The sequence below is a fragment of the Jaculus jaculus genome, chromosome 19 (genome assembly GCF_020740685.1).
Source record: "Jaculus jaculus isolate mJacJac1 chromosome 19, mJacJac1.mat.Y.cur, whole genome shotgun sequence".
NCBI classification, from domain to species: Eukaryota; Metazoa; Chordata; class Mammalia; order Rodentia; family Dipodidae; genus Jaculus; species Jaculus jaculus.
In genome coordinates this window covers 18,369,139-18,653,179 of record NC_059120.1, presented here as the reverse complement: position 1 = coordinate 18,653,179, position 284,041 = coordinate 18,369,139, and the positions used below count along the sequence as shown (strand labels likewise).

Sequence of the window (284,041 nt, the reverse complement as noted above, 5' to 3'; positions counted from 1 at the left end):
CCTGGAAATGCATGAGAGAGAGGCCATCAGCTAGTCCCTAATCCATTTCTCAATCAACCAATATTGATGGCACCAGCAACATCTTTGTAGTTTGCTGTTATCTCTCACCCCCAGAGTCTAATGTAGGTTCCCACTTAGTAAGGTTTATATTTGGACCATAAAGACCCAACCCTTTGTACAAAGTCAGTCATGGGCCATTTCTTCTTCCATATATTTTGTAGCAGGTGATAGGTTAATGAATTTCAGATCAATATAGTCTACCAAAAGGGTAAAAAGAAAAATAATAATATGGGGGGGTTGTGTGCAGAAATACAAGGGGGTGGGGCTGAGTGCAAGAGCACACTTCAGGGGCAATGAGGAAGTGAGAGGTTTACACCCAGGACCTGTTCTTAAGGAAGTTACATCAGGGAAGTCTCATCCCTGAACGTGAGAAGTCAGTTGACTAGACTCCTGAGAAGTCAGTTGACTAGACTCCCTGAGGACTCGGAGTCCCTTGCTCCTCAGCTCCTAACCCTCCCTCTGATTCCAGACCAGCAGCACCGGACCATCTGCTGTGCCTGAACAGACAGTGTTCGCCCACCTTTCTTCTGACTCTCCTGCCTCCTCTCTTTCTTTCCTGCTGTTCAGATTCCCAATAAATGTTGCCTTGTTTTAAACCTCTCCCAGGATCTGCATCACAATCTCCTTTCATATGATGAACCTCATTAGCATTTTCTTTCTTTGTTGTTTTCAGAAATCTTTTATATTTTATTTATTTATTTGAGGAGGAGGGAGAATGAGCACACCGGCCTCTGCAAATGAACTCCAGACTAGTGCCACTTTGTGCACCTGGCTTTATGTTGATGTGGATACTGGGAATGGAACCCAGGCTGACAGGCTTTGCAAGTAGGCACCTTTAGCTGCTGAGCCATCTCCCTGACTCTCATTAGCGTTTTCACAATAAAATTCTTATGACAACTGGTGAGCAACTTTAGATAGCCTTGTCTGGCTCCTTGTTCATACTCTCTGGACATGAAGACCTTCCTTCGCACCCCTTAGATGGTCTGAGCAGAGTACACTGTCACTAGGATGTTGGAGGAGAAGAGCCTAAGTGAGAACACCACTGATTTGGCTTTGGCTTTGGCTGGAATTGACTGTCCAGAAAGTCACCTGCACAAACCCCGGTGTCATACACTTAGCTTAGAGAGTGACAGTAGGGTGGGTCCTGATTTCACAGTGCTTTCCTAATTTGCCTGCAAGTCATTCTTCCTTATCATGCTTCGTGTGTGTGTGTGTGTGTGTGTGTGTGTGTGTGTATTTACGTTTTTTAATATTTTATTTTTATTTATTTACTTGAGAGAGAGAGGCAGATAGGGAGAATGGGTATGCCAGGGCCTCCAGCCACTGCAGACAAACTCCAGACACATGTACCATCTTGTGCATCTGGCTTACATGGGTCCTAGGGAATCAAACCTGGGTCCTTTGGATTTACAGGCAAGTGCCTTAACCACTAAGCCATTTCTTCAGCTCCTTCCTCATGCTTGCTTTTTGTTTGTTTATTTGTTTTTCGAGGTAGGGTCTCACTCTGGTCCAGGCTGACCTAGAATTCACTATGTAGTCTCAGGGTGGTGTCGAACTCATGGTGATCCTTCTACCTCTGCATCCTGAGTGCTGGGATTAAAGGTATTTGCCACCACACCCAGCTCTTCCTCGTGTTTTTTAATGTGTGTGTGTGGTGTATGTACATGTATGTGCATGCTCCTACATGTGCATGTGGAGGCCAGAGGAGAACATCAGTTGTTCTTCTCTTATAGTTCATATGAGTATTTTTTACTTCAGACAAGGTCTGTCATTCTGCCCAGAGCTGCTGTTGGTTGCTGAACACCATCAATTCTCTAGACCCTGCCTCTTGTGATTGGTGTTCTAGATATCTGAGGCCAGCTTTTTACATGAATCCTGTGTGTCAAACTTGGGAGTCTCCCCAGTAGCCCAGAGAATTAGACACTCAACCACTGGAATCTCTTGAAACTAAAAGGCTACTGTACAGTTAAGCAAACCATCAACAGAGCCAATAGACAACCTATAGAACCTACAGGGAGAAAATCTTTACCAGCAAGACATCTGACAGAGGCTTAAGATCTGGAATTTAGAAAGTACTCAAAACCCTCAGCAATTAAAAAAAAAAAGTCAAGCCATCCACTAAAAAAAAAAAAAATTGGGCAGGGAAATGAACCAAGAGTTCTCAAAGGAAGAATTTCAAATGGATTATGACCCTGAGATTCCATCTCACTCCAGTCAGCATGAAAATCGTCAAAAATTTGAATGACAATATTGACTGGGATGTGGGGAAAGAGGAACCCTCGCTACTGCCAGTGAGAGTGCAGATTTGTACATCCACTATGGAAATCAATATGGAGATGCCTCAAAAGGCTGAAGATAGATCTGCCATTGATCCAGCTACTCCACTCCTGAGCTTATACCCTAGAGACTTCTCTTTACTACAGAGACACTTGCTCAACTATGTTGCTGCTCTATTCACAATAGCTGAGAACTGGAATCAACTCAGATGCCCATCAGATGGATGAATCATCAATGAAGACATGACACATATACAAATGGAATTCTACTCAGCAGTAAGGAAAAATGAAGTAATGAAAATTGCAGGAAAATGGGTGGCCTTAGGAAAAATCATACTAAGCAAAGTCACACAAGGGCAGAAAGACAGAGGCCACATGTTCTCCCTCGTATGTGGTATCTACTTTGGAACAGCCTGGGTTACGTTTAAGAGTCAGTAAGCAGCAGGAGTTTGGCAGGGAACTAGAAGGTAGCTAGGAGGACGTGGAACTAGGGAGAGGAGGGATGCTTAACAGGCAACTCGAGGGACAGAACACGGGTAGAAGGGTCTTGGGGGAGGGCAGGCAGGGGAGGGGAAATGTACAACAAACTGATGACATCAATCAGTACCATAGGTACCATTCTCCTGGTTAGCAAACTGAAAGATAAAACCCTTAATAAAGGGGGAGTTGGCCTGAGTAGAAGTGTCGCAGAAAGGGTGGAGAACGGTTTAACTTGCCACTCAAACCATGGGATCTGGCTTCTAATTCTCAGTGCCTGGACTGGGTTACACCCTGCAGTGTTGGTTGGAGAGACATATGAAGTCCCCAAAACAATACAGGCTATTTCCAAAGCTCTTGGCTAACCGCCATAGCTACAACAGACCCTGTGCTGAAGCACCACAGGCTTCAGACAGAACATCAAGAGATCACTTTGGAACTTAGAAGGAAGTCAGCTTGCTGCTGGCTAGCCTACATAGTGCTGGAAAGTGCTATGCAGACTACTGGGGGATAACAGCCATCAATGTCATGAACAAGCAGGGGATCCTGCAAGCTACACAACCAACCAGCCAGACAAGATGTACAGATGTACACACCTGTGCAATAGTGGCACACAGCCTATGCAGTAGTCAGTGGCTCTCTAGTTGGATAAGAGACCCACTCAGTGGGAGAGAACTCATACCTGGTACTGAGAACCAAGTCAGAATCCTATGGATATGACAGTCATAGACTCCAGAGAGAACTCCCCATAGTCCTTGGCCAAGAAGGGTGGCTATGTCCATCAATATGTCTCAATTAACTATACTTGTCCTCTTTAATCCATGCTGCTCTCAGTCTTAATTGGATTTCTTTACTTCTTTCCTTCCTTCTTTCTTTCTTTTTTACACATGGCAGGGGAAAACCAAGATCCATCAACACAAGAAAAAGTAGTTAACTGCCTTGCTTGAGCCAATCCAAACCACCTGTAGCATATCTGACAGGGCCCAGGCGACATCACAGAGGAAGTCATAAGTTAAACCTGAATGCTGTAGGGCATGGTGGTGCACCCCTTTAATCTCAGCACTTGGGAGGCAGAGGTAGGAGGATTGCCGTGAGTTCAAGTCCACCTTGAGACTACATAGTGAATTCCAGGTCAGCCTGGACTAGAGTGAGACCCTACTTCAAAAAACCAAGAAAATAAAAAATAAACCTGAATGCTGCTCTCACTGCTATCCTGATGTTACTCTAGGGAGATGGCAATAAGACACTGAGGGCACTCAAAACTCATCAATGCAGAAATCCAGAGCTTGCAAAGAGCTCAACACTAGGCTTATAAACACATCCACCAAGTCTCAGGGAACACTGCAGAAGAGTGTGGTGGAAAGATTATAAGAGCCACAAGGTGGGAAGGAGTATCCTGAGAGATTGTCCTCTGTCCTCACAGAGACTGACTGATGCATTCATGACCCCACAGTGAATATTAGTAAGCCCACTGAGGAGGGTCTTCAGTGGAATGGGGATGGGAAGAGGGGATATAAGAGGATAGCATGAGGAGAATGGGACAAAAACACAATTTATTCATCCAATAAAGTTCATAATTTTTTTTAACTTGGCAGTCTCCAGCCTGAGAGGCCTATATGCTTAAGCAGCAACACTCTTAACCAATGAGCCATCTCCCAGTGGCCTTCCTGTGTTTAAGGAATCAATACAAACCCAGAGAAAGAAGTTATGAATTAACTATTTTTTATTGACAACTTTCATAATTGTAGACAATAACCCATGGTAATTACCCCCACACACACTTTCTCCTTTGAAACTCCACTCTCCATGATACCCCTTCCCCCTCTCAATCGGTCTCTCTCTTATGTTGATGTCATCATCTTTTCCTCCTATTATGATGATCTTGTGTAGGTAGTGTCAGGCACTGTGAGGTCAGGGATATCCAGGCCATTCTGTGTCTGGAGGTGCATGTTGTAAGGAATCCTACCCTTCATTTGACTCTTAAATTCTTTCCATCACCTCTTCCACAATGGACACAGATAGGTGTGATAGAGATATGGCAGTGCTAAGTACTCTTCTGTCACTTCTTCTCGGCTCCATGTGCCTTCTGAGTCATCCCAAGGTCATTGCCATCTGAAAAGAGAAGTTTCTCTAATGAAAAGTGAGAGTACCATTAATGTATGGGTATGAACATTAAGAGCAGTGCTTACTGGGCAGTTTGGTAAGCATGGTAAATATATTTAGCCAGACACCAGCAGACGTTACACTCCTAGGGCTCATGACTACCCATGTTATAGGTTTTCAGTATCATGGATGTATTTCCTCCCATGTCCAGTCCAATTATAGAGCAGTTGGTTTCCCCCATAACAGCCATGCCACTATTGCCCCTTTTGGCTTATTTGGCCTGTCTGGACAAACTTAAGGCTTACTGGGTCCACTGTTCATTATTACCACTGGTGATTTCTCTCTCTCTCATTGAACTGCATGCAGAATGGCTTCTTCCAGCTTTCTGTCAGCGGGTCTACATGGAGGAGGTTATCAGCTCAGTTCCAGCAGGATTTCGCAATGAACTTGCAACCCAAATATGTAAAGTCTTCAGCAATAGGGTCTTACCATCTATTCCTGGTGGGGAACCAAGACCTTCAGCAAAGGCCTATAATGTTTTGGGGTACCAGAGACCTCCCTGGCCAACAACTCACTGGAAAGTATCCCATCCCTGGCACTGAAAATTTTCTAGTAACAATCTATGGCTTCTGAGTGTTCATTGTCCAAAGCAGTGGTTTCCATATGACTTATTTATATCCTCTTAGATTTTGATTAGCCCTCCCTCCACCTTTCCTTTACTCAATCTCTTCCCCTGACCTCACTTAGGCCTTTTCACCTCCACTAATCTGTTCTTCTACTTACATATATACAATACCATCCTATTAAGTGCCCCTCTCTCCCTTTCTATTCCCTTTATATCTCCTTTCTACCTTATTGGCTTCTGCTATTAAGTTTTATTTCTGTTCACAAAGAAGTCCAACCATTTGTAACTAGGATCCACATATGAGAGAGAACATGTGACATTTGCTTTCTGGGCCTGGGTTACATCACTAAGTATAATCCTTTCCAGATCCATCCATTTTTCTGCAAATGTCATAATTTCATTTTTCTTTATCACTAAGTACAACTCCATTGCATAAATGTGCCACATCTTCATTGTCTACTCATCAGTTGAGGGACATCTAAGCTGGTTCCATTTCCTAGCTTTTGTGAACAGAGTGGCAATAAACATGGTTGAGCAAGTATCTCTAAGGTAGTAAGACGGGTCCTTAGGATATTTGCCTAGGAGTGGTATAGCTGGGTCATATGGTAGATCTACTTTTAGCTCTCTCAGGAACCTACACACTGAGTTGCACAATGGCTGAACCAGATTGCATGCCCACCAACAGTGTAGAAGGGTTCCTCTTTTTCTGCATCCTCGCCAGAATTTATGGTCATTTGTTTTTGTGATGGTAACCATTCTGACAGAAATGAGATGGAATCTCAACATAGTTTTAATCTGTGTTTCCCTGATGGCTAGTGATGTAGAACATTTTTTTAGATGCTTATATGCCATCTGTATTTCTTCTTTTGAGAACTCTCTATTTAGTTCCATAGCCCATTTTTCAAGTGGATTATTTGATTTCTTACTATTTAGTTTTTTGTTTGCTTTGTATATTTTGGATACTAATCCTCTGTCAGATATATAGCTGCCAAAAATTTTCTCCCATTCAGTAGGTTGCCTCTTTTCTCTATTCACAGTGTCCTTTGCTGTACAAAGGCTTTGTAATTTCCTGAGGTCCCAGTGGTTTATCTGTGGTTTTATTGCCTGAGCAATTAGGGTTATATTCAGAAAGACTTTGCCAAGATCAATATGTTGAAGGGTTTCCCCTACTTTTTCCCCTAGCAGTTTCACAGTTTTGGGTCTAATATTAAGATCTTTGGTCCATTTGGACTTAATTCTTGTGTATGGAGAGAGATAAAGAGCTATTTTAATCCTTCTACACATACATATTCAGTTTTCCCAGCACCATTTGCTGAAGAGACTGTCTTTTCTCCAGTGAGTAATTTTGGCATTTTTGTTGAAGATCAGGTGGCTATAGCTACCTGGACTTACATCTGGGTCCTCTATTCTGTTCCATTGATCTACATGTCCATTTTTGTGCCAGTAACATGCTGTTTTTATTACTGTGGTTCTGTAATAGAGGTTAAAATCGGGTATGGTTATACCACCAGCCTTATTTTTATTGCTCAAAATTGTTTTAGATATTCGAGGGGTTTTTTTGTGCTTCCAAATGAATTTTTGGATTGTTTTTCTATTTCCATGAAGAATGCATCCGGAATTTTCATGGGGATTGCATTAAATGTGTAGATTGCTTTTGGTAATGTTGCCATTTTCACAATATTGATTCTTCCAATCCAAGAACAAGGGATGTCTTTTAATTTCCTATTATCTTCTGCAATTTCTCTCTTGAGGGTTTTAAAACTTTCATTGTAGAGATCCTTCTTTTCCTTCGTTAGGTTTATTCCAAGGTATTTTTCTTTTGATGCAATTGTGAATGGGAGTGATTCTCTGATTTCATTCTCTGTGAGTCTGTTGTTAGCATATAGGAAAGCTACTGATTTCTGTGTATTTATTTTGCATCCTGCTACATGGCTATGAATGTTTATCAGCTCTAAAAGTTTGCTGGTATTTAGGGTCCTTTATGTATAGAATCATGTCATCTGCAAATAATAACTTGATCTCTTCCTTTCCAATTTGTATCCCTTTTTTGTGTATCTCTTGCCTTATTGCTATGGCTAAACTTTTAGTACTATATTAAATAAAAGTGGGGACAATGCACACCCTTGTCTTGTTCCTGATTTTAGTGGAAAGTTTCAAGTTTTTCTCCGTTTAGCATTCTGTTTGCTATAGGTTTGTCATAAATAGCTTTTATTATGTTGAGATATGTTCCTTCTATTCCCAGTCTCTGTAGGACTTTTCTCATGTTGGATTTTGTCAAATGCTTTTCCTGCATCTATTGAGATGATCATGTGATTTTTGTCCTTCAGTCCACTTATATAATGTATTACATTTATCAATTTGCATATGTTGAACCATCTCTGCATCTCTGGGATAAAGAGTACTTGGTCAGGGTGAATGATCTTTCTGATATATTCTTGTATTCCGTTTGCCAATATTTTATTGAGAATTTTCACATCTTTGTTCATGAGGGAGACTGGTCTGTAATTTTCTTTTTTTGTTCTACCTTTGTCTGGTTTTGCTAACAGGGTGATGCTGGCTTCATAGAAGGAGTTTGGTAGGATTCCTTCCTTTTCTATTTTATGGAAAAGTTTGAGAAGCATTGATGTTAGTTCTTCCATGAAGGTCTGGTAAAATTCACCAGTGAATCCATTTGGGCCTGGAATTTTTTTAGTTGGGAGATTTTTTTTTTATAACCGCTTGGATCTTCATACTTGTTATAGGTCTATTAAAGTAGTCAATCTCACCTTGATTTAATTTAGATAGGTCATATAAATCAAGGAAATCATCCATTTCTTTCAGATCTTCAAACTCTTAGTAGAGTATATGTTCTTATAGTATGTCCCTATGATTTTTTGAATTTCTCTGGTATCTGTTGTGATGGTGACTTTTTCATCTCTAATTTTATTAATTTGTCTCTATTCTCTCTTTCTTTTAGTCATATTTTCTAAGGGTTTATAAATCTTGTTTATCCTTTCAAAGAACCAACTCTTTTCTTCATTGACTCTTTGGGTTGATTTTTTTTTCTTGATTTCTATTTCATTAATTTCTGCCCTGATCTTTATTTCTTCCCATGTACTGATTTTTGGTTTGCCTTGTTCTTCTTTTTCCAAGGCCTCAAGGTGAAGCATTAAGTTGTCTACTTGCAACCTTTCTAAGTTCTTAATATAGGCACTTACAGCTATAAATTTCCTGCTTAGGACTGCCTTCATTGTGTCCCAAAGGTTTTCATATGTTGTGTTCTCATGATAAATTGATTCAATGAATTTTTTAATTTCTTTCTTGATTTCTTCATTGACCCATTCATCCTTTAGTAGTGTATTGTTTAGTTTCCATGATTTTGTATATGCTTTATAGCTTTTCTTGATATTGATTTGTAGCTTGATCCCATTGTGATCAGATAGAATGCAAGGAATTTTTTCAGTTTTCCTGTACTAATTAAGATTTGCTTTGTGTCCTAATGTGTGGTCTATTTTAGAGAATATTACATATGCTGCTGAAAAGAGTGTGTATTCTGCAGCATTTGAATGAAATGTCCTGTAGATACCTGTTAGGTCCATTTGTTCTGTTACCTCATTTAATCCAGATGTATCTCTATTCATTTTTTGCCAGGATGACCTGTCAATTGGTGAGGGGGAGTGGTGATGTCACCCACTACAACTTTGTTGTTACCTGTGATCTTAGTTCTAATAGCATTTTTTCTGATGAAATTGGGGACCCCCGTGTTAGGTACATATATGTTTAGTGTTGTAATGTCCTCCTGTTTGAGTGTTCCATTAATCAATATAAAGTGACCTTCTTTATCTTTCCTAACTAATGTTGGTCTGAAGTCTGCCCTGTCAGATATTTGGATAGTGACCCCTGCTTGTTTTCTAGGCCCATTTGCTTGTAACACCATTTTCCAATCTTTCACTCTAAGATGGTGTACATCCTTTGTAGAAATGTGAGTTTCTTTGAGGCAACAAATTGAATGATCCTGCTTTTTGGCCCCATCTGCAGACCTGTGTCTTTTGGTTGGGGCTTTGAGGCCATTGATATTAAGAGTTATTATTGAAAGGTGGGGGGGGGGGGGTTGCCATTTTTCTTGTTTTGTAGTTCTTCTGGTTTTACCTTTGCTCTCTTGTATTAACTAATATTCAAGTATGGTTTGTTTTTTCCAGGTTCCTTATGTGTGTGCTTTTCTTTCTCTTCAGATGGAGGATCCTTTCAAGTATTTTCTGTAGAGATTGTTTTGTCTTCAAATATTCCTTTAGCCTGATTTTGTTGTAGAATGTCCTTATTTCCCCATCTGTTTGAATGGATAGCTTTGCATGGTAAAGTAACGTTGGTCAATAGTTCTTTTTCAGAATTTGAAATAAATCATTCCAAGCCCTTCTGCCTTTTTAAAGTTTATGTTGAGTAATCTGCTGTTATCCTGATGAGTTTGCCTTTGTATGTGACTTGATTTTTTCTCTCTAACTGTTTTTAGTATATTTTCTTTGGTCTTTGGCTTGTGTGTTTGGTGGTTTAATTAAAATATGGTGAAGAGAGGTTCTTTCCAGGTTTTGTCTGTTTGGTGTTCTAAAGGCTTCCTGTGCATTGACATTTCTTTCCCAATTTGGGTGAAGTTTTCTTCTATGATTTTGTTGAAAATGCCTACTATGCCTTTGGAGCAAAATTCTTCTCCTTCTACTATACCCTGAATTCTTATGTTAGATCTTTTCATAGTGTCCCTAATATCTCATAATTCACATTCATATCTTCCTATTAGTTTGTCTTTCTCTTTGTTGGACTGTATAAGATCTGCCACGTGGTCTTCTAGTTTAGATATTCTGTTCTCTCCTTCATCCATTCTACTAGTGAGATTTTCTACAGAGTTTTTTATTTGACTTACTGTGTTTTCTGACTGGTTTTTATTTGTTATTTCTATTTCCTTATTCATGTCTTGACCTCCTTATTTCATTAAATTGGTTTCCTGTGTCTTCTTTGATTCCTGATTTCTTTGAGCATTCTTATAATCATTCTTTTGAACTCTTTCTCAGGCATTTCCTCTAAATCAGTCTCACTGGAGGTCATTTATGATGTATTTATACTTTTTGGTGGATTTATATTGTCATGATTTTTGTGTGTGTTTCTTGTATTATAATATAAAGATTTTTGAATCTTGGATTAATTTAATGCTTGGGTTTTCTAGTTGTTTGCAGTATTATTAGATGTATCAAGCAATCTGACATCCTCAGGGTACAGCTTGAGGTGCTAGGTGTGGCCTTTAAGACTCTCAGAGTAACCACAAAAGTGACCCTAGGTGTTGGGTTTGCATGTTACTTGAGTATTCTAGTAGGCTGAGTGGAACAAAATACTGTCAGATTCTAAAATTTAACTGAACCGTATACACATTCAATGAAAACAAGTACTGAGTATTTATGCAAGAGTAGGTACCACAACAAACCTATCCTCTAACGAAATCACAATCCCTAAGGATGTGTGTTTCCCCACACCCTTACTCCTATCAACTTTGAGGCTGAGATTTCTGGTCTGTAGAGGATACCGATATCAGCTTGTGACCAAGTGAGACCCTGAACCAACGAATGACAGAAGAGGAGATAAAGGCACTATAAATCATGAATCAACAAATGACAAGCCCAAAATATGGCTTATTTAAGAATGACAAATCCAACCATACAAAATTTACGCTAACATGGAAGGTGCAATTAGTATTTCCAATGCAAGCCTACATACCATGCCTTTTGGCAGGTACTGACCTGGTGTATTCCTAGTTACCTTTTGGGATGGCTTTGGTCTCAGTTAGGCTGTGTACTCACTTAGATCCCTCTTTGCTGTGCTATGGGCTCAGGTAGGCTGGGTCACTGCTCTGATCGCCTGTGCTGGGTGCTATGTGGGTGAGTTCCCTTCCCCAGGTCTCTGGTGCTTGCTGGCACTTGTCCTGGCAGTGGGAAGAGGGGAGGCTGTAGATGGTGGCTAAAGTTCTCCCTCTGGTCCTCGCAATCTTCTTCCTCACAAGCTGCTCTGCTGGTCCCTGCTGTCCTCCCCTGGGGCTGGTGTGAGTGGAAAATCCCCTCACCTGGCTTTTCCTGAGGCTCAGTCTGAGTCGCGCAGCCGTCCGTCCTGCAGACCTGGTGCCACCGCTGCTGGAGCCACTTCTGCCAGCTTCTGTGGGCTCTGGGCGCTCAGGATCTCTCCTACTTCTCTGCTGTGGTTGATAATTTCTTCCACACCTTTATTTTTTAATAGAAGAGTGTATTTTGCTGGGGTTTTTTTCTTTTTTATTTATTTATTTATTTTTACTTTTTCTACCCTAGGCTGCTTTGGCGTGGTTCCTATGCCATCATCTTAACTGGACGTCCCAGAATTAACTGTCTTGTAGCAAAGCAGCCAAACTTAAAGGAATTCCTACAGATGGCTTATTGAGTGGCCATTAGCGACAAGGCCAGAGGCGGAAATCTGCAAGCAGGTGCTGCAGCAGCACTGACTGGGATGTGTGTTTTGTCTAGAACACACTGCTTCGACCTAGTTTCAATGCAGCACTTGGAAAGCCTGGAGGCTGAAGAGAATTACAATCAAAGAAGAGCGGATAAGTATTCAGAGACATCTTACATGTATTGGTTCCAGTTATGCACCTGTGATACACATTCTGTCAGCCAGGCTTACCAATGAGGAAACTGAGGCCAGGGGAAGTAAAGTCACTTGCCCAAGGACTCCCTGCTAATAAATGGAAAAGTCAAGATTCAAACACTGTCAGCCTTGCTCCAGAGCCTAAGCTTACATTTCTGTCATTTTGAAGCAACTCCTCTGTGCTCTCCTGAGAAACTATGACACGCCAGGAATGTGGGTAGACATTTTACATGCCTGATTTCCAGTCCATACGACAAAGCAGACAGTACTATTTTCCAAAGAACGTAAAACAGAATAGAAGTTAAGTTACTCATCCAAGACCATACAACCATCAATATTCATGACAAATATTATATAGTAACACTTATGTCTATTGGTAAATACACCAATATGCATCATTGGAATCCTCAAGTTTTAAAAAAAATGGTTTACTATCCTGGCATGGTGGCACACATCTTCAATCCTAGTGCTTGGAAGGCAGAAGCAGGAGGATCACTGTGAGTTGAAGACCAACCTAAGACTACATAGTGAATTCCAGGTCAGCCTGGGCTAGAGCGAGACCCTACTCAAAAAAAAAAAAAAAAAAAAAAGGAAAGAAAGAAAAAAGGTTTTACTACTAGAGATGATTTTGCATGGTTATGCAAAATGAGGAAAGTACATTTTTAAAATGACCAGGACTGCTTCATCCTGGGCTACAGGCCTGACTCAGATGGGGAAAGTGATTGCTTGTGTGTGGACTCTGCAAGAGAGCGAAGCAAAGGGGACGCTCCAAATGCAGATGGGTTCAAAAAGGGACCCTTGCTGCCCTGCCTTGTCTGCATATAATATAAATTGTACTTTTCTAGGAAATAAGGTTAATATTTTTTTCTCTAGGGGATCAGCTAAAGTTCTGTGCTATCCATTTACCTTTGACTTCCTAATATCCATTGTCAGGGAACCTGAGAGCAAATTGTGAGGCTGCCAACTCAACACCGCTGATAGTGAGAACCCAGAGGCTCCACAAGGAGTCGGGCTCTTTTGCTGGAATAACTGAATCTGGTTGAGTAGGTTTGCCCAAGGCTGTGTCTCTCCCACTAAGTAAGGGAAGAGTTCATCCTTGTGTCCCCAAATTCTTAGCACCATTCCTGGCACATTACCAATCGTCTTAAATGTTTGTTGGATGGATAAAAATTAAACCGATCCATAACCAGTTCTTGTATTCATAAAGTTCCCATCACACATTAAAGCAACACCTGGAAATAAAGATGCAGCCTAAACCTCTTGTCTAAACCTATCCCACAGTTGAAAAGTGCTTCACCCTACAATAGCCAGAAGAGGGCACCACACACCCAATGTTGTCAAGGGAGGCGCTCTCTTGGTTCTAGTTCTGGCAGCTCTGAAACAAACATGGAAGCCCCCACACCCAACGTGAAAAAGAGCCAGGGGAGGCTGTGCTCTGCAGGGCCCGGATTTCTCCGTAGGTGAAACCATAGACAAAAACGCTCCTGTTTGCTTCATCTCGTCAATGTTTACAATTGATTTGTAAAGCATGAAACAACAAAAATGCCTACTAGAATGACAAATTTGAAGACTAAAAGACAAAGTTGCATATAGTACCTAATAATTATTGTGCTAATAAAATTTTTAAAAGTCAAATTGCTGGGCATGGTGGCTGTGTCTATAATCCCAGCACTCAAGAGACTGACGCTGAGGATTACCTTGAGATCAAGGCCCTCCTACTAGGTTGGAGTAAGACCCTGCCTCAAAAAAGAAAAGAATTTAAAAAGAAAAGAAATAAGGAAGGAAGAGAGAAAGAGAAGAAGGCGAAAATAGAGCTGAGGGTTGAAGGGATGGATTAGTTGTTAAGGCATTTGCCTGCAAAGCCAAGGGACCCAGGTTTGATTCCCCAGGACCCACATTAGCCAGCTGCACAAGGTGGCCCACGTGTCTGGAGTTCGTTTGCAGTAGCTGGAGGCTCTGGGAACCCCATTCTCTCCCCCCCTCTCTCTCTCCCTCTTTCTCTCTGTCAAATAAATAAATAAAAATAAAATATTTTTAAAAAGAAAGCTGAGCCATAGACTAAGATGAAGAAAAGATCCAAAGCATGAATAATGATTTTTTAATACTTGCATATGCATTCTTAGAAATTCTCGAACTTTCTTATGCATTTTAATAATAGATTATACATATATTTGACATAAAATCAGATGCAGCATTTATTAATGACTGCCGTTTATAAAAAGGTCTCTTTAGGGGACTGGGCAATGGCTATGTGGGTAACAGGGCTTACTGAATGTGATTTGCTCAGAGTTCAATTCCCAGCTCCCACATGAACAGCTGGGTGTGGCCACGCACATCTGTAACCCCCGTCCCTTGGGGAGCAGAGATCAGAGCCCCATTAGCAGTCACGTGACCACAGCTCCAGGTTCAGGGAGGGGCTGGGCTTCAAGGGGACTAGAGAGTGCTGAGAGAGCACCCGAGGTTCTCTGGTGCTTGCACACCTGCACAGGGCATGCACACCTGCACACACGCATGCACACACACACACTGCCCATATCACACATACATGCATGCACCAAAATAAATAAATAAAGCAAGAGGAAAAGCTCTCTTTAGTCAAATGCTGTATTTTCTACTCTGGAAGTATCGTTAAGTTGGGGCTCTATTGGCCATTTCAGTCAGTGGTTGCTGATCACTGACTACCCTGAAATCATCTGGTATATTACTCATAAGTGCCTATCAATATTCATTCCTCAGTTTGAACATTCTGATCTCATGATAAATGAAAAACTGTCACCATTTTTAATTTTTGATTTCTTTTTTGGGTATTTAATTTTTTTTTTATTTTTTGTTTTTCAAGGTAGGGTCTTATGGTAACCTAGGCTAACCTGGAATTCACTATGTAGTCTCAGTCTGGCCACAAACTCACGGCGATCCTCCTACCTCTGCCTTCCAAATGCTAGGATTAAAGGCATGTGCCACCATGTCCAGCCCCTTTTTAATTATTTTTAAGACATTCACAAGAGATACTATTTTGTGTTTCAGTCACTTGTTCTTGAGAAAATGTCACATCTGGAAAAAGTGTTAGCAATTGCCTAAGTGCACAGTAACCTATAGGCTGTGTTGAGAAACAGTGTAACAAGCCCAGGGGTCAGGGCCGGTACAGACACGTGCATATCCAACAGCTCTGGAAGCTGGCTGGGCTCCAGTCTTCCCTGCAACTACCCTGCAGCCCTTGGGAGATAATTAGCTAATGACAGTTGAGGGCTCTGAAACTTGAAATATGCTGTGGAAATGCTAAGCACAGGAAACACACAGAGGATTTGCACTGAGCGTGAATGCTCCTCAGCCAGAGACCATTTGAGGCATCTTTTGACCAGTTCCTCTTTTGTAACTAAAATCTGTCTAGCCTTTAATCTGAGGAAATCGGGAATTATTTTTAGCGACTTTCCTCCAAATCAATGACCTAGCACAATTTCCCTTTGACCATCTCAAAATGAGGCTCTAGCTTCAACAAAATACCACGCTATAATGCAATTTGTCCTGGTACCAGGATCCCTTCAGTTGTGATGGTTTGGGTTTGGGTTGGGGGATGGTGCCTCCCTATGCGGCCCAGGCTGCTTTCAAACTCATGGGCTCCAGTGGCCCACCCGCCTCCGCTTCTTCACACACCACAGCAAACACGAACTCCAGATACATACCTTGTGTGACTCTGTATGTCTGGTGTTATGTGGGCACTAGTGAATTGAACCTGGACCACCAGGCTTTGCAAGCAAGCACTTTTAACCACTAAGCCATCTCTCCAGCCCCTCAATTTCGTCACTATCAGGGACCATAGGTGTGTCCCACCATGCCTGGCTTCTCTTTTGTTTAAAACCAAGATATTGATCATGTGGTGGTAAATCACATTATAGAGAAGACTCTGCAATGAAAAGCAAGAGTCGCCCCCCACACACACTGTCACCATGCTCTGTATCTTTCAGTTTGCCAGGATTGACTGTTCAATTTCCCCTATCAAAACCAAATTTTTATATATTTTTAACTTTTTTTAAAATTTATGTATTTAGTGTGTAGAGCCACCATGCTTGGATTCTAATTCTAATATAGTATTTGGATTTTCTGTGTTATAAAACAAAAGCAGGCACTCGCCCTTCCCTAAATCTATCAAGTGAATGGGTAAATAAATTGTGGCCTGTTCATGCAATGAAATCCTGGTGAGTAATAAAAAGAAATTACTCATAAAGGCAACTGCATAGATGAGTTTTTTTTTTTTTTCAAGGTAGGGTATCACTGTAGCCCAGGCTGACCTGGAATTCGCTCTGTAGTCTCAGGGTGGTCTCAAACTCACGGCGATCCTCCTACCTCTGCCTCCTAAGTGCTGGGATTATCTTACCATTACTTGAAAGTCCAAACCCAAAGTCTTTGTTAAGCCTCAAGGCAAATGCTTACCCATATAAAATCATGAAGCAAGTTACATACTTATAATGTGCAATGGCATCAGACATTCCCATACCCAAGGGAACAAAACCAATATGCAACAGGACAAATAGTAAATTCTGTAGCTCCATGTCTGGTAGCCAAGGCATGTAGTACTGTGGAGAGAGCTACAAATCCCTGTGTTAGCCGGGCGTGGTGGCGCACGCCTTTAGCCCCAGCACTTGGGAGGCAGAGGTAGGGGGATTGCCATGAGTTCAAGGCCACCCTGAGACTACAGAGTGAATTTCAGGTCAGCCTGAGCTACAGTGAGACCCTACCTCAAAAACAAAAATACCCATGTCTACAGCCTTATCTTGGGTGGGCTCTGCTCATATCCTGTGACTTTCCTCATCAGACTTCCACAAATACTATCTGTTATTTCTAACTTCGTGGGGTCCGTGTTTCAGCCTCCACGTCTCTCAGAGCACCATGCGCTGGGCTCCATGCTGGCTGCCCATGAACTACAATTCTGCTTCCCATTGCCTAGCAGCCAGGCCTTCCTCTGGAATCTGGATGAAAACCTCTATAATCCCACAACTCTCCTGTTTCGCACACCTACAAAACCAGTGTCATGTGGACAATGCTAAGGTCTGCTTCCAGCTTGAACAACAGTCAAACCACTTGCACCATGCCTGCACAGTCCTCTGATTATCTGGATAGCTGATCCTGGTGAAATGAATCCTGGGGAAATAACCTTGTAGGGTGCCCTGGAACTCCCTTCTAAAACCCAGTAAAAATTGGATAAGGGCTGGAAAGATGGCTTAGCATTAAGGCATTTGCCTACGAAGCCTAAGGACCCAGGTCGATTACCCAGGACCCACGTAAGCCAGATGCACGTGGTACATGCTTTTAAAAAAGAATATCTAAATTTTTTAAAAAATTACTGGATTAGAGCCAGGAGTGGTGACACACTCCTTTAAAACCAGCATTTAGGAGGCAGAGGAGGAGGAGGATCATGGTGAGTTTGAGACCACCTGAGACTACACAGAGAATTCCAGGTCAGCCTGGGCTTGAATGAGACCCTACCTTGGAACACCAAAAAAAAAAAAAAAAAAGGCTGGATAAATATTTTCATCGTCATTATTCTGATTTTTAAAACAATTTGTATTTTTTGTCTATGTATTTGAGAGAGAGAAAGAGGCAGAGAGAGAGAGAAAATGGGCATGCCAGGGCCTCCAGCCAGTGCAAATGGACTCCAGATGTATGTGCCACTTTGTGCATCTGGCTTATGTAGGTCCTAGGAAGTCAAACTGGGGTCCTTTTATAAAAAGATTTTTTTTTCATTTATTTTTATTTATTTATTTGACAGCAACAGAGAAAGAGGCAGAGAGAGAGAGAGAGAGAGAATGGGCGTGCCAGGGCTTCCAGCCTCTGCAAACGAACTCCAGACGTGTGCGCCCCCTTGTGCATCTGGCTAACATGGGACCTGGGGAACCGAGCCTCGAACCGGGGTCCTTAGGCTTCACAGGCAAGGGCTTAACCGCTAAGCCCTCTCTCCAGCCCCAAACTGGGCTCCTTTGTCTTTGCAGGAAAGTGCCTTAACTGCTAAGCCATTTTGTCAGTCTCTATTCTGACTTTTTTATTATTGTTTTGGTTTTCGAGGTTAGGGTTTCACTCTAGTCCAGGTTGACCTGGAATTCACTATATAGTCTCGGGGTGGCCTCAAACTCACAGCCATCCTCCTACCTCTGCCTCCCGAGGGCTAGGACTAAAGGGGTGTGCCACCACGCCTGGCGTCCTCTTCAGATTTTTAAATTTTTTTTAATTTATTTTAATTTATTTATTTGAAAGTGACAGACAGAGAAAGAGAGAGTGGGTGTGCCAGGGCCTCCAACTACTGCAAACGAACTCCAGATGCGTGCACTCCCTTGTGCATCTGGCTAACGTGGGTCCTGAGGAATTGAGCCTCGAACCAGGGTCCTTAGGCTTCACAGGCAAGCGCTTAACCACTAAGCCATCTCTCCAGCCCCTAATTGGATTTTTGACAACCTCTTTTCTCTCACTTAGAAGTCTTAGTACCAGGCTGCAGAGTTGGCTGAGCATTTGAGGCCCTTGCCTGCAAAGCCTGACAACCTAGGTTTGATTCCCCAGTACCCATGTAAGCCAGATACACAAAGTGGTGCATGCATCTGGAGTTCATTTGCAGTGTCTCTATCTCAATCTCTCTGCTTCCAAATAAATAAACAAAATATTACAAAAAGAAGTCTCAGTACCAGTACATGCACAAATGAGTGTGTTCCTTCTGAAAGAACTTTATTTGCCTTATAAACAGACTTTTCTAGATTATTTTTTGAGAAAAAATTATAAATAAATTATCAGCAGACATCTAATGTCCTCTTTTCCCCCAGTATTTCCCAATTAAGTCACACTTTAAAATAAAACTTAACATGATATTGAAATTTCAGAGTCACTGCATGAGGACACAGACATGAAGCAACTTTTGTTAACCATGTTACGAATAAGGAAAAGGTGCACTATAATTAATCCAATACCAGCACACAGCTGACAATTGTCAGGGAATGAAAATTTGTATGTCTGACTACTGACTACTGAATGATCATCTAACCTAATCTTTCTCTCTCTTTCAAAAAAAAAACATGGGCTTCATTAAAATTCAAAACTTTTTGAAAAATACGTTTAAAAAATAAAAAAAATGTTGGGCTAGAGAGATGGCTCAACAGTTAAAGGCACTGCTTGCAAGACTTTCTAGCCTGGGTTCGATGCCCCAGTGCCCACGGAGAGCCACTGCACAATGTGGTACATGCATCTGGAGTTCATTTGCAGCATCAAGATGCCCTAGTGCCCCATTCTGCCTTTCCTTACAAATGAAAAACAAATCTTTTTTTTTTTTTTTTTTTTGGTTTTTTGAGGTAGGGTCTCACTTTAGTCCAAGCTGACCTGGAATTCACTATGTAATCTCAGGGTGGTCTCGAACTCATGGCAATCCTCCTACCTCTACCTCCTAAGTGCTGGGATTAAAGGCATGTGTCACAATGCCTGGCTGAATGAAGAAAATTATTGAAATAAAGTTAAAAGCAAGCCATAGATTGGGAGAAATCTTTTTTGTAATGCACACATCACAAATAACTTCTATTTTAAATACACAAAAAGCTTTTATACTTTAGTAGTAAGATGACAAAACCTAATTTATTAAAAAGTGGGCAACACGTTTGGACAGATGCATAACAAAATAAACTGCATCAATGGTCAAAAGCTTATTAAAGATGCTTAACATCATTAGTCATGGAAATGCAAGTTAAAGCCAGAATGACATGTTACTATGCATTCAACAGAATGACTAAAATTAGATATAGACTAGTTAGAACTCTTCACACTGGTGATAGGGATATCAAGTGGTACAACCGCTATGCAAAACAATTTAGCAATTGATTATAAATTCTTATGCAACAGAAATGAAAGCATGTCTTTACAAAGAACCATAGTAACTTTATTCATAGTAGCAAAAAGTTGGAAATAATCCCTAAATCCATCAAGTGAATGGATAAATAAATTGTGGCCTGTTCATGCAATGAAATCCTAGTGAGTAATAAAAAGAAATTACTCATAAAGGCAACTGCATAGATGAATTTTTTTTTCAAGGTAGGGTATCACTGTAGCCCAGGCTGACCTGGAATTCACTATGTAGTCTCCAGGTGGCCTCGAACTCACAGCGATCTTCTACCTCTGCCTCCCAAATGCTGGGATTAAAGGCATGCACCACTATGCCTGGCTATAGATGAACCTTTAAAATACACCAAGAGAAAGAACTCTGACTCAAAAAACTGTGTGCTATGTAATTTCCCATATATGAAATTCTAGAACATATAGAAGATTCTATAAGAACAGAAGCAGAGCAATGGTTACCTGGGGCCAGGGATAGGGCTGGTTGTTGACTCTAAAAAAACATGAGGGGATTTTTCTTTTGTTTTGAGGGGGTTGCTTTGAGACAGCCTGTGTAGCTGAGGCTGGCCTCAAACTCAAAAGATAGCCCAAGCTGACCTCAATGTCTCCTGCCTCAACCTCTTGAGTGCTACCATTCTTGGCATGAGAGGACATTCTGAGTTGATGGAAACTTTCTATACCTTGATTGATTTCACATGGGTGGATATACTATGGAAGTACTTATAAAAATCGATTTGTAATAATTCAGGAAGCTGGAGAGAGAGAGATGGCTTAGTGGTTAAAGGCACTGGCTTGCAAAGCCTAACGACCCAGATCGATTCCCTAGTACCCACGTGAAGCCAGATACACAAAGTGGCTCATGTGTTTGGAGTTCGTTTCCAGTGGCAGGAGCCCATTCTCTCTCTCTCTGTGTCTGTCTGTCTCTCACTATCTTTCTCACTCTCTCTCTTTGCATGCAAATAAATAATCAACTAAAAATATATTTCAAAAATTCAGGACAAGGAGATGGATCAGTGGTTAAAGGCACTTACTTGCAAGACCTGCAGGCCCAGGTTCGACTCCCCAGCACCCACGTAAAGCCAGATGCATAAGGGGACACATGCATCTGGAGCTCATTTGTAGTGGCTGCAGGCTGTGGCACATCTATACTATCTCTTCCTCTTTCTCTCTCTCACTCTCAAGTAAAAACATTTTTAAAAACTTCACCATGGGCTGGAGAGATTGCTCAGTGGTTAAAGCATTTGCCTGCAAAGTCTAACCACCTGGATTCAATACCCCAGCACCCATGTAAAGCCAGATGCACAAAGTGGCACACATATCTGGAGGCCCTGGTGTACCCATTCTCTCTGTCTGTTCCTCTTCTCTCTCTTTCTCTCCTTGCAAATAAATAAATAAAAAGGTTTCTAAATATTCATCATACTGTGTAATTTAATGGTTTTAGTTTATTGTACATAAAATACATTCCGAATAAAGTGGACTTTAAAATAACAATTTATCTTCTTTTTTAGGGTCTACCTCTAATCCAGGCTGACCTAATTATGTAGTCTCAGGGTGGCCTGGAATTCACAGCAATCCTCTTGCCTCTAACTCCCAAGTGCTGGGATTAAAGACAGTCACCACCATGCCCTACTTCTCTCTCCCATATATATATATATATATATATATATATATATATCTGTAATAAAGTCATAGAACTGGTAAAATGTCAATGGAGAACTGAATATAGTTACAAAAAAATAGGAAACAATCTCACAGGTACTTAGAAAAATCAATTTGAGCCAGGTGCGCTGGGGCATGCCTGGACTAGAGTGAGACCATACCTGGAGAAAGAAAAAAGAAAAAGAAAAAAGAAAAATTAATTTGCATTGTTGAACACTGTAACCATTAAGAACCTTGAGGCAGGTGGGAGAGGTTGCTTAGTGGTTAGCGTGCCTGCCTGAGAAGCCTAAGGACCCAGGTTCGATTCTCCAGATCCCACATAAGCCAGATGCACAAGGTGACACAGTACAAGGTCCCATATGCACATCAGGTGGTGCAAAAATCTGGAGTTTGATTGTGGTGGCTGAGGCCCTGGTGTGCCAATTATCTCTCTCTCTCTCGCTCTCGCTCTTGCTCTAGCTCTCTCTAAAAAAGAGTTTCAGGTAGAGCTATGTGTTTGCTATGTATGTTAACAACATATTAAGTAAAAAGTCAGATAATGAAACTGTGCATAGCATGATCCATTTGCATAAATATATTCTATATGCATATATAATTATCTGCAAATATATATTTATAATGTCAAATTTTGCAAGGGGTTATCTATATTACTCTACAGAGTGCTTAATTAGGGTTAAGCTATACGATGATGTGGTGAGAATTTTTTTTGTTTTCTATGTTTGTTTGTTTTGAGGTAGGGTCTCGCTCTAGCCCAGGCTGACCTGGGATTCACTATGTAGTCTCAGGGTGGCCTCGAACTCACAGAGATCCTCTGACCTCTGCCACCCAAGTGCTAGGATTAAAGGCATGCTCCACCATGCCTGGCTTATTTTCTCATTTCTGAATGTTGCATTTTTACAATAAGAGAGATTTACATGGAAAATCAGCAGAAATGATAGTGAGAGATGTGCTTGAGGAAAGTGAAAGGAGTGGAAAGAGGATGACCTGGCACATTGCAGGCCTCATTGGGAACTGATCATACGCCCTGTCCAAGTGGGGAAATGTTGATTAACAGGGATCCCTACCTGATTGGGTACCTACAGGCAAGGATTTACATTGTAAAAGAAATCATTCATTGGGGCTGGAGAGATGGCTTAGCGGTTAAGCGCTTGCCTGTGAAGCCTAAGGACCCCGGTTCGAGGCTCGGTTCCCCAGGTCCCACGTTAGCCAGATGCACAAGGGGGCGCACGCGTCTGGAGTTCGTTTGCAGTGGCTGGAAGCCCTGGCGCGCCCATTCTCTCTCTCTCCCTCTATCTGTCTTTCTCTCTGTGTCTGTCGCTCTCAAATAAATAAATTAAAAATAAAAAAAATTTTAAAAAAAAGAAATCATTCATTGGATAGCAAGCATTTAGTTCCCTCACTCAGTGAGAGAAGCATGTGATTTAATTAAGGAAGGGAAATGATTACCCAGATGGGCACAGTAGATGCTTTCCCTGCCTGATCACATTCCCTGCCTCTCCAAAAGACCCAACGGTAGCTTTTAGGTTGGCCAAGAAGCAGCTCCTCTGCCCTCGCCACCTTGATAACGACATAGTGGGGGTGAAGGGGGCCAGGCCAGACCTCAGCTCAGCTGCACAGGCTGCTCTGAAAACCCTTGGGACCCCTGAAAGGAATAAGGGTGTTGATTGCTGTTGTGTTTGGTTGGTTAGACATTTATTTACTCACTGAGACAATTTCATACATGTATATAATGTATTTTGATCATACGCACCCCCATTATTTTCTCTTGTCCCTTCCCCTCCCACTAAATTTCTTTTTCTTCCCAACTAATCACCTTCCACTTCCGTTTCTTTTCTAATTTTTTTTTTTTGCCTTTTTAAATTTTGATTTACTTATTAGAGAGAGAGAGAGAGAGAGTGGGCATGCCAGAGCCTCTAGCCACTGCAAACAAACTCCAGATACATGTGCCACCATGTGCATCTGGATTGTGTGGGTTCCGGAGAGTCAAAACTGGATCCTTAGGCTTAATAGGCAAGCACCTTAACCACTAAGCAATCTCTCCAGTCCTACTTCCATATTTTGTGCGTGTGAAAAAGGGAGAGCAATAAGGAGAGCTGGGGAAGTGGCTCAGAGGTTAAAGACCCTTGCTTGCAAAGAGCTACTGAACTGGGTTTGATTCCCTAGTACCTACATAAAGCCAGATGCTCAAAGCGGCACATGTGTTTGAAATTCATTTACAGTGGCAGGAGGCCCTAGGATGTTCATTCTCTCCCTCACTCTCTTTTAAATAAATGGATAAAAATATTTAAAAATAAATATACATACACAGAAAGAGGTTTTACCTAGGGTTGCTTACGTGAGCATGTGAGGGATTATTTACCAGTGCATAGGCAACTAACCAGTGGCTACATCACTGAAGAAAATATTTCCCCATCCCCTCTGGCTGCATTTTCTTAATTTTTATTTTTTATTAATTACTTTTGTACTCAGTGAATATAGTCAAGTTGGTACAATTGTTCGGCTCTCCATGTTCTACCCCGCCCCCCGGCCCCTCCTTGTTGAGGTATATGGGTCATGCGTTGTGGAGTTAGCCCTCAGTTATGGGTAGAATAAATGTCCCTGCATATCATGACCCAATGTGTGGCTCTGACGTTCTTTCTGCCCCCTCTTCTGCAAAATTTCCCTGAGCCATGTTGGGTTCATTTTCGGTCTGCTTCAGTGATGAGGTGTTGGGGGCCTCTGGCTCTCTCCATATCTGATTTGGTAGGAGTTGATTGTTCTCTGTGTGTGTGTGTGTTTAATTTTTTATTTATTTGAGAGTGACAGACAGAGAGAGAGGAAGAGAGAGAGAGAAAGAGGGAGAGAATAGGAGCGCCAGGGTCTCCAGCCACTGCAAACGAACTCCAGATGTGTGCGCCCCCTTGTGCATCTGGCTAACGTGGGTCCTGGGGAACCGAGCCTCGAACCGGGGTCCTTAGTCTTCACAGGCAAGCGCTTAACCGCTAAGCCATCTCTCTAGCCCGTGTTTTTTTTAATTGCTAATAACTGAAGCCAGACCTCTAGCACGTGCTGTACCACTGAGCGACACCCTGAGTAGGAATAAGAACTTTGACAACCTAATGCTCAGACAAAGCACTCAAGGCTCAGGACTGGAGAGGTGGCTCAGCGGTTAAGATGTGTGCCTGCAAAGCCTAGCAACCTGTGTTCAGTTCCACAATACCTACGTAAAGCCAGATGCACAAGGGGGCGCATGCATCTGGAGTTCGTTTGCAATAGCTGGAGGGGCCCTGGCATGCCCATTCTCTCTGTCTCTCTTCTCTCTAGCTCTCTCTCTGTTTGCAAATAAATAAAAATCTTTTTTAAAATTTAAGGGTCGAAGAGATGGCTTAGTGATTAAGGCACTTGGTTAAAAAGCCTAAGGATCCAGATTTGATTCCCCAGGACACGTGATAGCCAGATGCACAAGGGGGCGCACACGTCTGGAGTTCGTTTGCAGTGGCTGGAGGCCCTGGCGCACCCATTCTGTGTGTGTATGTGTCTTTCTCTCTGCCTCTTTCTCAAATAGATAAATTAAACAAAACTTTTTGAAATTCACTTTAAAAACACTCAAGGCCCCCGTTTCCATAGCAGGCAGGGTCAGGGCAGTCCTGAGGAACGCAGCTGAGTACAGCATTGTTCTTAGGATTAGGAAAAGCTTTCAAAACCCTGTCATCTTCACACATCTTAGCTCTGCAATTAAATAGTCTCATACTGCCTTGCGCAGTTCCCCAAGTCTAGACGCTGTAATTACCACAGCAAGTCCTCCAATGCCCTCATTAACCGAGACTGAAAAGCCCTGTCAGAAGAAAGCAGGGACCCCCCAGCAGCCCTATCTGCCAATGCCCATGAGGAAATGAGCCAAATATAGCAAGAGGAATTCATCTGCTTCTTCCTTCCCTATCTGCCCTCGAGTGGCTTTCCTGCATCCTTCTCAGAGGAACATGTCAAAAGTTTGTCTTGCATCCTCTTTAATCTTCCCAGGCCACATGGCCCACCTCGGCCAACAGAATTCAGTAGATAGTCTGTGCTGGACCAAGGCATTCCAGCTTACATTTTGTTTTACAGATAAATTATGGATGTCTTCAGGATGCTTCTGTTCCCCCCGACATAAATGTAAGCAACCTGAGCCCATTCAAACAGGACCCCAGTTGGGCTCCTTTATTTGTTTAGCTTTTGTCGGTTTTGCTTTGAGTCAGAGTTTCAGGCTGGCCTCAAACTCACTTCACAGCTGAAGCTGGCCTTAAGCTCTTGATCTTCTTGCCTCTGCCTCCCAAGTGCTGGGATTACAAGTAGGCACCACCATGCGTGGCTCAGGACCCTGATTTTAGATGTGGGGTAAGAGGTCTTTAGAACAGCATCTATTCAGTTACTCGTGCCTCATAACAAAACCACTGTACTCAAGTCATGGCCCTAACTCACTGGCTACCTCTGCAATGAGTCAGGGGGCTCCAGGGTACCCCGATACAGTGATGACCAAGGTCAGGGCCGCTTGTCACACAAAGGGCCTGATATTTCCCGGCAGCTGCAGGATGTTTAGGTATGAGCCAGGATTCCCCTACGTTCAGGTCTGTGGGTGAGCTGCCCAACCCTTCCAGGAACTCACACCCAGTATCTTGTTACTTCTGCCTAGTCAATGTCACCTCTCCCTTCGCAGCTCTCATCCTCTTCCTTCTGGGCACTTTGCTGTTCTTCTTTAAAAACAGTAATTTGGACAATTTAGTAATGACGGGTGGAACATTAGTAGAGAGAAAGAGACAGTAGACAGAAACAAGTTGTTTAGTTCTAGAATTCTGGGTCACTAGTGTGTAACACATACACACACACACACACACACACACACTGTGAGAGCCTGAGGACCAGAACTGCTAGCTCTCCACCCTGAATATCCCTCAACATACAGTAACATGAAACTCTTCCCCCTCCCCCAGGGGTTTCCTGTCATTGTTCGCTTTCTAGATGAACAGAGAGCCTTTCTGCAAAGGCAAGTAGGTCAAAATGACTTTAGAGGTTATCCTTCCTGATACCGCTATCATTAGTATAATATTTAACAGGTTACAAAGCACTCACACCTCTGCATTGAACTCTAGGCCTCACTGCAGCTCTGAGAAATAAATTACATTAAGGTCCTTAATAATAAAGATAATAAAGTTTGAGTGCTGGTTGCTCAAGCAAATTAGGCACACAGTGGCCTAATGCAAGTCCCAGGGACTGTATTATCCAACAATTGCTTCTAGGAGGAACTTCCATGTCCATAGCCCCCACGATCAGAGAAGTCAGATGGGCTGATGTCTGTGTTCACGTGACCACTGAGCAGACCAGAGATGGACATCTGGCCTGAGGCAGACTGTCCACCAGCTGACCGAGGTCTCAGGAATATGCCTTGGGCCGAGTTCAGAGTTCTACTCAAAAGGCAAGGGCAATGAGCAAAGCCATTTTCTTGTGTGCTCTCTCTCTCTCTCTCTCTCTAGCATTTGGACTGAAGTATTAATTGGCCTGTCGATAAAGGGAGGGAAACAGTGCAAGTGTATCACAGGAAAAAAGGCAGAGGGATGATAACAGGGACATGATACTGGCCTTGAGACAGAAGCAGCCAGTCACCAGAGCTGCCTCACCCCTGAAGGGTTTTCTGGTCTCGGGTTGTACGTAGAGGTAAACCCTTTCCCCCCCAGGAGGCCTTACGTTACCTCTGCTCCCGGAGACAAGGGGACTCTCCCCACTTTATCTGGAATGATTTTGCCTAATTATCCCACAGCAGTAGCCTCTGTCAGCACCCAGCAGGGACAGATGTGGAGCCGGAGGGTGTCTTGGATGTCACTATGGGAAGGGGCTGTACTTCCAGTGTTTCTCTGTTCTTTTATTCTCTCTGTGTGTGCGTGTATATTTCTGTGGAGGAGGGGAGGAATGGGGGTACCCATGTGTGTGTGTGTGTGTGTGTGTGTGTGTGTGTGTGTGTGTGTGTGTATGTAGCCAGGTGTGTGTGTGCACGTGGAGGCCAGAGGTTGACATCAGGTGTCTTCCTCAATCGCTGTCCACCTCAGTTTTAGAGGCGGGGTCTCTCACTGAACCCCGGGGCTCACCGATACTGTTAGACTGGCTGGCCAGCGAGCCTCAGGGACTCTCGTCCTCGGCTTCTCTAGCACCTCCATGCCCTGACATTTTATACGGGCGCCGGGGATCTGAACTCAAGACCTCATGTGTGGACATCAAGCACTTTCCCCACTGAGCCATGTCCCCGACCCCTCTCTGCTCCTCCGGCCTCTGTGCCCACAGACCGAGGTTCCAGCAGAGCCCCCGCGGTCTCCCGGTGCGGGGTTAGCCGGGCCAAGCACCCGACGCGCTGCTGCAGCCGGGCAGCTTCTCATCCGGCTCTTTGAGGATCGTTGCCACAAGGATCAAAGTCTGTGGCTCCGCATTTTCTGTAATAAGGTAAGCATGCTTGGGTTTACAGACTCAAATCGTGTTTTAAGGGCAAAAAGCTTCCTGCAAATGAAAGGGCAGGCTTTACGGATAAGAGAATGCTTTTTAAATTATACTGTGGAGCAAACTCTGCTTTGCAAGTGCCTCCGAGGGACAGAAAGGTGTGCTGGGAAGGAGGAAGGCAGGTAAGGACCGGCTGTCTCCAGGAGAGCCTTTCTTCAGGAGCCTGCGTCCCCCACCCTCCTGCGCCTGTAACAGAAAGTACCTGCTGGTGCCCCAGCCCACCGTGCTTGTGCATTTTTGCCCTTTTCCTCTTTACTTTGCTCTTTTCCATCCCCGCTTCAGTTGTGAATGTTTCAGATTGCTCCGTCCCCATTCTTACTGTGCTCCGGCTTTAGGGAGGAGCCCTTTCCTGAATCCTTTTGACCTGTTTTAACAAGAAACATCAGCCTTAGAAGCCCAAGTGTTTAAATCCGGGCACTTCAAAAAGCAGCTGGTTCAGCGATCCTGAATATAATATTCTCTACAAATATGACTCAACTTGAACCTGCCTTACTGCCTACAGGCTTCCAGCGAGGAGCAGCCCGACACGACTCTATAGCGGGCCATGGTGGCCCGCGTCAGTAATCCCAGCACTGCAAAAGATGAGGAGGAAGAATGAAGAAGAAAAAGAAGACCAAGGAGGAAAGGAGGAGGGCATGAAGGAGAGGAGAAAGCTGGTGAGGTGGCTCAGTGGTTAAGGCACTTGCCTGCAAAGCCCAATGACCTGAGTTCGATTCCCCAGCACCCATGTAAAGGCAGATGCACAAGGGCATGTATCTAATTTGGTTGCCATGGCTGGAGGCCCTGGCATGTCCATTCTCTCTGTCTCTTCTCCTCCCCCCACCACTTGCAAATAAATATTTATTTACTTTATTTATTTGAGAGAGAGAGAGAGATAGAGGCAGAGAAAGAGAGAGAGAATGGGCATGTCAGGGCCTTCCGCCACCGCAGATGAACTTCAGACTCATGTGCCACTTTGTGCATATGGCTTACATGGGTTATGGGGAGTTGAACCTGGGTCCTTTGGCTTTGCAAGTGCCTTAACCACTAATCCATCTCTCCAGCCAAATAATTATTTTTTTAAAAGGAGAGTAGGAAGAAGAGGGGGAAGAAGGATGAGGGAAGGCACCCAAGGAGAGGAACGAAGAGGAGTGCAGAAAGAAAGAAGAGGAAGGAGGAGAAGAAACAGAATAGGATATAGAAAATGTCCGTGGTCTTTCAAAGCCTCCGTAATGGTTGATGCCCCTGGTTTTTGTCACCAGAGAGGTGGAGCAATGAATGACCAAGTTAGAGATGTGTTCACCTGCAAATAAATAACAGGTGGAACCACCTAGGAACGAGAGATTTCCTAACCTCTGACAACATTTAAGTCAGGATACATTTCGGTTTCTCTGGCTTCTGCGGCACAAGGTAATAATAAAAAAGCTTTGATACTCCAGTGTCTGCCTCTGACGGAACAGTAGGGAAGACGCACCCTTGAGTTTCCCACTGTGAGGGAAGGTCCCAGGCTGTCCCTCTGAAAAAAAAATAAATAGCTAAAAGTGCCGCCTCATCTGCTCTTGTTAGAGCCCAGCGTCCTCCCGGGGTAACATGCTGATGGCCCCACAGAGGAAGATGCCTTTAGAGGAAGCTTCGGTGTGGAAGGTGCTGTCTGAACTGGTGGGTGCCTACCTGAGGAAGGAGAGCTTCCTGGAGCCTCCTCAGGCTCACTGCTACCTTGATTCTTCAGGGTTCCACAGTGACAAGTCCTCCGGACACTCTACCACGATTTCTGACATTAAATCATAGGACTATGCTCTGAGCTTCCAAAATCTTGAAGGCGCCCCTCCTTCTCTCTCATTTATACGCTTATTGGATGTTTTCCTATTAGACACAGGCATTCTGGGAGGATGGCCCCCACCATCTGTGGTGTGCACTGACATTTCGAAAGCATGTGGCGGGCTGGAGAGATGACTTAGCAGTTAAGGCACATGCCAGGACCAAAGTTCCCAAAGTTCCATTCTCCACGTTCTACATAATCCAGATGCACATGGTGGCACATGCGTCTGGCTTACACAGTGGCTGGAGGCCCTGGCACGCCCATTCTCTCTTTTTCTCTCCCTCTCTGTAACAAATAAATAAAAATAAATCTTGGGGAAACAAAGAAAAGAGAAAAGCACCTGGCACAATGTCTGCACGTAGTAATAAAATTTCATTGATGAACTAGACTGGCTTGTCTCTGTTTTATTACATCATTTATAATTATGTGTTTAGCCTCTGTTTTTCCTACAGAATGATGAGTTCTCTGAAAGCAGGAATGAGGTCAGGATTCACTGATGCATCTCCCCCATCTATCCTAGTGCCTGGTGTAGAGACATGAGCATAGATGGTTCTTTTGTGTGAAGCAGTCTCATGCAACTCAAATTGACTTTGAACTTGCTACATAGTCAAGGATGACCTTGAACTCCTGATCCTCCCTGCAGCACTGTGGATCAAACCCAGGACTTCACGTCTGCTAGCAGGCACTCTCCTGAGCAACATTCCAGCCCAAGTGTAGATGTTTAATAAGAGTTTGTTAAGGGAAGAGAAAGGAAGGGAGGAGGGTACTTAATAGGTTGATATTGTATATATGTAAGTACAATGATTGTGATGCGGAGGTAATATGATGGAGAATGGAATTTCAAAGGGGAAAGTGGGGAGGGGGGAGGGAGGGAATTACCATGGGATTTTTTTTTATAATCATGGAAAATACTAATAAAAATTTTAAAAAAAGAATTTGTTAAATGACTAATTACTTTGGTTGATGTGGAAACTCTCTAACCCTGAGTTTCTTTTATATATTTATGTAAGAGAGAAAGAGAGACAGAGAATGGGCACATCAGGGCCTCTAACCACTGGAAACAAACTTCCAGATGCATGTGCAATCTTGTGCATCTGGCTTTCTGTAGGTACTGGGGAATTGAATCTGAGTCCTTGGGCTTTTCCAGCAAGCATCTTAACCTCAAGCCCAAGTTTCTTTTTATAATAATAATCACTCTAGCTGGGCATGTTGGTGCACACCTTTAATCCCAGCACTCGGGAGGCAGAGGCTGGAGGATCGCTGTGAGTTTGAGGCCACCCTGTGACTACATAATTCCAGGCTAGCCTGGACCAGAGTGAGACCCTACCTTGAAGCCCCTCCAAAAAAAAAAAAAAAAAAAAACTCATACATTAGTATGCCTATATAAGAGCTCAATAAATATTCATTTTCCTTCTCATTGTAAATCCACAGATTGAGATTTGAGATTTTCCATAAGGCTTTAAAAAAGGAGGACAGGGAATCAAAGAAATTTATCTTGAATTTGGTCCTGAAATTAATATATAATATAATATAACATATAATGTTAAATATCATATATAAAACCCAGGACTATAGCAATAAGACACATCTGTCATCCAGGGCTGCCATTGCAAAGCACTAAACCTGGCTGGATTAAACAGTGGACACAGATTTTTCTCCCTGTTCTGGAGGCTGGAAGCTCTAGAGCAAGATGTCAGCAGCATTGGCTCTACCTTTCAACCTTGGCCTGGAGACTCTGGTCACCTTTTCCCTGTGTTTTCCCATGGTCTTCCTCCAGTACATATTTATATACTAATCTCCTCTTCTTGTAAGGACACTAAGCACACTGGATTGGGGTTCAGTCCAATGCCTTGATAAGCTTTAATGATTATTTTAAAATATATTTTTATTTATTTGCACATGTGTGTGTTTTTGGGTGGGTGTATGGGTGTGCCAGGATCTCTTGCCACTACAAACAAATGCCCATCCAGCTTTACATTTACATGGGTGGCTAGAGAATTGAACCTGGGCTGCAGGCTTTGCAAGCAAGCACCTTTAACTGCTGAACCATCTCACCATGTGCTACTGATTTTTAAGGTGCAATCTTCCAATAAATTCTGAAGTCCTAGGAACTTGATGCTTCATCATATGAGTTTGGGAGGACACTGAAAACCATAATATGAATTTTTTAGTGGGGACAGTGGAAAATATGGTACCATTCTTTTTTCAATTAAAAAACTGTCTTATCACATCATCTTCCAGAGGGGGGCTAATGCATTTTAAAATGCATGAGGGTTGCTAAGAGGATATCCAATTATTCACTGCTATAAAATTACTTCATAGAGCCGGGCATGGTGGCGCACGCCTTTAATCCCAGCACTTGGGAGGCAGAGGTAGAAGGATCGCCCTGAGTTCGAGGCCATCCTGAGACTACATAGTGAATTCCAGGTCAGCCTGAGCTAGAGTGAGACCCTACCTTGAAAAACCAAAAAAAAAAAATTATTTCTAGAACAGATAGTCTTCCTACTTCCTACCAGCCATAGGGAAACAGTGGCCCACTTCACAGAGAAAGCCAAGAAATCCAAAGTAAGTACTTTTATTTTCCAGCATATCTCATTGAGGCAGATCTGTTGTTACCACCCAGACTTTACCACACAAAAGCTCACATGCAGAAAGATTCGGTCTGAGCAGAGAGTAGATTCAAAGTCTGTTGGAAGCTAGCACCCATACTTCCTCCTTTTTACTTATTTTTTAAAGTTTTTATCTATCTTGTTGATTTGAGAATCAGAAAGAGAGAGAGAGGCAGACAGAGAGACAGAATGGGCACACCAGGACCCTCGGCCACTGCAAACAAACTCCAGAAGCATGAGCCCCTCGTGCATTTGGCTTACGTGGGTCCTGGGAATCAAACCTGGGTCCTTTGGTTTTGCAAGCAAGTGCCTTAGCGGCAAAGCCATCCCTCAGGCCCACTTCTACTTTTTAGACAACTGGAGATAGCCTTCAGTGCCAGGACAGATATAGGGGCCATGAAGATAGGAGTGTCCAGAAAGGATGGAAGAGTGGTGGAAGGCTTTGGGGTAGAAAAATCTCATGCTTTCATTTAGACATGATGGAGGAGGTCACCTGGAGAAATACAGAAGTCAAACGCCACCCCAAGACATGAGCTCTGCTTCACAGGTGCAAAGCTTAAGCTATGTAGGAAGGGCTGGAGTCCAGCCCGCGAGTTCCCCACCGTGGAAAGCCTATGGAAACAGATCCTCCTCTGACCCTTTCTATGAGTCAGGTCTTTCTCTAGGGCAATAGGTCTCTTCCCTACTAGGCTCAATTCCCCCATTTTGGGCAACACATATTTTGTAACACTCCTGTTGCCATCAGGAACTTAAATACTCACATATTATTAAACCCACACATGCATAATTTCAAGGGGGAAGACATACTATCTGGGATGAACAACAGTCTTTGGGGCTGAAAGGGTCATTGGGACATGGGACTTTTGTTGCTAAGGCGTAACTATAATATAAAGGAAATAAAAGAAGAATCATTAAAATCAAATAACACGAATGAGAAGCCCCTGGGTAGGTCCTGTTAGTTAGAAGACCTGCGGAAGTTGTCAGTGGGTGGGCTAGAAGTGCCCAGCCTGAGCATCCACCAGAGACAGGAGGCTGCCTTAAAGGACAGGCTGGATTGGTCTATGGTAGTGTTGAAATTTATGAATGTGAATATATTGGGTACTTCTCATAAGCAAAGGATAAAAATTAAACAGTCATTTCCAGCTGATCTCACTTCTGAATTGACCCTTGGAGGGCGCCATCATTTTTACAATGACTGAACGGCTGGAGGCTGGCCAGCATTGGGACAGAGAAGTCCAGTCAGTCAGCTGCAGGGCTCCTTAGTCCTTCCAGCTGTTTGTGTGAGGACTTTCCTCCCCAGTAAGAATGGAGACCCAGTGGATATGACTGTGGGAAGAGATGGACACAGTCTGAAACTCCCGCAGTGGGCAAACGTTAGCTTTAAAGTCTGAAGACACGACGCATGACTTGGCTCCAGCTTCTCACTTTCAAAGCAGATCTGGAACATCACAATGCATATGAAATGTTTCCCACGCTTTCAGAGGCTGCATACCAGGTAGTTACGACCTTACCATTAAGTGGGAGCAGTGGCAAGTACCCCATGAACGCTTCTCATGGCCTGCTTCTGGGAGAAAATAGAAAAGGAGAGCTGGAGAGATGGATTAGCAGTTGAGCGCTTGCCCGTGAAGCCTAAGAACCCCGGTTCGAGGCTCGATTCCCCAGGACCCACGTTAGCCAGATGCACAAGGGGACGCACACGTCTGGAGTTCGTTTGCAGTGGTTGGGAGCCCTGGCGCGCCCATTCTCTCTCTCTATCTGCCTCTTTATCATAAGAAAACAAAAAGGAAAGGAAAGGAAAGGAAAGGAAAGGAAAGGAAAGGAAAGGAAAGGAAAGGAAAGGAAAGGAAAGGAAAGGAAAGGAAAGGAAAGGAAAGGAAAGGAAAGGAAAGGAAAGGAAAGAAAAGAAAAGAAAAGGAAAGAAAAGAAAGAAAAGGAGAGGCAAGAGGGAGATGTGAAAGTGACTAGTCCAGGAGAAGGTGACATGTGAGTTACCAAGCAAGATGAAATTCCCCAGGGGCATGATCGATTAGAAGGGCAGGCACAGAACTTCTAGTTTTCTAGGCAGAAAACATGGCTTCCTGCTCCAACTATGCAATGGGAAAATCACTTCTCAAGTAAGATGGGTTTAATAACAGCCCACTTTCAAACTTGCCATGACAATGAACTGAGATGTAGGTTGGAAGGCACCTGTCTCCCAGCCAGACTCACACATAGTAGCTTTCTTTTTTAATTAATTTATTTTTTTATTTATTTGAGAGCAACAGAGAAAGAGGCAGATAGAGAGAGAGAGTGAATGGAAACGCCAGGCCCTTCAGCCACTGCAAACAAACTCCAGATGCGTGCACCCCCTTGTGCATCTGGCTAATGTGGGTCCTGGGGAATTGAGCCTCGAACCAGAGTCCTTAGGCTTCACAGGATAGTGTTTAACCACTAAGCCATCTCTCCAGCCTAGTAGCTTTTAAGCAGCTGAAAGCTGCCAAGCCATCTAAAGAGACAGGTCTGAGGACCGTGAACTTCAACTCAGTATTTCAGCCAGGCTATCTCTGTAGAAGTTAAGCAACACTCAAATGTCAATGACTTTATTGGAAAATACTATTGTTTGTAAATATTTTTATTTATATATGAGAGAGAAGAGACTATGGGCACATCAGGGTCTCTAGCCACTGCAAGTGAACTCCAGATGCATGTGCCACTTTGTGCATCTGGATTTATGTAGCACTGGAGAATCGAACCTGGATCAACAAGCTTTTCAAGTAAATCCCCTTAAACTGCTGAGTTATCTCCCCAGCCCAGAAGATACCTGTTGTTTTTTTTAATTGATGACAAGCTATGATGATAGTCTAGGGGCTCTGTCCCCTCCCTAGATCATCCTCACCGTAAGCCCCAGGCTGACAGAACCTCTTTCAGGAATACGGCTGTTTGCCACATCAGGACAAAGACAGGATTATGATAAGATTCCGACCTGAAGGGCTTCAACTCCCATTTCACTGGCAAATGAAGAGGCACCACCTTGAAATGAATGGAAAAGTATGATCCACCACAGGATGGGGATGTAGTTTGATTGGTAAAGTACCCACCTATCATACACAAAGTCTTGAGTTCAAGGCCTAGCATTGCATAAAACCCGGCACGATATTGCATGTGCCTCACCCCGGCACCTGGGCGGTTTTAGCAGAAACATCAGAAACTTAAGGTCATCCTCTGCTGCCAGGTGGAGTTTGAGGCCAGTCTGAACTACAGTGAGACCATGTCTCTAAATAAATAAACAAATAAGCAAGCACACAATAAATAAATCACTATAAGAAAGAAAGAGGGCTGGAGACATGGCTTAGCGGTTAAGCGCTTGCCTGTGAAGCCTAAGGACCCCGGTTCGAGGCTCGGTTCCCCAGGTCCCACGTTAGCCAGATGCACAAGGGGGCGCATGCGTCTGGAGTTCGTTTGCAGAGGCTGGAAGCCCTGGCGCGCCCATTCTCTCTCTCTATCTTTCTCTCTGTGTCTGTCGCTCTCAAATAAATAAATAAATAAATAAAAATTAAAAAAAAGAAAGAAAGAAAGAAAGAATTAGAATATATGTGCACAGCCCTAATGGCTACTGTCGACAGGAAGCAAAAATTCAGAAAGATTTCAATATCTCTTGTCCCAAAGAAAGGCTTGCCATGAATTAGCTTGTGGAGAATTGGCACGTTACCAACGATATGATTTTCTTTTTTCTTTTCTTTTTTTTTTTTTTTTTTTTTGATGAAAATGAACTATCATCGGCAAATCGTGCCGCTGAGCTTTGGCCTGAGTTCCGGCAGTGGTTTCTGTTGCCACGCCCTCTGTTCTGGTGGCTGAGGCCTGCTGGACTACGAGGGTGGCATCTGCTCCATCTGTGGCTCTCCCCTCTCTCCCATGTCAGAGGTGTACCTCCTTTAGTCTTGCCCTGCTCACCTTTTGAAGCTCCAAGTTTCTGAGACGCAGTCACAACATGGAAAGTTCAAATAGAAGCTACGGGTTTGTGGATGTGTGTGGTGGCACACACCTTCGATGCCAGCACCTGGGAGGTGGTGCCAGGAGGATCAGGAGTTCAAGGCCATCCTCAACTATATATCAAATTTGAGGCTAGTCTACTGGGATACATTAGGGGAAGAGAGGGAGGGAGGGAGAGAGGGAGGGAGGAAGGAAGCGTAGGAAAGAAAGATCAGTGGCTGGGGAGATGGCTCCTTGGTTAAAGGCACTTGCTTGCAAAGCCTACCAGCCTGGGTTCAACTCTCTAGTACTCACATAAAAAGCCAAATGCACGCTGGGTGTGGTGGCACACGCCTTTAATCCCAGCACTCGAGAGGCAGAGGTAGGAGGATTGCTGTGAGTTCGAGGCCACCCTGAGACTACATAGTGAATTCCAGGTCAGCCTGAGCTAGAGTGAAACCCTACCTAGAACCCCCCTCCAAAAAAAAAGAAAAAAAACACAGATGCACAAAGTGATACTGCATTGGAGTTCATGTCCAATGGCAAGAGGCCCTGGCATGCTCATACTCTCTCTGACTCTGCCTCCTGTATCCTTGCAAATAAATTTTAAAAATATATTTTAAGAAAGAAATCATAGGTTTCATGTATATTAATGCTACTCTCACTTTTGGCAGAGGACTTTCTGTTTTCAGATGGCAGTGACCTTGGGATGACTCAGAAGGCATCATGGTGCTGGAAAGAAGTGACAGGAGTGCTCAGCACTGCAATATCTCGATCACACCTTCCAAGGCTCAGGGTCCACTGTGGAAGAGGTGGCTGAAAGAACGTAAGAGCCGAAGGAAGGGTAGGACTCCGTACAATGTGCTCCCTCCAGACATAAAATGGCCTGGATATCCATGACCTCACAGTGCCTGACACTACCTACACAAGGCCATCATAATAGGAGGAAAAGATCATGACTTTAAATTAAAAGAGAGACTGATTGAGAGGGGGAGGAGGTATGATGGAGAATGGAGTTTCAAAGGGGAAAGTGGGGGGAGGGAGATCATTAGCATGGGATATTGGTTACAATCATGGAAGTTGTTAATGAAAAATAACTTAAAAACAACAACAAAAAAGAAATCATAGGTTTCAAATGGTGAATTTTTTTTTTTTTTTTGGTTTGAGTTTTTTGTTGGTTTGAGTTTTGGTTTGTATTTTTTGTTGTTATTGTTGTTGTATTTCTTTCTTTTTTCTTTTTTTTTTTTTTTTTTAGAAAAAGTCTCTCTATGTAGCTCTGGCTGGCCTTGAACCCACTATGTAGACCAGGCTGACCTCCAAGCGGCAATGCTCCTCCTGCTTCTGCCTCAGGAGCGCTGAGGTTGTGTGTGAACGCCACTGCACCTTGCACTTCCGCCCCAGCTCGTGTGGTGTGTGGAACATGTGCAGAGTGGTGTGTGTACGCAGGTGGTGTGTGCCGCATGCACATGTATGTGCAGATACATTTGAGAGTGCAGTATGTGTATGTGAGTGTGTGTGTGCACGTGTATGTGCAGATGCACTTGCGTGTGTGGTATGTGTGGAGTGGGGTGTGTGCAGGTGGGTGTGTGCACGTGTATGTGCAGATGCACTTGTGTGTGTGGTGTGTGTGGAGTGGTGTGTGTGCAGGTGTGTGTGTGCACGTGTATGTGCAGATGCACTTGTGTGTGTGGTGTGTGTGAGTGTTCTGTGTGTGGGTGGGTGGGTGTGTGCACGTGTATGTGCAGATGCACTCGCGTGTGTGGTGTGTGTGAGTGTTCTGTGTGAGTGTAGGTGGGTATGGTGCATGGGTACTGCAGGCACGTGGAGGCCACAGGAAACACGCGCGTCTTTTCTCTCGGGTCACCTGGCCGTCCAGTTCAGACAACGCTCCCTCCTCTGAACATGGAGCGGCAGCTTTCATGACCCCCGGTGGTTCTGTGTGCACTCCCTCCAGGGCTGGATCTGCAAACACGCGCGGCCATGCTCTGCTGTTTACATCGGTGTGGGTGGGGCGCGGCGTTAAGCTCGGCGGTCTCAGGCCCTCTGAGCCCTCATGCTTGACACAAGTGCTCCTGCCCACTGAGCCGTCTCCCCATCCTTTCTTCCCAATGTTCAGCCACTCTGTGTGGCATCAATACCCACTACTGTGGAACAAATAATCCTGAAAGTCAGTGGTGTGGAATAAAACCATCGATATTACTGTCTCCCCAGCTTCTAACGCTCGGGAACTCTGGATCCTCTTAGCTGGCAGCTTAGGCTGGAAGACCCTCAGGAAGCTGTGTGCGTGACATCACCAGGGGTGTGACACCTGTCACAGAGGCTGGGGGGTGTTTAAGGGGACTCCCTCACATGCCAGGAAGTTATTGCTGATGGTGAATGGGAAGCTCCCATTCCTGCCAACATGTGGCTTCTCCGCAGTTCTGTCTGAGGGTCCGTCCCCCTGCGGGAGTGAGTCAGGAGAAAGGGAGACCTGCAGTGCTTTTCTGTGACAGGAACTCAAAGCCACACTCTGCTCTGCAGCACTCTGTTGCTCACACAGAGCATCATGGGAAGGCACGACACTGGTGATAGCTTGGATGATGGTCTTCCAGGAAGTAAGGCCGTGTGGTGGTTTGGATGTAAAACTGTCTCCCCCAAACCTCATGGCTTTGCATTGCCAGCTGGTGGCAACTTGGGAAAGTTACAGAGCCTTTGGGTGCTGGGGCCTTGCTGGGGGAGGTGTTACTGGGAGTGGATCCTGTGGTTTACTAGGCCCTGGTGCGCCCATTTTCATTGTCTCCCTCTCTTCCTTCCTCCCTCCCTCTCCTTGCAATAAATAATTTTCTTTGAAAATAAGAAAAATCAGGAAACCCTTATAAAAAGTCTTTCTGTGAAGCGCTACAAGTACATGTCTTTTCCATTTCAAGTAAGGCAGAAAAATGCCTTGGGAAAGTGGATCCCAGGGAGTGGGGAGAGAGCTCAGGGGGTAAAGGGCTCCCCACATAAGCGTGAAGACTTGTGTCTGGATCCCCAGAACCCAAGCAAAAGCTGGAGCTTGTGGTGCCCACCTCTACTCTCAGGACTGGGGAGGCAGAGACAGGAACATGCCTGCGGCTTGCTGGCTAGCTAATCTAACTGAATCAATGAGCTCCAGATTCAGCAAGAAACCCCATGTCAAAAAAATAAGGTGGAGCTGGAGAGATGGCTTAGCGGTTAAGCGCTTGCCTGTGAAGCCTAAGGACCCCGGTTCGAGGCTCGGTTCCCCAGGTCCCACGTTAGCCAGATGCACAAGGGGGCGCACGCGTCTGGAGTTCGTTTGCAGTGGCTGGAGGCCCTGGTGCGCCCATTCTCTCTCTCTCCCTATCTGCCTCTTTCTCTCTCTCTCTCTGTCACTCTCAAATAAATAAATATGAACAAAAAATAAAATAAAAATAAGGTGAAGGGCTGGGAGATGGTTCAGAGGTTAAAGGTGCTTGATTATAAAGCCTGCCAGCCCAGGTTTAATCCCTCAGTTCCCACATAAAATCAGAAGCACATGGCATGTGCCTCTGGCATTGGTTTGCAATGGCAGGAAGGTTCAGATGTAGCCAAACTCTAGCTCTCTCTTTCTCTCTTCTTGCAAATAAATAAATAAATATTTTTAAAAACCAAGGTGGAACATGATTGAGAGAGATGCCTAATATTGATCTCTGGCTTCCACACGCATGCGCATACGTGTGTGCTTGCACACACACATATATGTACCACAAATATATGAACATACATAAGCATATGCACACATGCACATGTAAAACAAAACAAATGGAACTTAGTATCTTATATTGTGACTACTCAACAATCATTGGGCGAAATAAGATCCATGAAGTCCCCTCCACTTAACTCTCAATCTCATCATATAACTTCTCCAGGTCTTGCATTCTCTGTTTTTTTGAGAGGTTTTCTTTGGTCGGTTGGTTTGGTTTGGTTTTTCTGTTGTGGTTGTCTACTGTTTTTCCATGGTAGGGTTTCCCTCTAGCCCAGGCCGACCTGGAACTCACTCTAGTCCCAGGCTGGTGTTGACCCTCCTGTGATCCTCCACCTCTGCCTCCTGAGTGCTGGAATGAAAGGTATGTGCCACCATGCCCGGTAGCTTCCCTTTTTATAAAACCAGGGATTTATAGTAAACAATATCAAAAGCACTTAGAGCGTAAATATCCTGAGACTGTGTCTTTGACCTCCACTTGAAGTTTACCCTACACTTCAAACTGGTCTTGTATGGGACTATTTCTGATCTGCTTCATTTACTATATAATTCCTCTAAATACACAAAGCTTGAGACTAATATGTAAGCACAGGACTGGGTTTATTTAAGGTTATTTAAGGTCTGTAGGGTGAATCTACAAGTCTATGTGGATGACTATTCCAGAATTCTCTGAGGCAAGATTTATTCTAGTAGAAGTTTGGTTTGAAAACCAAGTCTCAAGATTAGTAGAGACAGGCAAGTTTTAAAATATTTTTAAATTTTTTATGTTTATTTATTTATGAGAGAGAGATAGGGAGGGGGGGAGAATGGGCACACCAGGTCCTCCAGCCACGACAAACAAACTCCAGATGAACGCACCACCATGTGCATCTGGCTTATGTGGATTCTGGGATATCGAACCTGGATCCTTAAGCTTCACAAGCAAGTGTCTTAACCGCTTAGCTATCTCTCCAGCCCAAGAAAGGCAATTTTTAAAGCGGCCCCTTGACTACCTACCAGATGATCTGACTTCTCAGATCCCATTTTATCAGATCTGAGAAGGCAAGAGATGGGGCTGGAAGTAAGATGGATGTAGTAAACTAATTTGCAGTAATGACACAGAACTCTTTTTTTCATTAGAGTTCTCTCCTCATGGTCCAGCAACAAAGAAAGAGAACTATGAACACTTTTTTTATTGGGGAAATTGTGAAGTTAGGATTTTAGTTTTGTGGCCTGAGTGCATAGATCAGTGGTAGAGTCATGTCCAGCACCACACACACCAAAATACATACATACATACATACATACATACATACATACATAATACATACATAATACATACATACATACATATATACATATATATACATACATACATATATATACATACATACATATATATATATGTATGTATGTATGTATGTATGTGGGGGGGAGAAAAGAGAGAGAATTTTATTGGGGAAGGGTTTTCATCATGTCCACTCTTGATCCACAGAATTTGATAATAATCAAAGCTTCAGGGCTGGAGAGATTGCTTAGTGGTTAAGTTGCTTGCCTGTTAAGCCTAAGGACCCAGGTTCAATTCCCCAGTACCCATGTAAGCCAGATGCACAAGGCGGCACATATATGTATGTGGAGTTTGCTTGCAGTGGCTAGAGGACTGGGCATACTCATATTCTCTCTCTCTCCTTCTCCCTTTAATAAATAAATAAATAAAATCCTTCACATTATAACTGTCTGGCAGCAAGGAAGATAGTCTAAAGAGGCAGTTGTGTCCCTCCCTTTGGCTATCAGACTATGAAAACATTGGTCCCTAAGGACCTGGAATTTCCCCAGGAATCTCATGGTGGGAGAAGGAAAAAGCTGAACCTAGCGGCCGGCCAGCAAGAGGATGCGTCTCCTGGAAAGAGATTTCACATGGCGTTCCCTGATAGCTCGTCGGACCACCTTGCAGGAGAGAGTGATGAGTCAGTGATGGGTGGAACAACACCCTGGTCAGGACTGCTCAGTCCTACATACCACTTTCCCTCTACTTCAGCCTAAACCTGGGGGGCTGGGCTGTGGCTCAGTAGTGCTTGCTTGCTTGCTTGCTTGCAAACTTACCAGCCAGAGTTCAACTCCCAAGCACCCACGTGAAGCGGGACACAAAGTGGCACATGCATCTGTGATCCCAACGTTCCTCCAGCAATGGGAGGTAGAATCCAGAAGCAGGTGAGCCAGCTAGAATGGCATACATGCAGAGAAGTGGTCAAAACCAAATAACAGCAAAGACTGTTTCAAAGATAGTCGGAGGGAGAGGACAAACACCCGGAGATTGATCTCTAACCTCCACGCATGCAATGTACTATATGCCTGCCCCCTACACACACCATATACATCCACATATATATACAGACACAAAAACATATTATAAAGGGACTGGAGAGATGGTTCAACTGTTAAAGGAATTTGCTTACAAAACCTACCATCCTGAGTTTGATTTCCTATACCCACATAAAGCCAGATACACAAAGTGGTGCATGCATCTGGAGTTCATTTGCAATGCCAAGAGGCCCTTGTGTGTCCATTCTCCACCTGCTCTTTCTTTCCCTGCTTGCAAATTAATTAATTAATTAATTAATTAAAATGTTTTAAAAATAAAATAAACCTCATATCAGGACACTGAAGGTAGGTTTCAGGGAAGGAGGTTATTGAATTTCTTTGTCCTTTCCTTCAATAAATCTCTACTTTTCACTATTTTTTATTTTATTTTTGTTTATTTATTTGAGAGAGAGAGACAGGGCACACCAGAGCTTCTAGACACCACAAACAAACTCCAGATGCATGCCTAATCATGTGCATCTGGCTTACGTGGGTACTGGAGAATCAAACCTGAGTCCTTTGGCTTTGCAGGCAAGCACCTTAACCACTAAGGCATCTCACCAGCCCTTCATTGTTTGTTTGTTTGTTTGTTTGTTTTTTATGAGAGAGAGAAAACAAAAGAGAATTGGCGAACCAGGGCCTCCAGCCACTACACGTGAACTCCAGATGTGTGCACCGCCTAGTGAGCATGGGTGACCTTGCACCTGCATCAACTTGTGCATCTGGCTTACCTGGGATCTGGAGAGTTGAACATAGGAACTTGGGTCCTTAGGCTTCACAGACAAAAGCTTTAACTGCTGCAGCAGCTTGATCCAGGTGTCCCCCATAAACTTAGGTGTTCTGAATGCTAGGTTCCCAGTTGATGGAGATTTGGAAATTAACGCCTTCTGGAGGTGGTGTATTGTTGGGGGCGGGCTTATGGGTGTTATAGCCAGTGTCCCCTTACCAGTGTTTAGCACACTCTCCTATTCCTGTTGTCCACTTTATGTTGGTCAAGGGGTGATGTCCACCCTCTGTTCATGCCATCATTTTCCCTGCCATCTTGAAACATCCTCTCCAGTCCGTAAGCCAAATAAACCTTTTTTTTTTTTTCCCCAAAAGCTGCTCTTGGTCAGGTGATTTCTGCCAGCAATGTGGACCTGACTGCAACACCTAAGCCAGCCTGCAGCCCGTGTGCTTCACCACCATTGGCTTGCTTAATTGGCCTTTTGCAGAGCAGTGGTCCAGCCTGGCCTGCGAGGGGTGCCGTGGCCCAGCTCTGATGCCAGTAACAACTCGAGTGACGTCCACTCTTACCTGCACCGTGCAGTAAGCATCCTTGTGTTGGAGACTACTTTACATCATTTACACACTGATGACATTTGGATTAGTGTCCCAACAGGAAACTGGCCAGAATTCAGGGAAGCCCTCAGGAATGGGGCCGAGCTACTAACTGCTGAGAGGCCTCGAGGGAAGAGTGGGCAGCAAGATAAGGTGGCCTTCCTGACTTTCCAGTGATGCTCACCTTCTGGCCTGCAGAGAAGGGACAGGGCTCCACCCTTTCCTCCAGGAGATCCCCTGCCGTAGCTCCCCCCACAGCCAGACCCCACTTTGAGAGCAGGAGGCCCTTGGACAGTTCATAAGCAAGCCTCCTTCCCAGAGCAGGGCAGAGAGTGTATCGAGGGAACAGCTCTGTATGTAGAACATTCAGAACCACAAGTAAAAATATCCTTTTTTTTTTTCTTGGTTCTTTGAATGTAGAGTCACACGCTAGCAGAGGCTGACCCGAAACTCACTCTGAAGCCCCAGGCTGGCCTCAGACTCACTGTGTTCTGCCTACCTTAGCCTCTCAAGTGCCGGGATTACAGGCTAGGCAAGAGCCACCATGGCTGGATTCTTTCTTTTTTCTTTTCTTTTCTTCTCCTTTTGTTTTGGGGGGGGGGAGCGCTTTTGGGGCTTGAGTTTTACTCAAGTTGGCCTCCAACTCTCAGTGACCCTCCGGCCCCAGACTCCCCAGTGTTAGGATTATAGGAGTGAGCCATTATGTTTGACTGATATGATATATCTTATCCAAGAAAATTATCCTGTATTTTTAACACTGATGCCTTTTTCTACTGTTAGAAAAATAAAACAGTTTTATAGTTCACTTGTTATGTGTACAAATTTCTGTATTTACTCACTTTATACTGTAATTATAGTGTGATACAGTTCTCCCATTTATCATGTACAAAGCAATAGATTTTTTTTTTCAAGGTAGGGTCTCACTGTAGCTCAGGCTGACCTGGAACTCACTATGTAGTCTCAGGGTGGCCTCGAACTCATAGCGATCCTCCTACCTCTGCCTCCCGAGTCCTGGGATTAAAGGCATGCACCACCACGCCTGGCTTTTAAAGCAATAGATTTTATCATAGTCACAGTTATACAACTATCCCAACAATAGACATAAGATTTCATGTCCCTCAAACAAACTCTAGACTCATCATTATCATTCACTATGAATCCTTATTCAGTGTCCCCCATCCCTGACAACAACTAATCCACTTTGTGTCTCTATAGATTTTTCAGCTCTAGCCATTTCCTATGAATAGAATTAAACAAAATATGACTTTTGTATTTGCTTTCTTTTTTAAAAAAATTATTTATTTTAACATCTTTATTTATTTGCTTGAGACAGAAAGAGGCAGAGATTGGGAGGGGGGAATGGAGAAAGAGAGAGAGAATGGGCACACCAGGGCCTCCAGCAACTGCAAACAAACTCCAGATGCGTGCGCCCCCTTGTGCATGTGGCTTATGTGGGTGCTGGGGAATTGAACCTGGGTCCATAGGCTTCACAGGCAAACACCTTAACCGCTAAGCCTTCCTTCCAGCCCCTGTATTTGGTTTCTTGATGTTGTAATAAGGTAAGAAATACACACACACACACACACACACACACACACACACACACACACACATATATATATACACATATATATATGCACACACACACATATATGGTGTAATAGGGTAAGAAATAGACTGGTACCCCAGGTACCTGGCCGAAAACTCCTTAAGCTTCTGCGATATGTGTAGTAATATGGGTCCTTATATGTTGTTGAGATCATGGGTGGATGGGTGCTCGTGGATAGTCAGGCTGGCAGAAAAGGCCTTTAGAAAGGCAAGGCCCAATCTAGGGAGATGGCTCAGTTAGTACAGCATTTACTAGGCAAGCAAAGGAGCCAAATTTTGAATCCCCAGTGCAGCCATGTAAAATCAGGCATGGCAGCATGCACCAGTAAGCCCAATGATTCAGGTTCAATTCCCTGGTGTCTATGTAAAGCCAGATGTACAATGTGACACATGCATCTGGCGTCATCTGCATGGTTCAAGGCCCTGGTGTACTCATTCTCTCCTTCCTCTTTCTTTCTCTCTTTCTCTTCTTCTTGTTTCCTGCCTCTGATTGAAAACAAATACATTTAAAAAAATTATTATGGCTGGAGAGATTGCTTAATGGTTAAGGTGCTTGCCTGTGAAGCCTAAGAACCCATGTTCAACTCTCCAGATCCCACATGAGCCAGGCACACAAAGATGAGGCAAGTGAAAGGTCACACATGCCCACTAGGTGGCACAAGTGTCTGGAGATCTACTGCAGAGGCTGAAGCCCTGGCACACAAATTCTCTGTGTGTGTGCGTGTGTCTCTCTCTAAAAAATAAACAAATTAAATTAAACATAAATAAATAAAAATTTGTTATAGAAGAGTGCATAAATTATCAACATAAAGAGAAAAAAAGGCATCTCCTAGGAGGCAGGCTACCCTGGTTTCCCAGCAGAACTGGGGAAGAGGGTGTGAGGAAGGATGCTGGATCCTAACTATGAAGTTCTTGCCAAGGGAGAGGTGTTCTAATACAATGTCTATACTTCTTCCTTCCCTCTCCATGTTACTTCACACTTCCCCTGTTTCTAGTGAAGTGGTCATAGGACCAGTCCTGCCATTATAAATGATGGAAGCAGGGATGGTTCCCAAGAAGATCAACTATCAAGCTATGTGACCCAGATGCTCCAGTTCTAAGTATATTCCTGAAAGGGAAGAAAACATGCATCCACACAAAAACTTGTACATGAGTTTCATAGATGTGTGAACAGTATGTAATAGCCCCAAAAGTATGAACAACTCACATGTCTTTCAACTGCTGAATAGATAAATACACTGTGTTTTGTCTATTACAATGGAATATCACTTGATGAATAAAAGTAATTGTGCACTGATGATGTGCTGTAATGAGGACAATTTTTTTTTAAATTTTTAAAAGTATTTTTATCATTTATCTATTTGCAAGCAGTAAGAGAGGGGGGGGGGGGAGAGAGAATGGGCATGCCAGGATCTCTCTGCAAATGACCTCCAGATGCATGCATGACCTTGTGCATCTGGCTTTATGTGGGTACTATGGGATCAAACCCTGGTCATTAGGCTTTGCAGACAAGTATTATAACTGCAGAGTCATCTCTCCAGCCCCCAAATTTTAAAACATTATACTTAGTGAAAGCAGCTGATATAGAACAACAACTGATCAGGACACCGCATGGTCACTGATCTTTGTCAACTGACTGGATTTAGGATCACCTAGGAACTAGTGAGACTAGTTCTGGGAGCCTCTATATGGGCATTTCCAGAGAGGATTAGCTGAGGGGTTGATCCCCCTCTGTGGATGACACTATTCCATGGGCTGGTGGTGGGGGAATGTGGTTCCTGGCCACCCTGGGGCCACTGAGCATCAGTCTCCCAGGGGCATCCAGGCAATTGCAGAGCACAGTCTTGAGCAGCCATGAGTGCAACGGGAAGAAACACCTGGGAAACAGCTTCAGAGAACAGCTCATTGGTTTGCCAGAGGAATGGGGTAAAAGGGGATTGGTTAGTTCAAAGGTCCTACTGATGCCTAATTAGCCTGTAGTGATGTCACAGGTTAGCGGGAAGTGTCACAGGGGCTAAGCAGTGGCAGGAAGAGGTATAGGGTACGGGTCGTAGGGGGATTGACTGTGAGAATGCTGCTGGTTGATACCTCATTAACATACAGGGACACGCCGGGCAAGCGGCAAGAGGTCACAGGGCTCTGGGGAAAGCAAAACCTAAGTCTTTTCAGAACGTCCAGGTGTCCTGGGCTGGGGAAGGGAGCGGCCTCACTCTTGCTGGCCTCGGGGGTCTAGGCCAATTGCGACCTCCTGTGGCCCCAGGGCCCATAGCCTGCCTACATTTCAGTCCCACTTTAACCCTCAGCGGCTGGGGACCCCTACCTGTGCCCCACAGGGGGACAAATGGAACAATTAGGGGACAGAGAAAGGCAGCTGAGCCTTGAAATGTTCTCTGTACGCTGATGCGAGCTGTTCCACTGTGCCATCCCTGACATTACCGACAGACGGAGGGCTCTCTCTCAAACTGTGAGACAGGCTCCCTTAGGCTGTTCCTGGCAGGGGTTTTGTCACAGTGGAGAGAAAAGTAACTCAATTCCAACCTTTTCAGGAATTACCATACTATTTCCCAAAATGACATCACTACTTTACATTTCTATGAGCAATGTTTAAGAGCAGAATGTGATTTCTCCTTGGCCTTGCCAACATTATTTATTATTATTATTATTATGTTTTATACTTACCCTAGTGTGTGATAAAGGGTTATCTTTTAATTTGCATTTCCCTGATGGCTGAAAACATTGAGCACTTTTTCCTGTTTATTAGCTTTTTTAAAAATATTGTTTGTTCATTTTTTATTCATTTATTTGAGAGCAACAGACACAGAGAGAAAGACAGATAGAAGGAGAGAGAGAGAATGGGCGCTCCAGGGCTTCCAGCCACTACAAACGAACTCCAGATGCATGCGCCCCCTTGTGCATCTGGCTAACGTGGGACCTGGGGAACCGAGCCTCAAACCGGGGTCCTTAGGCTTCACAGGCAAGCGCTTAACCACTAAGCCATCTCTCCAGCCCTATCAGCATCTTTTATATCTTCTTTGGAGAAATGTCATTGAGGTCATTTTAAAATTGAGCTTCTTATCCTTTCTATTGTCAAATTGTGTCGCATGTGTGTGTGTGTGTGTGTGTGTGTGTGTACTTTAGAAACAAATTTCTTTAGATGCATTATTTCAAAAACTTTTCCCTTGGGTTAGAGAGATGGCTCAGAGGTTAAGGTACTTGCTTGCAAAGCCTGACAGCTGGGGTTCAGTTCCTCAGTACCTATATAAAGCCCAATGCACAAATGGCTAGATGCACAAAGTGTCACATTTGTCTGGAGTTTGTTTGCAGTGACAAAAGGCCCTGGTGCACCCTTTCTCTTTCTCTGTTGTTTTCGCTCTCCTTGCAAGTAAATCAATACAAATTATTTTTCTAAAAATTTCCCCATTCTGCTGGGTGTGGTGGCGCACGCCTTTAATCCCAGCACTCAGGAGGCAGAGGTAGGAGGACTGCCGTGAGTTCAAGGCCACCCTGATATGACATAGAGAATTCCAGGTCAGGCTGAGCTAGAGTGAGACTCTACCTAGAAAAAAAAAAAAAAAATCCCCATCCTGTGGGTTGCCTTGAAGATGTCCTTTGAAATATGAAGTGTTTCATTATGATGATACCCAATTTACTTTTTTTGGTCTTTTGTTTATTGTACTTTTGGAGTTCGTTTGGTTTATGTTGTGCCGGGAATCAAGCCCAGAGCCCTGCAGAAGCTGCATCCCTAGCTTCTGGTGGCCCTCCTTAACAGCCATTCTCCCTTGCTTCCTGATCAGGCCTAGAGAAATACTGCTGCTTTTCCTGTCCTGTCACAAGTGTCTTAGAACAGTGGAAGGAAATATTTACTATGTACTTTCTACGTGCTGGGCTCCTGTTAAGATTTTGGGCAGCAGAAGTGAACAGCCCAGGATGTCCGAGGTCAGCCCAAGCAACCTGACTCAGGAACCCGCAGGCTCAATGCCTCAGCGGGGTTCCTATGCAAAGTGCCTCCCTCACCTCGACATCGGTTTCATTTTGGCAAGGGGAAAACGGCGCATCTGCTGTTGGTGTTGGACATGTTACTCTGCCTATGTTCTTTGTTCCCTGCCCTTCCCTGAGGTGAGTCCCCTACTCCACCCTTTCTAGAATTGCCAGAATCTACAAACTCTCCAACACACACATGGATTCATCCAAAAAGGCAAAACAACACCCTCATTCATGACTCAAAGCCCCGATGGCACATGGCCACCTATCCTTGACCCTCACCTCACCCTAACTGTGCTGAGTCTGTCCTCTGGTTGTGACAGTCGAGGTTTGAGTATCAAGGGGTGGCTGTGACATTGCTGAGAAGTGATTCCATCCTTCAGCTTGCCTGGGAAGCCATACAAAAGCTCCCAGAACTCCAGAAGCTGCTGAGCGCTCAACACTAAAGCAGACTTGCAGAACACCCACCATGGCTCAGGGAGTTTTGTGGAAGAGGGGTGGAAAGATTATAAGAGCCACACGGTGGGAGGTAATATCCAGAGGAATCCCCCCACCCAACCATGACTAACTGTTGCTCTCACATCTCATAATCCACAATGCCATGGTAAATACCAGCAATCCCACTGAGGAGGGCCCTCAGCAGAATGGGGGCAGGGAGGAGGGAAATGATGGTCCCAACACATGTTCTGTCCAAAGTTTCTACCTAATGGGGGAAAAAAAAATTCTACTGGGTATCAGTTATTTTCTCGTTGCTGGGGCAAGATACTTAACAGAAGCAGACTTTGGGGGGAGACAGGTGTTTCCTTCAGTTGTTCCAGAGGAGAGAGTCCGTCAGGACAGGGAAGGCAGGGTGGGAACAGGAAACTGGCAACGTAGCATCACATCAACAGAGAGGAAGAAGAGGGAGAAAGAACAGGGAGCAGGCCTGGACTATAACACTTCACTGCCCATCTCCAGTGACCCATTTCCTCCAGCAAGTCTCCACTCCCTCAAGATTCCACAGCCTTCCAAAACAGCGCCATCAGCCGGAGATCATGCGTTCAAGCACAGGAGCCCATGGGGGACACATTACATTTGTCCACGGTAAACTCCCAATTCAGGCACGCACACTCTTGAGGGGCAGTAGATCAAAGCAAGCAGGGCAGCTTCTCATGTTCATCTCCATTTGATGAGATTGATGTTTAGATATCAACTTTATTCATTTTTAAAAAATATATCAGGTTGGGGGTTGTGGAGAAGGCTCAGTAAGTCAAGTGTTCACTGTGAAAGTATGGGGACGTGAGTTAGGCTCCCATGCGCCCGCCAGGATCCTGGAGAGAAGAGAAAGGAAGGACCCTAGGGCTTGCTGGGTAGCTCATCTAACTGAATCAGTGAGCCCTAGTGTAGCAGACAGCTCCAGGCTGGCTGACAGGAACTTCCAAACCAGGCACAGTTATGGAGGAAGGGATGTTTGTTGAAGCTTACAGATCCAGGGCAAGTTTCATAACGGCCGAAGAAGCTGGCCCACTTCCACAGGTCCAAAAAGAGAAAGAGAGAGGAGCCTCAAGCCCAAAAGCCATACTACTCCAGGCAGAACTAGGCACTTTGCATACCTTTAGATTGGAATCTCAAACCCAGCACGACACCTTAAGATCCACCCAGTGACACCGCCTCCAGCCAGGTGGCTGCAGATGCAAACTACAAACTAATGAAACACGGAGTATATTGGAGGCCGTCTATTCAAACTACCACACCTAGGTTCAGTGAGAGAGTCTGTCTCAAGAAAATAAGGTGGAGAGCAATGCTGAAAGACACCCAAAATCTGCACACACAAACATCTTGCTTACACACACACACACACACGTCTGCACATGGATATGCTGGGTCTCTTGTTGCTACAAATGAATGTCCATCCAGCTTTACGTGGGTGGCTGGGAAATTTAACCAGGGCTTGCAGGCTTTGCAAGCAAGCACCTTTAACCACTGAGCAATCTCCCCAATCCTTGACCTGATGCATTTTCAAATATATATTTTTATATAGTTATAAATACCTAGATTTTAAAGAAAGTTTTATGTAGCAGAAAAGTATCTACAAGCAGTATGATGGCTCATGCCTTTAATCCCAACTCTAGGGAGACTGAGGTAGGAGAATCACCATGAGTTTGAGACCAGCCTGGGCCACAGAGTGAGTTCTAGATTTGCCTGGGCTAGAGTGAGACTGTGCTTCAAAAACTACCCCCAAAAAAAAGAAAGGAAGAAAGAAAGAAAGAAAGAAAGAAAGAAAGAAAGAAAGAAAAAGAAAATCTTCACAAAGACCCAAATTCCTAGCAATAACTGTATTTTTTTAAAAAAATTATTTATTTATTTATTTGAGAGCGACAGACACAGAGAGAAAGACAGATAGAGGGAGAGAGAGAGAATGGGTGCGCCAGGGCTTCCAGCCACTGCAAACAAACTCCAGACACGTGCGCCCCCTTGTGCATCTGGCTAACGTGGGACCTGGGGAACTGAGCCTCGAACCGGTGTCCTTAGGCATCACAGGCAAGCACTTAACCGCTAAGCCATCTCTCCAGCCCAATAACTGTATTTTTATTCTTAGTTTGAACAGCTGCGTGGCAGTGTTGTTGGATAAGAGAGCCATGATCGAGCTGGATGTGGTGGTGCACACTTTTAATCCCAGCACTTGGGAGGCAGAGGTAGGAGGATCACTGTGAGTTCGAGGCCACCCTGAAATGACATAATGAATTCCAGGTCAGCCTGGACGAGAGTGAGACCCTACCTTGAAAAAAAAAAAAAAAGAGGGCCATGATCGAAAAGTAATAAACACATGGAGGAACCGGGACAAACCGGCTCGCTCCATCTCCTCAGTCAGCCAGCACGCCTTTGTCTGTGCCTAGAGTAGAACAGCTGTATGTGAGGATATTCCTGAGAGAAGAGAAAAGGTCAGAGAGAGACATGCCTGCATTTTATGGCTTATATGAGGGAAGTGGGGTGCCACTTCTGAGAGCTGGCTGTAGGGAAGAAAGGTGACCTAGAGACAAGAGAGTGGGGAAGGTCAATGCACTTTGCTTCTGAGACCCTGACAGTCTCCCTCAAGTATCAAAGGTCCAGGCCTTGGGGCATCACAGAAGGGTTAATAGCCTTCCCTGAAAACTAGAGGGAACTATAGAGTAATAACTAACCTTAAGATTAGAAGGCCTTAAAGAATGGAGACATCCAGTCGTCCTTAGTCCTCTCTGCTGAAGAGCCTCCTCTGAGCAAACAACTCGGCTGCCTTATCTACTTCCCTTGGACCTGCAGCTAATTCAGTCTGTTGGCCTTAGGATCCTCCTTATAAGCCTGACTCAGTGCTTCAGCCTTCATCCCGCGGGAAGGCTGCAGGCCCTCTCAATAAACAGTCTGTCTGTAGAGATCAAGTCCAGTGTTCTTTCTTGCTTTTCTCCTATACTTTCCTTACAGCTATGTTCTGAGCCCTGACATGGGTACACATCTCTTTATCTTTGTTATGGGGAAGTAGTCTGGCCTGGGCCCCTCTCAGGCCCTTTACCCACCAAAAGATCAGAGTATCTGCTTCCTCAACGCAACCATTTGCACAAATCCAAACACAACCTCAATATTATTAAAGGAGCAAATGTTTTCCTCCCAAGTTAAGATCAGGAAAAAGAAAGCCAGTGATTATACCCTGTGCTGTCTGCTCCTTCCATCTCTGTGGGCAAAGGTGAGAGGCGCAAACAGAACAGAATGAATAGTCTGGGTTACCAGAAATATCCCTCAAATCTGCTTCCTTGTTCCCTCTCTCCCCAGACCTCCACCGAAATCCTGCCTCTACCATCCCCTTCTTACCCTCCTCTGCCCTGTTCACTCTACCCCGTTCCCTACACCCGGAGGTGGAGACACTTGTTGGAGTCTTTTCTCCTGATCTATAAAAATGAGTAACTTTGACAGCCATTGGAGGTTAGAGGAAGGTTTTCTCAGCCCTGCCTCAGCTAGGCTCCAGAGGAAAGAATGTGGGAAGGTCCTGCAATGGACCGGCTTCAAGCACATTCCCCTCCCACACCGTGAATGAAGGCTCAGTTCTCCCTCGCCTTTACCTAAGGACACATCTCTCCCAAAGCCATCTCTTCCTCCAAGCTGAAGGTCAGAAGCAAAAGAGCAAAGTAAATCTGAGCCTATGAATATGTTTTTTTTTTCCCTTTAATCCTATTATCAGCATTCTGGCAATATCGTGGGTAAGTTTTCAGTTCCTTCCTGGACTTATTTCATTGCAAAGGCCCCCTCATTTGAAAATGTTTATTTACTTCCTACCATAGAAATGTTTGATCCCTTGGTCTCCCTCCCCTCCAGATGGGAGATGGGAGGGCTTAGCTTATTCAGACATAGAAACAACCAGAAACTTAGAAGCTTCAGTGTACAATTAGGGAGATAATTATTCAAGGATATGTTTGCAGATTCAGGCCTTGATGTATTGATGCTTCAAAACAAATGACTTGGTGCTTGAAGAGATGGCTCAGTGGTTAAAGGTGCTTGTTTGCAAAGTCTTGACAGGCCAGGTAAAATTCACTCAATACCCACATAAAGCCGGATACAGAAAGTGGCATGTACACCTGGAGTTTGTTTGTTGTGGCAAGAGGGCCTGGTGTGCCAATATGCTTTCTCCCCTCAAATATATTTTTTTAAAGAACAGATGTCTTGAATTTCATCAAAAATAGTGGTTTGAGAGCCCTTGTGAATGTGTCTCTTTTAATCTAGGACATAAAAATTCTCCATCCAGCTATCAGCAGGATGAAAGGGAACCATCTAAGATTTCTAGCAGATTCTTTAATTCAGTGTAATTCAAGAAACCTCCATTGAATGCCTACAATGCGGCGGTATTCGCTGATGAAGACGTGACTTTTCTATCGTACAAGGAAAATGTACGGTTTTTACCACCTCAGCTTTAAGAAATACCAAGCTAAAACAAAGTGTTAGTTATTTTGTGATGTCAACTAAAATAAGAGGAAGAAAACATTTTCCAACATGAATTATCCTAACAACCCCAAGCCCTCCTGAGAGTCTCATGGGATAGGTCACTGGGGTTCAGAAGTTTATGGAAAAGTATTCCAAATTCCTTCAGTTCTTTACTTCGGTAATGACTTCACTTGACCTTGACAGTTGACAAAGAAAATTCTTCAAGGAAAAACAACATTGAGAGGGAAAAAACGTGGATCCGGACAATAGCTGGATCTCAACCATATTTCACGTGGAATATGAGCCTATAAACACTGTCAGCAATTTCTCTTAAACTACTTCCCATGAAAGAAATCATTATGGGAATCTAAGAGGAAACAATTTCTGAGGGAGAAACACTGGTTTTGTTTTTTTTTTTTAAACTAGTGGGTCTTCAGAAATACCCTAATTTTCCATTCATCTACATTGTAAGAACTTGTCTGCCTCCACTGGAAAATTCCAGGCACAGGCAAATTAACTTGTATTATAATGTAACACATCAGAGTATTTCCATTACTTATCTAGATAGTTCTTCTCACATGACACATGATTACCAAACAGTCAAAATCCTCAGGTGCATAGACCCTCTGCCATCATCTCGGTACCAGATTCTAAGTTACACATACAAACCACTGCTTGCCAAGTAAGGAGTTCTTGATGACTGGAAACACAGAGAACTGCCCGTGGAGGTGGCTCAGTGGTTAAAGGTGCTTGATTGCAAAACCCGATGGACTTGGTTCCATTCCCCAGTGCCCGTAAAGCCAGATACATGAGGTGGTACATGCATCTGGAGTTCATTTACAGTGGCAAGAGGCCCTGGTGTGCCCATTCTCTCCCTCTCTCCCTCTCTCTCTTTCTCTTTCTGCTTGCAAATAAATAATAAAAATTTTAAAAAATATAAAAGCATAGATTGGTTTGTGTGTTTTGATTTCATATTGAAGGAAATGGCGTTATCTGTTACTGGTGTGTGTGTGTGTGTGTGTGTCTCAGAGCCCAGCCTATCCTCAGACTCACTGTGTAGCCAAGAAAAACTGGGAATCCTGATCCGGCTGCTGCCGTCTCTTTGATGCTGGAATTGCAGGCATGCACGACCACACCCATTTCTGCAGTGCTGGGGCCGTACTTGTGAGATTTGACATAGGAAAGCACACCTGCAGATGCCTCTCTCTAGCCTCATAGCTGACAGCCAGCACGCACCATGATGCTGTGACTCTGTAACCCGCACTGTGGCGGAAAACTGACCCGCGTCCTACTGCGAGCCTGTCATTTTCACGTTCCCAAAGGAGGCTGGCAGACACTAACTTGGGTGCTGGGGATCCAAACTCGGGTCGTCATACTCGTGTGGCAAGCGCTTAGCCTCGCCCAACTCCCCAGGCTCCATCTTGGTTTCTGAGGCAGTGTCTTGCACTGAGCCTACATTTGGCCAGGCTAACTCGTCAACAAGTCCTGAAGATTCTCTCTTGTCTCCACTTTCCAGCTCTGGGATGAGGTGAGGGTTGCCATGCCTGGCTTTTATGTGGGTGCTAGGGATCTGATCTCAGGTCCTTATGACTGCACAGCCAGCACTTTAATCACTGAGCCATCTCCCCAGTCCCCAAACAGGTTTTTGTTTGTATTTATTTATTTGAGAGACAGGTAGAAAGAGGTAGACCCAGAAATAGAGTAAAGACGCGCCATGGCTTCTGCCACCGCAAACCAACTCCAGACGTATGTGCCGCCCTGGGCATCTGGCTTTATGTGTGTCCTGGGGAATCAAGCTTAGGCCATCAGACTTTGCAAGCAAGTGCCTTTAACCATTTAGCTGTCTTCCCAGCCCCCCAAAACAAGTTTTTTTTAATTTCTCTTAAACCTGGCTTTTCCTAATTAAAATGATGAGTCATATCAGTTATTCTGGGACGGAGCAGTTGGTGTGTGCCATACTTAAAATGAAGGAAGGAAAAAAAGAAGGAAGGAAGGATGGAAGGGAGGAAGATGAGATAGTAATACATGAGATATCAGTTTTGGGTGGGGAAGTACACTCCTATAATCCCAGGTCTTGGGAGGCTGAGGCAGGAAGATTGCAAGTTTCAGGCCACCTTGGGCTACACAGTGGCATTCTGCCTCAAAAACACCAGTGGTGGGCTAGAGGGGTGGTTTACTGGTTAAGGCATTTGCCTGCAAAGCCAAAGGACCTAGGTTCGATTCCCCAGGGCCCACGTTAGCCAGATGTACAAGGGGATGCACACGTCTGGAGTTTATTTACAGTGGCTGAAGGCCCTGGTGCACCCATTCTTTTTTTTTTTTTATTAATTAATTTATTTATTTCACAGAGAGAAAGACAGATAGAGGGAGAGAGAGAGAATGGGCGCGCCAGGGCTTCCAACCTCTGCAAACGAACTCCAGACGCGTGCGCCCCCTTGTGCATCTGGCTAACGTGGGACCTGGGGAACCGAGCCTCGAACCGGGGTCCTTAGGCTTCACAGGCAAGCGCTTAACCGCTAAGCCATCTCTCCAGCCCTGGTGCACCCATTCTTAATCTCAGTCTCTCTCTCTCCCACTTTCTCTGACAAATGAATAAATAAATAAAAATAAGATATTTTAAAAAACAACAGTACAAGACAAACCCATTTAAGCACTAAACGATACTACCCTGCAGAGAGCTGGACAGCAGAGACCGTGAGTATGCTCATGGCAGGGTTTCCCCAAGCTCATCTCTTGCCTCTAGAGCTTACACAGCAGCAAAGATTGAGCCTTTTCATTTCCTACTGCTTTCCCTGGGATTGTTATTATCCATTAGAGGCCATTAAGAGGGGATAAGGAATATGCTGATAACATCAATTCAGAAAATCAGGGGCTGGGAAGACAGCTCAGTAGGTACAAGGCACTTGCTTGCAAAGCCTGCCAGCCCTAGCTCAATTCCTCAGCCACCCAGATAAGCCCGATGGAAAGGTACTGCAAAGCCTCTGGTGTTTGTTTGCAGTGGCAAGGGGCCCCTGTGCACCCATACACACATGTGCAAATAAATAAATAAATATTTTAAAAAATCAGTCACATGACAACCTATTTTCCTCACTCATCAGGAAGCCCAAGGGTCGGGGGGGGGTAGTGGGATGTGCAATTGTCAGCAGGTGGAGCAAAGCCAAATATGTCCGGTCTGCTCAGCATCATTCAGCATCTCGGTGGCAGCTATAGTAAGAAGAAAACGTCCAAGCCAGCGGCTGCAGAGATGACTTAGCAGATAAGGCGCTTGCCTGCAAAGCCAAAGGACTCAGGTTTGATTCTTCAGGACCCACGTAAAGCCAGATGCACAAGATGGTGCACGCGTCTGGAGTTTATTTGCAGTGGCTAGAGGCCCTGGTGTGACCCTATCTCTCTCTACCTGCCTCTTCTCTTCTCTTCTCTTCTCTTCTCTTCTCTTCTCTTCTCTTCTCTTCTCTTCTCTTTCCTCTCTCAAATAAATCAATAATAATAATAACTTTTAAAAAAAACCCAAGCCAGGCAGAATGGCTCATGCCTGTCATCCCACTGAGAAGACTGAGGCAGGAAAATTGCCATCCTAGGCTATAAAGTGAGTTCCAGGTAAGTCTAGGCTACAGAGTGAGATCATAAATGTATGAATAAAGAAGGAAGGAAGGAAGGGAGGGAGGTAGGAAGGAAGGAAGGAAGGAAAGAAAGGGAGGAAGGGAGGGAGAATGAAGGAAGGAAAGGAAGGAAGGAAGAAAAGAAAACCAAGGCAGACATGGTGGCTCATTCCTTTAATTCTAGTACTTGAGAGGCTGACGTAGGAGAAACCCTGTGCGTATGAGGCCAAGCCCGGGCCACAGAGTGAGTGCCAAGTCAGACTGGGATGGAGTGACACTCTGCCTCCGAAACAAAGAACAAACAAAAGAATAAAATCCACACTATGTTTAATCCAAGATATACAACTTCTGTAGTTTCACTAATTCTACACACAGGTTTACATTCTTGAATGTAAACTAAAAATGGAGATGGTGTGGTAAGTAGATGAATTTATGATAATTTAAAATTTTAGCTTCTTACTTACTTAGGATGGCATTAAGTGAGAAATAGCTAACAGGTCAAGAGACAGGAAAGAGGGAGAAAGAATAAAACTATGTTTTCTTTTCTTTTGTTTTTTGGCTTTTCGAGGTAGGGTCTCACTGTAGCCCAGGCTGACCTGGAATTCACTATGTAGTCTCAGGGTGGCCTCAAACTCATAGTGATCCCCTACCTCTATCTCCTAAGTGCTGGGATTAAAGGTGTAAGCCACCACGTCCGGCCTAAAACTTTGCTTTTGAAAAATGACTTAACATCAAATTTACTTCTGGCTATAGTTTGCAAGTTATCTCCTAGAGCTTTTCTTTCATTTTTCTTTTTCTTTCTTTTATTTGACTCAGGCTTTCACTCTGTCGCCCCGACTGTCCTGAGTTCACCATGGAGACCAGGTTGGCTTTGAACTATCTTCCCCTTCTGCATGCTTACCATGCCTAGTTTATGCAGGGCTGGGACTCAAGCTCACAATGTCAAGCATGGTAGGCACACATTCTACTGACTGCAGTCCCTCCAAGGGCTTTCCTTAAAGGGCACAAGCCTCTTCTACCCCTCCCATCACAAAGCAGGTTTTGAACATGGCCAATTGAGTACTAAACTCCCGTCTGGTGTTGTTTCCCTTTAATATTAAGCAGAACATCTGGGATCAGAAATGGCTGTGCAAAGCTTGAATGCAGGTGGAGCTCTGATCGCTGCAGACCAGAACAACCTGGTGCGCACAGGTCAGACGCGTGGCTTCAGAGTTCAACTTTACGCAGAGAGCTCTGCCCAGCCCAGGAGTAAGGTCCACTAGCCCTGACACCTCTCCCTTTTGAAGTGTTTCGATGGCCCTGGACCATCAGGTTTCTGTCCTCATGGGGAAATATAGAGAAAGAGCCACTTCCTACCTGCACTGGTGCCCAGGCAGCTGGGGAGCTTGATGGATTGACAGAGCTTCCCAAACAAAGCGTCCTGGCGGGCGAAAGACAGGCGGTTGAGAAGGCATTTAACGTGGGAGGCTGGTGGAGGGGCCGGCCATAAAGCCTGGGCTGTGAGGTCAACAGTTGCCTCCTTGTCTATTGAGAAAGGGTTTCATGTCTCCCAGGTTGGCCTCAAACTCACTATTGTAGCTAAGGATGACCTTGAACTTCTGGTCCTCCTGCTCCCACCTGTGCGGATGAGATTGCAGATGGGCCCACATGCCTTGCTCTATGGGGTACTGAGGCGTCAACCCCCAAGCCACATGCATGGCAGGTAAGCCCTCCATCACCTGAACGACAGCCCACATGTTTAGGTCCCGTCCGCTGTCACTCACCCTGCCACTGCCCCGTGCCACTTTTAGTCTCTGCGGTGATATGTTGTCCTGTGGTGAAAGGAAAATTAGACCTTTCATGGGAAAGCACATCTGAACAGTCAAAGCACGCCCGGCATCACAGTGTGACACATGACGCAGTGCTCTGGAAAACGCTCTCAAGTCAGTCCAGTCAGCATTCATCAGATCTAAGCATTACCCACAAGACAGGTTCCCTTGTGGGCAGTGGTGGAGAAAACTCAGTGTGCAAAAGCAGAGATGCACAGTGAAGAGTTTGTTAGCCAAGGATAAAAATTGTTGGAAAAGTAAGAGTGGGTTTAGAATGTTATATTTTTTTCATATGAGATAGAAAGATAGAATGTGCACGCCAGGGCCTCCAGCCACTGCGATCGAGCCTCCTTGCACACATGCATGACATTGAGCGTGTACAACTTACGCAGCTGGCCTTTTATGTGGGATCTGGGAGTCAAACATGGCTCCTTCGGCTTCGCAGACAAGCGTCTTAGCCGCTAAGCCATCTTGCCAGCCCTGAGATGTGATTTTTCTTTGTGTTTGTGCATATGCGTATGCTGATACGTGTTAACGCGGGCACGCGTGTGCAGCAGCGAGCACGTGGAATTCAGGGGACAGCCTCGGGTATGGCTCTGGCCACCTTGTTAGACAAGAGCCTTTGTTCTTTACTTCTGCACCCCCCAAGCTAGCTGGCCCTTGAGCTTCCAAGGCGTCTTCTGTCTCTAGCGCTTGTCTGTCTCACTATAGGCATGCTGGGAGTGCAGATGCCAGCTACACGTGGGCTTCTGGGGATCCAAACTTAGGTACTCATTCTTGTATGGAGAGCTCTTTATCTACTGAGCCATCTCCCCTGCCCACGTTTGCAATTTTAAACAGGGTTGTGTCCTGGATTGTTAAAGCCGTGGCCATGACAATCACACATTCCTCTGTTCCCATTGCAATGGACGCTGCTGTTCCTACCAGCCAATCAGGTGCCAAGACCCTGAACAGCCTTGAAGCTCCCACGCGCTCCGCAGAACCCATAGGTGTTGTTGTAAAAGAGAAGATGTGGAAGACAGCTAAGCCTCAAAGCAAGAGCCGCCTACAGCAGCGTGCGGCCAAGCCCCGTGAGTGAGGCATGCTCACAACTCTGGACCTGGTCCGGGTGCCAGGGGACCCTCCCCTACCCCACCTGACCCACGGGTTTGTTAGAAATGACGTCTTGAAGAGAAGGCCAGATAGAAAAAGCCTCATTGAAAAGATGAGTTTGTCTTTTTTTCTTTTCTTTTCTTTTCTTTTTTCTTTTCTTTTCTTTTCTTTTCTTTTCTTTTCTTTTCTTTTCTTTTCTTTTCTTTTCTTTTCTTTTCTTTTCTTTTCTTTTCTTTCTTTTCTTTCTTTTCTTTCTTTCTTTCTTTCTTTCTTTCTTTCTTTCTTTCTTTCTTTCCTTCCTTCCTCCCTCCCTCCCTCCCTCCCTCCCTCTCTCTCTCTTTCTTTCTTTCTTTCTTTCTTTTATTTTCTTTGCCAGGTAGGGTTTCTCTCTAGCTCAGGCTGACCTGGAATTCACTATGGAGTCTCAGGGTGGCCTCGAACTCATAATGATCCTCCTACCTCTGCCTCCTGGGTGCTGGGATTAAAGTTGTGCACCACCACACCAGGATTTCTTTTTTCTTTTCTTTTCTTTTCTTTTCTTCCTTTCTTTTTCTTCTTTCTTTCTTTTTTTTTTTTTGTGTGTGTGTATTTGGAAACATAGTCTCACTCTAGTCCAGGCTGGCCTGGAACTAATTCTGTAGCTCCAGATTGGCCTCAAACTCATGGCAATCCTCTTACCTCAGCTCCTGAGTGCTGGGATTAAAGGCACGTGCCACCATGCCCGGCTTTGGGAGATATATATATATAATTTTAATAAATGTTTTAATTTTTATTTATTTGAGAGAGAGATATAGAAATAGGCAGGTAGGGAGAGAAAGAGAATGAGCACACCAGAACCTTTAGCCACTTCCAATGAACTCCAGATACATGTAACACCTTGTGCATCTGGCTTACATAGGTCCTGGCAATCGCACCTGGGTCCTTTGGCTTTGCGGGCAAGCAATGCTAAGTCATCTCTCCAGCCATATATGTATACATTAATTAATTTATTTATTTATATATTTTCAAACAGAGGGCAGAAAGAGAGAGAGAATGGGCACACCAGGGCCTTTTTGCCATTGCAAATGAATTGCAGACTCATGTGCCACCCTGTGCATCAGCTCTTTCTGGACACAGGGGAATCAAAGCTGTCAGGCTTAGCCAGTGAGTGGCTTTAACCCCTGAGCCATCTCTCCACCTGTTAGCACTAGTGTATCTAAAAGAAGGGAAGGGCCAGGTGTGGTAGCGCACGCCTTTAATCCCAGCACTCAGAGGCAGAGGTTAGGAGGATTGCCATGAGTTCGAGGCCACCCTGAGACTCCATAGTGAATTCCAAGTCAGCCTGGGCTAGAGTGAGACCCCACCTCCAAAAACAAAAACAAAAACAAAAAAAAAAGAAGAAGAAGAAATAAATAAATAAATAAATAAAAAGAAGAGAAGGGCTGGAGAGATGGTTTAGCGGTTAAGGCCTTTGCCTTCAGAGCCAAAGAACCCTGGTTCGATTCTCCAGGACCTATGTAAGCCAAATGCACAAGGGAGCGCATGCACCTGGAGTTCATTTGCAGTGGTTGGAGGCCCTGGCATGCCCATTCTCTCTATCTCTTTCTCTCTCTCTCTCTCTGCCTCTTTTTCTGTCTCTCAAGTAAATAAATAAATAAAAATTTAATATATATACATATATTTATTTATTTTAAAAGAAGAGAAGCTAGCCGGGCATGGTGGTTCACACCTTTAATCCAGTACTTGGGAGACAGGATAGGAGGCTTGCCATGAGTCTGAGGTCACCCTGAGACTACTACATAGTGAATTCCAGGTCAGCCCGGGCTAGAGCGAGACCGCCCCTAAAATAAATAAATGAATAGAATAAAAGAAGAGAACTCATAGAGCAGTCTTGCACTCCCTCAACCCAAAGCACATGAGGAGGAAAGGACATGTGAGGACACAGCAAGAAGATGGGTAATAGTTAGAAAGGGGAGTTCACACCAGAAATAGAATTGGCCAGAACCTTGATCTTGGATCATAGCTTCCAGCCTACTGAGAAAACTCATTCCTGTTGTTTAAGCCACACAGTGTATGGTGTTTATCACGGCCACCTTGGCTAAGATAGAAACCATGAAGAAACTATCCAGGGAGACCACTTCACGTAGGGGGGCCAGGGGGGCACAGGCTCGGGGTGCAAGCAGGCTGAGGTGTGCACATGGAGGACCATAAGGTTAGCAGGACGGAAGCCTGAGGCAGGGAGCGGTCAGGGACATGCACGTAAGCAGGCTAGCTAGAGACTGCCTTTTACTCTTTTAAAGTTGTATTTATTTATGAGAGAAAGAGAGAGAGAGGGAGGGAGAGAATGGGCGCATCAGGGTCTCCAGCCTCTGCAGACGAGCTCCAGATGCGTGCGCCCCCTTGTGCATCTGGCTTGGGTGGGGCCTGGAGAATCGAACCTGGGTCCTCAGGCTTCGCCGTGTGCCTTAACCGCCAAGCTCTCTCAAACTCTTTGCATTTTACTCTGGATTAAAGAAACATCTGAGGAGCGTTGACGGGTGGAGTGACGTGTTTTCAAAGGACATGCATTGCTGCAGTCGTTGCCTTTTGTGCAACAATGAACATGGGTTACTTTTGTAATCCGAAAAAGAAAAATAAAACACCAGAACCTCTAGAAGACTACATAAGGAAACAAGCCCAGCTGGGTCCTACAGCACTGACTTGTGGGTGCAGAGGGAAGGGGGGCGGCGGGGGGAGGGGAGGAAGGAAAGGAGGAGGGGAAGAGATTGAAGTTGACTAAAAGGAACAGCCCCACCAGCCCACCACCTTTGCAGGCTATGGAAGTGTAGGTACGTGGCCTGTTTTGGCTTTGACATCTCACTCTTTGTTTTGTCTCATTTCTCAACATTCTCCTCTACACGCACACGCGCACACACACACACACACATTTGCAAGGAGAGAGAGAGAATAGGTGTGCCAGGGCCTCCAGCCACTGTAAATGAACTCCAGACACATGTGCCATGTTGCACATCTGGCTTTACATGGATACTGGGGAATTGAGTCTAGGCCATCAAGCTTTGCAAATAAGCACGCTAACTCTCCACCCTACAATGTTTTTTTTTTTAATTTTAACTTTTATTGACAATTTTTATACATTTACATAATGTACTTGTTTTTGGTTTTTTGAGGTAGGGTCATAATGCATTTTGATCATAATCTCCACCTATTCCCTTCTTTTGTCCCCGTCCCCATCCTCTCTCCACTGAATCACTTCTTCTTTCCAACTATTTCCCACTCCTATTTTGATGTCTTTTTTTTTTTTTATGCTTACCTCCCTCATCCATGACAAAGTGGTGATGAGCCCAATATTATACTGGTCTTATGCAAGCAATGACAGCTACCGGGAGGTAATGAATGCAATGGCGACTTCATGTCAAGAAGGCAGTGTTCCAAAGAACTGCTCCTCATCCTCTGGCTCTTATTATGATTATTATAATTATTGTGTGTGTGTGTGTGTGTGTTGAATATGTGTTTGTGAGAGCGCAGGGGTGCAAGTGTGTAGAGGTCAGAGGTCAACCTCAGGTACTGCTCCTTGCTTCCATCTTGTTTGAGGGAGGGTCTCTTGTTTGCCGCTGGGTACATCGGGTTAGCTGGCCCATGGGCTTCCGGGCACTCTCCTGTCTCCACTTCCCATCTCACTGTGTGACCACTGAGATTACAGATGTGCACTGCCACATCTGGCTCTGGGTGGAAGCTGGGGATCCAAACATCAGGTTCTCATGCTTGCCCGGCAAGAGTCTTTTCCCACGAACACATCTCCCCAGCCCTAATCTCTCACTCTTGATGGCACCTCTGTGTAATGCTGTCTGATAAGAGACACAGCAAGGAGCCGAGAGTGGGCAAGTTCCAAAAACATGCCATGAACTGAACCAATCCATTCTTGCTAGAAATCAAGTTTCTCTGATTTATCCTGGTGCCTGGCACTTGCGTGGCTTCTACGCAGTAGCTCAATGGATATTTCTTGAAGGAAGGAACAAGTCCTGGGGCTGGAGAGATGGCTTAGCACTTAAGGCACTTGCCTGCAAAGCCAAAGGACTCAGGTTGGATTCCCCGGGACCACATAATCTAGATGCACCAAGGTGCACTCATATATGGGGTTCTTTTACAGTGGCTGGATGCCCTGACGCACCCACTCTCTCTCTCCCTCTCTCCCTGCCTATTTTTCTCTCTCTCTCAGATAAATAAATAAGATTTATTTTAATAAAGAAAGGAACAGTCCTGATCAGTCTATTTACATTACTCTGCCTATCATCATTCCCATTCCCTTTGTTGGTACAAGCAAATTCTAAAGAGTATGTGGGGCTGGAGAGATGACTCACAAATTAAGGTGCTTGCCTGCAAAGCCTAATTACCCAGGTTCGATTCCCAGTACTCACATAAAGCAGATGCACAAGGTGGTACATGTATCTGGAGTTTATTTGCAGTGGCTGGAGGCCCTGGCATGCCCATTCTCTCTCTCCTTCTTGCAAATAATTTTTTAAAAAATATTTTAAAAAGTGTTTGGAGTTTTATATAATAAAACAGTAAGTGTAATATATTTAAACCCTGTGTTAGTCATGAACTGTTTATAGTTTCAGGAAATTGAGCAGAAACTGCAAGTCATGTTGGGTCATCAGGCAACTGAGAGTGGCAGAGGTAAAAAGGCGACAGTAAGGTTGAATGAGTGGTGTCATCTAATAAAAGGGAGATTCACTCCCCTCTTTCTTTAGCAGGAAAAGGGGTGCAGGAACAGAGGAAGATGCTCAGCGTTGGGCTGAAGAGATGGCTCAGCAGTTAAGTGAACTTCATGCACAAGTATGAGGGCATGAGGGGGCCTGAGACTGCCAGGGTTCGAATCCCCAGATCCCATGTAGACAGCTGGGCATGGCCATGTGCCTGTGACCCCAGTCCTGCAGGGAAGCAGAGAGCTGAGAATCACCGGAGGCCCCATAAGTTCTGGAATCAGTAAGGATTCCAGTCAAGCCAGGTGTGGTGGTGTACTTGGGAGGCGGAGGGAGGAGGACTACTGTAAGGTCATGGCCAGCCTGGGGACTAGAGAAGGAGTTCCAGGATAGCCTAGGCTAGTGAGCTCCTCCAAAAAAAATAAAAATAAAAAAAGATTCCAGTCAAAACAAGACCAGGCAGAATAGTGATGGAGTGCGACACCCCACATTCTACTCTGGCCCCTATAGGCAAGTGTCCCCGCCACAGGTGCGTCTATGGGGTGCTACATTACACTTCACCCCACACAAACACACAGAGTAAAGTGCACATGCCCAGTTCCTAAATACAACGCATTCCTAAGCAGTATGCATGAGCTATTTTTTTTTTCCCCCTGAGTTCCAGAGATGCTAATCCTGATGCGAAAGGTTCTTTGTGTTTGAGGAATGATTTTCCTTAGTTATCTGCCCTATAAACTTGGGATTTTACAGACATAGTCTTTTGCAAGTAGAACACACACAACAAATTCTTCCAGAGAAGTAAATCACCGACTCTGGTTGCTCTTAGAGATGACTTTTCATCTTGAATAGAATACAAATGTTGAACATATCTAGTCCCCAATAAGCAGTGTTAGTATAAATTTCAAGTTAACCAAAGAAGGAACCCAAACTACTGGCCAGCTCAGCAACAAATTCCTTAGGCCCATTCAACACAAGCAATATCCTCACCGTGGGCCCAAAACATTAGCCCAGGGGAGTATTGATCACCGCTGGTTCCTTAGAAATCTGGCTTGGGGCCTTTGGCCAAAGAGATCATTTGGCCCCCACCCAAGCTTAGAGTACACTTAGAAACCATCGGAACTGGCTAACGCAGATTCTTAACATTACAATGTCTGATCTCCTTGTTTGCTAAGGCAAATAAACGAATTAGTAACAGTGAAGATCTGCTTGCAGACATGAAGCCGTCACTCATCCTTGGTGTCCTGCACAGAGAAAGATGCAGCCATCCCTACGGGGCCACAGTGTATACCTTTTCTTAGCTCTAAGGTGATCTTACATTTGAACAGCCTTGTTTTCCAGGTTTATTTCTATTTTTTTAAATATTTTTTGTTCATTTTTTATTTATTTATTTGAGAGCGACAGACACAGAGAGAAAGACAGATAAGAGGGAGAGAGAGACAATGGGCAAGCCAGGGCTTCCAGCCTCTGCAAATGAACTCCAGGCGCATGCGCCCCCTTGTGCATCTGGCTAACGTGGGACCTGGGGAACCGAGCCTCGAACCGGGGTCCGTAGGCTTCACAGGCAAGCGCTTAACCGCTAAGCCATCTCTCCAGCCCTTATTTCTATTTTTTGATGATAGATCCATGTGGTGGTTCGCGTCAGGTGTCCCCCATAAACTTATGTGTTCTGAATACTAAGTCCCTAGCTGGTGGCAATTTGGGAATTGGAGCCTTCTGGAGGTGATGTATTGTTGGGGGCAGGTTTATGGGTGTGACAGCCAGCTTCCCCTTGCCAGTGTTTGGCACACGTTCCTGCTGCTGTTGTTCACCTGATGTTGAGGTGATGTCCCCCCTCTGCTCAAGCCATCATGGAGCTTCCCCTCGAGTCTGTAAGCCAAAATAAACTCTTTCCTCCTTTCCCCCTACAAGCTGCTCTTGGTTGGGTGTTTTCTGCCAGCAACATGAACCCAGCTGCAACAACGCATGTTCCAACTATTCCAGAAACGTGGCTAATGAAAGCCACTTCAATGACCTGAGCTCCTAACGTGCCAGGCATGTTCCCAGAGGCATCTTTGGGGCTAACCATTTAATCTCCCAAGCAAATACCTACCTATTCCACCGGGTAAATAGCGTCACTGATCCCATTTCACAGGTAAAGTCAAGCTCACCTGCATTGAGCAACTTGCCTTCCGGAAGGCTGTGGTGGCAGCTTAACCTACCCACCATCCCTGCAGTTCCACAGGGCCAGTGGGCAAAGGGTGGGTGGTTAAGTTGCTGACAGGAAGCTCTGTATATTCACAGGGAGTTAAGTCTGAGGCCAAAAAAATTAGTTTAGGATTGCAACAATGAAGAACACACTAGGAGCAGAGTTACCTAAGGACTTCCAGTGATCTTCTCAAAAATAACTGCTTGCTGGGTATGGTTGTCTGCAGTCTCAGCTCTGAGAAGGCTGAGGCAGGTGGATGACCATGAGTTTAAGGCCAGCCTGGAATACACAGCTCCAGGACAGCCGGGTGTATAGTATGAGAACTTGTTTAAAAAAAAAAATAAAGCTGGAGAGATGGCTTAGTGGTAAGCACTTGCCTGTGAAGCCTAAGGACCCCAGTTCAAGGCACAATTCCCCAGGACCCATGTTAGCCAGATGCACAAGGAGGCGCACGTGTCTGGAGTTCGTTTGCAGTGGCTGGAAGCCCTGGCGCACCCATTCTCTCTCTCTCTCTTACTCTCAAATAAATAAATAAAAATGAAAAAAAAATTATTGTCTATAAAAACAAAAACCATGGTCTGGATGGCTTAATGGCTAAGGCATTTGCCTGAGAAGCCACAGGATGCAGGTTCGATTCTCCAGGACCAATGTAAAGCCATATGAACAAGGTGAGCATATGTCTGGAAGCCCTGGCATGCCCATTCTCTCTCTCTCTCTCTCAAATAAATAAAATATAAGTTACTTAAAAAAAAAAAAAAACTAGCCAGATGTGGTGGCATATGCCTTTAATCCCAGCACTTGGGAGGAAGAAGTAGGAGGATCACCAAGAGTTTGAGACTATGTAGTGAATTCCACATCGGCCTGAGCTACAGTGAGACCCTACCTAAACAAAATAAAAACCAAAACCCAAATACAAACAACAAAAACAAACAAGCAAACAAAAACAATCCCCCCCACACACCAAAGCCAGGTGTGGTGGCTTGCACTATAAACCACGCACCAGGGAGGCTAAGGTAGGAGGATTGCCATGAGTTAGTTCAAGGCCTGTCTGGGGCTACAAAGTGAGGTCTAGGTCAGCCTGGGATAAAATGAGATTCTCGCAAAAAAAAAAAAAAAAAAAAAACCTGGAAGGATTTCTCAGTGGTTAGGGCACTTGCCTGCAAAGTCTAACAACCCGGGTTCAATTTCCCAGTTCTCATGTAAAGCAAGATACACAAAGCAGTGCACGCATCTGGAGTTCATTTGCAGTGGCTAGAAACCCTGGCGTGCCCATTCTCTCTCCTTCTCCACTTGCAAATAAATGAAAACAAAACAAAACAAAACAAACCAAGAGCCAAGGGTGGTGATACACACCTTTTGTTTTGTTTTGTCTTTCGAGGTAGCATCTCAGTTTATCCCAGGCTGACCTGGAATTCACTATAGAGTCTCAGGGTGGCCTCGAACTCACAGTGATCCTCCTACCTCTGCCTCCCGGGTGCTGGGATTAAAGGCGTGTGCCACCATGCCCGGCTGTGATACACACCTTTAATTCCAGCACTTGGGAAGTAGAGGTAGAAGGATCACCATGAGTTTGAGCCTACCCTGAGACTACCTAGTAAATTCCAGGTCAGCCTAGGCTAGTGAGACCCTACCTTGACAAACCCAAAAAATAAACTAACAAACAAAACAAAATAAACAAAAAGTACTTATCTTAGTTCACAGTGTATTCAAAGACGCACACATGGTATTTGCTATGTTTTTAGTTCGGCTGCTGGAATAACTGAGGCCACACTTAGAATGTGTCACTGGGCTAATTTTATTCTGTAAATAATGGAATAAATGTTTATAGTATTTTAAAACATTTCCACTCCTTTCCTGACTCCATCGGAGTTCCTTCCTACTCCCCTTGCAGACTTTCTTGGTCACCACTAACTCTAATTTTAGTCCTGGTGAACAGAAGATCCTCATGTTAATATTGACTGTACATGAGCAATAGTACTTATAAGAGCTCTTCTTGGGCTGGAGAGATGGTATAGCGGTTAAGCACTTGCCTGTGAAGCCTAAGGACTCTGGTTCGAGGCTCAATTCCCCAGGACCCATGTAAGCCAGATGCACAAAGGGGTGCATGCATCTGGAGTTCTTTGCACTGGCTGGAGGTCCTGGCACACCCATTCTCTCTCTCTTTCTAACTGCCTCTTTCTCTCGTTGTCTGTTGCTCTCAAATAAAATAAATAAAAAATAAACAACAAAAAAGCTCTTCTTGCATTTACAGCTGGTCAAAGATACAAACCCCACACAATTTGTCTCAGATGACAACTCTTTTTTTTTTTTTTGGTTTTTCAAATAATTTTTTTGGTTTGCAAGTCTCAGTCTAGCCCAGGCTGACCTGCAATTCACTATGGAGTCTCAGGCTGGCTTCGAACTCACAGTGATCCTCTTTCCTCTGCCTCCCAGTGCTGGGATGAAAGGTGCGCCCACCAAGCCCGGCTGACAACTCATGTTTTGATTAAAATTCACTCCACTAGAGCAAGACCCTACCTCAGGGGGAAAAAATAAAAATTCACTCCATTAAACTGAGCTGAGGTATTAGATAAACACACACTGGGGAAAAGGGAAGGGAAATAAGTCACAACATTCCGGAAGCTTTGAAATGCAAATCTGCAAGGGACATGTTTGTCCCAGCAGGGGTGTGGGTGGGAAAATTAAATTTCAACTTCATTCTTTCTGTATTCTAAGCAGTTCCTTCCCTATGCCACAGGCCTGTTCCTCTCCACAGACCACATGTATCTGGTGTCTTGTCCTAGCCCAGAGGATGGGTGCAGTGACCATGCACAGAAAAAGAAAGCCACCCCGTGAAAATAAAGGTCAGGACAAAGCAGGCGCCTGGTGCTGCCCGGGTTGTTAACAGCCTGAGAATCGGGGCTTTGAAATGCCAGGCTTGCCGAGAAAAGTCACATGTGCCCTGAGGGCCCAGCAAATGTTACAGTATTTCTCTGCACCAACCTTTCAGGACCTGTTGAACGTCAGTCACCACCACACTGACTTGGCATCTGATAGCTGCCGCCGAGAGCTTGCTCATTTCTGAGTAAGTGACTATGAGTAAAGCCCGTCACGCCTTTAGCATTTAGCGAGGAACATAATTACATTACCTTGGGTGCATTGCCCTTTCATGACTGTCAACAGCCTAGCAGGGAAAACAAGTTGTAACACTGAGGACAGATGTGGAGACACATCAAAAGCTTCTAATGCTAAAGAATGAGGGAAAATCCTAGCTTCGGGCATATTTATGTAACCGGATGTCAACACCGGTTTCAAAATATCTTCTGGAACTGCAGACAGTGGAGCGGGAGAATACAAACCTGAGCCTGATGTGGAAATGCCCCCCTCCGTCCAGGTGGGTGCAATCGACAGGTTGTCTGTTTCTTTATAAAATGGGCATAATTTCTGGCTGACCTAATTTGATATCATTTCAGTTCTGACCTCAAGAGGAATAAGAAATAGTTAATTCTTGGGCTGGAGAGATGGCTCAGTGGGTAAGATGTTTGCCTGTAAAGCCTAATGACCAGGGTTCAACTCCCCAGTACCCACGTACAGTCAGATGCACAATGTGGCACATGCATCTGAAGTTTGTTTGCAGCAACTGGAGGCCCTAGCATACCCATATTCTCTGTCTTTCTTCTGTCTCTGTATTTGCAAATAATAAGTCAGTAAATAAATAAAAACACCAAAAAGAAAGGTTAATTCTCTTTCAGACAATACACGCCATTACATTCATAACCTTACAGCAGCTGATGTCACCTACACAGGACCTCCTATATTTTTAATGTCATCATATTATGCAGGTACTGTGTACATTAAAAATATAAGAGGCAGGGCTGGAGGGATGGCTTAGCGGTTAAGCGCTTGCCTGTGAAGTCTAAGGACCCCGGTTCGAGGCTCGGTTCCCCAGGTCCCACGTTAGCCAGATGCACAAGGGGGCGCACGCGTCTGGAGTTCGTTTGCAGAGGCTGGAAGCCCTGCCGCGCCCATTCTCTCTCTCTCTCCCTCTATCTGTCTTTCTCTCTGTGTCTGTCGCTCTCAAATAAATAAAAATTTAAAAAAATATATATAAGAGGCAGGCTGGAGAGAGGTCTCAGTGGCTAAGGCGCTTGCCAAAACTGATAATCGGGGATCAATTCTCCAGCACCCACATGAAGCCAGATGTACAAAGTGCATGCATCTGAAGTTTGTTTTCAATGGTTATAGAGGCCCTGGTGCACCCATTTTCTCTGTTTCTTCCCTCTGTCTCTCTGTGTGCAAATAAAAATAAATAAATAAACAACATATTAAAAAAAAACAAACAAGGTGGACTAGTTGGAAAGAAGAGAGGTTCAGTGAAAGAGTGGAGTATGATCAGGGTCCACTGCGTACATGAATGGAGGCTGTCAATGAAGTCAGAAAGAAATGGTTGCTTCTGAGCCACATATGAGTGAAGAGATCCCAGGAACACATTCAGATTGTCCTAAATAACATGTGTCACCGTGGAAGCAGTTTTATGAACTTTCCATAGTTGAAGGACAAAAGAAGTCATAAATCAAGGCTGGAGAGGGCAGAGGGAAGTCTTTGCTATAGGTGGCAAATGCTACCTCATGACCTCTTCTGCTTTGGGGTTGGGGGAGGTTAGAGCTGTACTAAGACTGCATTCCAGAGGTTTTACTTGATGATCACAAGGATGTTAGATCAGGTGCAAAGGAGGGAAACAGGTGGTTAGTAAGGGGACTAAAGATAGCCCAAGATTAGCTGGGTGTGGTGGCGCATGCCTTTAACCCCAGTACTCAGGAGGCTGAAGTAGGAGGATCACTGTGAGTTCAAGGCCAGCCTGAGTCTACTACATAGCGAGTGTCAGATCAGCTTGGGCTAGAGTACAACTCTACCTTGAAAAAAAAACAAAAATAAAACAAACAAAAAATAGCCCAAGATAATTTGGTTCTGGGTTTGTAGAATACTCCATAATCAGGAACTTTATTTTTTTCCAATCTCTCTCACTCTCTCGCTCTCTGTGTAGGTCAGAGGACAGCTCTAGGTATGTATCCTCACCTGCCACCAAGTTTGAGGTAGAATCTCTTGTTCACTGATGCATTTGCCAGGCAAGCCAGCCTCTGAGTGATTCTCCTATCTCCATCTCCCATCTCACCATAGGAGGGCTGGGATTATAGACACGCACTGCCATCTCTGGCTTTACACGGGTTCTGGGCATCCAAATGCAGGTCGTCATATTTGTGTGGCAAACACGTTTATCTACTGAGCCATCTCCCCAGCCCAGTAGTCTGCCTTGCAGAATCTCCAACACAGGTGTCCCCCCCAACCACCCCACCAGGAACTTCAGCTGACATTCACTATCTCCTTGGTCTGCTGCAGGAGCTCACCAAGTGTCCATCTGGCAGGTGGGGGCTAGTACATTACTACTCGGAAGGTCCACTTCACCTCCTAATGCCTTTTCATGCTTTAGATGTAGAAAGCGAGAGCGTGTGACCCGCACACACATCCACCAAAAGCAGCGATGGTTTAGGATGGAGATGTGGAAGGTGTAGGCTGGAAAAATGTGTCAGTTGCTTCCCAAGCTCAGATGAACATGCCGTCTTCAACTGAATTTCCTGCCTCCTCCGATGATAAATGAATAGCAGACTGTTATTATGCACGGCTTTATCTGCAGGGAGTGGTAGGCACTGGGCTGACATAATCTCCTGGCATCCTGGGGAAGAAGAGATGATGAATGATTTAATCACTATACTGCAGAAGATGAAGGGTTATCATTAGAATGGTGACCAGATGTTTCCACCAAACCAATGCCAGATAGCCAGAGAGGCTGAGCTGCAGAGAAGATGTGGGTGAAGGCCCTGGAGATGCATCTTGAGGAGGTTTCCTTCCGGGCAGTGCCTCATTTCAGGATTGCATTATGTGGCTAGTGCTTAAAGTCTGTCAAGGGTACATGAAAAGAAGTACTTTTTTTTTTTTAAAGCACTTACCCATTTGAGAGAGAGTGGCGGGGGGGAGAAAAAGAGACAGTTGGGTATAGGCACACTAGGGTCTCCTGCCACTGCAAACGAACTCCATATGCATGTGCCACTTTGTGCCTCTTGGCTTCTGTGTGCACTGGAAACTTGAACCCAGGCCGTCGGGCATTGGAAGCCAGCGCCCTCAACCACTGAGCCATCTCTCAAGCCCCGGACGTATTGCCTTACATTATCGATGCAGCATGCTTTACTTTCACCGCCTTCATGATTCCTGTAGCTGGTCTTGCTTGGACACCACTCCAGCCAGTTTCCCCGCTGCCTGGCAGCTCCCCAGAGGCATTCCGAAGAGGTTTCATGTGACAGTCACCCTCTGGTCACCTGGGCTCTCAGCAGCTCACAGACGCAGCCTGCAGCTGAGACCATGGAGCAGGGCTGTGCAGCTGGCCCATGCAAGGGGACAGCGGATGAAGGGCTCAACAGAAGTGCGTGTGTCGCTGGGGCAGTGAGAAGCTTTACAAGCTCACACTCTTGGAAGGACACATGATCTTGCCACCACCTGGGCTAGCGGTCCACAGCGGCAGTTGGACTCCTACCTGACAGTTGCCATGGTGATATGAACAGCAAGGCTAGCAGTGGGAGCAAATGCAGGTGTGGAGGTAGGGATAAGCCACAAGCACCCCCAAAGTTCTCTCTGAGTTGGAAATACCAGTCACAAGTAGCATCCTCTTCCAGCTCCTGCCAAGCACTTAGTTCATCTTCATGTCTGCCTGTGGTGCGTGCCAGTGAGTACACACGTTTGTGTTGGCACATGCGTGTAGGCCAGAGGATAATCTGAGGTGTCATTCCTCAAGGATGTTGCCCACCTTCTCAGAAACAGGGTCTCACCAATTAGGTTAGCCTGACCGGCCCGTGAGCTGCAGAGAGTCACCTTTCTCCACCTCCCCAGGATGGGGATTCCAGGGGGACATCGCAACACCAGGCGTTTTCTTTGTAAGTAGTCAGGTCCTCCGGGTCCCCATCAATGCAAGCACTATTTGTTCACTGAGCCGCCTTCCAGGCCCTCTGGCTCGGTCTTGGCCCATGCCGGTTAGGATAATACTTCTTGTTACTTTTTTTTCTTTTCGAGGTGGGGTCTCACTCTAGCCCAGGCTGACCTGGAATTCACTATGGAGTCTCAGGGTGGCCTCGAACTCAACGCGATCCTCCTACCTCTGCCTCCCAAGTGCTGGGATTAAAGGCGTGCGCCACCACACCCAGCTTTTGCTCTTTTCTTCCTTTCTTCTCCTTCCCCCCTCCTTTTTTCTTTCTTCCCTCCCTCCCTTCCTTTCTTCCCTGGACCTTGCATATGCTAGGCAAGTACTCTATCGCTGAACGCCAGGTCCAGCCCACTTCTCAAACTTTAATGTACTTAGAACTTCCTGGATATCATTTTGGAAGAAAAAAAAAACAAACAAACAGATTCAGTCTCTTGCACAAGTGGCCTGAGATCTTTATTTCTAACAGGTCCTAGTGTGACTGCTGCCACTCTTGTCTGTGCACAGCTGTTTTGAGGCACACAGTCTTCAGGGCTTGCACACATCAGAGCCTCCTAATTAATAGCAGTTTAAATAAGACAGAGGCTTACTTTTGCTTTCTGCAACCCTCTCATTGGAGTTATCAGGACTCCAGGCAACTTCCACCGTGCTGCTGGGGCACATGTTAGTTGCCCTGGTCCCCATCGTCTAAATTGGATTCATTTCTATGCTGTAGTTTAAACGTCAGGAATGGGAAAGTGGATGACATGTCCTTCTCTTTATGGCCCCATCCAGAAACAACACATGCCACTTCCGTTACCATCCACTGAGCTCAAATGCAAGGCCACAGTTAGTTCCATGTAAAGCTGGAGAAGATTTTCTCTTTTCCACACTTTATTCTGTGTCCCAGATGCCCACCAAAATAAATAAATAAATAAATAAATCCACAAACAAGAAAAAGACACAATGCACATTATGGAAGGCTAACAATCTCCGTGGTAGCTACCGAGAAAAGTAATAAAGGTGGGGCAGGGGAGATGGCTCATTGGTTAGATACTTGCTTGCAAAGTCTGTCAGCCCAGGATGATTCTCAGCTACCCACCTAAGGCAGAAGCAAAAGCCAGCACATGCTCCTGGAGTTCATTTGAGGTGGCAAAAGGTCTGGGTGCACCCATACTCTCTCTCTCCTACAAATTAGTAAAAATATTTTTAAAATATTTTAATTTATTTGAGAGAGACAGAGAGAGAGAAAGAGAATGGGCGCACCAGGGCCTCCAGCTACTACAAACGAACTCCAGATACATGTGCCACCTTGTGCATCTGGCTTACGTGGGTCCTGGGGAATTGAACCTGGGTCCTTTGGTTCTCTAGGCAAGTGTCTTAACGGCTAAGCCATCTCTCCAGCCCAAGTAAAAGCATTTTTTAAATATTTATTAAGAAGCCAGGTGTGGTGGTGCATTGTTTAATCCGAGAACTTGGGAGGCAGAGGTAGGAAGGGTTGCTATGAATCAGAGACCAACCTGAGATTAGAGTGAATTCCAGGTCAGTATGGGTACAAGACCCAACCTCAAAAACAAAACAAAACAAAACATCACATTGTTATTTATTATGCACATGATAATCACCTCATTCAATTGTCACATATGCACATAAACAGCAGTTCAGTCTGTGACGTGCTTGTCTTAGAAGCATGAAGACGTGAGTTTGATACCCAGAACCAACATGTAAAAGACAAGCAGAATAGTAAATGCCTGTAATCCCAGAAGTGGGAATATAGAGACAGGAGGATCATTGGAATTTGTTTCCCAATTGGTCTAGACTAATGTGTGAACTCTAAGCCAGTGAGAGAATTGTCTCAAACAAGGTAGAAGAGCATTTCTGAGGATAACACCATCTGGCCACTGCACACATGTACACACACCCACCCACACACACACACCACCATATGGAAATATTCCCATTTATGATAAACTGAGCCTGAGAGATTAAGTAGCTTGCTTACAAGCCTGCAGCTGGGGAAGAGACAGGACTTCACTCCAGCGCCTGGAATTTTGGGAGGACCTTTTTTATTTTTAATTAATTAATATGACACAGAGAGAAAGAGGCAGAGAGAGAGAGAGAGAGAGAATGGGCACACCAGGGCCTCCAGCCACTGCAAACGAACTCCAGACGCGTGCGCCCCCTTGTGCATCTGGCTAAAGTGGGACCTGGGGAATCGAGCCTCGAACCGGGCTCCTTAGGCTTCACAGGCAAGCACTTAACCACTAATCCATCTCTCCAGCCCGGGAGGACCTTTTAAAGTGGTGCTCAGTATAGTTTCGACCATCAGGGTTACCCCAGCCATGAAAGGAGTGCAGATGTGACTTTGAGAGGTTACTTTCTAGGACAGACTCTACGCAAAGTGTCTCCTGTACGAGAGGAGACACGTATCTGACACGGTCTGTGCTTTGCATTTCAGGAGAAGCCAGGTGTGGTGGTACAACCCTGTAATTACAGCGTGCGGAGGGCTCCACATCTGAGGCCAGCCCCAGGCTGCACATGGAGACACTGTCAAAGGCTAAAGCGGTTCAGAGTGCAGTGGGGAGGGGAGCCCCACTGCTCCCCTTTCCCGATCGCACTTCTGCTGCCTCTCCCGGTGGGGCCACGCTTGAGATGCCATCCGAATGACTGGTGCCTTTTTCCTACTGAGCTCTCTCTGGCTGGGACCAGATAGGGTCACTTTGTGTAACAGTCACAATCTAGAGGACATTTGAAAATCTTGTTTCCAGGGATTTTTTTCCCTCCTCTCTTTTCCCTTCTTTTAATGAAAGGGGCTTTTTGTTAGTGCAGTCTTTGTTTGAGGATCCAACTAATAAAAGGGCCGTTTTATTGGACTGAATGACTGACGCCAGCACTACCCAGTCCCTGGCTTTTGTTCATCAAGGTGAACTGGAACGGCGGCTGGATGCTGGTCTCAAGGGCACTTTGGACTTTGCTGCCATCAGCAACTTGAAGGGTTTGGTTATTGTTTAATGCAGAAACTGGAGGAGGTGGTAACAGAAAATACCAGAGATGTTTACAAAATAGAAGGCTGGGGGCTGGGCAGAAGGCTCCAGGTTAAAGGCACTTCCTCACACGCCTGTTGGCAAGAGTTCAATTCCCCAGCGCCCACATAAAGTTGACGCACGCATCTGTAATCTCAAAGCACCTACAAGAATCCCGAAGCTTGCAGACCAGCCGGACTGGCATACAGGGCAAAAACAGTGAGGGAGACCCTGTCTCAAGCAACACAGCAGAGGGTGACACCCTGAGATTGTCACACGTGTGTCCATCCACGCAGCCACATCCACACATACATGGTTTTAAAAAAAGTTTCCTTTTATACGTGAAAAGTCAAAAGCATTAGGATCTGCTACCTGGGACCCAGCACCCGGGAGGCAGAGGTAGGAGGATCACTAAGAGTTCGAGGCCACCCTGAGACGGCACAGTGTATTCCAGGTCAGCCTGGGCTACAGTGAGACCCTACCTCGAAAAACAAGAAAATAAAAAACCTGAAGGAAATCTCTCTACCTACTATAAAATTATTAAAGCCCCATTGCTAAGAATGGGGTCTCTAATAATCTAGGCTTATTTTTCTTTTTTTTTTTCTATTTTGTTTATTTATTTATTTATTTGACAGAGAAGGAGGGAGGGAGGGAGGGAAGGGGGGAGAGAGAACAAACGCATATGGGCATGCTAGGGCCTCCAGCCACTGCAGATGAACTCCAGACGCATGCACCCCCTTGTGCATCTGGCTAATGTGGGTCCTGGGGAATTGAACCTGGGTCCTTTGACTTTGCAGGCAAATGCCTTAACTGCTAAGCCATCCCTCCAGCCCCAGGCTAATTTTTCTGAATCCCCCAGAAAGCCAATCTGTGAAGACAACTGAACATGGGCACATAAAGGGAAAACCATTTTGTTCTGACCTTGTATGCCTCTCTTCACATGGAATAAAGAGACTTCACAATCCTTTTCTTCAGAGGCTGGATGTGTAGCTCAGTGGTGAGTTACTGTTTGTCCAGCATGCCCAAGGGCCTAGGTTCTATTCCTGACCCCCAGGGATGGGAGGGTGAGCGTTCCTCAGATGGGAGCACAAGAGAATTTGGAGGAAGGTAAGAATACACTGTTAAGCCAGAACTGGAGAGAGAGTGGTTAAAGGCGCTTGCTTATAAAACCTGATGGCCTGGATTCAACTCCCTAGTATGTATATAAAGCCAGATACACAAAGTGGCACAGACATTTGGACTGGAGTTTGTCTGCAGTGGAAAGAGGCCCTGGCACACCCATTCTCTCTCTCTCAAATAAATTTAAAAAATTAAAAATACTGTTAGGCCCAACCCTTTACATTCTAGACAAGTGTTCTACCACTGAGCTACAACCTTACAGCAAAACCAGCCTGCCCTGACTTACCTTTCCCCCACGTCTGTTGCATGTGATACCAAGAAAAATTCCTGAGGACACCCAGGCTCAGGGAGTACTTGAGACTTCCTCGTGTTGTTTTGCTGAGACTCTACAGCCCAATGTAATTAAAGTCTGTTAAATGAATCAGCATTTCTCAGCAAAGCTCTGTTTGTACACAGTGGCATGGAATGTGGCATTTAAGTCAATTGACCATGAACTCTTGAGAATTCAAGGACATTATTTAGGGCTGATAAAGTTAATAGAAACTGGGTAAGAGAACAGTCACCCCTCGATACTGTTTGAGGGCATCTAACACTCATCAGTTCTAAGTGACTGAGCCCTAAGTACTGATTAGGTAGTAGGTGCCTATGGGCAGAGGTGCCAGTGCCCAGTTTGGGAAGTACTGCCAATCAGCCTCATAGAATGGCAAGGTAAGCCATGGCAGACTGCCACTTCTGCCCTTTGAAACCAATAGGTGGGGAACGGGGAGCTGGCTCAGCGGTTAAAGGTGCTTGCTCTGCAAACTGTGTTTGGCCCCTAGCACCCAAGTAAAGCCAGCTGCAAAGTGGTGCACGTGCCTGTAATCCCAACACACCAAACGCAATGGGAAGCAGCACCAGCTGAACCCAGCTTGTGAGCTACGCTGCCCTTTCCTTCTGCAACACAGAGACCCTGTCTTAAATAAGATCAAAGGAAAGGACAGACACTTTGAGATTGTCATCTGACTGCCAAATACACACTACACACACAAAGTTAAAACAATTTTAAAACCAGCAGGCATTTACACCTGTCCAAAAAACAACAACAACAACAACAACAACAAAAAACCCAAACAGGGCTGGGGATATGGCTCAGTGGTTAAAGGTGCTTGCTTGCAAAGTTCAACACCCCAACACCCACGTAAAAAGCCAGATGTAGGGCTAGAGGGATGGCTTAGTGATTAAGGCGTTTGCCTGCAAAGCGAAAGGACCCAGGTTTGATTCTCCAGGACCCACGTTAGCCAGATGCACAAAGGGGTGCATGTGTCTGGAGTTCGTTTGCAGTGGCTGGAGGCCCTGGAGCGCCTATTCTCTCCCCCCCCTTTCTCTGTCAAATAAATAAAATAAAATAAAATAAAATAAAATAAAATAAAATAAAATGCCAGATGTGGTGGGTCATGCTTTTAATCCCAGCACTCAGGATGCAGAGGTAGGTTCACCATGAGTTCGAGGCCAGCCTGGGACTACAGAGTGTGTTCTAGGTCAGCCTGGGTTAGAGTGAAACCCTACCTTGAAACCAAACCAAAACAAAGAGCCAGATGCAAAAAGTGGTGCAAGTTATCTATAGTTTGCAGTGGCAAGAAACCCTGGTGAACCCCCACACACATACACACACACACACACGCACACACATGTACAAATAAAAATACTTAAAATGAAAAACCCAGCGGGCACTTATACAAAGACAGACAACTCCCTGTGATGAACAGAATTTCAAAGCACATAATCTTTTACAATAGAATGATTTAAAAGAAAAACTAAAAGTCATGTTTCCTAGTCTGTCAAGCAAGTATTAGTACCTGGCCTGCTCATCTCACCATTTAGAGTGGCATGCTTCTAAAACTGTTGCACCAATTTCAACTGGTACCATTAGTAGGCAGGGAGAGAAGTCCCATCCTGGCAGTAGAGAGAAATGCGAGGATGTGTTGGTGAAAAGTTTGTAAATGCAGAATTCCCTGAATCTTTTTTGATAAAAAATATATTTATTTATCTGCAAGCAGATATATATATAGAGAGACAGAGACAGAATGGGCTCACCTGGGCCTCTAGCCGCTGCAAACGAACTTTAGATAAATGGGCCACTTTGTGCATCTGGCTTTATGTGGGACTTGAGCTTGGGTTGTCAGGTTTTGCAGGCAAGTGCTTTGACTGCTGAGCCATCTCTCTAGCCCCTGACACTCCTCTTTACTCAAGTTCACCCCACCCTGGCCATTATTCATTCGCATGACTCCTATGGATCTTCTACTGTAATCAATCATTGCCATTACCTGCATATTAAATATTTATTTCTTATCCCAATAGCCAGGGCCTGTGTCTTCCTCCAACACAACCTCTCTTGTTCATGGGCTGGGTGGCATGAGGCAGACACACAGACAACAAGTTAATGCTGAGAAATCTGAAGACACGTAAGAGAAATACTTATATCAAAAATTCACAGTCAAGGGCTGGAGGGATGGCTTAGTAGTTAAGGCACTTGCCTACAAAGCCAAAGGACCCAGGTTCAATTCCTCAGTACCCACATAAACCAGATGCACAGGTGGTACATGTGCCTGGAGTTCGTTTGCAGTAGCTGAGATCCTGGCATGCTCATTCTCTCTTTCTCAAATAAATAAAAGAAAATAAGTAGTTTTTAAAAATCACAGTGAGGCATGGTGGCACACACCTTCATTCCCAGCACTCAAAGGCAGAGGTAGGAGGATCACTGTGAGTTTGAGGCTACTCTGAGACTACATAGTGAATTCCAGGTCAGCCTGGGCTAGAGCAAGACCCTACCTCAAAAATAAAAGAAAAAAAAAGTCATGGTGACGTATGGCTTTAATCCCAGCACAAAGGAGGCTTAGATAGGATAATTACTGTGAGTTCGAGGCCAGCCTTGAGACTACATAGTGAATTCCAGGTCAGCCTGAGCTAGAGCAAGACCTCACCTTGAAAAACAAACGAAAAATTTGCCAGTACTGCTGTATTTTCCAAACTTGAACTTTTATAAGCTAGTCATCCACGTCAAGCCTTTAAAGAAGAGAAAGATCAAGCAAGACACGGGCACTGGGGCCAGCTCCTAACGCAGTCACAGCGACAATGTTTCTCAGAGTACTTATAAGTTCTCCAACAGGGAACGTTTGCCTCCGTGGCTATTGGTCTGTACCCTCAGAATACTATTTTGGGGAAGAAAACATGAATGTGAGTCCATCTTTCCACAGTCTGTGTGGAATCCTTTAAATTGCTCTTAATAGCCAAGCTGTTATCCAATGTTCCAGTCTTGTAGAGAGGACACTACTTTGCCATTCAGAGGGAGAAACAGTCTTCATCTTGGGAAAAAAAAATTCTTGCTGGGTATGGTAATGCTAACACCTGTAATCCCAGCACTCAAGAGGCAGAGGCAGAAGTATCAAAGTGAGTTCGAGGCCAGCCTTGTCTACATAATAAGTTCCAGGCCAGCCAGAGCTACAGAGAGACACTGCCTTACTTCCTCCCCCTATTAAAAAGAAAATGAAGAAACAAAACAAAGCAACAACAACAACAACAACCAAAAAAACCCCGGAAACATGTTTGTAAAAGGCTGGCCAATTAATGCCTAAATAGGTGACAGAGAGTTTTAAAAAAATTTCAAAACTGATTTAGACATTGTTTAATTTAAAGGACAGCCATAATCTAAAACTGAATCTGCCAGAATTTCACTGGGCATGACCCCCCTGAGCTATAGACAAACACAGGAAATCTGGTGGGTCACTAAAATGAATATGAGTCAAGAGTTCTCCAACTCAATGAATTCAAGTCCAATTATTTTTAACACCATCAATACCACTACTCACACTTCCATGAAAAGGACAGGAAATTAAGTGATGCTTGCTTTGTTTTGGAAATTTTTCCAATAATGATTCTGAAAAGGTTGTAAACTGTTAAGTAACTCAAACGATGATTTGCATATGGATGTGTGTGGTGAGCACGTGTGTGCATGGATGGATGTGTGTGCCCTTGTATAAACAGTGCACTTAAGAAGGTCAGAAGCCCGGTGTGGTGGCACACTCCTTTAATCCCAGCACTCGGGAGGCAGAGGTAGAAGGATCGCCGTGAGTTCGAGGCCACCCTGAGACTACATATGGAATTCCAGGTCAGCCTGAGCTAGAGTGAGACCCTACCTCGAAAAACAAACAAACAAAAAAAAAGGTCAGAGGTTGATATTGGGTATCTTCCCCAATTCTCTTCACCTTATTTGTTGACATAGAGTCTCTTTCACAGAGCCCAGAGCTCACTGGTTTGGCTAGACAAGCTGGCCAGCAAGTCCCAGGGATCCTCTTGTCTCTGCCTCCTCAGTGCTAGGATTACAGACACACTCCACTACACCCATATTTCACGTGGGTGCTGGGGATATGAACTCAGGACCTGATGCTTATGTACCAAGGACTTTACCAACCTAGCCATCTACCTGATAAACTTTTTTTATGTTTATTTTATTTTTGAGGTAGGGTCTCACTCTAGCTCAGGCTGACCTGGAATTCACTATCTAGTCTCACGGTGGTCTCGAACTAACAGTGATCCTCCTGCCTCTGCCTCCCGAGTGCTGGGATTAAAGGTGTGCACCACCAAGCCCAGCTTGATAAACTTATTTTTATTGGCCATTTTGTAGTACTGGTACAAAAGCATATATATAGTGAAATTCCAGTCCACTGAAATAAAGTTACTATAGAAGTATGTGTTGTTTTATTTTTCTTGTTACTTCTTGTCCTTAAGGAATAACAAGAAGCCCCAATCATCTACTTGGTTAAAATACTGTATTCTAGACCATCAGGACAGCACAGTCTGGCACATGATTCTCAGAGCTACAGTCCCCTGATACCCAGAAAGCATTTATTTTAAAATGAAGACAGTAAAGGAATCAATAGTTTAGTGATGCTAAATTTGTTAAGTTTTGTCAGATGTGTCTTTAGTGACCTGAGATATATTGTACCAGCTAAAGCAAAATAAGTCAGGACACCTTGAAAAAGGTAGTGTAGTAAGAAAAAGTCAATTTAATCATTTAGCAGGCAAGCGATTTTGTAAACGTCCAGCAGCGGCAGCATCCAACTTACAAACAATTTAAAAAGAACCAAGATTAGTGATTATAATTTTTCCTTCCCTTTCCCCAAAAGAATTGGAAAAAAAAAAAAAAAACAACCCAGGAAAGAAAAAAAAAAAGAAGATTTGGAAATGAATGACTTTAAAATGCTACAACCATTGAACATTCAATCCCGTCTTCTATCAGCTTTCTATGCATCCTCTCTGTGTTTTGTTTTAAAAGATGTACGTACTCCTAAAATGCATTCTCTTGCAATAACTTGTACGTGAGCATTTGCGATCTAGGGGTTTGGTCCTGCACACGGGTGTGCACGGATTATCTCAGTTTAAATCCCATTCGCAAAGGGAACGTTTGTGTCTTGATTCAATGCTTCTTTCACTTCTAGTGGCAGGGTGTCAAAGAGGTGGTCTTCCACAACAAGCCCGCTTTTCTTGAGCATTCGACACAGGCCCAGCTGCGCTGGCAGGCGGTCCAGGCAGTTCCCCTTCAGCTCCAGCTGCGTGAGCTGGGCCAGCTGACCCACCTTCTCGGGCAGGGAGCTGATGCAGTTCTGCCCCACGTTCAAAGTCCTCAACTTCACGCACTTGAACAACTGTTTTGGCAGAACGTCCACCTTGTTCCCGGTGATATGCAAATGCTGCAGGTTCTGAAGCAGGCCGATCTCTATCGGGATCATGGAAATGTTGTTGTAACTGACATCTAAGCATCTGAGTTTCTGTAAACTAAATACTGCCACGGGTAAGGACTCGAGCTTGTTGTTGGAGAAGTAAAGGGACTCCAAGTTTTTGACGTGAGTGATGGAGGGAGGAATGGTAACAATTTTATTATGCCATAATTTTAAACAAGTCAGTCGTTTTAAATGCTGGAAGCTGATGATCTCTTCGATTGTGCGTATGTTATTGGATTTTAGGTCCAATTCCTGTAAATTGGAGAGGCTGAAAATAGCATGGGGGATTCTCTCTAGCTCACAGTTCTGCAGTTCCAGCTCGGCGACATTCATCATTTTCTTAAGGCTGTTCAGTACCAAGAGTTTGGTGCCGTCATTATGAATGACTAACTTAGTGAGGTGCGGAGCCACATCCGTAATGTTGGAGGGAACTTTGGTCAAATTACTCTTCACGTGGAGAATTTTAAGGTGCCGTAACTCACGCAGAGATTCAAGTCCTATCATCTTATTGTTTTCTGAGTTCAAATTGCCTATCAAGTACAATTCGCGGAGGTTTTTGAGCAGATACACCCAGGCGGGAATTTCAGCCACGTCGGTGAACTTCACATGAAGGCATCTCAAGTGATCGCGGAGGAAGCTAAAAGCAGTCTGTTCAACTTTTGCAGGGCAATGGCAGAGGTGTAGCTCTTGGAGGTTAGTCATTTGAGAAATCTTAGCAGGGATCTTAGCTTCCGGGATCAGTTCAAGCTTCAGCACATCCAGGTCCGTGAGGTCGAAGACGGCATCGGGCACGCCCGACAACATAAAGAGGTGCAATTCCTGCTTGTCCTGGGCATTGCGTGACACGTGCTGCCTGAGTTTCTCAAATGTCCATTCATGGTTCAAACTAATTTCCCTAAGTTTGTTTTCACTTACTTCGGACAAGAACACACCAAAACGCTTGGAATATAGCTGGTCATACTGGTCGACCATGTGCAGTAGGAATGCAAAATCGTTTTTGACGTCGGGGATGTCGCTGAAACTGCTCTCTTCTCGGACCTTTTCAAAGGAGTATTCCTTCAGAGGGATCCTAAACAGCCAGAAAAGAGTATAGAGGCAGATGAAACCATAAACACAAATGATGGAGATGTAGCTGATGAGAAGTTTCTTCAACATGTAAGCCATATTGTGGGTGCACTCAAACACCTCGTAACCCGTCAGGTGCTCCACTTTGGGCTTACAGACGTGCTCGAAGCTGATGGCATTGACGAAGTTCGCGGTGTAGCACAGGATGAAAATGAACTTGGCGGTTTTGATGACCGTTTGGACCACGTAGAGCTTATAGATCAGGTCGCTGTCTTCCACATGCGCGCGGAACTTCCTCACTTTCTCAAACAAGGCTTTGGCCTGCTCCCCGTCTTTCTTATCCAGGATGGTCATGCTGGGAACCTCGATCACCGGCTTCTCGGCTGAGAACTTGAAGCCGGTTTTGTTGATCATCGGGGTACTGGCGCTGGGGCTCCCCTCGTCGCTGCTGGTGGACACGTGCTTTGGTAGAGTCTGGGCACCCGTTATCCTCTGCTTGTTTTCCTCTGAGTCCTCACACGCGGTCTCGGACAACGCCTTCGTTGTCCAAGGGGATTCAAAGCACTTTCCCAATATTGAGACAAAGTGCTCGACTTTGGAACAGGTCTTGGGATATTTGAACCAGAAGTTACTGCTGACCATAAGAATAATAGTATGAATAAGAGCAAGGTATGGAAAGTACTTTGAATACCACGGGAGGGCCAGATGGTAACACATCTGGTTAATAAATACATACTGCTGGAAATCCAAGTTTGTTTTCCGGCCCGTTGGGTCTTTCTTCTCTTTCCTGGCCTCCTGGTTTGGAATGGTGGAATCTGCAGGCATATAGGTGGCTCTGAGAGGTATGTCAGGAGTCACAGCAGAAGTGGCAAAGGAAATGTCATGTGTCACGTGCCCGTCTTGGTCCCGGTGAGCGGCGGTGTCCATCTTGGGGATTTGGGTGGTGACGTCAGCATTTCCCGGTGGGGAGTGTGCCTTCGAATTGACAGGTGACGGCAATACGGGCAGGCAGACCACCTGATCTTTGGTTAGCTGCATGGTTCCGGCGAAGATGGCAACCATCAACATAACGACAGCCAGATAATCCATAAACACGTCCCACCATGGTTTCAGGATCCGGTAAGTTGGCTGAATGTCATTAAGTGAAGCAACTTCCGCGAGGGTAAACATTCCTGGAAAAGACAAGAAAACAGAAGGTTTTATGATCACAGAGAGGCAAGTGGCCACCATACGTGAGGAAAACGCCTGTGCTTGCTCCAAAGGAAAGGCTTCTTGCCCAGGTTCTATGTCTGTATGCAAGGCAGGGATAGAGCAAAAGGATGAAAAGGAACACGTAGGAGGCAAATGGTCAATCGTTTCTTGTAGCCATTCTTTCCTTGTCTAAGAAAAGATAGAGGAAATAAACGAAGGCTGACTTCTAAGGATGGCTTAATCCTGGAAGCCTGCACAAAGTTGCCACTGGTTCCTGCATATGTATGGACCAATTTCAGGTTGAGATCCCGCAGGGGAGTAGGGTAATCTCTGTTTGTATAAGCCCAGTGCAGAGGCTGTGCAGTGAAGGTTGTTAAACTCTGAATAATCACATGCTCCAGACAGATCCCTGCCGCTTCCTAAATGTGTGACTCTCTAAGCCCGGTGTTTACCATCTGTGTTGACAGGGGACTATGACTTCTAAGGACGGGTGGAACAGTTCCATTTGGTAATGACTGCAAAGCTCTCGGCACACCTCTGGACACACGCATTTGATACTTACTTGCGTGTTAGCTCCTAGTGCCCTGTTGAAGTGTCTTGTGGACAGATTAAGGGTCTAGAGATTAAGGGTCTAGAATGTAGGCAAGAGTCCCACTAGCTGGGATTTAGTCACACATATAGTTGAAACTGACCTAAGGGGCAGAACCTATGAGATGTGTGTGGATTAAGAAGAGGGCCAAAGGCCCTGGGGCGGGGGAGGGGAGGGACTAATCTGTGACAGCGCCAGAAGGTGAGTGGGGAAGCAGGACTTGATCCCTCTCAAAGCAGATGTCTCCCGCAACAGTGAAGGGAACCCCAGTGCCCAGACACTTGGACACGTGGTCAACCAGCTGTGTCTCCATAGTGCTCAAAGTAACCTCACATAATAATACAGCTCGAGGACAAGCATTCTGGAAGTAACCAAGAAAATTACAATGTTGTCGGCAAGTAAAGGAAATGGGCCTCTGTAACCAAGTATATGAGCCGAATGGTTGTCTTTCTGAATCGGGACTGTTTGGCTTCTTGACGACTCCATCACAGGAGGGCGGGGTGGCACCCACCTTTAATCCCACTACTTGGAAGGCAGAGGCAGGAAGATGGCTTCAAGGCCAGCTTGGGGCTACAGAGTGAATCCAGATCAGCCTGGGCTAGAGTGAGACCTTATCTCGAAAGATTAAAAAGAACAATTCCAACATCACCTTCTGTTTTCCCAAGAGGTCTTCAGATTGCAGTATGAATAAATAAAAAAATCTCGTCCTTTAATACGAAAGACAAAATTTACAAAGCTAAGTCTTCAAAACTTGGGGAATGCATTTATGTTTTAGATGAAGCATGGAAAAAAGATTCCAGTTTCAGTAAGGTGCCTGCAGTGTTGTTAAAAAGGATTCTGAGATCAACTCTGGCTTCTACTGCAATGGTGTTGTGACTTGCGGTCAGTGTCTCTCCTGGACAGCAAAATGGTGAGGCGAAGCATTAGACCTTGGGACCTGCTGCCTGTGATTTAAGTCGAGTTTCTCAAAGCAGGGGGATGGTCATGTCTTTTTTTCCCCCTCTGAAATCCTTCCACATAATTAGTAGTGGACAGAGCAAAGGCAACTATTATTTACCAAAATGCTATGGTTATTTACTCATTTGTGATAGCAATTCTCCCTACCTCCCTCTCTCTCCTCTCCTCTTGTTTCTCTTAGACAGGGTCTTCCGTGTCCTGGATGGGGCTTGAATGCCTTATGTAGCCAGATGATGATCTTGAATTTCTGATGCTGCTGCCTCCCCCGGTTCATGCAGAGCTGGTGCTCAAACTCAGGGTTCCATGCATGCTGGGCAAGCGTTTGACTGACTGAGCTACATCCCCGGCCTCTGTTCTGCTATTTTGAGACATGGTCTCATGTAGCTCAAGCTCGTCTCAACCTTGCTATACAGCCGAAGATGGTCCCGAAATCCCGATCCTCCTGCCTCTCCCTCCTATGTGCTAGGATTATTGTTTTTGAAAGTGTTTATATCACTTTTTTAAAAAATATTTTTATTTATTTATTTATTTGTCAGAGAAAGAGGGAGGGAAGGAAAGAGAGACAGAGAGAGAGAGAGAGAATGGGCACGCCAGGGTCTCCAGCCACTGCAACCAAATTCCAGACGCATGTGCCCCCTTGTGTATCTGGCTAACGTGGATCCTAGGGAATCGAACCTGGGTTCTTTGGCTTTGCAGGCAACTGCCTTAACTGCTAAGCCATCTCTCCAGCCCCAAAGTGTTACATCTGTTGTCATTAGGTAAACATGAAGTTGAGAACCTCAAATATTTTAACTATTAAAATGCACTTTGGTTAAAACAAACAAAAAAAAAATGGTAAAAGAAAAAATATTTGTAGTGGGGCAGGCCATACTCTCTCTCCTGGAACCCCTTTTATTCTGAGCTCCTGCATCTTGTGTGTGCTAGAGAGAGAGAGAGCACGAGAGAGATTGGCACATGAGGGCCTCCAGCCACTGCCATCAAACTCCCGACGCGTGCTCCCTGTGCACATGTGCGACTTTGCACGCTCGTGTCACTGCGTGTCTGGCTTATGTGGGACCTGGAGCATCACACACGAGTCCTTAGGTTTCAAACCACTAAGCCGTCTCTACAGCCCTTGGGTGTGTTTTGCTTGGGATTTTGTGTGTAACTTGCTTGGGAATCTATGCAGGAAGAAAAGTGAATGGGAACACTGTGAAAGCTAGAGAGCTCCACCTGGCACCACATGAGCTCCTTGGTCCCTGCCTAGAACACGCAAAATAGCACGGCAGGCTACAGTGACTCTCACCTGTACGCACGCTGCCACCGGCCTGGACCCTCTGCAATTCACCTCCTGCCCTGCTACAGGTCCTGGGTTAGATAGCTCTCCTCTGACTTCCTGTTTCTCCAACAAGCCCTTCTGCCTAGCTCCACACCACCCCTCCACTGTTTCCTCTTCCTCTAGCCCCTTCTCTAGGCAGAGCTGTGTTCCCTTAGGCCACTGCACCTCTACCCACCTCAGTCCTCACCACACTGTTTGCCTGTCTGACCCCCAACCCAAAGGGGACAGGAACCACAGCCATCCTCCTTCCTTGTCTGCACAGTTTGACACAGTCAGTGAAAGAATACACGAGGGGTTGGAAGGATGGCTTAGCAGTTAAGGCACTTGCCTGCGAAGCCTTAGGACCCAGGTTCGATTCTTTAGTACCTATGTAAGCCAGATGCACAGGGTGGTGCATGCATCTGGAGTTTGTCTGCATGGGCTGGGGGCCCTGCACATCCATTCTCTCTGTCTCCCTCCCTCCCTTTCTCTCTTTTTCTCAGTCTGTCTCACTCTTTCCAAATAAGTAAATAAATAAAATAAAGTGAATCATTTTTTATAATGAATATGAGACCTTGATCGTCATTAGGATAAAAATTCCGAGAATACTTGTTAACTGTCTAGAGTCCTGGGCAGAGGTGCACTTTATGATGCTCAAGTGCTCAAAGCAACTTGTGACTAGGCAAGAGTAAAACCTCTCTCCAAGGCCTCAGCATTGAAATAAAAGGGCCTCACAGAGAAATTGTGGGAGACTTTTTAACTGGCGGCACGTTACTGCCGTGAGAGCTCCAATGGTGGTTTTTAAGCGCCTTCTACTGAGCACGGGCTTTGATCCCAAAGGACAGAAAAGATCGATCGCTTCCCAGTGTGTGTGTGTTTGCGGGGGGGGGGGGGTGTGAAAGGCGGAAGCAGAAAGCAGGGAACACGGCGGTGCGGTGACTTCACAATCAACCAGCTCTGCCAAACAAGAGGGTGGCAGGTGACAACTCCAGGTTCAAACGAAATCTCCAGCACGCAGTCTACTCGCCACCCCCCAAGGGCTTTGCGCCCCGCATTCCCGCAGCCTGTTTCTTCTTTCTGAACTCTTCCACACTCCCAGCTGACACACAACCTTCCGCTGCAGATTTCCGTCATGCTAGCAGGCGTCCGTGGGCAAACCTGGTCTTTTCAATTAGCTTTCAAGCTCTGGGGTGACTCACCCCGGAACCCACCCCAGCCAGCCCCATGTCTGAGTGAACACAGAGGCCATTCCATCTCAATCAGAATGAAAGTAACAAGAGTTCTCACTTGCAGCTGGGCACAGTGGCACATGCCTTTCATCCCAGCACCCGGGAGACTGAGGTAGGCAGTCCACTGTGAGTTTGCGAGCTTGAGGCCATCCTGGGACTACAGAGTAAGTTCCAGGTCAGCCTGGGCTAGAGTGAAACCCTGCCTTGAAAAAAAAAAACAACACAACAACAAAAGAGTGATCATTTGTCATTTTTCTTCCATATACCAAGCACTGTCTTAGGAGATTTGCATAAGGTACAATCCCCTATGTTTATATATTCCTTATATAAGAATATATTGCCGGGCATGGTGGCTCATGCCTTTAATCCCAGCACTCGGGAGGCGGAGGTAGGAGGATTGCCGTGAGTTCAAGGCCACCCTGAGACTCCATAGTGAATTCCAGGTCAGCCTGGGCTAGAGTGAGACCCTACCTCGAAAAACCAAAAAAAAAAAAAAAAAAAAAAAAAAAAAAAAATATATATATATATATATATATATATATATATATATATATGTATATATATATAGGAGACCTTTTTTTTTCAAGGTAGGGTCTCACTCTAGCCCAGGCTGACCTGGAATTCACTCTGTAGTCTCAGGGTGGCCTCGAACTTACAGTGATCCTCCAACCTCTGCCTTCTGAGTGCTGGGATTAAAGGCGTGTTCCACCACGCCTGGCTCAAGAATGTATAAGAATCTTTATACAGAATGTGTTCCAGGAAACAAATGTATGGCAAGCTTAGAGTTTTCAGTTTTGTAGGCTAAGGATTTGGCTCCATTTCCAAAATTCTATATAGTACTAGCTAATCCACCAGAATTCCTAATATGAAAATGGCAGGTAACACCAAGTCCTGCTGAGGACAGAGGAACAACTGGGATCACACAGTACTGGTGGAGAGTTGGGAATCTGAATAAACCATTGGAAACTTTTTGGTATTTTGCATTAAAACTGAACCCACCCATCTTCTATGACCGAGCAACTCCACAGCTATGCATGCACACGTTAGGGAAAAACCCTCACTCACAAGACACGTACAAGAATGCCCGCAGTGGCGTGATTTGTGATGGCCTCCAACTGGAAGCTATACAAACACCAGCAGAGAGCAGATGGAAAAATGAAATGTGGTATAACCAACAACTAGGCTACCAGGCAGGCAGCAATGAGAAGAAATGATCTGGTCACACAGGTATGTTCAGTTTGTCAGATGGAATTGGTATGAGCCTTTTTTTTGGCATGTCTGCTTTCATGTCAATAAAAACTTTCAAAAAGCAGGCTGGATAGATGGCTTAGCGTTTAAGGTGCTGGCCTGCAAAGCCTGAGGACCCAGGTTCGACTCCCCAGAACTCAGATGAGCCAGACACACAAGGTGATGCACGCTCGCAAGGTGGCACATGTGTCTGTGTCTGGGGTTCAATCAGAGTGGCTAGAGACCCTAGGGTGCCAATTCTCCCCCCTATAAAAAATGTGTATTTTATGGGCTGGAGAGATGGCTTAGCGGTTAAGCGCTTGCCTGTGAAGCCTAAGGACCCCGGTTCGAGGCTCGGTTCCCCAGGTCCCACGTTAGCCAGATGCACAAGGGGGCGCACGCGTCTGGAGTTCGTTTGCCGAGGCTGGAAGCTCTGGCGTGCCCATTCTCTCTCTCTCCCTCTATCTGTCTTTCTCTCTGTGTCTGTCGCTCTCAAATAAATAAATAAAAATTTAAAAAAAATGTATTTTAAAAACTTCAAAAAGCAGTAATAGGGCTGCAGAGATGGCTTAGCAGTTAAGATGCTTGCCTGCAAAGCTAAAGGACCTTGGTTTGATTCCCCAGGACCCACGTAAGCCAGATACACAAGGTGGCACATGTGTCTGGAGTTCCTTTGCAGTGGCTGGGGGCCCTGGCGTGCCCATTCTCTCTCTCTCAACTAAAAGAAACAAATAAACAAAAAAGCAATGATACCCTAAGCTGTCCTAGGGATGTGCTGTCATACCAGATGAGACTCTAGCTCAGTCCCCATCTAAGGCACATCCAGGACAGCAGGAGTCAGATCGCAGAAGGCTCATCCATCTTTCTCGGCTGAGTTCCCTCACTACCTTTCCCTTTGTCTGAGAGAAGGACCCTCCCTCCCCCAGCACCCGAAGTACAAAGGACGGGACTGACTCAGGAAGAGGACGCATAGGGAGGAGGGACACAGAACCGCAGATGCTGTGCTTGGAAGAGTTGAATGTATACAGACAAAACCCAAGTGGCCCCTTGCCTCGCCTTCCAGCTCTGGACTACATAAACGTACGGCTCCCCCTGGGGAGGCGAAGATGAGCTTCATGGAGTAGATGTTATGGACACTACATCATGAATAGCAGAGTCTGGATTTCAAGTCCCATTTAAGGCCAAAGCAATGTTCCTTCTACCAGATGACACTGCCTCATGGTTCTTGGGTTTGCAGTGCTTCAGTCTGTGAAGTGGCTTCCCAGACAAGCTCTCCACAGCTTCTCACAATAGCTCAGTGAACCAGACATGATTACTGCCCAGTACCATAAGAAAACACGAGTCACAAGAAACTTCAATGACCTCCCAGAGCTAATGAGGTGAGTGCAGACAGGATCTTTCATCTCCAAGTCCTTCTCTACCAACGTCTGGGCTGCTAGCGAAGGGCTGATGGATGGAACCTCTTGTTGTTGCCCTTGGCTTTGAGGAGACACAGCAATGACATGATGTAACCACCACCACCCCAGGGAGAGCTTCTGTGCCCTCCACTCAGAGCTTGAACCATGAGCCAGGCAGGGTGGGCATGGATGGATCACAGAAGAGGTATTGGCAGCCCTAATCCTCTGAGCTGCCTGGGGGATGGTAAGCAGTAAAAGGAGAGAAGGTTGCTGTATCCTGGTTACCACACAGCCCAGGAGAGGCCCAGGACAAGGCAGTACTTAGGAAGACTTCCCCAGGGCATGGTTCTGAAGGTGGCACAGGCAGAAGGGGTAAAATATAGGGTTGTGGAAGGGGAGAGAATACCATTTTGACCAGTGAAATAATAAAATCAAGGCAGAACTACAGGAGAAATTATGTGCCACAGAAACTTCCAATAATTCTAGTGCTTTCTTAAAAAAAAAAAACAGTTTTATTTTATTTATTTGTGAGCAGAGAGAGAGAGAGAGACAGAGAATGGGTACATGAGGGTCTCTTGCCACTGCAGGCAAACTCCAGACGCATGTGCCACTTTGTGCATCTGGCTTTATGTGGATATTGGAGAATCAAACCTGGGCCATCAGACTTTGCATGCAAGCACCTTTAACCACTTGAGACATCTCCCCAGCCCATCGCCCCCCCCGCCCCCGGCCCAGTCAGGTAACTTTCTAACATGAAGTCAAGTCAGTGGGTGAGGAGACCAGCTCTTGCCTCTCTGAATCCTGTGCTTAGAGCTCAGATAGTCTGAAGCAATCAGAACTCACACTAGTCACAAATGGTTATAGGAAAATTTGGTTTATGTTTCATGACCTGATATTAAAAGCGTATACTCTTTGGGTTCTCCTTTGCTAAATAGTCTTGCAGAGGATTATGTTAGGAGGAAGTAGACCTGCTTCAAAAAGGAAAGAAAGAAAGGAAGAGGATGTTGTCCCCTTTCTTCAGAAATGCCCCACTGAATGACATAGGGCAGGACATGAGCAATGGTTTGACTAACTCCTGGGAGAGGCAGGCAGAGAAGGGAGCTGCACAAAAGCTGCAGAGACAGTCCCAAGCTGAGGGCCAAGCGTTTGGTCAAACGCTGATAACCCTAACTGCAAACCGGTTTACACTGCAGACATTTCAGATGGGATTTCTAGGGGAGCTCTACTGGTATGTTACAGTCCCTTCTACCTATCCGGAAGACGGGTATCTTGGGTTCTGTCCAGTTTTCTTGAGTACGCATGCCAGGTGTCTGACTCTGGGCTAAGTAACACCCTCCCTGACACCCTAAGCTTTCCATGGCTCCAAGGTGCCTGACTCTGGGCTAAGTAACACCCTCCCTGACACCCTAAGCTTTCCATGGCTCCTGAAGCTCTCCAGATCCTCTTCCAGGAGTCTGACGGACAAGCAAACCCACGGAGATCCGCTCTGGAGGGGACACAGAGGAGCCTGCCCATCCTTACACCCAGTGTGGGAGACTGCAAGAGAGCCACAGCAAATGCTTAGCCTACGAGCCATCAGCAACTTCTCAAAGGGCCAGAGGGATGGTTTAGCAGTTAAGGCATTTGCCTGCAAAGCAAAAGGACCCAGGTTTGATTCCCCAGGACCCATGTTATCCAGATGCACAAGGCAGCACATGCATCTGGAACTTGTCTGCAGTGGCTGGAGGCCCTGACACACCCATATTCTCTCTCTCTCTCTCTGTGAAATAAATAAATAAATAAATAAATAAATAAATAAATAAATAAATAAATAAATAAAAACTTCTAACAGGCAGGTGAGAGAAAAACACAGTTGGAAATGCTACTCCACTGCTGGAGGAGCTTATCTCATTAAAAGGGCTTTAAAGAGCTCCTGAGAAGAGTGTTAGAAAACCTCAGCCATTAGGAAGGACTAAGATAAGCGTACATCAGATAATTGTAAAGCTTATACAACTCACAGTTCTGTCTTCTGTTTTCTTTCCAGTTGGGTTTGGATTCCTTTTCTAGTGGGCAGTGAGTTTGTTTTTTTTTTTTTTTTCTTTTCTTTTTCCTTTCTATCATATCTGCATGTCCCCAGGGCAAGGGCCAGGACAGGTACTTAATATAGGTTTGTTATCAGAATGAATCATAGGGACCTTTGATAGCATTCTAGAAGGCTCAGAAGACATTGAACCTGAACCCAATGCTGTCAGCAAGAAAAAGGTCACAATTAATTATGCCTGAGCGAACAGCAGTCATGTTGACAGGTATTTCCCAATGCCCACATGAACAGCACATTACAGCTTTCTGTAACAGGTACGTCTGAAGCTGACGTGCCAGTCAAGTCTGCAGGCAGCTTGGCTCATAGTTGGGAAACTGAGGCAAAGGGAACGCGGGTGTGCCTTCCTGAGGAGAGAAGATTACATCCTGATTCCTGATGATAGACCCACGCGGTCTCTGGGACAGAGGCGAACCGTCTTAGCACAGCCGAAGTGATACCAAAGGCCAGGGAGACAGCTTCCTGCATCAGGACGCTTTTTTATTGATTGATTGATTCATTTGTGCCCTGTATGGGGTTTTCTGCCTTTCCCTCCAGGCAGTGGGGCAGAGATTCCGAGTGGATTGAGCGGAATCCTAGAATTCGTGGTGAATGCTGTCTCTGGGTACAGGATTTAATGGGGGCAGTAAAGGCAGTGGAACATCAGGCAGGTGTGGTCAAGCCTGCCACACGTAAGGACTCAGAAAACTTAGCTGCTGTTAGTTCTCACTGGGCTGCCAACCACGTCTCATACGAAGTATCCTACAAAAAGCCGCTTTTGTCACTTGGTTCTAAGACCTGTTTACTTGTTAGGGTGAGCTGAAATAAAAGCCTTGGAACCCAGTGGTTTCCCCCCCCCCCCCCCGGCCACCCGTGGCTGTGATGTTTATGAAGTTCATCTCACTGTTATGCAAGCAGTGTGTTAATGTTCAGAATGCATTTAATTTAATTATCCATTTCCCCATTTCCCCCTCCATTCAAGAAGCATATATGGCAATCAAATGTGAGCATTCTCTAAGTTCCTGAGCAAATAAAGACCTATTTGCTCTCCCACAGTGCACACTGAAGGAAAAGGAATGAGTCACCTGTATATACTTCAAGATGTCACTTGTGCAGAGCCACCAGCAAGAGCAGTGGGCAAGGGGACATGAACTGGGCAGTGAGTGGACCAAATAGCACCTCCCTCCCCTCCCACCCTCCCAGGGACCCTTACAAGGCCCTGCACCTTTTTTCTTTTTCTTTTCTTTTCTTTTTTTTTTTTTTTTTGAGGTAGGATCTTCCTGACCTGAAAGTCACTACGTAGTCTCACAATGAACTTGAACTCACAATGATTCTCCTACCTCTGCCTCCTGAGTGCTTGGATTAAAGGTGTGTGCAACCACACCTGATGTTGCTCTACTTTTTTTTTAAAAAAAACTATTTTTATTTATTTGAAAGAGAGAGAGAATGAATCCGGGCACACCAGGGCCTCTAACCTCAAACTTCAGATGCACGCACCACTTTATGCATGTAGCTTTAAATGGGTGCTGGAGTACTGAACCAGGGTCAGCAGACTTTGCAAGAGCCTTTAACTGCTTAGCCATCTGCTCAGGCTTCTGTGTCACCATTGTTTTTTGTTGCTGTTCCTTCCCTTAAAGGGAGTGTCCCACGTTGCATAAATTCGGATCCTGGGAAGTGCGGTGGATAATTTGGGGTTTCCTGCAGTCAGCGAGGTCAGCAGAGGTGTGAAGAGAGTGTACTGGGATATAGGCCGGCCCAGAATGTGGGAAAGCCCGTTGGGAGAGGGAACACATGACGCTTGAGGAAGCTGTGTGTCTCACGCATGGAGCATGACAGGATGGGGGTCCGAAGGCTTCGTTGAATGTAGTCGGGCTGGGGCAGCGGAGTCAGTCGTGTGGCTGTAGCCAGAGGCGGGTAAAGAATCAGACTGTGGGCCTCCGGTCAAGATGGCGACCGCCTAGCTGCACTACAAACAACGAGGGAAAAAAAGATAGATGCAGATCCTAAGAAGAGAGCTGCCCCAACATACCTCAGAAGGGGCCCAACTGAAACTAAGGACAACTGGCGAAATAAGCAAGGGTGATGTTTTCCTGTGAACTGGATACCAGCACAAAGGGGAAGGAGATCAATGCAGAGAAAAATCAACTCCTACCAAATCAGAGAGCCAGAGCCTCAGAGGCCCCCAACACCTCAGCACTGAAGCAGACCAAAAATGAACCCAACATGGCTCAGGGAAATCTTGCGGAAGAGGGGGCGGAAAGAATGTCAGAGTTACATGTTGGGTCATGATTTTCAGAGACATTTATCATACTAATAACTGGGGGCTAACTCCACAATGCACGACCCATTTTCAATAATAAGGAGGGTCTAATGGGAGGGGGTAGATCAAAGATGAGCCTAAACAATGGTACCAAACTGCCTGTATTTACTGAAAAGAAAACTAATAAATTAAATTTAAAAAAAAAAAAAAAAAGAATCAGACTGTGTCTCTGGGAGAGCAGATGGTTCCAGGCCCAGCATGCGGGTCGGCGAGGGAAGACAGACGGGAGGATGGAAAGGCAGCTACTGCGTGACTCTGGGCAAAGGACACGGGCAGCAGTTTAAACAGGCTTGAGCCTTAGAGAAGGGCCGAGTAAAATGGCTTAGGAGAGGTAATCCAGGCCAAAGAAATCACAGAGGACGTGACAATGGGCTGGATGAAGAGCTGAAGGAGGAAAAGCGAGCTCAGGTTTCTTTTACTTCTCCATTTAAGTGTCACACCCTTGTACTCTGCCTTTGATTTACATGCGGCTTATTGGAACTTTTTGTTTTGTTTTGCTTTTTTTGAAATAGTATCTTATGTAGTCAAGCCTGGCCTTGAACTCTTGAACCTCCTGTCTCTACCTCTGGAGTGAGTAACGGAATTTTTTTTTTTTTTTTTTTTTAGTTTTAAAAAGTTGGCAGGTCATATATAATAAAAGAGATATAAGCCCTCAAATACTTAGGCATGAAATGCACCATGAAACCTATCTATAAGCTTAGTTGGATAAATATTACCATGGAGGTGTATCACGTGACTGATAACTACCTTTTAGTGGTAGTTCTGGGGTCAAGCAAAAATCTTTAATTTTTGGTTTTACATACATGCGACGTGTTTATCCCTGCACGCGATGCAATGAAAAGGCAGCCTGCCTACCTTCAGGATTCTCCAGTTGAAGCCTGAGATTAGCTTCTTTATTCCTTTTAGGGAGGCAGCGAAAGGCAGAACAGTTTTGTTTTTTACTGAGTTTTCTTTGGGTCAACGTGTGAGTGAGTTTACACTTCATAACTAAGCAATAGCCGAGACGTAGCAACACCGAAGTGGAGGGCGAAAAGCTCAAGGGCAACAGCCTGAGAATGAACTCAAGTACTTTCAACCAGCTCAAGGTGATGGGTGAATGGCAGAATGTACAGGCAAGCAGCCCAGAGTCTCTGATTCAACTGGTTTAAAACAGAATGTGGACAAGAATGTGGTGAGGTGTTAGCCCGCCCGAGGTTCTGTCCATGGGAACACATGCCACGTCTCACATCAGCAGCAGGGGAAAGCTGGGCTGGGCCTGCATTTTTTCCTTTCCTTAACATGGTGATTTACTGTCAGCACATACTACTCTGGAATGGCTTCTATGTGGCCACAAACATTTTCTTTTTCCCCAAGGTAGGGTCTCACTCTAGCCCAGGCTGACCTGGAATTCACTATGAAGTCTCAAGGTAACCTCGAACTCACAGCAATCTCCCTACCTCTGCCTCCCGAGTGCTGGGATTAAAGGTGTGTACCACCATGCCCGGCCACACAATTTTTTTTTTTTTTAAGGGGGGATCTAGGGGGAGGAGACAGGATCTGGAATATGGTATAAGTAAGTAAGAGAACAACAAGGAATACAAAAGTGGAAAAAGGAAAAAAGAAATTGATGAAGACAAGAGAAAAACAAATAAAGAAAACCAATAGCCAAGGTGAGGATGTTAACGAGAACAAAATAAGTCAGTCAAATAATGTAGATATTACAGACCACAGACTCTTAAAAGTCATTAATGACCTTTGACAAAATAATCTCTATTATAGTGGAACTCACTGCTGACATTAGAAAACATTTCAAGGAAAAAATTCCTCCAAAAGGTTGGCCTTTTAAAGTAATACAAGTGAAGCTCTATTTTAGAATTAATGATAAACCAGTAAACTTGGCCAAATGGTCCTTTTGTTCTATTTCAAAGGGCTCAATAAAACAAAGAAATGTTTCATTCATATTGAATTCATTTAATCTTGTTTCTAGGTATTCAGCATCTCTGTGTGCAGCTCTTGTGAAAATTACCAGTGCTCTCTAGAGAAGGGTTCTGAGGAGAGCTAACTGGAGCCCTTTCATTGGGCTTATGTCACCTCCCTTTACATGACATAAACTGGACGAGTTTCAACAGAGAGCCACAGCTAGAGAATTATAATTTACGTATTTATTTATTTTAAAATATTTTTACTGTATTTATTTGAGAGAGAGAATGAGAGAAGAGAGCATGTATGTGGATGTGCTATTGCCTCTTGCCACTGCAGACTCCAGATGCATGGCCCATTCTGTGCACCTGACTTTATATGGGTGCTGGGGATTAAACTTGGACTGGCAGCCTTTGCAATCACGTGCCTTTGGCCACTGAGCCATCTCCCCAAGCCAAGGAGTTATAATTTAAAACCTTCCCCCAGTTATATTGCTTTAGTGGAGTTGTTAGGAATCACAACTGAACAAACTGCTGAATGACAACTGAAGGTCAAACTATGAATAGCCAACAAGTATAATTTCTACTTTTCTTTTTTTTATATTTTTAATATTTTTTGGTTCATTTTTATTTATTTATTTGAGAGTGACAGAGAGAGAGAGAAAGAGGCAGATAGATAGAGAACGGGTGCGCCAGGGCTTCCAGCCACTGCAAACAAACTCCAGATGCATGTGCCCCCTTGTGCATCTGGCTAATGTGGGTCCTGGGGAAATCGAGCCTCGAACCGGGGTCCTTAGGCTTCACAGGCAAGCGCTTAACCGCTAAGCCATCTCTCCAGCCCTCTACTTTTCTTAAACAACTAGCTGAATATGTATGTGTGTGTATCTGTAGGTGTGTCACTTTGTGTCTAGCTATATGTGGGTGGGTGCTGGGGCATCAAACTCAGGTCGTCAGATTTTGTAAGTAACTACCTTTCACTGCGGAGCCATCTCCTCAGCCCGATGTGATTTCTAAACCTGGCTCAGGTCATGTGTCTGATGTTGGGCAAATACATTGTCCAGCAAGACAGATACAGTGTCTGCCTTCCCAGAGCTTAACACATTGTCCATGTTAACCTTAAATATTCTGGAAAAGATGAACTAATCCTACTCCAATACTCCCAATATCTAAAATGACAATAAAGTATGTGAGTATCAGCTGGCATGTCCCTGGCTAAGTGTGACAAAGCTTCTGAGGACATCAAATGCCACAAGACCCACCTATCGTCACTTCAAACAAGCCACCATGGGTGACAGAAACACAGGACACCCTGGGATGTTGGACCTCAAAGGCAAGGCCAAGTGGGAGATGTGGAATCGGTTTCCATGGATGCTCCCATGGAAGGACAGAAGACCTGAAGAAGAACCATGGGCGACAGCTGACCAAGCTGGGTGCCAGGCACACGTAGCCGACGATGGAATCACGCCTCGTTCGTCCTAATACCATGGGTGATGTAGCTCTAACTTGATTAGGGTCGGGTTTAATTACTGACCCTCTTCCCTGAGTAGCTTTTATCTATAAGCAATTAAAACTACGTTTGTTACTTTAAAAAAAAAAAAAGAGAGAGAGAGAGAAAGCTATCTGGCAATCTTCTTTATCCGGGTACACTTTTTGTTCATTCCCCTGCCCCCCACCTTCGATCTCTCCAGCCTCACCTCCACACTGTGTGGAGAGTTACTTGTACAATGCTTCAGTGACCTCATGGCCCCACCTGTGTGACCTTTCCAAGGTTCCACCTTGTCTCCTAAATCCAACCTGGGGCTGGGGAGTTGGCTCGGCAGTTAAAGGCATTTGCTTGCAAAGTCTGATGGCCTGGCTTCAACTCCCCAGTACACATGTCAAGCCAGATGCAGAAAGTGGCACATGTGTCTACCGTTAATTTGTAGTGGCAAGAAGCACTGGCATACCCATCCTACCCCTCTCTACTTACAAACAAATAAAAACATTATTTTGTTCTCTTTGAGGTCGGGTCTCACTGTAGCCCAGGCTGACCTGGAGCTCACTCTGTCATCCCAGGCTGGCCTCCGACTCAGAGCAATCCTCCCACTTCTACCCCCACGTGCTGGGATTAAACGTGTGAGCCACCTGCCTGACTAGTATTTTTTAAAAACCACAAATTATAATAGAGTCCAGCAACATGTAAAACAGTAAACAGCTAGGTGTGGTTGCACATACCTGAAATTCTAAGGCAAGAGGATCATAAATGATGTCAGCCTGAGCAAATTGGTGACACTTTTTTTTTCTTAAATAAAATAAAAAGGGGCTGTAAATATGCACCTCAGCGGTAGAACACTTCCCTAACATGCCCCAGGTCTTGGGGTCAATATCCAACACGACAAATAATAAAACACTGCAAATACCTGTTAAGAAAACATTTTCCCTACGTTTTTGTAATGGACACCTGCCGCCACCAAGCACTGGAATCCGTGCAGAGATCGCACTGTCCAGGCTCATGCAGTGCAGCTGGGACCAGCGAATGTGGGAGCCTCAAGTTCAACTTCCCGGTAATCTCTAAGGACAAGGCTGCTTCGTTTGGCCATTCTTTCCCCACTGTCCAGCTGGCTGAGAATGGGGAGAGCAGGTGGGACCTTAGACACGTGGGAGGTGTGCCAGAAGATCCTATCAGCCCTGAGCTGTACGAAGGAAATAAGTGTCCAACTTTCTCAAGCCGTTTGACTTGGGTTTTGTTATGGTAGTCTAGCAATGTCATAACAAGTAAAATAAATACATAATAATCTAATAAAAAATAAATAAAATAATTAATAAAAATCTGTGATGGCTAAAAAAATAATTCTTAAACAGATTTAGGTAGACTTCCTTTATAGTGAATCCTTATTCTTTTTTTTGTTTGTTTGTTTTTGTTTTTGTTTTTGTTTTTTGAGGTAGGGTCTCACTCTGGCCCAGGCTGACCTGGAATTCACTATGGAGTCTCAGGGTGGCCTTAAACTCATGGCAATCCTCCTACCTCTGCCTCCCGAGTGCTGGCATTAAAGGCATGCACCACCACGCCCGGCTGTGAATCCTTATTTGTAATGCACGTATTTCCAAAAATACTACTGTGGGCTTAAAATGGGAGATATAAACACAGAATAGATTTTTACACTAATAAATAAATTATTTATTTATTTATTTATTTACTTTGGTAGTTTTTCAAGGTAGGGTCTCACTCTAGCCAGGCTGACCTAGAATTCACTATGGAGTCTCAAGGTGGCCTCAAACTCACGGTGATCCTCCTATCTCTGCCTCCCGAGTGCTGGGATTAAAGGCGTGCACCACCACGCCTGGCTCTAATAAATAATTTAAAATGTACAAACAATGCATTATAATTTGTTATAAACATAAATTATATTGGTGCTGGACAGATGGCTTAGTGGTTAAGGCGCTTGCATGCAAAGCCTGAGGACCCAGATTCGATTCACCAGTACCCACGTAAACCAGATGCACAAGGTGGTACATGCATTTGGTGCTTGTTTGCAGTGGCCAGAGGCCCTGGCAGACCTATCTCTTTCTCTACCAGCCCCTCTACCTCTTTCTCTTAAATAAGTAAAATATTTTTAAAAATCATATTGTTCATGCCTATGATCTTTGATCTATGATCTATGATCACTTGGGTGGCTAGGGCAGGAGGACCATGAGTTTGAGGCCAGCCTTGGCTACAGAGTGAGTTCTAGGTCAATCTGGGCTATAAGTAAGATGTTGTTTCAAAAAAAAAAAATTTAAAAAGAAAGAAAGAAAGACAACAACAAAAATTATTGTAGGGCTAGGGAGATTTCTCAGTGGTTAAAGTCACTTGATTATAAGCCTGCCAGACTGTGTTCAATTCCCCAGCAACCACATAAAGCCAGATGCAAAGTGGCCCAGACAATTGTGATCACAACAGGCCCATGGCAATTGGAGGCAGAGCCCATGGGATCTGGGAGCTTGCGGGCCAGGTAGCCTCAGAACCACAGAAGAAAGAAATAGCAACAAGGGAGACATTGTCTGTCTAAGCACGGTGGCAGGGAAGGACAAACATTCAGAGCTAGTCCTCAGACACCCTACACACACACACATACAAAATTAGTATAATACAAAATCATATTAAAACAATAGCGTACATGATTGGATAATAAGTATACCAATGTTATTGTAAAACCTGTGAGAGACAAAATATGCTGCGTAGTTGAGAAGATTAACTTACAAAGAGTCGGGCGTGGTGGCGCACGCCTTTAATCCCAGAACTTGGGAGGCAGAGGAAGGAGGATCACCGTGAATTTGAGGCCAGCCTGAGACTACACAGTGAATTCCAGGTCAGCTTGGGCCAGAGCAAGACCCTACCTTGAAAACAAAAACAAAACAACAAGGAAAAAAAAAAGACTAACTTATAAAACCTTAATGAAGGATACCTCAAAGAATATGACAGGACCCAGAGTTTTACAGAGGCAGGAAAACTGGGAGCGGCCTGCTGTCTCAGGGAAGGTCAGGAAGGATGGAGGTGAGTCTTCTCACAGGGAGAAGTAAGGGGGTCCTCTGAGGCTTCCCAGATCCCAAAAGGGTGAAGGGGAAACTTCTGGAAAATTAAAGACTATGAGAGGTATCTCCCAGAAGCAGGGTCCAGAACAACTGTAACACTGTCAGGTTGAACTTAGGAGACAATAAGGAACCTTGGAAAGGTTTTAACCAGGGGGGCCACGAGATCACTGGTGCATTTTATAAGTAACTCTGCCCACAGCGCGGAAGTGAGACTGGAGAGAGCGAAGGAGGGGGCCAGGGGAATTCATAAAAAGGATACTTGAACAAAGAAGGTTGCCAGATAAGGAATTTTTTTTTTTTTCAGTTTGGAAAGCTTGGACTGATGTCATTAATTTACGTAGAGATGTTTTGATTGAAGTTGACCTGAATGTCAAGAGAAAGATCTGGGAAAGCATTAGATTTATGGACTAATTAGAATATGGAAGATGAGGGGACCAAAAAAAAACCAAGGACAGAGTCCAAGGATCACCTCCCACCCCCAGGGAATAGAGAAGAAAAGGACTCAGTGAGGGAGAAAGGGGGGGGGGTGTCACGACACCATGGAAGACAGCGTCCAGGAAGACACCCTGGCTTGGCAGCCGGAGCAGGGACAGGCTGTAGGCAGAGTTGGAGGTAGCGTGCGTGCCATGGAGGTTAGGGATGAAAGCCACAGCTTGACCTGCAGGTGAGACCGAGGAGGGCCACTGGAGACAACAGAGCCCCTTCTGGGAGGAGAGGTCTGGATCAGATGGGCAAGATGGAGTGGGAACCTGAAAGCGAGAAAAACCAAGGCAGGGACCACAGGAGGCAGCAAAGGAAGACAGAGAACCAAAGCCCACGTTTCCAGGATGGGAAGGGCGTTGGGTGTTAAGAGAGAAAGTGAGAAAGGGTATAGCGGTGTTTTTCTTACTTTAAGCACAAAGTCAAACCATAGAGTACTGGGAATTCTAACTCAAATAGCAGCACGTTTAATCTCTACACCTTTATGAAGGCGTAAATCTTTATGAAGATGGAGGAATTCTGATTCCTGTGAGAGTTCTCCAACAGCTTGAATGCACAGTGTTGGATTTTCCCTTCAGTTCATTTGTAAACATTAACTTTGCTAACCACCCTTTACTCATCCAATCATAAAATTTTAAAAGGTCCTTTTTTGGAAAATCTAAAAGGAAAGCAGGGTGACTTATAAAAGGACTCCATGTAACGCCCCCCCCGCCCCTCCCCCCCCACCCCACTAAACCACATGGCTGAGTGAGGAGCTCTGTGTAGGTTCCCTAATGCAAACAGTGCCTGACTTTCTCACCAGGAAAGGCTAAACATTAAAAGGACTCAAGTCAGATCCCACGGAAAGAAAGAAGGTGGGAAAAGAAATATTTATTATTCTGAGTGACAGTGTCTGGGACCTAAGCAGTTTAATTTACTTCACATTTCCTTGGTCACAGTGTGGAGGGAAACATGAGGAAGTGGGGGGGGGGGTATGAGGTCTTCACAGGGCACTCCCAGACTTTGCCTTACCTTCAACCCCAAGGCAGGCAGGCAAGGAGAAAGCTATCCATCATCCCCTGAGGGGGACCCAAGCATTTATGTCCTGAGCTCATTCAATTTTTCCTTTTCACCCTGAGCAGTAGTAAGATTGGTTCAGCTTTACTGAGGGGAAACTGAGGCTCAGAAGCTTTGAATAAGTTCTCGAAGATCACATACCTGATTTGACAGACCAGAACACAAACTTGACTTGATGGCCCCCTACCAAGTCCCGAGCTGCCCTCTTCAGCTTGTTTTAAGTTAAAAATTAGCTCAAATTACTGCCCCAAAAATGTACAAATAATTAAAAGAGATGCCCACAAAGAAAATAAGCTGCTAGTGTTCAAAGGTTACTCCAAGAACGATACTGGGAATAAAATCTGAAGATGAAAATATAACTTAAGACCCAATGGCTTTTGAAAAATGATGTCACCTAATGTCTTTACCATCATCATAGCTTAAAAAAAAACACTTCCATGGCTTCATCTGAGCCTGATTCTTATAAGCAGCAGAGAGACAAGGGAACAGCATCACATTATAGCCAAGAAACTGCTGAGACAAGAAACAACGTTAACAGTAGACTAGACCTGGAGAGTTCTATAAAACCAAGCGTACTCGAATGGCCTCCATGAAGTTTTTATTTCCCTTTAGAAGGGGTTGTTAAAAAGCCACAAAAAACATTCAGCAAAGGCTGTGCTAAGGCTGTCAAGACAACCTTTCATTTGAGATGAACTGTAATTCTTACTCTTTTTCTTGTATGTGTGGTGTGTAGATGTGTACGCATGTCTGTGTATGTGGGTACATGTTTTAGTCAGTTATTTTTTTAAATGCATGCATGTGTGTATGTTTGTGTGGAGGTGAGCGGTCAATCTCAGGTATCCTTGGGAATGCCTTTTGCTTTTAATTTTTTGAGACACGGACTCTCGTTGGCTTGGAGTTCACCAACTGGACTAGACTGGCTGGATAATTAACCCAGCGTTCCTCTGGTCTCCGTCTCCCAGCACTGTGTGGAGCAGGCATTTTTGTTTTTGTTTTTGTTTTTGTTTTTGTTTTTTTGCCCAGGAGCAGACATTTTCATGTAGGCTCTGGGGATCACACTCAGGTCTTCATGTTTGCAAGGCAAATGCTTTAGTGATGAAGCCACCTCCCAGTCTTGTGATCTTTATTACTACAGAGCATTATGTCCTGATTGTCCCTATGGACGGAGTAGGACCTTAGCTACATTTAGAACTTTACAAAGGAGAGACTGGGTGGGGGTGGCTTACTTCAAAGCTAAGATTTTCACTGAGGGAGAAGACTTGGTATGCTTACCACATTTTAACAAACTCTAAAGAGGGCTGGAGAGATGGCTTAGCGGTTAAGCGCTTGCCTGTGAAGCCTAAGGATCCCGGTTCAAGGCTCGATTCCCCAGGACCCACATTAGCCAGATGCACAAGGGGGCGCACGCGTCTGGAGTTCGTCTGCACTGACCGGAGGCCTTGGCGCGCCCATTCTCTCCCTCTCCATCTGCCTCTTTCTCTCTGTCCGTCGCTTTCAAATGAATAAATAAAAATAAGCAAAAGAATTCTGAAGATGTACCATTGGTACCCGTACACATTCTTGGTTACTTAGGGAATGAAAACACAGTGTAGGGGCCAGAGCTACTGCTCAGTGGATAAGCACTTGCTGTGAAAGCCTGAGGACCTGAGTTCAGATCCCCATAAATCTTGTACGGCCAAACTTGGTAGCTCGGGTTTGTAATCCTAACTTGACTACAGTAAGGCCAGAGGCAGACACAAGAGAACGTGCTAAAGATCTGGGACTAGCTAGTGTGGCAAATGCAATGAACAAGATATCTCAAACAAGGTGGAAGTGAGGAAGGACACCTGACCCTGTCTCTTCTCTCTTTCTCTCTCTCTCTCACACACACACGTGCCAAAAGAATATAAAAATGTGGCATTAGAGAAAGTGATTTTAGCCATTTATTTTAGTCATGGAGTCACTGGTTACACTCGATCCTACCAAGCTGCCTCCTGGTAATTTCTACCCAATGGCAACTTTTTGCACACTGTGTTGTGAGGAGGCGGCGGTATGTTTCCTAAATGACTCAGGTCTCTATTCATTAATGTCCCAAGCATGCGTTGAAGAAAAGGCAGGCCTGAGTTGCACAAAGGTAGCCCAAGAGACAGTAAGACCACAGTTATGAATTACAGTGCCGTCATTAACCTCACAGAGCTTCCTGCTCCCGTCAAATCTGCCTTAATGGGTTTTCATTCTGTTGTTGTTGCAAAACAAGAGAGCCGGCTGGAGCCACTACAGACAACATCCAGGGAATTTCTCTCTCACACACCGATTCTCTTTTAATGCCCCAGCAGTTACATCCAGTTTTTAAGGAAATACTGACAAGGAACAGGTTGAGGGTATTTTCCACTGGTTTAAAAATAAAGCATCCTACCCGGAAAAAAAAAAAAAAAAAGACTACATCTCAGAACACAGGGAACAGCAAGCAGCAGCTGGATTTATCAGCCTTCACTTCCTCTGGGAGCCGCAGTAAGGAACTCCCCATTGAGACACAGGCAGTGCCGAGGTTAGGTCCAGCTGTGGACCCACCCAGTCCACCCGTGGCCGCCAGCCAGTTCCAACAGCAGATGGCTGACCACTTCAAACTCTAAACAGCGTCCACTTTAATCTCAGAGCTTGCAATGCCCAAGCCCTATATTTTGAGAAAAAGCAATGAATGGGATTGGTGTCTTGACACACATATGTAACTGGTCCTCCTAGAAAAGCCAGGACCCCATTGCTTTCTTACAAAAAATCTCCCTTCAGGGATTTCTGTGCAGACATCAGGCGCCTGGGACATGAGACGGTGACAGGGAGGCACCCGGGGGGATTGGACCAGATCCTGAGCTTCTGTGAGAAAGAACAAGGGAGCTGGGTGAATTTCGGTCTTCCCTCTGCCTCCCTTCTCTCCTCTATGAAATGGAATGAGGTCACCTACTACACAGAGGGGTAATAAAAAGCGAATGAGACGTGGACTACGAAATACTTGGTGCATACAATAATAACGGGCTAGCCAGCTTAGCTGGAGAGATGGCTCAGTGGGTAAAGTCCTTGCTTGGCAAGCACGAGGACCTGAGTTCGATCCGCAGCACCCATGTCAAAATGCCAGGCGCGGCAGCGTGTAACCATAATCCTGGCACTGGCGAGGTGGAGACAGGAGGATCCCAAGGGCTTGCTGGCCAGCCAGTGCAGCCTAACTGGACAGTTCCAGGTCAATGAGAGATTCTGTTTCAAAAAGAGGTGGACAGTGTTCCTGAGGATGACCTCTGACCTCCATATGCACCCTGCCCACATGCACGCATGTGCACACGCACACACACGGAAAAAAAGAAATATCAGGGCTGGAGTGACAGTTTAGCAGTTAAGGCATCTGCTTGCAAAGCCAAAGGATCTTGGTTCGATTCCCCAGGACCCTTAGTAGCCAGATGCACAAGGTGGTGCCTGCGCCGAGTTCATTTGCAGTGGCTGGAGGCCCTGGTGCACCCATTCTCTCTCTCTCATCAATAAAAATATTTTTTAAAAAAAATATTAGGGTTGGAGAGATAGGCTTACCAGTTAAGCGCTTGCCTGTGAAGCCTAAGGACCCTGAGTCGAGGCTTGATTCCCCAGGACCCACATTAGCCAGATGCACAAGGGGACGCACGCGTCTGGAGTTCGTTTGCAGGGGCCGGAGGCCCTGGCGCGCCCATTCTCTCTCTCTCTCTATCTGCCTCTTTATCTGTCTGTCACTCTCAAATAAATAAAAATGAAAAAAAATTTTAAAAAAGGAATACCAGACTAGAGTAACAGCAATATGCACACTTAATATGCTGGGCTTTCTAATTCCACAGCTTTCATAAATATCATCATTTTGTTTGCTCCTCAAGATGGCACCCGTGATGGGGGCTGTTAGCAGATCACTGTCACCACCATCACTGTCACCACTACTGGTTTGTACCACACTAGTGTGGAGGACTATGGTAGTAAAATCGTGTCCAGACTCCTCAGCAAGCGATCGAGTCATCGCCAGGCTGCCTGGCAGCCAGGGAGCACTAAGAAAAAGGCGGGAGTGATGATGAAAGCCACTCACATTTCAGGCCTACTACCCCAGGCAAGTCCCTTCACCTCTTGGGCAACATGACTCATCCACTTGTCACCAGGTTGGTGGCAGACGAAAATAGATTAGACCTGGTTCCAGCTCTTGAAGAACACGCTCGGAGGCGAAGGGTGGGAGGTGGAAAGAAGTGACATACAAACAAAGTAATTACACAACAGTGCTTGCTTAAAATGTGAAACAGGAACAAAGTGCCGTGGGATCCCAGGACAGGAAATGACTAACTTTGTCTGGGGACTCATGGAAGAATTTCTTTAATTTATAAACTGGGGGGAAAAAAAAAAAGGGAATTAGACTTCGAATTCATCGACATGTGTTTTGGCTAAACTTTGAGAAAACCAGGCCTAAAGAGATTATCAACAATCTTAAAACATGGCACAATTTCTCCTATTGATCTGCTTGTGGCCAAGGAATGTATCCTAGAAAACAACCTAGCCGGGTGCGGCGGCGCACGCCTTTAATCCCAGCACTCGGGAAGGCAGAGGTAGGAGGACTGCTGTTAGTTAGTTCGAAGCCAGCCTAAGACTACATAGTGAATTCCAAGTCAACCTGGGCCAGAGCGAGACTCTACCTTGAAAAAACCAAAAAAGGGAACGACATGGCTACTGTGCTAGAAAACTGGATGTTACCAAACTGGGAAAAAATTGAGCATTTTTATTTCCCCAGAATATTTCTCAAATGTGCTTCACACTTGTAAGTGTACAGAGTTCTGTGGGAGCCAAGTCTTCCTCTAACATTTTGTTCAATCATTACAGGAGCAGACGGGATGGGTCAAATTTTGACTTGAATGCTTACTAGCTGCGTGAACTTGGGTGCTTGGAAACTTCTGTCCCTCAGTTTTCTCACTTATGAAGTAGTGATGATGCATATATATGCATGTATGCGTGTGTATGTATGTATATATATGTGTATATGTATGTGTATATATATATGTATGTGTTTAAGATGCTTGGCTGCAATGCCTAATGTCCCAGGTTTATTTCCCCAGGACCCATGTAAAGCCAGACGCACAAAGTGGTGCATGCATCTGGAGTTCCATCTGCAGCAGCTAGAGGCGCTGGCACATCTATTTTCTCTCCTTGCAAATAAATACATAAAATGTACTAGGGGGAAAAAAAAAGGTTGTTAGGGGTTGGAGAGAGAGCTCAATTGTTCAAGGCGCTTGCTTGCAAAGCCTTCGGGTCTGGGGCTTAATTCCCCAGTCACTCATATAAAGCCAAACAAGTGTTTGCAGCAGCAAGAGACCCCAGTGTGTATGTGCATCTACACACTCTCACACGTGCAGAGAAATACGCACACAAAAAAAATCTTTCAAAGTAGTTGAAACAGAATTTTGGGTAAAGCATTCAGTGTAACACTAAAGATGCAAATCTGGCCACATACCAAAATATAGGTAATTAAATCACAGTTCTTTTTTTTTTTTTTTTTTTTTGGTTTTTCAAGGTAAGGTCTCACTCTAGCCCAGGCTGACATGGAATTCACTATGGAGTCTCAGGGTGGCCTCGAACTCACGATGATCTTCCTACCTCTGCCTCCCAAGTGTTAGGATTAAAGGCGTGCACCACCATGCCCGGCTCTTTTCATGATTTTTAAAAAATATTTTTATTTATTTATTTGAGAGGGAAGAAGGGAGGGAATGGGCAAATGAACTCCAGACACATGTGACTCCTTGTACACCTGGCTCATGTGGGACCTGGGAAATTGAACTGGGGTCCTTTGGGTTTGCAGGCAAGCACCTTAACCACTAAGCCATCTCTCCAGCCCTCTTTTCATGATTTTTATCCCTCATTACTGTCACACAGAATTTTAGGCCATTATTTTGGCTGCTAACCAATATTTGACCATTATTATATAGGAACTGCCAAATGAAACAGGTTGTATCCAGATAAAATTAAACTTCTACACATCATCAAAATGGATGTTTTAATCGGCAATATTAAGAGCACTTAGCAAACCCAAAGTTTCTGTATTTAATGTTGAATATATGAAACATCATTCATCTGCTGGCTTTACAGCAACATCAATACTTCCTGACTCTAGGGGCCTGTGGTTTTCATCGTATTTGATAATGCTTAGGTTCACGTCTCAGAATTCACCACTAAAACCCGCTGCTATGAGAGTGCTTACTATGAGCTGGGAAGATGGCTCAGTGGTTGAAGGTGCTTGTTTGCAAAGCCTGACTGACAGGCTTCGATTCCCCAGCACCCATGCAGAGCCAGATGCACAGGGTGACAGATCTGCCTAGAGCTCGTTTGCAATGGCAGGATGCCCTGGCATGCCCATATTCTCTCTCTCTACTTAGAAATACATTTTAAAAATATTTTTAAAGTACTGGCCTGAAGGAGATGGCTCAGCAGGTAAGGCACTTGCCTACAAAGCCTAACAACCCAATGTTTTTGTTTTTTTTTTAATATTTGTTTATTTATTTATTTGCAAGTGGAGAGAGATAGAAGATAGACAGAAAGAAAGAATGGGCATGTCAGGCCACCAGTCTCTGCAAACAAACTCCAGGAGCATGTGCCACTTTGTATATCTGGCTTTACATGGCTACTGGGGAACTGAACCGGGGTCATTAGGTTTTGCAGGCAGGCAACTGCCTTAACTGCTGAGCTACCTCTCCAGCCCTATGACCCAGGTTTTAATTCCCCAATACCCACATAAAGCCAGATGTACAAGTGATGCATGCATCTGGAGTTCATTTGCAGTGGCAAGATGCCCTGTGTGCTCATTTTCTCTCTTTCTGCTTACAGATAAATAAATAAAATTTTTAAAAAGAAAGTGTTTTCTACAACCCCAAAAGAATAAGAAGGAAGAGAGATATAAGGTAGGCATATTTATCATACTCGCATTTTATCTTGGAAATAATGTTTTTTTTTTTTTACAATACAAACCAGTTTTCTTTGTCTTTCTTCTAAATGTTTTATAAATACACCCATAGAAAATGAAAAAAAAAATAATCCATGCTATGACTTATGGAGATTCAAGTATGTGCCAAGCCTGCTGGGGAAAGGCTCTGAAAGACCATTTCATTTAATTGGTATCCCAGGCTGGTCTATGCGAGCAAAGAGGACTTTGAACCTGAGTCTCCTGGCTCTACCCTTGGAGTGCTGGGATCACAGATGCATGCCAAGTTTATATGGTGCTGGGGAAAAAACCCAGCGATTTGTGCTTGCCAGACAAGAATTCTATCAATGAGCTATATTCCCAGTCCCTAGAAATGTTAAGTCGTAGCTTCATAAAGCTGAAGGGATAGTTCAAGAAGCTAAATTAAATATGTATGTTTATGAGAGACAGATGTTTTTCTTTTTCTATTTTTAAAGATAGTTTTCACACATTCTTGTGTGTGTGTATACCAAGGTCTCTTGCCACTGCAAATGAAGGTCTTTCTGGCTTTATGTGGGTGGCTGGGGAACTGAACCTGGGCCAGCAGGCTTTGCAAGCAAGCCCCTTTAACCTGTGAGCCATCTCCCTCAGCTCATGTCTTTTTGTTTTTGCAGTGTTGGGAATCAAGCCCGGGGCTTGCTTGCACATGCTAGGAAAACGCCCTCCCCCAAGCTGAGCTCCTCTCCCAGCCCCAGTGTTTTAAACGGAGAAGAGTGAACGAGACCAGAACCAGCACTGGCTCCAGAATGGCCACAATCTACTTTAAGTAAATCTACCAAAATGACGTGGCTGCTCCAGAAGAGCTTAATAAAGCTCCAAACCAACAAACACAAAACTAAGCCTTATGTTCAGAAAACAGTTCTCCTTCCAAACAACTCCCCTATACTCCTGTTGTTGTATTTCCCCTTAAAAAAAAAAAAAAAAAAGTCTTTTTGTTTTATTTTTGAGGCAGGGTCTCACTCTAGCCTAGGCTTACCTAGAACTGACTCTAGTACAGGCTGACCTTGAACTCATGGTCACCTTCCTACCTCAGCCTCCTCAATGCTATGATTAAAGCATGAACAACAACATTATCTATCTATCTATCTATCTATCTATCTATCTATCTATCTATCTATCTATCTCTATCTTTCTCTCTCTCTTGCTTTCTTTCTTTCAGCAAAAAAACTTCAATTGTTTTGCAGAGTATCTAAATGATTACTTTAGAGAAAAATAAGGGAGAAAGAAAGCATTTTCTTTTTTTAATGGATGAGGGTATGAAGACAGCTCACTCGGGAGTAGAGAGATGGCTTAGCAGTTAAGGTGCTTGCTTGCGAAGCCTAAGGACTCAGGTTTGATTCTCCAGGACCCATGTAAGCCAGATGCACAAGGGGCACATGCGTCTGGAGTTCGTTTGCAGTGGCTACAGGCTGTGGCGCACCCATTCTCTCTGTCTCTTTTCTTTCTCTCTTTCTCTGCTTGCAAATAGAAATAAATTATTTAATAAAAGACTAGCTCACTTAATTTCATACATCAGGACTTATAAGCAACAGGATAAACTAAAGCTATAAGCCAGGGCTGGAGAGATGGCTTAGCAGTTAAGCGCTTGCCTGTGAAGCCTAAGGACCCCGGTTCAAGGCCCTAGGACCCACATTAGCCTGATGCAACAAGGGGTGTACGCATCTGGAGTTCATTTGCAATGGCTGGAAGCCCTGGCGCGCCCATTCTCTCTCTCTCTCTACCTGCCTCTTTCTCTCTTTGTCTGTTGCTCTCAACTAAATAAATAAAAATGAACAACAACAAAAAGTTATAAGCCAGGCACAGTAGTACGTACCTATAATCCCAATACTTATGAAGCTGAGGCAGGGGGATTATGATTTGATTATGATTCAGTTCATATTTAAAATCCAGGCTCAAGGGCTCAGTGGTTAGGGCACTTCACTGTAAAGCCTAACAACCTGGGTTCAATTTCCTAGTACCCATATAAAGCCAGATGCACAAAGTGGCGCATGTATCTGGAGTTCGTCGGCAATGACTGGAGGCCCTGGTGTGCCCATTCCCCCCACCTCTTGCAAATAAATTAAAAAAATATATCTTTTTTAAATCCAGACTCAAATGTGTCCTTCCAAAGAGCCATTTGCCCTCCATCCCATTGCAAGGCTGACTTAGCTGGGCCTCTCTACTTTATCCACAGCTCATTAGTATAATCAACTAAGGAATAATTATTGTTTACCCAACAGACTGTACGTTATTTCTGAGGAGAGACTGTGTCTCCTTGATCTTTACATATAGGTCATCCAACAGTTCCAGTTGCCTTGTCTACAGAAGAGAACAACAAATTGTCGTTGAACCATACTATCAAGCACTCATTTGACATTTTCCTTTGGGGGGGGGGCACTGGCTGTATAATCTAATGACTTTCTAACATTCTCATCTGCAAAACATTTGCAATTAAGGAACGGGGCAATCATGGGCTGGAGAGATGGCTTAGCGGTTAGGGACTAGGGAATCCTATCTCACGAGGAATAATAAAAACAAGTGCAGTAGCCAAGAGTGTACCATGTTTATGGCGCTGTCAGGTCACCGAGATCTGCTGACACAGGGCTGCTTTTTGTGGCTCATTTTGTCTCACTGTATGGTGTGGCCCCCTCCCCCCGCCCCTCCGGTACATTACAGGTATATGAATCCTGTTGTGATTACTTTTAGTGCTTCAACATTCATAAGAAAAAGTGATCTCATCAGGATAGACTGGAAAAGACTTAGAACACTTCAAGGGAGGGAAAAGGGTGGGGGGAAGTTTAGAAAAAAATGTCACGAGGTGGTGTAAGTTAAGAGCGAGGTTACTTCAGGCCAGGGGAGGAAGGCAGAGGACATGTATGTTTTTTTGGCCTGAAAGTGTTTAGCTTTCAAGTGCCAAAGCAAAATTTCGTGCGGTTCTTGTCTGTTCTTCGGTATTTGTTTTTCTTGTTCATGCATATCCCTTGTGATTAGGAACCAAACATGGCAGGCGACTGGCACCCAGGCGCAAAGGCTGAATGGAAGACAGGAAGCCCAGCCTGGGGTTCCTCTGGGACCCTTTGCACAAGTCACAATAAACTCCTTCCACGAATACATGCTGACAGGCTGGGTTTGGAGGGGCTTGGGGTTACCCGCCGGGTGTTGACTTGTAATGCCACACCTGGGTTCAGATGAGCTGGGCACACAGCACAAGCTGGATGGCTGGGCTTCCCCCGGACCTGCACCAGGAGGCCGCTGACAGGCGGGAATGCACTGAGCAGGAAAGCCACACTCACCTAGCGGCTGGGGAGCCCTTGCCAGCAAGGCTGAGCCCAGATGACTCAGCAAGCTGGTGCGGTGACCCTTAGCTGGTGGAGTCCTGATTCTCGTTCTTCCCCGGGGCCCATGCCAAACGCATGCCCATCTGAGAACAGTATGGAGTCACTAAGGCCGCCTGGCAGGACACACAGGCAAGAAGGTCAGCCTGTCGCCCTGGGTGACAACCTGCTCCCAAAAGTTTGGCTGAAAAGACTGGCAGAAATGCCAGTCATTGTCCTGTGAAACTGATCCTACCCCAGGGCTCCCAAGCAGACCAGAGCAGGCAGGGTGGGGCGGGTCTGTGGGGTTCTGCGGGCTAAGTTCAAGGTAACTTCCAAAGCTGAGCCATCAGAAAGAAACTCCCTCTGTGCTGACTACGCACTTTGACTTTCTCGTCCTCAACAGCTGCAATGCACCTGCCTCTATGGGGTGGGGGGGATTATTGCTGGGCAGTCCAGTCTCCTTACGTTTAGGGTAAAACTCGCCTTCTGGTCATGTTCCTCACTAGAAGGGGCCAGAAAGATGGCCTAAAGGTTAAGATGCTTGTCTGCAAAGCCAAAGGACCCAGGTTCGATTCCCCAGGACCCATGTAAACCAGATAGATGTACAAGGTGGTTCATGCGTCTGGAGTTTGTTTGCAGTGGCTGGAGGCACTGGTGCACCCATTCATTCTCTCTCTCTCTCAAATAAATAAATAAATAAATAAATAAAATATTTAAAAATGAAACATCCCAGGGAGGCGGAGGCAGCTGTGACATGGGGAGTGCTTCCAGTCCTAGCTGAACCTCTGAGGAGGGTCAATGGGGGCTCAGTCTCAGCTGCAGAGAGAGACCTGAACTTCCCTCCCCTCTGAAGGTTCCTGGAGCAGGGCCAACATGCCTTGACCTTGGAGGACCTCGAGCAGGTGCTGAAGTGAAGGTCTAACTCTCCTTATGCTATTGCAGCTGGAGGGAATCCCTGACAGAAGCCACCTGGCCTCTCCCTCCAGCCGCTCCTTCACTAATTCCTCCATCTTCCTCTTCCTTCTCTTCCTTCCATCTGCCTCCTGTGGGTGACAGGTGACTCTTCCCTGCTGGTGAGCATTTCCTGCCGTCCTGCTGTCCAGGGAAAGGATGGGAAAGTCTATGTGATTCAGGGATGAAATCTCAGGAGGCTTCATGCTTGACCTCAGACCCAAAGCCACATTCTCCAAAAAGCATTATTAGTTCTAATGATGCATTTTGCCTGAGGATATATCAGCCTGACTTCCTTAATGTTTTTTAAATTTTTTTGTTCATTTTTATTTATTTATTTGGGAGCGAAAGACAGAGAAAGAAAGAGGCAGAGAGAGAGAATGGGGGCGTCAGGGCCTCCAGCCTCTGCAAACAAAATCAAGATGCGTGCGCCCCATTGTGCATCTGGCTAACGTGGGTCCTAGGGAATCAAGCCTCAAACTGGGGTCCTTAGGCTTCACAGGCAAGCGCTTAACTGCTAAGCTTTCTCTCCAGCCCTTTTTTGTTTAATTTTTAAGTCAGGGTCTCACTTTAGTCCAGGCTGACTCACTCTGTAGCCCAGGCTGCCTTCAAACTCATGGTAAATCTTCCTACTTTACTCTCTCCAGTACTGGGATTACAGGCATGAGCTACCACTTCCTTATTATCTTTCTCAGTGGTTTTGAAAAATGGGCATGAAAGAGAAGTTACTAAGAGGTCCCACAAGCCTCAAGAATGGTCAGGACTCCCTGTCTCGTATATGTTTACGCCTTTCAGTAAATACTTATTAAAGCTATATGTGTAAAAATATGGTGGAAAGAAAACTGAAAAATGTTGCCTGGTCTTATTTGCTTATGAGTCTATATTTGACCAAATTTTGACCATTTTGGGGAAGATAGTCCAAATGGATCAAGAAATTTGAATGAACTCTTAGAAAGTTACAATGAATCAAAAATACATTCGAAATAGAACAATGACAAATGGAAGTTGGTTTTCCATCATGCAAAGCTCTGACCTTACAGAAAATATCTCCCAGACATTCTATATGTCAAGTGACAGGCAAGGATGTGAGGCAGAGGACGCTCCATTTCATGTGTTTGACATGACAGAAATCTGCAAAGCACCAGAACACTCTTCACAAGTTCTTCCTCATTTCTTTTTAATTTTTTTTAATTTTTAAATTAATTAGCTTTGTACTCAGTGAATACAGTCAATTTGGTAGCATTATTAGGCTCATCCATGACCTACCCTCTCTCCTTGGCCCCTCCTTGTTGAGGTATATGGGTCATGCATTCCTCATTTCTTTTTACAAGATGTTTTAAACTACCATTCACTTAACAATAAGTCATTCAAAATGCTCAACGGCTAGAGAGACTTCGCAGGGGTTAAGACACTTGCCTGCAAAACCTGATGACCAGCATTTGATTCCGTAGTGCCCTCATAAAGCTAAACGCACAGGTGGTACATGCATCTGGAGTAAATTTGCAGTAGCTAGAGGCCCTGGAGTGCCCATTCTCTCTTTCCCACCCTCTTTACGCTTCCTCTGTCTCTCTCTCTCTGCTCGTAAATAAATAAAAAAAAATGTGAAATAAAAAAATGAGACAGGCGTGGTGACGCATGCCTTTAATCCTAGCACTCGGGAGACAGAGGTAGGAGGATCACTGTGAGTTCGAGGCCAGCCTGAGACTCCATAGTGAATTCCAGTGCAGCCTGGGCTAGAGTGAAACCCTACCTTGGAAAACCAAAAAAGGAAAACATAATAAATAAATAAATAAATAAATAAAAATGCTCAAAATGAAGAACTGCCATGTTATTAAAAAATGCAGCTAGCCATCCGCCTGCAAATACAAAAAGCAAGCTGTGGGTAAACCCGTAGCAGCGAGGCTCCCTGACGGCTTATACAGTGCCTTTGACCTTGATCCATCCTCACAACTGCACAACTACCGTGGGAAATCAGCGTGAAGGGAGAAAACAGGGTTCAAGAAGCTCAACTCCTCGCCGGGTATCACTCAGCTAAATAAAAGAGAGACTAATGGAGAGAGGGAGGGGGTATGATGGCGTGTAGATCTGCGAAGGGGAAAGTGCGGGAGGGGAGGGAACTCTCATGGTTTACTATCTGTAAGCATGGAAGCTGTCAATGAAGAGGAAAAAAGTAAGAGCAGAAATGGCACCAAGACACACGCCCAGAGCTTCTGACAATAAACGTGCGCTTTCCATAGTCATGATTCTGCAACGGGGACGCTGAGATGTCGCAGACGGCACAGTGTGGCTATGACTGGTCCCCTGACCTGAGCCTGGCAGCAGAAGCAGGCAGAGGCCAGGCCTCTCAGAGCTCAGATCCCTCAGCTCTTACACAAAGTCACTGGAAGAAAGAAAAGTGGGGGCTGGAGAGACGGCTCAGCAGCTAAGCATGCTTGCTTGCCAAGCCTGACAGCCTGGGTTTGATTCTCCAGCACCCACGTAAAGCCAGATGCACAAAGTCGCGCATGTACCTGGAGTGAGTCAAAGGCCCTGGCATGCCCATCCCCCCTCTCTCTTTCTCTCTCTGTATGCAAATAAATAAAAATATTTAAAAGAGATTAAAGTGAGTAAATTCATTTCATTTTATTCCTCCTTTCCTATCCCCTGGTCTGCCTGGAAAAGACAGCCCAAGAACCTGACCAGTGAGTAGCTGATGTGCCTGAGACAGTTTCGCATCTGTTGAACTACAGAATGACCTACGAACTCCAAAAAGCATGCGGTGTGTGTGTGTGTGTGTGTGTGTGTGTGTGTGTGTGCACACGTGCATGCGTGTGAGTGTACATGTGTGTGGAAGCCAGAGGTCAACATCAGTTGTCTTCCTCAATCACTCTCCACCTTATTTTCTGAGATGGGGGTCTCTCCCTGAACCCAGAGCTCGCCGGTTCAACCTAGCTTTCACGGAGGTGCTGGCCATTTGAACCTAGGGCCTTTGCACAAACATATTACCCACTGAGCCAGCCCCCCAGCCCCCCAGCCTTCTCGAATGCCCCTGTGGTCACAGGGTCCCTATGGTCACCATGAAAACTATAGCTAAGCCTGGGGATTCTCAGAGGAGTCAAGCTTAGGTGAAAGCTTTTGGCTTTGATGGCAGTGCTGGGGCCCAGGAAGGGAAAGCTTCCAAAATCCTCAAAAGACTATTTCTACTATCAGCCTTTCATCCTGTGCTACCCACGTGAGTTCCTTCAGCCTCACCTTCTCTGGAGCTGTGGCAGAAGGAAGGGCAGTCAAAGGGTCTCAGGTCAAGACGTGTAGTTAGTGATGATCACAAATTATGAAGGACAAAACCAAAGAGTATAAGAAGCCTCTCACGCCATTAAATAAAATTTAATGGATGCTATATTCTGGAGTTATTAAGAGAACCTTAAAAGCATACTTATGTTTAGAAGAAATCAATTCCATCAGAGCTGTCAGATTTTATGACTCAATTTAAGATTAAGTCAATCTCTCCGGGCATGGTGGCGCACGCCTTTATTCCCAGCACTCGGGAGGCAGAGATAGGAGGATCACTGTTCGAGGCCACCCTGAGACTACATAGTGAATTCCAGGTCAGCCTGGGCTACAGTGAGACCCTACATTGAAAACAAACAAACAAACAAAGATTAAGTCAATCTGGAGTTAGTTTGAAGACAGAGTCCCTCACGGTCACGGTTATTAGTACACTTACAAACATCAGCAAATAGCCCCAAAAGTAGAAATAATGATGCACTTCCTGGAGGAAACTCTCCACCTTTAACCAACCCCAGCACAGGAATTCTGAAAAGACCCACTTCCAGGGTGTGGACTTGCCTGCTTGCAGAGGAAGGAGATAAAACATCTGACACCCAGCTACGCTAATCCTGCCTGCCATTTCCCGCTAATCCTGCCTGCCATTTCCCGCTAATCCTGCCTGCCATTTCCCTCCGCAGTGAGAATAGTGTCACCTGAGTGGAAATTGACAATGTGACACTGTGAACCTCACTGACAAGGTGTTCCTAACAGATGGGTTAAAAAAACCAAACAAAACGTGATGAAGACCTCCAGGCACAGCGACACATACCTGGAACCCCAGAAATTGGATTTGAGACCAGCCTGGGTAACTTGGGGAGACTCTCATCTCAAAGAGGGGGAGGGAGGAAGAGAATTTAAAAGATGGCGAGGTGGGGCAGGAGAAATGGCTCAGCCATTAAGGCGCCAGTCTACAAAGTCTAATGACCTGGGATCCATCCCCCAGGACCTGCGTAAAGTCAGACGCACACAGTCTGAGTTCGTCTGCAGTGGCTAGAGGCCACTGCGGTGACCACTGACCGGATCTGTGCACGTACACATGTCTGGTGTGTGTAAGCCCTCAATATGTTTACCTTTGAAATGATGACAAATATTTAAGCACACCATAAAAATAGGAATTAGGTCAGATGGTGGCAAGCAATGGAGACACTCAAAAGGCCCCACAGTGCTGAGAAGTGACAGAGGAGTGCTCAGCACTGAGAATCTCTATCATATCTTCCAAGGCCCGGGGTCCAGTGTGGAAGAGGTGGCGGAAAGAATGTAAGAGGCAAAGGAAGGGTTGGACTCCTTACAAACGCATTCCTCCAGACATAAAATGGCCTGGCTATCCATGACCTCACAGTAGATAGTACTACCTACACAAGATCTTCATAATAGGAAGAAAAGAAGGTGACAGCTAGGGATGGAGAGATGGCTAAGTGGTTAACGTGCTTACCTGGGAAGCCTAAGGGCCCAGGTTCGATTCTCCAGGTCCTACAAAAGCCAGATGCACATGGTGGCGCATGCGTCTGGAGTTCGTTTGCAGTGGCTGGAAGCCCTGGCGTGCCCATTCTCTCTCCCTCCCCCACTCTAATAAATAAATAAATAAAATCTTTTAAAAAACAAGTAATAGACTAATTCAGAGGGGGAGGGGATATGATGGAAAGTGGATTTGTGAGGGGAAATGGGGACGGGGGAATTATCATGGTTTAAAAGGTTAAAAAGAAAAGGAGCTAGTGGTTCCTTGAGGGTTTATGAAAAAGCTCAATGTCCACTTAGGCAACCACACAGTTCACCTGAAAAAGGTTTCTTATTTTGGGGCATAGGGGCCTCAACTGGACCATTCTCCTCAGTGACTACAGAAGCTTATCAAAGGGGCCCAATGCTCAGGTTCAATGCCACAGCAAGAGAGCCAGGGAAATGCTTTAGGGAAGCTCTGAACATGGGCAGCAGCCAGCATCTACAGTCTTGAGATTTTTGTTTCTGTTCCTTATGAGGGAGGGTCCCCTGCAGTGCAGGCTGACCTTGGCCTCACCACATAGCTGAGGCTGACCTTGAACTTCTGATCCTCACGCGTCCATGTCGAGAATGCTGAGATTACGGGTGTGCACCACCATTGCCAGTTTATGCTGTGCTGCGGATCGAACTCTAGACCTCATGTTTGCTAAATGGGCACTCGACCCACTGGGCCGCATCCCCAGCCCACTGTGAGACTTTGAGCTCAGAAATCAAGTGGCCAGTCATTCAGATGCACGCTGGTGACATGCTTAGAGCTCCTTTCCTGCGTGGGCCCTTCTGCTAGAGCGACTCCCAAACACTGCTGCGCCTCTGAGCTCCTAGGCCAAGCGCACATTTGAGTGCTTCCCATCACTGCAGAAAGCCAAGTCGTAACTCATTTGAAACCCAGGGCAGATGAATGCAGGCTACACCTGCGCCGCCTTTCTCCAGGTCTGCCCCCGTCCCAGGCTACCAGCACGGACATGCTCAACTGGAAAGTCCAGAGCAGGGTGGAAGGTTTGCGTAAGTACGCCCATGACAGAGCAGCTAACCACGCTGGCTTGACCCTGACGCAGTGTGGTAAGAAGGCTGAGTCCGAGGCATTTAGAGGGAGGAAGACGATAAAGTTCCCAATGCTGAAAAGATCATATTGTGTTCCTCCAACCAGCAATGAAATGAAACGTAAGCCACAAAAATGAGTCCAGAGATCACCGAAGGTCTTTTTCCCACAACGAACACTGTGATATTTTGCTAAGCGATGAATATCAAATTCTTTTATAAATATTTTCTCGTGGTGGCCCTGCCATTCCAGGTGCCCCGAACAACATATTTCTTCTATCTCTCTGCTAATGGAGATTGGCACCAAGGATTCTCTGCAGACCCACGGAGGCTGGTGTGAGACAAAGGGCTCAGGCCAGGAGGCAAGGGAAGCAGGAAGGGCAGTGGTGATCAGGGTGGGGCAGTGACCGGGACAGCTGGGGAGCAGCAGTGACGCAGTTTTTGTCAATTAGCTGCTTTCATTCCTGCCAGCTTCGATCAAGAGAATTTTGCAATAGACCTGAACCCAGTTCCCTTCTTTTCGAGGGCATAAACTCTAGCCTGCTGGTGATGGCAGGTCCAAGACCCAGCTGCCAGTGAGAGGCAGAGAAGAAACTGAAACCCAGCCCCTGGACTGCCTCGCTCAAGCTCCTTTTACTCGGCTTATTTCTGCACACTTAACAGGGCTCAGGAAAATGGAGCTCAGACAATCTGGAAGCCAGACAGTAATGCCAAAAGCCCTGCCAACTCTCTGGACCAGTGCTATGTGTGGACAGCATCAGAAAAGGCCAGAGACAATAGTCCCCCATTATGTTGCTTTTCTTTCTTTATAAGATTTACTTATTTATTAGAGTGGGGTGGGGGAGAGTGGGTACCCCAGGGCCTCTAGCTACTGCAAATGAACTCCAGATGCATGTGCCACCATGTGCATCTGGCTTACGTGGGACCTGAAGAATAGAACCTGGGTCCTTAGGCTTCACAGGCAAGTGCCTTAACCACGAAGTCCTCGGTCCAGCCCTAACATGCTTTTCTTGATGAAGCCGTATGGTTTTCTCATAACTTTTTTTACTAGGCTACAAATGTTAAGGGGCACGGTCTGTTTTCCAGTCTGGAAGTCTTAGCTGGTGGCGCGAAAGCGTGCATACAACACGAGACCCATGCATGATGCTGCGTGTTCCCTGCCTCCACTCACCATGGTGCAAGAAGTGAACTTGGGGCTGGAGAGATGGCATAGTGGTTAAACGCTTGCCTGTGAAGCCTAAGGACCCCAGTTCGAGGCTTGATTCCCCAGGACTCACGTTAGCCAGATGCACAAGGAGGCGAACACATCTGGAGGTCATTTGCAGTGGCTGGAGGCCCTGGCATGCCCATTCTCTCTCCCTTTCTCTATCTCTCTCTCTCTCTCTCTCTCTCTGTCACTGTCAAATAAATAAATAAAAATGAACAAAAAAATTTTTAAACAAGGAAGTGAACTTGCGCTTGGATACCCAGCTGTGTGGTTCCTACGATACCACAATGGTAAAGCAAACAGGGTGAGGGATGCCCAAACCTCCAGCAGGGCGACCGTCTTACAGACAGATGATCGTCTTGCAGGCCTGCTGCTGTGGTTTTGCTGGTGGGAAACTGGGACAGACTCCAAACACGGCTGTGGGGGTCAAGAGAAGTTCAAGTTCAACTCGGTGTTGGGCATGGCTTGTGGACCAACTCCGGTTTAAGCAGAAAATTCAGATCTCCTGAGCTGTAAAGGCTTTCTTTTAATATTTTATTTTTATCATTTGAGAGGGAGAGAGAGAGAGAGCGCAGGCACACCAGGGTCTCTAGCTGATGCAAAAGAACTCCAGATGCATGCACCACTTTGTGCATCTGGCTTTGTGTGGGACATGGGTCCTAGGGAATCGAACCTGGGTCCTTTGGCTTTGTAGGCAAGTGTCTTAACGGCTGAGCCATCGCTCTAACCGCTAAGCCATCGCTCCAACCCAGTGAAGGCTTTCTTGAACACTTCCTCTGAGATAAACTCTTTATGAAGGATCCTATGTTTTATCATCCACCTTAAGTGTTAAACATAGACTACATCTGACATGGACAAAGGATTCTTCTTTTGAACAATGCATTTGTGATACACATAAATCTCTCCGTTTCCTTTCTCTGCTGTATCTGAGACCTACAAAAGATCAGGCAAATCAAACAGGTGACTATTTTACTCTGTATCTCTGGCCTTTCTTGCCATTTGAATTCTATCCAATGCACCACCCTACCCAAAAGAAAACTCTCCAGTTCTCCCAAGGGAAAGCCAAGATTGAATAAAAAACAACATAAACATCTCTCTCCCAGGTTCTCAGCTATAAGCCTCTTGTAGTCTGTGCCTTCTGTGTGAGGAATCATACTAATTTCCCATGAAAAGCATTCCCTGAAATCTCTATGCCAGTAACTCTGCCCTGGCCCTTCCCTGGTGCCCCGCAAGTTTCGTGTGCATTTCTGCCCTTTCACACGTTTGAAACTCTCTCTTCTGCTAAATTTAGCTTCTGCAGGACAAGTTCTAACCATCACTATCCACGGTTGCTTTGCCAGGGTCTAGTATAGAGCCTCCCACACAGAATAAATAGGCAGCTGGAACAGATGAGCACACATTCCTTAACTAAAGTTTGCTTTTGTTTGGTTTGGGAAACAGGGTCTCATGTAGCCCAGGTTCAAGGGGCCTGGGACTCCTAATCTTCCATCTCCACCTCCTAAATGCTGGGATTACAGGCATAGGCCAATAGGTGCCTGGCTTTTGGCTGGATTTGTATAATGATATTGTGTGATGGTTTATGTATCAATTTGACAGGACCCAGAGTCACCTGCAAGGGATTATGTAGATTAGGTTACCCTCTAGGTGCACCCAGAGGGAATTATGTTAATTAGGTTAATGAAGGTGGGAAGATCCACTCTAACTGGGCAGCACTATTCCATAAAATTGGCAGTGGGGGAGATGTTCCGTGGACCACATAAGAAAGAGTAAAGTAGCCAGTTGTGGTGGTGCACTCTAGCAGGATATTGCTGAACAGGCAGAGGCAGGAGGGTCAGGAGTTCGAGGCCAGCCTGGGCTACACATTTTAAGGGCTGGAGAAGATGGCTTAGTGGTTAAGGTATTTTCCTGCAAAGCCAAAGGACCCCGGTTCGATTCCCAAGGATCCACATACCCACATAAACCAGAGACACAAGGTGTTGCATGCATCTGCAGTTCATTGGCAGTGGCTGGAGGCCCTGGCACACTCATTCTCTCTCTTTCTCAAATAAATAAATTATAAATCAAATTAAATGATCATTTTTTTAAAGGAGCAAAGTGGCTGGGCAGCAGCATTCTCCACTCTCTACATCCTCACTGGGACACATGTGTGACCAAGTGCTTCAAGCCTTCCTTGTCAAGATGGACTCAACTCTCTGGAACCAGAAGCCGAAGTAACCCTTTCCTCCTCTGAGTCGATTCCAGTGGGTACTTTGTTCCAGCGAGAATCAAGTCACCGATGCATATTGTAAGGCCCAAACTTCTCTCATTTTACAAAGAAATCGAGCTTCTGGGAGGTTTTGCAGAATCCCCAAGGCCATGGGTTCTGACATTTAGCAGGCAGGCTGGGGTTTTACTGGGGACACACTGTCATGAGCTAAGCACACCAGTTGCACATGAAAGACAAAAGAGACAGTCCTGAGCCTTGGATGTCGGCACATATACACTGACTGCCACCAGAAGAGCAAATATGCAAAACTTTTTGGTATGTTTAGAGAAATTCTTCTGAAAGCAGAGATGCCGTTGGGAGATGAAGTTTACATTAATTCTTTTCTCAAGGACCTTTCAGTGCTAATGCTTGGCAGAAGTGCTTGGTAGACATGACTGAGATACAAACAACATTTATCTGGCTAGAAGGTCATGAAACAAACTGTCTCTGGTCAACTGCCAACACAGCCTCAGAAGTCTTGAAAGAGCTGGCCATGGAACAGCTGCCAAACTGCATGTAACTTGGATGTCGCTGGTCTTCCATGGGAGTCCAGGAGCCACAAGAGGCAGGAACTGGGGGAAGCTGACAGGATGGGGTTGGCTTGGTCTCTGACCATCCGTGACCCTCTAATGTTGCCCCCAACATTAGGCCCCTCCCCTAGAGGTGAGGCCTCAGTTGGCCTAGCGTGTGGCCAGTACACAGGCATCTGAATTCGCAACTCTACAATTCTCGTAGGCAACCAGAGGTTAGGGCCTAGGTATTTTCAAAGTAGCTCGCCTGGCTGACCCAAGGGGAAGCCGCCAAGCACAACTCAAACTCCCTTTGAAAACGTGTTGCGTGCCCATTGGTATTTAAGACACTAATAAGCAGTTTAGGAACAGCAGCTCCCACATCTAAGGCAACTTTATAGAGATGGAAGCAGAAGGGACCTTTACCTTTTTCCAGCCTCTTCTATGTAAAGATTTACGATGAAAGAAAATGTGATGCCTTAAAAGGCACTTAAGATTTGTATATTTAGAGCAGCTGAATATTATGGTATGTGAATTCTAGGTCAGGAAAACTTTTTTAAAGGAAATTGGAGGGGCTGGAGAGATGACTTAGCAGTTGAGGTGCTTGCGTGCCAAGCCTCACAGCCTGGGTTTGACTCCCCAGTGCCCATATAAAGCCAGATGCACAAAGTGGCACATGTGTCTGGAGTCTCACTGCAGTGGCAGGAAGCCCTGGCATGCCTATTCTCTCTCACACTCTCTGTTTCCCTCTTCTCTTTGTCTCTTACAAATATATATATATATATATATATATATATATTGGTTTTTGAGGTAGGGTCTCGCTCCAGGCCAGGCTGACCTGGAATTCACTATGGAGTCTCAGGGTGGCCTCAAACTCATGGTGATCCTCTTACCTCTGCCTCCTGAGTGCTGGGATTAAAGGCGTGAAGCCACCAGGTCCAGTACACAAATAGTTTTTTTTTTTTTTTTCTTTTTTAAGTGATTTGGTTCCTTTTGAGTACACTTGTTACAATAATGTGCTGTATCCAGGAGGGAGAGTCAAGTTCTTCAGTGGCTTAGCTTGCTCATCTCTGGGAAATACCTCTCACCTGACATGCTCAGGCAGCCGATCTCAACTCAGTGCGTCCCATGCGCACACATAGTATACACAAGGCATGAAAGTAGAAAGGGAAAACATAGGTTTGGTGGTAGTTGAAAGGAGAAAAGATGGTAATTGGAGCGACTATGATCAAAATACATTATATACAAGTGAGAAATTGTCAAAAATAAAATCAACTGGGAGAGAACTGGATGGAGAGATTGCTCAGTGGTTAAAGATGCTTGCTTGCAAAGCCTGCCCATCCAGGTTCAATTCCCGAGCACCCATGTAAAGCCAGATGTACAAAGTGGCACATGCAGTTTGTTTGCAGTGGCAGGGGCCCCTGGTGCACCCATTGACTTTGTCTGCCTCTGTTTTGCTCTCTCTCTCAAGTACGTAAAAATATTTAATAAAACGTGGGAGAAGCCGGGCGTAGTGTCGCATGTTTTTAATGCCAGCACTCGGGAGGCAGAGCTAGGAAGATCCTCATGAATTTGAGGCCACGCTGAGACTACATAGTGAATTCCAGGTCATCCTGAGCTTGAGTGAGACCCTACCTCAAGAAAACAAACAAACAAAACAAGTGGGAGAGGGCTAGAGAGATGACTTGGAGGTTAAGGTGCTTGCCTGGGAAGCCTAAGGACCGATGATGTTTCACTCTCCGGGTCCTGTGTCAGCCAGACGTGCAAGGTGAGGCAAGTGTGCAAGATCACACATGCGCACAAGGTGGTGCATGCATCTGGAAGGATTGCAGTGGCTGGTAACCCTGGCACGCCAATTCTCTGTCCCCCTCCCCCGCTCCTCTCTCTCATAAAAAATATTTTTTTTTTTTAAGTGGGAGAGCAAAAGGAATGTGCTTCAGTGGTCGTTGTAAGGTATGCCTCTCTCTGTACATTACAGCTGCTGGTCCTAGGTGGGCTGTGGAAGCCACACATGACTCTGGATTCAGAAACGCCCTGCTTGGAACACATTTACTACCTATGTGACCCCCAGCAAGTGAGCGCTCTCTCAAGTTCATTTCCATCTCCTGGTCTTCAGGAGGCAATCGTGTTTCCCTCATAGGATCTGTGAGGACTGGAAGGCATCAGTATGGAGCAGTAGAAAGCATTCAATGAGCAAGGCCAGTTCCCCTCTGCTTCTCCATGCTGTGGTGGCAAAACCTTTCCCCGCTAAAAACAACATCCACAACTTTACTGATACTTCATTAGGTTGGGGTTTTCTTTCTTTAAAAAAATTTACTTTTTATTTATTTGAGAGAGAGAGAGAAAGACACAGGGGCATAGGGGGAGAAAGAATGGGCACACCAGGGCCTTCAGTCACTGCAAACAAACTCCAGACACATGAGCTACCTTGTGCATCTGGCTTACATAGGTCCTGGGGAATCAAACTTGGGTCCCTTAGCTTTGAAGGCAAAAGCCTTAACCACTAGGCCATCTCTCCAGCCTGTTTTATTTCTTTTTTAAAAAATGGTTTTTTTTAATGTATTTATCTGAGAGAGAGACAGAGAAAGAAGCAGAGAGAGAGAGAGAGAGAGAGAGAGAGAGAGGATGGGCACACCAGGGCATCCAGCCACTGCAAATGAATTCCAAATGCATATGTCACCTTGTGTATCTTGCTTTCATGGGTACTGGAGACTTGAACCTGAGTTCCTTAAGCTTCGTAGGCAAGCGCCTTAATGGCTAAGTCATCTCCCCAGCCCGGGTTGGGGTTTTCTATTCTTCACCACCTTGGTTTCCTTCATCTGAATTGATTTTAGATTGATAACTGTCTGCTATGGCCTCACTTCCATAGTATTGGGGTACTCTGCCCCAATGACTGCAGAACACCAATGACCACATACTGGCTCACATGACATATTTTCAGTTTCAGGAGTGCAAGGTTTCTTTACTCAGAAACAGATGTCTAAACCATTGTCAGAGGTGCAGCCACATCTTCCTTCAGCGTCTGTGGAGCCCAGGTAGGAATGCCTTTGTTACCTGTCATTCCAGGAGAGGTGGTCTCCGATTACAATACTATGACAATGCTATTCCTTAGTTGATCAGTATAAACTTGCTGGTATTGTCTTTCTTTTCCTGGTATTTCCCATGGGAAAGTTACCTGCTTTCAAGTATGACACCCTAGAGACCTTCTGTCCTGAGCCTGACAAATTATGTCTCCCGATGCATGCTACTGTCAGTGGAGGGCTGGAGAGATGGCTTAGCGGTTAAGCACTTGCCTGTGAAACCTAAGGACCCCGGTTCAAGGCTCGATTCCCCAGGACCCACGTTAGTCAGATGCACAAGGGGGCGCACGCGTCTGGAGTTCATTTGCAATGGCTGGAGGCCCTGGCACCCACTCTCTCTCTATATATATCTGCCTATTTCTTTCTCTGTTGTTCTCAAATAAATAAATTTTTTAAAAAATTTAAAAAAGCCCAGTGGTGAGACAGGTAGAACCATAGAAGCATCAGGTGAGATTGTTTGTTTTTGTAGAACTCTTTCAAGATATCTAAAAATAATTTCGCTTACAAAAGTTCAAGGTCTCAACAACTTTTCAGAAGCTCAACTACTATATAAAATGAACTGTGTCATATATAAATAGAAACTTGTAGATATCAACATATTTTATAGTTAAAAAAAGATTGATTACATAAGTAAAATCTGTTCATTTAGAAAATAAGAAGCTAAAAATATCCTAAAAAGGAATGAGTAGGTACAATCTTCAAAATTTTTCTCACACCTACATTTATACAGTTTTTAGATTTTGCTTAAAGCTAATTTGCCTTTGAAATTAAGCAGTACTTTGCAATAAAACTGTCTAGCAAGCCAGCTAGGCCTGGTGGCGTATGTCTTTAATAATAACACTCGGGAGGTTGAGGTAGGAGGGTCATACAGTTTGAGGCCAGCCTGGGCTACAGAGTGAGTTCCAGGTCAGTCTGGACTAGTGAGGCCCTGACTTGGGCTGGGGAGATGGCTCAGCGGGTAACACACTCACCACTCAAGCTGGAATACCTAAGTTTGATCCCCAGATCTCATGTAAAAAGCCAGAAGTGGCCGGGTGTAGTGGCGCAATGTCTTTAGTCCCAGCACTTGGAAGGCAGAGGTAAGAGGATAACCAATGAGTTCGAGGCCAGCCTAAGACTACAGAGTTAATTCCAGGTCAGCCTGGGCTGCAGTGAGACCCGACCTTGAAAAACCAAAGCCAGGAAGCTGTGGTGGGCTTCTGTAATCCTGGCACGCTGATGCTGGTGGCAAAATGGGAGGCAAAGAGAGGAAAGCTTTCTAGAAGCTCGTGGTGATGGCAGCAAAGACCGACAGAATAAGGAACTCGGCCTCTGATGAGGTGGACAAGCTGGGACCAACCTGAAATTTTGTCCTCTGACCTGCACACGCATGCCGTCGCATGCACAAGCCGGCACTCATGCACATAGTAAAATAAACGGAAATTCTAAAACAAGTTACGTAGTAAAAAGTTAAAAGTCATTATCTGTTGATAATAATTGCCTCAAGAAAGCAAGCCAACTCTGCCAGGGCTGTAAATACATAGGAATTTAAAGCTCTTGTCAAGTGAGAAAAATAAACACCAACTCACGGACACTATAATATAGTCCACAAATACAGTAATCCTATCTTTTCTTTGGCAGTAATAAAAAGCAATGTCTTACATGTGCTGCAAAGGTACTGTTGTTTCTTATATTTATATTCATTTATTTGAGAGAGAGAGAGGGAGGCAGATAGAAAGTGGGCATACCACAGCCTCCCGCTGCTGTAAACAAGCTCCAGATGTATGCGCCACTCTGCGCATCTGGCTTTTCGTGGGTACTGGGGAATCGAACCCGGGTTGTTAGGCTTTGTAGACAAGCTCCTTAACTGGTGAGCCATCTCTCCAGCCCCAATAACAATCTGCTGGCTTTATTTGGTTCTCAATTCACTTGTAGCCCCCTCCTCCCAGTCTTATTTTGAGACAGGGTCTCCCTCTGCCATCCAGGCTGGCCCGGAACTGACAATGTAGCCCAGAACTCATGAGCCTTGGAACTCACGATCCTCCTACCTTCTTGCTGGGACTTTAGACGTGAGCCACCACTCCCCGCTTTGGTCAGCTCACAGCACCAGCCTTGACTTCAGTACTTCTAAACCCAACAGAATGCAGTTCTGCTGAGGTTACTAAAAGGACTCAGGCTTAACATACCTGTCTAAAGTGCTATCTAAAAGGACGTTTAGAGAAGAAGCTATTCCCCATGCTGGCACTGCAAGCTGGCACTCAGGAGGTAAACAAGACCGTTATCTCCTGTGCACCCCAGTCCTCCTCCAAGCAGTTCCCTTCGGGCTTCCGATGCCAGGCTCCCTCTGCGACAGCACCACGCAGTGAGCGATGACAGCGTCCAGAGCTGCTATGACAAGTCATATACTCTCCGTGAGTTAAGGCAACAGAGATTTACTCCTCACAGTCCTGGAGGCAGGAAGGCTGAGGTAAGGGTGCCAGTGAGGGTGGGTGCTTCCAGGCTGCAGACAGCTGATGTCCCTTTATCTACTCACACCGTGGAAAAATGATATGCGAATGCCTTGGGTCCCTTTTATAAGGACATTAACCCCACCTGTGAGGGCAGACCTCCCAAATGGCCCCTCCTCCCAACACCGTCCCAGAGGGGCTTCTGGCTTCAACACACGCATCCAGGTGGTAACAGAAGCCCTCTGGTTACAGAAGACATTGTTCCTGTGACAGTTCCAAGGCAAGGGTTTAGCATATTCGAGAGGAATCTAAACGTCCCAAAACACCAAAACAGAACAATCCAAACTAGCAAACAGTGGCAATGCTCCACAAAGGCTTCTACCTAACGAGCGCTTGCCCTCCACCATGTCTCATGAGATAAGCAGCAAGTCTGCAATAATCAAAAGGTCTTAAGCTAGAGCCAGGTCTCGAGGCGGTCCCACACGCCACATAGCAGAGCACTTGTCCAGAACGATCACCCGGGCCCCGCTGCAGCAGAGAGAGGGTCTCTGCCGGTGGTGGTGGGGTAGAGGGGGGTATTCCTGCATCTCCTCTACGGAGGAAAGGATCACCTGGGGAGACTAGACCACTCTAACATTTTTTTGTTTGTTTGTTTGTTTGTTTTTGGTTTTCCGAGGTAGGGTCTCACTCTAGCTCAGGCTGACCTGGAATTCACTGTGTTGTTTCAGGGTGGCCTCGAACTCACAGCGATCCTCCTACCTCTGCCTCCCGAGTGCTGGGATTACAGGTGTGCGCCACCACGCCCAGCTAGACCACTCTAACTCTTGACCACCCAGTGTTTTGTTTTGTTTTGAGGTTATAGCTTGTTCTTAGGGAATAATTCTGATTCTACCCTTTCTATTAAAAAAAAGCTTATTTTAGCCCAGCATGGTGGCACCCACCTTTAATCCCAGCACTTTGGAGGCAGAGGTAGGAGGATCGCTGTGAGTTTGAGGCCACCCTGAGACTACATAGTGAATTCCAGGTTAGACTGAGCTAAAGTGAAACCTTACCTTGAAAAAAAAAAAAAGTTTATTTTTATTTATTTGAGAGAGAGAACGAGGCAGAGGGAAAGAGAGAAAGAGAAAGAATGGGCATGCCAAGGCCTCGAGCCATTGCAAACAAACTCCAGATGCATGTGCCTCCTTGTGTATCTGGCTTATGTGGCTCCTGAGGAATCGAACTGAGGTCCTTTGGCTTTACAGGCAAGCGCCATAACCACTAAGCCATCTCTCCAGCTGTGATTCCACACGTTTCCCTAGCTATCTGTGCAGACACATCCAAATATGAAGATGAAACTACACGTGCTGGGCGGGGGTGGGGAAGCAGCGGGCGTATCTGACAAGTACCCGGACATTCTAACCATGTTCCAGCCCACGGACTGCCCTTCTGTTCTTTAGTGTGCCAAGCTCTCCTGTGCCCCGGGACCCGTGAACCTGCTTGTTCCTCGGTAGGACGGTTCTTCCTCATCTTCCTCTCACTGTGCCTTCCTTTCTTCTCTCACCGCAGCACAACGGTCACGATTCCACTGAAGCCTCTCCTACTTAATCTCCAGCACCCCGTTTCCACGTCTTTAATAGCACAACTATTTGTAACTGGAAGAGAAGGGAGGAGTCTCTGCACACTCACTCCTGCTTGCTCCTTCCTGTTGTGAAGCATCTGGAGGGACAGCGACGCAACATCTGAAGCTACGTGGAGCAAGGAAGCGCAGAGGGGCTGAAGAGCAGAATCAGACGCCACAAAGACCTCCATGTGGTTGAAAGATGGGCGAAAACAAACACGGAAACTTAACCAGGATTATCCCGAAACCTGTGTGCAATTTAAAGGTGAACAGAGGTGGAGTCTGGGCACCTGGCTTAGCAAGCAGCACAGCACCAGTGAAAACTCCCAGTGATTTCAGCATCGTGAGCATCCAATGGACCAAGGCACACGGTCTGGCCACCAAAAACCCACTGTTAGATGGACCATGTGTTTGGAGTTTGTTTGCAGTGGCAAGAGGCCCTTGTGTGCCCATTCTCTCCCACCACCCCCGCCGCCCCTCTCTCTCATCTCTCTGTCCCACTCTCTCTCACTGCAAATAAATACATTTTTTTAAAAGCCCACTGTAAGCACATGAGCCCTGCTCACAAGGTTGACGGATTGGGGGTGATGAGCCAGGGCTGTGAAGAAGCGAACAGTAAGTTATTTCTTTCAGTAGCAGATCCGAGCACTTCTGACGTAACAGATGTTACACAAAGGGAGTCGCAGGCAGGAGAGATCAAAGGTCCAATGTCCAACATGGGGGAGAGAGAGAGAGAGAGAGAGAGAGAGAGAGGGGGGGGGGGAGGGAGGGAGAGAGGGAGAGAGAGGACAGTTACCAGACAGGACGGGATGACCGCAGTAGGGACAAACTGCAAGCGCCAGGAACACGGTTCTTCAGTCCATGTGGAGAGGCCGGGCAAGACTTTCCAGAAAAAGACTTGTGGAGACAGCTACCGGGCTCCGAGGGAGTGGTGAAAAGTAACCGAAGTTAAGTGCTTAGCACAGAGGCAGGCAGAGTGGGTCATAAGAACCATGTTGGGTAGTGAGTATCAGAATCACCCTTATTATTTAAATATTTTTATTTTCATTTATTTATTTGAAAGAGAAAGAGGGAGAGAAAGAGAGAAAGAGAGAAAAGGGGCATGCTAGGGCCTCCAGCCACTGCAAACGAACTCCAGACCTGTGTGCCTCCTTGTGCATCGGGCTAATGTGGGTCCTGAGGAATCAAACCTGGATCCTTTGGCTTTGCGGGCAAATGCCTTAGCCGCTAAGCCATTCCTCCAGCCCCAGAATCACCATTATTGTTGGGCTGGTCATTACAAAGAGTAACTTCTTCTTGCCTGCTCTTTCTCCGCACAGAATTCTAACTAATCCTTAAGAGGGAATGGTAGAAACACAAGAATTGCCGCCAGGCTAGCTGTACAGTAACTTTTGCAAGTAAAACTCATGGGCTGATGCTAAAACTAGTGGGCAGAAGGGTGATGAGAAGCAAGATATAGGCGCACGCCTTTAATCCCAGCACTCAGGAGGCACAGGCAGGAGGATTGCTGTGAGTTCGAGGCCACCCTGAGACTACATAGTGAGTTCCAGGTCAGCCTGGGCTAGAGTGAGACCCTACCTTGAAAAACCACACACACACAAAATAAGCAAACAAATAAATAAATAAAAAACTGAAGAGCTATGGAGGATAAAGAGGCTACTTTCTTGGTGCCCCTCACCGTACACATGACTGCCTTACCCTCAGCAGAAGCTGCATATGGTGGTTTCAATGCAAACTGCTCTTTACAGATGATAGCTCATGAGTTTGGTCCGCAACTGATGCTGTTGAGAAGGTTTTGGACCCCTTAAGAGGTCAAGCCTTGCTGGAGGAAGTGGGTTACTGGAGAGGGGGGTGGGCCTTAAGGTTTCTAGCCCAGCTTCACTTCCGGTCTGTCTCCTGCTGGCAGCCTGCTCTCCTGGCCTTGTCTTCCCCAATGCCATGCTGGAGTGTCTTCCCTTGACACTGCAGGCCACAATTAACCCTTTCTCTCCTTAACGCACTTCTGGTCAGGTATTTTATCACCAAAAGCAACTAGTACACCAGGTGAACCTATGCGAGCTCTCCGTGCTTTTTTTTTTTTTTTTTTTTTTGAGGTAGGGTCTCACTCTGGTCCAGGCTGACCTGGAATTAACTGTGTAGTCTCAGGGTGGTCTTGAACTCATGGCGATCCTCCTACCTCTGCGTCCCGAGTGCTGGGATTAAAGGCGTGCGCCACCACACCCGGCCCGTGCATTATTTTTGTGACTTTTCCTTAAGTCGAAAAGTGTTTCAAAATAAGACATGACAATAATGTTGCGCCTGCGCCAGGAGCCGGTGATTGTGAGGAGAGATAAAGGGAGTGAGGAGAGGCGGACTCAGTCCAGGCCAAAGGATGGAAGGAAGAACATACAATAGAAGACAGCGTTCGTGGCCCAGGGCTATAAATGCTCAGAACTTGGCTCTCCCCGGAGAACTGCCCTGAGCTGAACTGTTGGTTCTCAGGCTATGCTTGATCTGGTTCTAGATGACTCAGCTCAGGAGTGAAAGCATTAACCAATGCACTGTTTTGTAATGCGGAGGCCCCGGGGCTAGGCTCCTAGGGCGTGGTCCGCCACTTTCTCCTATAATGTTTCTGGAGCCTTTGCGGAGCTCATAGGGTCTCCCTATGTAGTGGAGTCTGGTCTGCAACCCATGATCCTCCTGTCCCAGCCTCCCCAGTGTTGGGATTACAGGAATATATATCAAGACTCTGGATCTTTTTCTTTTCTTTTTTTCTTTTGGCTGAAACATGTTAGACACAGAGTTTTAGATTTCTAGAAAAGTTGTGAGGAGACCACCAGATGTTACAATCCACCCCACACAGAGCTTCCCCTATTGTTATCATGCATCGATATGTGTGTCACAATGAAGGAACCCCCGTGAGCAGAGCACGCCCCACTAAAGTCCACGTCTCTGCAGATTTCCAAGTATTCTTTTCCTGTCCCAGGATCCCATCCAGGCCACATTACATTTGCCGGTTTCCTCTCAGTAGGCTCTCTTGGTCCTAACAGCACCTCCTTGTTTGGTGACCTTGACAGTTCTGAGAAGTACTGGTCAGGTATTTTCATTGTGTGATCTTCTGTGGGAATTTGTGTCATGTTTTCCTCATGATTTGCCCGGAATCATGGGTTTGGGTAAGAACAAGAGGGTGAAGTGTCTTCCTCTCTTTGTTATACATAAATTTGTGGATTTTTTTTTTTTCATTTTCATGTTTGTTCTTGACCTGGCTAACACAATATATAAATATGCTTACCCGATTTCCCTCATCTTACATACACTGCACATGTGTTCATTTATGAGCTGTGAGTAGACTTTTTGCTTACAGGTAAAACCCAAGGAAAACAATGGCTTCTCACCTACCCCATTTAATCACTAATTACTAAGTGCTTTAGGGTTTTAATAAAATGTGTCCTTGTCCTTGCAAATGAAAGCCAAGAGGGGAACGGAATCCTCTCCATGGCTACCATGGCTCAGTGGCCACTTATTTCATAGACAGGGAGAGACTGAGGGAAGACTCGGAGGAGAAAGAAAATTCCAAGTACAGCTCCAATTCTGAGGCAGTTACAAATGACTACCCCGTCAGGGCCTCTGGAGGAAAGGGGTTCCCTGTCTTAGAAGTGTTTCCTGTTCTGCAGAAGTCAGATGAACAGGCACTGAGAGGGCAGGGCCCTATCGTTTATGACAGCAACAGATCCCCCAGGCCACCCCGTTAGCGGTTTCTCTTCCTCCATCTATCTTTTCTTCAACTTTTCTCTAAAGAGATCATGGGATCAGAGGAAAAAAAGTCAAGTCAATGAGGTAAAATAGTTAAGAAAGAACTGTTCACAATGACCAAGCAGAAAATGATCTGTCTCTAGGCCTATGAAACATCTAAGAAAACTGACAGAAAGGATTCTCGGGCTGGAGAGATGGCTTAGCGGTTAAGCGCTTGCCTGTGAAGCCTAAGGACCCCGGTTCGAGGCTCGATTCTCCAGGACCCACGTTAGTCAGATGCACAGGGGGCACATGCATCTGGAATTCATTTGCAGTGGCTGGAAGCCCTAGCGTGCCCATTCTCTTTCTCTCTCTCTCTCTCTCTCTCTCTACCTGCCTCTTTCTCTTTCTGGCACTCTCAAATAAATAAATAAAAATGAACAAAAAAAAATTTTTTTTAAAAAAAGAAAGGATTCTCAGGTAGATCTACAAAAAAACACATTTTGGTGCACAATAACAGGCAACTCACTCTCTCCAAAGTCTTTAACACAGTAACATCTTCCGGTGCTTAATATTCAGAGGGCCTCCTCACGAGGATCCCGTAATGAAGTGAAGGTGTTCTGACACTGTCAGGGACTGTCGAGGCAGCAGTAAAGTGGAAAGCAGAGCTGAGGGTATAGCTGAGTGCCTAGCATACTCAGGGGCTTGGGTTAGACCCCCAGTCCAACAATAATAATAAAAAAATGAAATCTAGGGCTGGAGAGATGGCTTAGCGGTTAAGCGCTTGCCTGTGAAGCCTAAGGACCCCGGTTCGAGGCTCGGGGCCCCAGGTCCCATGTTAGCCAGATGCACAAGGGGGCGCATGCGTCTGGAGTTCGTTTGCAGAGGCTGGAAGCCCTGGCACGCCCATTCTCTCTCTCTCCCTCTATCTGTCTTTCTCTCTGTGTCTGTCACTCTCAAATAAATAAATAAATAATTTAAAAAAATGAAATCTAAAGAATTGCATTACAGGGTATGTATCTAGACATGAATTTCCTCATTCTTTAAAAGCTGACATCTCTCTGGGCTCTCACGGGTCTTTCGTGACCAGTAATGCACGCACACATGCACGCCTATTTCTACAAAGAATCAATGCTGTGTGCAGTGCTTGAGCCAAGCCAGAGCAGCAGGAGCGAAGGCGCAGGGGTACAACTGCGCGCTCTCTGCGCTTAGTTAAAATGCATGGTGAGACCCAAGAAAGTTTGTCCTAAGCAGTCACTAGAAACAGAATGAAATGACGGGACCAGGCAGTTCCAAGGTTTCATTGGAGCACAAAGAGAGCTGAGTTTTATTTGGTCGGTGTGGTAGTTAATAGATGGCCCCCAATATATTCTGTGTTTCATTAGTTTGTGGTTTGGATCTCCAGCCACCTGGCTGGAGGAGGTGTCACTGGGCAATCCAGCCCTAAGGTATGGTGGTGGGTTTGAGATTCCAGTCTAAAGAGATGCAGAATGTCTAGCTGGAGTTCCTAAAGTGTGCTGTGTGACTTTGGGCTTCTCTCTCTCTCTCCTCTCTCTCTCTCTCTCAGCTTAACCCTTCTTCTCCCATTGTGGAACTTCCCCTGGATCTGTAAGCTTCAATAAATCCCTTCCTCCATAACTGTGCCTGGTCTGGAAGTTCATCTCGGTGAACCTGAAGCTGTGCATCACAGCAGGCAACAAAGATAGTGTGAGTTCCTGCTAACATGAGAGCGCGCTTGGGAACGTGAACTCACTAAGGCTGGGGAGATAGCTCAGTCAGGAAAGCGCTTGCCTTGAAAGGATGAGGTCCTGAGTTCAATTCCCAGAACTCACAAAACAATGCTGGGCACGAGAGCCAGGTGTGGTGGTGCACGCCTTTAATCCCAGCAGAGGTAGGATTGCCATGAGTTCAAGGCCACCCTGAGACTACCCAGTGAATTCCAGGTCAGCCTGGGCTAGAGGGAGACCCTACCTTGAAAAAAAAAAAAAAATTGCTGGGCATGGTAGTACACACCTAATATTCCCAGTGCTAGGAAGGCAAAGTCAACCGGATATTGGGGTTCACCAGGTATGTAGTCTTGTCTAATTGGCAGTTTAGAAGCCAATGAGAGACCCTGCCTTAAGAAAGCTGGATGGCATTTTTGAGGAGGGACATGAAGTTGTGCTCCGGCCTCTGCATACCAGTTCATGGACACTCCCACGCACCTGCACACCCACGAATGAACAAAGAAAGTGAGCTTGTCGTGAGAAGTGCTGTGTGCAAAGTGTGGGGGCTGCGGCACAGGGACTGTCTGGAGTTCAGGGCCAGCCTGAGGTGTGTAGTAAGATCTTATCTGGATTTTTTTCAAAGAGAGAGACAGAAAAACGTGGGGGGAGAGAGTATGGGAGAATGACAGACAGGGATCGTCTGGAAGGGGGCTGTGTCATGTCACAAGGGCCGAGGTCAGGCTGGAATGAGTGGGGCTGCGGGAGAAGCGGCAAGCCTTATGTCTTAAAAGGAACAATGTAGGTGGGAGCGGCAATTGTCTCTCAGTGTGGAAACAAAGTCCAGCGCGCCACGATCTACCAGAAAGTAAAGCCCAGATCTAAGTCCTTGCAGTTATTCGTTATCAGACACTGTGTACTTCTGTGGGCCAGGCCCTATCTGACAGCTTCCTAAGCTTTTAACTTCTTTCCATTGTCCCAACTCTGGGAATAATTATTCTAGTTTACAACGAAGAAACTGTGACTTGGGAGATATGAGGTGGCTTGCTAAAGGTCACTCTTTTGAAAACACTGGGCTTGGAACTCGTGTTTGTTAAACTCAGTGGCTCTTGGCCCTGTGACCTGCTCAGTGCTACCCCTGAGAAAACAGCAGGGCCCTGCTCTTCCCCACGGCTCCTTCCCTAAGTAAAGGCGCTCGTGGACGCCCGACACCCACCGCGCCTTCATCAGCGCTCAGCAGCATTTACGCCGCTGATGGATGTGAACAGACTCCGTCACAGTGCTAAGCAGATGTGAGATATTATTTTTAATTATTAAGTGGGCGTTTCCCCTCAATGACTAATATCAGAAAATAGAAATGGCCCCACCGCATACAGAATACCTCTTGTACAGCCCACCCTGAAGATGGGCTTTATTACAGGCTCACCATGAGATCATTTTCATTTCAACCAAGAGCCAGAGAACAAATTAAGAACTATGTTCACGCATTTGGGGCTCAAACAGAAAGGCCCTTCTGCACTTTTAGGTACAGGCTATAGCACAACAGATGCTACTCAAACACCACGTCCTACTTTCCCCAGCAGTGAAATGGGGGGGGGAGGTTAACAGGAAACATATCTGAGTAGCTGCCTTGTGTCCCGTACACCTTCCCTATCGAGCCGCTGCGACAACAGACAAGCAAGAAATGGTTTGAGGCGCCCACCCTGTGCTGGGTGGGCCTAGATGCCTGCCTTGAGCAGGAAGTGACCACCCTGCCTCTCTGAAGTCCCCCTGTCTCCACCGATGTCCACCTACTCCAGCACCAAGGAGGCTCTGAAGAGTGACTTTACAAAGGGAACAGCTAAGGCTCTATGAGGTCTGCATTTTCAGCCCTGTCATCAATATCCCAATTACACCACGTGTACTGATGGGTGAAGTTGTGGGGCATACAAGAGACCTTCCGCTGGCCTCTTCTCGTTTTTTTTTTTTTCTATCTTATTTCGCATGCAGCTGAAACTCCATGAGTCACGATAATAGTCCCAAAGCGCAGAAATCACAGCCTGGGCCAGGTTCCACAGGGAGAACTCATGCCCGAGGCGAGGGGTGGGGAGACTATTACTTACTAAAGAAAGGGTAGGGCTGGGGGAATGGCTTAGTGGTGAAGGCACTTCCATGCAAAACCAAAGGATCTCAGTTCTATTCCTTAGGGCCCACATTAAAAAAAGAAAAAAAAGATAGAGCTGTGGACATGTCCCTGTGATCTACTTCCTCAAAGGGGTTCCACTTCCTCCCTCCATCTCCCCCCAGTCACGTCATATGGACTCATCAAGGGATTTAAAAAGATTTTTTTCCAGATGCACAATGTGGCATATGTGTCTGGAGTTCGTGTGCAGTGACTAGAGGCCCTAGTGAGCCCATTCTCTCTCTCACTCTACCTCTTTCTCCCTCTTTCAAATAAATAAACTCTAAAAAAATTTAAAAAGAAAGTGTCAACTCACTTGACTTCATCTTACCACATTTCTCCATATGCTTTACGGCTTCTCCTAGAAGCCCAAACTGTTCCTTGGGCTTTGTGACTAGCCTGAAGTTTCTAAACTGTCCATGTAGGCCTGAGCCTATTCTCCCAGACCTGGGTCAAATGTCACTCTTTCTAAAAGGACTAGTATTGCGGTACACTGATTTCTACCTTGCAATCAATGTCACTGCCCCACTACCGCAACGAACGCATCTGAAGCACCTGGCCACCCATACTCCACATGAAACGCCAGCCAGCCCAAGTGCAAATTTTACAGAGCAGTACTTAAGGTCCTGGGGGTCTTACTCTCCTGTGTAAACTACCTGAGGACAAGGAATGAGCCTCTTCCTCCTTAAAAAAAAAAAAAAAAAAAGATGTTCCTCCCACAGCACTTGCCACCTGTGGACTCATAGAACTCTTTTTGTTTATTTATTTATTTATTTGAGAACGAAAGACAGAGAGAGAAAGTGTCAGAGAGAGAGAGAGAGAGAGAGAGCATAGTGGGGCGCCAGGGCCTCCAGCCACTGCAAACGAACTCCAGACGCGTGCGCCCCCTTGTGCATCTGGCTAACGTGGGACCTGGGGAACCGAGCCTCGAACCGGGGTCCTTAGGCTTCACAGACAAACGTTTAACCGCTAAGCTGTCTCTCCAGCCCTCACAGAACTTCTAAAGCCATCCTGGTCATAGAACAAACATAAAAGGTTTTCCTGAAGGATAATTTTCATGGCCAACCTGACCAGAGTGAGAAACGGTAAAGCACACTTCTGGGTGTGTCTGTGATGACAGTTCCAGAGACAGTTTGATCCTGAGAGCTCTGAACTTATTCCTGGACTAATCCCTTGATGAGACCATATGAGGACTGGGAGGAGACGGCGGGAGGAGCTGGAACCTCTTGAGGAAGTAGACCACGGGGCGTGTCCTTAGCGCTATCTTTTAAAATTATTTTTATTTATTTACTTGAAAGAGTGAGAGAGAGAGAGAGAGAGAGAATAGGCACAACAGGGCCTCCAACTACTGCAAACGAACTCCAAATGTATGCGCCACCTTGTGCATCTGGCTTATGTGGGTCCTGGGGAATTGAACCGAGGTCCTTTGGCTTTGTAGGCAAACGCCTTAACTGCTAAGCCATCTCTCCAGCCCGCTTAGCTCTATCTTAATGCTGGCTTCTTCCTGTGTTCCTCTCTCTGCTTCCTGTCTTCCAAGAATTGAGTGGCAGCCCAGGCCACTTGCTCCTGTCACCACGATGCTGCCCAAGGGCGTGGGACCAAACCACTGAGGACCGAACCCTCTGGAACTGTAGAGCAAAGGAAATCCTTCTTTAAAGTTGCTTTTTTCGGGTATTTGGTCATAGCCACACGGAAGCAACTAACACAGTATTATATCAGCTTATCCTTAAGTAGATTTGCAGTAATTTTTTTTTTTACAATTTCAAAAAGCCAATGACATAGTCATCCAGTAATCTGATGAAGGAAGGAGGGAGGAAGGCAGATGTGCTGATGAGAGAGGGAATCCGGTGTCTCTGGGCCCAGCACAGGCCGTGGCACAGAATGGAGCCACGATAAACACATTACCAGTCACAGCCACAATTCTAGACAGACCTGTCTCTCAAATGTCAGGGTATTTTGTTCATTTTTTTAAAAAATAATTACTGGGACTGGAGAGATGGCTTAGTGGTTAAGGCATTTGCCAGCAAAGCTAAAGGACCCAGCTGGATGCACAAGGTGCCACATGCATCTGGAGTTCGCTTGCAGCGGCTAGAGGCTCTGGCTTGCCCATTCTCTCTCTCTCCCTATCTGCCTCTTTCTCTCTCTCAAGTAAATAAAAGTGTGTGTGTGTGTGTGTGTGTGTGAGAGAGAGAGAGAGAGAGAGAGAGAGAGAGAGAGCGCAAATGAGAATGGGCACACCAGGGCCTCTTGCTGCTGCATACAAATTGAGAGAGAGAGAGAGAGAGAGAGAGAGAGAGAGGGAGCGCAAATGAGAATGGGCACACCAGGGCCTCTTGCTGCTGCATACAAATTCCAGATGCATCTGGCTTTCTGAGGGAGCTGGAAAATCAAACCCAGGCCATCAAGTTTTGTAAGCAGGCCACTGAGCCACCTCTCCAATCCCACTGTCAGGGTTATTCAGTCTCTGGTGACTGTCCAGAAGATCCCTCCTGAGCAGGCTTCTAAGAAGAAGTTGTTCTGGGCCAGCTCCAATGGGAGTTAAGGCCTTCTCTCCACCTCCTTGACAGCTGCTCTGCTGAGTAGGGCTGGAACTCCCAACCGATGGCTCGTGCTGGGGGCATGGACTAACTGCTTCCGGGTCAAGATTCATGAAGGCTTACAGGGAGCACGACCAACTCTCTCTCTTAGGTCACAGCCAGGGCACCTTCTGTGGAGCTGTGATGCTTTGGGCCAAGAGTCTGCAGACTAATAACCATTTCGCTCGGCTATCTACTGGGAAGTGATAAGCAGAAAGTAAATATAAAGTGAGAGCTGGAGGGATGACTTTGTGGTCAAGGCGTTTGCCTGCAAAGCCAAAGGACCCAGGTTCCATTCCCCAGGGCCCACGTTAGCCAGATGCACAAGGTGGCGCACGCATCTTCTAGAGTTCGTTTGCAGTGGCTGGAGGCCCTGGCGCACCCATTTATTCATATTCTTGCTCTCTTTCTCTCTCTGCCTCTTACCCCCTCTGAAATAAATAAAATTAGAAAGAAATAAAGTGAATCAGTTTTACCCCCTTCCACGTGGCAGGAGCTCTCCATACTTTCTTCTTTTATTAATAAAGTCTCCCTAAACCTTAAAAACAAGTGAGTAAAATGAATCCTTTCAAGGTTAGTGGAATGGGATTCATGCCTGACAGCAAGGCTGGGATACTGCAAGCTGGTCAACACCTGTCATTTCCTTCACAATTTCCCTCACCCCCTTCCCAGACTGCTGTGCGGTCTGTGGCCTGGGCACGGCTTCAGAGAACACAGCTTCCTCACAGGAAGGAATGCCCTCGAAGGAGAAAGTGCTGACGGGGGTCCACATACTACTTACCACTGTGTCTAGCTTTTTTCTTTTTTAAGGTATGTGCAAATTCGAAGTTCACCACATTAAAATCTTAACTTTATTTTTCATGCTCAACCATGTTTATTGCTGCTCAATTTATAATAGCTGGGAAATGGAACCAGCCTAGATGTCCCTCAACAGATGAGTGGATAATGAAGATGTGGTACATTTATACAATGGAGTTCTACTCAGCGGTAAAGAAAAATGAAGTTATGAAATTTGCAGAAAAATGGATGGACCTGGAAAGGATTATACTAAGTGAGGTAACCCAGGCCCAGAAAGCCAAGCGCCACATGTTCTCTCTCATATGGGGATCCTAGCTACAGATGACTGGGCTTCTGTGTGAGAATGAAAATACTTAGTAGCAGAGGCCAGTAAGTTGAAAAGGAGACATAAAGGGTGGAGAAAGGAAGGGAGGAGGATACTTAATAGGTTGATATTGTATATATGTAATTACAATGATTGTAATGGGGAGGTAATATGATTGAGAATGGAATTTCAAACGGGAAAGTGTGGGGGTGGGGAGGGAGGGAATTACCATGGGATATATTTTATAATCATGGAAAATGTTAATAAAAATTAAAAAAACAAACAAACAAACAAACAACAACAACAACAAAAAAAAAAATCTTAACTTTATTTTTATTTTTAGGTTTTTCAAGGTAGGGTCTCTTTTTAGCCCAGACTGACCTGGAATTCACTATGTAGTCTCAGGGTGGCCTCAAACTCACGGCGATCCTCCTACCTCTGCCTCTCAAGTGCTGGAACTAAAGGCGTGCGCCACCATGCCAAGCTAAAAATCTTAATTTTCTTTTCTCTTTTCTCTTCTTTCTCTCTCTTTCCTTCCTCCCTTCCTCCCTTCTTTCTTTCTCCTTCTTTCCTTCCTCCGTCCCTTCTTTCTTTCCTTCCTCTCTTCCTTCTTTCTTTCTTTTTCTTTCCCTCCCTTCCTCCCTTCTTTCTTTCTCTTTCTTTCCTTCCTCTCTTCCACCCTTCTCCCTTCCTCCCCTCCTTCCTTCCTCCCTCCCTCCCTCCCTCCCTCCCTCCCTCCCTCCCTCCCTCCCTCCCTTCCTTCCTTTCTGAGGCAAGCTAACAGACTGGTTTTCTTTTTCCTTATGAGAGAGAGAGAGAAAGAGAGAAAATTCGAGGACCAGGGCCTTCAGCCAATGCAATTGAACTCAGGCACATGCACCCCCTTGTGTGCATGTGTAACCCTGTGTGATTGTGTCACTGTGCATCTGGCTTATGTGGGATCTGAGGAATTAAACCTGAGTCCTTATGTTTCACAGGCAAGTGCCTTAACCATTAAGCCATCTCTCTAGCCCTAAATTCGTTTTTTTTTTTTAAATTTTTATTTATTTATTTGAGAGCGACAGACACAGAGAGAAAGACAGATAGGAGGAGAGAGAGAGAATGGGCGCCAGGGCTTCCAGCCTCTGCAAACGAACTCCAGACGCGTGCGCCCCCTTGTGCATCTGGCTAACGTGGGACCTGGGGAACCGAGCCTCGAACCGGGGTCCTTAGGCTTCACAGGCAAGCGCTTAACCGCTAAGCCATCTCTCCAGCCCATAGCCCTAAATTCTTAATTTTAAGAATTTTAAGAAGAAGAAGACCCAAGCCTGGGATCCACACTGCACATCAGTAACAATCAGAGCGGAGCTGCACCCCCTCGGAAGGACCATGAGCCCGCCGTTTACCCCAGCCCTCTCTTGCGCCTCACTTCCAGATGCTCTGACCTGCTTGGCCTGGTACAAACGTGAACTCGGAGGCGCTCACCTCGTCACCCCGAGCTGAAGTCTGGCATCCCTGACTCGGCTCCCTCACGTCCAGCCGGTCAGGCACTTCCGTCAGTCGTTCTGAAACCCTCAGCTGTGCAGAGTGCGCCCTCTGGCACTGACCCCATTAACTGCTGACCCCACCGTGCTCACTCCTGCTCCCCACCCCCAGCGCTCGGCCCCTCCCGTCTTCTCTCTCCACTTAGCACTGCCCCCCCCCGCCCCCCGCTGCCTCCTTCCCATCCCACTGCCCGCACCTCCCCTTCCGCCTGCAACGTCTCCCCGCGCCCCGAATGTTGTGCCTTGGCTCTCAGCCTGGCACGTAGGTGCTGCACATCCTTCAAAAGGGGGAGGCCTCCGTGGGAAGCAGTCCAGTCAATGGAACAAGCCCTTGATGAGAATACGGGGGGGGGGGGGCGGGGGGTCCCGGCTCTTCATAGTCTCTTTGGTCTCCAGGGATGAGCCGTGTCAGCTTCCTCTACCCGGGGCTGCGGACCGTGTGCAGCCACAGGCGCAAGGCAACGGAATCAATTGCTTACAGATGGAAACCTCAAAAACTGAGAGCCCTCGCCAAAAACCTCAAACTTGCCTCATTTTCATTTCTTCATTTTAAACATGTTCATAATGCCCAGCATTTTGTCACAATAACAGAAAGCTGACTAATACATTCACTGATCTGGCAAACCACAGTTCTCATCCTGTACACATCTGCATTATTACCCAGGCTGCTGAAGCCGGCATGAGAAAATACTCATCTGGTTGGCAAGTTGTATTTGAAGTTTCCGACCACTAATATCAGGTAGCCGCACAGCCAGCCTGACAGTCCTTGTGTATCTCCTAGACCATCCCTCTCTCCATTGCCCAGCTGTCCGGGGCATACATTCCTTTCTTTTTTAAAAAAATATTTTTGCTTATTTTTATTTATTTATTTGAGAGCGACAGACAGATAGAGGACAGAGAGAGGCAGAGAGAGAGAGAATGGGTATGCCAGGGCCTCCAGCCACTGCAAACAAACTCCAGATGCATGTGCCCCCTTGTGCATTTGGCTTAAGTGGGTCCTGGGTAATCAAGCCTCGAACCAGGGTCCTTAGGGTTCAAAGGCGAGCGCTTAACTGCTAAGCCATCTCTCCAGCCCCCATTCCTTTCTTTACGAAGCTCCTCCTTATCCTGACAAAAGCTTTGCAGTCGTAGTTCCCTGAGAAAATGCAGGGGGATTTCTCTACTTCCGCATTCAGCAGCCGTCCTGCATCTAGTGCCACGCGCTCTTTCTGCAAAGGAACTAACACGGTAAGCTAAGGCGTCTCTAGCATTTGTATACTGGATCCCGACCTCTCTGCTGACTGCATCGTCCTCCAGCAAAAGTCTCTCTCCTCCCAACTCACCAGTCTTCCTCCCTCTAGCCAGGAGCTCCATCTGACACGACACAGTCATGTCCCCATCTTTAAAAAACACTCCTCTCACTTCTTCGCTTCCTCTAGGTTCTGGTTTATTCTTCTGTTCCCTTCTGTAGGAAGATGCCTCAAAGGAGAGACCACACGCTCTTATGAGGAATCAATGGAACCCAGTTAGCGCTCCTTACACACAACCAGAACACCCGCTTCCCAATCCTCCAGCACACCAGTGTGGAGCCTACAGAGAGGCTGAGTTTCTTCAGGGTGCTGGGTTCTGGAATGTAGCCACACAGCTCAATCTATTGCTGTTCACCCTCTACACACATAGCTAGTCTCCCCTTGGTTTTGTTGCTCTCTATTAGCACGGTGATAGAATTTTTATTTATTTATTTTTGCAAAGAGCAGTGGAGATAAAGAATGGACACACCAGGGCCTCTTACCACTGCAAATGAACTCCAGACACATGCACCGCTGTGCATCTGGCTCTATGTTAGTACTGGGGAATCTAACACCAGCCAGCAGGCTTTGCAAACAGGTGTCTTTAACCACTGAACAACCTCTCCAGCCCAGCATTGTGATAATAAATTGACAGGACCAAGAATTACCAAAAAAACTAGCTCCTGAGCATGCCTATGGGAGATTATCTTTGTCAGGTTAATTGAGGTGCAAAGACCCACCTTAACTGTAGGCTTCCCCATTCCACAGACTGGGGTCCTTGGGCAGACACAAAGGAGAATGCAAGCAGCTTGCCAGCATCCATCACTTTGCTTTCCTCACTGTGGACTGAATGTGATCAGCTGCTCTGCACTCCTTCCCTCATGTCTTCCCTGACAAGTGTAAAGCTGAAACAACCCCTCCCTTCCCTAAGCTGCTTTTTATATCAGGTCCCAACCAAAAGAAGGTAAGTAATACAAAATTCAAACCTTATGAAATATTAGACATTCCTTTGTGTTTCATCACTATTCACCTTTCCCATCTAGTTTAGTTTTAAATTTATTTTTGTTTTAGTTTTATTTATTTATTTGAGAGCTACAGACAGAAAGAGGCAGACAGATAAGAGAATGGGCATGCTAGGGCCTCCAGCTACTACAAACGAACTCCAGATGCATGTTTTGTGCATCTTGCTTTTGTGGGACCTGGGGAATCGAGCCTCAAACCGGGGTCCTTAGGCTTCACAGGCAAGCACTTAACTGGTTGCTAAGCCATCTCTCCAGCCCCTAGTTTAGTTTTAAAAGCTACCATGTGTGTGTGTAGAAGGTTTTTATTATGTGACTGATGGATCTTCCAAGGTCACAGAATACTTCCTGGACTTTCCCCAAGGCTGATCACTGAAAATACAATAATTAGGACTCATTAGCCATCTCCTTTTTGTCAGAAACACAGCTACACTGGGAAGACGCCAGGTCGGGTGCGTCACTCCAACGTGGTGAATACCACCTAACACAGTTCTTCACAGGCTACGCATAAACTTGCTGCTCTCCCAATCTGCAGACATCGTACTGTAGAGAAAACTCCTTAATCAAATGCTTGTCAATAACATTTCCAAGATTACTTCACAATCATTCAGTAAAATAATTTGGAGGACAAAGGCATGGATTGCTTTTGTTCATCCCCACTCGATTTGTAGTCAGGTTAATATGTTCAACTGCTACCTGGACACATCTATCTCCGTGAAATGCCTTGGGAGGAGAGGCTGGAAGAAAGACAAGTATTGTATATTGAACAAACTATTCCATCATACTGTTCTGTGGTCACATCACAAGAACAGCGGTCATTTTGTAGAACTTACCTAAGGAAAAAAGTGTGGGCAGAGCTATGGTCACACAGCAATCCAGGTTAAAAGGTGATGATGGTTTATAGAACGGGAAACCACTCCCAAACCACCTGACTTTGCTTTTTTTTTTTTTTTTTTTTCAAGGTAGGATTTCACTCTGGCCCAGGCTGACCTGGAATTCACTATGGAGTCTCAGGGTGGCCTCGAACTCACGGTGATCTTCCTACCTCTGCCTCCCGAGTGCTGGGATTAAAGGCGTGCGCCACCACACCTGGCCCTCCTGACTTTTCAATGATAGTAAAATGCTGGTGCATGCTGAGTGGAGTAATATATAGTCACACTACAGTGTAATTAGTAAAATGTGAAAAATGTAGCGATTTACAGGCTCTGTATATTACAATGTTAATCATATTTTGGAAACAGAAAGGAAAGAGATCAAGGCACTAACAGTGATTGTGACAGGGGGCATTTTCTTTTCATTATTTCAACAAATGTTATCATAATCACTTCATAATTCAAATGTGTAAGTTAAGTTAAGGAAACACAACTTTAGGGTTCTAGAGATTGCTTAGCAGTTAAGGCACTTGCCTGCAAAGCCTAAGGACCCAGGATCCATTCCCCAGAACCCACGTTAGCCAGATGCACAAGTTGGCACATGCATCTGGAATTCATGGGCAGTGGATAGAGGTCCTGGTGTGCCAAATGTCTCTCTCCCAAATAAATAAATAAATACTTAAAAAAAATAAAAACAACTTTGGGCCGGGTGTGGTGGTGCACGCCTTTAATACCACCACTCGGGAGGCAGAGGTAGGAGGATCACCGTGAGTTTAAGGCCACCCTGAGACTACATGGTGAATTCCAGGTCAGCCTAAGCTAGAGCAAGACCCTCACAAAATGTTACTTCTTTCAACAAACTAAAGTACATGCCTTCAAATTACATATGAAATACTTATTAATACCACTTTTTTGTGTGAGAAGCCTAAAAATAGCTATTTTCTTTATTTCCCAAGATGTTTACATAATCAAGAAATGACATGGCCACTTCACAAATGCAGACAGAGTAAGTGGTCCTTGTCATCCTGAAAATTCCACGATGCATCAGGTATTTTAGAAAAGAATTTGGAATGATTATGTAAAACTAACAAGAACTCTACTGAACATTTTTAAATATCTTTATTTATTGAGAGAGAGAGGAGAGACAATGGATGGGTGCGCTAGGACCTCTTGCCACTGCAAACTCCAGACACACGTCACTTTGTGTGGCTTTACCTGCGTACCGGGGACTTGAACCTAGGCCTGTGGGCTTTGCAAGCAAACAGCTTTAACCACTGAGGCACTTCACCATAACCCTTCTACCACACTTTTCTTTAACATACATTTAACAGGTCACAAATGTAAGGTGTCTTATGCTGTGCAAAAAGGCACGAACACACATTCCTTTATTTCTGAAGAGCTTATAGTCTAGCGGAGACGTAACAGGGGTAAGTGACGTAGTTATTTCCTGGGAAGGATACTCCTTACCAGAGGGAGGCTCAGGAAGTAAAAGAAACATACAAGTCTCAGGAAGCCCCTGAAACTTGGGGTTCACAAGCCCATCACACAGCCACTACTGGGGACAGGAGACACCCTGATGGAAGGGCTGACTTCATCCCTGAAAATCATGCAAAGTGCTACAGGAATGCAGCATCTGTGAGTCATCATGTTGGGGTAGGGCTATTTCAGGAATCAGCTGCCTTTGCAAGGAACCCCTGCGGTAAGAAAGCCCTCGCTCATTCTCATGTAAGTAACCCCAATGAACTCACTGGGTTGCTAAGCTAGACCCGGGTGGAATCCTTTCCCTGGTCTGTTGTTGATGCCCTGTGTGAGGTGAGACGCTTCTCCGCAGCTCCCCAGGAAAGGCCGGGCAGTGGTACAGCTGTAACCCGAGGTGGGCAAGATGAGGGTAACTGTCTAGCAGGAGGTGTGACACCGAGCACAAATGCGTGCTACAGAGAACAGGGTGAACGGTGTCACAGGAATTGTGAAGAGCAGGGCAGGAAGGGGAAATCCGACTGAACTGGACGGACTAATGAGAGAAATCAGACAGATGGGTAAGAGGAAAGCCAGTGTAGCTTCTTAGAACTTGCTTGACGCTCCATGGGAAATTGTAGACCACCACCGATCTTACGGTAATCACATAACACACTACACGTGAAAAAACAAAAACAAAAACCTGACATTCTACATTCAGAACAGCAAGGCCCAGAGCAGGGTGGAGAGCACGGCACTGGCTTGCACAAGGAGAAATAAGGTGATGATGACCGAGGCAGGTAGGGTACAACCCAATGCACACGGGAGATGCAGCCGGCTACACAAGCACAGCCGCCTTACAGCCTGCTTTCTGACTTAGAGTCAACTAATATCCACCGCCCTTCCTCTATGCACCCAAGATGCCAGGCCTAGAACCTCACAAAATTACAGTGCAATTTTAGGTGTGTTCATATTGTGATAAGGAGTTTAAGTCTCCATAAGACACAGCAGGGGGAGAAAAATGAAAGAAGAACAAACCTAGGTCTTTTACATGTCTGATTCATGGCAAATGCCATGCCTGGCGAGTTTTAAGCATATTACAATCTACCAGTGAGATCTAAAGCTTCAGATCACCACTGAGGGATTCTGCATTAAACACAGAAGCATTTTGTATTGAACACTCTGCCTTTCTTTGGTGGCCCTTGAATTAACACTGTGAGGTCAACTTTTCATTTGAATGATATATAATTTAACTTACCCTAGCTTTCTCACTGCCTCCAATTCCCTATCTTCATTTAGCCACAATACACATATTCCCTGCCTCAGATATCCTAACCAAACCCTTTCCTTAGCCCTAATTTCCCCATCTGTAAAAGGAAAATTACCAAATCTCTAAAAAGCAAGCAAGGAAAGAATATAGAAAAAAGTCCTGCAGCTGGTAAATATTGAGAAAATGGTAAATACTGTGATTCCTACCCTTTCTAGCCTTATTTAATTTTTTAAAATATATTTTATTTATTTATTTGATACAGAGAAAAAGGCAGATGTGGGGAGAATGGGCGTGCCAGGGCCTCCAGTTGCTGTAAATGAACTCCAGATGCATGTGCCCCCTTGTGCATCTGGCTTATGTGGGTCCTGGAGATTCGAACCAGGATCCTTTGGCTTTGCAGGCAAATGCCTTAACCGTTAAGCCATCTCTCCAGCCCTTCATTTTATTTCTGATACTCACCTTGTAGCCCAGGCTGGCTTCAAACTCACAATCCCATGCCCCAGCCTCTCAACTGCTAGGAACACAGGTGTGCACCATGGCGCCTGGCCTCATTTATTTTTTTCAAACTTCAGTCCACCCACATCACCTCCGGATTGCTCTGAAGAATTAAATGGCTCATTATTTATTGTTTTTATAATCTGATTTTAATGCTTTTCACGGTCTCATTTATATTGTGGCTCAGCAAGGCCCGGTATGGTGGCTGGCTCACACCTTTAATCCCTACACTCAGGAGACTGAGGGATCTCCATGGGTTCAAGGCCAGCCTGAGTTAGAGTAGACTCTGTCTCAAAAAGAGAAGGAAAAAAAGAAGAGGAAGGGAAAGGGGCTAGAGAGACGGTTTAGTGGTTAAAGTACCTGCCAGCAAAAGGACCCAGATTCGATTCCCCAGTATCCGCATAAAGCTGGGTACAGTAGGTGGCACATGCATCTGGAGTTCGTTTGCAGAGGCTAGAGGCACTGGCATGCCCATTCTCTCTATCGGCTCCTTTTAACTAAAATAGCTTTCAAAAAAAAGAGATAAAAAGGCTAAAGCAGCACCTGTTTCATATTTACTCCCCAGTATTTACTAGTAGAGTGATGGGGTAAAGGAGGTCCCATGTAAGTTAATTCTGGATAGTCAGGTACAACATCAAGCAAAACCCAGCACATGGTTAACTCGACAGATACACACCACAGTGCCACGCTCAGTGTTCGCCTTCTTTCCTCACGACTGAGGGGAAAAGAAACAGTTGTTGGCACACAAGATCACAAAGGCGGCAACGTCACACATTTAACAAGGGAATACTTGCTTCTGTCCATTCAAAATATAAACACCCTAACCTATAAGACAATGCTGCCGGCTCCCACCCACTTCTGCGGCCCCCGAGTGGCTGCATTAGGCAGGAACAAAGGCTTCCAGAGCGGGCTGCAGGCCAGCTCTTATTCTTCCCCGATGCTGCCTTATATCCAGTCCCAGCCAGTCTTCCCAGAAAGTCTAACGATTAATTCTAGCTCTGCAATTTACAAGGCTCACACCCCCAGGAAATTCCATAACTGGAAGCCCAGACTTCTTAAACTACAAGAGGCACCCCCTCTCTACAGTGCAAACGAAAGGAGAAGAAATACTGAAATTACGGCAGGAGAACCATTCGGAGGGCTTACTCGCTTTCAGCTGAAATGATGTGAGTGGGTGTCCATGGCTGCAGAGAAGCATGCTAGAAAAGCAGTCAAGTCTCGCAGGCACATGGGGCTGGGAGGTACCAAGCCGGGCAGGGCAGCGACGCATGAGGAGGAGCAGCTCCCGCAGCCACACAGACGCGCTGGCAGACCACCCGATCCCTCCCCACACTCACGGGCCCTGGAGCTGGGTGCGGTGGCGCCCAACTCTGATCCTAGCACGAAGGAAGTGCAGGCAGGAGAATCTACAGTTCAAGACCAGCTTCAGCTACACAGAAAATGGGAGGCCAGGGCTGGAGAGATGGGTTAGTGGCTAAGCGCTTGCCTGTGAAGCCTAAGGACCCCGGTTTGAGGCTCGGTTCCCCAGGACCCACGTTAGCCAGATGCACAAGGGGGCGCACGCGTCTGGAGTTCGTTTTGCGGTGGCAAGTGGGAGGGAGGTCAGCCTGGGCCTGTCTCAGAAAACCAAAGGGGCCTTGGAGAGTGAGTGCTGAGCAGACTGCTTTCTGGGCACTTCTGACCCTGCCTTGGAGAAAAGATCGGAGGGCTAAGAAAATCACATCTTTACAGCCTCAGAAAGCCTAAAAGCGAAACTTTGAGAACTTACATTCTGGGATGCCTTTAAACAACAGTCTCTCCACGGCAGGTCCATACTTCAGGGTGATCAGTACGTAATCCCATGATGAGAAAGTTCACACACACACCACTGAATGTAAAAGCCCACAGTAATACAGTCCTTAATGTTTTTCACTTTAAATTCTATCACTACGTTCATTTAAACAAGAACTGAACCGGCCCCTCTCAATGTGCTCTTGCTCACACTACTACCAAAGGGAGCCCATCAAGCTTCCTTGAGTCGGCAGACTCTTGACACAGCTCAAGATACCGTACAGAAGCACACTTCATGTCAAAAAGCATCAGGATTTCTCCTACTTAGGAATAATACACTAAGAAATGTTCTGCTTCTCATTAAGTTGCCTCGTTAGTTTATGAAGAGTTTCTGCATGCATGTGGCCATCTATCAATACAAACAGTAACCACCAAGAAAACCCAAACCAGACCACTGCATCATACTGCTTATGTCCCAAGCTAGACCCAATTGGCTTAACTATAATGAGCCTCCACGGAGGGTTACTACGCACAGCTAATGTCCAGACTTGGAACAGACTACATTAGCCAGGTCTATGGACACATCACCCTAGAATTCAAAAACCCCTTTTCATAACACAAGAAAAAAACAAGAAAAAAAGAAGTGATGATAAGTATATAAAGATTAGTCTTGTACATTAGTTCACAAAAAATGTTTCTGGAAGACTGGAGAGACGGCTCCATAGGTAAGACGCTTACCTGCTCGCAAAGCCTGATGGCCTTGGTTCGATTCCCCCATACCCATGCAAAGGTGAACAAAGTGGTGAATGCATCTGGAATTCAATTACAGTGGCAGGAGGCCCTGGCAGACCCATTCTCTCCCCCCAACCCTTTCTCCTTGCAAATAATCAAAAAAAAAAAAATTCTGGAGAAATAACAGCAATTAAATATTTATAAAGTTTTTACTCTATGTAAGGCAAGGCTTGAGTACTGACTCACATAAACCATCTAACAAAATTTCAAACTTATTAATGTGTGGATTTAAGTGGTATATGTGTGTGTGCACATGTGTGATACACACGCACCACAACGTCCATGAGTTGGTCCTTGCATTCCACCTTGGTTTTTTGTTTTGTTTTGTTTTGGTTTTTCAAGGTAGGGTTTCACTCTAGCCCAGGCTGGCCTGGAATTCACTAGGAAGCCTCAGGGTAGCCTTGAACTCATAGCTATCATCCTACCTCTACCTCCCAGAGTGCTAGGATTAAAGGCGTGTGCCACCACGCCTGGCTCCACCTTGTTTTGAGGCAGGGTCTCTCATTGTTGCTCCATGCCGGACCTATGAGCTTTGGAAAATTCTCTTGTCCCCGCCTACCTTCTTGCTGAAAGGTCACTGAGATTTCAGAAACCCACCGCAGCTCTGGCTTTTACATCTGACTCAGAGTTATGTGGCCTGAGCTCTATCCCCCGTCAATCTAGCAATCTTAGCCAGTGGGAAGTACACCTCTCTTTGTCATGTTTCTCTTTTCTCCTTTTCTCTCTTTCACAGAGCCAAGTAGACATCCTCTAACCTAAGAGTTCTGAAGAAGCTTAAAATGCAGATGTGGGGCCCCGTATGGAAAGACTGACTCCAAGGTGGGGGCTGGGAGTGTGCTTGGTGGTCGAGCTGTGTGGTGGTCTGTGGACCACTGTATGAAAGACACTGCCCGCCTTTTACATACGAGGGGGGAGAAGGCATGGTGAGGGAGGTGGTAAATCCCTCCGGTAGCTGTAACCCCCACCCAGGGAGAAAGCTGTCGCTTGACCCCAGGAGCCCCAGGAAAGTGCAAGTGTCAGTAGAACAAGCGGACAAGAGAGCAGCTGATGCTTCGAATGCATCCAAGCAAGCAAGGAGCTCCAGCAACAGCACAAAGAGTTTGGGTGGCTTGGGAGATGCTTGCTTGCGAGCCTGCAGACCCGAGTTCGATTCCCCAGCACCCACATAAAACGGGATGCCAAGTGGTGCCCGCATTTGTCATCACACGCCTATGGCGACGGGAGGAGGAACCAGGAGAATCTGGAAGTTCAAGGCCAACTAGACTGAAGCACACAGCAAAACAAGAGAGAAACTGTCTCAAAAGAAGGTGGAAAGACCAATACCAGGCTGGAGAGGCGGCTTAGCAGTTAAGGTGCTTGCCCGTGAAGCCTACGGGCTCAGGTTCAATTCTCCAGGTCCCACATAAGCCAGATACACAAAGGTGGCACATGTGTCTGGAGTTTGCTTGCTGTGGCTAGAGGCCCAGGGGTGCCCATTCTCTCTCTCCCCACCCTTCTCTCTGTCTCTAATAAATAAATAAGTAAAAAATAAATCTTGGGCTGGAGAGATGGCTTAGCAGTTTAGCACTTGCCTGTGAAGCCTAAGAACACCGGTTCGAGGCTTGACTCCCCAAGACCCACATTAGCTAGATGCACAAGGGGGCACACGTGTCTGGAGTTCGTTTGCAGTGGCTGGAGGCCCTGGTGCACCCATTTTCTCTCTCTCTATCTATCTATCTGCCTCTTTCTGTCTGTCTGTTGCTTTCAAATAAATAAATAAAAATAAACAAAAATAATTTAAAAATAAATCTTAAAAAAAAAGAAAGGATCAGGGCTGGAGAGATGGCTTAGCGGTTAAGCGCTTGCCTGTGAAGCCTAAGGACCCCGGTTCGAGGCTCGGTTCCCCAGGTCCCGCGTTAGCCAGATGCACAAGGGGGCGCATGCGTCTGGAGTTCGTTTGCAGAGGCTGGAAGCCCTGGCGCACTCACTCTCTCTCTCTCCCTCTATCTGTCTTTCTCTCTGTGTCTATCACTCTCAAATAAATAAATAAATAAATAAATAAATAAATAAATAAATAGAAAGGATCAATACCCCAAGGTTGTCCTCTGAACCTCCACATGTGCGCTGTGCCCATACACACACAGACACACACACACCATACACATATATACCCCTAACTACATATGTATAAATAATAATAAATATTGTGAGAAGAAGTTAAATCTCTGAATTTCAAAGGAAAGAGGAGGGGAGGAAGGGGGAAGATGGAAGATGGAAGGAAGGAATGAAGGAGGGAAGAAAGGAAGAAAGGAAGGAAGGAAGGAAGGAGGGAAAGGAGGGAAGGTGGGAAGGAAGGAAGGAGGGAAGGTGGGAAGGAAGGAAGGAAGGAAGGAAGGAAGGAAGGAAGGGAGGGAAGGAAGGAAGGAGCTCTGAACTGACAGCCTGGCCCTGACCTGCTCCATCCCACCACATGTGCTCCTGGGGCCCAGAGTCTGCACCAAGCCTACATTACTTTCTCTTCCTTTATGAATGGATGTCATCATTATTAACTGTGACCTGGAACAAGTTCCTCAAATTCTAGTGCCTCAGTTTGCTCACCAAATGAAATAGTATATATGCAAATGACTCTCATGAAAATAATCAGTTAATATTTGCAAAGTACTTAAAACACCGATTGGCATGGAGTTTTCTGTGTTTGTGGCAGAAGGGAGAAGGTCAACAGAGTGCCAAACTCACATTTATACCAAGGCCACTTAAAGGTAAGCAGGAAAAGAAAATAGGGGGCTGGCGAGATGGCTTAGTGGTTAAGGCACTTCCCTACAAAGCCAAAGGACCCAGGCTCGATTCCCCAGGACCCATGTAAGCCAGATGCACAAGGGGGCACACGCATCTGGAGTTCATTTACAGTGGCTGGAGGCCCTGGCGCACCCATTCTCTCTCTCTCTCTGCCTCTTTCTCTGTCGCTCTCAAATAAATAAATAAAAATAAACAAAAATTTTTTAAAAATGCCATCTAACATCCTATGTCATTGGAGAAATGAAAAGAGGAGACAGAAGCTGAAACGCTGCACTATCTGTGAAAAGCTTTCTCTGGACTCCTGACCTCCTTCGCCATTGCTCCATCTCCTAATCCTACTTCTTTTCCTTATTAGCATTCATTGTTGAACATCTATCTCATTAATACCCAAGAAATGCACCTTTTTAGGCTCGTTCACTCAGTGGTCTTTGTGAGTGAGGACTATGTTCCCCTCGTGATGGAATGACTTCTAAAACAGAGACGCAGAGTTCAGCGCATGACCAGAAGCTGCTTATGCAATGGACTAGTGAGAAGCTAACAAACATTTAATGGGTCCCTCTTGTAGTATCTTGAAAGGACCAAGTGGTCAAATGTTTTAGAGCCTCTCGCTTTTTAATCACATGCCCATTTAAAAACGTGTGATCTGGTAAACAGTTCCATATTAAAAAAAAAAAACAAAAACAAAGAGTAATATCTGACTGAAACAGACATTTGTTCCTTAAATCAAGTCCAAATGATTCTAACTGGTTACCTGACCTATAGAACCCTGGGTTCCAGCCTCCATTACATTCGCCCCTTATGCTCAGTGATCTTGAGAGGCAAGAGCAGGTTAAAATATATACCCCACTTAATAATGGGAGAACAAAACGACTGTTTTGTCTACACCCAAACTGATCAGACACAAAGAAGGAAACCAGCTAGGGACCTTTCCCCAGCTCTGCTGGGTGAGGACAGCCCATGGTCTTAAATTCCACTTAGGAGATCTTCCCACCCACCGCTCACAGCAAAGGCTTAGTACAGCAAGAATGGAATGGTTCTCACCACCCAGCTCAGCCAGCCTCTTGTACCCACCCTTAACATCTTCGGATTATTGCTGAAGTCACAGTCCTGGTCTGATATATGACCAGGCAGGCACCTTTGACCACAAGTCAAAGTGAACATCCACAGTTTGGAATACTGCACAGTTCATCGTGGCTGGATGATTCTGGTCTCCTGTGTCCACACATTCTGAATGGACAGGAAGGCAGGATCCACAGACGAAGGGTAATGTGTCACCCCAGTCTTCACTGAGCCTGGCTCCGTGAATGGGGTACAGTTACTGTATCCATGAGCAACAATCCTCACTCCTCATCTGAGACACACCCACACCACACCTCTTAATATGTATATCCATAAACACATTTCTTTAAAAAAATGTTTATTTTTATTTGAGAGAGACAGAGAAAAGTATGGGCGCCCCAGGGCCTCCTGCCAATGAACTCCAGAAAAATGCACCATGTTGTGCATCTGCCTTTCCGTGGGTACTGGGGAATTGAGCCGGGCCCATGAGGCTTTGCAAGCAAACGTCTTTCACTTCCAAGCCATCCCTGCAACTCTGGCTTCTTACTTACGAGGAAATAAGGAAGGAAAAGAGGTTCATTACTGCGAGGTTGTGTAATTCAACTATGTCTTCTTATATAAGTGAAAAAAAAAAAGCCTGAGGTGCAAAGACATTAAATGACTTGTCCAAAGCCACACAGCCACTTTGTGGCAGCCCCAAGGTTAAAACCCTAGTCTTCTGCCTTCTGATCAGGGGTCTACACCTACAAACTTCCTCCTAGGTTATTTTTCTCTTTAGTGATGTTTGTTGGCTTTGTATAGAAAAACACTTGGTCATTAAACAGAGGATGCACAGACCTGTGAATCCTAAGTGCCCATAAATACTTGTGTGGACTGAAGGCGATCTGGACAAGAAGCAGAATACTTAGTACTGAAGACTGTCCTTTGTGTGATTTTTTTGGTCGCTATGGTGATAAATAACATTTACTGCTACATGTGGTCTGGCTTACATCTATGAACAAGCATTTCCTGACGAATGGTAACTCCCACAAGACAGAACTTCCCAAATATTTTAGACAGCTGACGAGGGATAAAAAAACATAACTCCACATAGAATAGATTAAAACAACTGATTAGGTCATTTAACAGTGAAAAGCATTCTATATCTGCTATGATAAAGCTGACACTTTGGCCTTAAAAACTCAAGTTGGGGGACTGGAGAGGTGGCTAAGTGGTTAAAGGCACTTGCTTGCAAAGCCTGCCAGCCTAGGTTTAATGTAAAGTGGTTCAAGTATGTATGTACACACACACACACACACACACACACACACACACACAATAATCAAACAAGCAAACTCATATCAGCAGCATAAAGGAAACTTTTGTGTTTGGTAACTTAGTATTTCTGTACGGTATCTGGTCATGAAATATACAAAACTCATATAATTACTCATTAAGAACCCTTGGGTTTTATTAACAAACAGAATTGTAAAATTTGGAATTGTGTGAACACAGCCAACATTTTGATTCAATAGCTAAGTTCTAAGACCTTTCAGTCCTCCATGATCAGGCATATTTCATACAACCACTCAACTATAATTTCTAGTATTGTAGAAGGCTCCGTGTGCAAACCAGGAAGGAGTCTAAAAATCAAGTTCTGCGTCACGCCTCTCTGGACAGGCAGTGCTGGTCACCACCACAGGACTCCCACAGCGAGTGCCACCACCTTACTGACTCTCTGTCCTACTGGGCAGGTTCAGACCTTGCCTCAGCACCAAGTGACATGTGACAGCAGCTCCTCCCGTGTGCTGTCTCCATCCCTGTCTGGAATATTTGCAATGCCGTCACTCCACTGTGGGCACAAACACTAAGCCAAGAGGAGTCGTCGTGGGGAAGCCATGAACTTCAAACCCAGCTGGTCCTGCATTGCTTCCACCTGGCTTTTGTGTCCAACAGTTCAGTATTTCTGTAAGAACCACGTATCAAAATACCCCAGGTATTTGATCATGAAATATACAAGAAGAACCTATACAACTTTTTAAAAAAAAAAAATTTTTTATTTATTTGGGCACACATGTGTATGGGCATACCAGGGCCTTTTGCCACTACAAATGAATTCCAGATGCCACTTTTTGCATCTGGAATTGCATGGGTACTGAGGGATTGAATCCAGATTAATGGGCCTTGCAAGCAAGGGTCTTTAACCTATTACCCATCTCCTCAGACCATCCTATATAACTATATACTGAGAAACTTTTTTTCCCTCCTAGCCTCAAGGCTAGAGGAACCTGATTTTGGATTCCTTCCTAATTTACGACTCTGAGCTGACAGTTTTGAGGTGTTATTACATTTGAAAGAAAGGGTCAAGAATTTTTCAGAGGACAAGTTGATCTATTATCTTCAGATTCCCCGAATTTCGGTGCTCTGTCCCCTGTACGATCACAGAAGCACACAGTGTCTCTAAGAACACTGCGACACAACTGTCTTTGGTGAGAACATGACAACTGTTCCCAGTCTGGATAGAACAAGAAGTAAAGCCTTTAGGTTGCTATTAAAAAATCCTTATGCTTCTGGGGGTCACAATTATGCCCTCCTAAAATGCCCAATATTCTATCCCAAGTCAACTCTACACAAATCTGCTCCAAAACTTGTGGAAATTGAGGACAATATAATCAAACTTCTTAAAAGTATTCATGGAAGGTCGGGTTACACCTTCCTAAGTGCCTGGCCAAGTAGAGGAGAAGCAATGGTGCAAGGTGGTGGTTATACATCTTTCACGGGCAAGGTGAGGGACGCAGAGGGTATGCTGTTAGAAGTTTCAAGGCGTTCTGAGTTCCAACCAGAATGATCAAGGTTGTTTGCACTGACCGTCAGGGGAAGAAAACCCACGTGAAGGACAACACATGTGACCCCATCAAGGATCCTAAGGAAACAATCGCTGCCCAAACCGGCACCATGGGAACCAGGCTGCGCTTAGGAAGTGGCACATGATCTTGAAGGACCACGAGTCTCTGGGAGACTACGAAATGCACAGCAGGATGGAACTGGAGCAGACTTCCTTCCTCCCGTCTGCTCTATAGTCTCCGCCCCCCCTGTTATTAGAATGCTTGCATTTAACAGTTCACATGACTGAAAACTTAGATGTTGGGCTGGAAAAATGGCTCAGCAGTTAAAGGTGCTTGCTTGCAAAGCCTGAAGACCCAGGTTCAAATCCCCATGTAAAGCCAGGTGCACAAAGTGGCACCTACATCTAGAGTTCATCTGCAGTGGCAAGAGAGCCTAACATGCCCATTCATATTCATAGTCGCGCTCTCTCTCTTTCTGTGCTTAAAAATAAATAAGTAGGGCTGGAGAGATGGCTTAATGATTAAGCGCTTGCCTATGAAGCCTAAGGACCCCAGTTCAAGGCTCGATGCCCCAGGACCCACGTTAGCCAGATGTACAAGGAGGCGCACGCGTCTAGAGTTCATTTGCAGTGGCTGGAAGCCCTGGCGCTCCCATTCTCTCTCCTTCTCTGTCTCTCTCTGTCACTCTAAAATAAATAAATAAAAGTAAAGCAAAAAATTAAAAAGAAAATAATTAGATGTTGACAAAAAAATTAAATAAAAAGATAAAGGTGAGGGACAAATTGAGGGGAGTTGACAGAAACAATCTATAGGATTTGAATTTACATAGCGTAACTGCATTTCCTAGAAGTAAAAGTTGCAGTGAGTAAACAGAGCCCAGAAAAAAAAATTAAATAACAAAAAGCAGGCGAGGGGCAAAAGCTGGAGGGAGTCCACAAAATACAATCTCCTACAGAATCTGAAATTTACATGTTGCAACTTTCTCCTCTAGAAAATGCAATTACATTAAGTAAACAGAGCCCAGCGGAAAGTCAAATAGCTACACACAGACACATCGTCAGTTGGACATGTCCCTGACAATTTCACTAATCCTGAAGATGTTCTGTTGGTGACGTGGAATAGAAAATCTGACACTGGAGGACGCGGGACAGACCACGGCAGGGTTTGGAACAGGAATACGGCTGGAATGATTCACGTTCTGTCTCCTGACCGTCGCCGCGGGACTCCCATGAACGGTTGCAAACACATCACCAGCTCACTGACCCGTCTAACCCTGTCCCACGCAGCTTTCGAGAGTGGTGGCCCAGATGGACATGCGACATCTCAAACATCAGCTGGCAGGACACTCTGTATGCCACTGCCACATAGCAAGCATTCCAGGGAGGCTCAACTCCGTGAGCACGTTCCCGGCATGCCCCGGGCCAGAAGCACCGTGCAAGACGTCCTCAGTGCACAGTCTATGTCTAAACGATAGCTCTGTGCCAAGAGGATCTCTGCTTTACATGGAAGTAGAACATACTCTCCGGAATGTGATTTTCTAAGTTCCGATATAAAGATTTCCAATTCCACAAGAGATGCCCAGATACTGAGGAAGTGATCATCCAAAGCACTTAGTGACATTAGGCCAATAGAAATATAATGGCTCAGATGCAAAATGCAACTGGAGAAATATAAACCAGCATAAGAATGCAAACAAGGGCCTGGAGAGATGGCTTCGCAGTGAAGGCACTTGTCTGCAAAGCCTAAGGACCCAGGTTCAGTTCCCCAGTACCCACATAAAGCCCGATGCACAAAGTGCCACATGCATCTAGAGTTCATTTGCAGCGGATAGAGGCCCTGCAGTACCCATGCATTCATTGATTCCTTCTCTCTCCTTTCAGATAACTACATAAATAAATAAGCAAATCTTTAAAAATAAGAAGGCAAACAAACCAAAAGGAAGATTAACAAAAGGACAAAAAAACATTTCCTAAGAGTTTAAATGGAATTACACTGCAAAAATAGCAAAACGCTGGGGATTGAGGAGATAGCTCAGTGGATAAAGCAACTACTGCTCAGGCCTAAGTACCCTAATTCAAGCCCCCACATAAAAAGCTGGATGTTGGGCTAGTGAAATGGCTTAGAGGGCTGGTGAAATGGCTTAGCAGTTAAGGCATTTGCCTGCGAAGCCTAAGGACCCTGGTTCGATTCCCCAGGACCCATGTAAACGAGATGGACAAGGGGGCACATGTGTCTGGAGTTCGTTTGCAATGGCTAAAGGCCCCGGTGCACCCATTCTCTCTGTCTCTCGATCTGCCTCTCTCTATCTCTAATAAATAAATAATATTTTTTTTAAAAAGCTGGAAGTTGCAGCAGGCTTCTGTAATCATAGCATGCTGACAGAAAGGTGGGAGCTGGGCAGGAAAAGTACCCAAAAGCTCTTACACGGCAAGACAAGCAAGACAACAGAGCAAGATTCAGAGAAACCCTGTCTCTAATGAAGTCGGATGGTGAGAAAGATCCCAAAAGTTGTCCTCCACTTCCACAAGTGAGCCATGGCGCTTGTACACTGACATGCACACACACACACACACATACACACACACGAACATATACACACTCAATAAAATCTTTTTTAAAAAAAAGAGAGAGAGAGATGAAAATATTTTAACAAATCTACCCATCATTTGTACCAAACCACAATGTGACTGCTAATCTCGTTAGCTTTACAGGATTTAGAACCATAGAGGAGAAAAAGCTCTCGATGTATCTGTGGGAGTATTTCCAGACAGGTTGAACTGAAGGATGAAACCCACACTGGATGTCGAGTGGCATGGTCCCAAGGGCTGGATCAAGGGGAGAAAACAGGCCTCGGACCTACATGCACCAGTCTCTGCTTCCTGACGACAGGCACACGTGACTTCCTTACGCTACTACTGCCAAAGCTGGCCCACCGGGATGGATTATAATCACTCTCAAACAGTGAGCCAAAAGAAACCCCTCCTTCCCTAAGCTGCCTTTGTCAGGTAGTTTATGACAGCAACAGAAAATTAATTAGCATGGACGGGTAACAGGTACTAAGACTGCCAACACTTTCCAGTTGTAAACCACTAAGACGTTTATAATCAAGTTTAGTCACATAAGCCATTATCTTCTGAAGTGAGAGTTTTTTAAACTGCCTTGTAAGCATTCCTGGTGTGATGGTGCATGCCCTTAATCCTGGCACTCCGGAGGTGGATGTGGGAGGAGCGTTGTATGAAGCCGGTCTGGGCTGCAGAGTGAATTCAGCTCAACCTAGTGGAGAATAGGACCCTGCCTCAAAAGTTATAGAAATGAGTGTTGCTAAAAAGAAAGGAAGGGAACTACTGCCATCAGAATTACCCGAGAGCAAGGCTAAGAAGATGGCTCAGAGACTAAAAACACTTGCTTACAAAGCCTTCTGCCATGGATTCAATTCTCCAACCACCCACCTTAAGCCAGATGGGCATTTGCAGTGGCAAAAGGCTCTGGCATGTATGTGCCACACGTGTATACACATAAGTATATATATATATATTTTGTTGTTGTTTTTCGAGGTAGGGTCTCACTGTAGCCCAGGCTGACCTGGAATTCACTATGGAGTCTCAGGATGGCCTCAAACTCACGGCAATCCTCCCATCTCTGCCTCCCAAGTGCTGGGATTAAAGGCGTGAGCCACCACGCCCGGCCACATAAGTATATTTTTAATGTAAAAGACTTAGCCAAGAGTAATTGTGCCCTGTGTAAATTAAATGCTAATGCTCTAAGAATCATAAGCTGGACTGGAGAGATGACTCAGCGGTTAAGATGCTTGTAAAGGCTGGTGGCCCAGGTTTGATTCCCCAGTACCCATGTAAATCCAAATGCACAAGGCAGCACATGCCTCTGGAGTTCCTCTGCCACAGCAAGAGGCCCTGACATGCCCATTCTCTCTCTCTCCTTGAAAATAAATAAAAATATTTTTAAAAATAAGAATCACAAGTTTTGCATTATGGTCAAATGCATTTTATTTGGAGTTCACATGCACATAGACATCCATGTGCAAACAGTCACGCACATGTGCATGTGTGCACGCATACACACATGCGCACACACACATGCACGCAGAGTGGTGAGGTAGAACTCTGCTGAATACCTGAATGACAAAAGACTGCTATGGTTGGTGCATGGTGGTCCATATCTACAACCTTAGAACTTTGGAAATGGAGGCAAGAGGATTAGGAGTTCAAGGCCAGCCCCAGCAATGCAATGAGACTGAAGCCAGCCCGGGACTACATGAAACTTTGCCTTAAAAAAAGTAATAAAAGGGCTGGAGAGATGGCTTAGCGGTTAAGCGCTTGCCTGTGAAGCCTAAGGACCCCGGTTCAAGGCTCGGTTCCCCAGGTCCCACGTTAGCCAGATGCACAAGAGGGTGCACGCGTCTGGAGTTCGTTAGCAGAGGCTGGAAGCCCTGGCGCGCCCATTCTCTCTCTCTCCCTCTATCTGTCTTTCTCTCTGTCGCTCTCAAACAAATAAATAAAAAAAATAATTAAAAAAAAAGTAATAAAAATAAACAAGAAAACACCACTACGTACAGGCACTTATAAGAAAAGCCCTTCTGTGTTTTCAATTAAACATTAATGAGGCTCCGAATACCAGTTCCACCTCAGGTAATCAATCATCTACTCACTTTCTTTAACAAAGCCCGAAATACAAACTTGGTTCCATGACATGAGACTGGGCCACTAAACCCTAGATAGGCATGAGATAACTTCCTTTTGCAAATAGAAGACAGCTGCAAGCTCAAGACCAGAGATCGCCATCGTACTCGGGGCTTGGGGTCTTTACCTCCCGGCAATGGCAAACGAACGCCTCACTGCACTTCACGGTCAACAGCTTACATAACTTTGCCACCTGCAGGCACAGAGGAAACAACCTCACTGTGTGCCACTTTGGGGGCTGGAGAGGTGCAAGATGGCTCAAAGTACTTGTTTGCAAAGCCTGAGGGCAGGGGTTTGATTCTCCAGTACTCACATAAAACCAGATGCACAAAGTGGTGCATGTGTCTTGAGTTCCTCTGCAGTGGCAGAGGCCTGGTGTGTACACACACACACACACACACACACTCAGTCACTCTCTCTGCCTCCGTCTCACTCCCAAATAAACAAAAAATATACAGAAATTACTCAAGTTTAAATCTTCCAAGAATAAAATGCCCAGAATATGACCAGTTACTTAATTATCAGACTGGAGGCCGGGGAGGTGGCCCAGTGAGGGAAGCACTAGCCGCCCGAGTTTGGAACCCCAGCACCCAGGTAGACAGGCAGATGCTGTGGCAGCTGTTTGTAATCCCAGCCACACCTATGGGCAGGCAGAACAGTGGAGAAGGGCGAATCCACGGGACCTCGGGGGCATGCTAGTCTACGAAAGCAGCAGTGAACATGTGAGACCCCCCCCCAATCGAAGGAGGTAGAAAGTGTGGACTGACACCCAAAGTTGTCCTTTGCCCTCCACATGCATGCTGTGGCATACGCAGATGGCCCCTCCTCATACCCCCCCTCACAAAATACATATACCAAAACAATGACGTAACTGAACAAATGTTCATGAACGGAACCCAGAGGGGTCTTGGTCCAGGCTTGTCACTGGTGGCAACAGGTCTGCTTTGCTTACACTGAGGGTCAGTCTTAAGGAATCGTGTGGTCAAGGCTGGGATGGGACATGTGGGGAAGCATCTGGACAGCCATGTTGAATCCCTCTTTTCGAGTTCTCTGGCTGCATGCACCTACTTAGGAGGACACTGGGCAAAAACTAAGAAGACTGCAGTAAAAAGTGCTCGTAGTTCAACGAAACCCTCTTCTTTGAGAGCTACCAAGGCCGGGAGACACTTCAGTGTCCATTAGTTTTCTAGGAAGACCTGGAGGCAGGCAAGGGCTGGGGCTGATGTGGGGTCCCCGGAACCCGCACAGACGCTGAGTGTGGTGGATGTGTGCCTGGCACTCGAGAGGTGGAGACAGGAGGATTCCCAGGCAGTGGGCTGCATCCAGGTTCAAGCACCAGTGAGAAACCCCATCTCAACAAATGACGGGAGAAGACATGCACATGAGCCTCCAGCCTCCACATGCGCACGAGGCAGCGGACCACCTCCACGTACGTACATACGCGCAGAAACTTACTTGATAATGGCAAGCGCACGCAGCTTATCTTCGAAGCTGGCAAAGTACTGGAGAGCAAGAGAACCCAGAGAGAGTCTCGGGCCATCTGAGCAGAGCTCTGAACTTAACTCCTGAGCCCCACCCCATGTCCCAATCCTGCCTCTCCTCTTCAAGGCATCTCCACGTCGCCCCGCCAGGACTCCTGAAGGCATCTTCAAGCCCTCTCTCGACCTCAGCCCCAAGACCTGCTGAAATCCCCTTGGCCATCTTTCCCTGCCTCTATCTCGGCTGCGATTAACACTCAACTCCCGGTCACCCACGGATATCCAGGATGCCTATATTTGGAATGGGAGGAAGAAAAAGAAAATTGAATCACGACTCTCCCCGGGTTAAACTCCTCTGCTGTGCCTAGGAGCAAGTCCAAGTTCTCCAACTGCTAGTGCCATTTTTAGGAGCAGGTGCCCCCCCACACCCGGGGAGGTCCCTGCGACTGCAGCCACTGCTCCTCACAGAGCAGGCGCGATGGCGGTCACAAGGCGTCACGCAGGATGGCACCAGGATGCATGCCACATTTTCCTGCAGCAGCACCTCGATGCTCGCTGGAAAGACTACCAGGGGTCAGGAAGCCCTTTCTGAACGGAGCTCAGTAGTGGAGTGTGCTGTCTGGGAGCCTGGAGGCCTTGTGTGCTGCCTCTACCGAGCAGGCGATATATGACCATGAGCAAGCTACTGGGTCAGGCTGATGAGCTTCAGCTTTCTTTTCAGAACCATGGCTATAGAGCAGGACCAACCTCCTTCCTCAGGTCGGTGTCAGTCAAACACAACACACGCTGCTCAGCACAGGGCCTAGCAAGCACCAGAATGCCATAATTAGCTCCTTGTGGCTCTAAGAACTGTTCTGCCTACTTGAGGAAAAGAAGGTAAGGTACAGTTACATAAACCCCATTGGTACCACTGACCTCACGAATACTTCTCACCTCACAGGTGGTAACTGTGGGGGGAGATTAGAGTAAGAAGAAGGCTTGGAGGAAGCAAAGTAAGCCAAAGAGAACCACCCAGAGTTTTCCAAGCTTTAACCAGGAAACTGAGGAGATGGCATGGTGGTTAAACGTGCTTGATGGGGCTAGAGAGATGACTTAATGCTAAAGGCACTTGCCTGCGAAGCCCAAGAACCCAGGTTTGATTCTTCATGATCCATGAAAGCCAGATGCACAAGGTGGCACATGCATCTGGACTTCATCTGCAGTGACTACAGGCCCATTCTTTCACACTCTATCTGCCTTTTTCTTTCTCTCTCTCTCTCCCTCTCTCTCTCTCTCTCTCTCACACACACACACACACACACATAAATTAATTAAATATTATAATTTCTTTTAAAAAGTGCTTGCTTGTAAAGCCTGCTGGCCCAAGTTCAATTTCCTAGCCACACACAGAAAGCCAGCCACAAATAATAATCATAACAGTAATAGTAATAATAATAGTGCAAGCAACTGGAGCTCTCTTGCAGAGGCAAGAGACCCCAGTGCACCCACACACAAACATGTACACACAAATGCAAATAAAGAAATACAATATTTTATTTAAAAAAGAAACAACCATGACTGCTTTATTTGGCAAGCCCCTTTACTTAACGTAAAGTTTCCCACTGGAAACTTTAGCTTTGACCATCTATTTCATGATTCTAAACTCTTGGCATGTGGACTGCACTCAAGGTTACATCTTCTTCAAAATCCAAGAATACTTTGTGACAAAGATTCCCAACTAAGGTAATTGTGGTGGTTTGATTCAGGTGTCCCCCATAAACTTAGGTGTTGCGAATGCTAGCTCCCCAGCTGATGGATATTTGGGAATTAATGCCTCCTGGAGGGAGTGTATTGTTGGGGGCGGGCTTATGGGCTTTATAGCCAGTTTCCCCTTGCCACTGTTTGGCACACCCTCCTGTTGCTGTGGTCCATCTTCTGTTGGCCAGGGGGTGATGTCCACCCTCTGCTCATGCCATCGTTTTTCCCTGCCATCGTGGAGCTTCCCCTCGAGCCTGTAAGCCAAATAAACCTCTTTTTCCCAGAAGCTGCTCTTGGTTGGGTGATTTCTACCAGCAATGTGAACCGGACTGCAACAGTAATCAAGAATAGAGAAGGCTTCTCAATTTTTCCACTTAGCGTATCTGTGCTGACAAGGGAACCCTGGCGATCTTCTCTTACTCCTTTTGCTTATCAAAGACAAGAACTCCATTGTGCAGGTTCTTGAAACGACAGCTCATTTAGCTGCTTCTACTTGAAACCTGGTGGCCGTGTCAGTCCCCACACTGGTGGTGTCATTTCTCCTCCACATTCCAACTCCTGTCAACCTGGCTCACAGTTTATGTCCTTCAAGAATTCCCAAAGGAAGCCGGGCGTGGCGGCGCGCGCCTTTGATCCCAGCACTCGGGAGGCAGAGGTAGGAGGATCGCCGTGAGTTCGAGGCCACCCTGAGACTCCACAGTGAATTCCGGGTCAGCCTGGACTAGAGTGAGACCCTACCTTGAAAAGCCAAATGGAAAAAAAAAAAAAGACTTTCCAAAGTACTATTCACAATACTGTCTTCCAGGCACAAAGTGGACACGGTCTCAGGACCCCACAGGGCCTGCACAACAGGAGGAAAATCATGACGACGACACAACGGAGACACTAACTGGAGAGAAGGAGGCGTTCAGGAGGGCGGTGGAGGGGTTAGGGTCATCGTGTGTTGTCTATATTTATAGAAGTTACCAATAAAAAAGTTTCTATTTTTGGTCAGGGTGGCACGCACCTTTAATCCCAGCACTTGGGGGGCAGTGGTAGGAGGATAGCTGTGAGTTTAAGGCCAGCCTGAGCTACTCTGTGAAACTATAGGTCAGCCTGGGCTAAAGAAAGACCCTACCTTGAAAAAAAAAAAAAAAAGTAAAAAGTTCTTTAAAAAAATTCCCAATGGAGAGTCGGGGAAATGATTCAGTGGTTAACAGCAATTGCTCGTAAAGCCTGAGGGCTCAGGTTTAATTCCAAAATACCCATGTGAAGCCAGTTACAAGTTCATTTGCAGTGGCAAGAGGCCGTGGCATACCCATGCCCATTCTCTCTCTCTCTCTGCTTGCAAAAAATAAAAAGGTTTTTTTAAGGGTTTATCTTGTCACTTTTAGCATCTGGAAGAACCTTACTTCAGGAAGAGAATATACATTTTAATTATGTTTGTCTTCACATGAAAAGATGCTTCACCTCTTTAGTCATTAGAGAAACAAATTAAAACCTACAGTGGGGTCCTATTTCATGCGGCTCATACAGCTATCATCAATAGACAGCAAATGCTGGCAAGAGTACAATGAAACTGAAGCCCTCCTCACACATCAGGAATGGAAATGCAAAATGATACACTTGTTTTTTGTTTTGTTTTGTTTTTCCAAGGTAGGGTCTTACTCTAGTCCAGGCTGACCTGGAATTCACTATGGAGTCTCAGGGTGGCCTTGAACTCATAGTGATCCACCTACCTCTGCCTCCCGAGTGCCGGAGTGCTGGGCCCTACCTCGAAAAACCAAAAGAAAAAAAAAAAAAGAAAAAAAATGCTCATAACAGTATTATATATAACAGCTCAAATGTGAAGAAAATCATGCAATTGGCCCTCACACAATAACTATGGATCCACATTGGCTTATGTAGTTTCAGTTTTAGAGATGGAGAGACCCAAAGACCTGCTGCATAACAAATGAATTAGTCACCTCTACTGAATGGTACACTACAAATCATTGCAAATTTATACAACGGAATATTATATGACAGGTAAAAAAATGAAATACTGATATATGTTACGTTGTTGAACCTTGAAAAAAAAAACATTATGGTCAGTGAAAGATGCTATTTGCAAAGACCACCAGCTGTATAAGTTCATGTATATTCCACGTCCATAATAGGGAAATCTACAAAATTAATGTTGCCAGGGACCAGCGAGGTTGACTGGGGAAAAGTGAATCAAGTTCCATGGGTACATTCTCTTTTTACAATGTCTAAAACTTCTTTACCATTTCTAATATGGTGGTGAGGGATAATAACTTCATGAATGTACTAAACACCCATGTATTGTGCACTTTAAATGGACCAATTGTATGGTACAGAAATTACCACTCCAGTGGTTCAACATATGCAAAATATTTACGTGACTAGCTGGGACTCTTGGCTAAGATCATGGCACACTATTGTTTAGGTTAACAAAATGCCTTCAACACTAGGGTTTGTCCATGCCAGCGTCAGTGTTTGCCTTTTACTATTAAGTACAAGGGTCTTGATACACGTATTTGAGATCCTCAATGAGCCTCTGCTCCGCCAGGCTCAGACTCCACTCCCTTCTCAACAGGTGCCCATCACTACTATGCAGGGTGACCCTGGTGCCCAGAAATCACTGCAAGAGACTTCGGCAGACAGCTGTGCAGTCTTCGTGATAGAAGGAAAAATTTTGCCCTTTCTAACCTCGATAAAGTAACAAATACTATACTTCCCGTTCCTGGTTCCAGCCAGTAACTGCATTTGCTTGTTATATTTTATTTTTGAGACAGGGTTTCTCAAGGCAGTCCAGGCCATCTTCCTGTGCCTACTTCCTGAGTGCTGGGGTGACACATGTGTGCCGCCTCACTTAGATTTAACTTTCCCTTTAAATGAGCAGGGCAACTGGGCCTCTGCCAGGAATATTTCTCGTCATTACATCATTAAAACTGCTAATTCAAGGACTGTTCATTGGCAGAATTGTGGTTGGAGGGAGTCAAACAGTCCCGAGTTAGCAAGCAGGGCCTCTATAATGAGCTTCTCAACATTTATGCAAATAACATTCTCTGCATTACTATTATCAAAGTCAAGACGCATATGTACCAACAACTTTGTTTCCAAAAAAAAAAATGAATGTAAGGCTGGAGAGATGACTCAGTGGTTAAAAGCACTTGTGTGCAAAGCCTGAGAGCAGGGTTTAACCCCCTTGTACCCACATAAACCCAGATGTACAAAGTACCTAGACTTTTTTGCAGTGGCAAGAGGCCCTGGCATGCCTACTTCCCCCCTCTCTGTTTGCAAATAAATAAATAAAATCAACACAGACCATTCAGTTTTAATGAAAGCGCATTCATCATCTTAATATTTTTTCTATTTTCATGATTTTAAAGTACTGTTTGAATTTACTGTGATTTTTCAACTATTTTAGTAATTGCACCATAGCTATCAGCATTTGTTCATTTTGTGCATACTTCGTACTATTAAGAAAAGTTAGTTAAGTCACAACATGAACTGGCTGAAAGCTCCTTCTACTGTATGTGGTTATTATTTGAAAACTGCTGAAGGAGAAGAAATTCACTCATAGGCTGTTGCAGGAGCAATGGTCTAAGCTGCACCAGGGAGTGACTCGGATCACGTTCCTTCATGCCAAGAATATACGAGACCTTTACCGTGTGCTGCAGGATATGGTGGAGAACGAGAAAATGGGCTTGAAATCTACCAGGAAACTCAAGTAAACGTAATACATGTGATGTTGGAGATGGATGGGCAGGAGATTGGACGTGGAGTTTAAAAGACAAGCCAAAAACAGGGGTTAGCTGGGTCACAGTGGAGCAAGACAAGGAGGCGTGGCGCTAGGCACGAGACCCACCCTGGGCACAGGCTCGAGGCCACGAAGCACAGCTGACCAAAGGCACAGAGGCCCCGCAGGCTGTGGATGCAGAGAGCACGGAGGGCCGAAGGGGAGGGACAGAAAGCCAGAGCTCCGGACCGGAGACCCAGCGGGGACTTCCTGGAAGCAGCCTTCTTCTACCTTTTAACTCCTTACTCAGGAGTTCCGAGGTGACTGGGGATTCATCTTGGCTGGATGAGTCTCTGTCTAGCGTGCATGGCAGGAAGTCCTGGGTTTGATCCCCAGCACTGCAAAATGAGTTTGTGAAAACTCCCAGCAGGTTCCACATAGCTCAGATGGATTCCAGAATCAGAAAGTGGAAAACAAAGTGTCCGTGGCTTTAAAGGATGGGGCTGCTCACACGAGAAAACGGCCCCATCTATCATCCGGGTAAGAGTTCCCTCTGTATCGTGTCTGCTTCTGGAGGAGTGCTGCAACTCGGTCTTTCAGATCAAAAAGGCAGTCCTGGAGCTGGGTGTGGTGGCTGGGATCCTAGCACTCCAGGAGGTGGAGGCAGGAGGATTAGAAGGTCCAAGGTCATCCTTGGCTACCTAGAGAATTTGAAGTCAGCCTGGGAAGCATGTGACGCTGTGTCATAAAAAAAGGGGGAAAGAAAAGTTGCTGAAGGTTTTAAGCAGGCCGCTGACACACTGTGTTTTCTGACTTATCGCATGCCTTGTGGCTTCAACATAGACAGCCCCGGAGCGCCGAGGCAGGCAGGGGCTGTGGGTCTCAAAAGCCAGTCAGGACCCAATGCTGGTCATGAGTAGAGTTGGCTCAGGGAAACAGTCAAGAATACTGGATGAAATTTAAGAATTTAGGCTAGACTTGGGCAGGCTTGGCAGGTCATGACAGGTGGCAGGAGATAAACAGGTCACATTATGTGTCATTGTCAGGATGGAGGGACTACAGGTGCATTTACACGGGGACCACCTGAATTTGATAACTGCTTTGTACAAGTTGCTGGGGGCGGGGGAGTCTTTCTGTTTCCCTTGTAATTTCATACCTCTGCATCTTGTTATGAACAGTGTTTGTAAAAAATCAAAAACTTAATCCCAGCACTCGTAGGAGGATCACTGTGAGTTCAAGGCCACCCAGAGATTCCATAGTGAATTCCGGGTCAGCCTGGGCTAGAGTGAGACCCTACCTCAAAAACCAAGAAAAAAAAAAAAATCAGAAACTACGACTGACTTGCATAAGTGCTCACACCCAGAGGCGGCGATATTCAAAAGAAGTCTATGTTCCTTCTGGAAAGCCTTGGTTCAAAGACAAAAAACAGAAGAGTCTTTTGATCCTCCTCACTACTGACACGGTCAACGAAAACCCAACCCTTACACGTCAGACCTTCCTTTGCTGGGACAATGCTAAGAACGCCAAGACTATCAGGTGGTTAACTTTTAAAAAGCTCTGCCTCCTACTTCATACCCTAAGAACAAGGATTTAAATACCAAAAGAACCGGAGGGAGGGTGGGGGGAGCTCAAGTTCAAGTGGCCACTGCACCTGGCAGAATTTAATCCAAAAAACCTCCCATGCAAATTTATAATTTTCCAAGAACAAAACAACTCCGGGATATTTTTTCCCATGACCCACCCCCACTCAAGAACATTTTTAATATTTCAAAAATGTGCAAGAACCGGAACAAAGCAATTTAAAAATCTCAAAGGGTCAGAGCAACTGGAATTAGTTTAAGACTAACATTATACGTGAAAGCCACCAGCGCTGTCTTTATAAACAGGGCATCTCCTTCGTTCCAAAGCACAAGAAAACAAAGGCGGCTCTAAACTCACTCAGAGCATGGAAAATATCACATGAAAAGAAAAGGCATGTCTAGTCTGGTCTGGTCCATAACAGAAAAATCTCAAATAAACAGGCTCAGTCTCCCTGGGCAAAAAGCAAGGAGTAGAAACAGGGAAAGTGCAATCATTTTCTTTAGCAGGAAAGACGGGAGAGCTTTGTGAATATTCCAGGTTATTAGGATTCCTAATGGCGGGGTGGGCTGGCAGCTCACACCTTGCGTCCCAGCATTCAGGGAGGCAGAGGTAGATGGACTGCTGTGAGTTCTGAGGCCAGCCTGGGACTACAGAGTGAGTTCTGAGGTCAGCCCAGGCTAGGGTGAAAAGCAACAGCAAAGAGGCTGTAGGATGCGTAAGCAGGGAGAGAGGCCGAGGGTTCTGAGCCATCTTCCCCTGTCTCGCACTGTACTGTGGGATCTACATCCCAGGTCTGCCTTGCTCCAGGGGCTGTGCACACCAGGACTAGTCACATGGCTGATCACTCACCCCACTTGCTCAGGACACGTGTTCCGCCCACAGTGAGAACCACTGAATGCTCCCAGCACTGAGGCACCGCTTCTAGCCCTTGGAGTTCTCATACAGGGAACAGAGCAGGGAAAGGATGCCAGGCTGCCCGGGGAAACAGCCCGTGAGTGCCAGGCGAATGCTTTATCAGCAGAAGATGCAACCGTAGCCATTCATTTTGCCATCTTTATTTTCTATGATTTTGTCACAGGATGATTTTTGTTTCTTGTTTATTTTTGCCTCTGTGTTTGTGTGTGTGGTGTGGCACCTTATACGCTCGCTGCCGGGGGTGGGGGGCGCTCGCCTATGGTGTCCACAGCAGAATGTCCCGCTCCATCACTCTGCCTGCCCTGGCTTTTGAGCTGGAGTCTCTTTACTGATTCTGGACTTGCAGGGCTTCGATGATTCGTGGGTGTCGGCTCCTCGGTGGGACTGCAGGAACAGGTGCAAGGGCGCTAGAGATTCGAAATCTGAACTCTGGCAGTCCCAGGCCCTCATGATTGTGCAGGAAGCCCACTTAACTGCTAAGCCATCTCTCCAGCTTGGATTTATTATTATTGTTGTTGTTGTTTTTCGTTATTGTTTTCTTCAAGGTAGGGCCTCACTCTAGCCCAAGCTGACCTAGAACTCACACTGTAGTTCCAGGCTGGCTTTGAACTCACAGCGATCCTTCTACCTCTGCCTCCCAAGTGCTGGAATTAAAGGCATGCACCACCATGCCAGGCCTGAATTTATTATATTTTTTACATTTTTGTTCATTTTTATTTATTTGAGAGTAACAGAGTGAGAGAGAAAGAGGCAGATAGAGAGAATGAACGTGCCAGGGCTTCCAGCCACTACAAACAAACTCCAGACGCATGCACCCCCTTGTGCATCTGGCTAATGTGGGTCCTGGGGAATCGAGCCTTGAACCAGGGTCCTCAGGCTTCACAGGCAAGAGCTTAACAGCGAAGCCATCTCTCCAGCCCTGGATTTATCATTTTTATAATAACAACTACAAGATCATTTTTCTTTCAAAAGTACAGACTAAATAGAAACAAGACCTCACATATCTCCATGAAATCACAGGAAAAAACAGCTGGAAGCCAAGCATCTAGAACAGATGATGCGGGCTCACCTGACCCAATAGGCTCTTAACTCCACTCCCTGCTCCCCACTCCACAGCCATCCCTGCTCCCCACTACACAGCCAGTGCAGGGCATAGAGATGGTGGACATGGACGGCAGCTACACCCGGGCTCTGGAAGACCCATCTTGGCATCAGTTTCAAGCCCTGTCACCTGAAACAAGTCATTTTACCCTTGGCCTGTTTCCGATTGCTCCTTGCACAGCAGTTCAATGACACTTACTTCCCGGAAAGCTCTGCCTTAGGCTGTGGGTCCCAACACTATATGAGGGTCACGTAACTGAATGTGGGAGTCAAGAAACATTTAATCATAGAAACAGGTTTCTGAATGTGCAGTGACCAAAATTAATTTGAAATCAACTATATAGCGAATCTGAGGTATTCCCAGCAGCTCTCGCCTGTGTTGGCACAGGCCTACTTTACCGTAGCTTTGGTTCTGGGCACACAACGCACACATTTTGTCTGTACTATGCATATGATCATAGCATACAATGCCAGTAAGTGTTGCCTGACAGCCCTCAACTCACTGAAACTGTCACATGGAGTGAATCGCAGTGTTTTTACTGTACGCACCATGTTTTCTACTCTCATAGAAACATGCTGGTTTAATTATGAAAATCAATGATTTTACTGTTTTCTTTCTGCCATGTCTTAGCATGTAAGCATTACATTAACATATCTTTGCATGTTACTATGTCAGAGTGTCTGATTTTAAAAATTGCTGCTTGAGTTACTGACTTGTGTTACACACACACTACTTAATGGATTTTGGCTTAGGATATGGACAGAATTTTTAAAAGGTCCCTAAGCGTACTTCTCTCATTTTATACAAAGTGGTATTTTCAGCACGGATGCTTATAAAATCAAAATACTCAGGGCCGGGCGTGGTGACACGCATCTTTAATCCCGGCACTTGGGAGGCAGAGGTAGCAGGATCACCGTGAGTTCGAGGCCACCCTGAGACTACATAGTGAATTCCAGGTCAGCCTGGGCTAGAGCGAGACCCTACCTTGGGGGGTGGGGGGAACAACAATACTAATCAACTCTAGAAAAAAAAAACATTAAAAAGATGCTGTCTGTCTTACAGCGTCAAATATTCTGCCAACATTTACTTCTTTATATAAAAATAAACAAACCCATCTTTCTCAATATACAAATCTGCTTCTGTCTTTAATAAATGGGAAAAATTATATGTACAATTTAGTATCCAGCTGTACACCCAGGGTCACGTACAATTTTCACCAGTGAGGGTCAGGAGTAGGAAAACCTGAAGAAACATTGTCCTAAAGCCGTCTCACACAAAGCATTTAAAAAGGGTAACCCTGGAGCTCAGGAGACAGCAGTCAAGATGCTCGCGCACACGCAGGCCAGCCCCGGCTCCATTCCCCAGCCACCACGTACAGCCGTGCAGGCAAGCATCTGCCGCCGTAAGGACCCTGGGGAGCAGAAAGCGGCAGAGGACAAGTTCAGAGACAACTAAAGTAAAACCCTGTCTTGTCTTCTGGGCTGTCCTGTCCATGCGCCATGTCCAGAGGACACAGGGGGTCCGTACTTGTGCACCAACCTACCCAGGTATCAGATAGTCATGGTGATGCCACCAAGTGGCCTCGGGGCATCTGTAAGTCCTCAGAAACACGGGGAGAAGAGGTGAGAAAAGTATAAGGACTCTAAAAGCACAAATGGGAAGACGGTAAAGGAAGAACAGAGAGAGGAAAGGAGACACAGAATAGAAAACTTCAGAATCACCAAGTGGGTTGGAAGAAATAACCACACAGTTTAGCCTGCTTTTGAAGGGAGATGGCTCAGTGGCTAAAGCACTTGCCTATAAAGTCTAATGACCAGGGTTCGATTCCCCTGCACCTATGTAAAGCCATATGCACAAAGTGGTGTATGCATTTGGAGTTCGTTTGCAGTGGCTGGAGGCCCTGGCATACCCATTCTCTCTGTCTCCCTTCTGTCTGTCTGTCTGTCTGTCTCTCTCTCTCTCTGCTTGCAAATAAGTAAGTTGTTAAAAAACAGAGAGGGGAGCTAAGTCTTAAAAGATGAACCTTATTTTCTTAGGGGTCACCCAGCTAGCATAGGGCAAAGATGGTACTTTTTAAAGGTTTGTTTAGCATAAAGCTTATGACTGAGTGACCAATACATACTCTGTGACCTTTGGGAGGCCTTGTTAGCCCAGCATTCCTTAGGAGGTCTCAAATCTCTCTCTGTCCTGGCAGGATGGACGCCTCTTTAACGTTCCAGGGGACCCTGGTCACAGGCATACTTCAGCCTGGCTTTGGAAAAGACTTATTTCTCATATGAAGCTAAAAATCTGTCCAAACTTCACCCACCTTTATCCTGCACGATCTTGACATCTGCATCAAGCGAGGTTTCCTGTCCAAGCCCTGATCAGTAACTTCAAAAGGGAAAATGGAAAATGTTGAAAGAATTTTTTTAAAAACTCACAAGAATTTCATAAAATATTAAAAAGCAAAAGCAACTGGACTTGTCAAGTATGGGCTCTGGGCTTACTAAACTCATTAAGTAGAAAGATGAAGGTAGGTAGGCCTGTCTTTGCTTAGTTATTTCATAGGGTATGAGACGTAACCACATTTGTATTAATCTTTTAAGTTTTCCCATAAAAGGTTTAATTAACAAGGTCATTGATCAAAGAGAGATTAGAGCGCAGAAGTTCTCGTGTCATCCAGAAAAGTTTAGATTGCAAGTTTCCTTTTTACTTTTTTTTTTTTTTAAGACAGGTTCTCACGTATCCCAAGCTGGCTTCAAATTCACTATATAACCAAGTATGACCTTCAACTTCTCATCCTGAGTATGCGATTATAGGTGTTCACCAGCATGCCTGTTCTCTGGTTGCAGGGGATTGAACCCAGCACCTTGTGCATGCTAGGCAAGTGCTTATCGACTGAGCTACACTCCTACAGCCTTAAACAGAACGTTATTTTTTTCCCCTCAGAATGAGTTGAGATTCGAGTCTGCCTACAATAGGCCAGCAGACAGCATTCTCACCCAGCAATGACCGAAGATCCAGACACATGCCAGAGGGGCTTGAACTCAAACAAATGACTTGGCATTGAGGTTCCTTCCATAAAGTAGAAATAATATATGAGCAACAGAATTGTGAGATTGTAAATGTTGCTTTATTGTTACCTACTGTTACTGCTACCCCAAATTCACTCATTACAAACCATCTGAGATGGTAATATAGCTTAGAGGTAGAGTATTTACCTAGCATGTTTGATGCCCTAGGTTCAAGTCCCAGCACCGAAGGAAAAAAAAAGGCAAGGAAATTTCATTGCGCAAATACTTAAAATAGCTTATTGTATATGTTGTATGTAACTGTTTATAGAATGTGTGTTAATGCCAGGCATGATGGCACATGCCTGTAATCCAGCACCAGGGAGGCAGAGGTAGGACTACTGTGTATTTAAGGCCAACCTGGAGCCACAAAGAGAGTCCCAGGTCCACCTAGGTTAGAGTGAGACCCTACTTCAAAAGAATAAAAAGAGGGAAAAGGTGTTAATTTAACAAGCATAAGTATTGTTAAGTACAAGCATAAGTATTGGTGCTGAGTATTTGTACAGGACATTGCCAAGGTAATCTTTGTCATTTTAAAATTTGCACTTTAGTTTGTGTAATAACACTGCTCTAATATCTAGCTTTCCCACTGGGCTATGGCAGGACAGACCACAAGCTCCCACTCCTTTCAAGAAAAATGATTTGAACACATAAGAGAAATCTCCATGAAATAAATGGATGAAAAAGGCAAGCAGAAATAGTGCCTACCAATCTTTTCCTAAGGGTGGTTATTAAAGCATTATGGTTTACCCCTATGAAAGCAAAGATAACCTATTATGCTATCTGTTCTTTTGAGGCAAAATCTCGGGGTTGCAGATAATCCTTTCCCTGTATTCAAAGTAATGACAGGATTATCTCTTTCCTCCACTTACAGCTCTTAACCCCAAACCTCTTCTCTAATTTTCACAGTTGCTACTCTAAGAATTTCAGCAGGTTAAAAACATAGGGACAAGGAGCTGGAGAGATGGCTCAGCAGTTAAAGATGGTTGTTCACAAAGTCTGCCTGCCCAAGTTCAAGTCCCTGGCCATTCACATACAGCTGGACAGCAGGAGACCTTGCTCTGCACATAAGTGCAAAGAAATAAAAATAGTAAAACACAGGCAAGAAACCAATGGCAGCTGGTCAAAGGCACTGATGCAGTTACCTCCTTATTGCTGAGATGAACCTCCAACCAAACACAGGCTATAGGAGGAAGGGATTTATTCAAGGTACAGATCCGGGGAAAGCTCCATCAGTGGCAGAAGCTGGCTCCCTTTCAAAGACCAAACAGGAGCACAGGCAAGCTCAAACTGCTCTCTAAAGCCTTGGGCTGGAATTAGATCCACCCCTAAACACACTTTGGGCTGGACTCTAGGATAACCCCGCCCCAGTGACACCTCCTCCAGCCAGGCAGTTAGAGACCCAAGTTATAAGCTTAACAAACCTCACAAGGCTACACGGGACATATGTTGACAAACCAGCACAGGTGCCAAGGCCCACAGGTAACTGTTTAGATTTATAAGCCAAGACAGTGATGAACTTTTACTAATGCTCCTCCACTAATACTACCTTCCATATGCTGTCTGATATTCAGAAGTGAGAATGCCCTATCCTCACACCCCACATCAACTGAATAGTCTACTAATATGTTTATTGCGAACAGTAAAGCTTACTGGTATTTCAAGCTGATCTTAAAACATCTTAGGAACTTGATTTCTTGTAAAAATATCTAATACCAAAATATCACAGGGCTGGAGAGATGGCTTATCAGTTAGTTCGATTCCCCAGGACCCACATAAGCCAGATGCACAAGGGGGGTGCATGCATCTGGAGTTTGTTTGCAATGGCTGGAGAACAGTTTGCCCATTCTCGCTCTCTCTTCCTCTCTCTCTCTCTGTCAAATAAATACAAAGTTTTAAAATATAAAAAAATCGGGCTGGAGAGATGGCTTAGTGGTTAAGCGCTTGCCTGTGAAGCCTAAGGACCCCGGTTCGAGGCTCGGTTCCCCAGGTCCCACGTTATCCAGATGCACAAGGGGGCACACGTGTCTGGAGTTCGTTTGTAGTGGCTGGAAGCCCTGGCGCGCCCATTCTCTCTCTCTCCATCTGTCTTTCTCTCTATGTCTGTCGCTCTCAAATAAATAAATAAAAAATGAACAAAAAAATTTAAAAAAATATATAAAAAAATCATAAAGAAAAATGGAGGAAAATCTTTAAATTTCATTTATAATCCCTTTAATAGCAATTGTTTATGTATTTGTGCTAGGGATCTATAGCTCAGTGGTACAGCAGTTGCCTATTAAACATGAGGCCCTAGATTCAATCCCCAGTACCTTAGTAGATACATATTTTGAAAACAAAAATATCTTGGACAAAAAAAAAAAAGCCAACAGTTGATTGGTTGCACTAAAGCCATCCTCTGTTCTTAAACCTTCATCTGGGTTTGTTTTACATTGTACTAAAATTCAGAAGATATAATTAACAACATGACAGCAGCAATAATGACAATTTTCCCTAGCAGTTCATCTTCCTGACACCTAGAACAGACTACCAGCCTCCCTCTAGCCATTATGGTCTCCCCACACCTCTGTCTCCAGCAGAAAACCAAAAGCTCTCAAGCTGCATCTGAAAAGCTCTGCTGTCTGCCTGGTTTAAAGTGTTCTCATTCTGCTCATTATTTTCTGAAAGACAGGAAGGAGGCATAAAGAAGTTCTGTGTAGGGGAAAACCTCAATTATGCAGAAAAAAAAGAGGCCCAGTGAACTCGGGGTTAAGAAACGGCAGGGTGGACGGATTTCCAAGTCATTCCTCGGGTCCATTCTCATTGTGTGGGACTGGAAGGAACAGGCTGGAGTGACAATGAATGGGCTTAGCTATGGTTGTTAGCCTCTTCTCTCTTCAAAATGAAGAGAGCTTTGTTGATTTTGATTATTAAAGTAATACTTGCTTATTTTTAAAATTCAATAATATACATAGCTATAACAAAAGTATGAGTCTATAATTTTATGACAGAGAGATAACTACTCTATCTTGGTGCAACCTTTCCAATTTTTTTCTACATTCATAATTGTCTTTCCTTTAAAAAACCAGAAAAACCAGAAGCCAATTGTAAACTCCAGAGTAACCACTAAATGCTTTTTTAAAAGGACATACGGTCAGGTGTGGTGATGTGTGCTGGTAAATCCAGCCCTTCAGACATGGACGCAGGAGGATCATGAATTGGAGGCTATATACTGAGAAAGACAAAACAAATAAAAAGAAAGCAGAAGAGATGGGGATGAAAAATGAAGAACAAAAATAACAAATAAAAAGTAACCGCAGCCTGCTGTAGTGGCATACACCTGTAATGGCAGCACTTACCAGGCTGAGGTAAGAGAATCGCTGTGAGTACAAGGTGGGTGTGGGCCACACAGTGAGCTCCATGTCAGGCTGAGCTAAAGTGAGAGCTTGTCTCAAAAAGAAACAAAAGTATCACAGAAAAGAAAAAAGCTAAAGAGTTGGCTCAGCAGTTAACAGTACCTGCTTGCAAAGCCTGATAACCCAGGTTTGGTTCCCCAGTACCCACATAAAGCCAGATGCAGAAAGTGGCACATGTGTCTGGAGTTCATTTGCAGCAGCAAGAGGTCTTGGTGTACCCATTCTCTCTCTCTCTCCACAAAGAAATAAAAATATTAAAAGGGAAAAAGGAAACAAAAAGCTATTTACAGACCTTGTAAATATTAATCCTATGTCAATAATCACACTAACTGTGAATGGCTTAAAAGTACCAACTAAAAGGCATAGACTGCCAAAATGGACCCCTGGAAAACCACAAATATATGTTGTCTACAAGACACAATACATACTTTATACTTTAAATATGAAGATTCAAAACCAAAAAGACTGAGAAAGAAACATCAGTTTTACTGCTTTGACATATACTCTTCTGCCTTTTTCTTCCTTCCTTTCTTTCCCAGGGGAGGTAGGTCCTGGTGACAGAGCGTAGGACTACCTGCATGTGCTCTGCCACTGAGCACCATCCCCAGTCACTTTACCTTTTCTTGAAAGGCAAATGTAAAAATAACGTCCATTGAGAAAAACAGTTTCCTTTTTAAAATTTTTATTTAATTGCAAGGGGAGAGAGAAAGAGAGAGGCAGTAAGTGTTCCAGGGCTTCTTGTGGCTACAAATTGACTCTCAGATACATGTGCCACCATGAGCATTTGACTTTACATGGGTACTGAGGAACTGGACCCAGGCCATCATGCTTTGCAAGCAAGTGCCTTTAAACTATTGAGCCATATCTCCAGCCTGAAAAAAGGTCTCTTGGTAACTATAAGGTTATCAGTAGACACCAAAAGCACTGCCTGATATTTAGAAATGTTGATTTATTTTATACCAGCTAAGCCTATGCAGAACATTTTTATGTAACAGAGAATCACATATTATCTGAAACAATATATTGTTAAATGAATACCAAATATATGTATTTCTCACTCTTCTTGCCTGTATTCCAAAATTATAAATCAAACCATAACTGAATTGACTTGCTTTTTTTAAAAAAGAAAAAAAAAACAGACTTCCTATCTTTTTTCTTTTCTTTATTTATTTGCAAGCAGAGAGAGAGAAAGATGACAAAGAGAGAGAGAGAATGGGCAAGCCAGAGCCTCTTGCCACTGCAAATGAACTCCAGGTACATGTGCCACTTTATGCATCTGGTTTTACATGGGTCCTGGGACATTGAACTCAGGCTGTCAGGCCTTGCAAGCAAGCGTCTTTAACCACCAAATTATTTCTCCAGCCCTACTGGTAAGTAGGAGTAAACATCCTTGCCAGGCATGGTGGTGCAAGCCTTTAATCCCAGCACTCAGGAGGTGGAGGTAGGAGGATCGCTGTGAGTTCAAGGCCACCCTGAGACTACAAAGTGAATTCCAGGTCAGCCTGGGCTAGAGTGAAACCCTACCTTGAAAAAAAAAAAAAAAAATCCTTATTCTGACCTAAGGATAAATAAATATGAACATTTAATTAGTGTTCCAGCTTCCATTTTCAGTGTAGCTGAGTATTTGAGTTAGCTTTTTCCTACTAGAAGAGCTGGGAGATAATTTACTATCTAAAGAGTTAAAATCTGCCAGGCATGGAGGTGTGCACTCTGGAGGCTGAGGTAGGAAGGTCACTGTGAGTTTGAGGTCCACCTGAGACTACAGTAGAGCAAGTTCTAGGTCAGCCTGGGCTACGGTGAGACCCTACTTCAAATAAATAAATAAATAAATACATGAGCTTAAGTTCAAGTTTCAATGCCAAATGGAAGCAGAAAGTCAAACAGCTCCCTCAATTCTTCCTAAATTTGATGCCCAAGCCAGAAAGTTTCTATTATTATAAGTGCATACTAATCAAATACAACTTGGAAATCGATTCTGTACATATTAGTTAGTCAAATGTTAAGGCAATTTAAAATATGTTCAAGGTATGGTTCTGAATTGTATACATGTATTCTGATTCTTAGTGTAAAACAAAAAGATCAACAAACAGTAAAACTCGGATTAGACTTGATATTTTTGTGTGACGTCAGAAAAAAAGTGACTGAATGCTTCCCACTGAATGAGCCGGCTGGAATCTTTGATCTCTGCTGCTCCGAGTTCATAGTGGGGCTACTTCGTTTATTTTGAGAGTGAGTTCTTCCTGTCGTTCCTCAGGAAACAGGAGAATGCATTTCTCGGCTATGGTTTAACTGCAAGCTTACATGGTTGGTAATTTGTAAGCTATGTTGCACTTTGAAGAATATTTAATTATGGGGAAAAATTAAGACTTTTAGAAACCAGAGAAGTGGGGTGGAGAGAAAATAGTATCCTCAGGCTCAAAAGGGTGAATTTCGTAAAAGTATCTCATTCATACACAGTGTGTGTGTGTGTGTGTGTGTGTGTGTACACCCTGTTTTCTTCCCGTGAAGGCATTTCTAAGCATTAAATTGCATAATAGCCTAATGGGGACGGGGAGGGAGGAAATGCCCACGTTTCTCAAATCTATAAGAGCTTAGATAAAGATTAGAGGCTTAATTTTTTAAAGAGTGTCTTGACACCTGCTTAGGCTTGTTAAATTATTCCAAGAACCTCTGCAGCCACTTACCTGACCTGGATTCACTTTCTAATGCCAGCCACACTGGCATGAAGCTGTAAGGTGTTAGCCCTGGCCTTCGGAGGAGGCAAGAGGAGCTACATGGTCTCAGAGGAAACCATCCACAGAAGAACAGACCCCACTGAGAAGAGTCACGAAACACTGCCAGCTCTGATTTCTCTCTGGGCAGAGAAGCCCATGGTACAGCGAAGAAGGTGACAGACATGATTCGTGAGGTCTGGTGCTAAACCCTTAGCCTATCCCAACTGTTACTTTTCTTCTGCTGCACTTTTAACTACGGAAGAAAGTTGCAATGTGAAAAGAATACTCAGAGAGAAAGAATGCAGGCAAATGTAAGACCATCCCTCCCTGGTGCAGTGACCAGGCCACTGGTGATCAGTGTTTTACCAATGAACCATGAACCAGGCCCCGCGGGGGGGGGGGGGGGGGGGGGAGGAATAACACACTCACTGTCTACCTCCCCCAGCTCATCACAGCTTTCCAACCCTGTCCACCTCCTTCTCTGACTGTGGCCACTCTCCCGTTACCATACAGAGCCACAAAGCATGGATATCTGATGGCTGAACTAGACTCATGCTGTGCACCACCTAAAGACACTTGCCCAAGAGCTGCTATCAGCAGAGACTAAATGGGGCTGGAGAGATGGCTCAGTGGTTAAGAAAGGACCCAGGATCAATTTCCCAGTACCCACATAAGCCAGATGCACAATGTGTCCGGAGTTCATTTGCAGTGGCTGGAGGCCCTGACATACCTATTCTCTCTTTCTCTCTCTCTCTCCCACATAAGTAAAAACTTAAAAATATTTTTTTTAAAAAGAAGATGGGCTGGAGAGATGGCTTAGTGGTTAAAGCACTTGCCTGCAAAGCCAAAAGACCCAGGTTTGATTCCCCAGGACCCACATAAGCTTGATGCACAAGGTAGTACATGCATCTGCAGTTTCTTTTTAATTTTATTATTATTATTTTTATTAGTTTTCTATTCTGCCAGTACAGGCAGTTTGGTACTATTATTAGGCTCATCCGTGACCTACCCCCTCCCCTTGGCCCCTCCTTGTTGAAGTATATGGGTCGTGCATTGTGGAGTTAGCCCACAGTTATTGGTACGATAAATGTCTCTGCATATCATGACCCAACATGTGGCTCTGACATTCTTTCCGCCCCCTCTTCCACAAAATTTCCCTGAGCCATTTGGGTTCATTTTTGGTCTGCTTCAGTGCTGAGGTATTGGGGGCCTCTGAGGCTCTGGCTCTCTGATTTGGTAGGAGTTGATTTTTCTCTGCGTTGGTCTCCTTCCCCCTTGTGCTGGTATCGGGTTCATCAGGAAAACAGCACCCTTGCTTGTTTCGCCAATTTTCCTTAGTTTCAGCAGGGGCCCTTTTGAGGTATGGTGGGGTACTCTCTCCTTAGGATCTGCATCTATCTTTGTTTCCCCAGGATCTGCAGCGCAGCTAGGCGGTGGCAATCTTGGCCGGAAGTCGCGTCTGCAGTTTCTTTTCAGTGGCTGGAGGCCCTGGTGCACCCATTTTCTCTCTCTCTCTCTCTCTGCCTCTTGCTCTCTCCTTCTGTCTCTCTAATAAATTAAATTAAGAGATGACACTAAGTGACAGCAATGGAGCTTATCTTTCTCATAGTCACTTGGTGTTTTTTGTTTTGCGTAAAGGTAGTCTGGTCTCAGGTAAGTTCTGAGAGGTACAGGAGACACGAGAGAACATAAAACGTCTTCCATGGACAGACAGGGGAAAATAGAGCCTCAAGAGAAGACTTGATTTCTCCACAGCTAGAACTCAGGTTCCTTAACATTCAATTAACTGCTCTTTCTCTCTTCCCCGTCCTCCCTCTCCCAAGATCCTTAAGCTCCGTAGGTCACTTTCTAAACTTAACACTTCAGGCAAGGCCAGAGTGTTCTATTTTAAAGTCCATTGATGTTACTCATAACACTACCCACCAGGAGAACAAAGTCCACTCCCAAGGCCTAATTCCCACTGACCAAGCTCCAGCAGGGTTTGACCTGGATGCGACTGTTCTAAACTTCCGATCGTCTCTCCAAAGCCCCTTAGAGCAGATTCCATCCCCTCTCGCCTTCACTAAGAACACCCCAACCACAGAGAATGAACTTTCACAGAACCCCTCCCCCCACATGCATCCACCTGCAAGTCACACGAGTCTGTTTCTGCCTTGGTCTCAACAGAATGACGGTCCCAGCTTCACGCTAAAGCCAACCCTTTGAGCATGTGCGCTCCTGAACTTGGTCCTCCAATCTTCTCCAACTTTCTCCACTAGTTACTCCCCACCTTAGACGTGTCTCCTTCAACATTCTCAAACGACATGTGCCAATCACCGTCACATACACCAAAACATTCCCTCACATACATGGAAACATACAAACACATGCCGATGGCCCCCACCTCTCTTCTGCTGATCACCTGCAGTGATCCAGCCTGAGACTCTGGAACTCTTTTACCGAACACCTGATTGCCAAATCCAGCCTCATTTTCATTTCACTCTAAGTGACCTTCCTGTGTCCTCGGAGAGATGTGACAGCTATTCCCATTTACTACCTGGGTGACTTGGCACTGCTTACCTGAGCTTCAGACACCTTGTATATAAAACACAATAGCTAGGATTTTTTTTTGGGGGGGGGGAGGATAATTATAAAGATTATATGACCAACCCCTTTCTGTTTGTACATGGAGGCTCTGATCTCTGGCCATAGCTACGGGATGTCAACGACATTCATGGCTCTCATGAAGGTCACATATGCTCCAGCCCTAATCTCTCTCCTGCAGCCCACTGTCCTCAATGCTCTGCAGACACCCTCCCTTCACTTCACACAGAACTCACTCTCTGAACTCATTGTTTTTTATTGTTATTTGAGAGAGAAAAGAAGAGAGAGAGACAGACAGAATGGGTGCACCAGGGCCTCTAACCACTGCAAAGTAACTCCAGATACACGTGCCACATTGTGCATCAGGCTTATGTGGGTTCTGGGGAATTGAACCTGGGTCCTTTGGCTTTGTAGGCAAATGCCTTAACCACTAAGCCATTTCTCCAGCCCTCTAAACTTATCCTGAGTATTGACACCCACTGAGAATCCTCTCAATCAGAAACCTGCCAGTCCTCCTCTTTCTTCTCAGTCCCTTCTCACTTTCTAGCTAACGCAGAACTAATTCTTTCTACTAAGTGTTTTCATCAGTCCACTGTCTCCTTTCTCTCTGTTCTTGTCACCATCACTTCTGACTGGGTTCTGGTCACACTGGCCTGGATGACTGTAGTGGCCGCTGAACACCATGCTTCTTGGCCACCTACCTTAAGACTGTGACTTGAGCACTGCCTTCACAGACCTTTGACGGTTTCCACACTATCAGGACAAAACCCAAACTTCCAGAACGGAGCACGTGCGACCCTAGCTAGGAGCTGAATGAAAAACACAAGCCAGAGGCACCGCAGGCTGCTGTTTCCCGCCGCAGTCCTTACACTCCATGTTCCTCCACACACAGCTCCCTACACCTTCGAACCCGGCCTGTTCCATGTGGAGGGCTCCTTCCTGCTCTTCCTCGTAAATGAGATCTGTTCAATATTCAGCACCACCATCACCACCTTCAGGACTTCTTCCCCAACAAATAGAACTGAGCAAAATCATTCTCTTCCTTTGCACTCTACTCTGCTATTTATCACAGCATATTTCTGCAATGGGCCTTAACTTCCAATTCTAGTTCACAGTGATGATGCGAACGCCTGAGCTCCGGTCCGTTCTGATTTTCACTCAGAACTGAACCCGGTGTCTGGTACACAGGAGGAAGACAGAGGGGGAAATAAGATCTAGGAGTCTGGAGCTCAGCAAACGTCTGCTGAACGGAGTAAGTAGCTCAGCTGTCAATTATATTAGGATAATTGAATAAGAAAGGTTAGTAGGACAGGTGGGTGAGATAGCAGGTGAGGAGGGCGCAGAGGAACCTGCATCAGAAACAGGAAACTTCTGTGCTAGTTAAACTTAGCTGATGCAGAGGTCATGTCGGAAGCATGGTTAGAGCAATTCTAACAGCTCACAGATAGGTTTTATCTGTCTAACACAGGTTTTTGACTCCAGAACATTCTGTGTTAGAATTTTATCAGACTTACAACAAGCTTAGTAAATCTTGTAAAGGGGGCTAGAGGGATGGCTTAGCGGTAAACGCATTTGCCTGCAAAGTCAAAGCATGTGGGTTCCATTCCCCAGGACCCGCGTCTGGAGTTCGTCTGCAGTGGCTGGAGGCCCTGGCGTGTCCATTCATGCTCTTTCTCTCTCCCTCTTTCTCTGTCAATTAAATAAATAAATAAAAATAAAATACACTTTTTAAAGCTTGTGAAGATTAAAGCTGTCTACATGTCTGTATTACGTGAAGACCAGCATACTAGGGGACAGGGATGGGGCTGTCTTGAAAGAATGCCTACCTAGCATACACGAAGCCTCAACTTGGCCCCCATAAAACTGGGCTGTGGCGATACACAACTGTAAGGCTAGCAGTTAGGAAGTGGAGGCAGGACTGAACAGGACTTCATGGTCACCCTCCAATATACATAGAGTTCCAGGCTCACCTGGGCTACATAACACCCTGTCTCAAAACAAAGATTCTAAAAATCTACAGATAAAACAAAAAAAATAAAAACACCTATGATCCATGTAATTCTAAAACTGATGGCTATATCCTTGTTATGCAATATCTTATTTTTTTAAACATTTGTACTCATTTATTTGCAAGCAGAGAGAGAGAGAGAGAGAGAGAGAGGAGAGATGGACAAAGAGAATGGGTGTGCCAGAGCCTCCAGCTGCTGCAAACTCCAGATGCACGCGCCCCTTTGTGCATCTGGCTTTTTGTGAGTACTGGAAACTGAACTCGGGTCATTAGGCTTTTCAGACAAGGACCTTACCTGCTGAGCCATGAGCCATCTCTCTAGCCGCCACAATAGCTTATTTTGAAACCACATTTCTTTCTTCTTGGCGGGGGGTGGGGGGAATTCTGGCAATAAATGTTTTAAGCTTGTTTGATGACAATTTTCAAGTTCATTTCCTGTTTTGTTTGTTTGATATTTAAACACAAAGCCAAACCACAAACTTTTATCTCACAGGTACGTGCACTGTGTCTGCATCTTGCAGACTTATAAGGACATGAGGGCGGGGAGGGGTGTCTAACAAACAGGTTGAGACCAAATTTCTTTTTCAATAGTGATCTCAAATTTAGAAATAAAAATTAATTTATAACTAATTTTTTTGAGACAGAGTCTCACGTAGCCTTGGTAGACTTCAAACTCACTACACAGAGACCTTGAACTTCTGATCCTCCTGCTTCTACCTCCTGAGGGCTTGGATTATGGGAGAGCACCACCAAGTCCAGTTTGATGCCGGGCTGGCGACCGTACTCAGGGCTTCGTGCATGCTGGGCAGGTCTTCTCTCCACAGCCCTCAAACTTATTTTTAACAAGTACTCGCATAAAGAGCATCACACTTTGCACAGACATGCAGATGAAGGAACGTAACATTCAATGTGACGTAAACTGGAAAGTAGAGGAATGAGAACCAGCGAGCTGAGAACAGAAATGATGCAGGGTGAACTTGAAGCAAATCAAGCTGAACACTGACGAGGTTCTCCCAATAATAAAGTCACATCTATAATTAACAGGCTTTCAAGAATATGCGCCCAAGTATTACCCCATCATGACTCATAAAACATTCATGCAAAACCATACCAGGAAAGCACATCAAAGCTCTATAAGCACAGAGAGAGAAGTCTGAAGCTAGCCACCAGTGCCCTACATAGAAAAGCTCATGTGGAAGGAAGCCACAACTGCTAAAAACTACCACATAAAATCAGGGGGGAAATGTAATGTGAAAGGCAAATTGTCATCAAATTATGTCACGGCAGAATGTTCCAGATAAGTAGACATAACTCCAGAAGACATAGTTATAGGTATAAAGAGGTAGGAAATGAGCTGGATGTCGCTCGGTTGGCAGAGTGCCTGCCCAGCAGGCACAAAGCCCTGGGTTCACTCCCCAGCGCCACGTGAATCAGGGGTTCTCGTTGCAAACCTGAAATCCCAGCACTTGGGAAGAAGAGGCTGAAGGATCAGGAATGGCAGGTCATCCTCTGTCTGCCACACAATGAGTTTAAATCCAGTCTCAAGTAAAATTAATAAGATAGTTAAGGAACACAGGTAACGGCAAGAAGGCTGCTTTACAACAGTCTTAGTGCTGGGCTATAGGAAAGGGCTTGTAATCCAGCAATACTGCCTATACACAACTGTCTCAAGAGACTCCCAAGAAGGCTAATACATTCCACTGTACAGCCAGGTTCCTTGGGAAAAATAAATATATACCACAGGAAAGCCAAAACTATTTATAAAACCATTGACTCTTTCATGTTCCTATTCCTAACATGTACAAATTCTCCATAGTTTTAAGTTAACCTTTGCTGAAAAGGGAGGTAAACTGGCAGTGTGCCCCTTTAATCCAAGCCCTCCAGAGGCTATGCTAGGAGATTTGCTGTGAGTTTGAGACCAGCCTGGGCTACACAGAGAGTGTCAGGTCAATCTTGAATAGAGTGAAACCCTGCCTCCAAGAGAAAGAGAAAGAGAGAAGTAGAAGGTAAATCTAAACAAACCATAATCACAGCTCTTCTTTCTTTTTTTTATTTCTATTTATTTATCTGACAGGGGGAGAAAGACAGAGAGAGAGAATGGGCACACCAGGGCCTCCAGCCACTGCAAACGAACTCCAGATGCATGCACCCCCTTGTGCATCTGGCTAATGTGGGCCTGGGGAATCGAACCTAAGTCCTTTGTCTTTGCAGGCAAACGCCTTAACCGCTAAGCCATTCCTCCAGCCCCATGGCTGTTCTTTTTATAGACTGAGGTAAAGACTGAAAGCAGGAGGTAAAGAGATGATGTCTCGGAACCAGGGCTGCACAAGTCTGAGTACAGGTCTTGTCAGTGTGACTCGGGTTACATCACAATCGATGCCTGCCTCAGTTTCTTTCCATTAACATGGTCATTATCCACCCCGTGCAAGACCAAGAGAACAATAGCTCGTCTCTGTAAAGTGTCTGGAAAATAGCATGAGGTGTTAAATAAATATGGATATGTTTTTTTCGAAGACAGGATCTCAAAATATAACTCAGGTTACCTTGTAACTCTTAATGGGATTACAGGCATGAACCACCGTGCCTGACCCAAGAAGTAATTTCTCTTTTATGACCAAGAACTTCATGTAGTAACCCTAATAGATTTCAGTGCTTAAAAGGAATATGAAGAGAATATAGACAGAATGGCTTTAACAATAGGCATGCAAACCAACCTGACTCAATATAAACTTTGATGTCTTTCCCACTGCACAACAGGAATAAATAACAGGTCTCTTTCCATACACTTACAAAAAAACTATAAAGGTTAAGGGCGGGGAAGGCTCTTTTAGTATCTAGAAAATGAACACGAGGTTGGTAAGGTGGTGGTTATGTATGAGTGATGAGTCTATAACTGCTGTCAGAGTCCTGGCAAACACAGGCATGCTCACGGAGGGGAGTGCTCTTAGCAGAAATCTTGTTCTCTATGACCAAATTAACTAGACAGACCTCAGAACTGATCACGAAAAACAACCCGGAAACAAGATGAGGGCCAAAGGCAGGACTTGGCATATCACCAACTTAATGTACAATGCAGAGGTAAAATTCCACCTGGAAGGCCTTATACCTGACGGGTAGTATTCTGTGCGGGTTGAGCACTACATTTTCAGTGTTCAGCACTTTGTTCCTTTGGCCCTAATTTATAACCAGTGGATTAAGGTAGATTATAGATAGATGATAGATCGATTGATCGATCGGAATTCCTACCTCAAACAAATAATGTGCTATTACTTTCTACATCCCAAGGTGCTGTGGTCATTAATTCATATCCACATACAACTAAGTAAGTCAAGACTTTTGAAATCTTTTAACATTAAACAAAATCTCCCTGGTTTTGAGAGAGTTGAGAATTGATGCTTCATGGCTTGCAATTTCTGATGGAGAAGATAATCTTTATTTTACACAAAAACACATGAAGAAAAGTAAGAGAGGTTGAAACAATGACAATCTTAACTTGCATTTATCTCCACTCCTACACTGCTCTCTGCCATTAACTTTTCCTTGGCATTTAACATCAAAGCTTGTTACTCTTTCATTCTGAGCCTCTCTGTGGAAGGGACAATCGAAGGAACAATCTTGCTTTGCCAGCCCCTGAGGCTCATCTGTACAGTCAGAAATGGCAGTGAGTTGTGAATCAATGAAACATGGATATATGTATCACTTTATTCCTCTATCCTTACTTAAAAGGAAGGAAGAAAAGAAGGGAGGAAGGGAAGAAAAGCATACATTCCATGAATATAGGCATGCACCACCATGCCTGGTTTCTACAGTGTTGAGGATAGAACTCATGCATGCTAGGCTCTACCTACTAAGCCACATCCCCTCCCCTCCCTAATGTCTTGACAAGTATTACAGAATGGGGATTGTAGGACACTAAAGACACTAATTAGTGGAAAGAAAATAAATAAATGTTTCATTTAATGTTTCCTAATGAAAAGAGATTTAAATTTATATTCTTCTAGATGTAACATGAAAATTCTAGCTAGTGAAAGACTCCATTTTACTACAAAAATAAGAAAACAAAAAGCTGAGAATGGTGGTACACCTTTGATCCCAAAAGTTGGGAAACAGAGACAGGAGGATCACTGTGAGTTCGAGGTGAGCCTGGGACTACAAAGTAAGTTCCAGGTCAGCCTGGGCTAGAATGGGACCCTACCTCAAAAAGAAAAAAAAAAAAACACACACACACACACAGCCAAACAAACAAAGACTTATTTCCATCTAGGGACCTTCTTCTTTCTTCTTTTTTAAATGAGGGTCACATGTACCAAGTCACAAATTCAATATAAACCTAAGATAACCTTGAACTTCTGGTCCTCTCGCCTCCACTTCTGGAGGCCAGAGATTATAAGCTTGTACCCACCACGACTGGTTTAAGCAGTACTAAGGATCAAACCCAGGAGTCTGTGCCCACCAGTCATTCTATCAATTAAGCTGCATGCCTAGCCTCCATGTAGGGACTACTATGAAAAGAATTAATGTGTAGGGCTGGAGGGATGGCTTAGCAGTTAAGTGCCTGCCAGTGAAGCCTAAGGACTCTGGTTCGAGGCTCGATTCCCCAGGAACCATGCTAGCCAGATGCACAAGGGGGCGTTCGCATCTGGAGTTCATTTGCAGCGGCTGGAGGCCCTGGAGTGCCCATTCTCTCTCTCTCTCTCTCTCTGTCTGCCTCTTTCTCTCTCTCTCTCTCTGTCACTTTCAAATAAATAAATAAAAATGAACAAAAAAAAGAATTAATGTGTAGTTTACAGTTCAGTGGGTTCACCCATGCTCTTCTATAATGTGACCTTTTCTGTGGGGTATCCTAGCTGGAGTAGGGGAGTCAGGAATGTATGGTGGCAGAGGTGGTATATGCATACCCATTATGAATTCATATATTTTCTGGGGCATAAACTGTTCTAGGGGAAAACCAGAGAGAGTTTTTTGTGTTATACTGCCAAGTTAAAATATGGTGTCTGACCCTTTCAAAAGACACATGCTAAGTAAGACCTGACAAAAGATACCTATAAATTAAAACATGCCATTGGAATTTTGGCAGACTGTAAGTCAACATTCATGTAAATACAACTAAATCTAGTTACAGACACTGGGAGAGTAAATTTCAAGAACAGAAAACAAACAACAACAACAAAAACCACAATACCTCAACTTCTATGGTCTTTTGATCACCTCTCTTGGGGATGGAAACGTAGCTGAGTGATGGAATGCTAGTGTACAAAGCATGTACAATATCCTGGGCTCAATCACCAGCAGAAAAGACAAGAGGGGACAGGAAGAAAGGGGAGGGACTTGTTTTCACCTTTTTTGTTTGAGGCAAGCCCAACAGACTGGCTTTTATTTTTGTTAAATGACAGAGAAAGAGACTGAGAATTGGCACACCAGGGCCTCCAGCCACTGTAATTGAACTCCAGATGCATGTCTCACCTTGTGTGCATGTGCGACCTTGTGCATGCATCACTGTGTGTCTGGCTTACGTGGGATCTGGGAAGTAGAACACAGGTCCTTGGGCTTTGCAGACAAGTACCTTAACTGCAAAGACATCTCTCCAGCCCCTGTTTTCACTCTCTTACCACAGATATCTCACTATTAAATTCTATCTTAAGTCCTTGTGTAGGAGGAGGAAATTAATTGCTCAGTTCTTATAGAATATCTTGGTTATTACTGCTAATATAATTATTCCAACTGCCAATGTCACAGGGCTCAATTTGACATTTTATGAGATTCAAGTTTGAACTTGGTGTGATGGCTCACACTTTTAATCCCAGCACTTTTGAGTTCAAAGCCAGCCTGGGTTTACAGAGTGAGTTCCAGGTCAGCTTGGGCTAGATAGAGGAAGACCCTGTCTCACACAAAACAAAACAGAACCGAGAAAGGAAGAGAGAGATTAAAGTTCTGAAGGATTACTGGAACGTAAGATCTTATAATTCAAATTACTTTAGTACTGTTGATAATGAATAAGAATGGGGGAGAGGGGCTGGTGGTACACACAGCAGCCAACCTGAGGAGGACAGTTGTCCCTTTCAAAGCAAATATAATTGTGAAGCAAATACATTTGGCTGTAAAAATTGCCAGCATTAGAATGGTATAGTAGGCATGAATTGCAATTAGACAATTCGGCCTGCCTCCTAAAACACTTTGGCTTCCCAACGATATGAAGGTCCAGAGTATGAACAGAAAAAGACCTTTCTTTGGCAGAGTCTCACCTTCCTTCCTTCTGGTCACTTGTGAAATAATTGCTGAGTTTCGGATTGTTCAATCATTTTGTTATATACTCATCCCATCACACCAACCCTTCTCGCCAACCCACTTGCCTAGTTTCCCTCCTTAAGATGAGTTACACCAGGTAGAGAAATCCTGGTCTCACTGGGGGGAGAAGGCAATTTGACAGTTTGAAAAGTACAACCAGAGAGATGAAGCCGAGTCTATGTGCAAACCAACCTGTTCCTTAGCATTTTATTCTCTGAAAACCTGAGCTGGAACAAGATAGGGTTAGCAAATTCTAATCTCCCTGGGAAATCGGGGATGGCAATCTTAATTTGGGTTTGGTGACCAATGGAATTGACTCAATACAAATGTCAGGTTCCAACTTACAAGGCACCGGGTCTGACACAGTGGAAACACGGCAGCCAACAAGCCACACACCAGACTAAACACCTCAGGACTCAACGGCTCACCCTCATTTGTGGTAGCTACCTTTCCAGTGTATGTGTGTGTGCGCGTGTGTGTCTGCAACACTAATTTGCTCCGTTGGTGACGGTGTGGCTCTTTCCAAGCAGGCAGGCCAGCAACCTGCCTCCCTGGGCTCCCTGAGCCTGGGTGCCCAGCCTCCCTCACCTTGACACTTCACCCACAGCTCCCCCTTCCTTTTCCACTCTCACCCCAACATCCGTGACACCCAAGTGTCTGCCTCCAGCTTCTCAGAACATTGCAGAAGGCAGCCCCAGGGCAGGAACAAAGCAGCTGGAAGGGCGGGTGGCCAGGGCAGCTGGGCACTCTCAGGCAGTCCCAGATGCAGCCTGCGGGCATCCCAGCCTGGACAGCGCCCGCCTAGAGCGACGAGGCGCCCACCGCTCCCCATGAGCCTTCCCGCCCCGCGCCCCGGGGTCCAGACACCTGGAGTGACAGGGGACCCTTGGATGAGGAAGGTCAGCGGCGGGGGACAGGCGACCCAGAGAAGGCAGCGAGGCTGCAGAGCTGAGCTGGGCTCGGGGCTCATGCGCTCCCCTCCCCATCCCCAGCCCCCCCATCCCGGGTGCCCCCGCGCACCTGGACCAGCCGGCCACCCTGCTCCCTCAGGGCGCTCTCGGGGACACTCTGCGGGCGGGCTCCGGAGGCTGGAACCGCGGGCGACGCGAGACCTCACTCGTCCATCCCGGGAGCCGGCGGCACGTTACGGACAGCAGCGCACTTCCTGTTTGAAAGCATTGGTGGAGAGTGAGAGAGAGAGAAAGAGAGAGAGAGAACCGGGGGAGCTGAGCGCCTGCAGCCGGCGGGAGGGAGCGCGGGCCCGCGGCATCCCCGCCACGCTCCGCTCCGCGCTGCGCTCTCCTCCCCGCGGCCTCCCCGCCCCGCAGCCGCCCGCGACCCGGCTCAGCCCCGGCCCTTCCCGGCCTGCCCGGCCGCGGGCTCCGCGCTGTCCGCACGAACCTCCCTCCATCCCCGCAGCCGGGGCTTGGTTTGTCCCCCCACCCCCACCCACCCCCCGGTGAGTCCCCGGGCCTTGACTTCCCTCTGATCTGATCCTGCCCTCCCCACCCAGGCCCTCGCTTCCACCACTAACCTCCCCCCCCCAAAAAAAAAAAATAATCAAAAGCAATCACCTCGGGGAAGGTGTAAAACAAAGTCTAGGCTGAGCCTTTCCCGGGGAAGTGGTGGCTGCAAGTATGCAAATCTGGAAAGTTAACTGCCACATCCCAGCAGATTCACGAGGGCTCCAGGATGGGAAGCGACTTGTCCTGCGCCTGGCTGACTCAAACGTGCGCCCGACTGTCACGGACTGGAGGAGGGGACGGGGCGAGCCCGGCACCCGCACCGGGAGCTCCGGGCTCCCCACGCCGAGCAGCCGGGTCTTGAGCCCATCAACATGTATTTACCGTCTACCGATTACCCTGGGAATATAAATAAACCAACTTTTCACCCAGAAAAGGAATCACACAGACCGGTTCCAAAGTTCTGGGGAACTCGTGCTCATTTGTGTGGAATTATGACTTAGGTCAACTTCAGAGTGGTGTTAAAATTAAAGGAAAAAAGTAAACAGATGGCTCAAGAAGCTGCCATGAGCCAGGGCCAACTCCAGGAGTTGGCATCTGGAACCTGTCTGCCCTTATATTTCGAATCTCTTCGGACTGTCTGTGACAGCTCTGGCTATCATGAGCCTGTCGCTTAAGTGAAGTCGTTCTTGTCTCCAAACTCAGAGCACAGCAAGAAAACAATACAAATTAAGGTCCAACTCAGTGCTACATAGCACCTCATTTTAATATGCCATAGGTCTTAACATTTCCCAACAGATCTCTAAAAACCATGTCCTCATATTCCCAGATGAGGAAACAGGGTCAGAGAAGTTTAACAGCTGTCCCAATGTCTCGAAAGTGGTCAGGTGGAGAGAGAGGAACACAGGTTTTGGCTAAGTATAAAATTTGGGTCATTTCCTCAACACTCTAAATTCCTAAGACAATAGTGAGTTCTACGGGAAAGTCAAGGCCAGGGACCCTGCGGGCTGCATCTCAGCCTGCGTTCCCCAAGCTCCCAGGGTGGGGCCAGCGAGGTTCTTCACGCACCAGATTCTCAAGGACCTCCGTGACTCACGCTGGGGACACAAAGCTCTATCCACCATCTACTACTGCCTCTGTCAGCCTTTTCGGAATTACTCAGTAGCAGAAGTTCAACAGGTTCCAGGACAGCCACTCATATGCCAAGGTACAAAGTCTGTCCAGTTCAGAACCTAACCAGCTAATATTTGTTTCCTGAATTCCTTTCTCCTACTCTCCCTCCCCCTCACCCCTGGTTTTTCCAAGGTACCATCTCACTACAGCCCAGGCTGGCCTCCAAGTCAGTAATCCTGCCTGTAGCTCCTCAGTGCTGGGATTAAAGGCAGGTGCCACCACCTTACTCTTACCCACTGAGCTGTCTCCACAGAGATGATTATTTTTTTTTTTTCTCTAATGAGGCTTTTTGTTGTCTTTTTTTTTTTTTTTTTTTCTGTTTGTTTTTTGAGGCAGGGTCTCACTCTGGCTCAGGCTGACCTGGAATTCACTATGTAGTCTCAGGGTGGCCTCGAACTCACAGTGATCCTCCGACCTCTGCCTCCCAAGTGCTGGGATTAAAAGCATGCACCACCACGCCCACCTGTTGTCTTATTTTTAAATTATTTATTGTGTGCGTGCATGTACCAAGGTCTTTTGCAACTTCAATTGAATGCCTAGCCAGCCTTTATCTGGATAGTTGAGGATCTGAACCTGGGCCAGCAGGCTTTGCAAGCAAGCACCTATAACTACTAAGCCATCTCCCCAGACCCCTGTTTTCTGTTCTGTTTGTTTTTGAGGCAGGCTCTCACTCAATCCAGACTGACCTGGAGCTCATTCTGTAGCCCAGGATGGCCTCAAATTCACAGCAGTCCTCCTACTTCAGCCTCTCAAGTGCTGACATTAAATACATGAGCCACCACCCCCAACTAAAGGGGCTGGCTTAAGAAGGCTGATGACAGGGCTCGGAAATTAAGGCACTTGCCTGCAAAGCCTAATGACCTGGGTTCAAGTCCCAAATACCCACGTAAAGCCAGATGCACAAAGTGGCACAGGCATCTGGAGTTCGTTTGCAGTGGCTGGAGGCCCCGGGACACCCATCCTTCCTTCTGTTTATTTCTCTCCGCTTGCAAATAATTAACTTAATAAAGAACGCAAATGTTGTTTGCGAAGCCAAACACATGGCCTTAACTTTCAGTAAAACGCCTGGTAAGTTCTCACTGTCCATTTCTTTCTACTTTACTACTTCCTTCATGATCGCCTGTCACCTGGCAGTAGCCTGTAGCTATTAATAAGTCTCCAGATGTAGGTTAAGAATCACAGCACAAACTCACAGGTGATTAGGACTCTCTGCAAAGCTGCCCCTGAGACGCTTGCAGAGAAATGCATGGCATCTCACCACCCCAACCCATCACACCTACCTGTGCCTCCCCAGTGCTGGGATTAAAGACACACACCACCATGAGGCCAGCTCCTTTTTCTCTTCTCCTCAGTGGGTGCTGGGGATGGGACTCAGTGCCTCATGCTTACATAGTAAGCACTCTTAGCCACGGAGCTATCTCCTCAGACCCTTGAGCAGCTCAGCTCAGCCTTGGAGTTACAGAGGACATAAACTGATTCAAGCTTGGCAGGGGTAGGCCAAGATGCACAAGAGTCAGAAAAAAGTATCCTATCCTTCAAACACTCAGTCTACTGAGGAATTATTCCTAAAAGCCTTCTGAGTGTTTTAGTGTCCTTTGAGGTCCTGTTCTGTCCAGCTGTTTCCTCTTCCCAGTCCCTTGCTCCCAGCCCCCCCCCCCACAACTCTTCATCTCTTCCATCAAACTGCAAGCTTCTACCCAAAAACAGTGTTTCTAGGCCACATGCGCAGTAACAGTGCAGACTCCGGGGAAGACATTAAACTCAAAACATCTGTTCCAAGACCCTGTCAATAATTACCCGTTTTAAAGGACATAATTCCATATTAAAATATTTTTTTGGTATCCACGCCTTCATTTCAGTTACTCATTATAACCAAGAGTCCAGAAGGATAACCTGAATTAAAAATAAAAATTCTCGGGCTGGAGAGATGGCTTTGCAGTTAAGGCACTTGCCTATGAAGCCTAAGAACCCAGGTTCAATTCTCCAGTACCCACATAAGCCAGCTGCACGAGGTGGCGCACGTGTCTGGAGTTCATGCACAGTGGCTAATAGGCCCTTGTGCACCCATATTCTCTCCCTCCCCCTACCTCAAATGAATAAATATTTAAAAATAAATAAAAATAATAAGATTCTCAAAGCAAACAGAGATGACCTTGTAGAGCCTTAGTTTCTAAGAAGTCCTAAGATTACATGACCTTGTTTTTCAAAATCTGAGTTCTGAAAAATTCAGTCATTCATGTAAAAAGTCAGTAATAAGCCACGCTTATGTCACCGTGGCACTGTGCTGAGTGACAGCTGTATGACGTTGGTACTGCTTAACTGCTTAACAATGTGAAAGTCACTCTGCCAAGTGTCGAGGAATCTTACTGGCTGTGTACCACGTGCCTCTTTGATCCTTGATGATGCTCTCCACCTGGAGCCGCGGTCAGCTGTGGGCAAGCATAATTCTGTTTTCCTCTTAGACTCATTACAGCTTCTTTTTCTCCCTCAAAAATGTTTACTAGAACTCATTCTGTGAGGATTGGAGAGATGATGCAGAGGTTAAGGCGCTTGCCTGCAAAGCCTAACGACCTGGGCTCAGTTACCCAGTACCCACATAAAGCCAGATGTACAAAACGGCACATGCACCTAAGAGTTCGTTTGCAGTAGCAAGACGCCCTGGTACACCCATTCCCCCTCCGTGAGTGTCCCAGTATCTCTCCTTACAAAATAAGTACATATCTGTGTATGAAGAATTTACCTATGAAGCCAGGTGTGGTGGCACACGCCTTAAATCCCAGCAGTGAAGAGGCTAAAGTAGGAGGAGCGCTGTGAGTTCAAGGCCAGCCTAGGTCGGGGGGGGGGGGGGGGGGGGGGGGGAGGGAGAGAAATGTATGTGCAGATCCCCCGAGGGCATGGTTTGGGAAAGATAATACTGTGGAAAACGTGTTTCTTGACGCCCAACAAGCACAAGGCCTAGTCCTCTCCAGGGTCCAGCTCCACTCCAGCGTGACTCATGGCGCAGAAATTCTTCCCACCCCTGCTACGGAAGCAAACATTTAAATCACAATCACGTCTGAAGCGGCATGCTCCCAGGTAGACAGAAATGATGCCATGGAAGATAAACATGAACCAGGCAAGTCATGCTCTCCCGCAATCCCAACACTTAGGAGGTGAAGACAGGAGTATCAGTTCAAGGTAATCCCAGGCTACATGAGCAGATCCAAGGCCATCCTAACCTAAAGACAAGCAAACAATCAAACTGATTTGGGGCTGGAGAGATGGCTCAGCGGCTAAGGTACTTGTCTGTAAAGCCTACCTTCCCCAGGACTGACTCGCTGGCTTGAGTCCCCAGTATCTTTGTAAAGCCAGATGCAGAGTGGCACATGCATCTGGAGTTCATTTGCAATGGCTAGAGGTCCTGGCATGTCCATCCCCCTCTTCCCTGTGTGTGTGTGTGTGTGTGTGTGTGTGTGTGTGTGTGTCTTCTATCTGTCTGTGCTTGCAAATAAATAAATAAATATTTTTTTAAAACTTCAAATAACTGATTTTGAAAGAAGGGGGAGCAGGAGAGAGGGTGTCTCTGAAAGTCTCCACTCCCTTAGCACCTCAGCGCATAATACTCAGCAACTTTGTGAATGCCACTGTAGAGACTTCAAATTAAACCACAAGACTTATCTACAGAGCAGCCTGCTTATCCTGCTTCATCTTCGAGAAAGCTCTTACTTTGAAGGTTGAAAATGGCTACCACAAGGTTCCTCTTGGTGAGGATTCCAGACGGATTTTTGCAAACAAGAGAAAGAAAACTGACAAGCTGTCTGGTTCCCTTAGAGATGGTTTTTCTGCGCCAGCCGCCTTGGCTGCAGAATGTTCTGTCTCAGCCTCCCTTCCAGGGGAGTGTATATGGCAGAAAGCTCTGGAAGGAGGTCTCTGGCACTCGGGCTACCTCTGCAAAACCTGGGCCATAGCTTTCAAGGAAGCCTTTTTCTGGGCCAACTGGCAGGCTTAACTGGCATTTTCCCACAGAGGGCTATCAGCCATCTTCAAGGAGCCAGACTGCCCCTTCTCCTGACAAAGTGCAGCATGGGGCTGCAAATCATTTTGTTAAAACCATCTGCTGGGTGGGGGGAATGGCTCAGTGGTTAGAGGTACTTGCTTGTAGGCGCCAAACTGAGTTCCAACTTCCTCAGCACCTATGTGAGGATGGACAGATACAAAGTGGTGGGGGGTGGAGCCAGGCGAATTCCAAAGCCTATCTCAAAAGGATGGAAGAGAGGAGAGCCACCCTGAAGCTGTCCTCCGACTGGCACACGTGTGCAAGCACACGCCCCCAAACACACTCACAAATAATAAAAATAGAAAAAAAATAGCCGGGCATGGTGGCGCATGCCTTTAATCCCAGCACTCGGGAGGCAGAGGTAGGAGGATCACCATGAGTTCGAGGTCAGCCTTGAGCTACAGTGAGATCCAGGTCAGCCTTGCTACAGAAAACCTAAAAAAATATATATATATTTTTTAATCTGCCTGGGGGCTGGGGAGATAGCTCCGTGGTTTAAGTCGCTTGCTTGCAAAGCCTGTCGGCCAGGGTTCAATATTAAATAAGTAAAGCCTACCTTGTAATGAATGTTCTCCCTCAATTACATGGCATGAAATTCTCAATTTGGTAAAAAATAAACACATATTTTGCAACTAACTGACAGACTTTTTTATAATAATAGCAGATATCATTTAAATTAAATACATTCCTGAGCTGTGACTGAATATTTTATAAGACAGACCTAATAATTAACTATGACAGACACAATCGCTTTTCCTCAATGGTTCCTCCCCCTAGATAGGCTTTATTTTGGGGCACCCCACCCCAACAACATAACAACAAATCTTTTCCTGATTCTTGGTGGGCTTAACTTAGGGGGCTAAGGTACTAGAAAATCAATGGTCACCAGAGCTGTGTTCCGAGCCAGGTATTCTTGAGGTCATTGTCACATGCTGAAGAGGAATTTGGACAAGAGGTGACCAGGGAAAATAGCTTTATTAAGGAAAAGTGAGAAAAACTCCCAAGCAAGTGGGAGGGGCAATCCTGGTAGATACAACCTTAATATGTTGTTCCAAGTTCTTTGATTAGTATGTAAATGTATAAATAAAATGAATGTTGGGCTAGAGAGATGGCTTAGCAGTTGAGGTGCTTGCGTGCGAAGCCTAAGAACCCATGTTCAACTCTCCTGGTCCCATGTAAGCCAGACACACAGGGTGATGTAAACACGCAAGGTCGCACATGCACACAAGGTGGCACACGCACACAAGGTGGTACACGCATCTGGAGTTCAGTTACAGTGGCTGGAGGCCCTGCAGTGCCAATTCTCTCACTCTCGCTCTCTCACATTAAAAAAAAAAAAAGCCAGTCTGTTAGGCTTGCCATATTTAAAAAAAAAAATAGAATGTTTTCTGGTTACTATGTATGCATATTCATATGTTGCAGTCAGGTTTGCATTGCTGGCAGAAATCATCTGACCAACAGCAGCTTGTGGGAAAAAAAAGTTTAATTTGGCTTACAGACTCGAGGGGAAGCTCTACAATGGCAGGGGGAAAGAATGGCATGAACAGAGAGGGTGGACATCACTTCCTGGCCAACATCAGGTGGACAACAGAACAGGAGAGTGTGCCAAACACTGGCAAGGGGGAGCTGGCTATAACACCCATAAGCCCGCCCCCAACAATACACTGCCTCCAGGAGGCGCTAATTCCCAAATTGCCATCAGCTGAGAGACTAGCATTCAGACTATCTAAGTTTATGGGGACACCTGAACCAAACCCCCACCCCGTAATACACAAGAAGGATAAGATCCACAAGAGCTAGGCCAAATGTGAGGTGATCCCTATACTTCCAGTGTTGGGCAATAAAGGCAGGAGGATTACAATTTTAATGTTATCCTCAGCTACATATTGAATTCAAAGCCAGCCTTGGCTACACAAGACCCTGCCCCCCCAAAAAACGTGTGTGTGTGTGTGTGTGTGTAAGTTTAGCTGAATTAAAATATCTGTAAAGAAGTAAAGAGCGTTCAAATTGTCCCCAGCATAGACTGCTAGCAATGAACTGCCTTGGGTTATCTGCTGATTGGTGATCACATGTGCTGCATAGACTAAACTCTGCCCTAGAAGGCATTTTTCTTTGGAAAGTATGCTTGGTCTGTTCACCTCCTGAGGTAGTTACCTCTGCTCCTTCTTTAAGGAATTGTTTTACTGGGCTGGAGAGATGGTTTAGCAGTTAAGCGCTTGCCTGTGAAGCCTAAGGATCCCGGTTCAAGGCTCGATTCCCCAGGACCCACGTTAGCTAGATGCACAAGGGGGCGCACGTGTCTGGAGTTCGTTTGCAATGGCTAGAGGCCCTGGCGCGCCCATTCTCTCTCTCATCCCCCCCCCCCCCCGCCTTTTTCTCTGGGTCTGTTGCTCTCAAAATGAACAAAAAAAAAAAAAAAAAAGGAATTGTTTTACTGCTCTCTGGGCAGTCTTGTTCATAAAATATATTTGTAATCCAATTTTTTTTTTTCGAGTTAGGGTCTCATTCTCGTCCAGGGTGACCTGAAATTCACTATGTAGTCTCAGGCTGGCCTCAAACTGAGGGTGATCCTCCTGCTGGGCATGCACCACCACACCTGGCTTATAATCCAATTTTTTTTTAAAAAACACATTTTATTTTTATTTATTTATGAGAAAAAGAGAGAGAGAGAATGGGTGCATCAGGGTCTCCAGCCACTGAAAACTGGGCTTACATGGGTACTGGGGTATTGAAACTGGGTCCTTAGGCTTCACAGTTAAGTGCCTTGACTGCTAAACCATCTCTCCAGCCCCTAATCCAATCTTTTTAAAGACATTGTCCTAACAAGCTTAATAAATACAATGTTCATTATTACTAAGAAAAAATACCCTTGAAAAAGAACTTCGGGAAAAAGAGAAGTTGAGTGTGGTGACACATGACTATAATCCCAGCCCTTGGGAGACAGAGGCAGGAGGATTGCCACAATCTCTTAAGACCAATGATTCAGCACAGTAAAAGTTTCAGCAAGTTCAATTACCCCAATGCTAACTAACTAAATAAATAAATAAATAAACTAGCTTTCAAATTATATAACCATATTTAAGACCTAGAAGTAGTGAAATATAGGCACCAGTAAGAAATAAGTCCCACATGTCACTACCTTGAAAAGCTCAATTCTCAGTTATCCATTATAACAAAGTCTAAAAACAGAAGGCAGGTAGTTTGCAAATTGCAAAACTGAATAGTTCGATTTTCACCCCTTTGCCTTGCAGTGGAAGGGCCATGGCAAAAAACATGAAAGGAGAACAAAGTTTCAGGCTGGGGAGATGGCTCAGCAGTTAAAGGTGCTTGCTTGCAAAGCCTGGCAGTTCAATTCCAGAGTACCCATGTAAAACCAGGTGCACAAAGTGGCAAAAGTTCATTTGCAATTTCTCGCTTTCTCTGCCTCCATCTCAAATAATTTTTTAAGAGGGGCTAGGCACCAGAAACAGATGGTGAGACCCTATTGCAGAAGACTCCACATGCCTGGGCTGCAAGGTCACTGAGAAATCAAGCTGGGGCTGAGCTGAAAACCTCCCTGTAGACCAGCCGACTGAAAGCTGGGAAAAGCTGCACTGCATGCAGCCCTATGGGAGATAGAAGTCACCAGCTGTGAAAACAGTGGACACCGGAAGCCTCGAGTTTGGCCAGACAGACCAAATGACTAATCAGGTGCAATAGTGGCGTGACTGTTCTGAGGGAAACCAACTGCTCTCTAACTGGATTGGAGGCCCGCTCTGTGGGAGGGAAGACATGCCTGGTACTGAAAACCTAATCACAAGCCTATAGCAGGGGAGGTCGTGAGCCTTAGGGGTGTAAAGCCTGCTCTTGTCTGGAAAAATGCATATATTATGCTCACCATTGCCCTGAAAGCACTACACTTAATGTTCATATTCATATGTTAATGCTACTCTCACATTTGGTTAGAGAAACTTCTCTTTTCAGATGGCGGTGACCACTGGGATGACCCAAAAAGCAACATAGTGCTGAGAAGAAGAGACAGAGGAGTGTCCAGCACTGAAACATCTCCATCACACCCTCTGATGCTCAAGGTCCATTGCAGAAGAGGTAGTAGAAAGAATGTAAGAGCCAAGGAAGGGTACAACTCTTGACAATGCAACTGTCCAGACAGAAATTGGCCTCAATATCTAAGACCTCACAGTGCCTAGCAATACCTACACAAGACCCTCATGATGGGAGGAAAAGATGATGATATCAAAATAAAAGAGAGACTAATGGGGAGAGGGAGGAGATGGAGAGCGGAGTTGTGAAAGGGAAAGTGGGGGAGGAGAAGGAATTATCATGGTTTATTGTCTGTAAGACAGAAGTTGTCAATAAAAAAATTATACATTATTTTAAAAAAGAGGGGCTAGGGCTGGAGAGATGGCTTAGCAATTAAGGCAGTTGCCTGCAAAGCCGCAGGACCCAGATTCAATTGATTCCCCAGGACCCATGTAAGCCAGATCCAAAAAGTGGTACATGTGTCTGGAATATGTTTGCAGTGGCTAGGGGGCCTGGTGCGCCCATTCTCATTCTCGATCTCTCTCCCTCTTCCTCTCTCTCTCTCTCTCTCTCTCTCTCTCTCTCTCTCTCTCTCCCCCTTTTTCTCTCAAATAAATAAAAATAAAAAGAGGAGCTGAAGAGATGACTCAGTAGTGTTAGGCACTTGCTTGCAAGGCATAATGGCCTGAGTTCGATTCCCCAGTACCAGATGGACAGATGTCTGGAGTTCATTTGCAGTGGCAGGAGGCCCTGGCATGTCCTTTCTCTCTTTGTGTCTCTGTTTCTGTCTCTATAAAATAAATAAATATTAAAAAAAAGAAGTTTGCAGAAAATCCAGATTTTTGTTTGTTTGTTTGTTTTTGTTTGTTTGTTTTTCAAGGTATGGTCTCACTCTAGCCCAGGCTGAACTAGGATTCACTATGGAGTCTCAGGCAGAATTTTTATTATGAAAACTTACTCACCAAATTCCTCATTTTCTTTGCTTATATTATTCAAATTCTTTTTTTTTAAGACTGAATCTCATGTGTCCCAGGCTGGCCTTGAACTCCTGATGCTGCCTCCACCTCCTGGAGAGCTAGGATATTAGGTATATGCCTCCACACCCAGTTTGCATGGTACTTAGGCTGAACCCAAGACTTTGGACATGTTAGGAAAGCATCCTACCCTCTCATCTACATTCCCACACCCCTTATTCATCAAATTCTTAAAACCAACTCTGGTGCAGTAAATGTCACTCACATAACATGTGTGAAGCCACTTATGGCCCCAACAGCCCTTTGAGATTATCTTGATATAATAAATCAAAAAACAAAAAAGATTCAGAGATGTCAAGTGATTTGCCCAAAGTCACTCTCTCCTAGTACGTTCCAGAACTCAGGCAGCCTGGCTGAACACAGTATCTACTGTTTTGCTTTATTGCAGAAGCAGGTTCTCACTCTAGTCCAGGCTGACCTGGAACTCACTCGGTAAACCAAACTGGCCTCGAACTCAAGGTGATGATCCTACCTCAGCCTCCCAAGTGCTAGGAATACAGGCATGAGCCACCCCGGCCACACCCAGCTCACAGTGTCTACTTTTAACCAATAAGCTGCCAACAGGACACCTGGACCGGGTGCACTTTTCCCCAGTTAGTGGGGTGCAGTGCCACGGAGACAGCAGAAGAAAAAGTAAGGTAAAAGCCTCCAAGGGGAGATTTCCCTTTCCATAGCAAGAATGTAACTTCTGGTCACACAGGCACTGAGAGAGGCCTTCCAGGGCCATGGGTACTGAGTCATGTTCACGTTGCTGAAGATCAGAATACTGGAAAGAAAGAGATTTGCACAAGGGAAGACCAGGAAGGCATCTGCTTTCCCATCTTAACCAGAATCTTAAGATTTCCAGGCTCCACGGACTGCCTGGCCCTGGCACAGCCCAACTGGGCATGCGATGATCCCCTGGACTTTGATCTCGGAAGAGAACTCGATACAGCGTCCTGTGAGGTCAAGATCGCTAGATCGGCCGAGACTTCTGCTTCTGTGGCCGCAAGAACCGCAGGGCAGTTAAGTAGGCTAGAAAGAAAAACACTGGATATTTACTAGTGAGACGAAGAAAGAAAGAAAAAAAAAGCCATACAGAATAGTACTTGACCTGTATTCAAAAGTAACAGAAATCGCTTGCACAGTCATAATCAAATTTGCACAGAACATTCGTTTGGGAGGTGTGGAAAGGGCAAACGAGGGCGAGTCAATGGACTTAGTCAAATTAACAGAGACGTGGAGAAAAACAAGAAGTTCCGTTACATTTTTGTACTCCCTTTAATTTGCAGGGAGGGGCTGAGGATGTCCGATGGGTGGGAACCGTCTCCAGATGCCAAGACAGAGCGCAGTAAGAGAGCAAAGTGGGGATGTTGAAAGTTTCAGCACCCAGGGCTGGCCGTCACAGAGGGCCATTCTCTATCCCATGTGTCGCCAGGAAAGTCCCATGGGGAGCTATATTCCCTTCGGGGGGTGGGGAGAGAACTTAGTAAGCAAAATGAGAAAGAAAGGAAGGAGGGAGGGAGGGAGGGAGACAGGGAGGATGGATCTGAGCAAATTTGAGAGCACTCACATGAAACATCAGTGGTGGGCAGAGAATCTGGCCACACGACACATACCCCGCACACAGGAGGTCATGAGAACGGTCTGTGGCCAGGCACCAGGTTAAAGAACAAGAGAAGGGGCAGAAGAGAGCTAAAACTTGGACCGACAGTATTATTTTAAGCATAAATTATAATTTCTAATTTCTTTAATGTTGAGAGAAAGCTTCCCCGTTGGTAGAACTGTTTATCTTCCCAGCAAAAATTACACTTGAAAGGTTAGCTGCTGATGTAGAACTCAAGATGTGGGAGAAAGAGAAATTGGTGACACTGGTCAAAAATGGCCCCTGTTCAGGCTGGGTCCCAGGAAACGTACAAGTGGATACAGTCTCCTGAGAGACTAAAGACGTGAACTCATAAATAATTAACATGTAAGGAAAGGTATGTGTGTGTTTGAGATATGGGCTCCACATGTCTCTTAGCAAGCTTGTTTATGCAAGTAAACCATGTTTCTAGAAAATAAAAGGCTCTAGCCCAGCCCTCAGAGGTAGAGGTAGGAGGATCGCCATGAGTTTGAGGCCACCCTAAGAGTACATAGTGAATTCCAGGTCAGCCTGGGCAAGAGCAAGATGTACCTCAAGAAAAAAAAAAAAAAAAAAAAAAGGAAGGGAGGAAAGAAAAGGCACAGAAAGAGGGGACATTACATAATTAATGCTTCCTAATATGTCACCCTTACTATTCTCACCTGCAATTTGGGCAGCTATTTTTGAAAGTTAAAGCTCTCGCTGGGTGAGTTAAGGGACACCTCTGGATTGCTACAGAATTACAAGCAATGACAAGGACGGTCGCAGCAGCTAACTAGTGAAAGGTTAACTATGTGCCAGGAACTGCTCTATTCATCTTCCACACATTATCCTCACCGCTCACCTGAACAGGCAAATACTGCTACGTCACTCTGCCATGGTCCCACAGCCAGACAGTGGGTGAGTGGGATGAACTAACACATAGACAGTGGACTCCAGGGCTCATGATCATCTACCAGTCAAGGAAGACAGACAGCAAAGAGTAAAGTCCTATACCTTCCATTTTCTTCTAAATTAAAAAAAAAAAAAATGGGACTGGAGAGATTGCTCAGTGGTTAAAGATGCTTGCTTGCAAAACCTCAAGGCCTGGTTCAATTCCCCAACACCCACTGAAAGCCAGATGCACAAAGCAGCAGATGTTCTGAAGTTCCTTTGCAACACCTCTCTCCCCCCCCCCTTTCATTTTCCCTTTCTCCTTGCAAATAAGTAAATAGAGAGAAATATAGCACAACCACATCAGAACCATCCTATATTCAAGCAATGGGTGGGAAAATGGATGCAGAAAATGCCTGTCCAGTGTTAGCTGGAGATTGCTGCTTATTTAAAGGGAACAAAAGGCAAACCATAGGCTGGTGGGATGGCTCAGCGGTTAAGGCGTTTGCCTGCCTAAGGACTTGGGTTCAGTTCCCCAGAATCCACATAAGCCAGATGTGCAAGGTAGCACATACTTCTTGAGTTTGTTTGCAGTGGCTACAGGCCCTGGTTTTTTGTGTTTGAGGTCAACATGAGACTGAGTTCCAGAGAAGCCTGGGTTAGAGTGAGACTCTGCCTTGAAAGAAAGAAAGAAAAAGAGAGAAAGACAGACAGACAGAAAGGAAGAAAGAAACAAACAAAAAAAATGATTTTCCCCAAAGTCTGATGATTGGTCTCCTCTCATGATTTCAAAATAACCCGTACAAACTCGGAATGGGCCTCAGCTTAGACTTTTCTCCCAAATGTAGGTCCCAATGCTCTAAGAGACCTTCTGTCCCCAGGGTGTAGTGTACACAGTCACCTGGGCCCTTAAAACGCAACTTCTCAAGCCTCACCCCAGAGTCACAGAAGGGGTCTCCTGGGATCTGTGCATGCAGGTAACCACTAGGTGACCCTAAGGCGCAGACCAGTGGAGGAGAGGGATCCCTTGCTGCAGACATCGTACATCTTTCTCTGTCCTTCTACTGTAGCTGCTGAGGGCAAGAGCGCCAAGCAGTTTCCCTTCTCAAGAACCAAGGAGCCGGGCACAATGGTGAGGGCCTGTCATGTCGACATGCAGGAAGTGGAATAGGAAGACTCAGCTGTTCGAGGACAGCTTCAGCCACACAGTGAGTTTGAGGAAACCCAAGCTACATGAGACTCCATCTCAAAAAAAAAAAAACTCCGAGGCAGGGAGGGGGACTCCAGTGGGGCTAAAGAGATGGCTTAGTGGTCAAAGACACTCGCTTGCAAAGTCTAACAGGCGGGCTTCGATTCCCCAGTACCCACATAAAGACAGAAGCAAAAAGTGGTGCGTGGATCAGGGGTCTGTTTGCAGCAGCAAGAGGCCCTGGCACACCCAGTCCCTCTCTCTCTCTGCTCCTCTCCCCCTCTACATGCAAATAAATTTAAAAAAAATTTTTTTTCATTCCAGTAGAATAACTTTTGTTCGAAGACAGTGGACTGAAATCCACAGGTTGGCAAGGGTCAGGTAGGGTCGCAGGCTGGGCATGCCTGCCAAGGATCTCTGCATCTGTCCCATGCCACTCCTCTGGCCTCTATTTCTCCTACACCTACCCCCCCCCAAATCTGCCACAGCACCATACCCCACACATTTTACCTCCTCTTATGTCTTCATATTTTGCTGTCTCGACGGACCTCTCTACCCACCACCATCCTCCTCAACCCTCCAGGGCCTGCTCATCCAATCCCTCCTTCCTCATCGAAAATGCTCTACAACCACAGGGCAGGTGACAGTCTCCTCTTGTGAAGCGCACAGGGCACCGACTGACACTGGCTTTACGTGATGACTGTCCCTGCGAGCCAGCGCCGCCCCTTGCAAGACTTTCGACTGGTGCACGCGAGACAGGACAGTAATGCCGAGCAGGGCACAGACGCACAAGCTTCAATGTTCTGCTCACTGAAACGGGACACTCATGGGCCTGGCCTTTGTGGCCATGGTGAGAAAAGATGACAAGTGTGGCCAACACGGACTGCTGCTGTTACCGTGACGTTCCATCAACGCCCACTTCCTCCCCTATGGAGTATGTGGCCAGCGTCGCGAATGCTTCAAACGTTACTTTTTCTCAAAGTGGAGGAAGAGGAGGAAGAGGAGGAGGCATCTGTCTTCAAAGTCACACAGTGTCCTGAAAGCCCTTTCTCCTGGCTCAAGTCCTGTCCCGATGTGAGGGACACTTCGTAACATTTCTACTGAGAAGCCATCTCTTGCCTTCCTTGGAGAACCAACGTTCCCAGTGCTGAGGAACAAGCCCTGTCTGTAAGGGCCCCTCCTACTCCAGCCTGGCTTTCCACTCTGAACTACAGTAACTGCCTGCAGCCAGGGTCGCTGCCCAGAGAATCGCCTGCTTCACCCTTAAAACAAATAGCACTTTGTCAGGAAACTGGAGGGCAGCCTAAAGTAGGAGTGGGGGGAGAAAAAAAAAAAAAAGAAAGAAAAAAGAGCTTAGGCCAGAAACAGAGTCAACGCCTACACCCTGGTCCACAGTGTAACACAGGTAAAGAGAAGAGTGAAGGAAAGGAGTTCAGATCAACACGAACCTCACCCGCCCGCCCACCCGCCATGGAAACCGCGTTCCAAGACTCACAAAGGACACGCTGGTCAGCTCACTGCCCAACACATGTGGCTTTTGTTGTTAGTAAGACACTGTCACATAGAATAGCTCCTTATCCTCTGCAAACCGATCGTACAGCTGGCATTGTCCTCTCATTGTCCCTTTTACAGGCGATGGAGCTCAAGGTTTGAGAAACACAAGGTCACCACCCAGCAAGGCCACAGAAGCATGGCCAGGACCAGAACTCAAGTTCTCCAAGTTCTAAACCTCAGGTCCTTCCCACACAGCCTTGTTATCAATTGTAACAGGCAAGTTTAAAACAGAAAAAAAAAAAAAAAGCTCTTGGAAGCTCACCAAATGCACTAGTTGGGGAAGGCGCAGGTAAAACAAGGCAGGTTTTGTGCTCTTAAAAACAATTCTGGTGCCAGGGATGCGGATGTCATAGCAACAAGGCTCCTACCCCAGCCTTATCATGATCAGCTCACTATCTTAGGACAGTGTTCGAAGAAGGTCCTTCTACTAGTTACTTTTCTGGTCGCGGTGACAAAAATCTCTGTCAAGAAGGGTTTATTTTGGCTTACAGTTTGAGGGGGACACTGTCTATCAAGCATGCAGCACAGGAGCCAGAGGCAGCTGTCCCAATGTACCCCAAGAGAGGAAGTGCTGGTGCTCAGCTCACTGTCTCCTTGGCCAGGGGCCATGCCCACCAGACGGCACCGCCCCGTCAGTTAACTCAATCTACCCACTTCAGAGATGTGCGCAGAGATCCGTCTCCTAGGTCACTCCAGATCCTGCACAGCTGGTATCAACCGTCATAGTCCTTAAGTCAGCTTTCTATTCTCCATAATTCCATTTGCAGACTGGTTAAGGGAGGAAGTCCCAAGCAAGGAGTACAGTTCTTTTGTTTGTTTGTTTTTTTTTTTTTTCTCAAATATATTTTATTTGACAGAGAAAGAGAGAATGGGTGCACCAGAGCTTCCACCACTACAAACGAACTTCAGATGCATGGGCCCCCTTGTGCATCTGGCTTACATGGGTCCTGGAGAGTCGAACCAGGATCCTTTGGCTTTGCAGGCAAACACCTTAACCACTAAGCCATCTCTCCAGCCCTCCTCCTCCTCCTTCTTTTTTTTTTCCTCACTCAAACTTGGACACTGACTTCAAGACTGAGATGATGTAGAAAGTAAAAGAAATTTCCAGAACACAGTTTGATAATAATGGTGATGATACTGCACAGATCCCGATGGCAGACTACTCGGGTTCGAGTCTCAGCTCTGTCACAGCCCAAGCTATGCGACCTTGAAGCGCCTGGCTATGCACGGTGCCGAGGAGCAGCAGCCTGGCTGGAGAGCTGGCCTTGGTGCCCTCCGCGACGGACTGCCGCGTGGACTCACCAGCGAAGAGCATGGAAACTCTCCCACCCATGACAGGCACCGAGGGCCTTCCGCGAACACTTCCTCTATGACTTCTAGATTCCTCCCTGGGATTGGGATCTTTGGAAACTGTACTTGGTAGGAAGGCTAAAGAAGCCTTCTTTTACAACTGTAGAATCCACAATGCCCCAACCCAGTGCACAGATTATTTATAAATTTCACTTGCATCTGTGGATCACGAGTCCCCGGGAGGCCATGTGGCGGATTTGAAGAATTTTCCTTTCTTCCCAATTAACAGGACAAGGAAGCCTCACCCATCCTCCCTCTACCACAAATCAGTTGGTATTTCCATAACGAGAAAGAGAAGAAGAAAAAATAAAAGAAGCAAGACTCCTTATTGCACTGAAGGAGCATATGCTCAGATTCAGCTATTCTCAAAGCAACCACGATATTCAAAATTGGAAGTTATTGGCTGGCGGGGTAGCTCAGTTGTTAGCGTGCTTACTTAAGTATGCCCAAGCCCTGAGTTCAATCTCAGCATCACAGATACTGGGTGTGGTGGCACACACCTGAAATCCCAGCCCTCTTGGGGTGGGGGCAAGAGGGGCAGAAATTTAAGGTTGGTACTACACAGGAAGTTCAAAACCAGCCAGGGCTACATGAGATCGCGGAGCGGGGGGGGGGGGAGAAGCAGAAAAGAGGAGGGGAGGGAAAGGGGATGGAAGAAAGAGAAGAGAGAAGGGGAGGGGAGAGAACAAGGGGAGAAAATAAAAGTAAAACTTAAACTCGCGCCTCTTTTTGTTGTTGATGATGTGCTGAGGATCAAACCCAGAGCCTGGCCATGCTGGACAAGCGCTCTACCACTAAGCCACATCCTCACCCGGGTCTATCACCTGGTTCAACTCACACTGTGTGGCCAATACCAAAGCCTAGAACAAGCCCTGCTGACGAATCCAAAGGTCTCCTGTGAAAATGCTGAAATTCCAGAAACATGCACTATGTAGTTGGAATGACTGAGATTTAAAAAATAAAATTCCACCCTCCTCAGGCTAGGATTCTAAACCTGGCTAGTACAAAGAGCTATGAAAACGCTGACACTCTTATCTCTCTGAGGATGTTTGTGCAACAAATCACACTCCAGTCACATCAGGATGTTCTCTGGAGCAGATAAATCATGAGGCTAGTCACAGCTCAGGTCTGAAGAAGTATCCTGCATAGGGACACCCAGTGAACAGGACGGGCTTAAAAACCCATGGGACAGTGTCCTCTAGTCAGTATCCAGCAAGGCAGATGAAGCCCGCCCGTCCCTCCATCACTGGTAGACGACGGGGGCTGCTCTAAGAGGCATTGAGGGTGCCAGGCCCTCTCATGCATGGCAGGCTGGTACCCCGCCCATCTTTCCCTGGAGATGGCTGTTCTCAGACACTGGTCCAGTTTAGACAGGGGAGGGGCAGATGGAAGGCTTGTGCTCTCTCTAACGCAGCAAAGTGGCCAGCTTTCTGGGTTTCACTTAGGCTGCCGACTGCTCTGTGAACCCTCTTTTCTTCACCCACAGTCTCCTCTCTGACCTGAACTCTTTCCCCTCTTTTACATTCCAGTTCCACCTGCCAACTAACATGAGTGAATTATAAATGGCAAAAGAGGGCTGGAGAGACAGCTTGGTGGTTAAGGTGCTTGCCTGCAAAGCCTAATGACCCGGGTTCAATTCCCAGTACCCACATAAGCCAGATGCAGTGGTACCTGCATCTGGAGTTCATTTGCAGCGGCTAGAGGCCCTAGTGTGCCCATTTTCTCTCTCCCTCTCTCTCTCTCATCTCTCTCAGCTTGCAAATAAATAAATAAGCAAACTCAAAAATAAACTTAAAGGATGGAATTCTTTGTGCCTCCCACATACATTCTGCACTATTTCTAAACACTTAGTCACAATGGTCTCTCTCAGGTAAGGCAAACCCAGTCTTCCCTCTTCCTTCCTCACTCCCAGATCAATTTCAAGACAGGAATAAATCATCTTCCTTCACTTCTTGGGAAGATGTGGGCTGGGGGGGGGGGGGAGGGTCCCTGAAAGCTACTTAACTCCAAGTATCTCTACTGGTCACTGCCCATCTTCTCTCCCTCAAGCTCACACCCATCTTCTAGCAATTTCTCCCTGAACCTGCTACTCCTCAGAGGCAGGAAAGCCTGGCTCAAATACATTCACTCCAGATGTCACAGTCCAAATGTAAAGGCAGAAACCGTGTCACCATTTCTCGGCCTGGGGTTTCAGGTTTCAGTGTGCTTTGTGTGGTGGGATGGTGGCGGGGGCGGGGGGACACAAAAGGATGACACCAAGTTTTGGGTTGATTCCAGCTGGAAGATGGCTCAGTGGGTAAAGGTGACTGCTTGCAAACCCTGAGGACCAGGGTTCAATTCCCCACGCACCCATGTAAACCAGATACAAAAAAACAGCCCATACAGTGATAAGGTATACACACAGCCACACAAGTGCGCAAATACATACATAAATAATTTTTGTTCTGAGGTAGGGTCTCAGTCTAGCCCAGGCAGACCTAGATTGACTCTATAGTCCCAGGCTGGCCTCAAACTCACAGCAATCCTCCCACCTCTGCCTCCCAATTGCTGGGATTAAAGGTGTATATCACCATGTCAGCCTAATGTTTTTGTTTTTTTTTTAAGTAAGCCAGAGAATGAAGCATTGCATGTAATGCAGCTAAAAGAACAGCAGCAGAGTGAGACAAAGAAAAATCCTTCCAAAAGTGACATAAAATGATGTGGACAGACCTGCAAGCTGACCTCTGACGGCCACACATGCATCGTAGCACACTTGTGGTCACGCTAACACACAAACACATATATACACACAAGTAAAAATACACACACTCACAAATAAATAAACAGCAATAAAAAAAAAAATGGGTCAGACTAGGCGTGGTGGTGCACGCCTTTAATCCCAGCACTCGGGAGGCAGAGGTAGGAGGATCGCCGAGAGTTCAAGTCCACCCTGAGACTACATAGTGAATTCCAGGTCAGCCTGAGCCAGACTGAGATCCTACCTCGAAAAACCAAAAAAAAAAAAAAAAAAAAAAAAAAAAATGGGTCAGGCATTGGGAGGCAGAAGAACTGCTACAAATTCAAGACCAGCTTATCTATACTGGAAGTTCCAGGCCAGCCAGGACTACATAGTAAGTCCCTGCCTCCAAAAAGCATAAACACCAAAACAAAAAGCAGGCTTAGCAGTTAAGGCATGTGCCTATGAAGCCAAAGGACTCAGGTTCAATTCCCCAGGACCCACGTAAACCAGATGCACAAGATGGCACATGCATCTGGAGTGCATTTACAGCAGCAGAAGGCCATGGTGTGCCCATTCATATTCATTCTCATTCTCATTCTCTCTCTCTCTCTCTGTGCCTCTTTCTCTTCCCTAAAATAAATAAAAAATATTTTAAATATGTTAAAAAAGAAACAAAAGGATATTGTGTTTTCATTAAAACTCTGTCATTTTGTTGAGTCTACAGGAAGTTCTTATTTAGAATGTTGAATTAGCTAACCTTTTAAAATCAGATTTCACATAAGAATCCGGATTCTTGGCTTGTAGTGAGAAAAATCAGAAGATTTGGCACACGATCCCACAGGACAAAATTCAGCAGCTCACAGACCCTCTTTGGAGAGAACTTCCATTTGCTGGCTGAGCTCAGCCCACCCCTAACTTCCTCCAGATCACCCTACCCTGAGGCTGAGTACAAGTTGCCATAAATCATCTTATGAGAAGCTCCCTTTGGGGCCCGGCTTGGTATTTGCCTGAGCTACCCCTCCCCCAGCCTCTCCACCCACTAGAGCTGGCAATTCTCCCACTCTCTCCCATGCACAGAATACAGATTTAAGCAGGAAACTACTGCTTGGCACAGAATCTGCCAGGTACAAATCATCGGTAAGGAAAATAATTGAGAACTAAGTAAAAGCAAGCATTTTATAAAGAATATACAGAAAACGGGGCTGGAGAGATGATGGTTCACTGGCTTAAAGGCACTTGCTTGCAAAGCTTGACAGCACAGCCCACCTTGGAATTTCCAGTACTCACGTAGAACCGCAGAGTAGTGCGTGCATCTGGCTTTCATTTGCATGAGAACAAGGCCCTAGCATGCCCATTCTCTCTCTCTCTCTCTGTTTGCAAATAGATTATTAAAAAAAAGAACTAATGAACAGAAAATGTCTCTTTTTTAATATATTTTATTTGCTTATTTATTTATTCACTCATTTGAGAGAGAGACAGAGGCAGACAGAGAAAGAGAATGGGTGCACCAGGGTATCCAGCCACTGCAAACAAACACCAGATACATGGGCCCCCTTGTGTATCTGGTTTATGTGGGTCCTGGAGAATCAAACCAGGATGATTTGGCTTTGCAGGCAAATACCTTAACCTCTAAGCCATCACTCCAGCCCCAGAAAATGTCTCTTTATGTGTGTGTAAAAAAGGGATATGGTTGTACATGATATGTAACTGTAGTCCCCTTCCCAAAAACACATTATAAAGGGCTAAATAGTTAATATTTTCCAAACAATAGTACAAAAAGTAAAATGGTTAAAATAGAACAATTAAGCCAGGCATTGGTGGCTCATACCTTTAATCCCAGCACTTGGGAGCTAAGGTAAAAAAGATCATCATAAATTTAAGGCTAATCTAGGTTACTGAATGAATTCCAGGTAGCTTGGGCTAGAATGAGACTGCCTCAAACAAAATAAAATAAATAAAATAAAAATAAACAAGTGAAAATTTAACTGAATGAATTCACTCCACTGAAATCATACCTGATCAACATAAATGTATAAGTAAGATGGGCATGGTGGTACAGGCCTGTAATCCCAGCACTTGAGAGCCAAAGGCAGGAGGATCAGGAGATCAACACCAGCATTAAAAATAAATAAATAGCATGTGTAATGGCACACACCTTTAATCCCAGCACTTGGGAGGCAGAGGTAGGAGGATCACTGTGAGGCCAGCCTGAAACTACATAGTGAATTCCAGGTCAGCCTGGGCTAGAGCAAGAAAACCAAGAAAGAAAAGAAAAGAGAAGAAAGAGAAAAGGGGAAGGGAAGGGGGGAAGAAGGAGGGAAGGAGGGAAGGAAGAAAGAAAGGAAGGAAGGAAGGAAGGAAGGAAGGAAGGAAGGAAGGAAGGAAGGAAGGGAGGAAGGAAGGAAGGAAGGAAAGAAGGAAGGAAGAACAGAAAAAAAGAAAGGAAGGGAGAGGGGAAGGGGAAGGTGAAGAGGGAGGGGGAGGGGAGGGGAAAGGAATTGAAAGGAAAGAAAGAGAGAGAGAGGGAGGGAAGAAGACAGGGAAAGAGAGAGGGAGGGAAGAAGGAAGAAGCTAATTTAAAAATAACCACCACAGGGATGGAGAGGTGGCTTAGCAGTTAAGCGCTTGCCTGTGAAGCCTAAAGACCCTGGTTTGAGGCTCAATTCCCCAGGACCCACGTTAGCCAGATGTACAAGGTGGCACACGCGTCTGGAGTTTGTTTCCAGTGGCCAGAGGCCCTGGCACGCCCATTCTCTCTTTCTCTCTCTATCTGCCTCTTTCTCTGTCTGTCACTTTCAAATAACTAAATAAAAATAAACAAAAAAAATACTTAAAAATAACCACCACAAATGTATAAATAAAATACTATAAATATGATATAGATATTTATTCATTCATTCACTTTGTTTACTTTGGAGATATGAGACACGACTATTGTCAATGCATACATCTGTGGTAGGGTTCATTCAACAAAGACATGACATTAACAAATGGCTGTATCATCTCATAACGTATTTATTTGTAGTAGTATTGAAGGGTTAGATCTAATTATGAGAAAGGTGCTTATGTGCACCATTCTATCATCAATAAAAAAGAGAAAAGTGCTGGGCGTGGTGGTACACGCCCTTAATCCCAGCACTTTAAGAGATAGGAGGATTGCTATGAGTTCGAGGCCAGCCGGAGAATGCACAGTGAATTCCAGGTCAGCCTGGGCTTCAGTGAGACCCTACCTTTAAAAAAAATAAAAAGAAAAAAAGAAAAGAGAGGAAAGAACTGAACAATACACCAAGGCAATTAAGTGCTTTTTTTTTAAATTTTTTTTTTAATTTATTTATTTGAGAGCGACAGACACAGAGAGAAAGACAGATAGAGGGAGAGAGAGAGAGAATGGGCGCGCCAGGGCTTCCAGCCTCTGCAAACGAACTCCAGACGCGTGCGCCCCCTTGTACATCTGGCTAACGTGGGACCTGGGGAGCCGAGCCTCGAACCGGGGTCCTTAGGCTTCACAGGCAAGCGCTTAACCTCTAAGCCATCTCTCCAGCCCAAGGCAATTAAGTGCTTTATAGGCTAAGGCGCTTGCCTGCCAAGCCAAGGACCCACGTTTGACTCCCCAGATCCCACATAAGCCAGATGCACGCGGTGACATTTGCACAAGATCGCACATGCGCACAAGGTGGCGCACATGTCTGGAGTTCAATTGCATTGGCTGGAGGCCCTAGCACACCAATTTCTCTCTCTCTCTCTCAATCTCTCTCTCATAATAAAATAAGTAAAATAGGAGGGAATTACCATGGGATATATTTTATAATCATGGAAAATGTTAATAAAAATTAAAAAAAAATAAAATAAAATAAGTAAAATAAAAATCACCCTCTCGATTCTAGAATAGATGGCAATCTAGGTTGACAGTTTTAGACCCACGATGTGATGACAACAGCCATGCGGCCTGAGCACACCAGCGTGTCGCAGCCACGTCCCTTAAAGGAGAAGCAGGAAGATGCACAGTCTGGTCCCTTCAACCCCTGATTCTCAGGCTGGAGAGCCGATGGCTCACGGGCAGAAGGACAGTTCAAGTTCAGTTCCCCAGCACCTACGTGAAGCCAGATGTACAAAGTGGTGCGTGCATACGCAGGAATTTGTTTGCAGTGGCAGGAGACCCTGACAGACGTGTACTCACTCTTTCTGCCTGCCTCTTTATCCCCGTCTCTCTCACAAATAAATAGTTTTTAATCTGACTCTCCCTTTCACGTAACAGAATATTTTATTTACTTACTTACATTTCTGTGTGTACATGTGCACACTTGCGCTTGTGAATGGGTGTGCTAAGAGCCCTTGCTGCTGCAAACATTTGCCAGGCACTTGGCACCATTTATTGCATCTACTTTTACAAGGGTAAAGGACTTAACCCTGGCAGGCTTTGCAAGCAAGTTCCTTTAACCACTGAGCCACTGAGCTATCATCCCAGCCTCTTCCTTTTTTTTTTTTTTTTTTTTTTGGTTTTTCGAGGTAGGGTCTCACTCTGGCCCAGACTGACCTGGTATTCACTATGTAGTCTCAGGGCGCCCTCGAACTCACGGTGCTCCTCCTACCTCTGCCTCCCCAGTGCTGGGTTAGGGGCTCATGTAGCCATGCCTGTGCTATTTTTCTTTTTCCTTTTAAATTATTTATGAGTACGTGTGTGGGGGTTGTTGCTTTGTTTTATTTGTGAGGTAGGGTTTCCAGTTTCCTGTGTAGCTAAGAATGACCTTGAACTTCTGATCCTCCTTCCTCTACCTCCCAAGTTATAGGTGTGAATCACTGGTGTTAGACCCAAAGTTCTTAATAATAACTACCATTTATCAGGCCTTTACTGATTGTCCCAACCTTTGCCCAAGAATGTACATGTGTTTGGGTTTAATCCTGAAATGACCCTCAGTGAAAGGCACATTTATTTACTTCCAGTGGTAGGAGGGTCCCTGGGACTTGCTGGCTAACTAGCCTTGCCTGATCGGTGAGTTCAGGTTCACTGAAAAACCCTGTCTTAAAAAATAAGGTGAGGGCTGGAGAGATGGCTTAGCGGTTAAGTGCTTGCCTGTGAAGCCTAAGGACCCCGGTTCAAGGCTCGGTTCCCCAGGTCCCACGTTAGCCAGATGCACAAGGGGGCGCACGCGTCTGGAGTGCGTTTGCAGAGGCTGGAAGCCCTGGCGCACCCATTCTCTCTCTCTCCCTCTATCTGTCTTTCTCTCTGTGTCTGTCGCTCTCAAATAAATAAATAAAAAAATAAAATAAAATAAAATAAGGTGAGTTTGAGGACACCCTGAGACTACATAGTGAACTGCAGGTCAGCCAGATCTAGAGTGAGACCCTAGCTCAAAAAAATAAAAATAAAAATAAAATAAGGTGAAGGCCCCGTCTGGTGGTGCACACCTTTAATCCCAGCACTCAGGAGGCAGAGGTAGGAGGATCGCCTTGAGTTTGAGGCCACCTTGATAAGCCATAGTGAATTCCAGGTCAGCCTGGACCAAAATGAAACCCTACCTTGAAAAAACAAAACTAAAAACCAAAGGTGGAGGGCTGGAGTGATGGCTCTGCGGTTAAGATGCTTGCCCGTAATGCCTAACAACCTGTGTTCTAGTCCCTAGTACCCTCAGAAAGCCAGATGTGCAAAGTGATGCATGCATCTGAAATTCGTCTGTAGTGGCTAGAGGCCCTGGCACACCCATTCTCATATTCTCTTTCTCTCTTTCTCTGTCTCCTTGCAAATGAATAAATAAATATATTTAAAAAAAAAATCAAAAGCCAAAGCCTTGGGCTGGAGATGGCTTGATAGTTAAGGTACTTGCCTGCAAAACCAAAGGACCCAAGTTTGACTCCCCAGGACCCACATAAGCGAGATGCACAAGGTAGTGCATGCGTTTGCAAGGGTAGAGGCCCTGGCATACCCATTCCCTCCCTCCCTCTCCCTCTCTCTCTCTGTCTCTTTCTTTCTCTGCCTTTCTCTCTCTCTCAAATAAGTAAATAAATTAAATTAAATATTTTTTAAAAATCAAAAGCCTTTAGGTCTCCTTGTCTTCAAGAGAAAAACATTTTTAAAAAATAAATAAGGTGGCGAGGGCTGGGGAGATGGCTCCAGGCTAAGGGCACTTGCTTGCAAAGCCTGATAATCCAGACTCGGTTCCCCAGTACCCACATAAAGCCAGATGCACAAAGTAGTGCATGCATCTGGAGTTCACAAGCAGCAACAGGAGGCCCTAGTGGACCCATGTTCCCGTTCTCCTCCCCTCCCCCGCAGTTCACTAATATAAATAAATATAAAATAAGATGGAGAGTAACTGAGGAAAACACACAACATCCACCTCTGGTCTTCACATGCATGTGCATACAGGCGCTCACACACACACACCCAAATCACACACACACATTTGGGCACACAAAAACAGGCATTTCATTAGTTGTCCAACTACCAGGCTGGAAGGACTGCTCAGTGCGTAAAGGCATTTGTTTGCAAAGCCTGATGGCCTGGGCTTGACTCCCCAGTGCCCAAGTACATGTAAAGCCAGCTGCAAAAAGTGGTACACGTATCTGGAGTTCATTTGCAGTGGCGCTAGGCACTGGTACACCCATTCACGTGTTCCTTCTCTGTTTCTCTCTGCTTGCAAATAAATGAAAAAAAAAAAGTCCAACTACTCCTTGATCAGCTAAATTTTTTAAAAATTATATGAGGATAAACAGATTTTTAAGAGCTCATTAGTAGCTTATCATTGCAACGGTCATGGAGACTATTTTCCCAACAGCATTTATTTGCTTGGTTTTCTTTTTTTCTGATTTATTTTTTATATATTTATTAGAGACAGAGAGAGAAGGAGAGATTGAGAATGGGCGTGCCAGGGCCTTTCGCCACTGCAAACGAACTCCAGATGCATGAGCCTCCATGTGCATCTGGCTTTTGTGGGACCTGGAGAATTAAACCTGAATCCTTAGGCTTCACAGGCAAGGGCCTTAACCACTAAGCCATCTCTGTAGCCCAGGCTTACCTGGAACTCACTCTGTAGTCCCAGGCTGGCCTTGAGCTCAGTGCAGTCCTCCTACCTCTGCCTCCTGAGTGCTGGGATTAAAGGTGTGCGCCACCACACCTGGCCCAAGAGCTTTTATAATTGTCCACCATTTCTTAAAATTTGGTTGCAAACAATCAGTGAAGTGGCTTTGACTGATGGCGGTCCTGGTCCTCCTGATGGCTTGGTCCAGTCTCCAAATGAGGTAGAGGCAGGCTGAAGGAGGTCTTCAGGGAGAAGGTGGTCTTAACCACCCCTCACTCGCTGCCCTGCAGAGCACACTACTATTCCACCTCCTTGATGACTCTAAGGCTCAGCCAGGGGAGTTTCTGAGTTTCTGGGGAGTGAAGACTTCTCTGGTAATGTTCCTAAAGATTACCATCAAACAGGAGGAGAAAAAAGTCTTTAAGAAAGAAGTGCTCTCGCCGGGCATGGTGGCACACGTCTTTAATCCCAGCACTGGGAGGCAGAGGTAGGAGGATCACTGTGAGTTCGAGGCCACCCTGAGACTCCGTAGTGAATTCCAGGTCAGCCTGGGCTAGAGTGAGACCCTATCTTGAAAACAAAAAAAAGAAGTGCTCTCAAATGGAACCTCTCACCACATTTGTGAGACCAGAAGCTGTGGGGGGGGGGGGGACAGAAACACCTTGGAAACCTCAGGTAGACTTTTTTCAGAGACCAGTAAAAACTCGAAAGAAAAGTCCAGGTGTGGTGGCGCATGCCTTTAATCCCAACACTCAGGCGGCAGAGGTAGGAGGATCACCATGAGTTCGAGGCTACCCTGAGACTACATAGTGAATCCCAGGTCAACCTAGACTTTGAGTGAGACCCTACTTGAAAAATAAAAAATAAAAAATAAACCATAATGAATTCAACATACTGCTTATTCATTTCTGCTTCCAAAGTAGCATCTTGCTCTATCTAGTACAGGCTCAGGCTGGCCTGGATCTCACTCTATAGTCCCAGGCTGGCTTTGGACTCACAAACAATCCTCCAAACTCTGTTGGGATTAAAGGCATGCACCACCATGCCTGGTTTAAAATCTCCTTCTTTATATGCTAATAAAAAAGTTAAGGCTTTGCAGTTAAAAAATAATAACAACTCTTTGAAGTAGGAAGGACAACCCAAAAATTATAAACTAGCACCTTAAAAAAAAAAAAAAACTCTGGGCTAGACAGATGGCTTATTGGTTAAGCACTTGCCTATTAAGGCTACGGACACGGGTTCGAGGCTCTATTCCCTAGTACCCACATAAGCCAGATGCACAAGATGGCACATGCATCTGGAGTTCATTTGCAGTGACTGGAAGACCTGGTACACTCATTCTCTCTCTCTCTCTCTCTCTCTCTCTCTCTCTCTCTCTCTCTCTCTCTGTTGCTCTCAAATAATAATAAACAAAAAAAAATTTTTAAACTCTTGAAATTGAACCAGCTTAGCACAAAAATTAAAACTAAAAAACTTGCTACATCCTCTTTCTTCTCATTTTCCCATGGGCAGTGGAAACTGCATGCTCACTGGGAAAACGACGCAAGAACAGAACGCAAGGTGCTGTCCTGTGCGGGAGGCTTTCTCCCAGGGGCCGCGCTGGCAGCAGCCGCTGTCTTGCTCATCCCTTCTAAGAAGTCTACGGCTGCCTCTGAGCTCCTTGCCGGTCTTAGTGATTCATCTGGGCTGTGAGCCACACCCTTCAAAAGCATCTTCAGCGCTCAGCCTGGCTGCACAAGACACAGTGGATGACACCAGTCACTTGGGGTGGAGAAGGCTTTCCATCAAGATAAAGTCTGTCTATCTCCAGAGATTCTTTTTTTTTTTTTTTTTTTTTTTTGGTTTGTCTTTTTGGTTTTTCAAGGTAGGGTCTCACTCTAGCTCAGGCTGACCTGAAATTCACTATGTCGTCTCATGGTGGCCTCAAACTCACAGCCATCCTCCTACCTCTGCCTCCCCTCCCAAGTGCTGGGATTGAAGGTGTGCACTACCACACGCGGTAGATTCTTTTTGAGACAGGGTCTCGTATATCCCAGGCTGGCCTCAAACTCAGGATGTAGCTGAGGGTGACTTTAAACTCCTGATCCTTCGGCCTTCGCTTCCTGAGTGCTGGGCCACCATACTGTGTATGCAGTTTCGGGGATAGAATAGAACCCCAGGACTTTGGTGAACGTTAGGCAGGCACTTTTCTCATTGAGCCATGTTCTCAGCCCTAGACATTCTGATTTACCCCACATACTGAGGGGTCCATAGTGGATACACATTTCAAAATCTTTTCCCCCGACTGATGCCAGGGTTAAGAATTGATATCATGTTTCTCTGAAATCTTCCTGAATTCTTGCTTTACAAAGCTTTAAGGTAAACCTCTTCCTCTTCATTTGTTCCTTTAGGTGACAAATACTATTTAAAAGGCTGGCAAGAATAGTGTACTAAAAAATAAAAAGCAGTGGAGCCTAAGACAGAAGAAACACCCCGGCCTTCATCCCACTGACTATTGAGGAACCTGGTAACAGGCAATTAACATACCACATATAGGGCTGGAGAGACGGCTTAATGGTTAAGTGCTTGCCTGTGAAGCCTAAGGACCCTGGTTCGAGGCTTGATTCCCCGGTACCCAAGTAAGCCAGATGCACAAGTTGGCACACGCGTCTGGAGTTCGTTTGTAGTGGCTGGAGGCTCTGATGCATCCATTCTCTTTCTGCCCCTCTCTTTCTCTCTTTCTCTCTCTCTGTCACTCTCAAATAAATAAATAAAGATAAACCAAAATAAATAAATAAATAAAAATATGCCACATTTAGATTTGCTGAATTAAGGGAAGAATCAGGCCTTCCTGTGTCCTGATCCTGATGGTTTCAGTGTTTCAACAGCATCGCTCAAGAGCATCTGTGCAGACAGGAGGGCTAAATGCTGTTTCGGACGCTCCTGCAGCTTCCATTCCAGCAGCAATGCCTAGGCTTTCAAGGAATTACATTAGCTCCTTCCCTAAAGCCAAGTGCCCATGCCTTGGAAAACAACACGGTGAAAATTCAATTAAGACTAAGAGCAGGAGTGATGAGTCAGTGGACACAACACTTGTCAAGCCAACGTGAGGAATGACGTTTGGGTCCCCAGCCCCACCTGTGTGGTGGCCTGCCTGGGGTTCCAGCACTAGGGAGGCTGAGACAAGAGACAATTAGGCCTAGCTAGACTAACCATAGTGGTGAGCTCTGGGTTCAAATGAGTGAACCTGCCTTAGTAAATAAAGTGAAGAGAGATGGAGGACACCTGACATTGACCTCTAGGCTACACACACACACACACCTGCACACACATGAACCCACATGCAAATGAACACGCATACATACACAAACGTGCAAAATAAATAAATAAAAAGACTCTGGGCTCAGTGGTTAAAGGCCCTTTGCTTGCAAAGCCTGCCATCCTGGATTTGATAACCCAGTATCCACACAAAGCCAGGTTCACAAACTGGCACATGTACCTGGCGTTCATTTGCAGCAGCAAGAGGCCCTGGTACACTCATCTCCTCATTCACTCTCATGTTCTCTCTCTCTCTCTCTTTGCAAATAAATAATTTTTTTACAATTTTTAAAAGACTATTTCCTGGGGCTGAAGAAATGCCTTAGTGGTTAAGGTGCTTGCCTGCAAAGCCAAAGGACCCAGGTTGGATTCACCAGGACCAATGTAAACCATATGTACAAGGTGGCACATGAGTCTGAAGTTTGTTTACAGTGGCTAGAGGCCCTGGTACACCCGTTCTCTATATCCCTCCATCCATCCCTCCCTCCCTCCCTCCCTCCCTCCCTCTCCCTCTCATCCCCTCCCTCTCCCCCCCCCCTCTCTCTCACTCTCACTCCTCTTCTTTCTCTCTCAGATAAATATAAATATTTTTTTTAAAAAAGACTATTTCCTGGACTGGGCTGGATGGCCTATACCTGTAATCCTTTATCCATTGGGAGGTAGAAGCAATAAGATCAAGAGTTCAAGGTCATCCTCAGCTACATAAAAATTTGAGGTCAGCATGGGCTACACTAGACCTTGTCTCAAACAATGACAAATAAAATCTTTATTTTCTTTTTATCCAAATGTATTATTTTATTTCTCTGAAATGTTGCATTTCCTGTCCTTTTTTTATCTACTCCAATAAGTCAGGACAGCACTATGAAATTACTTTCAGAGCCTTTTCCCAAACAAGATGCCAGCCTTTGGCAGTGGCTTAACTTCCCCTGACAGCTTGACCTCCTATTTGCCCACAGAAGTTACCCACACCCCCATGTGGCTTCCCCAGAGCAAATCCCTTCCGGCTAGATATGCAAAATCCAGAGGTTCTTTTGCTGTCTGCAAACCTAGAAATCCCACTGCATGCACCTTCTTTTGGTTCAATTATATAAATGAGACCTGAGGGACCTCACTGTTTACACACCTCCATGCAGAGGATGAGCTCGATGCCGACCTTTGTGTTCTTGAAGGTGCTGGATTCAGACGCCGCTCTGCACTTGTGCACGTTTGATCAGAGCACCTCCCTATGCCCTGGCATTCTAATCTACAAAATCCAAGGATTGATTCATTCCCACTGTCATATTTTCTTTTCTATTCAAAAGGATATAACAGGGGGGTGGAGAGATGGCTCACAAGTAAAGGGGCTTGCTAGCAAAGCCTGAAGGCCCAGGTTCAATTCCCCAGTACCACATAAACAGATGCACAAAACGCTGGAAGCCAGGTATAGTGGCACGCGTCTTTAATCTCAGCACTGGAGAGGCTAAGGTGGGAGGATTGCTGTGAGTTCAAGGCCAGCCTGGGAATACAGAGAGTTCCAGGTCAACCTGGGCTAGAGTGAAACCCTGCCTCAAAAAAAAAGGGGGGGGGGAGGAGGAGGAGAAGGAGAAAGAAGAAAGAAAGGAGGAGGAGGAGGAAGAAAACAAGAAGAAGACATATCATAATATTAAAGGATTTTTTGCAATATCTTCCCTCTCAAGAAACCTTAGATATTCACAAAATACCCCCTTCTCTTCTAGAATTATCCTTCATCTCCAGACCATAGGTTTCCCATGTGGACCAGTACAGAACTGAGCCTCAATAACTGTACCACCTGGAAAGACAGGACCACCAGCAAGGAACAGGGTACTATGAACACTCATAGCTGAAAGGCTGTATGTGGAGGCTTGGAATTTTGAGCTGATGTTTCTTCAATACTAGCGGATGGCTACTAGCCAATACAAGTAGTTCACTTAAATCTAACCTAGAGTTTGGACATGTAGCTCAGCTGGTAGAGTCCTTAACTCTCATGCCCAAAGCAGTGGGTTCCAACCCCAGCACCACACAAAACCTGAGTGTGCTGACACACACCTACAATGCCAGTATTCGTGATGTGGAGGCAGGAGGATCGGAAGTTCCAGGTCATGCTCTAGTATGGTGTTCACTGCTAGCCTGGGAGAGAAAAGACTCTGTTTCAATCAATCTAATGTGCTAGACAGACCGAGAACCTAGCACTAAGTCCCCTGGGATTTCTGACCTGGTGGCTATGAATGGTAATTCCTAACATGTTTTCAGTCAAGACATGAAACCCAAGCTGGCAAAAAGGTTTGTTTCTAAGCCTCAATCCTCTCTCCTTCCCTAGGAGTAAAGCTGCCACCAAGTATTGTGGGCATGCTAAAAAAGAGAGGGAAAGAGGGAGGGAGAAAGGGAAGGAGGAAGGGAAAAGAAGGAAGTAAAGAAAGAAAAAAATAAGGAAGAAAGAATGGATGGAAGGACGGACAGACAGACGGACGATGGAGCCCAAGTGGGAACCAAGTTCATTCTATCTCTGTTCTCCCAAGTTCAACAGCAACTCTGATGTGCCAAGCTTTCGATTTTCATGAAACATTAAAGACTCTCTTCCAGCTGGATGTGGTGGTGCACACCTTTAGTCCCAGCACTCCAGAAACTAAAGTAGGAGGATCGCTGTGAGTTCAAAGCCAGCCTGGGGCTACACAGTGAGTTCCAGGTCAGCCTGAGCTAGAGTGAAACCCTGCCTTGAAAATGCAAACAAACAAAAAGAAAAGAAAATGAAAACTCTCTTGCAGCTATCTACACAGCAGAGGGAGGTCGCTTATGACAGACCAGAACAATTTCAAAATGGTGTCTGGGGTGCAAACACTGTCGGAGCTCGGGCAGCGGGGCCCAAACAGAGTCTGTGAGACTCCCTCACAAAGGGATAATGATGGGCTCACCTCCATCACTCAGGACCCAGCCTGAGGAAGTACCCCCAAAGTGCTGAGTCTCGCATGCTACCAAACAGGATTAGAAGACAGAACCAAAACTCAAAAATCTCAAAAGCTTCTAAGACTGAGCCAAAATAAGTAAAGTGAAGTGGGAAAAAAAAAAAAGTCCACTCAACTCCTCAGGTTAAAAAAAAAAAAAGATGTTGCCCAATGAATACTGCATTCAGCAGCTCCAACAGCAACTAAGAGTTTTAAGGATCTATAGCCGGGTTCTACACTGAATGTCAAAAGGGCAGGTATAGCAGGGCGTAGTGGCACATGCCTTTAATCCCAGCACTTGGGAGGCAGAGGCAGTGAGTTCGATGCCACCCTAAGACTACATGGTGAATTCCAGGTCAGCCCGGGCTAGAGCGAGACCCTTCCTTGAAAAATACCAAAGGGGGGTGGGGGGAAGCAGTTGTAAACAAGCTGCAAGAGTAGATGCTGAGGCCTGGGTCTCTGCTTGTACGTTACTGTCACATTCAACTCCAGACTTTGCACTAGAGAGGCTGGACACCCAGAGGACGCATGTCCCATGAAGGACTGTAACAGGAATTGGGACTGTTTTACATTAGAAAAGTTAATGGGTGGTAGGGGAGCAGAATGCACCCCAGACTGTCTCCACGCATTCAGAGGACCAGCCTGGGTCAGTGAGCTGCTCCACAGAGAAGTGCTGGGACCAAATTCAAAGCAAGCAGTCCTCAGATCAAACACCAAGGGTCCAGCGATGTACGGCAGGTCTGTGTAAATACAGGCAACAAGGGCTACCGAGCAAGTGTAAGAACTTACTGTTAGTCAGGCTGAGCCTCTCCAAAGCACCAGTTCTGACTCTGCGACTCCCCACTTAGCCTAACATTAGGCTGTCCTGCTAGCTCTAATTAGGATTTACCCAGACCCTAATCACTTCAGACCTGAGCAGAGCAGAAGTCTCTTACATTGGCTTCCTGACTTCCCCTTAAGTCAAGAACCCCTCCCCCAAGGGTGTGCCGGAGCTGCATTGCGCAGATGCCTCCATAGCTCCCCCATGCACTGTTTAGGGCAGGGCGTCTCAACTTGGGCTATACTGGCCTTGTTGATAGGATCATCATTTAGGAGTGTGAGGCTGTCCTGTGTATTAAAGGGAATTTCTGCACTGGGGAAATGGCTCAGCGGTTAAGGGCACTTGCTAGCGAAGCATGCCAACCCAGGTGTGATCCCCAGTACCCACGTAAAAGCCAGACTCAGGAAGTGAAACCTGTGTCTAGGGTTCACACACAGTGGCAAGAGCCCTGGCATGCCCATCCCCTCCCTCTCCCTCTCTCTCTCTCTCTCTCTTTCTCTCTCTCTCTCTGCTTGCACTTGCGTATGTGTCTCACACTCTCTCTCTCCTCATGAATAAATTTAAGAACAAAAATTAACGGCATTTCTACTCACGAGAAGCCGGAAGCACCTGCCTCAGGCTATGATAAACAAAAAGTCTCCAGATATTGCCAAATGTCCGCTGAGAGGCAAAACTCACCCTGTGCAGAACCACGGGTCTTGAGGCAAATGATTAACCCCATCGGCTTGCGGTTAAGTTTTCCACTAACTAGGTTAATCATATTTTCTGCTCCAACTAGGCAAACCTATTTATTGCTCTAACTATGACGCTCCTCAAAGCTTCCACTAGCATAATATGTACTCCTTCCTCTTCCTTGGAGACAACCACATACCTAACCGCGGTCAAGTCTATTCAGCTTTCTTCTCCTCCCCCCCCCAACACACACACACACACACACACACACACACACACACACACACGCCCTTCAGCTGGCTCCAAACACCCTTAACTTTTGGACAACCATAATTGTTCCTGCTGGCATCTCCTGTGTACCTGTCTTGTCTGCTCTCGTGAGTATAATCCTCTCCTTAAAACTGTATTTATTTATTTGAAAGAGAGGATGGACAGATGCACCAGGGCCTCTTGCCTCTGCAAATGAACACTAGATATATGCACCACTTTGTGCATCTGGCTTTATGGGGGAATTGGGGAATTGAACTCAGGCTGTCAGGTTTTGCAAGCAAGTGCCTTTAAACGAAGCGAAGCCACCACTCCAACCCCAATCCTCTCCTTTTTTAAGGTTACGTGGCGTGCACTTCGGTTCCAGCTTATAGTTCATATTTAGAAGCTACTACGTGGTGTTTCTTAGACTGTCAAACACCAGCTCCAGTTATAAAGAAGTGAATCCCAAAGAACAAAGTATAACATATGTATGAAGATAGCAAGATGAAACCTTGCACACTAACTTAAGTTAATAATGTGAAATCCCTTACAAACTATTTTAAGAACATAGGTGGCCAGGTGTGGTGGTTCCCACCTATAATCCCAGCACTCAGGAGGCTAAGATGGGAAGATTGCCTTGAGGTCAAGGCTAACCTGGACGACATAGTGAGTTCCAGTACAGCCTGGGCTACAGTGGAAGACTCTGTCTCAAAAGAAGACAAAGATAACATTGAGAGCCAGGCGTGGTGGTACACACCTTTGATCTCAGCTCTCAGAAGGCAGAGGTAGGAAGATCACTGTGAGTTTAAGGCCAGCCTGGGACTACAGAGTGAGTTCCAGGTCAGCCAGGGCTAGCGTGAGACCCTATCTCAAAATAAAATAAAATAACATTGATGTACTGATCATGAATATACATTTTTGACAAAACTGTTACCTTTTCATGCCCAGTGACAATTTACCCACAGTGCTGAGAAGACCTAATTTCCAAAAATGAGCAAAGAAAGTAATTAAAAACGAGGATATGACAAACACATCAGATTTTTTTGCTAAAATATTTTTTAAAGCTCTGCACAAAATAAAACTTAGGGACAAAAAGAAAGGCCAAGTATTGACTAAATTAGTTCAATGCTGGAAAAAAATAGCAAGCAGAAAAAGATAGGGATGTGGCTGAAGCCTTTGTTGCATCATACCCTACTCCACTTGGCAAACTCAGGGACTGGAGGAGGGGCGCCAGGGTTATGTGAGGACAGCGCCCTCTCCGACGGCTAATCTGTTAGGTTAGGTTCTAATCAACAAAGTAGACACGCTCGCACCATTCACACCCTCAACGAAAACCAGGCAAATCTAAGAGCCTATGTGCAAATGTATAAAAGCACGCCAATTTAAGATTTGGGGGATTTTTTTTTTTTTTACAGCTCTATGGGTTACCTAATCATTTCATGGAGGCTTCTTCAACAATCAGGGTTAGTCAAACATCCCAACTTTCTCAAGACACTTATTTTAGTCACCTCATTTTTTTTTGGTGGTTGTTGTTGCTGTTTGTTTTCTTGAGGCAGGGTCTCACTGTAGCCCAGGCCGGCCTCAAACTCAGGGTGATTCTCCCCACCTCAACCTTCTGAGTGCTCAGACTATGGGTGTAAAACCACCACTACTGTCTCCATCTGCCTCATTTTAATGTTCTGTTCCTTCCCATGTTGCCCTTGGCTTTTCAGCAGGGTTTTTAGTCAGCTGGTGTCAGGACCACCCTGACACTGACCTAGCTTATAGGATGGGTCTGGTCAGAATTCACGGGCTGCAATAGTAAATGCTGTCTGAAGGTCTTTTTTATCTGCTTCACGAGGCAGGATTTTTCGCCACGTCTCTAAGGCTCAGCCTCCCCAGAAGCTTTGAACAGGAAGGTGTGAATCACTGTCATTCTTGGCCTATTGACTGGCCCTTGGTTGTTTATGAAGTAAACAGCCCTCACCATTACTTCAGTCCGGAATTCCCTGCCCGTCTAGACTCTTCTCCAGCCCAGCACAGAGCATGTAATAGGTGCTGAGTAAATGCTGCCTGGATTGAATTTTATTATTCAGGTTGCCAAGAAAAGTTTGCAGAATATCAACTCTTCACTTCTATATCTCTTCCAAAAATATGTCCTCACAGCTTTCTTGCCCAATTAAAAGAAAAAAAAAAAAAAAACACGTGTCAAAGGCAACGAGGGAGAAATCTTCGAAGCAGCGCGAGCCAAGAAGCCCAGGGGTTCCAGTTGGAGCCCCCACTGGCCTAGGTCACCCTCATACTTAATCCCATTTCTCTGCCTGCCTCCTACATTCTCTTCTTCCTGCTTCCTTTTCTTTCCTTTGCTTTTTTTTTTTTTCTTTCCAGCAACCCTACCTCCCCACTGTCGGTCACACACACACACCCCAGCTGCTTGTGGGGTGCCGCTACCCCACCTCTCCCTCTCCAGCAGGGACCTACCTCACCAACCCTCGACCTGGAGGGTTTCTTCTTCACTGTCGATCTCTCTTAAAAAAAATAAATAAATAAAACCAACCCCCCCCCAAAAAAAGTCTTTATCTGTTAGGGATACCCCAAATAAAGGGGGACATAAAGAAGGAAGCCGCCATCCACCCTCCAGTCACTGGAGGTGAATGTTCCACTGGGCAAGCTCCCCAATTTTCCTTCCCTTCAGACCCCCTAAAACCAGATTCAAGCAGAAGTCCCGTTCCCAGGAGCCCACGCTTCCAAACAAGCTCGAAGCGGATTATACCGGTACCCAACCCGGAGATGGCCCGCGGCGCGCTGGGTGCACCTGCGGCCCCAGTGCCCTCCCCCGGGCGCGGCGGGGGGGGTGTGGGCGGGGCTCCGGGGCTCCCCTCCCCACCCCGGTGCCCAGCGCGGCCCACCGGGCGCGGGACGCAGGCGGAGGCGTTTCTGCAGAAGTTCAAGGGCTCACCTTACGGGGCACGGGGCCAACAAGGCCAGACACCAAGCCACCCACCTCCGGGAGGAATCGCAGGAGCTGCGATCGAGCGAACGGAAGGAAGCAGGCTGTCCCCACTCGTCTCGCTGCAGCCGTGTTCGGGCCCAGCGCCTGCAGGAAGGAGCCTGGTCCTTCTGGCCGTCCGCTGTCGTCCCCCCCCCCTCCTTACGACCCATCCCGAGGCCCTCGCCAGTCCCGGGCTTCAACCTGAGCTAGGGACCGCGAGCTGGCGGGGGGTGGAGGGGGGTCGGGGAGGCAGGACGCCCGTGCCCGCGGGGCTGGTGCGCTCGCTCGGGCGCAGCGCCTCACCTGCGCCCCGTCCTCCCTCCCTCCCTCCCTCCCTCCCTCCGCAGCGCCGGCTCCCGGGGTCCCCAGACATGCGCACCCACCTTGGCGGACCAGCTGCCCCCCACCCCCGCAGCCAGGGGCCGACGGAGCCTGGGCTTAGGCGGAGACGGCGGGCGGCGGCGGCGGCATCACCCGCGGCGGGCGGCGGCTGCAGCGGGACGCGCCGGGGCGGCGGAGGCGCGCGCTGCCCGGCAGCCTGTCCCCGCGGCCCCGTCCGCGGCGGCCCCCACGAAGCACGGCGGACGAGCCGGGGCACCCCGGGCGGCGGCAGCAGTGGCGGCGACGGGAGCAGCAGCACATGACGCTGTAACGAGGGGAATTAGACAAAGCGTAACATGGACTCCGGGGCCCCCGTGCAGGCGCCGCGGCTCCGGGACCAACCGCAGCCAGCGAGCGCCGCGACTGGCCGGGCCGCAGCCAATGGGGCGGGCCGGGGCCTCCATGTGATTGCCAGCGCTTTCTTTTTTTTACCCCCTTCTTGCCCTGCCGGGCCGGCCCGGGGGGACGGAGGCGGTGGGGATGGGGGGGGGGGGGGGGGGGATCCAGCCACGACCTCCACCACCGGTAGACCGGGGGTCCCGGCCGGCTGTCCCCGCGGGGCTGGGTGGCGGGGACGGCGGAGGCGGCCCGCACCGCGCGCTGGCAACGAGACGCCCCGGCGAGCAGGTGCACGCGGCGGACGGCCATGGCAGCGGCGGAATCCTGCCCGGTGCCCCCGGCGCGCACCTGGGCAGGGCTCCGTGCCCGGCAGTCTGTTGCCTGTAGCTATCGAGGCTTCATCAGGAGAAAGCTTCGCCCGACCTGGAGGGGAAGCTGTTCTGTCCCCAAAACCTCTCTCATCTTTGAGAGATGGGGGGTTATGTTAAAAAAAAAAAAAAAGTCACGTCAATGCCACCCAACGCGAAGGAGAAAGAAGTTTACCCGAGATCTGGGCGCGTTACAAACCTCTGCGTAGTTTCTCGGCTCCAGACAGCGGATCTTCCTCTGCTATGATTGAAAGTTATACTAATTAAAGTTCTATTAGAGAGCCCAGGTTTTGTTTTCATCCAAGCTCTTCCCCATTCCCATTCCTTTTCCAAAAGAAATGCGAAGCAGGTAACTGGAAATTGTTTTTTAAGATATTTCATTTTTATTTATTTATGAGAGAGGGAGGGAGAGAATGGGCGGTACCAGGGCCTCTAGCCATGGCAAACGAACTCCAGATGCATGCGCCACTATGTACATCTGGTTTATGTGGGTTCTGGGGAATCGAACCTAGGTCCTTAGACATCGCAGTCAATAACTCCTAAGCCTTCTCTCCAGCTCCAGAAGTTGTTTTAAAAATGTTTGTTTTTGTTTTGTCAAGGTTTCCTGGCGGTTTTTTTTCCTGAATGCAGAAGAGGGCAGAAACTAAGAAATCAAGTCAGGCTGTCTGCAAGTATTTGGTTCAAAGCAAATGGTTCTGCGCAATACTTCAGTATCTTTTTCTTTTTTTGAAATCCGAGCCCCTGTGCTTTCTGCCTACAGTGGGAAGCCTCTCTTTCCTTCCAAGATATACATCCACAAACACCCCATCAAAATTCACTTTTGAATGCTCTTAATGAGGGTGAGGCACCAAAGGTGCTGAGGAGGGGATAGGGTTGAGTAAACTAGAGCGAGGCACTCAAGAGAATGGCTTCTAGAGGTTCAGGAGCGGGAGGGCAGCTACTCCCTGAACGCACTGAAGTAGAGATCTACCCAGACTCGAGGGCGTTGAGCAGGGAGGACCTTGGAACTGCCTTGGGCCCTATTAAGTGACCCCAGATGTGGAACCTCTGCTGGCTGAGGCTTTCTCAATTCCCTTCCCTGGCCCTCCTGCGCGCAACCTCTCCAATTTTCTGGGCCTGGCCAAGGAGGAAGTGCGTGGGCAGCCGGTGTGTGGCAAAGTGATCTAATTACAGTCTTAGGGTTGCTGATCTGGGAGGTTAGAACAGTTTTAATACAGTTAACATCTAGTGATGAGATATTTTTGATTGAAAATATCCCACTATATAATTACATTAGAATTTTTGCCCTCCTAAAGACAGCGCCTGTAGTCTACTCCACTTTTCCGTCTTCCACGAGATTTAAAGTGAGTCTAGATTTTTTTTGGGGGGTGGGGGACAGTGTCAAGACTGGTACAAATTAAAAGCTGGGAGTATTGGCTCACACCTGTAATTGTAGCACTGTGGAGGCTGGAGGATCAGGAATTCAAGGTCATCCTCCTCTCATGGTAAGTTCAAGCCAAGCCTGGGATCCAGGAGACCCTGTAAAAAGTGGGGAGAGCTGGAGAGATGGCTTAGTGGTTAAGGCACTGACCTGCAAAACCTCAGGACCCTGGTTTGATTCCCCAGGTCCCAAGTAAGCCAGATGCACAAAATGGCACATGTGTCTGGAGTTCCTTTGCAGTGGCTGGAGGCCCTGGCACACCCATTCTGTCTGTCTGCCTCCCTCACTCCCTTTCTCTCAAATAAATAAAATATTTTTTAAAATTTGTATAAACTGAGAATAAAAAAGTGATATTCAAGCAGTAGCCAAATATATTCAGTGACAGAGAACGAGAGGGTGGCATTTTCACTAAATATGAGAATAAATTGGACAAATTCCTTTGCAGTACAATTTGGAAAGTTTTGTTGCTGAGACAGGTTCTTTTGAGGTTCAGGCTTGCCTCGAACTCATGTAGCTGAGACTGACCTTCAGCTCCCCTTCCTCCTGCCTCTGCCTCTGCTTCCCCAGGGCTAGGATTACAGAATGCACCTCCATGCTGGATTTCAACCTGGAAAGTTTTGATGAAGTATGTATTCTTTTAGAACAGGCAGCTGCACTTTTGGGACTTTTTTTTTTTTTTTTTTGCTTAGAGTATATTTGTGCAAAAATCACATAGGTCAAAATATTTACACATACATCCAAATATATATGTACCAGTGTGTTCATTGCAGCATTGTTTGTAATAGAAACCTGGAAGTCTAATAAGGGGCTGGAGAGATGGTTCCACAATTAAGCACTTGTCTGCAAAGCCTAAGGACCCGGGTTTGATACCCCAGTACCCATGTGAAGCCAGATGCACAAGGTGCCACATGTGTCTGGAATTTGTTTGCAGCCTCTGCTACAGGACCCTAGGGTGGCCATTCTCCCCCGCCACCCCCCCTCTCAAATAAATAAATAAGTGTTTAATAAAACCCCAGTAGGGAACTGATTAAGCTAGACCTGTAGAAGGACACCTTAAGCAATGATTACCTGCGTGCAGAGATGTCCAAAACCTATGATTGAGCAAAGCAAACTGCAGATCCATAGGATTAGTGTGACCCTGTTTATTTTTTTTTTGTTTGTTTGTTTGTTTTTTTGTTTTTTGAGATAGGGTCTCACTGTAGCCCAGGCTGACCTGGAATTCACTCTGTAGTCTCAGGATGGCCTTGAACTCATGGTGATCCTCCTACCTCTGCCTCCCGAGTGCTGGGATTAAAGGCGTGCGCTACCACGCCCGGCCCTGTTTATTTTTATGCTGGAATATGCAGACTCTTATCTGTATGCTTAGAAGAAATCTGGGAGCATAGACAACAAGCCGTTAATGGTGGTTATCTCGGGGTATGGGGCCACAGGGCTTTCTGCTTTCTGTTACAAAGTTCTGTGTGTTTGAATTGGCTTTTTGGCTGAGTGCGTCTTACTTGGATAACCACAAAACTGATCATTAGTAAGGTTGTCTTAGCACACTCAGATGCCTGTGAGGGCTTACTGGGGCTGGGCCAGTTGCTCCATGGGTAAAGTGCTTGCCACACAGCCTGAGGGCTCGAGCCTGGAATCCCAGTCCCCGCTACAAGCCAGGTGTGGTAGGACACGCCTGTAATCCAAGAGCTGTGGCTGCGAAGACAGGAGCATCCCTATGGCTTGCTGGCTAGCTAGTCTAGGCGAGTTGGTGAGGTTCAGTGAGAAACCTTGTCTCAAAAATATAAAATAGAGAATTGGAGAGATGGCTCAGCAGCTAAGGCACTTGCTTGCAAAGCCTAATGGCCTGGGTTCAATTCCCCACTACCCACGTAAAGCCAGATGCACAAAGTGGCGCATACATCTGGAGTTTGTTTGCAATAGACCCATTCTCTCTCTCTCTCTCTCTCTCTCTGCTTGCAAAATGTATAAATTTTTGAAAATAAATAATAAAAATAAAGTAGAAAGGTTGGGGAACCTAGATCGGAGTTAAAGTGTTTACTTAGCAAGTGCAAGGCCCTAGGTTCAGTTCCCCAGCACTAAAAATAAATAAATATGGGATACAGTGACTGAGGAAGACACCTAAAGTTGACCTCTGACCTCTGTACACAGGTGTGCATGTACGCACCTGCCCCACACACATCTGAACATGCACACACACACACACACACAAGAAAGAAGAAAAACTTACAAACTGACTTATAAACAACAGAAGTTCATTTCTCCCACATATGGAGGCTGAGAAGTCCAAGGACAAATCAGAAGCAGGTTCAGCACGGGGGGGAGTGCCTTCTGGTTCACAGAGGGGCTTTCTCGCTGGGAGAAGGAGTGAGGGGTCTCTCAGGCCAGTATGATCGGGGTCCCAATCCTATTCACGATAACTTTGTCTTCTTGACCTAATGAGCTCTCAAAGGCACCACCTCCTCAAACCATGCGCGGATTGGGACGACAACCCGCCAATCTCAGCATGACAAATATTCAAACAAATATTCAAACAGAGATAAGAGGCACTGGGGGACTGGGGAGAGATGGCTTAGCCATTAAGTCACTCGCCTGTGAGGCCTAAGAACCCAAATTGGATTCTCCAGGTCCTGTCTCATACATCTGGAGTTTGTTTGCAGTGGCTAGAGGCCCTGGTACACCCATTCTGTCTCTCTCTCCCTCTCCCTCTGTATCTAATAAATAAATAAATAAAATAATAAAAAAGAAACAAGAGGCACTGGGGTTATAGCTGAGCAGCAGAGAACTTGTCTAGGATGGTGGAGACTGATTCAATGCCCAGCACTGAGGATTGGGGGGAATATATAGAAAAGGTTTAGCCAAGAGCCCAAAACGTAGACAGAGCTTGCATAGAATAATTATGTCCATGTAGTATTAGTGTGACAAAATTTCCTAATGTATCAGGGCTCTGCTAATACCATGGCTAAAATAATGTACAACATTTAAAACACCTCAATAAATTATGAACGCTATAAACTCATAGTGCGATAGTGTGAACTCAGCCTAAAGAAATGGAAGGAATTGCCTTCTCTTTTTTTTTTTTTTTTTTTGAGACAAGGTCCCATGTAGCCCAAGCGGGTCTAAAGTGGGCCTATGTTGCCTAGGCTGACCTTGAACTCCTGATCCTTCTGCCTCCACCTCCTAAGTGTCAGGATGAAATGGATGTACTGCCATACCAGGCTTTGTCTTCTTTTTTTTCTCTTCTCCATGCTAACTCCTACCTCCCTTTTCTTCATCTTTCTCTCCATAGACTTAGGTAAAGCATCTGCCTTCTTAGATAAACCTTCGCCTTGGGGGCAGAAGGCAAATTGCCTGCCTCCTTCATGGTTGAGGACAGGGAATGATGCAGGCTGGGGGAGAAAGCCGCAGGAAATGGATCAGGGTGGGTGGGGGAGGGGTGACTTCCCATGACTTAATATGGAGTCCAGGGAGAAAGGGAGACTGCCAGGCTGCTATACTTACAAATCTCAGGGCGAAACTGAAACCAGCAAAGCTAAGGGTACAGACCCTAAACCACCAGAATGGGGAGCGTCCCTATGCCTTCTCAAATGGATTCAGAGAATGGTGGCATTCAGGTCACCTCTTTAGGGGAGCAAGAACTTTTATTTTCCTTTTATTCTTTATTTTCCTTTTCTTTTCTTTCTTTGTGTGTGTGTGGGAAGACAGGACAGGGTCTCACTCTAGCCCAAGCCGACCTTGAATTCATTAAGTCATCTCAGGCCAGTTCACATAGATCCTCCTACCTTGGTCCCCTGAGAGCTAGGATGAAAGACATCCGCCACCACACCCAACTAGGCACTTCCCAATGGGTAGCCTGACCGAAGCATCCCTCTCCCACTAAATTAAAGAGGAAAAAACAAACGGATAGTGACCCTCAATTCAGCTGTCTACAAATTTGTGCTTGTACCCTGTCCTCGTGCGTGCCACCCCTCGGGATAAACGTCACTACTGTCGACAAAAGCCTCTCTGTCGACAAAAATGTCTCCCTGCCCTCGCTCTAGAGCTCATCCAACCTCAGCTGACGATCGCAACAGTTGTCCTCTCTCCTCCATCACGTGTCAGCCTTTCTCCATTAGATTGTCATTGTCACCATCCTAAACGTTTGTCATTTCTTTGTGCATGTGTAGATGTGCTCGCGTGTCTGAGTGCAAGGGCGTGCATGCCACCGCACACGTGTAGATGTCAGAGGACTTTCAGGTCCATCCTCGTGTGAAGCAGGGTCTCTCTGGATCAAATGCGGCTCCTCTTTGCTGTGCTGGCCGAAGACTTCCAGGAAATTCTCCTGTTTCTGCTTCCCATCTCTAAGATGATTACATAAATCTGGATTACATAAACTAGGATTACATAAATTTGGCAAGGCTTTTAGCTTTCTTATTTTATTTTGTTATTTTTCTTGTTGAGGTAGGGTCTCACTCTAGCCCAGACTGACCTGGAATTCACTAAGTGGTTTGGCCTCGATTTCATAGCAATCCTCCTACCTCTGCCTCCCGAGTGCTGGGATTAAAGGTGTGTGCCACCATGCCCGGTGCTTATTTTATTTTTTGAAGTGATAATAAGACTTATGCTTCATGATGTTTTTTTCTTTTCTTCTTTTGTTTTACTTGTAAATAATTCATTTTGATCAAAAAAAACCCTTCTATTGGGCTGGAGAGATGGCTTAGCAGTTAAGCACTTGCCTGTGAAGCCTAAGGACCCCGGTTCGAGGCTCAATTCCCCAGGACCCACGTTAGCCAGATGCACAAGGGAGCGCACGTGTCTGAAGTTCGTTTGCAGTGGCTAGAGGCCCTGGCATGCCCATTCTCTCTCTCTTTCTCTGTGTCAAATAAAAAATAAATAAACATAAAATAATTCTTTAAAAAAAAACCCTTCTATTACTTTCTTTTGTTCTTTTCACCTAGTCTCTCTTCTATTTTTTTTTTTTATATTTTATTTATTTATTTCCAGAGAGAAAGGGAGAGAGAGAAAATGTGCATGCCAGGGCTTTTGGCTGCTGCAACAAACTCCAGGCGCATGTGCCACTTTGTGCCTCTGGTTTTACGTGGGTACTGGGGAATTGAACCCAGGTTGTTAGACTTTGTAGGCAAAAGCCTTAACTGCTGAGGTATTTCTCTAGCCCATCTCCTCTATTTTGATGTCATTTATTTCTTTTCTCTCTTTTCTTTTCTTTCCTTCTTTTTCCTCCTCCTCTTCTTTTTCTTCCTCTCTCTCTCTCTCTCTCTCTCTCTCTCTCTCTCTCTCTCTGTCTCTTTCTGGCTCTCCTCCATCATCCATGACAACGTGTAAAGGGTCAGGTAACCACAGCCACAGTGAGATCTTAAAAACAATGGTAAGTCTGTGCCCAGGAGACAGCGTTCTGAAGCAAGCCTCACCATCCTTTGGCACTTACATCTCTCTGCCCCTTCTTCCACAATGTTCCCTGAGACTTGGGAGGTGTAATATAGATGTCACATTATGGGGGTGGAGGGATGGCTCAGAGGTCACAGTACTTTCTTGCAAAGCCTAATGATGCACGTTCAATTCCCCAAGACCCACATAAAGCCAGATGCACAAGATGGTGCATGCATCTAGAATTCACTTGCAGCGGCTAGAGGCCCTGGCATGCCCATTCTCTCTCTTTTTCTCTCTTTCTGTCTGTATCTTTTGCTTTCTCTCTCAAATAAATAAATATTTTTAGTATTTTTATTTACTTTATTTATTTAACAGAGAGAAAGAGAGGCAGAGAGAGAGAGAGAATGGGCACTCCAGAGCTCTAACCACTGCAAATGAACAACAGACACATGTGTACCTTGTGCATCTGGCTGACATGTGTCCTGGGGAATCAAACCTGGGTCCCTTAGCTTTGAAAGGCAAATGCCTTGATCACTAAGCCATCTATCCAGCCCCAGCATTGTTGTTTTTTTTTTCACTTAATTATTTTTAATTTTTATTAACACCCTCCAACCATATGCACAATGTACCTGGATCATAGTTCCCTCCTTTCCCTCCTTGTCCACTCCTGTTCTCATTGTCTTGCTTTATTTTTCCCTGAGCAATTATCATATGCTTGATAGTGATTATTAATGGGTTGATCAATCTATTTCAGATTTCTTTTTTTTAAATTTTTTTGTTGTTGTTCATTTTTATTTATTTGAGAGTGACAGACAGAGAGAGAAAGGCAGATAGAGAGAGAGAGACACACAGAGAGAGAGAGAGAGAGAGAATGGGCGTGCCAGGGCCTCCAGCCATTGCAAACGAACTCCAGACGCGTGCGCCCCCTTGTGCATCTGGCTAACGTGGGTTCTGGGGAATTGAGCCTCGAACCGGGGTCCTTAGGCTTCACAGGGAAGCGCTTAACCACTAAGCCATCTCTCCAGCCCTTATGTCAGATTTCTAATGGATAAGAAAATTTAGAAAATTCCCAGGAAGAGATTTTTCCACATCTGAGCATTTATCAATTAAGAAAAGGCAACCATATTCAGAGTTTCTGATAGTAAAAGAGCTCCTAGGGCTGGAGAGACAGTTTGGCAGTTAAGGTGCTTGCCTGAAAAGCTGAACAACCCAAGTTCGATACCCCAGTACCCGCATAAAGCCATATGCACAGTGTGGTACATGCATGTATGTGGAGTTCCTTTGTATTAACTGGAGGCCCATTCTCTCCCCCCACCCTCGTCCCCCACTCCACCCGCCTGAGCTAGAGTGAGATCCTACTTTGAAAAACCAAGAAAAAATATAAATAAAATAAAATAGCACCTACTAGTTGACATGGCAAAGCAAGAAGCCTTGTGGAAAACAGTATACTATTTGTTGATCTTCTGTTAAGGAAAACAATCAGATATAAGTGAGCAAGCACACAGACTATTGACTCCACACTGCCTGAAATGACATTCTAATTACGGGAAATATTTATGTGAAGAAATGCAAACTTGAAAGGGAAAAGTTAGAACAAATTAAACACTCATTTCCCCTTTATGATATTTACTTGAGAACTGTCATGTTGTTCCCGAGATCACTATGTGCTCTAGCTTGGCTAAACACGGTGTTTGAGAGACAATGCAAGAGCAAAGATGTGATTGAGACTAGCCAGTGGGAATCTCTGTTATAGTATTACCAACTGGAAATTCGAATATAAAACAATATTCTTCAGAAAAATACCCATCAAAGGTAAATTTACTTATTTATATTTATTTATTTCTCATTTCTCACTTGAGTGGAAGCTGGCCTGGAAATTTCAGGAGTGATCTTTGTACCTCAGCCTCCCTCAGAATCCCAGAGTGCTGGGGTTCAAGGCATGAGGCCCCCACACTGAACTTTTTTTGTGGGGGGGAAACAGGGTTTCATGTAGCCTAAGCAGCTCTTAAACTCTGCATATGGCCCAAGATAACCTCGACCTTCTGATCCTCTGCTTCCACCTGGGTCGCAGGTGTATACCACCATGCCTGGCTCAGGCTGTGCGGCAGAGAGAAACCAGGGCTTCATGCAGGCCAAACTTTACAAACAGGGACATCCCTAGCCTTGGAACAGGGAGATTATTTTTCTTTAATCCTGGCACTAGGGAAGCTGAGGCAGGAGGATCACCATGAGTTCAGGGACAGCCTGGACTACAGAAAGAGTTCCAGGTCAGCCTAGGCTAGAGTGAGAACTTGCCTCAAAAATCAAAATAAAAAGTTATAAAGAAAAGTGGACATGGCAAGCCTTAACTTTGGCCAGCCAGGCCAAATGACTCAACAAGTGCAATAGTGGTATGTCTGTTATGGTGGAAACTAACCACTCTCTAATTGGACTATAGGCCTGCTCCACAGGAGGGAATACACGCCTAATACTAAAAACCTAATCAAAAGCCTATGGCAGGGTAGGTCACAAGCCCTAGGGCTATAATGCCTGTTGTTTTCTGGCTAAATGCATATAATATTTTATGCAATAGCCCTATAATCACTTTTCTTAATGTCCATACCCATATATTAATGCTACTCTTACTTTTTATTAGAGAAGCTTCTCTTTTCAGATGGTGGTGGTGACTGGGATGACTCAGTAGGCACCACAGTGCTGAGAAGTGACAGAGGAGTGCCCAGCACTGAAACATCTCTATCACACATCCCCAAGGCTCAAGGTCCATTGTGGAAGAGGTGGCGGAAAGAATGTAAGAGCCAAAGGAAGGATTGCTTACAATGCACTCTTCCAGACACAATTTAGCCTTGATATCCATGACCTCACAGTACCTAGTACTACCTATACAAGACCTTCATATTAAGAGCAAAAGAAGATGACATCAAAATAAAAAGAGAGACTAATTGAGAAGGGTAGGGGATATGATGGAGAGTGTGAAGGGAAAAGTGGGGGAGGGGAGAGAATTATGGGTTATTGTCTATAATTATGGAAGTTGTCAATAAAAAAGTTAAAAAATAAATAGAAATAAAATTTTAAATAATTTGAAATTTAAAAATACAAAGGCCCACAGCAAACTGTGTTATCTAGTCATTTGGAAAGAGGAAGAGGCATTGCCACTTCCGAAAAGTTTACAAATCCACATGCAGCTGGTCCTGTTGGGAGGGCTCCTCACAGCTCCTGACCATGGGAAGTCACAATGACTGCAGCCAGGAACCTTAAATGTCAAGATGAGGCTGAACAGGGCTTGGCTTGGGAGGAGGAATGCAGACCACAGGAAGAGGGGAGCTAGTCTGTGGGGCTTTCTTCCCCTGGGGTGGAATTCTGTCATTCTGAGTGGAAAGGATCTTTGGTTTGAGCATGGCCTGTACAGCAGTCAGTGCAACCTGGAAATGAAAATGAAGTTTCTCCTAAGGGGCTGTAGTCTCCAAACTGAAAGTCAGCACTATCCTGCGGCAAGCTCTTCCAGGGCCTGGAGTGTTCTAGAAGTGTTCCCGCTTCTGCTTGGGATGTGTCCAGACTGATGCTCTTGCTCAGTTCAGTCGGGGAGCCCAAGCCACCAGAAGGGTGATGGCCAATTTCCTACCAGCTTCACTGGGTTAAGGGATGTTCACGCGCCTGGCAAAGCCTGACTTCTGGGTGTTTGGGAGGTGGTCTGAGGACGGACACTCTGTTTTCGTTCAGTCTGGGCAGGAATCATCCCAGTGGTTGAAGACTTGAGTAAAACAAAAAGCAGAAGAAAGGCAAATTCTGTCACTTTTAAAATATCAGAACTCTGGGGTTTCAGGACTTCAGATTCCAAGACTTAAGCCAGAGTTTCTGCTTCTTGCCCTTGTCCCAGGACCTCAGGCCTTTCAGCTCTGACTGAGACTGAAGCCAATGGCTCTCCTGGCTCTCAAACCTGTGGACTCAGACTGAGTTACAGCTCTGACGTCCCTGACTCTCTGGCTTGCAGAAGGCATTCCTTTGGGGTTTTTCAGCCACTGGGATCACATGAGCCAATGTCCATAATAAGTCCTCTCTTCTGCACTGGGGAGATAGCTTAGCAGGTAAAGCACTTCCCATGCCAGTATGAGGATCCTCAGTACCCTTATAAGAGCCAGGTGTGGTTGTGCATGCCTGGAATCCCAGAGCTGGGGAGGTGGCCACAGGGTACCTAGGGCTTGCTGGCTAGCTGATCTAGGTGAATTGATGAGCTCTAGGTTCAGCTAGAGATCCTGGCTGTCTCAAAAAATAAAGCGGAGGGGCTGGAGAGCTGGCTCAGTGGATAAAGGCACTTGCTTGCAAAGCCTGGTGGTCCAGGTTCGATTCCCCAGTACCCATGTAAAACCAGATGCGCAAAGTAGCACAGGCATCTGGCGCTCCTTTGTGGTGGCAAGGGGCCCTGGCATGCCCTTTCTTTCTCGATCTCTCACTGTCTCTTGTCTGCCTCGTTCTGTCTGTCTCTATCTCAAACAAACAAATAATCAATAAATAAGATAAAATATATTTTTTATTTTTTTAATATTTTATTTATTGATGTATTTGCAAGCAGAGCGAAATATAGAGGGGCAGACATAGGACTAGAGAGATGGCTTAGCAGGTAAGAGAGAGTGAGAATGGGCATGCCAGGACCTCCAGCTACTGCAAACGAACTCCAAATGTATGTGCCACCTTGTGCATCTGGCTTATGTAGGTCCTGGTGAATCAAACCTGGGTCCTTTGGCTTTGCAGGCAAGCACCTTAACCCCTGAGCCATTTCTCCAGCCCTAAAATATTTTTTAAAAAAATAAAATAAAATGGAGAGTGACTGAGGAATAACCCAACATCAACCTTTACACTCCATAAATGTCCAAGCACCGCACACACACCTCGTCTGCATTTATCATCTATCTGCACCTCGTGTCTGGTTCTCTCGACACCGTGACTAATACAGAGAGTGAAGACCATGAGTCTAAACCATCCGTGCATGAGAATCCGCCCTCACTCCTCCCAACTTCTGCGGAAGGGGAGCTGAATCTCCAGTGACCAAGGGCTGAATCAAACGTGTGAATGAAGCCTCCAGAAAACCCCAGTAGGAGGCCAGGCGTGGTGGCGCACGCCTTTAATCCCAGCACTCAGGAGGCAAAGGTAGGAGGTGCTCCGTGAGTTTGAGGCCAGCCTGGGACTACATAGTGAATTCCAGATCAGCCCGGCCTAGAGCGATCCTCTCCCTCAAAACAACCGCAGTCACAAAACTTAGGATGGGATTCAGAGAGCTGCAACCTAGGTGCTGAGTTTGTGGAGGTTCTGTGGGAGGTGGTCCCCCTGGAGAGAAAGTGGACTCTCTGACCCTTCTCCCCTATACATCTCTCTATCTTTATTCTATGTGGTTTCCTCAATGATAAACCAATAAACATGATCTCCTGAGATCTGGGAACTTTCCTAGAAAATCACTTAAGCCTAAGTAAGCGGTTGCAGGAGCCCAATTTAAATCTGCTCAATTAGAAGCACTAATTACACCCTGGGACTTGCCACTGGTATCCAAGGTTGGGAAGGGCAATCTTGGGAATGAGCCCTCAATCTTTGTAACCCTGTGTTATTTCCAGGTACTTAGCTTCAGAATGGACTTGAATGAAGACGTCCTACTGGGATCCATTACAGAATTAACTGCTTGCTTGTTGGTGGACAGATAGCCTCACGCCTTTTGAGGTGGAAGGAGTCTTCTATGTTGATTATACAGAATGAAGGTATAGGAGAAACTGAGTATGAGCTTAGCCTCTCTCTCTCTCTCTCTCTCTCTCTCTCTCTCTCTCTCTCTCTCTCTCTCCCCCCCTCACCCCCGCTGAGGCCCAGGCTAGTCTTGAACTGGCTACATGGCCCAAGGATGACCTTTAAATCCTGGTCCTCCTGTCTCCATATCTTGAGTGCTGGGCTTGCCAATAATGTGCCACCACAGCTGATTTTTGTGGTGTTGGGAATCAAACTCAGGACATTGTGCCCGCTAGGCAAACACTGAGCTAAATCCCCTGCCATTCACTTATACATTTAAAAAATAACATATTGGAAGCAAAATGCACTTAGCACTGAGACACGTTCCCACTTTCAAAGCTCATATTCCAGAGTAGGGCACGCTGGCTCTACTTATGCTGCCTGCACTCGGGAGGCTGAGATAGAAGGGTCCCCATAAGCCGGAGCCCAGTTGGGGCTACAAAGTGAGTTTCAGGTTAGTGTGGGCTAGCGTGAGCCCTTTCCACGAAAAAGAAAAAAAAGACAGACAGACAGACAGACAAAGAGGAAAAAGGAAAGGAAAGCAAAAGAAAGGGAAAGAAAAGAAAAGAACAGAACAGAAAAGAAAAGAGGGAAACGCACATATTCTAGTAGCAAAAAAAGATTGTATGATGCCCGATGCACCAAGGGAGGCCCCAGAGAAGAGATGCCAGTTTTGCTGGGTACCACACGATGAACAGGAGTTCACCCAGTAGCTAAGGCATGGGAAGTTCTACCTACGGTGGGGCAGCATGAACTCAGGCACGTCTTCATCGCTAGTCTATTAGCAGCCATGAGACAAGGGACAAGACACGCTGCTTCTGTGAATTCGAGGCAAACACGCAGGTGAATTCCCAGCCCACGGGTTCCACTTATGTTGCAAATGAAACCAAAGCCGTTCCCTCACTAGCAAAGATGCCAAGACAGACCCCAGAATGTGCTGTTGCTGATGATTTGAGAGACCAGCTTTTATTTTATTTTATTTTATTTTATTTTATTTTATTTTATTTTATTTTATTTTTTACTTTAGTATTTCCTTCTTCTTCTCCTCTTTCTCTTCTTTTTCCTCTTCCTCCTCCTTGTTCTTGTTCTTCTTCTTCTTTTATTTTTTGAGGTAGGGTCTTGCTCTAGCCCAGGATGACCTGGAATTCACTCGGTAGACTTCTATGATGTAGCTTCTTGCTGATTATTTTTTGACTGTTTAACTACTGAGCCATCTCTCAAGCCCAATTTTGTTTTTTCAAGGTAGGGTCTCACTCTAGCCCAGGCTGACCTGGAACTCATTCTGTACTCCCAGGCTGGCCTTGAACTCACAGTGATCCTCCTGCCTCCACCTCCCAAGTGCTGAGATTAAAAGCATGCCCCACATGCCTTGGGCTTTTTTTTTTTTAATTTCCTAATCTCATCAAGAGTCTAAATACAAGGGCTAGAAAGACGGCTTAGCGGTTAAAGCACTTGCCTGCAAAGCCAAAGGACCTAGGTTTGATTCCTCAAGATCCACATAAGCCAGATGCACAAGGTGGTGCATGGTCTGGAGTTCGTTTACAGTGGCTACAGGCCCTACTGTGCCCATTCTGTCTTTCTGTCTTTCTCAAACAAAACCAAAAATTAAGCCAGGCGTGGTGGCGCACGCCTTTAATCCCAGCACTTGGAAGGCAGAGGTAGGAGGATTGCCGTGAGTTCAAGGCCACCCTGAGACTCCATAGTGAATTCCAGGTCAGCCTGGGCTAGAGTGAGACCCTACCTCAAAATACCAAAAAAAATTAAAAAAAAAATTCAAGAGTCTAAACACAAGAGGCTGGGGAGGTAGCTTAGTGCTTAAAGGTGCTTGCTTACAAAATCTGCTGACCCGGGTTCAATTTTGCAGCCACCCACGTGAACCCTGACACACAGGGTCACAAGCCTCTCCTTGCAGCAGTCACACACACACACACACACACACACACACAACACATGTGCATGTGTGCGTGCCTCAGTAAATCAATAAAGCAAAAAGTTATTTAAAAACCTGGCAGAGAGCTGGGCGTGGTGGCGCACGCCTTTAATCCCAGCACTCGGGAGGCAGAGGTAGGTGGATCGCCGTGAGTTCGAGGCCACCCTGAGACTACATAGTGAATTCCAGGTCAGCCTGGGCTACAGTGAGACCCTACCTTGAAAAAAAAACAAATAAATAAATTAAATTAAAAAACCTGGCAGAATTGGCTGGGCACCAGCATTCACCTCTGCCCCCTCACCGGGGACTCAGTGGACCCCATCCCTCAGGCTTCTGTCACCAGTCCTTCTCTGCCCGTCCCCATGGACAGTAACTTGGACCTGTGAGCAGAAGTAAACCTTTCTCCCTTAAACTTAAGTTTTGTCAACAAAATGGTAACGAATACAATTCTGAAGACAAATTCCACAGGGTGGGCATTCTAGCATCGCCGCATTATTTTCTTCATTTAAAACAATTTTTATGCCAGGCGTGGTGGCACACGTCTCTAATCCCAGCACTGAGGAGGCAGAGGTAGGAGGATCGCAATGAATTCGAGGTCACTGTGAGACTACATAGTGAATTCCAGGTCAGCCTGGGCTAGGGTAAAACCCTACCTCAAAACAAAACAAAACTTTTTTTTAAAATATTTTATTTATTTGAGAGGGAGAGAGAGAGAATGGGCACACCAGGGCCTCTAGCCACTGCAAACGAACTCCAGACGCGTGCAACACCTTGTGCATCTGGCTTATATGGGTACTAGGGAATCAAACCTGGGCGCTTAGGCTTCGTAGGCAAGTGCCTTAACCACTCAGCCATCTCTCCAGCCCCTGTCACAGCTTTTGTCTTCTGATGAAATTAAATAGCTCCCTCTTTGCCCAGACCTCAGCTACACCAGGAACAAAGACACTGTCTCCCATTGCTGTCAGAGTTCGGATCAGAGAGCGGTGGTTGGGACCCCACTAGGTAAAGGCGTGGCTGGGCCCTGATTAAGAACGGGAACACGGCGTGAGCACAGGACTTTGGAACCAAGGGCAGGCTGAGCGTGACCACGCCGGTGGCCTCCCGCTGTCATACCTAAAGAGACCTCTGTGACACTTGAACTGAAGTCCAGAGGGCAAGCAGCTATGGCAACTGCTTTGACGTCCCTGGGGACACCGAGAGGAATCGCGTGCCATGCGTTCGCTGGGACTCTTTCCTAGTATCAACTTTGACCCAGGGGGACTTTCACATTGGGGGGGGGGATGGCCGGCTGGGATGTCTCTGGCCACAGATGCTTTTTATTTTTATTTTTAATTTATTCTTTTTTTTATTAATTAGTTTTGTACTCAGTGAATACAGTCAAGTTGGTGCCATTGTTAGGCTCGTCCGTGTCCTACCCCCTCCCCCCGACCCCTCCTTGATGAGCGAGGTATATGGGTCATGCATTGTGGAGTTAGCCCGCAGTCGTGGGTAGGAGAACCGTCTCTGGGTATCATGACCCAGCGTTGGCCACTGTCTCTTACCCTCTGCAAGAACACACGCGTTCTTTCTGTGTGCGTGTTTACTTATGTAGGGGGTGAGGATGAGGATGGTTTGACTTCACACGCTAACAAACAAAAATCTGAACCGTCACTTTTTCTCCCACCTGCTTCCTGTCGGTCCAACTGGGGGCTGCCGGGAGGCCAGCGTGAAGCCTGACAGGTGTGGGTGCTAGAAGCATCTCTGAGGCAGCCAGCCATTCCCAGGTCCCTCCAGGCCCTCCCTGCCCCCTCTCTCCTGGCCTCTTCTTGCAGGCCCAGGATGATTGTTCTAACCTCCTCACCTACTTCTCCAGTTCCTTTTAGGTTCACAATGAGCCCCTGGTGTGGCATATTTGTGATGTACAGAGGCTGTCACCCAAAAATAAACTACAGTTCTGAAGAGGAGAAAAAAAAAAAAAAAGGCTGATTTGAAGAGGCGTGCCAGCCAGCCTTGGTGTTCTATAGCAGTCCTTGGTTAATGTCTGCAATTTTTCTTTTTCTACACAAAGCTAAATGGGGCTTATTAAGCTCCTCTGGTGTAATTTTTAAAAAGAAAGGACAAGTTAAAAATAGTCTCGGCACAGAGCTTAGAGCTGTTAGGAGGACCTGAAGACGGGGTCTGGAAGCAGGTTTCAGAGTCCTAATTCCCAGATGTGCTGGGAGCAGGAAAAGAGACCTTTGGGGACAGAGCAGTTTCCAGGGATCCTCAGCTTCCTTCCTCCCTTCCTGCTCTCCTTTCTTTTTCTCTTTCTTTTCGTGTTTTTGAGGTAGGGTCTCACTCTAGCACAGACTGACCTGGAATTCACTATGTCATCTCAGGGTGGCCTCGAACTCACAGTGACCCTCCTACCTCTGCCTCCCAAGTGTTGGGATTAAAGGCGTGCGCCACCATGCCTGGCTTCCTTCTCTCCTTTCTTTCCTTCCTTCCTTCTTTCTTTCTCTCCCTTCTTTCTTTCTTTCCTTCCTGCCTTCTTTCTTTCTCTCCCTTCTTTCTTTCTTTCCTTCCTTCCTTCTTTCTTTCTCTCCTCCTCTCTCTTTCCTTCTTTCTTTCTCTCCCTTCTTTCTTTCTGCCTGTGTGTGTAGCAGTGGTAATAGTGCACATGCGTGTATGGTATGTGGCGTATGCACATGTGTGTGCAGAGCCCTCTGTGCACACAGAAGCAGACCAGAGGAGAATGCCACCTGTCCATGATCACTCTTCTGGGCGGTTTTACTTGAGGCGCAGTCTCTCATTGAACTCAGTCAGACCAGCTGACCTGTGAGTCCCACAGATTCTCTTGTGCCCACTCTCCATGGCACTGGAGCTACGGGCATGTGTGGCCATGCCCAGCTTGCGTGGGTGCTGAGAACAAGGTCAAGCTCAGGCCCCTCATGCTTGTGCAGCAAGAACTCTTACCCATTAAGCCATCTCCCCACTCTGCCTTCCTTCCTTTTTTTAAAATTTATTTTTATTTGAGACATGTGGGGTGGGGGGGGGGAGAGAATGGGTGCACCAGGGCCTCCAGCCACTGCAAACAAACTCCAGACACACGTGCCACCTTGTACATCTAGTTTACGTGGGACCTGGAGAATTGAACCTGGGTCCTTAGGCTTTGCAGACAAGCATCTTAACAGCTAGGCCATCTCCCCAGCCCCCCTTTCTTTTTGAGACAGGGCTGCATGTAGTCCAGGCTGGCCTCAAGCTCCCTATGTAGATGAAAGACTTGCTGCATGTCTGACCCTCCTGCCTACAGCTCCTGAGGGCTGAGATTACAGGTCTGGGCCACCATGTTTGGTTTTATGTGGGGATCGATCCAGGGCTTCACGCAAACAAGGCAAATACCACCACCCAGTCCCTCAATTTAACCCACTTCACTTGGACCATATAAGCACAAATTTGTGTACATCCAACCTTTGAGTCAGCTCTGCTCCATAACTTCCACCCTTGCACCTGTTAAGTTTCGTGTGGCGTAGATGGAGTTTGTGGTACTTTGAATGTACGTCCCCCATAGACCCGTGTGTTCTATTCAGCTTGTAGCTTGGGTCTCCAGCCGCCTGGATGGAGGAGGTGTCCCTGGCGGCAGATCCTGGGGTCCAGCCATAAGCTGTGTTTGGGGATAGCTCTGACTTCCAGCCCAGAGGTACGCAGAGCAGCCTGAGCTCTGGCAGGGTCCCTGCTGCTAGCTGCTAGTTCGTGCTTGTTGCTTTTGGGGCGTGTGTGTGTGCATGTGCGTGTGTGTGCACACGTGCCTCGTGTTGGCTTGCTTGGTTTGTCTCTGATCAGATTTATGGATAGGAGCAGTTTCTCCCTCCACAGATGGGACCTCCCCTCGATCTGTAGGCAGTAACAAATCCCTTCCTCCCCTAAAGTGTATCTGTCGTGGATGTCCATCCCAGCAACGTGAACCTGTGTACAGAAGAGTTAATGTACACATTTTGGAAAGGATGCCCAGGGATACTTTCTAGGACTCAGGATCGATCTACCAGTCAGCCACATAGCCTGAGCAGACGGCAGGCAAGGTTGCGACAGATCAAAGCGAGGAGAGCCACTTAGCAGAGATGCGGTAGGGGATACGTGTGCCGGGCTAGGGACCCAAGTGGAGCCTGGGAACCCTGGTAATCTTGTGTTCTGGCTGTGCAGGGATGGACCTGAGGAGGCTGCTTCCCACTTTGGCAGCAGTTCTGGGGCGAGGGCCCAAGCAGGCTTCCTGCCTGCCTCTGGATGGCGCCATGGGCTCAAGACCCCTTCTCTCCTGGCTGTCTTGTAGAATAATTCACCTTGATGGCCGTAATCTTTTCGTGTGCATGTGTGCTGTGTGTGCATGGGTGTATCTGTGTGGATGGGTGTGTGTGGAGGCCAGAGTGGCCACTCTCCACCTTTTTTTTTTTTTTTCTCACTCTAGTCCAGGCTGACCTAGAACTCACTCTGCAGTCCCAGGCTGGCCTCAAACTCACAGCGCTCCTCTTACCACTGCCTCTCGAGTGTTGGGATTAACGTGCCCCGGTTCCACCTTATTTTTTTTAAGTATTTGTATTTACTTATTTGCATGTGCATATGGGCACACCAGGGTCTCTTGCTGTTGCAAACAAATGCCAGGTACTGGTGCCAATTTTGCACTAGCCTTGCATGGGTGCTGTGTAATTAAATTTCAGATACAAGACATGGCAAGCAAGTGCCATTCACACCGAACCATCGCCCCAGCCCTGTGCATCTTTTGTTGTTTTCGGGGGAGGAGAGAGGTTTTCAAGGTAGAGTCTCATTCTAGCCCAGGCTGACTGGAGTCCCAGGCTAGCCTCAAACTCATAGTGATGCTCCTACTTCTGCCTCCCTGGTGCTGGGATTAAAGGCATGCACCGTTATGGCCAGTTTCCAACTTATTTTTCAGCAGCAGGGTTTCTCTCTGAACCCGTCAGTCACTGATTCAGCTAGTGTTGCCCGGCGTGCCCGTCTCTGTCCTGGCCTGGCTTTTCTGTGAATGCCAGGGAGCTAAGCACAGGTCCTCACGTTTGTACAGCAAGCATTTCCCAACGGAGTCATCTTGCCAACCTCAACAGTAGTAATCTTGTGGGTCCAACTTCTGGATTACACTGTGAATATCAGAGACCATTGGGTGAAAGGTAATGATTTACCATGCACCATGCCAGAATTGCACCTATATTGACTTTTTTGTTTGTTTGTTTGGGGTGGCTTTATTTATTTCTTTATTTCTTGATTGAGACTGAGTTTTGTTATGTAGCCCTGGCTGGCTTCAAACTCATGGCACTCCTCCTGCCTCAGCCTCCAGGGTGGTGGGATTAACAGGGGTGTACCACCGTGCTCAGCTTAGCTACATTATCTTCATTAACTCACTAGACAGTCCCAAGTTCAAGTTTCTGGCTGTGATATTCGTTATCTGTACCAGGCAAATTCCCCTCCTGAGCCAGTATATTAATTAGTTCTTGCTGCCATAATAAAAAGCCATAAATGGGGTGGTGCAAACAGCATTTATTTTCTCACAGGTCTAGAGACTAGAAGTTCAAGATCAAAGTGGCAGAGGCTGGCTGTCCCGTGAGGTCTTTCCCCCTTAGTTGCTCATGACTGCCTTTTTTCTGGTGTCTTCCCATGACCTTTACAAGGTGGGGAGTTTTCTAGTGTCTTTCTTTTCCTCCTTTAAGAATCACTTTTTAAAAATACTGTTATTATTGCATGGTAACCCACACCTTTAATCCCAACATTCGGGGCAAGGGGCAGAGATAGGAGGATTGCTGTGAGTTCAAGGCCACCCTGAGACTGCAGAGTGAATTCCAGGTCAGCCTGAGCGAAAGTGAGACCTCATCTTGAAAAACCAAGAAATATTGTCATTATTTATTTGTGTGTACGTATGCATATGATGCATGTTTGTGGACATGTGTGTGCCACACCAAAGGTGTGGAAGTCAAAGTACAACCCCAAGGTGTATTTGCTCTCCTTCCATTTCTTTTGAGACAGCCTATTTCATTGCTTGAAAACTACTGCTTAAAAGCTTCCAGATTCTTCTGTCATTGTCATAGATGCGTCGGGAGTGAAGGTGCGTAGGTCACTTTGCATCCAGCTTTATGTGAGGCCTGATGGGAATCAAACTCGGGTCTGCAGGCTTGCAAGCAAGTTCCTAACCACGGAGCCATCTGCCAAATCCCTGGTGTCCTATTGACTAGGATCCCACCGTTATGATCGCCTTTATCCCCAAGTATTTCCTTAGAGATTCCATCTCTAAATATAGTCACACTGGGCACGAGGGCTTCTGCACGTGAATTTGGAAGGACATGAGCACTCAGTCTATAGCAAACGGTTTCTTTAGTTAGTAAACTGTGAATTGTACTAGATACCTGAGACAGTGCCCCGTGACACTTGTGAAGGGCTCAGCAGGGCGCCCTGCACAGTTCACGAATGTCTCCAAGTGGCCAGCTGGGAATGTGGCGCAGTGGGTAGAGCCCTTGCCTATCATCCATGGAGCCTGGGACTTGAACCCAGCACCACATAAAGCAGGTGTGGCGATGAGGCACACCTATGTCCCCAGCACTGGGGCGGAGGAGACAAGAGTATCAGAAGTGCAAGGTCTTCTGCTACGTAGGAACTTCAAGACCAGCCTAGGCTAGGTAAGACCCAGTCTTTAAAGAAATGTGGGCTGGAGAGATGGCTTAGCGGTTAAGCACTTGCCTCTGAAGCCTAAGGATCCCAGTTTAAGGCTCGATTCCCCAGGACCCACGTTAGGCAGATGCACAAGGGGATGCGTGCATCTGGAGTTCGTTTGCCATGGCTGGAGGCCCTGGTGTGACCATTCTCTCTCTCTCTCTATCTGCCTTCCTTTCTCTGTCTGTTGCTCTCAAATAAATAAGTAAAAATAAACAAAAAGAAATGTTTCCAGGTTGGAGAGATGGCTTAGTGGTTAAGGTGCTTGCTTGCAAAGACTAAAGACCAGGTTTTAGAACCTAGTACCCATTTAATGCCAGAGGCACAGAGTGGCACATGCACCTGGAGTTCCATTTGCAGTGGCTCAAGGACTTGGTGCACCCATTCTCTCTCTCTCTCTGCTTGCAAATAACTTACAGAACATTTTTTAAAAAACTTTTCCAGTTGTTAATATATACAAGGATTGGCATTATAATCAGTAGACCTCCTGTAAGCATGGTTCGGCTTGCTGGGGGCTATAATCAGCAAGAGGATGTGGTTATAGTGCTCCAACTTAGGTTTGTGGGACTCGAAATCCTGTCTTCCCCCACATTGTGTTTCATGGCTTATATAACACGTCATTGTCAGATCATTTGAATTCAATAGTATGATTTCTCGTTTCCTATGAACCGTTAAGCACACTGTCATATAGATCACAAAATGGTTTCTCTTTAGCTATCACACACTCAAGTTCAGGGACCATGTCTTACTTTTTCCCCCATGGGATTCAATGCAGGGCCTCATGTATGTGAGGCAAGTGCTGTATGAGTAAGCTCTTAGCCCAGTGTTTGGCATAACAGCTATCAAATCAAACATACCCAGAAATATGTCTTGAGGGACTAGAAAGATGGCTCAGCAGTTAAAGGTACTTGCTTGCAAAGTCTGACAACCTGGTTTTGATTCTCCAGTTTCCGTGTGAAGCTGAGTGCACAAAGTGGTGCATGCCTCTGTTTGTAGGGGTTTGTAGGGGCAAAAGGCCGTGGTGTTCTCTTCCCCTCCCTCCCTCTCTCTCTCCTTGGAAGAAAACTAGGGCTTGAGCTGAGCTATGCAAGATCTTCAGTGAAAATGTAGTTATAAAGTTGGTAAAATAACTAGGATATGACAGCTACCCTAGCCATCCCATGGGTACTCCATCCTGACCTCAAAGACCACTGACCGTTGTCTGTATAACTTCCATGTCTGTACGAATGAAGATGGGTTTTTGTTGTTGCTGTTGTTGTTGTTGTTTTAATTTTTTATTTATTTATTTGAGAGCAACAGACACAGAGAGAAAGACAGATAGAGGGAGAGAGAGAGAATGGGCGCGCCAGGGCTTCCAGCCTCTGCAAACGAACTCCAGATGCGTGCGCCCCTTTGTGCATCTGGCTAATGTGAGACCTGGGGAACCGAGCCTCGAACCGGGGTCCTTAGGCTTCACAGGCAAGCGCTTAACCGCTAAGCCATCTCTCCAGCCTTGTTGTTGTTGTTTTGAGACAGGACCTTCTGTGGCTCAGGCTGGCCTCAAACTGTCCATGTAGTTGTGGGTGGCCTTGAAATGCTGTTCTACCTGCCTCCACCTGGGATTGTAGGCATGGGCTGCTACGCCCAGGTAATGGAGGCTGGGAACGGAATGCAGGGTTTTGTGCATGCTAAGCAGGCACTCTGTCCCCCGGGACAACTGCCCAGTGAAAAGTTGGATTTTAAAATGCTTCCTCTCTTCCATTTGCCTCTTCTGAATCATGCTTCCATTTTTCCCTTCCTTGCTTCTGCCAGTAATCACCGAGTGCCTAGTATGTGTTGGCTTCCTCTCCAGATCTGGGATACGGAAGTAAACAAGCAGCCTGGAGGGGTTGCCCTCCCAGTGGGTACAGCGTGTGCAAGGTAGGTGAAGCTGGATTAAATCCCCAGGGGAGATATTCCCTGGGCGCCGGGCAGTGTGGAGAGGAGCGGGGTGTGCTGGGCAGTGAGAGCTTCCCAGCCATCGCGACCTCGGTCGAGGGGGACAAAGGAAACAGCTATCTTAATTTGCTTCAGTCACAGAGGGGCAGGGACAATGCCCGCTGACAGGTTTAATAGGTATGGAAGGAGGAATTAAGGAGAACAGAAGATGAGGTCTCTGCTGCCTAAGAGCTTCCCTCAACTAAAAAAAAAAAAAAAAGAATTTTGTTTTTGAGACAAGTATAGCCCAGGCTAGTCTCACAATCACAAGGTCCTTTTGGGTGACCTGAGCTCCTAATGTTCCTGCTCAGATGCTGGGATGGTTGCTGTAGACCACCATGGCCAGCTGAGCACCCACTCTGGTTGAGCTAGTCCTGGACGCTCTCCAGTCTCTGCCTCCCAGATGCCAGGGCTACAGGCAAGCTGCCAGGCCTACCTGGCATTTACGTGAGTATTAGGGATGGGAATTCTAGTACCTTCACCTGTATAACAAGTGCTTTTCCCACTAAGCCATCTCCGCAGCCCAAACTCCCACTCGTGAGAAAGAAAAATGTATAGAAATGAAGCAGTCTAAGAAAACGTTTACAGTAATGGTAGCAAGTGCAAATCACTTTGGATGGCATAACGCATGACTGTGGATACACTGAGATGAATGCAGCCAGAGGTGGTTTGTTAGGATGAAGATCACAGAACACCTCTCTCAGAACCACCCAGAATGATCGCTAAATATGCCAGGATATTACCCTTGATTCAGACTCAGGGTCCTGCTGTCATCAAGTAGGGGCTGGCTGTCTTTACACAGGACAGCACCCTGGGTGATTCTGGTGTCTGTGAAGTTTTGAGGCATCATGGGCCCATGTTTACAAACACCTCCCACATCCTGGAAAACTCCTGCAAACAGAATCAGCGTGGAAGAGACTGAGGCCCAGAAGAGAGAATGATGCAGACCTAGGCATGAAGAGATGGTCTCAGAGAAAAGGGTGGGAGGGTTGAAGGACATAAAGAATCCAAAATGGTTTATAAGACAGTAAAAATATTGGGCTGCCTGGAACAGAGGGGAAAAGTTGTGGGATAATAAAAGTTTTTAAAGTAATTTATTTGAGGCAGGGAGGGGTGTAAATAAACTCCAGACCCATGAGCCACATTCTGCATTTGGCTTTACATGGGTACTAAGGAATTGAATCCAGGTCACCAGGCTTTGCAAGCAAGCACCTTCAAATGCTGAGCCATCTCCCTAGCCTGGAATAATAAAGTTTTAACAAAAGAAATTCTTAAACCAGGTGTGGTGGTGCACGCCTTTAATCCCAGCACCTGAGAGGCAGAGGTAAGAAGATCGCTGTGAGTTTGAGGTCACCCTGAGACTACATAGTGAATTCCAGGTCACCCTGGTCTAGAGTGAGACCCTACCTTGAAAAACCAAAACAAATCTTAAGGAATGCTGCAAGCCAGACATACTCAAACACTGAGCATTTGCCCTGTTGCTTTGAACATGTTATTCGAAGGACGTTAATAGTCAAATACTTTTGCATTAATGACTTTGGACTCGTCTCACTGTCTCAGGCTGGCCTTGAGCTCATAGCGATCCTACCTCAGCCTCCCACGTGCTGGGTTTAAAAAACGTGCAGCCACCACGCCTGGCTAGCTTCTTAGTCTATAAAATGGAGATCATCCAATTCTGGACCAAGGCTATGTTAAAACAGTAACAAAACTGAAACCAAGCCCCCCTCCCCCACACGAAACACATACACATTATGGTGTATCTGGCTACATCTGGCCTGGTGATACTATCTGTAGTTTTGTTTTTTGGGTTTTTTTTTCCTGCCTAATTTCCTGTCTTGTCTTCCTTCCTCAGGTCTCAAACTGTCTCTGGAGGTTTCCTGGTCATCCTGGCGCGCCCTCTAGTGTCCAATTCTATAATGACTCAGTCTATTTCCCGGCTGAGAAACTGTCCCTTGAGAACACTACATAAAAACTCCTCTGTGCAAGCTATATAAAATAACACACAAAAATAAAACCTTCTTTATTTTTATTTATTTTGGGAGAGATAGTCAGAGAGAGAGAGAGAGGCAGATAGAGAAAGATTAAATGGGTGCCAGGGACTCCAGCCCAGACACATGCACCACCTTGTGCATCTGGCTTACGTGGGTCCTGGGGAATTGAACCTGGGTCCTTTGACTTTGCAGGCCTTAACTGCTAAGCCATCACTTTAGACCCCAAAATAACATTTTATTTTGACACAGGAGCTCATGTAGCCTACCTAGGCTGGCCTGTAACTCTGTATAGCTAAGGAGGGTATTGAACTTCTGATCCCCCGGCCTCCACCTCCCAGACACTGGGATTACAGATGTGTAGTCCTCCGCCGGGTTTCCGTGGTCGTGGGGACTCGGCCGCCCAGGCAGGCGCTCTGCCATCTTAACTCTCCCCAGCCCTCTTCCCCACCACCACACCTTTAACAGAACCAAGGGAAAATTGCTTTGTGGTTTTACAGTCCCAGTGACAATGGCTATCATTTTTTCCCCCCTAAGTAAAAACCCTAAGTACATTCTGTGCAAATGGAGGAGAGAATGCAAGACTCAAAAGATTTTCCATCCTGAACTTCCCATTGTAAGCCTCCAAAGCACTCAAAAAAAAAAAAAAAAAAAGTCTTCAAACATTTCCTTTATTGTGTATGATTTCTCTTAGAATTGTTTCACTTTTTTTTTCTTCTGAAAGAGTGATGACAGGCGAATATATAGTATCTGGGGCCAGCTATGGATAATTGGGAGGTCTTGGTCAATTTACTTCTCCTGGTTGGATCATACTTTCTGCCAAGTGAAAATGAGAGATGCAGATTCATGGACTTTCTAGTGCATGGTTCTATCACTAAATAGAGTGGCTGTGAGCGGTTATTACATTTGTGTTTGGAATCCCGAGACCTCAACTCTTGTGACGGCTCCAGTGTTTGTCAGTTATGGAATCCTGGTCAGTGGTTTAAGCGCCCAAACCTTGGTTTTCTCATCTATGAGAAAAGACCATCACTGCCTGATTCACTGCTGTATGTGCACCCATTAATCTTCGCTGTCAGCTCGACTGGATTCAGACTCACCACTGTGTAAACACACTTCTAGGTGTGTCTGTAACTGAAGAGGAGAGATCCCATCCTGGACATGGGCAACACCGTGCCCTAGGTTGGGGTTCTGGGCTGAACGAAAAAGAGGAAGTGAGCTGGGCACCAGCATGCATGTCTTCCTGCTTTCTGACTGCAGATGTGACTGGTCACCTCCGGCTACTAAACACCTGGACTGTACCTTCAACCTGAACCAAAATAAACCCTTCCTCCCTTAAATTCCTTAAAATTAAAAAAGAAATTGGGGCTGGAGAGATGGCTTAGCGGTTAAGCGCTTGCCTGTGAAGCCTAAGGACCCCGGTTTGAGGCTCGGTTCCCCAGGTCCCACGTTAGCCAGATGCACAAGGGGGCGCATGCGTCTGGAGTTCGTTTGCAGAGGCTGGAAGCCCTGGCGCGCCCATTCTCTCTCTCTCCCTCTATCTGTCTTTCTCTCTGTGTCTGTCGCTCTCAAATAAATAAATAAAATAAAATAAAATGAAAAAGAAATTGGTGTAAGGGTATGCATGGTGTGGTGTAGTATGTGTGTGTGCGTGTGCGTGTGTGTGTGTGTGTGTGTGTGGTGTGTATGTATATGTGTGTACGCAGATGCATGCACATGCATTTGGAGGCCAGAAGAGAACATCGGGTGCCCTCCTCTGTCACTTTCCCTCTTTCTTTCCTTGAGATGGAGTCTCTCACTGAACCTGGAGCCGAAGTTATACTGGCTGACCAGTGACGAGCTGAAGTTCTCCTGTCTCTGCTCCAACCAGCTCTGGAGCTACAGGCATGCACGGCCACACCTGTTTTTTACGTAGGTGCTTGGGATTGAACCTAGGTCCTTAAACTTGCATAGCTTGCCCATCTCCTCAGCCCCCTTCAGTGGCTTTTGCCAGGCATTTTATAACAGTAATGAGAATAGTAGGTAACACTTTATGAGACTCAAAAGAAAGATTCTGTTGACAGATTATTCAAAAAATTACAAAGTACCACAGAGAGTCAAATTTCTAATGTTAAGTCTTAGCTGAGCATGGTGACTCATGCCTATAAACTCAGCACTCAGGAGGCTGAGTCAGGTAGATCGCCGTGAATTGAAGGCCGTCCTGGTTTATATAGTTAGTTCAGGAAAACATGGGCTATAGAGTGAGGCCCTGTCTAAAAAATATGTGTATGGGTCCAGCATGTTGGGGGGGGGGAATCTGCATTCTAGCATAAGTGTGGTAGCTTGAATAGATGGCCCTCAATATATTTAGTATTTTATTAGTTTGCAGTTGGGATTTGCAGCCACCTGGCTGGAGGAGGTGGAATTTGGGTTCAGCACTAAGGTGTGGTGATGGATTTGAGATTCCAGTCTGAAGATACGCAAAGTGCCTGAGTTCCTCCTGCAGTTCCTGCAGTGTGCTGTGCTGTGTGGCTTTTGGCTTGCTTCTCTCCCTCTCTTTCTCTCTCTCTCTCTGTCTCTCTCTCTCTCTGTCTCTCTGCTGGCCTTTCTTCTGCCATTATGGAACTTCCCCTGGACCTGTAAGCTTCAATAAATATCCCTTCCTCCATAACTGTGCCTGGTTTGGAAGCTCATCTCAGCAAACCTGAAGCTGTCTGCTACAGAAATTGGTACTGAGAGTGGGGTGAGATGAATCTGACCATATCGATTTTCATCTTTTGGAATTTTTGTTCTGGAGCAACAGGCATAGACTTGGTACTTGCAACTGAAGGCAACTTCTGGAGTGGTAAGCCAAGTTTTATGGACTATTCTGATGAGAGGGTGAGAATGCTTAATTCAGCAGGAGTTGTATTTGGAGGCTTGGCTTATGAACTTGGAGGCTTGGCTTATAAACTTTCTAAGGAGAAGGAAAGACTACAGTGTACTTTGGTGGAACTGACCTACTGGCATAAGGGCTGGCTGTATTTAATCAAGGTTAAATTTGTAATGGCCTGATGTGCTTGGCTAAAGATACTGGACTGAGAGATTAATCATTTTAAGTTGGAAAACCTCAAGCAAATTAAAAGCACAGGCACTGAGACTGGTTGAAGCTGCTACTGTCAACACATTAGCAATCTTAAGGAAGATGGCCCAACTGCTTTACATTAAAATAATGGAGAGGATGTCTGAGGAAAGACTGTTGATAGACATGCAAACTCTTTTGGAAAGAGTCGAATGGAGAAGGAACCTGCTTTTCAAGGTTATGATTTATTTGGTCCCAGAATTAAGAATATAGCTGTGTAGTGCACACCTGGTATTAATTTTGGAAGCATGAAAAATGTATGTGGAGTGGTCATGAATTGCACATAGTTCCAGGAGCCACTGCTGAGATGTGGCATGAGGCACAGCATGATGACCCCAGTTGGCTGAAAGAGCCTTTGGAAGATGGACCATGGTTTGCATGGAGACCTGAAGACATTTTAGGTAGGTATACCAGGATTGTGGAAGAGGTACCACGGAGGCTGTTAGCCTGGGATGGAAGTTTGTCTTGGCTACTCAGCCCAGCAGGAGGGTGGAATTGGAAATTCTGGAGATGGTCAGTCACTGGATTGAACTGAAGAAGTCTGATGTTTGTTTACTGGTTATTGAGTTTGCATTGCTCTGGTCTCTTCTTGCTATGCCTTATACCAGTTGAAAATGTTTACTCTGTGCCTTTGTATGTTGAAAGCATTTAATTTGTTTGATTTTACAGGACTCACAGCTAAGACACAGTCTTAAAGGTCAGAGGAGACTTGGGACTTTGGAACTATCTTAAACTGACCGAGACTATGGGAATCTTTGAAATTGCACTGAATACAATTTACACTGTGTGATGGCTTTGAATCTATTGGGGGCCAGAGCAGAATGTGGTAGTTTGAATCAATGGCCCCCCAATACATTCAGAGTTTTATTAGTTTGTAGTTTGGATCTGCAGCCACCTGGTTGGTTGGAGTAGGTAGATCTTAGGGTCCAGCCTTCAGGTGTGGTGATGGACTTGAGATTCCAATCTGAAGATATACAAAGTACCTGAGTTTCTCCTGGAGGTCCTGAAGTACGCTTGCTTATGGTGCTGCGGTTGGTATTTTCTCTCTACCTGGACCTGTGAAAGGGGGTCAGTTTCTTCCACCATATGGAACTTCCCCTGGATCTGTAAGCTTCAATAAATCCTGTTCTGCCCATAAGCTGTGCTTGGTTTGGAAGTCCATTCCAGCAGTGTGAAGCTGACTCGAACATATGGGCAGGAGAGATGGCTCAGTGATTAAAGGCCCTTGCTTTCAAAGCCTGATGGCGTGGGTTCGATCCCCCAATATCCATGTAAAGCCAGATGCACAAACTTTCCCATTTGTCTCAAGTTAGTTTACCACAGCAAGAGGCCCTGCTGTGCCCATATTCACTTTTTGTGTGTCTCTCTCTCAAATAAATTAATAAAAATATTTTAGAAAGTAAAAAAAAAAAAAAAGTGAAAGACAAATTCTAACTGAAATCTCAGCAAGACTGTCTGGGCACAAACATGTTGATGGCTTAAGTTGTGTTCCCTTTGATTAGCCAACCATGTTGTCCACCCTGGTAAAGGTTTGCACAGAGAAAAGTGCCTTGTGGGAGCGACTTAACTGGGCTCTTTCATTCAAAACATTTAAAGAACAAGTGGAAGGGGTACCTGCCCATTCCTGTGGATGTGGAAGGAAGATCCTGTGAATGGAAAGCTCAGGATACAGGCTGGAGAGATTGCTCAGTGGCTAAGGTGCTTGCCTGCAAAACTTAATAACCTGGGTTCAGTTCCCTAGTACCCACATAGAGCCAGATGTACAAGGTGGCACATGCATCTGGAGTCTGCAGTGGCTAGAGGCTGTGGGGTGCCCATTCTCTCTGTCTCTGCTTGCAAATAAATAAAATAATTTAAAAAAAAGAGAAACCTCAGATTGCTGAAACAAACATGGTCAGAGGTGCTGAGCGCCCCCCCCCTTTACAATTTCGGTCCTACCCAAGTTTCCTTGGCTATAGTGAGGGTCATGTGGGAAACAAGTGGACAGTTTAAAGGTGTATGAAATTCATTCTTCACACATTTGTCTTGTTTTAAAAATTAAGACTCCTACAGAAAGAAAGAAAGAAAGAAAGAAAGAAAGAAAGAAAGAAAGAAAGGAAGGAAGGAAGGAAGGAAGGAAGGAAGGAAGGAAGGAAGGAAGGAAGGAAGGAAGGAAGAAAGGAAGAAAGAAAGAAAGAAAGAAAGAAAGAGGGAAAAACAGTAGGTAGCCGGGTGTGGTGGCGTGCACTTTTAATCCCAGCACTTGGGAGGCAGAGATAGGAGGATCGCCATGAGTTCAAGGCCAGCCTGAGACTACATCGTGAGTTCCAGGTCAGCCTGAGCCAGAGTGAGACCCTACCTCGCAAAACTAAAACTGAACTAAGCTAAAATACGACAAGACTCCTGCCAGCAATATCTTCAGCATGAGAGCCACTCATTTAGAATCAGAATGAGGGCTGGAGAGATGGCTTAGTGGTTAAGCCCTTGCCTATGAAGCCTAAGGACCCCGGTTCGAGGCTCAATTCCCCAGGACCCACATTAGCCAGGTGCACAAGGGGTGCATGCATCTGGAGTTCGTTTACAGTGGCTGGAGGCCCTGGCGCACCCATTCTCTCTCTCTCTCTGTCTGCCACTTTCAAATAAATAAACAAAAAATAAAATGAAAATAGAATAGAATCAGAATGACCAGACATAAGAGAGATCCTGGCCTCTGGGGCTTCCTGTGCGGGTGGCTGTGGATGAGGACTGACTGGCTGATGCAAATGGAAGCCAGTTCCACGTGTGGGGAGAGTAAATGATGGAGGGCCTGAGAAGAGACACAGCCCCGACCTTCTCTTTGTTGGCTTCGCTGACTGCATTCAGGACCCGCTGTGGCAAATGCCACCAGGCAGGCATTCTTCAATAACCTGACACACTTCCAGAAACTTTGCATAAACCAAATTACCTTTAAGTTTTTATTCTCATCCCCACACTTTGCTGTGCCTAAGAAAGACAGGTTAGGGCTGGAGAGATGGCTCAGCAGTTAAGGCGCTTGCCTGTGCGAGCCTTAGGGACCCAGGTTCGATTCCCCACTACCCACATGAAACCAGATGCACAAGGTGGCACATGCAATCTGGAGGTCGTTTGCAGTGGCTAGAGGCCCTGGTGCACCCATTCTCTCCCCCTTCTCTCAAACAAATATATAAATAAAAACAAAAGTAAAAAATAAAAAGAAAGACAGATTAGACTTCCTCTGTTTACCATCCTCCAAGATTTGCCCTGAATATCATGGGGATGTGAACATAGGGGGGCATGGGATGGTGACGGTACAGGGGAAAAACCCAACAGCGAGCAAAAGCCCATCCCGACAGGCTTCTTTGAAACAACGTATAACCATGTCTTTGGGGAGGGGAAGCCCCAGCACGGCTTGTCTGCTTCCTTCTCTCATGGAATGTACATTTTGGCTCACAGTTTTTTGTTTTTTGTTTTGTTTTTACTTATGTATTTATTTAAGAGAGCAAGAGGGAAAGAGTCAGAGAGAGAGAGAGAGAATGGGCACACTGGGGCCTCTAACCACTCCAAACGAACTCCAGACTCATGCACCCCCTTGTGCATCTGGCTTACATGGGTCCTGGGGAATTGAACCGAGGCCCTTTGGCTTTGCAGGCAAATGCCTTAACCACTAAACCATCTCTCCAGCCCTTGGCTCACAGTTTTTGAAGGCTCCAGTCCACGGCTGATGTTGGACCTACGGTAAGAGTATATGTTGGTAGAACAAAACCTCTCACCTCGTGGCCAGGAAACAAAAGAGGGAAAGGAGCCAGGGTCTTCCTATTCCATTAACAACATGCCTCCAGTGATTAAAAGACCTCCCAGTAGGCCACAGCTGTTAAAGGGTCTACCGCTCCTTAATGGCACCATCTTGGGTATAAAGCCTTTAAAAATATTTTATTTTGCACATCTGGTTTTATGTGGGTTCTGAGGAATCGAACCCCGGGCCTGCACTCTTTGCAAGTCATCACCTTTAACTGCTGAGCCATCTCCCCAGCCTGGGAATGAAGCCTTTCACACCAAGACTTTGGGATGCATTTAGGATCTAAACTATAACAGTAATTAATTGTTCCCAACCCAGAGAAATAATAAAAGTCAAATCACTCAAACTTGGCTCGCTCTAGGAAGACGGTAGGCAGGAGGAAAGGGAAGAGATAGTCAGTTTCTGATCTCTTGCTGGCTCCTCCCCTTTCAACCCCCAGGGCCGACCTCTGACCTCTAGGGTGTTGAAAGGGAAAGTGGGCCAAAGGGCAGGAAAGACGCTGCTGGCGGCCAGCGGCTGTCCCTCCCTGGACCCAGCAAACTTCCAAAGTGAGACCTCTTACTTTACTGAGCTCCTTGAAGATGCTTTGGAGACCCCAGGGCGCTTGACAGGCTTTTCCTTAGCTCCGGTAATCCCTCACCAACTGACCCCTCCTGTCCCTTCTTTCTGGAGGGCTTAATGCTCCTTTTGGGGTAACTATAAGAGCGGATCTTTAGGGCAAAGTCCCCTTAAAGAGGCTCCGGCCTTCGCGCTTCTGAATGGAGGCGCGGTGCTCCAGGGCTGGTGGAGTAACTTACTTCTCCAACTGGCACCCCCAGTCCCATTCTTGCCCTTTAGTTTTCGGGAACGAAGCTGGTTTCATTCCAAGCCCCACCCCCCCGGACACATTCCATGGCTCCAGAAAGTCTCCTGTGCGCCTGCTGGCTCGGGCCTTTGCAGCAAGCCGTGCGCCTTTGTAACCCATCAAACCCACCGCCATTGTCTCCATCCTCACAGATCCGCCAGTCTCTTCTCTTCTTTTCAATATCCTCCTTCCTCCTGTCTTCCTCTTTCTTCTTTCTTTCTTTCTCTCTCTCTCTCTCTCTCTCTCTCTTTCTTTCTTTCTTTCTTTCTTTCTTTTTCTTTCTGTCTGTCTGTCTGTCTTCCTTCCTTCCTTCCTTCCTCTCTCTCTCTCTCTCTCTTTCCTTCTTTCTTTCTTATTGGAGACAGAATGAGAGATTGAGAATTAGTGCGCCAGGGCCTCCAGCCACTGCAAAAGGAACTCCTGTGCACGAATCACCTTGTGCATCTGGTTTTATATGGGTACTGGGGAATTGATCTCTGGTCCTTAGGATTTGCAGGCACGTGCGTTAACTGCTGAGCCCTCTCTCTATCCATCTCTTTACATTTATTTTGCGATTAATACTGTTGACTTTTCTAAAAGACAATCTCAGGCTCTGGAGAGATGGATCAGTGGCTAAAGGTGCTTGTTTATAAAGCCTGATGGCCTGGGTTCCAGTCCTCTATACTCACGTAAAGCTAGATGCACGAAGTGGTACATGCATCTGGAGTTCCTTTGTAGTGGTGGGAGGCCCTGGCCTGCCTATACTCTGTCTCTTTTTCAAATAAATAAATTGAAATGTTTACAAAAGACATTCTTCACAAGATCTAAGACTATGTCTATAGCAGATCAACACCAGCCCCAGCATCTGACAGCTTAGTAAGTGAGGCATAAAAGGCTTTCTGCAGGTCTTGGGTTGGACAGATGGTTAAGTGGTTAAGGCACTTGCCCGTGAAGCCTAAGGACCCAGGTTTGATTCCCCATTACCCACAAAATCCAGATGCATAAGGTGACATATGCATCTGGAGTTCCTTTGCAGTGACTGGAGGCCCTGGTGTGCCCATTCTCTCTCTCACACACACTCTCTCTATGTTTAGCTGCCTCTTTCTCTCTAAAATAAATAAATGAAATAAAGGGGATAAAAAGAGAAAAAGAAAAGGCTTTCTCCAGGTCTGGAGAGGTGGCTCAGTGGTTAAAGGCACTTGCTTGCAAAGCACGAGAGTCCTGGTTCAATTCTCCAGTACCCACCTCAAGCCAGATGCACAAAGTGGCACATGTATCTGGAGTTCCTTTGCAGTGGCAGGAGGCCCCTATATTCACTCTCTGTCTATCTTCCTGTCTGTCTCAAATAAAAGCAGGTGTTCTGCAGCTGTGTCCTCTCAAGTCACAGGTCTGCCTTCCTCCCCTTCCCAGCCAACAGTCTACAGCTGTTTACTCTCAGTGACCCCTATTTCCTAACTCTTTGCTGAGAGGGAAGATCAGAGGATGTGCTTTGAACAGAGTTCATGGAGAGGATACTCGGGGGCTAAGCAGAGGCTTATGGGAAGGCCTGCACCTGCCTCAGCCCTGCCCCTTGGCTGGCTGCCTCTCATCCCAAGCTCATGGCCACCGCTCCTCCTCGTGGGCCTGGTCCTCATCTATCAGTCACCAGGGCTGATTTCCTTCAGGGAGAGTCTCGCCTATGCCTGGGAGCTCCTGACTCTATCATAAAGGGTGAGGGTCAAGGTTTACGCCTCTATATCAGCTTCCTGTGGCTGTTGAAACCAAGTACCACAAACTGGGTGGTAGGAATTTCTTCTCTCACAGTTCTAGAATCTAGAGGTCAGGGATGAAGCTGTCATCAGGCCCATGATGCTTCAAGGCCCAAGGGAAGAATTTCCTCCCCTCTTCCTGGCGTTTGGCGACTGTCAGTAAGTCTTGGTGTTCCTTGACTGACAGCGGCATCACTCAAGGCTTCACGTGATCCTGTCACTGGATGAGGGCCACCCTAACCCAGTATGATTCCTTCTCCTCCTCCTCCTCCTCTTCTTAGTCCTTCTCCTTCTTTTTATAGAGAATGAGTGAGAGAGAGAGGAAGAGAGAGAATTGGTGCACCAGGGCTTCAGCCACTGAAATCGGACTCCCGATGCTTGCGCCACCTGGTGGGCATGTGTGACTTTGCACTTGCTTTACCTTTGTGTGGCTTATGAGGAGTCTGGAGAGAGAGAATATGGGTCCTCAGGCTTCACAAGCACCTTAACCGCTAAGCCATCTCTCCAGACCCCTTCTTTTTTGGAGGTAGGGTCTTGCTCTAGCCCAGGGTGGCCTTGAACTCACAACATACTCCTACTTTAGCCTCTCAAGTGCTGGGATTAAAGGCGTGTACCACCATGCCTAGTTTACAACGTCTTCTTAACTGTTTACTTATGCAAAAAGACTCTAGTTATTTCTTTCTCTGCTTTTTAATAAATATATTTATTTATTTATGTGCATGAGAGAGAGAGGAAAAAAGAGAGCATGCAAGAGAGAATAGGTACGCCAGAGCCTCTTGCTGCTGCAAATGAACTCCAGACACGTGTGCCACTTTGTGCATCTGGGTTCTACATGGGTACAGGGGAATTGAACTCAAACCATCAGGTTTTGCAAGTAAGCACCTTTACCCACTGAGTCATCTCCCCAACCCGGCTTTGTCCTTTTTATTCAGCCCAGAAGCTCAGTCCATGATATAATACCATCCACAGTTAGGATGGGTCTTCCCACCTCAATTAGCCTAACCTAGAAACTCCTTCACAGACGTGTCTATCTATTTGGCTCCTAGGTGATTATAGATGCAGTCAAGTTGACAATTGAGATTAGCCATTACAGGTATTGTCTCTTATGGTTTAGATAAGCGTGCCCTACAAAGACCCATGTATTAAAGGCTTGGTTCCCAGCTCCTGGTGTTATTGGAAGGTGTTTGAACATTTAAAAAGTGGGATCCAACCGGACATGGTGGCGCACGTCTTTAATCGCAGCACTCCGGAGGCAGAGGTAGGAGGATTGCTGTGAATTCAAGGCCACCCTAAGACTACAGAGTGAATTTCAGGTCAGCCGGGGCTAGAGTGAGCCCCTACATCGAAAAAAACCAAACAAAACAAAAAAAAGTGGGGTCCAGGCTAGAGAGATGACTAAGTGGTTAAGGCACTGCAAAGCCTAAGGATCCTAATTTGACTCCCCAGTACCCATATAAATCCAGATGCACAGAGTGGCATGTGCGTCTGGAGTTTGTTCACTGAAGTGCCTACAGGGACGACCATTTGCTCTATGTGTCTGCCTCTCTCTCATAAGTGAATAAATAAATTAATTAATAATTTTACGTGGGGTCTAGTGTGAGAGCTGAAGGTCATTGGATGGTGCCTTCAGTGGGGATATTGGAACCCCAAGCCCTTTCTCTTCCTCTTTCATCCCAGCCATGGAGTGAACAGGTTAGTTCTACCATGATTTCCTACTAAGATAAGCTGCCTCACCATGGGCTCCAAAGCAGCTAGGCCAACAGACTAAAACCTTTGAAATTGAACCAAAATGTTTTTCTCCCTTTATAAGCTGATTATCTCAGGAGCTTTTGTTACTGTAATGGAAAGCTAATGAATATACATCACATTTTTAAAATGCTTTTTCCCATTTATTTATTTATGAGAGAGAGGAGAGAGAATGGATATGGGCATTCCAGGGCCTCTAGCCACTGCAAACAAACTCTAGACACATGCACCGCCATGTGCATCTGGCTTAGGTGAGTTCTGGAGAATCGAACCTGATTAGGCGTCACAGGCAAGTGTCTTAACTGCTAAGCCATCTCTCCAGCTCCACAATATTGTTTTTGATAGAGAGTAAAACTAGAACTTTTGCTTCTTAAGCAATTTGTCTGAAAAAATATATCTTCCTGTTTCAATTCTCCAGGTGTCTTTTTTAATTCCTCCAGCAATTTGACATTGCAGACAGGGATACCTCCTGCCTTGCAGCTTCTGGTGAACCTGCGTCGTGTTCTCTCCAGTACCAACTGCTCAGAAAAGCTGCACCAGAAGAGAAAGAGCCTTGATGGGGGCTGTAGTGGTTGGAATGTATGGCTCTATATACTTACGGGTGTTTTTTTTTGTTGTTTATTTTTATTTATTTATTTGAGAGCAACAGAGAGAGAAAGAGGCAGAGAGAGAGAATGGGTGCACCAGGGCCTCCAGCCACTGCAAATAAAGTCTAGATGAGTGTGCACCCTTGTGCATCTGGCTAACGTGGGTCCTGGAGAATCAAGCCTCAAACTGAGGTCCTTAGGCTTCACCGGCAAGCGCTTAACCGCTAAGCCATCTCTCCCACCCTAGGCATTTTTTAATTAAAATTGAGCTTGCGCCCAGTGTTTTGGCACACGTCTTTAATCCCAGCACTTGGGAGGCAGAGGTAGGAGGATGGCCATAAGTTCTAGGCTACCCTGAGACTACATAGTGAATCCCAGGTCAGCCTGGACCAGAGAGAGACCCTACCTCGAAAAACAAAAACAAACAAACAGAAAAAATTGAGCTTGCAACTTGAGTCTCCAGAGGGTGGAGCCCTGCTGGGAAAGAGGTGTGTCCTTGGAGGCAGATCTTCCAGTCCAGCCCTGCCGAGAGCCACAGCCAGCAGGAACCTTGGACATGGGCGCAGCTGTGTCCACCTCCAGTTGAACCACAAGACGGGAGTGGGCCACAGCCCCTCCTTAAATCCTTTCCTGGGGCTGTTTGTATGGGCCTGACCTGACAGCACATGCAGAAAACCAGCCCGCAGCTGCCTCATTCCCACATCGTCTGACCTTGTTTCCCCATTCCCATGGTTTTTCTATTATTTGACATAAGAAGGTTGTTGTCAAAGCTTTTCTGAATGTGTATAAAATAAACCAGCGCAGGTTAGGCGGTACCTCAATGTCTCAATCAGAGCCTGCAGTGCGCCTCTATTCTTTGTGTCTGTATTTTTTTCCTTTCTGATCTTCGAGTTGCCCCACCAGGTCAGAGCCCTGCTGGCAAGATAAAGAGCCAGTTTGAGCTGAGTTAAGGCTTGTGTTTGCTGATGTCTCTCTGCACGGATCTGTGGAAGGGAGCCAGCTTCTTCTGTCACTGATGGCGTTTCCCCCCGGGATTCTGTAAGGCTGAAATAAGCCCCTCTCTCCCATAAGCTGGTTTTGGCTTGGTTTGGTTTTGTTTGGAGTCTGGGGTACTACATGGTGAGATTTCCTAGCTCCAACCTCATCATCCCTTCAAGTCACATAACTGAAATTTGTTAAGCCAAGATAGGCAACTTCCAGCTACGCTGGTAGATCACAAGCTGCTTTAGTGATCCGAAGCTGACATAGGGAAGGAAGAGTCAGGATGACACGTAGACTGCATTCGGGGAGAGAGGAAGAACATCGGAAATTCACAAAGGGAAATGATAGAACAGCTGGGGGAGGGGGTGGACAGATGCAGAGAAGCAGACAGGTGAACACAGCTGCAGTGACGTGGCTCCTCCAATAGGGGGCGGGCAGGAGCGGGGCAGGAGCAAAAACAGAAGTCTAATCCAAAAGATAAGCTAAGGCAAGTGTTCCCAGAGACTGGGGGTCCTACGCCCAGGATGAACAAACCCACAGATCTTGTAGTCTCAAGAGCTTGGAGCTTTAGCCTCACATTGTGGGTTGTACTAAGATGCTAACCACTCTGGTGGGACAGGTCAGAGGTGGAGAGGAAGTCCACGCGGTCACACCCCATAGCTCGGAGGGCTCTGGCCAGTTGCTACCTTGATAGGGAAGCTATTATTTATTTAGTTATTATTTTGTCTGTTTTCTTTGAAGCAGGGACTCACTGGAGCCCAAGCTGACCTGAGAGTCACTTTGTAGCCCATGTTGGCCTCGAACTCACAGTGATCCTTCTACCTCGGCTTCCAGAGTGCTGGGATTAAAAGTGTGAGCCACCACATCTGGCACCTGGCAGGGAAACTATTCTTATTTAAAACTGACCACACCGCTGCCCACCACCCCCACGGGCACAGCCCCGGTGACAGACAGCTGTGGGAGGCAGTGGGGAGAGCAGGAGCCGGGCCCAGGCAGTGGAGCGTGGGGGGAAGTGGCTCCCTCCTTGGTGGTTAGCAGCTCACCTCATCGCTTCAGAGCAGCTGGGGAGTTTGGTGACCTTGAGACTGAGGTGAGCTGGTGGGTTTGCCTCTGCAGCAGGTCAAGTTCATGACCATAGAGGCTGAGCACTCTGAATCAGCAGCAATGGCTGGAGCCATGTTCTTTCCTCCCAGAGGGTGTTTGGGGGTGGGGAGTGGTTGAAAGTACAGGGAGAGTCTCACCTGTGTAGATCTTAGCGCTGTGTTTGTACAACCCCTTCGCCACGAGAACATTAGCCACCCTGCTGTGTACAAATTAGGAAGCCTTGAGAGGGTGGGAGAGACTGCCTGGTCTACAGACTGCTAAAGGAAGTGTGGCTAAGCAGAGGCTCCTGCGATACAGAGAAGGCAAACGACCCAAGTGCAGACAGCTCTGGTGGACATCTGACACTGGGCCAGCCCAAGATCGAAGCCAGCATACATTTCACAAAAAAAGCAACAAAAGTCTACAAGTTCAACTGACCCTTCCCTTTCTCCTCCCTTCACCCACCCAACATACTCCAGTTTTAGAGGATTCAGAGAAAAGGGTGTTTTTGCCCATCGTGTTTCTTTCTTTTTTTTTTTTTTTTCTTTTTCTCTATACTCTACTTTTAGTACATTGTTTTGAGGTAGAGCCTCACTACAGCCCAGGCAGACCTGAAACTCAGCCTCTGTAGCTCCAGGCTGGCCTCCAACTCACTCTGATCCTCCTACCTCTACTTCCCAAGTGCTGGGATTAAAGGTGTGCACCACCACACTAAGCTACTTTTAGTACTTTTTTGAATTTATCTTACTTAAAAAAAATAAGTTATGTCTTTATTTTTCATTCTCTTTCTTATATTTGTTTAATTTTGTTCATTATTGGGTACATGCATTTTTTTTCATTATTAGGCAATCCTTTTGATTTTTCTTTTCTTTCATTTCCCTGTCCCTTGTATTTCAACTTCTTTGACATTTTCTTGTTTTTTTTTTTTTAAATTGTATTTATTTGCTAGAGAAAAAGAAAGGCACATAAAGAGAAAAGAGAGAGAAAGGGCATACCATGGCCTATTACCACTACAAATGAACTCAGACACATGCGCCACTTTTTTTTCAATTGACAACTTCCATAACTGTAAACAATATCCCATGATCATTCTCCCCTCCCCCACTTTCCCCTTTGAAACTCCACTCTCCATCATACACCCTTCCCTTCTCAATCAGTTTCTCTTTTATTTTGATGTCATGATCTTTTCCTCCAGTTATGATGGTCTTGTGTAGGTAGTGTCAGGCACTGTGAGGTCATGGATATCCAGGCCATTTTGTGTCTGGAGGAGCACGTTGTAAGGAGTCCTAATTTTCCTTTGGCTCTTACATTCTTTCCACCACCTCTTCCACAATGGACCCTGAGCCTTGGAAGGTGTGATCGAGATATTTCAGTGCTGAGCACTCCTCTGTCAACTTCTTCTCAGCACTATGGTGCCTTCTAAGTCATCCCAAGGTCACTGGCATCTGAAAAGAGAAGGTTCTCTAGCCAAAAGTGAGAGCAGCATTAATATATGGGTATGAACATTAAGAGAAGTGCTTACTGAACAGTTTGGTGAGCATAGTACATACATTTAGCCAGACAGCAGCAGATGGTACACCCCTAGGGCTCATGACTACCCTGTAGTAGGTTTTCAGTATCAGGGCTGTATTCCTTCCCATGTAGCGGGCCTCCAGTCAAATTAGAGGGCAGTTGGTTTCCCCCATCACAGATGTGCCACTATTGCACCCATTAGCTCATTTGGCCTGTTTGGCCAAATATAAGGCCTGCAGTGTCCACTGTTGGGTATCTTCACTGGTGATTTATCTCTCTGCCATTGAGCTGCATGCAATGTGGCTTTTTCCAGCTTTCTGACAGCTGGTCTACATGGAGGAGGTTTTCAGCTCAGTTTCAGCAGGATTTCTCAATGACCTTGCAGCCCAAGTATGTGGAGTCTTCAGCAATAGGGCCTTATCATCTATTCCTGGTGGGAAGCCAAGGGCCTTGGCAATGGCCTGTAATGATTGGGGGGCCTCAGGGACCTCCCTGGCCAACAACTCACTGGAAGGTAACTTATCCCTGGCACTGAAAATTTTCTACTAACAATATACAGCTCCTGAGGGTTCCATTGTCCAGAAAAGTAGGTTTCCATATGACTTATTTACATCCTCTTAGATTTTGATTAGCCCTCCCTCCACCTTCCCTTTACTCAGTCTCCTTCCCTGACCTCACTTGGGCCTTTTCACTCCCAGTAACCTGTTCATCAACTACATGTGCCACTTTGTGCATCTGGATTCATATGGATACCAGGGAGTTGAACCTGGGCTAGCAGGCTTTGCAAGAAAGCATCCTTAACCTCTGGGCCATCTCCCCAGCTGCTTTTTTTTTTTTTTCTTTCAAAACTATATTTATTTATTTTGAGGCGAGCCCAACAGACTGGCCTTTTAGCTTATGTGAGAAAACAAGAAAGAGAGAGAAAGAGAGAGAATTGACATGCCAAGGCCTCCAGCCACTGTAAGCGAACTTCACACATGCGCCACCTTGTGGGCATGTGCGACCTTGCGCGATTGTGTCACCTTGTGCGTCTGGCTTACATGGGACCTGGAGAGTCGAACATTGGTTCCTAGGCTTCGCAGGCAAGCGAGTTAACCACTAAGCCATCTCTCCAGCCCTGTTTATTGATTTTTTGAGACATGGTGTCATGTATCTCAGGATGGCCTCAAGTTCATTGTATAGCCAACGGAGAGCTTGAACTTCTGCCCTTCCTGTTTCCATCTCCTCTGGACTGCATGGCGATAAGCGAGCATCACCACACCCGGTGCTTGGACTGCTGGGGACCGAACCCAGGGCTTTGCGCATGCTAGGCAAGCACTCTCTTAACTGAGCTACATCCCCAGGCCCAGAAGCTTTTAAATTTCATGAGGCCAACCGTTAACTTTTACTGCGTGTAATTTATTTTACTTCATTAGATACTTTCTTTTTTAAAGTCTAGATTAATGATCAATATTTATATCAGGGACAATTACCTCTTAATATTAAAAAAGGATTTTTGTATTAGGAGTTTCTACCATGAATAATAGGTGTTCAGGATATACTTTCTGATTGGGTTAAAGAGAACGTAGGCTGCCGTTGGATAGAATCATCCCTTTGGCTTCTGCCAACCCTCACATCTTAGGAATTCTTTAACTCTGAGGCAATTTTCCAGTCGCAGTTTTACTATAGCCAATCATCTCAATGCAATTAAATCCAGCTCTGGCCCACTGCTCCAGTTCCCAAGTACTAGGAGACATTTCCATTTCACATGCATGCAATGGCATTACCCATTCCATATTCACGTCTTCAAAATTCCTTCCTGGAAATCATCTTTCCCTGTTGTAAAGAATGAGGTCTGCTGAGGCACTGAGGTGCCTCTCTTTGGCTCTTTGCATTCAGACGCACAGATCACTTCTGCTTGCAATGGCAAAACTAGAAGACAAACAATAGGACACATTCCCACCAGAGGAGGGAGCAAGGGGGCGTCGTAAAACAATAGGACACATTCCCAGCAGAGGAGGGAGCAAGGGGGCGTCGTAAAAGTCCTACCATACTAGTTCATTTTTCCCTATTGTTTTAACCACATACCCGAAGCAACTTACGGGAAGAAGGGCTTGTTTGGGCTTACAGTTCCAGGGGAGACAGTCCGTCGTGGTGGGGAAGGCACGGCCGCAGGGGCGTGAGGCAGAGCTGGTCACATCGCATCCACAGTCAGGAAGCAGAGATGAATGCTGGGGCTCAGCTTGATGTCTCCCTTCTATTCCGTCTGGGACCCCAGCCCAGGGAATGGTGTTGCCACAGTTGGGGTGAGCCTTCCCACCTCAGTTAACTAGGTCTAGACTCTCCCTCACAGCATGCCCCAGGGATTTGCCTCCTAGATGAGTCCAGAATGTGTCAAATTGACAATATTAACCTTCACACTCTGCCATTTATTATTTTACACTGTCTAGTGTTATTAAGTTTTGAAATACTGATGTCAAGAATTGGCTTGCGGGCTAAGGAAGCTCCTGACACACTTTTTCCCATTCCCGAGCTCCATCCCTGGAGGTGGGATGTTGCAGTGGACTAATTATGGTACTGTTGGGCCATGCTTTTTTTTCCCCCTCTTTTTATAAAACAGTGATTTATCTATTTATTTATGAGAGAGAAGGATATATGTATATATAGAGAAAGTCTGTGCACACCAGGGCCTCTTGCCACTGCACATGAACCCAGGATACTTCGTGTATCTGGCTTTATGTGGCTACTGAGGGATCAAACCTGAGCTGACAGGTTTTGCAAGTGCCTTTAACCACTGAGCAATCTCCCCAGCCCTTTTGAATTTCTTTTCTTTTCCCTTCTTATCTCTTCTGTGTGTGTGATGCACACCTGTGCACAGAAGGCAAATAAGTACTCTAGCACTGATCTATATATCTCTAGCCCTTGGGTCCTTCTTTCTAAGAAATGGGGCATTGAAGGTTGTGCATATATAACTTGACTTGGGAGAGATCCCTCTTCTATCATCTGATTTGCATATTTATGCAAAGTGTTGCTTTCAGCATTGATGATTATAAAATCAAAATATTGATCAGCTCTGAAAAATGTTGACATGCCCTACGTCCTACAGTATCAAATATTCAGCCAAGATTTAATTATCTGTGTGAAAATAGACAAGCACATTCATCTCATTAGTATGCAAATTTGCTTTTGTCTTTAATAAATGGAAAAAATTACATTCACACCAAAAGATCGTTTAAGGTCTGGAGAGGTGGTTTAGCAGTTAAGGTGCTTGTCTGTGAAGCCTAACAACCCAGGTTCAATTCCCCAGAACCCACATAAGCCAGATGAACGTGGTAGCGCATGCATCTGAAGTTTGTTCGCAGTGGCTGGAAGAACTGGCGGGCCCATTCTCTCCCTCTCTCTTGCTCTCTCAAAACATAAACATAAAATACTAAAAAATATTTTAAACTAAAATTCTTCGTATTTTATTTATTTATTTGAGAGCAACAGACATAGAGAGAAAGACAGAAGGAGAGAGAGAGAATGGGCGCGCCAGGGCGTCCAGCCACTGCAAACGAACTCCGGATGCGTGCGCCCCCTTGTGCATCTGGCTAACGTGGGACCTGGGGAACCGAGCCTCGAACCGGGGTCCTTAGGCTTCACAGGCAAGCGCTTAACCGCTAAGTCATCTCTCCAGCCCTAAACTAAAATTCTTTATGATTCATCACCATCATGTTTGGTCTGTGTACTTATTTTGCATGGCTTGTCTACCTGGTATCATGGAACAATTTCTCAGGTGAGAAGGGGTTGAGAAGTTTGACATGAAGGCACATACTTACTATTCTAGCACTTGGGAGATAGAAGCAGGAGGATCAGATCAGGAGTTCAGCCAGGGCAAATGCTAGCTTTGGCTACCTAACAAGTTCAAGGTTAGCCTGGGATACATGAGATCCTATCTCAAAAGACTAAAAAAAGAAAAAGAAAAAGAAAAAGGAAAAAATGAAATGAAAAGAAAATACAGAAAAGGTTTGTAAGGGGATAAAATTTAAGAAGCTCTTCTGCAGCTTATTGAAACTTGTATTCAAATTTCTGTTACGATTTTACCAAAGGTGATAGCCACAGATACACTTAGCAACATTTACATAGTGCTAACTATTCTAGAGACTCTAATAAACTTAATTTTAATAATATGACTATGTACCATCTTCATTTCATATTTTGTATTTTTTTTTTACACAGGGTCTCTCTCTAGACCAGGCTGACCTGGAACTCACTCTGCAGTCCCAGGCTAGCCTAGAACTCACAGTGATCCTCCCACCTCTCTCTCCCAAGTGCTGAGATTAAAGGTGTGTGCCACCATGCCTGGCATACTTTATCTTCTTTTTGTTTATTTTTATTTATTTATTTGAGAGCAACGGAGAGAGAGAGAAAGAGAATGGGTGCGCCAGGGCCTCCAGCCACAGCAAACAAACTCCAGACGCGTGCGCCCCCTTGTGCATCCGGCTAACGTGGGTCCTGGGGAACCGAGCCTCGAACTGGGTTCTTAGGCTTCACAGACAAGCGCTTAACCTCTAAGCCATCTCTCCAGCCCACATAGTTTATGTTGAGGAAGGAGAATTTGAAAACAGAGAAGTTAATTAACTCACATTCATAAGATTGATAAGTGATAAGTAGCAGTGTTAAGATTCAAACGCATGCCACCTGGGCCCACAGGCTATCCAGCATGCCCCACTGCCACCGTGTTGGTGGCATCAGTCAGAGGCACATGTACCCTGTGCTCAGCACTGATGGAGGGTCTAGACAAGCACCATAGCTGCCCGCAGACTACAGATGAATATTACTTGTTCAGAGGTGGGTGCAGGTGGAACTGGCCAGAGTAATCCTGAGGGTGTGGGGTAGACACACTCGCGATCTCATCTCACCTCTTCCTCTTCTTCCTAACAAATGCCCATTTTGTTTAGGAGAGCAATGTGCCCAGGCAGAGGTGGCCTCAACCCACTGCTGCTAAGGAAGGTGACCCAGGAAGTCTGCTGGGTCAGGCCTCCAGGAAAGCCACTATTTCCCTGATTCCCGACACAGATTCAGCTGGCATGCCCCTGAACTGCCCTGGCCTTTCTCTTCTTCTGGAACCTAACACAACTCCTTGATATCAAGTGCTCATCCTACAATCTTGGGACAGAAGCCAGGGGCTCAGGCTGCGAGGCATGGAAGTTACAAGCATCCTGGCCCTGCTGATACCCCTGAGCAGCTGCAGTAGCCCTTTCCCACCGTCTCCTCAACTTTGGACGTGGAAGAACAGTGAACCCCTGTTTAGGGAAAGCAAGTTAGTCGAGCTTCTGTTACAAGCAACTTAGCAAAGCCCAAATGTACAGTCTTCAAGGAAGAGATAGTCTTTATCTAAGTTTTGTTGTGTTAAAGTTTTTATTTTATCTTATTTTATTTATTAATAGTGGGGGGACAGAGAGAAAGAGAGCATGAATGGACATGACAGGCCTCTTATTGCTTCAATGAACTCCAGTTGCATGGGCCACTCTGTGCATCTGGCTTTAGGTGGGTGCTGTGGAATTGAACCCAGGTGATCAGGCTTCGCTAGAAAGCACCTTTAACTATGGAACCGTCTCTCTGGCCCAGTTTTGAAGGTGAGGACTACTCTGCTAGGTGGGAGGAAAGAAAGGTTGTTCCAGGTTGGAGTCTGTCACGTCCCATGGTGGAGCAGCCGGCACATGGGTTCAGGGAAAGATAGGAAGCCAGTGGCCCCGGGCAGAGTGTGGCTAACCCATCTCTGCTGCGTCCAACGATGGGCAAGAAAGGTC

At 45.8% G+C, this 284,041-nt stretch overlaps 1 protein-coding gene across 2 annotated transcripts; it reads right to left on the bottom strand.

Annotated features, from left to right (window-relative positions):
* Nucleotides 1-83,945: 83,945 nt before the first annotated feature.
* Lrrc8d (leucine rich repeat containing 8 VRAC subunit D) lies at nt 83,946-236,737 on the bottom strand. 2 transcript variants are annotated; one of them, XM_045138662.1, is made up of 3 exons: nt 236,717-236,737; nt 198,792-198,936; nt 83,946-86,919 (listed from the first exon to the last, which is right to left on the bottom strand). In XM_045138662.1, exon 3 carries the CDS (start codon nt 86,915-86,917, stop codon nt 84,341-84,343), a length of 2,577 nt encoding a protein of 858 aa, XP_044994597.1. In that variant the 5' UTR covers nt 86,918-86,919; nt 198,792-198,936; nt 236,717-236,737; the 3' UTR covers nt 83,946-84,340. The 2 variants fall into 2 exon arrangements, with proteins under 2 accessions (XP_044994597.1, XP_004653728.1); XM_004653671.2 differs by lacking the exon at nt 236,717-236,737 and adding an exon at nt 199,346-199,485.
* Between the last annotated feature and the right edge of the window lie 47,304 nt (nt 236,738-284,041).

Bases quoted from the DNA above. Each gene is read 5' to 3' on its own strand.
- Lrrc8d (XM_045138662.1), bottom strand. From the start codon at position 86,917: ATGTTTACCCTCGCGGAAGTTGCTTCACTTAATGACATTCAGCCAACT.